Source organism: Eretmochelys imbricata, chromosome 24, assembly GCF_965152235.1.
Source record: "Eretmochelys imbricata isolate rEreImb1 chromosome 24, rEreImb1.hap1, whole genome shotgun sequence".
Taxonomy (NCBI): Eukaryota; Metazoa; Chordata; order Testudines; family Cheloniidae; genus Eretmochelys; species Eretmochelys imbricata.
The window spans coordinates 12,892,942-13,181,299 of record NC_135595.1 but is presented as its reverse complement, the minus strand read 5'-3'; positions in this window follow the sequence as shown (position 1 = coordinate 13,181,299).

Genomic DNA, 288,358 nt, shown 5'->3' with positions numbered 1-288,358 from the left:
GTGTCCCTGATGCTGTTTCTAAATTAAAAAGAGTTCACTTGTGGCTTTACAGCCATGTAAGCAGGTAGGCTGTTGCCCTGAAGAGTTTGTCCTCGAAACCTGTAGCACAGCACCACAAAGAGATGGGGGAAATATGGAAAGAATCTTTTTCCATTTCGTCTGTCCTATTTTCCTCCTTTGCCCAGTTTTGGTTTCTATCTGTTTTTAGAGATTTTATGCAGCATTGTGTTAAATTTCTTTATTGTTTAATGTTTTCTGCTAATTTTATCATTAGAAATATCCCACCTTGCCTCTGATTATCAGATCTTAGCTTGCCTCTTTTTGCTGGGAGCCTTTGGAAGTATTTTTGGAGGTTCTATATGATGGTATGACAGCAACTTGAGCTGCAGGACTCTACCCCTAGTGATGGAGTTCTGACCAGCATAAGACTTCTGTTACCTCCACCCCATTGCAGGTGTGTGTCTTAACTGGGAAGCAATTGCACATCCACAGAGCATAGCAGGTGGTAAGACGTTTTGTGTGTAGTTAAGAGAGCAGGGTGCGAACAGACTGTCGTAAACCAACACACTTGGAAACTGTGTGCTGAAGTCTTTGCTAAACTGATTATAGTGAACTGTGAAATGTTCACACATTGCCTAGGACTGAGAAATAATACAAATGGATCTAGAAAGGCTAGAGCTATGAAAAGAAAATGACAAAATTAGGCTGACCCTAGAAAACTGCATGTAATAAATCTTGGGCAAAAATGCAGTACACACATACGTAAAGGGAGGGAGACACTTGCAAAGATGCAGTAGTGAGAGAGGCCTGGTGGAGCGGAGGTTGTGGACCATAAAGTTGGTATGATCTTGCAATGTGACATAGTGTCAGAGAACATCAACACAATTGGTTGGGCCATTCCTGTATTCTCATGTAAATTGTTGGCTGCATAAAGTGCACTGAACCATGGGATAGGGAGATAAGTAGTCCATTTTAATAAACTTTAGGGAGACCACACCTGGAATGCCATGTGCAGGTCAGGACATTTCATACTAGAAGGGCCTTGGCAGAGCAGACAGAATTCAGAGCTGGAGCATGAGTTTATGAGGAACCATTAGAAGAACTCAGGGTGAGGGTCTGTGCTATATCTCATAGCAGCCCAGCACAACAGAACTCAGAGCCTGGGGGCAAAATGAGGAGTCTTTAAGCCACCTTTGTGTCCTAGATGCTGAGCTGCACTGGGGCTGGAAGGGGATTATGTTATGGCGGCCTCCCTGGACAGCTCTATAGGCATTGGCACCACCAGAAATGCCCACAGCATTATGTACTACATGAACATCTCCTCCTTCCCTTGCTCTCCCACCTCTGGCCCCTGACCTTGGCATGGTCCTATGCCAGGATTAGCAGAGGGACATCTGTATAGCATCTGAGGGCAAACTGTGCAATGATTCCCCCGAGTGGGTCCCAGGGCTACTTATGCAGCTGGCACAGTAAACAGGGGCTTGACTGGTGGGGAGAATTCTTCCCATAGGGACTTAGGCCCAGATTCAACAAAGGTGCCTTGCCACCCAGTGGAATTCTCAGCCCCGAGCTAGGTGCCCAGGCTCCCCAGACAATGCATGGGGCTCTTAAGAAAGGGATGCTCAGAAGCCCTCAGCAGAAAACCACCTAAGCTAGAGACAGAGGGAATGCAAAGGAAAGGGAAGGGGCTTAGAGGAAGACAGTTTAGGTAGCCTAAGCTGCTGATCTGGTGCACCCAAGATAGGCACCTCCCTCCACTTGGGATCCTCAGCCACGAACCCTCTCCTGCAGCTACACACCTGTCATGGCCAGGTCATAGGCAGCCAGACCTAGTGGTCAGAGCCAGGGTCCACAGTCAGGGGATGGCAGTCAAGAGTCGGCTGGGTCAGGGAACCGGGCATTCAGAAGCAGGAGACAAACTTGAGAGCAGAATCCTGAATCGATAACTCGAGCCACGATAAATCAGGAAACCAGGGGATCAGAGGTAGGAGACAAACTGGAGATCAGAACCACAAGTCAGATAGATGCCAGAAAGCTGGGATTTCAGGAAGTCAAGCCAGGGGAGCAGGAGCAGGAGCAGGGTCGATCCCAGTTGCATGGACAACGTCCTGTTCCTGTGCTGGGTTTATATAGACACTGTGGACCAATCAGGAAACACAGGATTCTGCCAGAAAGGTTCCAGGACTGGAGTCCTCTGTCAGGGTTCAGCTTCTGCCCTAACAACTGTTAGCAGGCCATGGGGTGGTAGGTTAGTGCTTATTAGCTCTGCAGAGTCCTGGGGACCAGGTTTGAGACCCGTGGTCCCTGACAACACTTAAGACAGATAGTCTTTTAGGTAGCCCACCCCATTTGTGAAAACCAGAGAGGGATCCCAGAATAACCAATAGCCCAGAGGTCAGGGCTCTCACCTTGGATGTGTGTGATTCAAATTCCTGCTCTGCCTGATTCTGATCAGGGACTTGAACCCAGGTCTCCCCCGCTCAAAGTGAGTATCCCAAACACACACAGACCTTTCCCAAAAGCTTAGCTGAAAAATTCCCAACCTGCTTGCTCCCCAGCTGTGTTTGTGTGGGTTCTGTGCTGTGCTTGTGTGGGTCTCTGTGGCCTGTATCCGGCCCTCCTGCTGTGGGGTCTGGCAGATATCAGGTGTTAGGCATGCTCAGAGCAAAGCTAAAGCATGGGTCTCCTTGGTGAGACAGGCATTTTCCCTTCATCTGAGAACCCTGCTTTGTGGCTGCTGGGGTTTAGGCCCATGCTAGGGCTCTGAGCTGCTCATTAGCTGTAAGGCAGCATCAGTGCTTAGGCAGCTTTGCACATGCCCGTGGGGCACTTAAGTACCTACAAAGTTTGGTGGCACCTGAACAGTGGCTTTAACAATGCCAGTGGTGCCTAAATGCTGGACTTAGATGCCTAAAAAGGCAGTTAGGTGCCTAGTATGATTCACAAAAGCCAGCAGGGTCAGTGGGAGCGATGTGCATAACTCAATTCAGGGAGTTTGTAATGCCCTGGGCACTTATCTGCACCTTTGTAAATCTGGCCCTAATTTCCTGAAGTGTTGACCTGATCTGTGATCTCTATGTATTTGATGAGTTTAAAAACTGGGGAAGTGGAGGAATGATGAGACAAGGGGCAAACTGTGATTACTGAGACAATATTCACAACAGGAAAATTTAGGCTGGCTATCTGGAAAAAATTCCTAATGCTGAGATTTATTAGACTGTGGAATAGTCTAGAAGGAAAGTGGACAGCATAAACTTAACACAGCATAAACTAGATTGGATAAAGAACTAGAAAACATATCAAAAGAAACAATCCTGCACTAGCCAGCTAGAGTGGGGAAGGCAGAAGTTGTGGTGCATCTTTCCCATTTCTACATTTTACAAACGAATAGAACAAAGAACGAGCTCAGAGCCACGCAGGTCAGACATACGGTGAACAGGTCACAGTGACAGTTGGGAATGATCAGCGACCCACCACTTGAGAACCTACCTGCAGAGGCAGTTGGGAGGTAGCATGGTCTAGGATGCTGGTCTGGGACTCAGGAGATCAGGTTTCTACTCCTGGCTCAGCCACCGATCTGCTGTGTGATCACAGACAAGTCACGTCCTTTACACTGGGGATAATGACGCTCGCCTTCCCTTGTGAGAAGCTTTGAGATCTATGGAGGAAACATGCTATTTAATGACTTAACAAGGAAGCATTACAATACCAATACACTGCTGAGAATGCATCTCTGCAATGTGGATGTCCAAGTAGAAGGGCCTCTTCCCACTGAGGTACTAGAGCTGTTAAAAAAATCACTACAAAATGTTTGTAATGCAAAACATTATTTTTAGGCTGGAGCTTTTAAAGGGGGTGAACGGAGTTTGGTGCCCAGCTCCCACTGACTTCAGTGATCCTCAGGCACCTGACTCCCTCCTCCCAGCTTTCATTGCCTGTGCTCTCAAAAAGAGCTGGTTCATTCAACATGACAGTGAAAAATAAAATGAGCACAGTAGCCCCTGTGTTATCTACTGTCAGACTCAATTCCATATATTTTACCTTGCCCATCCCCATTTTCAGTTTTGCATATGCTGTTTGATTTTGTGCGCTCAATGCATAATTGCAACATGGATGTTGCCAGTGGAAGGGTGGAATTAGAGATTTGGCAGCTGAATAGGGAACAGCGGGAGTTTTCAGCACCTAGTGAGGCATTGGAGGGGTTTGAGATAGTGGGAATAACACATTAGATGGAAGTTCCTGATAACAGGACCAGCAGTGACACAGCTAACATGCTGACATTTAAATCAGCATCTTTAGGTTTTAGAGTTAACATCACATTGAGATGAGTGGGACTATTTGCACCTCTCATGGATATTCCTTCAGGCTGTCTGCAGACCCAGGCAGACTGCACTGCATTGGTTACATTTAGGTCACATTTCAAAGGTTTCCTTTGTTAATTAGGAGGGTTAGAAACCTCTGTATTTTGTGGTGAGAAAGGAGTTCCATGGCAAGGAAGCCCTGCTCATAACTTCATTTGCAAATGCCCCACTGTCATGAAGTCAGTCTCGGTGCTCTGGAACAGCTCTGAATGAAGTCAGTCAGGACTCTGGTGCATTGCGTCTCCTCTCAGGGCACACTCTCACCGGGCCCGGCAAGAAGCCTCCTCGGCTTCAGCACTTCCTGGGTCTGACCTCGGAGCATTCAGCACCCCGTTCCACACTGTGAGTTCCCTGAAGGGAGTCCACCTAGATGGGACACCTGGGGAAGCCTTATACACTCCAAAGGGCCCTCCACCCCCACTCTGCAGTCTGGAGTGACTCTCAGCCAGCATTGTAAAATGGAAGGGTTTATTAGTCAACGGGAACACAGCATAGAACAGATCTTGTTAGCACAGAAAGCAGGAAGTTACAGCAAAGTCCACCTTGGGGGGAATCCAGAGCCCAGAGCCCTGGGCTCTCCCCCCAAGTCCCAAACCAGGAGACTGATGGGCTTCCAGCAGCCCCACCTCCATGCTTTGTCTCTTTCCCAGGCAAACAGGTCACCTGGTCTCTTTGTTCTCCAACACCTTTGGCTGGCTCTGGCCACCAGTTGCCAGGATAGAGTGTCGGCCATTCTCTGTGCCCAGGCAGCCAGTCAGCAGTCACACCTGCCCTCTAGGGGTCTGTGCAATGATCACAGACCCTTATCCCACCACTTAGATACTTGAGTAATACATAGGGGAAACTGAGGCACACACGGAATTCAGAGAAAACATTAACACTTTGTCACAGTGACGTAAGAGTGTAATCACGGAATGTAATCCCCAGACATCCTAAGCAAGCAATAACCGTTTTAGTGTTCAAAAAGCCATTATTTCATTCAAACATTGTTACCCATAGCCACACGATATCAAACTTACTGATACTTTAGCAAAGTGACCAGAAATTGTTAGTGAAAAACTTTCGAACAATACCTAACTCAGCATCCAACTCCCACACAACACTAATATGTGCTTATTCCTGTGGTAATAATTGGGGCCTGATCAGCTTAGCAAAAATGGGAATTTTTGTAAAATTTTTTATTAATCCCATGTGTACCTCAGGTTCCCTTATGTGTTGCATTGCTACCCAGTCGGGGATAAAGGGATTAAGTTTGCTCTCATGGCAGACTAAGAGACATAGATGCGTGTGTCACCTCGCTGTCTGGGTGGAATGAAGAGTTGTTAAGAAACTGGTTGAAATCAACCTTGATCAATAAGGGGGCCAAAGAGACAATGCAAGCTTCAGTGACTCATGAAACAACACTCCACAGCAGGATGTTCTAACAAGGGGGTTGTGAGCTCAGCATGGCCCTGCCTGGAGAACAGAGGACTGGACCAGGAATAAGAGTTGGCTTCTAGAGGCTGGGAAACTCTCTCCACAGGAACTGAGTAAGAAGCTTGGGGCTCTCTCACCTAGGGACTGACTAAGGAAGGAAGTCAGACAGAGAGAAAGAGAACCTGAAAATGGAGTTAACCACAGTCTGGCTGGTGAATCTCTCTGGAATGACCACAAGGGACCTTCATTTCTCTGTGCTAACCTAATGACTTCCAATGCTGTATTCCAGTTGACTAATAAACTTGACTGTTTTGAAAACGCTGCTTGAGTGTCACTGGATGTACTTGGTGAGGTGTATCAATACCCAAAGAGTGGACAAGTCTCTCCCCAGAGTCCAGCTCAGCTGGACTCACTGAGCAGAGTTCACAGTGTGAGATAAGAGTGCTGAAACCCCAGAGGTTCACTCTCAGGAGGCGGAGAGGCTGTGTGGCCCACAAGGAAGAGTGAGACCCCTTGTGGGTCTGGCACATCAGTGGGTTTCCTCTAAGAGACTGTTCCAAGTTGGGGATGTAGCACCATTCCTGTGAATCTGTGATGCAGGCCTACCCCAATGGTGAGCTCAATGGTGAGAAAGTGGATACAAGGACACACCTATAACAATAAACGTTGATGGGAAAAGGTTCAAAGAGGAAACAGAAGGAATTAATCCAAACTAAAAGGTCTAGTAATATAACTCAGGAGCTGTGTTCAGTTTTCTGGTAAACAAAAGAAGTGTGGGACTGGAAATCAATGGACCAAAACTGGTGTGTTGGAAATTAGGTCTAACTGGTGAGTAAAATGAGGAGATGGGCTGGTCTGCCTGTCTGTACCTTTTGGCATCCTTAAAAATAAAGACTTTGGAGGAAAATTGGCTGGCTGCCTGGGAGACAGTGAACTGGAAGGAGCAAGCTTTAATCATGTGGCTGTCACCTCCACCATTCCCTGGGACCCTGGGATCCACCATGACTTCACTGGGCCTTTATCATCTTGCTCCTGAAAGATGTCCTGAGCAAACTGAGCCAGAGAAAGGGACACAGCTGACACTGCCAGCTGCAGCAGCTCTATCTAACTCCCAAAAACCACCTGGAATGTGAGATTTGGCTCCTGCTGTCACCCCCCACCATGACTTTTTCCTTCCCCCACCTTATTTATTCTCTTTCCTACATGTCTCTTTTTGCCTTCTGTTTAATAAATGACTCAATTTTGCAGCACTGCTGTGAGCTTCTGACCAGGGAGGAAACTAAAAGCGATGCCTTGAACAGGCCGATAAGTTTTCCAGGTCTCAGAGTGGCTGATCAGACTATGTGCTGGGCCTGCGTTTCTCCACCAGGGAGATTTCAAGTAAGAGTCAGCACCAGAGACAGAAACTGCATTTTCTCTCTTTTCTGGCCTTTTCTTTGTCTGTTTCTCTCTTTTTGTCTTCTAGGAAGCAGGATCAGGCTTTAGCAACAACAAAAACTGCAGCCCATCTCAACTAATTTCTTCTCCCCCCCCACCCCCCGAACAGTACTTCTGTCTTTAATGCCATCCAAGAGACTGTCAAACAGGCACTTTCTGCTTTAAAACTGCTTTAAAACAGCTAAAGGGAAAGGGAACAAACGATATTGTTAAAATGAAAGCCTTACTTAATACTTTACATTTCAAAGGCTTTAACAGTTTTCTTCTTCTTTGTATTGCTAATAAAAGGCTTAAAACCAAAGAATGGCATGTTTGCCATGGGACTAAGCAGGCACTCAAAACCCAGACTGCTTGGTGTTGTACAATGACAAGGTGATGTTAACACATTGGACTCCCTGGGCCCAAGTTTCCCATCAAAATTAATATAACAGTCCACTAGTCTACAACTCCCCCTACAATTCACCTGGCTCTTCAAGGCCTTAAATTGGACTGGACTCCACTATGTTAGAATTTGCCTCTGTCTGTTACCGTATAGCTTCTACAGTACTCCAGGAACGTAGAGTGGATGGTAGCAAGGGTGAAAACCATAAGTGCAGGGAGGGTATCTCCACAGGATACTGGGAAAGACATGGACCTTCAGATCAGAAAATAAGAGCCATTTCTTGCCATTAGCTTTCCCACCATCGCTTCCACAAATGGATAATAATAATCATAACACACAGCACCGGTAGGACACACTCTTGCATTGCAAGGGAAGAGTAGGTGAATACAATCAATTCAAAGGCTGTTTCTATAGATGTCTACCTTGGAGCTGGAGGTATAATTTCCAGCTCAAGAAGACAGACCCACACTAGGTCTAATAGAGCTTAGCATGCTAACAGTAGAAGTGTAGCCATCTGAGTATGATCCCACATGAAACCCTAGGTAGGTACTCAGGTAACTAGCGTTTCCCACCACTCGCACCACCAAGGCTACACTTCCATTTTTAGCACTCTGGCTCACTCAGAACTAGCATGTATATGTCTAATCAAGCTGGGAATGATATCTTCCAGCTCATGTAGACATACCATAGAGGTCAGCCTCTCTACCTTACTGGCATTTATCCTGCACTCATCACTGTGGTAGCTGGACTGACAGCATTCAGACCACAAGGTGATGCGCTCATTACAAATGCCCAGACCAAGAGCCAGACTGATTAGACTGGCAGATAAATCAGATTAGACAGTCTCAGCATTATCCATAACTAAATCATAGCAATCACTTATACCTTGGATATATAAGCTTCACTGGCGGACCACTGCCACTAGAGTAGAGTAGAGTATAACTGACTGTAAGCCTTTGGAGAGCAAAGCCAATGCCTACTGGTTCTTTACAGTGCTCAGTATTCAGCACACAGCACATAATAACAGTTATGCTACACCAGAGGATTTAAGAGCACGAGTCCATGTGTGGAAAATGTGGAAATCCCTTCGTTTTGATGTTAGCAAAGCTGGGTCTGATCCGAGAAGTGAGGGTCTCCCTGAGGTTCCAGGGAGGTCAGCACGGCTGTCCTGCTATGACACGTTCTAACATAAACCGGTGAAAAGTGCCCTGGTATTTTCACAAGTGTGTCAGTTTTATCTCACATTCTGAAGACAGCCTGTTCAGCAACACAAGCGCCACCCTCACTCGGCTCTGGACCCTGGATTCATTGCTGGGTCAGACACAACAGGGGCACTCACTGAGTCCCCAGCGCTACCAGCTGCTGTGCTCAGGCTTTTCCTGGCTCTGCTGAGCTCCTGAGATGGGACAGGTTCACAGCCCGCTGTGCTAAAAAGTCAGTGCAAAAAGTTCTTTCTCTCTCACTTCCCCGGGGGCATTTCCCTCTGCCTTTGCAAGCTCCAGCCCTTCCGCCCCGGCCCTCCATAGGCCCTTTGTACCATTCACACGCAGGCATTTCTCTCCCTGCCCCTTCCCCAGCACCACCCTGCTCCTCTGCAGCACTTCCACTCAACTTCCACCCAAGTCTGTGGAGTCCCCCCTCGGCCCCTGCTCCTAGCTCCTGTCCCTGAGCCTGGCTTCCTACCTGCAGCTCCCTTCGCTGCTTCCTCCGGGCTGGGCTGGCTCTTTGCATCCCTGGCCTGGGCACCTCTCCCTCGGGGACACTTTTTTGACTCCTCGTGTCTGCGGTTTCCTTTGTCCCTTCCTCCTTCCTGCACTTTTTCCGGGGAGGCTGCGTGCGGCGTTGCTGGGAGGCCCAGCGGCGGGGCAGTCTGTCCCCATGGCATCGGGTTACCATGGCGATGGGGAAGTGGCTGGGGTTCTTTAGTCGCCACACCGCAAAACACAAACAAAGCGGGGACTTAAAGGGGCAGGTTGAGCGTTGCCGGATGCAGCGTGAGCCTGCTGCACAAAGGAGCCCAATGGCTACTCCAGATAACCTGGGGTATCCGCACACGGTGTCACGCTGCAACACTAGCTAGCACTGCTCTTCAGCCTTCCAACAGACAGGGGAAATGAAAGGCAACGCCTTTAAAACTATTTTACTCCATGAATAATTAGCATGCGGAACTCGCTGCTGCCACACACTGTCATTAGCCAAAGACATCGAGGGTCCAAGAAACAATTAGTCACTGACATGGATAATATAATATCCCAAGTTACACAAGATAGGATGATAACAACAACTCCAACAACAAAGCCTTTCATGCTTCAAAACAGAAACCAGTCACTGTCTGGACTTTGGAAGAAACTACCTGAACTACATCACTACATAGATACTTAGATCTATATAGTCAGGCCCAGCCCTATTTAACATATTCATAAATGATCTGGAAAAAGGGGTAAACAGTGAGGTGGCAAAATTTTCAGATGATACAAAACTACTCAAGATAGTTAAGTCCCAGGCAGACTGCGAAGAGCTACAAAAGGATCTCACAAAACTGGGTGACTGGGCAACAAAATGGCAGATGAAATTTAATGTTGATAAATGCAAAGCAATGCACAATGGAAAACATAATCCCAACTATACATATACAATGATGGGGGTCTAAATTAGCTGTTACCACTCAAGAAAGAGATCTTGGAGTCATTGTGGACTGTTCTCTGAAATCATCCACTCAGTGTGCAGCGACAGTCAAAAAAGCCAACAGAATGTTGGGAATCATCAAGAAAGGGATAGATAATAAGACAGAAAATACTAGATTGCCTCTATATAAATCCATGGTACACCCACATCTTGAATACTGCATGCAGATGTGGTTACCCCATCTCAAAACAGATATATTGGAATTGAAAAAGGTTCAGAAAAGGGCAACAAAAAGGATTAGAGTATAGAACGGCTTCCGTACGAAGAGAGATTAATAAGACTGGGACTTTTCAGCTTGGAAAAGAGGTGATTAAGGGGGGATATGATAGAGGTCTATAAAATCATGAGTGGTACAGAGAAAGTAAATAAGGAAGTGTTATTCACTCCTTCTCATAATACAAGAACAAGGGGCCACCAAATGAAATTAATAGGTAGCAGGTTTAAAACAAACACAAGAAAGTATTTTTTCATGCAGCGCACTGTCAACCTCTGGAACTCCTTGCCAGAGGGTGTTGTGAAGGCCAATACTATAACAAGGTTCAAAAGGGAGCTAGATAGATTCATGGAAGATAGGTCCAGCAATGGCTATTAGCCAGGATGGGCAGGAATGGTGTCCCTAGCCTCTGTTTGCCAGAAGCTGGGATTGGGTGATAGGGCATGGATCATTTGATGATAACCTATCTGTTCATTCCCTTTGGGGCACCTGCCATTGGCCACTGTCAGAGGACAGGATATTGAGCTTGATGGACCCTTTGGTCTGACCCAGTATGGCTGTTCTTATGTTCTATTATGGCAATTATATTGTGTGTTCAACATCACCAACTATCGCTCCAGGTTCTATTCTCACTCTTTTGGGTTTTCCTGGGAGCTAAGAAAGATAAATGCACAGATGGGCCCTATGTCATGAGCACAACGAAGGAATCAGTGAGACTAGATTGTTGTTTTTGTGAATATTATTATGTTCTGTATCAAGTGCCAAAAGTGTGCTAGGCACTTTCCAGACAAATAAATGAACAAGGTTCATATGCCCAAAAGTGATTGCAATCCTGCCATACAACATACAGACTAAAGAGAGAGGCTGGGATGTAACTAGAAGCTAGGGAGCAGGTTAGTGATGAGTTCTGTAGCTCAGAACTCTACATGTCCTGGTTTTTAGATTTTATTTTATGAACATGTCTCTGAGAGAAGGATTAAAACTCATAGGCCTCCTGGCAGAAGCATGCTTACAGGAGGGATTTGGAGGCATGATAGCCTGGGTCAAAGAGTAGGACTAGTGACCATCTATTTGTGTATCTTGTTTGGGGTTCCTGACCTCTATGTGACCTTTCTGCATCCCTCCCTCTGGGTCTGAGATACATGGAGTTCCTTCTGGGTAGCCCTGAGCCAGTCTGGCTGTCTCCCCCCCCGCCCACTGCGAGTATGTGCCTTAATAAACATGTCTTTGTTATTACCTGCCCTGGGTTGGTTGGGCATCTGTTCTCGCTGATGAGTGGAAGAAGGCTGCCCACAGAACACTGTAGTTATGGTGGTGCTTTTGGGACTGGCAAGCAATATTTAGTACATGAGGGGCACAAGACACCCCAGAAGAAGATTTGGGGGTTGGAGGGTCAGAGATGCTTTTGCCAGCAACGTGTAAAGTATTTACAAAAGCTTGTAACTTGTCAGCCTTCACAATCATTGTGAAATGTATGTATGGGTAATAGTTTAAATCCAAGTTTAACCAGAACGTCTTCTGCAGTTTCCACGGTATGCATCCGATGAAGTGAGCTGTAGCTCACGAAAGCTCATGCTCAAATAAATTGGTTAGTCTCTAAGGTGCCACAAGTACTCCTTTTCTTTTTGCGAAGACAGACTAACACGGATGTTACTCTGAAACCAGCTAATATCTATGTACTGATATTGAAAGCATGCTTTATGGACTTGGAGTAGAAATTAGTCACCAGGAGATAATGTGTGTCTGTGTAGGCCCATTTGGGCAAGGGGAGTTGCCCCCACTGGTGATGCAATGTAAGGCTCAATTGTTTAGCCTTGAACAATACTAAGACTTTGCATGTGAAACTATCAGAGGCAACAACCCACAGCTAAAACCACTTGAAGGTAAAAAAAAGAAACTTTACAACAAGACAGGGTTTCAAAGAAACAAATGGCTATTTTCAGTATAACACAAAGTAGGGAGTTGCATTGTGTATCCAATCACTGAGGAACCCCCTTGTAGAGTTGGGGCCTTTCATGAATGTTTGTACCCTAGTTCTTGAGAAACTAGGCAGTTCTGCAACAGATTGGAGAGAAAAATTTCCTTTACTAAATAGGAAAGGGAACTATTGATAAATGTAGACCCAGATTTGCATTTTATTATTTTGAGTTGTATTGTATTAATTTGTTTCCACAACTCTCTTGCTTCCAGTTAAATCTTTATTCTTTCTTAAATAAACCTACTTTTGTTTCATTATAAGTGCTCACAAGTGCTGTGTGGTTTACAGAAGTGGTGGTTTAAGGTAAAACTGGTAAACTGGGGTACACTGCACCTCTGAGTGCAGAGGATATGGAATTTCAGTGGGTACCGAGTGTCAGGGGCTGGATATCACAGGAGAATGATCCAAAGGGACTTGGGGATTGGGGTGCACCTATTGTTAACCTGCAAGATGAAGTTAGAGGTGGCACAGGCCAGAGGAGGAGCTAGCAGACTGGACCAGCAAACGGGAGTTTCACGAGGGAGTTGTCCAGGTGAAGGAAGAGCAACTACATGACCGTTGGGGTGCGTTTGTTGTCTGTTAGTTTGTTGTTGTTGGGTGCTTCCTTGCTTGCCATGTGCCTCCTTGACTGCAGATTATAGTGTGGTCTGTTTTGGGGGCCCTGGGCTGAGCCGAGCAGCCTGCTAGGCTAGGCTGAGAGCTTGCTAATGAGGGTCTAGTCTGCCATCCTTTAATCCCTCATCCCTTTAGGGTTCCTTGACAAGGGAGCAGGGCTAATTCAGGGAGAACAGGGTTAAAAGCCAGCTCTTAAGTGACCAGAGGAGCTAGCAAATGGGGGAGATTTGGGGGGAGAGTGTGAGAGGCAGATACACCCAACAAATATACTCTAAACTTAGCCCTCCCAAACAAACAAACAAACAAACAAACAAACAAACAAACAAACAAACAAACAAACAAATGAAAACACCTACAGGTGTAAAAAGAATGCTGGCAGAAGTCCAGCAGCAGAGTGAGGGCTGTCCAATTTATTGTTCTGAATGCAGCATGTACGATTACCTGCCTTGTGGGCAGGGGTGTATGTGTGTGTTTGTGGCAAGAAACTCATGGCTCTCACAGACCAAGTACAGCTCTTGAGACCAGAGTAGCTGAACTGGGGGAGCTAAGGGAGACAGAGAGGTAATCAGAGGAGACTTTCAGGGACACAGTAGAGTGGTTCCCACCCCCACAGTCTGACAGGACCTGTGGTGTTAATGGGATGAAAGTCTTGGGGAAGGAGAACATCAAGCTGGAGCAGGTCCCTTAGTTGGTATCCTCCTTCCAGATGAGGTCATGGTAGCCTCTTTCACTGAGGATACTCTTCCAGGGAAGAGGACCCCACATACTAGGAAGAGAAAGGCAATAGTAATGAGGGATTCTATTGTTGGAAATATAGATTGCTGGTTTGTGATGACCAGGAGACCGCATGATGAATTGCCTGCCAGGCGCAAAGGTTGCAGACTTCTCGATACATCTAGACACACGCATGTGAAGTTCTGGGGAACACCTGGTTGTGGTAAATGTAGGCACCAATAACATAGGGAGAGGTAGGAGAGAGGTCCAGGAAGCCAAATTTGGGCTGGTAGGTAAGAAATTACAGTCTGGGATCTCCAGGGTAGCATTCTCTGAAATGCTTCCAGTTCCACATGCAGGACCAGTTAGACAGGCATAACTGCTGGGGTCTCAAAGGATGGATGAGACAATGATGTGAGGAGGAGGGATTTACCTTTATTAGGAACTGGGAAATTTTTTGGGAAAGGAGGTGTCCATACTGGAAGGATGAGATCCACCTAAACCAAAATAGAACCAGATTGCTGTCATATAAAATTACAAAGGTTGTAGAGGACTTTTAAACTAAGGTGTGAGGGAGCCCATGGTTCGGATGGAATGATGATAATCAATAGGACACAGGAATACCAGGGTACAAATGATAGGTCACGCTGGCGGAGGAGTGACATGGAAAGAAATCATAGAGTTATATATAATAAAAATCTTAAATGAATGAAGCACTACCATAGAATCCCTGTGGATAGAAAATCCATGCTTGAATAAGAGTACAGCAGTAGGAATATACTACTGATCACATGACCAGGATGGTGACTGTGACTGAGAAATGATCAGGGGGATTACAGAGGCTACAGAAACAGAAAACCCAATAACCCAATGATCAGGGGGATTTCAACTATCTCCATATTGACTGGGTACATGTCACCTCAGGACAGGAGGTAGAGAGAGAATTTATAGACACCATTAGTGACTGCTTCTTGAAGCAGCTAGTCCTGGAACTCACAAGGGGAGAGGCAATTCTTGATTTAGTCCGCAGTGGAGCACAGGATTTGGACCAAGACTGAACTGGTCAGTAATTGCAACCACAACATAATTAAATTTAACATCTTTTTAGGGGGAGGGGAAATACCAAAGAAACTTACCACAGAACATTTAACTTCAAAAAGGGGAATTACACCGAAATGAGGAAGCTAGTTAAATGGAAATTAAAAGGAACAGTCACATGAGTGAAATGCCTGCAAGATGCATGGAAACTATTTAACAACACCATAATAAAAGCTCAAACTAAATGTATACTCCAAATTAAAAACAAAACAAAACAGGAAGAGAACCAAAAAATGCCACCATGGCAAAATAACAGTGTAAAAGAGGAAGTGAGAGGTAAAAGGGCATCCTTTAAAAATTGGAAGTCAAATCTTACTGAGGAAAATCCAAAGGAGCATACATTCTGGCAAGTCCTGCATCTTGGCAGGAGGTTAGAGTAGATGATCCTTGTGCTCCCTTTTAACCCTATGGTTCTTAGTCAAGTGTCAAAGTATAATTAGGCAGTCCAAAAAGAATTTGAAGAGCAACTAGCAAAAGACTCAGATATAACACTGCAGAATCACTGCAGAATCACTGTAGAATCAGCCTCTGTTCCACGTAACTGGAGCGTAGCTAATGTAATGCTGATTTTTATAAAAGACTGGCAATTACAGGCTGATAAGCCTAACTTCCATACCAGGCAAATTGGTTGAAACTGTGGTAGAGAACAATAATTATCACACACAAACAAAGAATTATTACACACATATATGAAGACAATTTATTGGTTTCAGAGTAGCAGCCATGTTAGTCTGTATTCGCAAAAAGAAAAGGAGTACTTGTGGCACCTTAGAGATGAACAAATTTATTTGAGCATAAGCTTTCGTGAGCTACAGCTCACTTCATCGGATGCACACTTGATAATTGATTGGTGAAATCTCAGGATAGAACTCACAACCAATTATCGGTTTGTGCCCTGTTTCCCAACAGTCTGCCCTGCGGTTGGTACCCAGGGACTTGAGCCACTGCAGTACAGCTTGGAAGCTTTGCCAAGGTCCCTCACCAATGGCTCTTCAGCAGACTAAGTAGTCATGGGGTAAGAGGGAAGGTCCTCTCATGGATAAGTAGCTGGTTAGAAGATAGGAAGCAAAGGGTAGGACTAAATGGTCAGTTTTCACAATGGAGAGAGGTACATATTAGGGTCCCCCAAGAATCTATACTGGGACCTGTGATGTTCAACATATTCATCATGTATGATTTGGAAAGGGGGGTGAACAGTGAGGTGATAAAATTTGAAAACGATACAAAATTACTCAAGATAGTTAAGTCCAAAGCGGATGTGCAGAGCTACAAAAGGATCTCTCTCACTAAATTGGATGACTGGGCAACAAAATGGCAGATGAAATTCAATGTTGATAAGTGCAAAGTAATGCACATTGGAAAACATAATCTCAACTAGAAAAGGAGTACTAGTGGCACCTTAGAGACTAACCAATTTATTTGAGCATAAGCTTTCGTGAGCTACAACTCACTTCATCGGATGCATTCAGTGGAAAATACAGTGAGGAGATTTATATACACGCAGAACATGAAAAAATGGGTGTTACCATACACACGGTAAGGAGAGTGATCACTTAAGATGAGCTATTATGCTAATAGCTATTACGCTAATAGCTTATAAAACAGAAAATATCATAATGCCACTATATATATCCATGGTATGCCCACACCTTGAATACTGTGTGCAGTTCCGGTCACCCCATCTCAGAAAGTTATATTGGAATTAGAAAAAGTACAGAGAAGTGGAAAAATTATTAGGGGGGTGGAAAAACTTCCATAGGAGGAGAGATTAAAAAGACTGAGAACTTTCAGTGTGGAAAAGAGACGACTAAAGGGGGATATGATAGAGGTCTATAAGATCATGAATGGTGTGGGGAAAGTGAATAAAAAGTGTTATTTATCTCTTCTGATCCATGTGACAATGCCTTCCTACTTTGAAAAGTTTATATGGATTCATAAATGTCATGAGTGAGTCAAGTGAATGGCTTGTGAACATTTTAAACTATTCCTTCAGTATGTTCAAAATGCAAATATGCACAACTGTCTAAGTAGTTATAGATATTAAAAGATTATTGACCAGCAGACCCCCTACATTTACAGGAGTGTATGGGATTAAAGACACTGGAACTTCTCATTGGGGACAATGAGGGTGGCTGCTGCTCCACAGAATTGGTACATTTCCTCGGGCCACTGTGGAAGCCCCTCTAAGGATGGCCCACGAGGATCAGACTCTATGGCCTTTAGGGGGCCAGGCTAAGGTGGGAGTGTGTGGAACCAGGTCCCAAGTCATCCTGCGGATGTCTCTGGATTTCCAATTAAATCCAATGTACTGGTAGCCTCCACCAATAGCTGACTCATGTATCACCTGGAGTGGCTTATTGATATAACAGAACAGGAGAAAAGAGAAGAATGCACCTGCTTCAAAAGATTAAAAGGAAATTGCCACACGATGGCCTCAGAGGATAAGAAATGAGATGAGGCCTCTGTATTCTATATAATAGCCACATGGTGGCAGCAGAATACAGGAATTAGGCACTTTTCACTATTGCTCTATGTACACTCAATACAATAACTATGAATCTGACCCTCTGTGCACACACCACTCAGATGACACCTGCTTCTGACAGGCACAGTCTGCCAGGAAGTTGGGGGGGGGGGGCAGTGTCTGGGCATGGCTCTGCAGGCAGCTCAAATGAATCCTGCACTTAGTGCCCAACCCAAATGGGGGGTCTGACTCATTCTTTGCCCCAGGACAGTTGTAGCCTTTTCTTTTTTTATTCTTGTTTATTTCATGCCTTTTTTAAAAAACGGGGCTCATTCAGCTAGGGTCACATAACACACAACAGCCAACATACTGAGCCCTCCTAGATCCTCATGGCTGGACTTTACAAAAACTAGGTGCATTTACAACACACACTTTGCTTCTCTACAAAAGAAAAAGGACACTAAACTATCTAAACTACTACATGCCGCAAGGGGCCACAACAGCAATATTGTTAATCTATCCAGCTATACTCTTAGCCCAGCAGAAGAATCTGTCCTATCTCGGGGCCTCTCCTTCTGCTCCTCCACCCCCACGAACATGATACAGTTCTGTGGTGACCTAGAATCCTATTTTCGATGTCTCCGACTCAAGGAATATTTCCAGCACACCTCTGAACAGAATACTAACCCACAGACACCTTCCTACCAACACTACAAAAAGAAGTTGACTCTGGATTCTGGGTGGATTCCTCCTGAAGGTCAAAACAACAGACTGGACTTCTACATAGAGTGCTTCCGCCGACGTGCACAGGCTGAAATAGTGGAAAAGCAGCATCACTTGCCCCATAACCTCAGCCGTGCAGAACACAATGCCATCCACAGCCTCAGAAACAACTCTGACATCATAATAAAAAAGGCTGACAAAGGAGGTGCTGTCGTCATCATGAATAGGTCGGAATATGAACAAGAGGCTGCTAGGCAGCTCTCCGACACCACATTCTATAGGCCATTATCTTCTGATCCCACTGAGGGTTACCAAAAGAAACTACAGCATCTGCTCAAGAAACTCCCTGAAAAAGCACAAGAACAAATCCGCACAGACACACCCCTAGAACCCCAAGTAGGGGTATTCTATCTGCTACCCAAGATCCATAAACCTAGAAATCCTGGACGCCCCATCATCTCAGACATTGGCACCCTGACAGCAGGATTGTCTGGCTATGTAGACTCCCTCCTCAGGCCCTACGCTACCAGCACTCCCAGCTATCTTTGAGACACCACTGACTTCCTGAGAAAACTACAATCCTAGCCACTATGGATGTAGAAGCCCTCTACACCAACATTCCACACAAAGAGGGACTGCAAGCCATCAGGAACAGTATCCCTGATAATGTCATGGCAAACCTGGTGACTAAATTTTGTGACTTTGTCCTCACCCATAACTATTTCACATTTGGGGATAATGTATACCTTCAAATCAGCAGCACTGCTATGGATACCCGCATGGCCCCACAGTATGCCAGCATTTTTATGGCTGACTTAGAACAACGCTTCCTCAGCTCTCGTCCCCTAATGCCCCTACTCTACTTGTGCTACACTGATGACATCTTCATCATCTGGACCCATGGAAAAGAAGCCCTTGAGGAATACCACCATGATTTCAACAATTTCCATGCCACTATCAACCTCAGCCTGGACCAGTGCACACAAGAGATCCACTTCCTGGACACTACAGTGCTAATAAGCGATGGTCACATAAACACCACCCTATACCGGAAACTACTGACCGCTGTACTTACCTACATGCCTCCAGCTTTCATCCAGACCACATCACATGATCCATTGTCTACAGCCAAGTTCTACGATACAACCGCATTTGCTCCAACCCGTCAGACAGAGACAAACACCTACAAGATCTCTATCAAGCATTCTTACAACTACAATACCCACCTGCTGAAGTGAAGAAACAGACTGACAGAGCCAGAAGAGTACCCAGAAGCCACCTACTACAGGACAGGCCCAACAAAGAAAATAACAGAACACCACTAGCCATCACCTTCAGCACCCAACTAAAACCTCTCCAACGCATCATCAAGGATCTACAACCTATCCTGAAGGACGACCCATCACTCTCACAGATCTTGGGAGACAGGCCAGTTCTTGCTTACAGACAGCCCCCCAACCTGAAGCAAATACTCACCAGCAACCACACACCACACAACAAAAGCACTAACCCAGGAACCTATCCTTGCAACAAAGCCCGTTGCCAACTGTGCCCACATATCTATTCAGGGAGCACCATCATAGGGCTTAATCACATCAGCCACACGATCAGAGGCTTGTTCACTTGCACATCTACCAATGTGATATATGCCATCATGTGCCAGCAATGCTCCTCTGCCATGTACACTGGCCAAACCGGAGAGTCTCTACGTAAAAGAATAAATGGACACAAATCAGATGTCAAGAATTATAACATTCATAAACAGTAGGAGAACACTTCAGTCTCTCTGGTCACTCGATTACAATGGCAATTCTTCAACAAAAAAACTTCAGAAACAGACTCCAACGAGAGACTGCTGAATTGGAATTAATTTCAAACTGGACACCATTACATTAGGCTTGAATAAAGACTGGGAGTGGATGTGTCATTACACAAAGTAAAACTATTTCCCTGTGTTTATTCCCGCTCCCCCACCGTTCTTCACACATTCTTGTCAACTGCTGGAAATGGCCCACCTTGATTATCACTACAAAAGGTTCCCCCCCAGCTCTCCTGCTGGTAATAGCTCACCTTAACTGATCACTCTCATTACAGTGTGTATGGTAACACCCATTGTTTCATGTTCTCTGTGTATATAAAATCTCCCCACTGTATTTTCCACTGCATGCATCCGATGAAGTGAGCTGTAGCTCACGAAAGCTTATGCTCAAATAAATGTGTTAGTCTCTAAGGTGCCACAAGTACTCCTTTTCTTTCTCCACAACCAGTACTTGCCCACTAACCCCACCAACCAACTAATCCCCTCCCCTGCCTCCCACCAGAAAGGCTTCCAAGTAGCCCTGGATCTCAATGCACTAGTATTTTAGAGAGCTGACATAGCAGGGTTAGGCTGGGGTCCTCTTAGAGAGGTGAGATCCTTGCAAGGAGGTGTGTGTATGCTGGGGCGGGGGGGAGTTTGGAGGAGTTGCGTTGACTGGAGTGGATGTTATGTTGCAGGCTGGTCTGACTCTGGAGTTCCATATTTGGGCGCCCAGCTGTGGTCATTTCAAATGGCCAAAAGGGACAAAAACATTTCCATGGCCTTGGCGTTCTGGTGATGAGGTGGAAACAGACTGTAGGGGTTTGAGCTACCAGCCGGCCTTTGGGAAGTTGACTGATGGTGACCTTTCTCTTTTATGTGTGGTGTTAAACACAAGCTTAGTAATTCCTGTTCATAATTCAGTAAAGAACCAACCACTGATTTTGCATGTCTATTAGAGCCCTGTCTGGGTGACATTGCCGCAGGCACTTTATTAACACACCCTGGTGGGGGATGATCAGTCTGCTGCTGTGGCTGTGTTGTTTGCAATGGACCTTACTGCAGGGAGTTTAACCCATACACTCAGCCTGCCAGTGCCCAAACGTGGGGGACAAAGGCATGAAATGAAAGGCATCCAGTGATTAATGCAGAGACTGTAGCATGCTGTGGAGTTCATTCATTTAGTTTAAATGACTCTTATTATAGCCTCAGTTTCATGATTCTTTATGTACATTTTCAGCAACAGAAGTGAGGGGGACACCAGGTTTGTTTGGCATGTAGGTAACTTTGGGACTAAAATGAGTGATGCCCCTCAAAGCAGGGCTCAGTTGCAAAATTTTGCAGTGTGCTTAGAAGTGGAATTAAGAATAGAAAAATATGTAAATAAACAACACTGCCTCAATTAGAGCATAGCTATTTACAACCTTTTCCTCTTTGCCTGGGAATAACTATAGACAGAAAGCTACTGTGTATTCAAACCCAGCTCTGGCATCATTCTCTACGGGTCTATGCCCCTGGATTTATAGGATGGGTTACACTGTTTTATTTAATAGAATTATGAGTAATTGACAATGAATTAGATGTTTTTTTCTGCTTCTCATCAGGGACTAGAATGACATGCACTGGAGGCAAGTGCTGCATCTGTTGGGCCTGCACACAGTTCTGCCAAGGCAGCTTAGTGAGAACAAGCTTCTCCCTCCACTATTTAATCCTTCAGTCCATCGGTAGTGTTGTATCAGCCCCCAGTCTGGGGTGGTTTTGTAAGATTTAAGAGCAGTAGGTTCGGAGACCCAAAAACTCATTCCACCTGTGACCTGAGCTAGACGGGACTCTGAGTCTGAAGAGGTGTAAGGACATTGGATTTTTGAGAGACAAGGTGGGTGAGGTAACAGCTTTTATGGGACCAACTTCTGTTGGTTAGTGAGACAAGCCTTTGAGCTTACACGGAGCTCTTCTTCAGCTATGGGAAAGGTACTCAGTGCTCTGTGCAACTCGAAAGCTTGTCTCTCTCAAGTTGGTCCAAAATAAAAGTTATTACCTCGCCCACCTTTCTCCCTAATATCCTGGAACCAACATGGCTACAATTACACTGCATATCACATTGAATCTATGCTGTGTTCCAGCTCTCCACCCACATATTTGTACAGACTGAGTTCTGTGGTTCATCTCTGCTTCAGTTCTGTTGTGGTGGGGACTAATTGGAGCACGGGAGTGCAGTTAGCATTAGTTTTAGGCCCTCTGCGTTTTTCACCATTGATGTGTTTATGTGGGTGCTGCCTGGTTATCTATTAGCAATAATGATCTATTAGCAAAACCATAAGGCAATGCATGTTACCTCCTTCCATTGTATTAGAGCTACTGACATTTTAATTAAAGGTCAGCACACAGCCACTGACAATGGGGTTTTTCTACCAGCATTCAGACAGGGAACTGGTACAATGTGAGATTAAAACACATTTGCAGAGATAAAACAATGGTGGCCATGTCAGCAAAGGGAACTGGGCCTGCAAAGGGATGCTTCATCATTGAAATAACATTTGTTACTAACTCTCTAGTTGTGGTGAGATATAGGACATTCTCTTTTCACTCTAAGTGACTGAGCAGTGGGACTTTTGCCACAGGGTTATTTCCAGCTGATCTTGGTTTCTACTCATTTCCTGGTGTTTACTTCTACAATTGCTTCTAGGGTCTTGGGCAGTCATGTATACAATTAGCCTTAGCAGAGGATGCAAAATGTACCCAGAGGAGAGGTAGGTGTGAGGGCAGGAATGCTAGGGCACTAAAGCTCTAGATCACAGGAAGAAAAGGAGTACTTGTGGCACCTTAGAAACTAACCAATTTATTTGAGCATAAGCTTTTGTGAGCTACAGCTCACTTCATCGGATGCATACTGTGGAAACTGCAGAAGACATTATATATACACAGAGACCATGAAACAATACCTCCTCCCACCCCACTCTCCTGCTGGTAATAGCTTATCTAAAGTGATCATCAAGTTGGGCCATTTCCAGCACAAATCCAGGTTTTCTCACCCTCCGCCCCCGCCCCCACACAAACTCACTCTCCTGCTGGTAATAGCCCATCCAAAGTGACCACTCTCTTTAAAATGTGTATGATAATCAAGGTGGGCCATTTCCAGCACAAATCACAGGAGTTACTTTTTTGCATAGAGACATACATTTTAAGGCACGAAGGAACCATTAGGACCATCCAGGCTGAGTTCTGGTATAGCAGTACATAACATAAGAGTGACCATACTGGATAAGACCAAAGGTCAATCTAGCCCAGTATCCTGTCTTCTGACAGTGGCCAATGCCAGGTGCCCCAGAAGGAATGAACAGAACAGGTAATAACCAAGTGATCCATCCTGTTGCCCATTCCCAGCCTCTGGCAAACAGAGGCTAGGGACACCATCCCTACCCATCCTGGCTAATAGCCATTGATGGACCTATCCTCCATGAATTTATCTAGCTCTTTTTTGAACCCTGTTATAGTCTTGGCCTTCACAACATCCTCTGGCAAGGAGTTCCACAGGTTGACTGTGCGTTGTGTGAAGAAATACTTACCTTTGTTTGTTTTAAACCTGCTGCCTATTAATTTCATTTGGTGATTCCTAGTTCTTGTGTTATGAGAAGGAGTAAACAACACTTTCTTATTTGCTTCCTCCACACCAGTCATGATTTTATAGATCTCTATCATATCCCCCACCAGTTGTCTCTTTTCCAAGCTGAAATGTTCAATTTTATTAATCTTTCCTCATACGGCAGCTGTTCTATACCCCTAAATCATTTTTGTTGCCCTTTTCTGAACCTTTCTGGTCACCCATCAATTCTTGTACCAAGCCCATTATTTCTGGCTGGGCTAGAGTTTGTCTTTTAAAAAGAAAAGTCCATTCTCAATGTAAAGATGCCAAGTGATGGAGAATCCACCACATCCCTATTAAAGTTGTTCCAGTGGGTAATTACCCTCACTGTTATACATCTGCCTTACTTCCAGGCTGAATTTATCTAGCTTCAACTTCCCTTAGAGCTTACTAAGCTTACTCTGATTACTGTCAGAGATCTCTTCCCTATGTAGGTATTTGCAGACCATGATCAAGTCACCTCTAAACGTCTTTGGTAAATTAAATGCACTGACCTTCGTAAGGCAGATTTTCCTGACCTCAAATCAGCCCTGTCGCTTTTTTCTGAACCCTTTCTCATTTTTTAACATCCTTTTTGAAGTATGCACTCCTGACTGACACGCAGCATCCAGTCATGGTCTCACTAATGCTGTATTCAGAGGTAATACCACCTCTCTGCTTTGACTTGATATTCCCCCGCTTATCCGTCTCAGGATTAGCCTTGACTTAGACACAGCACCACACTGGGAGCTTCACCTGCATTTGGTTCACTGCCTTCTAGGATACAGTCCCCCATCCTGGATGTATAACCGATATTCTTTGATCAGAGATATATGGCCTTTCATTTGGCTGTACAGAAACACATTTTGTTTAAATAAGTCCAGCCTACCAGATTGTTCAATATAACTTATCTGCCATTATTATTTCCCATTTCACTAACTTTTGGGGTCTCTGCAATGTTTACAAGAATTGATTGTTTTTGTTTTCTTCCAGCTCATTGCTAAAAACCTTCTGATAGCTTTGGGCCAAGACCAAATTCCTGTAGGTTCCCACTGGAAACGTTTCCCTATTTATACACATTTTTTGAGATCTATCAGCTGGCCAGTTCTTACTGTATGTTTCACAGTCACAGGGAGCTGCATCACTGTCTCATCTCTAGATGTACTATTGAGTACACCCTCTCAGGTGTCAGGCCTCTGGACTTCACTTCTCCACAATGCACCACTTATCAGACCAAGATCTGGGTTCCAGCCCCCTGGGTGCCAACAGTGACTAATTCAGCAGGTCCCACTGGGTTTAGCCAGTGGGGCAAAACTGAAGTCTTTTCTGTTTGGCTGGTTCGGTTTGCCTTGGTGTGCAAAGGAACCCCAGCCTTGGGCTGTAACTGCCCTGCTCTAAGCAATTTGTCCTGAATTGGTACTCTCAGTTGGGTCTCACCAAAGGCAGCATCGTTACAACCTGCCTTATTGTACTTTTATATTTTCCTTGCCAGAGTTTGGGCTCTTTCCTATTTTCCTTATTAGGATTTGATGTCCAAATTTTAAAGGATGCCTTTTTACCTCTAATGGCGTCCATTACTCTGCTGTTTAGACATGGTGGCATTCTTTTGTTCCTCCTACTGTCTTTTTTGATTTGGAGTAAACATTTAGGCCAGGTCTACACTACAAAGTTTTGTTGGTCAGAATCTGCACCCCCAGCCGACATAACTATGACAGCAAAACCCCACTATAGATGCAGCTGTGGCCTCTATTATGGTCTTTTAAAGTAGTCTCCATGCTGCTTGCAGGCAGTTTACCCTTGTGACTGCTATTTTTAATTTCCATCTAATTAGCATCCTCATTCTTGTATAGTTCTCCTTTTAAAAGTTAAATGTTACTGTGGTGGGTTTTTGTTTTTTCTTCTTTTTAGTATTTTTCCCCCTACAAGGATGCTAAATTTAATTATATAATGGTTGCTATTATGTAGTGGTTCAGCTATATTAACCTCTTGGACCAGATCCTGTGCTTCTCTTAGGACTAAATCAAGAATTACCTCTCCCCTTGTGGATTCCCAAACTAACTGCTCCAAGAAGCAGTCATTTATTATTACTCAAAGTTCTGTATTAATATGCCTACTAAGGAATCTATTTGTCAAAAACCATTTTCTTAATGTTTTTTTGTCTGTTTTTCTGTTTACAGAAATACTTGCTGACTGGTATTTTGAAATAGATTACCAAAATAATTGAAACAGGGATGATTATATTGTGTTATTTTGACAAATAAAACATGCAGAATTTTGCAGAATTTTAAAATATTGTGCACATAATTTTTATTTTTTGTGTGTGCAGAGTGCCTCCAGGAGTAAAAGAAATTAATCTCGATTTAAAGACTTCAAGTGAGAATCCACATCTCTAGGTAAGGTTTAATTTACACCATATTTACAGTCTTGATTCGTCTACCTTCAACCTCCAGGCACTGGATCTTGTTATATCTTTTTCTGCTAGATTAAAGAACCTTCCCCATGTCGTTACTTGTAGACTGTGATCAAGTCACCTCTGAACTTTCCCTTTGTTAAACTAAAAAGACTGAGCTTCTTTAGTATCTCACTGTAAGACAGGTTTTCCAGACTGTGAATCATTCGGGAATCTCTCTTCTGATCACATTTCAATTTTCCAACATCCTTTTTGAACTGTGGACACTAGAAATACATACAGAACCCAGTAATTGTCTCCCTAATGTCATATATATAGTGGTAATAATACCTACTGTGACAAAAAGAAAAGGAGTACTTGTGGCACCTTAGAAACTAACCACTTTATTTGAGCATAAGCTTTCGTGAGTTACAGCTCACGAAAGCTTATGCTCAAATAAATTGGTTAGTCTCAAAGGTGCCACAAGTACTCCTTTTCTTTTTGCGAATACAGACTAACACTGCTGTTACTCTGATACTGTGACAAAGTTCCTCCTCTGCCTTGATGGGTCCTGCGCTTATTGGTGGATTTTCTCGCCTCAGAAGTTCATGGCAGCCCTCAGTTTGGCCACTTTCATGGCTCAAATCTGCCATTCACTCAGTTAGCCTCATCACTGGCCAGCATGGGGAAAGGAAGAAGAACAATCCCCGCAGTCTCTGCTGATCCACTGAGTGGATCGGGGAAGAGGCCAGAGACCTCCCCCTCTGGTGGAACCCACAGTCCAGTTCAACTCCTCCAGTATCAAGTAGGGAGTTGGGGGGATGGAGAAATGGGGGGCGAACCCAGGTCCACCCTCTACTCCAGTTCCAGCCCAGGATCTTGTGGATTGCACCTGTCTACAGTAGCTCCTGTAACAGCTGCGTGACAGCTACAACTCCCTGGGCTACTTCCCCATGGCCTCCTCCCAACATCTTCTTTATTCTCACCACAGGACCTCCCTCGTGGTGTCTGATAATGCTTATACTTCTCACTCTCAGCTTCTTGCACCTCTTGCTCCCAGCTCCTCGCACACACCCCACAAACTGAAGTGAGCGTCTTTGTAAACCCAGGTGCCCTGATTAGCCTGCCTTAATTGATTCTAGCAGCTTCTTGATTGGCTGCAGGTGTTCTAATCAGCCTGTCTGCCTTAATTGTTTCCAGAAAGTTCCTGATTGTTCTGGAGCCTTCCCTGTTCCCTTACCCAGGGAAAAGGGACCTACTTAGCCTGCTCTCCTGCTGCTGCCCTCTGGCCTGGGCTTCCTTGCTTTTTGCCCCTGCTTTCAGCTTCCCCCCCGACCGGGCCAGACGCTCTCCCCCCTTTCTTTTCTTTTTGTGGTTTTTTTTTTCTTTCTCTGCTGGTGCTAGAGTGCTGGCCGGCTGCTGGCCGGCTGTTAGGCCCCCCTGCCCGCCCTCGGACGCTGCTGCCGCTCCAGCTGAAACCCCCTCCCGAGAGAGGGGGGGCCTGCCAGCCCACTCGCCGGAGTGGGGAAGTGGAGGGACCCAGCCCCCAGACCCAGCCGCTTGCTGTTTTTCTGTGGACCCGTCTCCGGCTGAGAGAATTTCTTATCATCCGCCCCGGCATCCCTGGAATGTTGCAGCTGCGACCCAGGACAGACAGAGAAAAAGCCATCTACCGGAGGAATCTACAAATCGCCGTGGAGGGGTCCCAAGACTGAGTAACTGTCGAACTGTGCTCTCGGGTGGAGGGAGGCCTTGACTGTGTCGTGACTGTGTTTGTAAGGACACAGGGGGTGTGGCACGGAGCTGCCCCCCAATCCATCTGTGTCCTCCCAACCCCCACACTACTATCCTCATCACTGCCCCCTCCATTGTCATTGCTGGCTGTTTAACATCTGCCTCTGGACTTAGCTACTCGCTCCGATTCCACCGTGTGGGCCAGAAGCACCAGCCAACCAAACAGGACTCTCTGGACAAGCGTACGGTGGTTCATGTGCTCCCCCCCTGAACTGCCCATCCCACAGCCTGTCCCTTTTTACCTGACCCCAACTCCTGTTAACCACCTGCCACCGCCCCTGCTGGGACAGCGGCAATGGAGGGCACTGGGGTGACCTCCGCCGCTGCCATGCCCACCACCTCCTCAGACTCAAGGGGAGCCCCCCCAGCTGGCAGGAAAGGCCAGGGCAAGAAGAAGGGGAAGGGCCCCGCTAAAACCACCAGGCCCTCCGTGGCAGGGGCCACCCCCACTGCTGCGGCCCCGCCACCAACCGCTGCCCCCTCCACCAGCTCTGCGGTTGTTCCTCCCTCAGCCCCCAGGACGTATGCCTCGGCAGTGCCAGCCCCCCCGCCTGCCACCTCATCATCTCTTCCATCCACCGCCTCCACCACCATCAACAGCGGCCGGAGCCCCTTCCCCACCATGACAAGGAAGCACGGTGTCCGATGCCTCCTGGTGCCCGCCTCGCCCCACGTGGAGACCTACGTGCGGGCATTGGCGAGGGTGGTGGGGCGTTCGGCCATTGTGGCGGCCTCCAAAATGTATGGGAAGGTCGTTTTCTTCTTAGTATCGGAGGCTGCCGCCCAGGAAGCGGTGGAGAGGGGCCTGGTGGTGGGGGGAGGGGTTTGTCCCCCTAGAGCCGCTAGAGGACCTGGGCGTCCGCCTGATCCTGACCTCTGTCCCTCCTTTTCTCCCCAATGCTGCCCTGTTACCCACCCTTTCCACCCTGGGGAAACCTGTTTCTGTCATCAGCCCTCTCCCGTTGAGCTGCAAGGACCCCGCCCTCCATCACATCTTCTCCTTCTGCTGGCAAGTGCAGCTTCTACTGCCGTTGGCGGTGCGTGATGGAGAGGCGCTCGAGGGGTCCTTCCTAGTCCCCCACCAAGGGGCCCGTTACCGGGTGTATTTCTCCATGGGGGAAGCCTGGTGCTACTTCTGCTGGGCGTCAGGGCATGTCCGGAGGGACTGCCCCTTAGCCCGGCAAGGAGGGGCACCTGGGATCCCCGAGACCCGGCAGGACATCGGCCCCGTCATTGCCGATGCCCCTGGCCCCCCGATACCCGAACCCGTCCCCCCTCCTTTTCGGACCACCACTTCTCCTGCTCAGGCCCAAGAGGCACCTCCCCTACAACGCCCAGATGAGCGGGAGAGCCCCGCCCTCGCTGCTGACAATCTAGTGAGGCCTATGGAGGAGGGTGTGGCAGAGATACCACCAGGCATGGGAGAGAGCCTGCCCCAGGGAGAATCCTCCCTCCCTTATGCTGCCCCATCGTTCCCCCCCCCGCAAGTCCCTGAGCCATCGCCTTTACCCCCTGACACAACCCCTGCTAACCAGCCCCCAGATGATGCCATGGAGGGCTGGGCCCTAGTCCAGGGGAAGCGAGGCAAGCGGAAGGCTCGAGCTCTGCCTCATCTACCCGAGGCGGAGGCCCCCTGGAAGACCAGGAAGGGGGGCACCGATGCCGAACCTTCCGCTTTGCCCACGAGTGCATCCCATCCACCGGTGTCAGCCGGGAAAGACGTGGTAGCACCGAAAGGTAGTGTCTCCCCTCCACGGGAGACCCTCCCCTCCGAGACCCTTAAGGAAGCCCCTTCTGTCCTGACACTACCCGAAGCCCCCGTGAACCCCGAGGCAACTGTCGTGGCGGGTGCCGGCAGGGAGAACCCCGGGGTGACGAAAAGTGTCCTCTCCTCCTTGTTTGAGAAGATCGAGGCCCTAGATCTGACCCTGGTCGCCCAGGGGGAGGACGACCTTTTGCCAGCAAACCTCAATTTGGGTGACTTCACTCCACCCCTCTTTTCCCCATGCTCCCTCCCGCTAACTGCTGCTTCTGCTCCCACCTCCAAGGAGCCCTTGGACTCCTCCGTCGACCCGGCCGCTGATGGCACCCCGCTGATGACCACCAAGCATGCTCAGGTGACAGCAGGCGCCACACGGCCGGGACATGAGTCGCCAGGGGCCCCCCCCATTGGTGCGGAGCAATCGATTTCCTTCCCGGGCAAGGGGCCAACAGAAGATAATCCACCTCCTGATGCTGTGGCCGCTAAATCCACCATAGAGCCCGTGCCCGGTATCACTGAGAGCTCTCTCCCCACCCCCTTAACCCTCGAGTCTGATCGGGTGACGCCATTATCCAGCTGCTTGCCTCCTGAAACCCAGAACCTCGCCCCTGCCCCTGCTTCTGCCCCTACCCCTATCCAATTTACCTCCTGCAATGTCATTGCCGCCACCGGGGCTGTCTCCTTCCCTTTCCCAACTGATGACCCCCACGGAGCGGCCTTTGTGTTCTTCTGCCCCGACCCATTAGGAGCTGCTATCTTTCCTCCACCTCCCCCTATCGCCCCAGAGCTTGAGGCGGGCCTAGAAGCTCCAGCCCATCAGGCACCCCGTCGGGGGTCCGCACCCTGCTTGTCCATATTAGTGGACCACAGGGCTACAGCAAGGGCCACGCCGGGGAACAACCGGGAAACCGTAACCCCACCCCCCCATGAGCTGCGAGAAGAGCTGTGGAAATTTTTAGAGGATGTCTGTGGCTCCTGCAACAAGGTACAGTTCGCTCTCCAGTGATGGGGGGATTTTTTTCAAATCCTCCGGGCCACAAGGGCCCTCATGGGGAAAGGTAAAGGGATGGGGAAGCAGGATGCTGTGGCCTACTGGTGGGTCCACGTCTTCCGTGACCAATTACTCACCTACGGGATGGGTCAAGGACTGTTGCGTGGCCAGCTGGGGGATGCGAGCATCCCTGCCAGTGAGGATCCTCCCCAGCCCCCCCCATGACACCTCTCACCATCACAACGTTGAACATCCGGGGTTGTAGGATGGCTCTCCGCAGATCCCAGGTGCTCTCCTTCCTTCAGGAGGGAGGGTACTCTGTGATTTTCCTGCAGGAGACCCATATGGATCCGACTGCCGAAGACAGTTGGCGGCTGGAGTGGGGGGACAGGGTCTACTTTAGCCATTTCACGATTCGGCAGGCTGGAGTGGCAACCCTGTTCTCCCCCGAGGTGCTAGGGGTTGCCGAGACCGTGCCGGGTCGCCTGCTGCATCTCCGGGTCCGTATAGAGGAGCTCGTGGTTAACCTCATTAACATCTATGCCCCGACATCGGGCCAGGAGCGGCTGCAATTCTATCAGCAGGCATCCGCCTTCCTCGGCACCTTAGATTCTCACGAGTGCCTGGTCCTGGGAGGGGATTTTAATACCACCCTCGAGAAGCGAGACCACTCGGGGACCGAGCAGAGCCCGGCCACCGCGGACACCTTCCGGGAGATAGTTGAACATCACTCCCTAATGGACATCTGGTGTGACCACCACCCGGATGACACTTCCACGTTCTCCTTTGTCCAGGTGGAAGCCCATCGGTCGAGCCACTCCCGGTTGGACCACATTTATTTATCACGCTTCCATCTCTCACGAGCCCACTCCTCCAGCATTCGGCTGGCCCCATTTTCTGACCATCACCTAGCCACCGTGACAGCCTCCCTCTGTGCAGAGAGGCCGGGGCCGGCCTATTGGCATTTTAACAACAGCCTGTTGGATGATGAGGGCTTCGTGACGTCCTTTCGGGAATTCTGGCTGGCCTGGCGAGGGCAGCGGCGTGCCTTTCCCTTGGCGTGGCGATGGTGGGACCTGGAGAAGGTGCGCGCCCGGCTTTTCTGCCGCGACTACACCTGGGGCACCAGCCGACGGAGAAATGCGGTGATAGAGCAGTTGGAATGGAAGGTCTTAGAGCTAGAGAGGCGTTTGGCCGCCAGCCCCGAAGACCCGCCCCTCTGTGGAGTGTGCTGGGAGAAGCGAGAGGAGCTCTGGGCCCTTGAGGACCATCGGGCCCAGGATGCCTTTGTTCGATCCCACATCCGCCTCCTTCGGGAGATGGATCACGGCTCCCACTTCTTCTATGCCCTGGAGAAAACGAGGGAGGGCCAAGAAACACGTCACCTGCCTCCTGGCAGAAGATGGCAGCCCCCTCACGGAACTGGTGGAGATGTGCGGGAGGGCTCGAGCCTTCTACACAAGTCTTTTCTCCCCTGATCTGACTGACCCTAGCGCTTGCAGAGTGCTTTGGGAGGAGCTCCCTACGGTCAGTGCGAGCAACCGAGACCGGCTAGAGTTGCCTCTCACTCTGGCCGAGTTCTCGGAAGCCCTCCGTTGTATGCCCACTAATAAGTCTCCAGGCATAGACGGGCTGACCATGGAGTTCTACCGTGTGTTTTGGGATGTCCTCGGCCCAGACCTAGTCACTGTCTGGGCCGAGTCTCTGCAGAGCGGGGTCCTCCCTCTTTTGTGCAGGCGAGCTGTGCTTGCCTTATTGCCGAAGAAGGGGGACTTCCGCGATTTACGAAATTGGCGTCCCGTCTCGCTCCTCAGCACGGACTACAAAATCGTAGCGAAAGCCATCTCGTTGCGGCTAGGGTCTGTGCTGGCGGACATGATCCACCCAGACCAGACCTACACCATCCCGGACCACAGTATCTTTGATAGCCTATTTCTGGTTTGGGACCTTTTGGAACTCGGGCGTAGAGACGGTCTGTCGTTCGCCCTCCTGTCCCTAGATCAGGAGAAGGCGTTCAATAGGGTGGACCACGGGTACCTCCTGAGCACTCTGCAGGCGTTTGGCTTTGGGCCCCAGTTTGTGGGTTTTCTCCGGGTGCTGTACGCTTCCGCAGAGTGTCTGGTTAAGTTCAAGTGGACCCTGACCAAACTAGTCAGCTTTGGGCGAGGAGTACGGCAGGGGTGCCCCCTCTCGGGACAGCTGTACACTCTGGCGATTGAGCCTTTCCTCTGTCTCCTCCACAGGAGGTTAACAGGGTTGGTGCTGTGGGAGCCGGAGCTGTGGCTGGTCCTGTCGGCATATGCTGATGACGTGCTCCTCGTGATCCAGGACTCTGGCGACTTGGCGTGGGTGGAGGCTTGCCAGGCCATCTATTCGGCGGCCTCCTTCTCCTGGGTCAACTGGGTCAAGAGCTCTGGCTTGGCGGTAGGAGACTGGCAGCAAAGGAGCTCCCTCCCACCTGCGCTTCAGACCATTCGGTGGAGTGCGGGTCCGCTGCTCTACCTCAGCATTTACCTTTCTGCCACGCATCCCTCTCCGCCGGAGAACTGGGAAAATTTAGAGGGCAGGGTGATAGAGCGGCTCCGGAAATGGATAGGACTACTCCGATGTTTCTCCCTTCGAGGGAGAGTGCTGGGTGCTTAATCAACTAGTCCTGTCCATGCTCTGGTACCGGCTCAACACCCTGGTCCTGGCCCCGGGTTTCCTGACCAACCTCCGGACATTGATTCTGGGGTTCTTTTGGTCAGGAACACACTGGGCACCTGTAGGGATTCTTCATCTACCCCTGAGGGAAGGAGGACAGGGCCTGAAGTGTCTACACACTCAGGTCCGTGTCTTCCGCCTCCAGGCCCTACAGAGGCTCCTCTATTGTGCAGGCAGTTCGACGTGGAGCACACTGGCACACGCCATCCTGCGCCGCATCCGAGGGCTCCGATACGACTGACAGCTCTTTTATCTCCTTCCGGGAGGTCTTCCGTGAGACCTCTCCGGGCTGCTGGTCTTCTACCAGGACCTCCTCCGGACTTGGAAACTGTTTTTAATGACCAGATCTGTGGCGGCCACCGAGGGGGTAGATCTCCTCGCGGAGCCCCTGCTACACAACCCCCAGCTCCGTGTGCAGGTGGCGGAGTCCCGCTTGGTGTGCCAGAGCTTGATCCTGGCAGAAGTCACAAGAGTCGGAGACCTCCTGGACTACAACCAGGGAGACTGGCTGGATCCCCTGACGCTCGTCCGGTGCATAGGGCTCTCCAGACCTCATACCCCCCGGTGCGTACTTCAGGAGGCGAAGGTCGCTTTGCCGCCCGCTGCTTGAACTTACCTCAACCGGGTCCTGCTTGAGGGCACGCCCTGCCCACCCTCTACCCCAGGCCCGCTGGACCTTTTAATTGGACCCCTGCCCCACAGACCCAATCGACCCCCTCAGCCCTTCACTGCGAGCCGGCTGCATGAACTGCAGCCGGTACGTTTCCAAACCGCGCCAAGGAAGCATCTATACACGCTCGTGCTCCACATCCTTCACGTCCTCACCCTAGTGTCCTGTCCTGACACAAAGTGGCGAGACCTTCTGCCACCTTTGGAGGGTGAGCAGCCCCGGTGAGCCAGCCTATATTCCACCTTGGTTCCGAGGCCCATCGGGGACATCAGTTGGCGGCTCCTTCACGGAGCTGTGAGCATGGGCACGTACTTGGCGCGGTTCACCCCCGTTCCAGATACTTTTCCCTTTTGTGGTGTGAGGGAAACCCTGGCGCACGTATATTTGGAGTGCGCCGGGCTGCAGCCCCTGTTCCAGCTCCTCACAAATCTCCTATTACATTTTTGGTTGCATTTTCCCCTCACCTTTTTATTTATGCACTCCCCATCCGTGGCCTCACAAAGTCACGGGATCTCCTAGTTAACCTCCTCCTGGCCCTGGCTAAAATGGCCATCTATAAAACCAGAGAGAGGAGGTTGGCCGATGGAGTTTCCTGTGATTGTGGGGCCGTTTTCCGATCCTTGGTCCGTTCACGTATCCGGGCGGAGTTCCTCTGGGCAGCGTCCACCGACTCCCAGATGCTTTTGAGGAGCGGTGGGCACTGTCCGAGGTTCTCTGCTTGGTGTCCCTGTCCGGGGCCCTTTGTCTGACCCTTTGATTGGGGGAGAGAGTAAGGGACCCCAGCCCCAGCCATTGCTGCTGCGGACACCACCACGTTAGAGGGATCCTTTCAGACGTGGGTGCACGTCCCCGCCCCCGGATTGTCCACCCTACAGCCTGCCCCTCTTGTTGGGTGCTTTCAGAGGAGAGAATTGTTGGTGACACTGGGTGTGGCACCAGGTAACTCGAGGGGGTGACAGACCTTAAGAGTTAATGAAGCCCCCTCGCTCTGGGTCACCAGGTAACTCAAGGGGGTGGAAGACCATGAGAGTTGAGGAAGCCCCCCCTCTGGGCCCAGGCAAGCTTGAACACTTCCCTCCCCTGAAGCTAATGAGAAAACAATTGTGATTGGTTGCTGTGTTATACATTGCATATGCTGCTGTTTTTACTTTGTAAGTGTATTATGCAAATAAAAACATTTTTTGCTTAAAAAAAAATCACTCTCCTGTAGCCCTCTGGCCTGGAGGGAGAAGGAGGGAGAGGGCTGCTGCTCCTGGTACTGCTGCTGCTAGGTCCTGGGCTTTCTCTGCTGCTCCATCTGCTCCCCTGGCTGGGCCAGACACCCCCCCCCTTCTCTGCTGCTACCTAGTTGCTGGCCGGCTGCTGGACCCCCTCCCCCTTTGGGTGCTGCTACTGCTCCAACTGCAGCCCCTTGAGGGGGCGGGGGGGAGCCTGGTAGCCCGCTCTTCAGAGGGGGGGAGTGAGGGACCCCAGCCCCAGCCGTTGCTGCTGTGGACACCACCACCACCTGAGAGGGGTCCTTTCTGCCTGCTTGGACAACCACCTGGAGTTCCTGGAGCTACTGCTGTGGAGGTTACTATATGGAGCTACTGAAGCCCTGAGGAGGAGAAGAAGAGGACCATCTACCAGTGGGGGAGCACCTAGAGACTTTGCAGACCACCGTGGAGGGGGCCTTCTGAACTGAGTAACTTTTGAACTGTGCTCTTGTGGTGGGGGTCCTGACTGTGTTTGTAGGGACACAGGGGGTGTGGCGAGGAGCTGCCCCCCAATCCATCTGTGTCCCCCCAACCACTACCACCACGGCTGTCCCCTCCACTCCCCCCACCAGCTGTTTACCACCTGCCTCAGCTCCTGCCTCTGGACTCAGCTGCTTGCTTGGCTTTCCACGCCCTATTTCCACCCTTTGGGCCAGAAGCAGCAGCCAGCCAAATTGACTTTGTGCCCCCCCCGGGACTACCCACCTCACTGCTTTTCCCCCTTGCTACCTGCCCTTTTGCAGCTTTTGCCCCCCCTTTTTGCCCCAGCCCCCTTACTAGCTTCAGTTTGTTTGCCTGCCCCGCCCATTTTCCCTCAGCAGCCTTTGTTTGTTTGCCCTGCCCCAGTCTCTGAAGCTAACCCCTTGGTTTCCCTGCCCTAACTCCAGCCCGCTCAGCCCCTTGCTCCGTGCACCATGCCCCCTCCCATGTGCTTGTGCCACTCCCCATTTTAGTTTAAACCCTCTTCACTGCACCCCCAGTGTTGTTGTATCCCCCCCCACCCCTAGTGCAGCTAGAGGAGCCGGAATTCTACCTTGTGTCGGTGACTGACCCCTAACCCCTGTTTTGTCCCCCCGTCCAGCCCACCCTTCTTGGCGCCCTCCTCCCCTGCCTGCAGCCTAGCGGGGAGGAGTGGTCGACCTGCTTCCCCTCCTCCTTCTGGTGTCTCCCCTTCCCTCCCTGCTCACGGTGGTGGGGGACAAGATGGGTGGGGTCCCTCCGTCACCCCCCAAGCCTCTACCTTCGCTGCCGCTGCCAAACCACCTGCCACCGCTCTCACTGGGGCGCCGGCAGCGGCGGGCACCAGGGTGACCTCCGCTGCTGCCACATCCCTCCCCCTCTCAGATTCTGGGGGAGCCCCGCAGCCAGCGGGAAAGGCCAGGGGAAGAAGAAGGGGAAGGGCCCCACTAAAAAGACCAGGCCCTCCATGGCAGGGGCTGCCCTCACTGCCGCTGCCCCACCACCGGCCATGGCATCCCTACCAGCTGCTCCCTCCACCAGCTCTGCGAGTGCCCCCCCCGGCCCCCAGCCTGCCCCTAGGGTGTACGCCCAGGTGGCGGCAGCCTCGCAGCCTGCCCCTAGGTCATCTCTCCCGCCCACCGCCTCCGCTACCGTCTATAGCAGCTGGGGCCCCTTTCCCACCATGACCAGGAAGCACGGCATCCGTTGCCTCCTGGTGCCCGCCTCGCCCCACGTGGAGACCTATGTGCGGGCGTTGGCGAGGGTGGTGGGGCCCACGGCCATTGTGACAGCCTCCAAAATGTATGGCAAGGTTGTCTTCTTCTTAGCATCGGAGGCTGCCGCCCAGGAGCCGGTGGAGAAGGGCCTGGCGGTGGTGGGGGGTGTTTGTCCCCCTAGAGCTGCTAGAGGACCTGGGCATCTGCCTGATCCTGACCTATGTCCCTCCCTTTCTTCACAATGTCGCCCTATTACCCGCTCTCTCCACCCTGGGGAAACCCATCTCTGTCATCAACCCTCTCCTGTTGGGCTGCAAAGACCCCGCCCTCCGTCATGTCTTCTCGTTCCGCCGGCAAGTGCAGCTTCAACTGCCGCCGGCGGTGCGTGACAGAGAGGTGCTCGAGGGGTCCTTCCTGGTCCTCTACCAGGGGACCCATTACCAGGTGCATTACTCTACAGGGGAGGCCTGGTGCTACCTCTGCCGGGCAATGGGGCACGTCCGGAGAGACTGCCCCTTGGCCTGGCAAGGAGGGGCATCCGGGACCCCTGAGCTCTGGCAGGGCACCGGCCCAGTCATCGCCGGCGCTCCTAGCTGCCCTGCCCCCGAAGCCACCCCTCCTCCTTCCCAGTCCACCACTGTTCCCGCTCGGGCTCAAGGGGCACCTCCCCCATTATGCCCAGACGAGTGGGAGAGCCCCACCCCCACTGCTTGCAATCTGGTGGGGCCTGTGGAGGAGGGTGCAGCAGGGACACCGCCGGGCATGGGAGAGGGCCTGCCCCAGGGGGAATCTTCCCACCCTCAAGCTGCCCCACCGTTACCTCCCCCGAGTCCCTGAGCCATCACCTCTGCCCCCTGACACGACCTCTGCTAGCCAGCCCCCGGATGATGCCATGGATAAATATGCCATGATGCCATAGTCCAGGGGAAGTGGGGCAAGTGGAAGGCTCGAGCTCTGCTCCTCCCAACCGATGCAGAGGCCCCCCGGAAGACCAGGAAGGGGGGCACCGATGCCGAGCCTTCTGCTTTGCCCACAGATGTATTCCATCCACCGGTGCCAGCTGGGGAAGATGTGGCAACACTGGAAGGCAGTATCTCCCCTCCACGGGAGTCCCTCCCCTCCGAGGGAGCCTCTTCTGCCCTGGTACAATCTGAAGCCTCGATGAGCCCCGAGGCGACTGTCGTGTCAGGTGCCAGCGGGGAGAACCCCAGGGTGGCAGAAAGTGATTTCCCCTTGTCAAGGTTCCTTCCCCACTCTGAACTCTAGGGTACAGATGTGGGGACCTGCATGAAAACCTCCTAAGCTTACTTTTACCAGCATAGGTTAAAACTTCCCCAAGGTACAAATTATTTTACCCTTTGCCCTTGGATTTCCACTGCCACCACCAAACTTTATCTGGGTTCCTGAAAAAATGGAGTTTGGACATGTCTTTCCCCCCCAAATCCTCCCACCCCTTGCACCCCACTTCCTGGGGAAGGTTTGGTAAAAATCCTCACCAATTTGCATAGGTGACCACAGACCCAAACCCTTGGATCTCAGAACAATGAAAAAGCATTCAGTTTTCTTACAAGAAGACTTTTAACAGAAGTAAAAAGGAATCACCTCTGTAAAATCAGAATGGTAGATACCTTACAGGGTAATTAGATTCAAAACATAGAGAATCCCTCTAGGCAAAACCTTAAGTTACAAAAAAGACACACAGACAGGAATATTCATTCTATTCAGCACAGCTATTTTCTCAGCCATTTAAAGAAATCATAATCTAACACGTACCTAGCTAGATTACTTACTAAATTCTAAGACTCCATTCCTGTTCTGTCTCCAGCAAAAGCACCACACAGACAGACACAGACCCTTTGTTTCTCTCCCTCCTCCCAGCTTTTGAAAGTATCTTGTCTCCTCATTGGTCATTTTGGTCAGGTGCCAGCGAGGTTACCTTTAGCTTCTTAACCCTTTACAGGTGAGAGGATTTTTCCTCTGTCCAGGAGGGATTTTAAAGGGGTTTACCCTTCCCTTTATATTTATGACTCCCCTCCATATACGAGGAGATCGAGGCCCTGGGTCTGACCCCGGTCACCCAGGGGGAGGACGACCCTATGCCAGTGGGCCTCGATCTGGACAACCTCACTCCAGCCCTCCTTTCCCCATGTTCCCTCCCCCTAACCGTTGTTTCCGCTCCCACCTCTGAGGAGCCCCTGGACTCCTCCATCAACCCAGCCGCAGAAGGCACCCTGCCGACGGCCACCGAGCCTGTTCAGGCGACAGCCAGTGCCACGCAGCCGGGACCTGAGCCACCAGGGGCACCCCTCATTGGTGTGGAGCTATTGACTTCCTTCCCAGGCGGGGGCCCTACAGAAGATAGTCCACCTCCTGATGCCGTGGCTGCCAAATCCACCATAGAGCCTGTGCCCGGCATCACTGAGAGCCCCCTCCCCACCCCCTTAACCCTTGAGCCTGATTGGGAGGAGCCACCATCCAGCTATTTGGCTCCCGAAGCCCAGAATCTCATCTCTGCCCCTGCCCCTGCCCCTGTCCCTATCCCGTCCACCTCCTGTGATGTTATTGCTGCCCCTGGGGCTGTCTCCTTCCCTTTTCCAATAGATGACCCCCAGGGAGCGGCCTTTGTGTTTCCCTGTCCCGACCCACTAGGGGCTGCTATCCTCCCTCTGCCACCCCCTACTGCCCCAGGATTCGAGGCGGGCCTAGTGGCGCCAGCCCATCAGACGCCCTGTCAGGGGTCCACACCCTGTCTGCCCGTCTCGGTGGGCCATGGGGCTGTACCAAGGGCCCCGTCAGGGGATAAGCAGGAGACCGTAACCGCACCCCCCCATGCGCTGCGAGAGGAGATGCGGGAGTTTTTAGAAGACGTCCATGGCTCCCGCAACAAGGTACAGCTTGCTCTCCAGCGATAGGGGGACTTTCATCAAATCCTCCGGGCCACGAGGGCCCTCATGGGGGAGGGTAAAAGGACCGGGAAGCAAGGCGCCGCGGCCTACCGGCGGGTCCGCATCTTCCGTGACTCCTTACTTACAGGGTAGGTCACGGACTGTTGCGCGGCCCGTCGGGAGCCACAAGCGTCCCTGCTGGTGAGGATCTCCCCCAGCCCTCCTCATGGCACCTCTCACCATTGCAACATTGAACACCCGGGGCTGTAGGATGGGTCTCCGCAGGTCCCAGGTGCTCTCCTTCCTTTGGGAGGGCGGGTACTCTGTGGTTTTCCTGCAGGAGACCCATACGGATCCGACTGCTGAAGACAGCTGGCGGCTGGATTGGGGGGACAGGGTCTACTTTAGCCATCTCACAGTTTGTACGACTGGAGTGGCGACCCTGTTCTCCCCTGACCTACGGCCCGAGGTGCTGGGGGTCGCCGAGGCTGTGCCGGGCCACCTGCTGCACCTCTGGGTCTGTATGGAGGGGCTCGTGGTCAGCCTCATTAACGTCTATGCCCCGACATCGGGCCCGGAGTGGCTGCAATTCTATCAGCAGACATCCGCCTTCCTCAGCACCTTAGATCCTCATGAGTGCCTGGTCCTGGGTGGGGACTTTAACACCACCCTCGAGGAGCAGGACCATTCGGGGACCGAGCAGTGCCCGGCCGCAGCGGACGTCCTCCGGGAGATAGTCGAACACCACTCCCTGGTGGATGTCTGGCGTGACCACCACCTAGATGACATTTCAATGTTCACCTTTGTCCAGGTGGAGGCCCATCAGTCCTGCCACTCCCGGTTGGACCGCATTTATTTATCACGTTTCCACCTTTCACAAGCCCACTCCTCCAGCATCCGGCCTGCCTCATTTTCTGACCATCATTTAGCCACCGTGATGGCCTCCTTCTGCGCGGAGAGGCCAGGGCCGGCCTATTGGCATTTTAACAACCGCTTGTTGGAGGATGTGGGCTTTGTGACATTCTTCCAGGAGTTCTGGCTGGCCTGGTGAGGGCAGCGGCATGCCTTTCCCTCGGCGTGGTGGTGGTGGGACCTGGGGAAGGTGCGTGCCCAGCTCTTCTGCCATGACTACACTCGGGGCGCCAGCTGACGGAGGGATGCGGCGATAGAGCAGTTGGAACAGGAGGACTTAGAGCTGGAGAGGCGTCTGGCCGCTAGCCCTGAGGATCCGCCGCTCTGTGGAGCGTGCCGGGAGAAGCAGGAGGAGCTCCGGGCCCTCGAGAACCATCGGGCCCGGGGTGCCTTTGTTCGATCCTGCATCCGCCTCCTTCGGGAGATGGATCGCGGCTCCTGCTTCTTCTATGCCCTGGAGAAAAGGAGCAGGGCCAGGAAACACGTCACCTGCCTTCTGTCAGAAGACAGCACCCCCCTCACGGATCTGGCAGAGATGTGCGGGAGGGCGAGAGAGATCCTAATGCTTGCAGAGTGCTCTGGGAGGAGCTCCCGACGGTCAGTGCGGGCGACCGAGACCGGCTAGAGCTGCCTCTCACTCTGGCCGCGTTCTCAGAAGCCCTCCATCGCATGCCCACCAATAAATCTCCGGGCATGGACAGGCTGACCGTGGAGTTCTACCGCATGTTCTGGGATGTCCTCATGTAGAACTGATCAATGAAATTGTTTTTAATTGTTCACTTTATTAATATAACTTCATAAGCAAAGTTTTATGAATGAAATAACATTCATTCATAAAACTGGTTACCCCAATAACTGGCTAATTGAGTTTCACTTTCAATCCAATTGCTGCCTAAATCGCTGAAACTTGCACTCTTTCAACATTGTAACTTCTGCTCACTGTTTCTGCATTATACTTGTCTATATTGTAACTTCTGTTCACTGTTTGCCATTCCTTACACTTGTCCATATTGTAACTCAAACTCCATTTTAACTTGTCCCAAACTCCATTTTAAAATGCTCACTTCATTTTGTAAAAGCTTGCTGCAACCTTCATTTTTGCAAAATCCTGCTGTAATCTTATTAGTGTAGTTTAGATGTGTGAATGAGGGATGTATGGATGATGGAATCAACTTCCAGTCCCAGCCTGTCCTGATGAAATAAAGTGTACATACCCAATGGCTGAAGATGCAGACAATAGCCCTGACAAAGTAAGAGGAGTCCACTCTCAAAAGAAAAGAACAAAAGTACAATTGAAGGAACATCAAAGCCAGGTCCTTGGCTGAAAGTCATGCCTGCAATTGACAGGTGATCAATCACACCGGACCCAGAGGCAGCGTGACACAGCAAGACCTATAGACTCTGGATTCAAACTGAACCCTACAAAAAGGATGGATGAGATGGAAGACTTTGGAGGGTAACATTCCGCTGCCAACATGGAAGGGCATCAGTGCATGCCCCACAGAGACCCAGCCCTTCCTTGTGCCTGGCTTTCCTGGCTGGTTAACTGCCACAAGCTACGAACCCAAGCCATGAACTCAAGCTACATTCAGGACTGGTAACTATCTAGCAGCTGCAGAACATTTGGGGGGTGTGTGTGTGTGTGTCTATACATAGGTATTAGATATTAGTTATTGGTCATAAATCAAATTGTGTTATAATAAACATGACGTCTTGTCTTGTCCCCTGAAACGATCCTGTGTAGTTTTGTCTGTGTAACATTAATGGTGGAGAATGCAGTGGGGGGAGCAAGCACAGAATCCACGATTATTCTAAAAAGTGGTGTGCACCCCGCCAGCTTTAGTAAGCCTGGCACTATAGGAAAAACTTTCAATTAATTAACCAGAAACTCTGAGGGAAATAGGAGTTTTGGATTGAATCTTAGTTGAATAGTAAAATTGCTGTGCATTGAGAATTGTTATGATTAAAAGGTATTCACACCCTCGGTCATAGCAGGGCTGAGAAAAAGGGGAGAGGTTTAGCATCCTTCTCTCCACCCTGGACTGCTGGGGGGAAATAACTGGAGGTGGGTATACCCCCCAGTCGTAGTATGGTTGGGCAATAGGAGGAGGACTTAGAGATCCTCGCTCCAAACTGAAAAATCCTAGGTACATACACTCTCAGCTGTAGCAAAACTGAGCTTAAGAGGAGAACTTAGTGTTTCTCTCTCTGATCCTTGGAAGGATTTTTATATTTAGTGAATGAACCCTCGGTGGTATTAGGCCGAGTGATACAGAGGGAGGCTTAGCGTCTCTCCCTCTGGCCCAGAGAGGGTTAAGTTGTAAATTGCTCTTTCAGGAGTTAAAAAGGGAAAATTGCTCTTTCAGGAATGAGGAGGTTATAGTGTTGGTTTTTGGTTTTGCATTGTGGTTAGTTGTTGCTCACAATTGTTGGGGAAAATGTTTAAGAAAACACAATCTAAAGATATCCTTAAAGAAAAACAGAAAATATTGCCTTTTGTACAAGAACCCATACCTTTTTGAACTAATATTGCAAAAATTCGGACACAGCCCTTGGTCTGGTCAAGTGTTAGCTGATGTCCATACAATTTCAGACCTAGAAGACAAATTGGCTAGGTACTTATTCATATATAAACCCTCAACTCCAATGAAAAAGGAAGCAGCCGCAGTTTGGCTTCTATGGAAAACCTGAAATGAGGTATTCCTTCAATTGGCTGAATGTAAAAATGAAAACAAGAAACTGCACCAAGATTTACAAGTCTCTGCTGCAGAAGCAGAGAAATGGAAATGTATGTCCATTAGTACCCAAACCCAGTTAGATGCCCTTAAGGGTGGGTACAGAGAGTTAAAACAGCACTCTCAGATCTTACAGGAGCACACAAAAGAAAAGGAGAAAATTGAAAAAGAAAATCAGGAATCACAGGGAATGGTCAAAAAGTTAACTTTAGAACAGGGGAGAGCCCCTGCTGACCATACCCACTGTAAATCACTCATTAAACAACTGGAACAAAAATTGGGATTTGAAATATTGAAATATTTGAAAAATTGCAGCCGTAACTTCAGGAGAAGGGACATTCGAGACCCCAGAAGGGGCAGACTTTTGGGACCCCTCTGGAGATTGGGAAGGGGATATTTGGGTAGATTCCTCCTCCCAGGGCCAAAATGCCATTGCAACAGTAACAAAGAAAACCACCACAACCATGAGAGAGGGTGGTGAAAGTGAAACAGTACACCACCAGCTATTACCAGCAGGACAGTGGGGTGGGAGGAGGTATTGTTTCATATTCTCTGTGTATATATAAAGTCTGCTGCAGTTTCCACGGTATGCATCTGATGAAGTGAGCTGTAGCTCACGAAAGCTCATGCTCAAATAAATTGGTTAGTCTCTAAGGTGCCACAAGTACTCCTTTTCTTTTTGCGAGTACACCATGCCTGTTTCTGCCTCAGATCTCCAGGCCATGGCAAAGTGGCTGGGGATTTTAAAACAGGAAGATTTTTCTAGATGGAGTGTTAATGCCCTTTTACTGGGAGAAAGGGAGGATTTAAACTCACAAGAAACGCACCGCTTAATGAGCATTTGTGCAGCCCCAAGTACTGGACACACTGTGGCAGAGACCGAGCAGGGTCTGCCATGGTGGGAGCACTGTGCTAATTTGTTTCTAAGCTTCTATCTTTCAGCCTCTGAACCAGAACATCAGGAAGAGTTATCAAACCAGCTGAAGAGTTATAAAACACCTGGTTATAGTGTCATGACAAAGTCTGTGTTTGTGTTACATGTTCTGTGTTGCATGTTCTGTGTCTGTCTTTGGTGGGGGTCCTGTGCTAGCAGGGAGTCCAGAGAGAGAGGGGATACTATACTAGGTAAAGGGTAAATGCCTTTTCCTCTCTCTACTTCCCCCATATCCAGCCAAATTATCAATCACTTATACCTCTGTCCAAAAGACTTTGATCCCCAATGCATCAGGTTTATTTTTTGTTAGGTTCTCTAATAATCATTTTGTTGTTGATTTTTGTTATTGATACATTTGTATTGTTTAGTTACATTTGCTTGTATTGTTAATTCCATACTTTCCTCTATGCACTCTGGTTCTACTTCCCCAAGCCCTGAAGGGTAGTTCATGGGCCCCCATAATCTGTAAGACCTTGGCCCGTGATTGTAGGGCCCCATCTTTCAGGTCATAGAATCATAGAATCATAGAATATCAGGGTTGGAAGGGACCCCAGAAGGTCATCTAGTCCAACCCCCTGCTTGAAGCAGGACCAATTCCCAGTTAAATCATCCCAGCCAGGGCTTTGTCAAGCCTGACCTTAAAAACCTCTAAGGAAGGAGATTCTACCACCTCCCTAGGTAACGCATTCCAGTGTTTCACCACCCTCTTAGTGAAAAAGTTTTTCCTAATATCCAATCTAAACCTCCCCCACTGCAACTTGAGACCATTACTCCTCGTTCTGTCATCTGCTACCATTGAGAACAGTCTAGAGCCATCCTCTTTGGAACCCCCTTTCAGGTAGTTGAAAGCAGCTATCAAATCCCCCCTCATTCTTCTCTTCTGCAGGCTAAACAATCCCAGCTCCCTCAGCCTCTCCTCATAAGTCATGTGTTCTAGACCCCTAATCATTTTTGTTGCCCTTCGCTGGACTCTTTCCAATTTCTCCACATCCTTCTTGTAGTGTGGGGCCCAAAACTGGACACAGTACTCCAGATGAGGCCTCACCAATGTCGAATAGAGGGGAACGATCACGTCCCTCTCCCCAGAGACCTCTTGAGAACAACTGTTAGGAATAGGGGATTCTGCAACATTTTAGCAACTGAATGTTAGTTTAAGTCCAAATCAGCTTAACCTTGCATGACAACTGTGGTACTCCTACAAAATCCCGACGGTCAGCGTGGGTGACCAAGACTGGCTAGAGCTGCCTCTCACTCTGGCAGAGTTCTCGGAAGCCCTCCGCCGCATGCCCACCAACAAATCTCCGGGCATGGACGGGCTGACCGTGGAGTTCTACCATGTGTTCTGGGACATCCTTGGCCCAGACCTAGTCACCATCTGGGCCGAGTCTTTGCAGAGCGGGGTCCTCCCTCTGTTTAAGAGCCTTTGTTGTGGGACCTTGTCAAAAGTTTCCTGAGAATCCAAGTACACTATGTCCACTGAATCACCCTTTTGTACATGCTTGTTAACGCCCTCAAAGAATTCTAATAGACTGGTGAGGCATAACTTCCCATTTCAAAAGCCATGTTAACTCTTCCCCAACATATCATGTTCATCTATGGGTCTGATAATTCTGTTATTTACTATAATTTTAACCAATTTACCTGGTACTGAAGTTAGGCTTACCAACCTGTAATTGCCAGTATTGCCTCTGGCGCCTTTTATAAAAATCATTGTTACATTAGCTATGCTCCAGTTATCTGGTAGAGAGGCTGATTTAAGCAATAGGTTGCATACTAAGGTTATTAATTCTGAAATTTTATATTTGAGTTCCTTCAGAACTATCGGGTGAATACCATCTGGTCTTGGTGACTGATTACTGTTTATCAATTTGTTCCTAAACCTCCTCTATTGACACTCCAAGCTGGGATAGTTCCTCGTATTTGTCACCTAAAATGAATGGCTTGTGTGTGGGAATCTCCCTCACATCCTCCACAGTGAAGACTGATGCAAAGAATTCATTTAATAGAATCATAGAATATCAGGGTTGGAAGGGACCCCTGAAGGTCATCTAGTCCAACCCCCTGCTCGAAGCAGGACCAATTCCCAGTTAAATCATCCCAGCCAGGGCTTTGTCAAGCCTGACCTTAAAAACCTCTAAGGAAGGAGATTCTACCACCTCCCTAGGTAACGCATTCCAGTGTTTCACCACCCTCTTAGTGAAGAAGTTTTTCCTAATATCCAATCTAAACCTCCCCCACTGCAACTTGAGACCATTACTCCTCGTTCTGTCATCTGCTACCATTGAGAACAGTCTAGAGCCATCCTCTTTGGAACCCCCTTTCAGGTAGTTGAAAGCAGCTACCAAATCCCCCCTCATTCTTCTCTTCTGCAGGCTAAACAATCCCAGCTCCCTCAGCCTCTCCTCATAAGTCATGTGTTCTAGACCCCTAATCATTTTTGTTGCCCTTCGCTGGACTCTCTCCAATTTATCCACATCCTTCTTGTAGTGTGGGGCCCAAAACTGGACACAGTACTCCAGATGAGGCCTCACCAATGTCGAATAGAGGGGAACGATCACGTCCCTCGATCTGCTCGCTATGCCCCTACTTATACATCCCAAAATGCCATTGGCCTTCTTGGCAACAAGGGCACACTGCTGACTCATATCCAGCTTCTCGTCCACTGTCACCCCTAGGTCCTTTTCCGCAGAACTGCTGCCTAGCCATTCGGTCCCTAGTCTGTAGCGGTGCATTGGATTCTTCCATCCTAAGTGCAGGACCCTGCACTTATCCTTATTGAACCTCATCAGATTTCTTTTGGCCCAATCCTCCAATTTGTCTAGGTCCTTCTGTATCCTATCCCTCCCCTCCAGCGTATCTACCACTCCTCCCAGTTTAGTATCATCCGCAAATTTGCTGAGAGTGCAATCCACACCATCCTCCAGATCATTAATGAAGATATTGAACAAAACCGGCCCCAGGACCGACCCTTGGGGCACTCCACTTGATACCGGCTGCCAACTAGACATGGAGCCATTGATCACTACCCGTTGAGCCCGACAATCTAGCCAGCTTTCTACCCACCTTATAGTGCATTCATCCAGCCCATACTTCCTTAACTTGCTGACAAGAATACTGTGGGAGACCGTGTCAAAAGCTTTGCTAAAGTCAAGAAACAATACATCCACTGCTTTCCCTTCATCCGCAGAACCAGTAATCTCATCATAAAAGGCGATTAGATTAGTCAGGCATGACCTTCCCTTGGTGAATCCATGCTGGCTGTTCCTGATCACTTTCCTCTCATGCAAGTGCATCAGGATTGATTCTTTGAGGACCTGCTCCATGATTTTTCCAGGGATTGAGGTGAGGCTGACTGGCCTGTAGTTCCCAGGATCCTCCTTCTTCCCTTTTTTAAAGACTGGCACTACATTAGCCTTTTTCCAGTCATCCGGGACTTCCCCGGTTCGCCACGAGTTTTCAAAGATAATGGCCAATGGCTCTGCAATCACAGCCGCCAATTCCTTCAGCACTCTCGGATGCAACTCGTCCGGCCCCATGGACTTGTGCACGTCCAGCTTTTCTAAATAGTCCCTAACCACCTCTATCTCTACAGAGGGCTGGCCATCTCTTCCCCATTTTGTGATGCCCAGCGCAGCAGTCTGGGAGCTGACCTTGTTAGTGAAAACAGAGGCAAAAAAAGCATTGAGTACATTAGCTTTTTCCACATCCTCTGTCACTAGGTTGCCTCCCTCATTCAGTAAGGGGCCCACACTTTCCTTGGCTTTCTTCTTGTTGCCAACATACCTGAAGAAACCCTTCTTGTTACTCTTGACATCTCTCGCTAGCTGCAGCTCCAGGTGCGATTTGGCCCTCCTGATTTCATTCCTACATGCCCGAGCAATATTTTTATACTCTTCCCTGGTCATATGTCCAACCTTCCACTTCTTGTAAGCTTCTTTTTTATGTTTAAGATCCGCTAGGATTTCACCATTAAGCCAAGCTGGTCGCCTGCCATATTTACTATTCTTTCGACTCATTGGGATGGTTTGTCCCTGTAACCTCAACAGGGATTCCTTGAAATACAGCCAGCTCTCCTGGACTCCTTTCCCCTTCAAGTTAGTCCCCCAGGGGATCCTGGCCATCCCTTCCCTGAGGGAGTCGAAGTCTGCTTTCCTGAAGTCCAGGGTCCGTATCCTGCTGCTTACCTTTCTTCCCTGCGTCAGGATTCTGAACTCAACCAACTCATGGTCACTGCCTCCCAGATTCCCATCCACTTTTGCTTCCCCCACTAATTCTACCCGGTTTGTGAGCAGCAGGTCAAGAAAAGCGCCCCCCCTAGTTGGCTCCTCTAGCACTTGCGCCAGGAAATTGTCCCCTACGCTTTCCAAAAACTTCCTGGATTGTCTATGCACCGCAGTATTGCTCTCCCAGCAGATATCAGGAAAATTAAAGTCACCCATGAGAATCAGGGCATGCGATCTAGTAGCTTCCTATTTACCTTCCCTGCAACAACCTTGTCTTCCTTGAGTGCTCCTTCAGCACCTTAACTGTGCAATGGCCCCACTGATTGTTTGGCAGACTTCCTGATTCTGATGTGCCTAAAAAATTTTGCCGTTAGGTTTTGAGTCTTTTGCTAGTGGCTCTCCAAGTTCTTTTTTGGCCTGCCTAATTATACTTTTACACTTGACTTGCCAGAGGTTTTGTTCCTTTCTATTTTCTTCAGTAGGATTTGACTTCCAATATTTAAATGATGCCTTTTTGCCTGTGTCAGGAGGGAGGTTCCCAAGGCTGGGAAAGAGGTCCCAGGCCTCTGCATAAACTCCAGCCCTCCTTCCTGGGAAGGTCAGAGTTAACCCTTGGAACAAACACCACTCAACAACAGAACAACACTTCACTCTAACCCAGGCAAAGCCAGGCGCAGGCCCAGGTCAAGATCTCTAGCAGGGGTTACCCAGACCCCCTTGCCACAGAACAACAAACAGTAATACCCCCACCACTAACCCATGCCGAGCGAGACAAACACAGACTCACTGCTCTACATCAATCCCCTCCCCGCTTTGGGTCAGTCCAACCTGTCCATGTGTTCTGATTATGGCAGGTGGTGTGAGTTCAGAATGGTGAGTCCTGGGGCATGGTCTCAGGCATACCGTCAGCTCCAAGCTCAGGTTTATAACAGTCCCCTTTTGCATGCCACTGGTCCTCCTCCAAGAAGCTCCCTCTGTGCCATTGCGCAGGGCTCCTGCCTCCTACACCCACTTCTTTGTTTTCTCCCAGAGTCTTCCCAGGCTGATCTCCTGTCCCCACCCCTCATCTGCTCATTCGCTCACATCCTCCCAGAAGCCTGAGTTAATTCTGTGCCCTTGTTTTGGAGTGGCACTCCTCCCCAGATAATCAGGTTTATGTAGAGTAGCGGGGGTGGGATGGGGTAAGGAGCTCTCTCTCCCCAGCACCACATCTCTAACCACTTCTCTTACTCAGCTGTTTAGCTATGATGGCATTTTTTGGTGCTCTTACTGTGTTTTGATTTGGGGTATACATATTGCTTGAGCCTATATTAGTGTTTTAAAATAGTTTCCCTGCAGCTTCTAGGCATGTCACTATTGTTATTTATTTTCCATTTATTTTCCATTTAACTAGCTTCCTCATGTTTGTGTAGTTCCCCCTTTTTGAAGTTACATGCCACTGTGGTGTGCTTCTTTGATATCCCCTCCCCCCCCCCCCAGGATATTAAATGTATTTACATTATGGTCACTATTACTGAGCAGCTCAGTTATATTCACCTCTGGGACCAGGTCCTGTGCTCTAAATCAAGAATTGCCACTCCCCTGGTAGGTTCTAGGACTAGCTGCTCCAAGAAGCAGTCATTAATGGTGTCTAGAAATTTTATCTCTGCATCCCATCCTGCGGTGACATGTACTCACTCAATATGAGGATAGTTGAAACCCCCCATTATTATTGGGTTTTCTAGTTTTTAGCTTCTCTAATCACCATGAGCATTTCAATAAACCCAAATCTCTCCTCCCAACACTATCCTCTCATCCACACATTGAGACCCTGCAGTTCTGCCTGTCTAACTGGCCCTATGCACAGAACTGGAAGAATTTCAGTGAATACTACTATAAAGGTGCTAAACTTTAATCTCTTATCTAGCCACTAAATTTGGCCTCCAGGACCTCTCTCCTACCTTTTCCTATGTCATTGCTATCTACATGTACCTCAGCCACCAGCTCCTCCTCAGCACTGCATATAAATCTGTCTAGATGGCTTGTGATAGCCATAACCTTTGTACCTGGCAGACAGGTCACCATGCAGTTCTCCCAGTCATGACAAACCCAACTATCCATATTTATAAATATTGAATCCCACATTACTATTCCTTGTTTCTTCCTAATAACTGGTGGGGAGCTAATATTTTGGGTTTGGGCCCCAACCTCAATGTCAAAAAGATCCTCCTCTCAGCAGACATTGTAGGGGGTTTCTGCTCCTTGTATGCATACACGGATATCATAGAATTGTGGGGGCCTTTTCCATACCCTGTTACTCTGCGTCCTCATCCAAGGAAGGAACAATGAGTTTGTCACCATCACATATGATAAACTACATTATGTCCCTGTCAGTAAACACCACACTGAAATAAAGTCAGATCATAACAAACACATCTCATTTCACTTTGGCAAGGTGATCATCAAACTGCAGTGTGCTCCTGGAGAGATCAGGTGTTTTAAATGCAAAAAGCTGTGGTGACCATAAAAAATTACAAGGACCTACCACCTACAGAAACTGTTACAAAGCCCAGGCTGGATATGCCTTTCATGGATATCATGGCCCCTTTGATGTATGTGGCTGGTGTGGGTGGACTATTCCGCAGGCTCTTTCAAAAAGCTTCTGAGGAGGGGCTAGAGATTATTAAACCCCATGTAAAAACAGCAATTCAAAACAGAGCCAGAGATGTGGTAGGCCATGTCTCCCAATGCCTTCTGGAGAAGCTGAGTAATCCAGCTATACAGAAGGGATCAGGATTGAGATACATTAAAAGGAGGAAGAGAAAGAGAAATACGTCATACCTGTGACATAGGGGGTCCCCAAAACACTTTAAAAGAAGGACTTTGGCATGCAGAACCAGTCATAAGCGAAAGACCAAGGGGAAGACTGAGAGAAAGAGGAGACACTCTCCACCTGGTAAAAGAGATCTATTTTAATCAACATGGCTTTTGTTCACTGCAAGTCTGAAGAGTGCACCAAATCCGAACTAGACTTGTTCCAAATAGCCACTATGAAGACTAGCACAGAGAAAAGCATCTACATTGAGGTGCCGTCTCTCTCAGCCATTATGGAGGCTGTCCCATCAGTCTTTTATAGCAGAGAATGGCACAGATTATATGGATTTAAACAACATGCTGCTGTACCTTTGCTGCAAGATTGTAAAAGAAGATGGACCTGCCATCAACAGGAGGCTGAGGTGGGCCTGGTGAATTAGCCCATGGTGTCTATTCTCAGTCAGTTGGAAGCCACATTGGAAGACCACCTCATAAGCCAAATCAACAGCTGTTACCCTTACTTGGCCTTTATAGAATCAGTGTTCAATTACAGGGATGACACCCTCACCACACAATTTTCCGCTGGCCTGTTTTACAAAGACACTCCCGTCCAGCATGAAGCAACTGAGCGTCAAGGCTTTTTGAGGCAGGCAAACCAGACAACCCAGCAAGGAGGACAGCGCTGTTGAGTCATCTACAGAGTGACCTGTTTTTTCAAGAAAAACATTTGTTGAATGGCGTGAATGTGAAAATTAAACTAACATGCAGTAAAGATGCTTTCTGCTTAATGGGTGAGGCAAACCAAGGCTTTAAACTATGGATTATATCAGCATCCCGTTTAGTGATGAAAGTATTGGTGGCCCTGGGCTTCCATCTGGGGTACATGCTAATGCTAACTACCCCATGGACCATGTGGGAATGAAGGTGTTTATCATCCCTGCAGGCAGCAGGGTCAGTAACCAGGAGAACCTGTTCTTGGGACAGTTACCCAAAATGCTTGTCCTTGGGTTTGTGGATAATGATGCTTTAAGTGAAAATTATAGTAAACCCCCTTTCACTTTAAACATTACAGTATTAATTTTGTGGCCTTGTATGTTGATGGTGAACAGATACCAGCTAAGCCTCTTGTAACAATGCTGGTTCTGGCGGGACTCAACTGAGAATACCAATTCAGGACAAATTGCTTAAAGCAGGACAGTTACAGCCCAAGGCTGGGGTTCCTTTGCACACAAAGGCAAACCAAACCAGCCAAACAAAGAAGACTTTGGTTTTACCCCCCTGGCTAACTACAAGTCACACAAGCAATTCCCTTAGACACTCCAGTTTCCCAGGATCCTCACCAGTGCCACTTGTTATGGGGACAAATGGTTATGAAAACCAATACCCCAGTAAAAGGAAAAAAAGTTTCTCTCAATCCCAAAGGACCAAGCCCCAGACCCAGGTCAATATACAAATCAGATCTTACCCACAAATCACGCTGTTGTCAATCCTTCAGAATCTAAAATCTAAAGGTTTCTTCATAAAAGGAAAAAAGATATAGATGAGAGCTAGAATCAGTTAAATGGAATCAATTACATACAGTAATGGCAAAGTTCTTGGTTCAGGCTTGTTGTTAGGATATAGCTATTCAGGGCTGTCTGCAAAGGCCTATACTTTACGAATTTAGGTGTATTATTATCACTTAGCTAGTTATAGAAGTATAAAAGAAAGAATCAAAATCACAGTCTGCCTGTTTACGGGCCTTCTCTTACAGTGATAGTCTGAGGCCCTGTTCTTAGATCAGATCTTTGGCTAAACAGCAGAGGCAGCCATAAGCTAGGAAGTGTATGGTCACAGCCCCACATTCCAAACTAATCACATTGAAATAAGGCAATCTGGGGCTGTTAGAAAGGTGATCCGATCTGTCACCTCCAGAGAAAAGGAAGAGCCTAGAGGATGTAAAAGGAAGTTTAGTTTGATAGTTTTCTGTTCAGTAAGAATTCACTTATCAATAGACACAGCTGGGAAACCCTTATGTCTTTATAGATGTAGTTGTGAAATCCTCACTTCTGTATTGTTTTGTCATTATAGTTCCCACTTTGCTATTGTTTATTTGCATGGTCTCTGTCTGGTTTTGTGATTGTTTCTGTCTGCTGTATAATTAATTTTGCTGGGTGTAAACTAATTAAGGCGGTGGGATATAATTGGTTAAATAATCATGTAACAATATGTTAGGATTGGTTAGTTAAATTTCAGGAAAATGATTGGTTAAGGTATAGCTAAGCAGAACTCAAGTTTTACTATATAGTCTGCAGTCAATCAGGAAGTGGGTGAGTGGGTGGGGAAAATGGGAACAGGGAATGGCTGGGGAAACTGGAATCATGTTTGGCTAAGGGCAGGAATGGGAACAGGGACACAGGTAGGGCTCTGTGGTGTCAGAGCTGGGAAGGGGGACATTAAGGAAGGAAACTGGAATCATGCTTGCTGGAAGTTCACCCCAATAAACATCGAATTGTCTGCACCTTTGGACTTTGGGTATTGTTGCTCTCTGTTCATGTGAGAAGGACCATGGAAGTAAGTGGGTGAAGGAATAAGCCCCTAACACTTGTAGCAGTGATGGAATAAACTGCAGGTTCAAATCAAGTCTCTGGAGTACATCCACAGCTGGGATGGGTCCTTTGTTCAAAGCTTCAGTGTAGCAAAGTCCCTCCAGAGGTATGAAGCAGGATTGAAGACAAGATGGAGGAGCTGCAGCAGCTTTTTATAGTTTCTTGCCATGTGGTCTCTGCTTTCTTTGTCCCAAGGTCAAGCTGCCCATCGCATGGCATAGAAAAACCTCAGAGTTCTGTCCATAGGCATGTCCCTGCATACCTTGTGGAGTCACAAGGTGTGTCTGTCTTCTCTCAGTGGGTCAATTGTATAGCTGATGGTTCTTAATGGGCCATCAAGCAGGCTAGACAGAGCTGACACCAACTTGTCTGGGGTGTCAACCAGAAGCATAGCACAAGTTTGAACTACAGACAGTATAGAGCCAGTACTTATAACTTTAAATACAAAAAATGATACATGTATACAGATAGCATAATCATAACCAGCAAACCATAACTTTGTCTTAGACACCTTATTTGACCCCCTTTATACAAGATTTGGTGCCACTACAGGACCTTGGTTGCAACAATGATCTATACGATCCCAGATTATGTCAATAACGTCACACCTCTGCAACTAGACTTCAAAGCCCTGCATGAGAGAGTACATCTGGTACATGGCTGGTGAACACATTCAAGATCGTTCGCTGTTAATCAACTGGAAGGAATTTGCACAGAGTTACACCATGTTTGCCTTTGACCTGTCTCCTGTCCAGGAATGCACTGATCACTATTCCCTAATTAAAACTGGGAACCTGAAAGAAGAAATATGTTTTGTGAAGATTTTGATGGTCAGCATCAATATGATTGTGTATGAGGTTTCTGACAACGCCATAGAGATAAATCAGAGGAGGAACGTTCTGTTTGACTACATGTGAACATGAACACCACACAGCTATCACATGTTTTATCAGCAGCCCCTTACATGAAAGAGAATTTCTTAGGCCATGTCTACACTATGAAATTAGGTCGAATTTATAGAAGTCTGTTTTGTAGAAAGCATTTTTATACAATTGATTGTGTGTGTCCCCACACAAATGCTCTAAGTGCATTTTGTCAGTGGAGTGCTTCCACAGTACCGAGGCAACCGTTGACTTCCGGAGCGTTGCACTGTGGGTAGCTATCCCACAGTTCCCACAGTCTCCACCATCCATTTGAATTCTGTGTAGAAATCCCAATGCCTGATGGGGCAAAAACATTGTTGCGGGTGGTTCTGGGTACATATAATCAGGCCCCCCCTTCCCTCCCTCCCTCGGTGAAAGCAACGGCAGACAATCGTTTCGCGCCTTTTTTCCTGGGTTACCCATGCAGACGCCATACTATGGCAAGCATGGAGCCCGCTCAGCTCACTGTCACACTACATCTCCTGGGTGCTGGCAGACGTGGTACTGCATTGCTACACAGCAGCCGCTCATTGCCTTTTGGCAGCAGACAGTGCAGTATGACTGGTAGCCACTGTTGCCGTACTCCAGGGTGCTCTTTTAGCCGACCTCGGTGAGGTGGGTCGGGGCGCCTGGGCAAACATGGGAGTGACTCAGCCAGGTCATTTTCTTTTTAAGTTTTGTCTCATTGCAGTTCAGTCCTGCCTGCAGTCCTACTTCACCGTCTTCTAATGAGCAGCCAGGAGACGACTATGGCCAGCAGTCATAGTGCACCATCTTCTGTCAAGCACCCAGGAGATGACGATGGCCAGCAGTCATACTGCACCGTCTGCTGCCAGCAAGATGTATAAAGATAGATGAAGTGGATCAAAACAAGAAATAGATCAGATTTGTTTTGTATTCATTTTCTCCTCCCTCCCTCCGTGAAATCAATGGCCTGCTAAACCCAGGGTTTTGAGTTCTATCCTTGAGGGGGCCATTATGTTTCTCCTCAATGCAAAGCCACCCCCTTTGTTGATTTTAATTTGCTGTAAGCCAACCCTGTAAGACATGTTGTCAGTTGCCCCTCCCTCCATCAGAGCAATGGCAGACAATCGTTTTGCGCCTTTTTTCAGCACAGACGCCATAGCACTGGGAACATGGAGCCCGCTCAGATCACCGCAGCAATTATGAGCACTATAAACACCGCACGCGTTATCCAGCAGGATATGCAGAACCATAACTGCAAGAAAAGTGAAACCAGGCAAGGAGGAGGCAGTGCAGTGATGAGAGTGATGAGGACATGGACATAGACTTCTCTCAAAGTACTGGCCCCTGCAATGTGCACATCATGGTGTCAATTGGGCAGATTCATGGTGTGGAACGCCGATTCTGGGCCCGGGAAACAAGTACAGAGTGGTGGGACTGCATAGTGTTGCAGGTCTGGGACGATTCCCAGTGGCTGTGAAACTTTCGCACGTGTAAGGGCACTTTCATGGAACTTTGTGACTGGCTTTCCCCTGCCCTGAAGTGCAAGAATACAAAGATGAGAGCATCCCTCACAGTTGAGAAGTGAGTGGCGATAGCCCTGTGGAAGCTTTCAATGTCAGTCGGGAATCAATTTGGAGTGAGCAAATCTACTGTGGAGGCTGCTGTGATGCAAGTAGCCAACGCTATCACTGAGCTGCTGATATCAAGGGTAGTGACTTTTGGAAAATGTGCAGGTCATAGTGGATGGCTTTGCTGCAATGGGATTCCCTCAAGATTTTTATCAAGTCTTCCCCAGGAAAGGGGTCTAGGGTTTGGGGGGGATATTTTGGGGGAAGATGTCTCCAAGTGGTCTCTTTCCCTGTTCTTTGTTTAAATTGCTTGGTGGTGGCAGCATACTGTTCAAGGCCAAGGCAAAGTTTGTACCTTGGGGAAGTTTTTAACCTAAGTTGGTAAGAATAAGCTTAGGGGGGTCTAGCATGCAGGCCCCCACATCTGTACCCTAGAGTTCAGAGTGGGGAAGGAACCTTGACAGAGCCCTTGGTTTGGTGGTCAACAGACACTGCATGCAACCAAGCGGGTGAACACTGCTTTGCCTTGTGCCCGGTGGATCATGATTGAGGAGAGTTTTTTTGACTCATATGGATACTCCCCAATCAGTGTGTTCTTTTCTCGAAGCATTATAAAATTTTTAAATAAAATGCCACTACGTGTTTCACTCTAGATAATTATGAGACCCCCTTGCTTGTAGCTACTTGTAGCTATCACTGCATGTTTTTCTTACATCACTATAGCAGGGTTTATCTTTTGGCCAGATTTTAAATTTGTATTCTAATAGCTGAAAACATGTTTCAAGAAGCCCAAACATGTGTATCTTGCAAAGACTTTCATAACCATGTTTCTCCATAAAGCACCCTGAGGTAGGGGGTTTAAAGACAGTTGATGGCTGGTGGGGATTTGTTTGTTTTGTTCATTTGATTTTTGCAATGGCCATTTCAAAGAAAGTGCACATAGATATTAAAATTTTTTGAAAGCAAATGTATTGAAAGCAAAACATTGCCATTTTAAAAATTACTTCTTTAAAGCATGAAAAACATTATCCACTGAGCCATTCAGGCCTTTTAGAGAACTTTTGCTTTTTAGGAGCCAAAAAAGGGGATGGTAGTGTTGTAGTGTTCCCTGGTGTTGGGGTCGAGGCCTTCTGGTGTTTCAAAAGATCTCTTTCGGCCGCTTTGCCCAGGACAGATGATGGTACATTCAGCTTCACCAAGTCATTCATAAACACATCCCAACCTTTAGGTGTGTGTCTGCTAGGAACTGAGTGTGTCTGGGAGACAATCCTGACTAAATCGAGCATGTTAGGACTGCTAACCACCAAGCCTTTGTACACAAAGCCCCTTTATTGTTCTGTGAAGAGATGTTTTTATCCTGGCCCTGCTTATTTAGCTATACTAATGCATTTTTCTTGTGATGCCTATTCACATTATCCAACACCTCCTGAGCAACAGAATCAGAGTTCTTTGGTGTTTCTGGGAGTTTGGAAGACATGCTCTGTTCCTGTTCTGGTAGAAATATACTTATTTTTCTTTTATCCACATCACTCTTCCTCATGTTCATTAGGTAGCTTTGAAGCATGGCTACATAAAGATTAGTCTTTTCATATTTAGCTAAGTCAGTCCTTTGAAGAATTGACTTCATTTCAGCATCCAGTAAGCGAGTAGCAGTTGTTCTGATATTTTCCTCTGCTGGACGGGGGGACACTGAATCGCTCCAAGTGGTGGTTAGGCACCAGGTGCATTTTTTCTGCATACTCCATTATTGGTTAGTCAAAAGCCCTGTTATCAGAGGGATAGTAAAACTTAACAGAGGTCCGATAAACCTCCTGGACTGTTTCACCAGATGCATCTCTCTTTTAAGTTTTTTTAAATGCGCGTCTTTTTTTCAGCACATGAACTTGATTCTGTTTCAAAGGTGCATTTTCTTTTAAGGTATTGAGCACTATTTCTGAGATGGCCATTACTAAATCATCAGATGCTGAACACAGTAGAGCCTTCCTTTGTTGCAGAGGATGATTTGTTAGGTAATTTTAAAAGGACCAGGTTTCTCTTCATACAGACATGTTTTTGGTTGGCAGCCCCTGCTGTTAAAAAGAACCTGCCGATAATTCATCTCTTTTTATATCCAGCTGTTGTTTTTCTCAAAGTATAAACCGCTGGCCAGTTTGGAGGAACAAGCCTGTTTCTTAATCTATAAGTTTCTGGGATAGAAGCATTTAAATCCACCACCAGGTAGCCATAAGGTCTTTTGGTAGCATCCTCAAAAGCTTCTAGAAAGAATTGCACCTTGCTGGGGCACATTTGCCAATCAAGCATAGCGATTTGTAATTTATCCCTGGGGTTTGAACAGAACCATGTACTTTGTGTACAGGTTAATCGTGTGACTCTTTTTTCCCTGTCAAAATTCGTTCTGAACAATATACATAATGCACAGGTTCCTGTGATGCACATACTTGGTAAAAAGAAAAGGAGTACTTGTGGCACCTTAGAGACTAACAAATTTATTTGAGCATAAGCTTTCGTGAGCTACAGCTCACATCACTGGATGCATGCCTCCGATGAAGTGAGCTGTAGCCCACAAAAGCTTATGCTCAAATAAATTTGTTAGTCTCTAAGGTGCCACAGGTACTCCTTTTCTTTTTGCAGATAGACTAACATGGTTGCTACTCTGATACTTGGTAAAGGCTTTCTCAATTTCATCACTTTCACAAGCAGGGTTGATCAAATCGTCTACAATAATCCCATTTACTTTATTGGTAGGAAACAACTGGTCATTGTTAAAAGCATCAGTCCACAATGTTGATCAAAGGATATTTACAAAGCAGTTCTTTATACAGAAGATTGCCAGCAACTGTTATACCCCACAATATTCTCAGGCATAACAGACACAGGCACCAGCTTCTAATTTTTCCTGGGGGTGCTCAACCCCTGCTCAGCCCCAGGCCCCACCCCCACTCCACCCCTTCCCCTAAGCCCCCACCCCCACCCCTCCTCTTCCCACCCCTGCTCCACCCACACCCTGTCTCTTCCCCACCTCTTTCTGCCCCCTCCCCTGAGCACATCTCATCACCGTTCCTCCCTCCCAGTGTCTCCTGCACGACGCGGAACAGCTGTTCCACAGCATTCAGGAGGAGCTGGGAGGGAGGGGGAGGAGTTGATCAGCGGGGGCTGCTGGTGGGTGCTAAGCACCTGCTAATTTTTCTCAGTGGGTGCTCCAGCCCTGTTGTCAACATTTGCTGAGCGTTATCCAACACATTTTTTATAAAGTAACTTTTCCAACAGTTGCTTGACCCTGCAAGAATTACAGAAAAAGGGTGTTTCTATGCATATCTATTTTCAAAAGTCTAGAGCAGGGTTTTAAACCCTTCTCTGAGGAGGACCCTCTTGTTGTAAAAGACTTTCTGTGTTTTCTTAAGGGTTCTTGTCTCTATTTTCCACTGATTTTTGTTCCTTACCATAGAGGGCTGCTGCACTTCTGTCTTTTTGGGGGTGTTCTCCCCTGGTTCTATGCTATAGTTCAGGACTCTTCCTCCAAAGGCCCCGCCCCGGCAAAGCTGGAAGTCAGAGCAGGGGCGGGGAGAACTCCTCCCCCCTGCTCGGGATGGGAGTAGGCTGAAAGCAGCCCCCTTCCCATGTCCCCACCCCCAAATCTCCCGGCCCCGCCCCCTGCCCACAGAGCCTGTGTAGCTCTGTCCCTGACCTGGCTCCGGCTGGGGGGAGGCCTCAGAGTTGCAGATTGGCCATGATAAGAGCCGTGCGGGCAGCTGGAGGGTCCATGCCGTGACTCCCCACAGCAGCCTGCATGGCTCTTACCATGGCTGGGCTGTGGTCTGAGGCCCCTCCCCTGGCTGGGTTGGAGAGAGCCGCACGGGAAGCTGTGGGAGCTGGCACAGAGTCACAGACCTTCCACCAGGCCCGGGCAAAGGGGGAAGCCCAGGGGGTGGGGACATGGGCTGGGGGCAGCGCTCAGCCCCCTCACACCTTGGGCAGGTGGAGGGTCCACATGGCTCCCAGAACTGCCCAAGCTACCTGCTAGGCTCCACACTGGTCTGGACCGGGGGGTGTGGCCTTGGGGGGAAGAGGAGGGGAAGGGGGTGGTGTCGGCCCTGTCGAAAAGTGAACGGGCCAGGCCTCTGACCCTCCTGTTCTGGCACCACTGCCAGGATTAGATGTTTCAAACTGTCCAAGTTGATCATTTTACAGTTTTCTGTGTTGAGACCTTCATGCAGGCCTTCCGTCCTGACAGCTTGTACCTATATGTTTTTGGACCTGCTGACACAAACTCTGTGAAGTGTTGACCTTTCGGGATCTCCCTTGTGAAGTTCCCTAAATAATCACCCAGATCCAGAAGGGGTTTCCAATCTCCCTCCCTTTTCACAAATATCACTGAGTCCATGTCATGGTACAGGCACTGCTCTTGTGACCTGTCTAGCAGGCTGTCTAGTTCTAAGTGGGTGTAAGTGGTGGTTGTGACATACCAGGGTACAGTCCAGATCAGTGGGGGACTGTGTGATCTCTGCCTGCAACGCTATACTTTGCTGAAGCAGTTCCCAGCTGGGCCACTCACAAACAGCTGTCCAGCATGCAAGCCACACCCTGAGTGTCTGTGACTGCAGCCAGCCACACTTGGGTTACATGCTGGCTCTCACCAGCCTTGGTTATACTGCAGGGTGACCCCAACACACCCCCAGTCTCAGATTTCCCCCACAAATGTATGCCCTTTGTTGTTCTCCTGGAAAGTTCAAGTATATTAAGTCCATTATTCCTGAAAGGGCACAATATGCTAGTTATTCAGACACTTCAATTTAAACACACTGGATTCAATAAAACAGTAAAACAAGTTTATTAAATACAAATGAGAGAGATTGTAAGTGAGTACAAGTCATGAGGCATAAAAGTCAGAAATGGTTACAAGAAAAATAAATATGACATTTACTAATGCCTAACTTAACCAACTCCATCAGATTCAAGCAACATTTCTCTCCACATGCTTTCAGAAGTCCTACTGACCAAACCCTGTGGGTCAGGACCCTTCCCTCTGAGTCTAATGCCTCCTTCCTTTGTGTCTTTGGGTTCAGTGAATGAGATAAGCTGACAGAGAGAGAAGGGTGCTTTGGGGAGGGAGTTGCCCCTTCTTTTTATAGTTTCAGTCCCCCTCTTAAAAAACATTTCCTGCTGGACACTAGGAGACAAAAAGTCCATGCTGAAGGATGTTTCCTGCTGTTTTTTTCACCTGTTTCAAGTTCCTTTGTCTTCCCTTCCTGCTTGAAGACTCTGTTTACTGCTTAAAGGCAAATTAAGCAGAGCACCTATTCCTTTGTTTAGGGCAGACCTGTTTTGCCAACTTCTGTTTGGGCAGAGCAGTGGGGTTTTAATACCATACAGGGGAGTCCTATAACTTCATATACAATGTTGCCACACATATTTTACCAGCAATTTATGAGATTTTAGATGTTACCTTACAAGGTATACCTTGTACAAAGATTATTACAATAATATGTAGGGTGTGAATGCAGGGGTGTATTCTGTCACAATGGTGAAACAAGCTATGACGATGTTTGTATTGCCAGAGACCATGTAGTATTCTTTTGCAAGCTTCCAAGACACGCAAGCTGTTTCATTGTCGATAAACTTGCAGGATGAAACCTCATAATTGGAAGAAAATAAGTACTGAAAAAGTTTGTCAGGGTCTCTCACAGTGCTGGTATTGAGTAGGTTTGTTCTTTGGCTGAATTTACCCCACAGAGAATATTAAAACAGTTTAGCAATTTGGCTCTTTGTGGGGTTCAGCATGATCTTGTGTTACTGTAAATCCATTCCTTCTTTCTTGTAGAAATCATTATTTTGTTTTTCTTTATCTGTGCACCAGTGGGGATTCCCTGAAGCCTCTTGTTTCTGACAGAGGTGAAATTTTATATACTCGGAAAATAGTTTGTCTGATTTTTCTTCAAAATGCCAGATTTCATACATTTTCAACACCACATACTCCTTCACTGTGGCCACGTTCAATTCCACTGTGTACCATGTTCCCAGGATGGTCCTTTCCTATTCAGTATGGGTGCATGGCAGCTGCTGCTTGGTTTCTACACAGGTCTGGCATAGTGGGAACATAAGTTTGCCACCCACTCAGACAGGTAGCAGCAGGAAAAAGAGATCTCGTAAGGGGTAAACTTTAACTTTTGCAATTCCAAAATAATTTGTGAGGGGTCCAAATTTGTCATGAATGATGTCAGTGTGTCCAATGAGGTTGGGGTTAAGTATGTAATACAGGCAAAGAGTGTTAGTCCTGCCCCCCAAAAGTGCCTCCCTCGGCACCAGAGGTTGAGGCAGTTGGGCTTTTATTGAGAAATCCACAAGCTCTGTTTCTATCATCACCACACACTCGTTCTCCTAGAGGGTCCTGACCACATATACTCGTCTTTTCAGATAATCAGTCCTGAGCTGTGTCTTGTAATAAAGAAACTCAAAGGTTGTCCCCATCATAGAGTTCTGCATTTTTTCACAATAACAGGTGACACGGTTGTGGAAAAAAACACCCATTAAATTCAAAGGCCGTATGTTTCCCATCAATGATGTCATAACGGTCTAGAAAGAAGGGTCCTACCTGTAATTCCCCACCCTGTAACACATGCCATATTTGTAAATTTTCTTTGTGAGCAGTATACAATAGCCACTGAATAGCCAGGGTTGAATATCTCTTTTTCTGTCTTTGACACTTGTCTGGAGGGAGAAGTGCTATGGCGTTAGCTGTAAAAACATAAACATAAACATAGCCATGCAGACAGACACCCATTGTTATGTGCTGGAAAGGATCTATAGACAATTTTGCCTTTACAAATTTATCAGGACCTTTCTCTACAATACCTCCCATCTCTATCATTTTCATGATCTCTGTCCAGGATACTGGCCCATGTCAAATTTTGACATCCTGCTGACAATAATACATAAGCTCTTGCTGGAAGTCAAATATCTTATATTGGTTGTCCCGATACCAATAGATTGTCGGGCTCAACGGGTAGTGATCAATGGCTCCATGTCTAGTTGGCAGCCGGTGTCAAGTGGAGTGCCCCAGGGGTCGGTCCTGGGGCTGGTTTTGTTCAATATCTTCATAAATGATCTGGAGGATCGTGTGGATTGCACTCTCAGCAAATTTGCGGATGATACTAAACTAGGAGGAGTGGTAGATACGCTGGAGGGCTGGGATAGGATACAGAGGGACCTAGACAAATTAGAGGATTGGGCCAAAAGAAATCTGATGAGGTTCAACAAGGACAAGTGCAGGGTCCTGCACTTAGGACGGAAGAACCCAATGCACAGCTACAGACTAGGGACCGAATGGCTAGGCAGCAGTTCTGCGGAAAAGGACCTAGGGGTGACAGTGGACGAGAAGCTGGATATGAGTCAGCAGTGTGCCCTTGTTGCCAAGAAGGCCAATGGCATTTTAGGATGTATAAGTAGGGGTATAGCGAGCAGATCGAGGGACGTGATCGTCCCCCTCTATTTGACATTGGTGAGGCCTCATCTGGAGTACTGTGTCCAGTTTTGGGCCCCACACTACAAGAAGGATGTGGAGAAACTGGAGAGAGTCCAGCGAAGGGCAACAAAAATGATTAGGGGTCTGGAACACATGACTTATGAGGAGAGGCTGAGGGAACTGGGATTGTTTAGTCTGCGGAAGAGAAGAATGAGGGGGGATTTGATAGCTGCTTTCAACTACCTGAGAGGTGGTTCCAGAGAGGATGGTTCTAGACTATTCTCAGTGGTGGAAGAGGACAGGACAAGGAGTAATGGTCTCAAGTTGCAGGGGGGGAGGTTTAGGTTGGATATTAGGAAAAACTTTTTCACTAGGAGGGTGGCGAAACACTGGAATGCGTTGCCTAGGGAGGTGGTGGAATCTCCTTGCTTAGAAGTTTTTAAGGTCAGGCTTGACAAAGCCCTGGCTGGGATGATTTAATTGGGGATGGGTCCTGCTTTTGAGCAGGGGGTTGGACTAGATGACCTACTGAGGTCCCTTCCAACCCTGATATTCTATGATTCTATGATACCCTCTGGAAATATTGTTTTCTCCCCAGGCGTCATGCTGTCAATGCCATAGTGCTCCACCCCTGCCAGAGGCCCCACATAATTTTGTTTTTTTAAGTGTTAACAAAGTGTGGGAAATAACCTTGGCAACCTTCAAACTCCATCTCCTCTGGGAGCTTGCTAAGCTTCACAGACAAGAAGTTTAAAGAGTCTATAAAACAAGTGCCCAGGGCCTTAACTTTCACATACATCAGTTTAGTAGCCTAAGTTATCAGTTCTATGCACATCTTTTCCTTCAGTAACTCTCTGACAACAAAGTACACGTCATTAGCTTTGGAATTGTGTGCTATGTATGTGTAGTCCTAGAACTTTTTGCCAATAAAGGTCTTAACAAAGGTAGAAAGACACTCTTCGCCCTTAAATTCCCAGGATTTTTCTGACTTTAGGGACATAGCAAGAATGCAATTGGGCACATGGAACCCTGTCTCCTGCGTGCATTCAAAATAATAAAAAATATACTTTTCTGATGATTCAGACTTTCTAAGTTTGTCCATAAAATACAGCTGGCTCTGTACATCACCTTGTCTTTTTGATACCATGCCTATGTGTCTGTCTAAACACATTTTGGACCTGAAATACAGTCTACAGCTAGGACATCTCAGCTGTACACCCGTACTGTCAGCTCACATATTTAAGCAGAGGCAACACTGATACCTGCAAGAGTGTTTGTGACTGTACAGCGTTTGGCAAAACTCACAATAATTTTTTGCACCAAACAACATTTCACATGCAGAACCCCATAATAATGCTCTGAAAAGAGTTTTGGGATACACTGGGTCCCCTGTTTTAAAATAAATACTCCCCTTTCTCCACGTAAAGCACCACTTGTATGTTGACTTGTAAATGTTGTTCAAACACTGTTAAGTCACTGAGCATAATCTTTTATTGATTTGACTCCAGTTTCTCATGCAGCTTTCTCGTCCCGTCTAACAATTCTGCATCTGTAGGTTTATCATTGAACATGATGACCAAGAGGCCATCCGTAAAACATAGATTAGTGCTGGTGTAATTCAGGTCTACTAAATACTGTCTCTTCTAATGGACGATTTAACTATTGAGGATAGAATTTAAAACTGTACAGCCACCCCCGCAAATGGTTTTTGCAATTGTTACAAGGAGGCGTAGTGTTCCATCAACATATCTATCTCTATTACTCTGTTGCAGTTGAGTGGCCTAATTTAAGAAATCTTCAATAGACAGGTCATCCCTAGTTCTTCTTGCTGAAAACAAAGGGCTGTTTAAATTTCGTCTCTCGGGATGTAACTGAACAGAATTATCTGGGGCTAGCCTACCATTAACATCATTGAGAAGTGACTGTATCCAGAGGTGGATTATGGTTTTGTGGGGCCCTGTGCCAGAGCAAGTGGGGACCCTCCCCACCCCTTTCACCTGCAGTCCCCCCCATACCTTCCATGCTCCTGCTGGGGAAATGGGGTCTGGGCGTGGGGGCTTGACCCGCTCTGCCTGGCACTCCTTCCAGGGAGTGGGGTCTTGCCCTGCCTGCCCAGTACTCCTGCCAGGGAGTGAGGTAGGTGAGCAGGGAGCACAGGGCGGGCAAAGTGGTGCAAACTCCTGTGTCCTGACCCTGCTCCCTGGCAGAAGTGCCAGGTGGGTGGAGTGGGTCAGGATGCGAGGGTGCCCATTTTGGGGGGCCCCCCAATTGTCTGAGGCCCCTTGGACCAGTGGCTAATCTGCCATGTGTATGGTTTCAACAACCTGCCGGGTTGAACGTATTCGCTCAAGACTGACAAAATAAAATTCCTCACCCTACACTTCACCCCTAAATCTAGGCAATTCCTGTTACCAACTTCTCACATGCTCCATATACACATCTCTTGGGGGGGGGGGGTCTGCATCTGCGTTTTCAGGGTTGTTTGGTGGTTCCTCTACAGAACCATCAGTTGTGTCATCTGCATCAGACACTATTTGACAGAAAACCTCCTATTTGACAGAAAACCTCCCACAAGGCTTATCAGGAGTAGATCGGAACCCCTCTATGGAGTCTGCTGTGGAATTTTCTGAATCAGACTTTATGTGAGAGTTACCACCGCTGCAGAGGAGCCCAGGGTCAGATCTGGCCTCCCTGTTCTCAGACACAACAGTTTGAGAGCCTCCAGTAGGGGGCAGCTCTTTGGCATTTTTTTTCTCTTCATCACCTCTTTAGCCTTGTTTCAAATTTTTACAATGACCCTGGCCCATAACTTTTTGGTAGCACTCTGTTGGTCCCACAAACGCTGACCACTCTTATGTGTACCCTTGAGGATGTCACTTCTACCTGTCCCCCTTTCCACAACTAGACATGCCTTCTCAGAACTGGAGCCACCCTCTGGAAAACTGAAATATTTTTCAAAGTCAGCCACAAGAACTTTTGCATTTTTGATGTAGTTTCTAGTCACCCTTTCTTTTATAACCCCTGAGGATATTCTGGCTATCAGTTTTTCTGAATGAAGTGTCACGTTCTTCCCAGATTCTTTTAGAACACTGAAGAGCTATGCCTAGCATATTGAAGAAAGAGAATAGTTCATATCAATTTTCAGATACTCCATAAAGAGATACACCTGGGTCACATGCGCTTTCAATCCTCATTTTTTTATTCACAATCCCTAAAGCCCATGCTCCAGGTTTGTGACACTGCATGTTTTCTCTCAGTTTCTCGGGGTTTGGTGTGGTGTTGACCACTGAGGAACTGGAGTTGTGTTTCCATTGTTGCTTTTTACCTCCATCTTTTGTTTTGTCCTTCTGTTTGATGCATCTGAGCTTTGGACTGTCCTGGTACTTCATCTGTGCTCTTCTTCTGTTTTGTGTTGGCGTTGTTGTTAACCATCTGTCACGATGGTGCACGACTCACTGCTGGAGCTCCTCCTTCTGGCCATGTCTGGGGATTAGCCCTGCCAGGCTGACACCCCTTTCTCTGATTACACTCCATTAGAGCCCTGTGTGGGGCTATTATTTTTAATCACACTCCTGTCTTGCCCTGCGATACCCACTCCCACCTTCTCCCACATTGTTTTTTGCATTTTTATCCCATTCCCATCCGCAAAAACCTTAGCTCCCACAAATCCTCCAAGAGAGACAGGTTTCCCCGTGCTACTTAAGCGATCTAACAACAACAACAAAATGGTCAGTTAATATATATATATATATATAAACAGAATTCAGACACAATTTTTACCACTAAAAGAATAAAATAAATATTGCTTAAACCATGTACAAATACATTAACTGCTGTTATAATTGACATCAAATCTCTTGCTTAAATTTAAGTATTAAAATCTTTATTGTAAAAAAAAAAAAAAGGAAAATCTTGTTTTACATTGCTGAAATTCTATTTATGACAAACTGACAAGAGATTTAGTGTTTTCCCACAAATTACTGCAGTCTGTTTTTTTTGCCCACCCAATTCCACCCGCAACAAAGTACATTTTGCCCGCTCCTGCTATTATGGCAGCGGGTCCTCGGGATCCTAGTCCTGCTTCAGGGCTCCACACTCCATCACTCTCCCTGTGTCTCACTCACTCAGGACTCAACTACTCCCACTTCATTGCTTGGCCCTCCAGCCAGGTCACTATAGTTTTCTCCTTCCAGTGGAGTGCATATATCAAAGTCTCTTGGGACCCCACTGTCCCAGGTAGTCTTTCCATTCACTGCTCTCTTAATGGTGTCTCTTCTCCAGTGTCCAGTAGGGGAACGCAAGCCCACCCTCAACACTGGGTTCCAGTCCAGGGACCCTACAACAAGAAATCAAGGTCTGCACAGTCCTAAACCTTATTGCTGTATTCCTGGGCTACTTCCTGCCTTGCCTTTACTCACTCTGAGACTGACTGCAGCCTCCCTTTCTGCAGCCCTTTTCTGCTCCCAGCTACTGGGCTTTATACTGGCTCCTTCTGTTCCTGTCCAGCTGATCTTCACCTCTAATTAATCCTCATTGCCCCGACTCCTTCTCCAGCTGCCACCTAGCCACCTTAACCCCTTCAGGACTTGTATTGGGTAGACACCCCAGCACAAGGTTGCAGAGGAGATTCCTGGTTCTTTGTTGGTTGTGTTGGCAGTGTCTCATCTCCGTAGCTCTGACTATGGCATCATCAGGTGAGTTGCACAGGCCTGTTTAGGAAAACAGAGATATTCCAATTTAAGTATTAAAACATTTTACCAAGCTCACTCTCTTTCTTTCTCTCTCTCTCTCACACACACACGAAACAAACAAAACTTAACTCTGTAATCTCTCTCTTTTTCCACCCACACCTATGTATTTTGCTTAAAAACAAAACTGTTTAAACAACCAAACAAATAAACAAAATATATTTACTAGGGTTCAAACGTCTGTCGGTTGTTGATGCTGGAGAATTTTTCTTTTCCATTGTGTCTTTTTTTTTTCTTCTGAGCTTGTTTACACTCTGGTCTAGAGTCTGTCTTGTTTTGAACATACTGTGTGGGACAACATTATTACAAAACCACATGGAACAGTCTTGTAAAATTTAAAAATGAAATACTAAGGATGCTTTTTTTCTATTTAAAAGTCATAGGTTTACAAAATCCATTTCAGGCTGCAAAACAAATACCCACATGAGTTTTTGGTTTGTTTCTATCATTAGGGTTTCTCCAATACACAGACATTTTTAATGCAAGCACATTACCCCCATGTACACCAAAACAAAGTTTGCAACAAAATACTTAAAAAAACCCCACACCTATCATAGAATCATAGAATATCAGGATTGGAAGGGACCTCAGGAGGTCACCTAGTCCAACCCCCTGCTCAAAGCAGGACCGATCCCCAATTAAATCATCCCAGCCAGGGCTTTGTCAAGGCTGACCTTAAAAACGTCTAAGGAAGGAGATTCCACCATCTCCCTAGGTAACGCATTCCAGTGTTTCACCACCCTCCTAGTGAAAAAGTTTTTCCTAATATCCAACCTAAATCTCCCCCACTACAACTTGAGACCATTACTCCTTGTTCTGTCATCTGCTACCACTGAGAACAGTCTAGAGCCATCCTCTTTGGAACCTCCTTTCAGGCTGCTATCAAATCCCCCCTCATTCTTCTCTTCCGTAGACTAAACATCCCCAGTTCCCTCAGCCTCTCCTCATAACTCATGTGTTCCAGTCCCCTAATCATTTTTGTTGCCCTTCGCTGGACTCTTTCCAATTTTTCCACATCCTTCTTGTAGTGTGGGGCCCCAAACTGGACACAGTACTCCAGATGAGGCCTCACCAGTGTCGAATAGAGGGGAATGATCAAATCCCTCGATCTGCTGGCAATGCCCCCACTTATATATCCCAAAATGCCATTGGCCTTCTTGGCAACAAGGGCACACTGTTGACTCATATCAAGCTTCTCGTCCACTGTAACTCCTAGGTCCTTTTCTGCAGAACTGCTGCCTAGACATTTGGTCCCTAGTCTGTAGCGGTGCATTGGATTCTTCCGTCCTAAGTGCAGGACTCTGCACTTGTCCTTGTTGAACCTCATCAGATTTCTTTTGGCCCAATACTCCAATTTGTCTAGGTCCCTCTGTATCCTATCCCTACCCTCCAGCGTATCTACCTGTCCTCCCAGTTTAGTGTCATCTGCAAACTTCCTGAGGGTGCAATCCACGGCATCCTCCAGATCATTAATGAAGATATTGAACAAAACCGGCCCCAGGACCAACCCTTGGGGCACTCCACTTGATACCGGCTGCCAACTAGATATGGAGCCATTGATCACTACCCGTTGAGCCCGACAATCTAGCCAGCTTTCTATCCACCTTATAGTCCATTCATCCAGCCCATACTTCTTTAACTTGCTGGCAAGAATACTGTGGGAGACCGTGTCAAAAGCTTTGCTAAAGTCAAGGAACAACACGTCCACTGCTTTCCCCTCATCCACAGAGCCAGTTATCTCGTCATAGAAGGCAATTAGATTAGTCAGGCATGACTTGCCCTTGGTGAATCCATGCTGACTGTTCCTGATCACTTTCCTCTCCTCTAAGTGCTTCAGAATTGATTCCTTGAGGACCTGCTCCATGATTTTTCCAGGGACTGAGGTGAGGCTTACTGGCCTGTAGTTCCCAGGATCCTCCTTCTTCCCTTTTTTAATGATGGGCACTACATTAGCCTTTTTCCAGTCGTCCGGGACTTCCCCCGGTCGCCATGAGTTTTCAAAGATAATGGCCAATGGCTATGCAATCACAGCCGCCAATTCCTTTAGCACTCTCGGATGCAACTCATCTGGCCCCGTGGACTTGTGCATGTCCAGCTTTTCTAAATAGTCCCGAACCACTTCTTTCTCCACAGAGGGCTGCTCATCTCCTCCCCATGCTGTGCTGCCCAGTGCAGTAGTCTGGGAGCTGACCTTGTTCGTGAAGACAGAGGCAAAAAAGTATTGAGTACATTAGCTTTTTCCACATCCTCTGTCACTAGGTTGCCTCCCTCATTCAGTAAGGGGCCCACACTTTCCTTGACTTTCTTCTTGTTGCTAACATACCTGAAGAAACCCTTCTTGTTACTCTTAACATCTCTTGCTAGCTGCAACTCCAGGTGTGATTTGGCCTTCCTGATTTCACTCCTGCATGCCTGAGCAATATTTTTATACTCATCCCTGGTCATTTGTCCAATCTTCCACTTCTTGTAAGCTTCTCTTTTGTATTTAAGATCAGCAAGGATTTCACTGTTAAGTCAAGCTGGTCGCCTGCAATATCTCCTGCATATACCCTTAAATCACAAACAATTTAAACATCAAAACCAACTTTTTAACCATTTTAAAACCCACACCACATTTTGCACAGAGTAAAAAATCCAGTATTTTAAACGCTCACAAAGCCACTTTGTAACAAAATACTTCTCAAGAAACCCTCACCTATTTTCTGCATATGCCCCATTGCTTTTAAATGTTCAGTTGTTCTTACAGCATATTCTTATTTTATATATATTGTGAAGGTTTGTGAACCCTTGCTACATTTCAATTTTGGGTTAGACTATTGTTTATTTTTGAAAATATATTATTTTTAAATTGTTAATGACTTTGAGTTGCTAGAAAGACTGACCCATAGTATTCTACAAACTCTGGAGGTGTTATTTAATGTAATATTAATCAGAACTCACCAACCCCAGCCACCTCTTTTCTGTGTGTGAATGCCTATTAAACCTAATTACTGATAACTGGCATCTTTAATCCTGATTGCACATTAAGGAAACAAAGGTGAATAATCACATCTAGACCTACGCTTACAGAATCACCCCTACCATTTCAGTAGGGGGTGGTTAACCAAATCAGTTCAACAGGGTTGCATCCCCTCTATTGTATTCAAACATAGGTCACAAACATGCATGTTTTATTCAGAATATAGGAACTTTTTTACTTTATTTTAAATACGTTTTGTTTTCCCCAGGATTCTACTACATGCATTTCAGCTTTTTGCTGAAATGGCCATAAAGACACAATAGCTGGGTTCTCACAAACTATTTTTATTTAAAAAACATACAAACCCCTTCAAACCCTTCAAACCCCCGTTTTAATTAAAACCACACACAGGCCTTGTAACAGAAATACAACTGGACACTTAGACTTGTTACCAAGCCATAGTTACAGCCTTTTCCCTAGTTATCCTTTTATTTTCACCTATTAACGTTAGACATTTTAACGTTTGAGGTATGTAGCCAATGTTTACACACTGTTTGGACTTCTGCCATTTCTCAGGTGGGGCACTCTTTATGTGTTATGGGCTACAGCAGAGTTTACTTTTGAAAAATATGTTAATTTTAACCTTTTAATGACTTTGAGTTGCTAAAAAAGACTGACCCAAAGCATTCTACAAACTTCTGAGGTTTTATTTCATTTAATGTTAAACAGAGCTCATCACCCATCACCCCTTACTGTGGGTGAACACCCATCAAACCTAATTAATGGTAAAGTATCTTTAACCCCATAGAAATGCTAAGGAGACATGGGTGTGTGATTACATCTGAAGGCAACAGTTCCGTACAACCCCATTTTGTTCAAGAGGTAAGGGTTAAACCAATGCAGTTCAGTGATATTGAGCCAGCTGTATTTTACTCAAACACATCTCAAACATCCATGTTTTACACAAAATATAGGAGGTTTTTTTTTGCTTAATTTTAAACACTTTTTTTTTATTGCCCCAGGATTTTATTACACGCTTTTCAGCTGTTTGCTGTGACTATGTCTCTTTTCTCAAAGATACAATAGCTGGTTTCTCACAAACTATTTTTCTTTAAGAGACATACAACCCTTGCAAACAAACTGTGATGCTCCATCAAAACTTTCATCTTATTTAATTGCCAGACAGACCTTGTAACAGAAACACAGATAGTCACAAAGACCTTTTCAATACATATTTTTATTTACAGATAGCAAGTTTTATTATATTTTATATCATATGCTTGTTCCCTCACCATACTCTAACTTAATCCTTTTCAATTTACAGTCTTTTTCCTAAGCAGTGTTCTCTAACTTCTTGTGAGGATCAAACAATCATCAAACAATCAATATAATGCACTAATTTTGTTTAAAACACTGTTAGGATCTCAAGTGCTTTGCACAGCATTAACCAAGGTTACCTCTTGTCCTAAATTTTCTTGGGTTAAGCACAAACATTGCATTGCATAACCTATGGCAATAACAGTGGTTAATAAGCTTTCCAAAAAAAGTCAGCACACGGGGCCCAGAGCTTGCAGTTTCTGTCCTCTGAAGTCCAATTCACACAATCATGATGCTGCTGGCTTGGTGTGTCTATAACACAGCCCTCACAGTCTTCAAAACCTTCTCCCTAACACAGTGATTAAGGACAGCATAAACAGAAATGCATACAATAGACTGCATGACTCTTTTACGATCATGACATGCCACAGGCTCAGTTAGTTTTATGCCAAGGGCCCCTCTTAAATCCATATGGTTATCATCCTCCCTGTGCACAGTGTCCTGTTGAACAAGTTGTCTTGGTGTAGAGCAAAACCAAGTTGGGCTTTATTCACCCTCGCTGTCTGATGCAACACTCTGGGTCCCCTAGAAAGGCACAGACAAGCTTTTGAGAGGTTTTCAGAAAAGAAACAGCTGTAAGTCCACTGTTTTTAGATTTATGCAACCCCAGGTCAGTTTCTACTGTATTGCACTCCATCCTTGACTGCCACTTTTTATAGTCTATTTACCTGATCAGCATCTTCTTCATTAACTTTGTCCGACTCTGGTGACCCACGGTACCTTCCTCCACAGGGGCAGACGCTGGGCAGCCATCACACTTGTCAGTCTGCCTCACAAGTGCTTGGGTCTCGGGATCAGGTTTCAGCATATCCATCAATGGCAGGGCCAAAGGGCTCCCCTCAGCACTTCCCTCCTCCTCCTCCTCCTCCAGACTGCCTCTGCAGACAACCAAGCACCTTTGGAGCTAAAACAAATTCTGTATTTCTCATGGAGGTAATGAAGAAGGCCACGTTTTCCCTCAGTGTTTTCATGATCTCTGAGAAATGTGCTCTTGAATCAAAACCACCTCTTCCACGCTGTGATCAGACTCCCTGGGGCAGTGCTGCTGACTGGCCAACTGTTGAGCTCCAGAGATCAAGGGTTCCCACCTAAACTCTTGTGCTTTACCAGTGGGTCTCAAACTTTTTTAATGGCGACCCCTTTCACATCGCAAGCCTCTGAGTGCGACCCCCCTAATAAGTTAAACACACTGTTTAATATATTTAACACCATTATAAATGCTGGAGGCAAACGGGGTTTGGGGTGGAGGTTGACAGCTCATGACCCCCCATGTAATGACCTCACAACCCCCTGAGGGGTCCCGACCCCCAGTTTGAAAACCCCTGTGCTATACCTATTCTGATTGCTACACATTTGCCTTCCAGGAGGGCCTCTGGGGGTGAAACCCATGCTGACTGGTAGAAGGCAGTAGGATGAGTTCTTAGCAGGGTCACATGCCACCCTTCCTTCTGGTCATGTGTCAGTTTCAACCCTGGAAGTAATACCCATGGGAGGGGCTTATGTTGACAGGAAGGTGGGGCCTTAGAGGTCAGGATCAGGGTCAATGGGTTTGATTGACAGTAGTCCCTTAGAGTACTTATAGCCCCACTCAGATTTTTTCTTAGGCCCTTGCTGGGAGAGAACAAACAGCCTCAGCTGTTCCTCTTTTGAGTACCCTACTAAAACCACTCCTTGCTCCCCCCCACCCCGGTCTCTCACAGACAGAGCAATAGGCCATGCCTTTTGTTTCCTGCCTTGTTCATAAAATCATTCATATAATACGCACAACAAACACACCCAGACTATATACTCCATCTGTACTACATCCCCCAGAATTCTCAGCTGTAAAAGTCTGAAGTTTTGCAACCCTCATACTGGCCATGCCTACACTCACAAGACCAGTGCCCAGTTACATATGAGTAATACTGTTGCCGGCATCCAGTGCCGAGAGGCTGAACAACAGCTTGAGTTGGTTCGTTACCCGGTGTGCTACACCCAATAATCACAACGGGGTGGAGAAGCAGAAAAGTTTATTTGCAGCTGCAAAAAGGTACAGGGAGAATAAAATCTCAAATCCTGCACACAGAGCAGGAAGTTGCACAGGCTTTTATACATCCTTTTTCCCAGCATATTTATCCAATAGCAAGCTGCCCCAAGTATCCATATAGCCAGCCAATCCAGTTCCCAGCTAGTTCCCTGATTCTCTGTATCATTTGTTAAACTATACATAAAGCTGCTTTATTCAGCATTGTTCTTCCATATCTCCCCTGTTTGGCCTTGCTTAGTTTCAGGCAGTCTGACTCTGCAACATAGTGTTGCAGATTCTCAGCATAACAGCTGTGTGTGCCTCCAGGCGGGGGGGCCAAGGACACTTGGGCCTAGTACGCAGAGCTGCTGCGAATGCCTCCAGGCAGGAGGGGGGGCCAAGGACACCTGGGCCTAGTGCAAGGGGGCTTCATCGACACTCGTGGTCTTCCATCCCCTCGAGTTACCTAGTGGCCATGCCCCAGTGTCCCCAACAATACCATTTGTTTCTTTTTTTAATGTCTTCTTGAAAGTTAATTTTAAAATATTCAGAAAATAATTTAGATCAGAAATTTTAATCCCTTCCCCTGGAAAGCCTGCTAGAAAGGGCATCATGATTTCATGGTGCTGGACATGATCCAAAGAGCTAGAACATCCCTTCTTGTGAAGTAAATGAAATGGGCTAATGTTTGTACACAAACCAGTGTCACCTTATTGAGTTCTACCTTTGAAAATAAATCTGAACCCTTGAAATGCACTGTAGATTCTTCTGCCAGAGGCAGGGGATAATGCTCCGGTATAGCCTTTTCATTCTCTAGTTGTCAAACAGGTGTTGAAGAAGCACAAAACGAATGCTAATCTTTGCCCCAAGGTGCGTATATTCTAAAGTATGTAATGCACAAATGGAATCTCTCCTCTGTGCACCATCATTGAGTTGCCACTATTAGTCTCCTTGTTTCCTCCCTTGTGTAACCCTTCTGCCAGGCCCATTTGATAGCAACAAGGGCCGGATTCAGTACATAGGGGTTCCCTCTCAACAATGCAATGCAAAACCGGCTCAAGCCCCCACCCAGTGACCTGGGAAAATCTTACACACACCCCTGGGCACCTCAAAGAGGCAATACTTCCCCTCTCGCAAGCATAGAGTCTCAGTGTAGCAGAAAATCTTTAACAACATGAGGTAAATGACATCAGCATTAAATTGGGAAAACACCACAATTAGGGTTCATAAACCAAACCATGAGCAAAGACCCATCACAGCAAATTGGGCCATGTCCTTTTTCCTTTGGTTCTTGAGTCCAGCAACCCAAAAATCACCCAAAGTCCCAAAAGTCCAACAACCCAAAGAGTTGCAGTCAGTGCAGCCCCAGAGTTCAAAAGTTTATCTACAGAGTTTTACCTCCCAGCCTGGGTGGAAACGGAAGGGTGTTAAGGGGCTCCTTATGTGGTCCAAGGCCAACTGCCCTGCCTCTCCATGGGGTTCTGCTACAGCCTTTACCGCGAGCCACTCTGCTCCACCAGTCATCCCACAAACTGTTCGGCTCCACCAGCCATCCCATGAGCCACTCCAGCTGCCCCACAAACTGCTCTACCAGCCACTCTGCAATATAGCCCCTACCCAACTACTTAACACAGCACTCAGTGCTTTCAGCTCTTTAGTGCTTTCAGCTCTTTAGTGCTTTCAGCTTGTAGTAAGGGAGCCTCAGTGCTGGTGCACTACTGGCCCAAAGTGAATTCAGCTCAGCAGCCTGTAACTAGACTTCTAACAGAATCAAAATTAGCTCTGCTAGTCCACAGAGGAGAGAATACAACTGGTATTTCAGGCTTACACTACAAATACCTATCCCCCAACCTCTCTCTATTCAGTGGAGTTTTGGAACCCATGTCCCTTGTCTAGCGAGTGTTACTTAGTTGATGGCGAGTCCCTCTGTCATAAAACAATTCCACTGTCTTTGATTCACATAATCAGGGTAATGACACTTTATTCTTCCTGCCCGAATAATAGAGAAACTGGGGATCCCACAGCAGCCAAAGTGACCATTTGGGCTGCTGTGAGCTCATGCTAGGCAGGGAGGGTGTGCCTATGCTAACAAGATCAGTCCCTGAAGTTCTTTTCCACAACTTGCCACAATTCACCACCAGATGTCAGGGTAGAGCTCATCCTGACTCTGCTTACACTTGTATTTGGTACTGGTTGGATCTGCATAGACCAGAGGTGGGCAAACTATGGCCTGCAGGCCACATCCAGCCCGCGGGACCCTCCGGCCCGGCCCCTGAGCTCCTGGCCCAGGAAGCTCGCCCCTGGCCCCTCCCCTGCTGTTCCCCATCCAGCGCAGCCTCAGCTCACCGCGCCGCTGGCCCAATGCTCTGGGGGTGGGGGGCTGCGAGCTCCGGGGGCAGCACAGCTGCAGAGCCCGGCCTGACCCGGTGCTCTGTGCTGCGTGGTGTGTGGCTGTATCGCCGCCAGCCACCTTTGCTCAGGGCAGCGTGGTGGTGGTGGTGGTGGTGGTGGGGGGGGGTTGGATAGAGGGCAGGGTAGTTGGAGGGGTGGTCAGGGGCCGGGGGTGTGGATAGGGGTCAGAGCAGTCAGATGGCAGGAAACAGGGGGGTTGAATGGGGGCAGGGGTCCCAGGAAGGCAGTCAGGAAGGAGGGGTTGGATGGTGCGGTGGGGGGCAGTCAGGGGTGGGGAGTCCAGGGGTGGTCAGGGGACAGGGAGCAGGGGGTGGTGGAGGGCGCAGGAGTCCCAGGGGGGCCATCAGAGGACAGGGAACAGGGGGGGTTGGATGTGATAGGAGTCCCAGGGGGCTGTCGGGGGCAAGAAGCAGGAGGGTCAGATAGGGGTCAGGGGCCAGGCCATGCCTGGCTGTTTGGGAGGCACAGCCTCCCCTAACTGGCCCTCCATACAATTTTGGAAACCCGATGTGGCCCTCAGGCCAAAAAGTTCGCCTGCCCCGGCATAGACCCTACACTCAGTTCTCTTCGGGCGTGTCTACACTGCACCTGGGAGCGAGTCTCCAAGCCCAGGTTCACAGACTCATGCTAGCAGGGTTTACACTTGCACTTTAAAAATAACTGTGTACAAGTTGCTGCTTGGGCTGGAGCTTGGCCAGAGAGTGGGGGATGTAGCCCAAGCTGCAATGTCAAAGCACATTCTATCTGGCTATTTTTAGAGCGCTACTGTCATAAACATACAACTAAGGGTAGCCTAGAATTCCTCCTTACCTGTAAGGGGTTAAGAAGCTCAGATAACCTGGTTGGCACCTGACCAAAAGGACCAATGGGGAAAGAAGATACTTTCAAATCTGGGGCGGGGGGAGGCTTTGTTTGTGCTCTGTGTTGTGTGTTCTCTGGGGAAGCAGAGAAGCATCAGGTCAGAAAACTCCTTCTCCTAAAATGAGTCTCAATATTGCAAAAAGAGTAAATAAGGCAAGGCACAGTAGATTATCTTTTGTTTTTAGCTTGTGAATTTTCCCTGTGGTTAGAGGGAGGTTTATCCCTGTTTTTTGTAACTTTAAAGTTTTGCCTAGAGGGGAATCTCTGTGCTTTGAATCTGATTACCCTGTAAAGTTACCTTCCATCCTGATTTTACAGAGGTGCTTCTTTTACTTTTTTTCTTTATAATAAAGTTCTGTTTTTTAAGAATCTGGTTTACCTATTTGGTTGGTATATTATTCTCAAGTCTTCCCAGGAAAGGGGGTGAAGGGGCTTGGGGGGATATTTTAGGGAACACGAACTTCAAGTGGTCCTTTTCCTGAATCTTTGTCTAACTCACTTGGTGGTGGCAGTATCCATCCAAGGACAAGGAAGGATTTGTGCCTTGGGGAAGTTTTTAACCTAAGCTGGTAGAAATAAGTGTAGGGGGTCTTTCATGCAGGTCCCCACATCTGTACCCTAGAGTTCAGAGTAGGGAGGAAACCCTGACAGCTACCATGTGTCTGTGGACTTGGGCTGGGAAGTTCACTCCCAGATGCAGTGTAGACATTCCCTTAGACTAGACTATCAGAGTTGAAATAGACCTCAGGAGGTAATCTAGTCCAACCCCCTGCTTAAAGCAGGACTAATCCCCAATCTTTGCCCCAAATCACCCCCTCAAGGATTGAACTCACAACCCTGGGTTTAGCAGGCCAATGCTCAAACCACTGAGCTATCCCTTCACCCTTCCAGCCCCCAATCCTAGCTGTCTTTCCCAGAGCCACAGAAATAGCACATGTGTTTCTCACTACCTCTCCCCTGTAGTGAGGAAAATGATTCTGCCACTGACTCCATGCCCCACACTACAAACTCACTTGGAACTAAGATCCCTGTCTCTCTCATCTAAGGCCTTGATAGCTCCATGGCTTGAGCCAGACCTTTATCAGGCCCCTTTTGTTCCTAGTGTGAGGGAGTTATGGTACCTTCTGCTCTCTGCTGGGGATGCTAGGGAGGGGAGGTGTCTGGGGAAAAGCATACTATGGACGCGATTACCAGGACCCAGTGACAGCTCTATTTATCACACAGAGAATTTGCAGCTTTCCCTACTCAGGGGAGTGTTCCCTCCTATCTTTGTTCACTTTTTACTTACAGTGAAAAATCTTTAAAGAGATTCCCTGTGATTGTACTCTTTACATTGCTGGCGCACACTCTGCTCACTGAGCAAGTCTGTAAATAATTGAACAAATGCCTTTCGCTTCACAGGCACCAGCAAAATCGGCTCAGCTTACTCTCAACAGCAATTATTTAGTGAGATTATCAATCAAAAAAGTTTTAATTTGGATAAGAAAATGAAATTCTCTTCACAGGCCTTGTAAATTGCTGATTAACACTGGCAGGTTTCTTGGCTCTCTCTGTCAGCACCCTTCTTGGGGTGCAGTGCTGGGAGGTAATTACTAGAGTTTAGAATAGGAATAATTTGATGCAGCTAATGTTGCATATTAGCAGTTTGCAGGAGTTTGTAGAGTTTTCATCTGAAACAGATAAACAAACTGAAACATGTCAGCCTGAAAGCAGAGGCCAAGGAGTAAGGAGGGAAGGCAGAAAAGCTGGGAGGGTGAGGGTGCATAGGCGCGGGAACTAGGGGCGTGGGGGTTGCTGCAGTATCCCCAGGCTCCTGACTGCCAGCCCTGCACCTGGGGTCCTGGCTGCCAGCCCCATAGTGGCTGGAGTTCCAGCTGCCAGCCCTGTGTGCCCAGGGTCCTGGCCTCAGCTCTGGGGGGGAGTGGATTGAGGTAAGGGGGCTGGCTTTCAGCACCCCCACTATTAAAAGTGTTCCAGCACCACTGTGCGGGTGAGTGGTTAGGGTGGGGTGCTGGTGGTGTTGAGTGGTATGAGCTCACCACCTGTTTAGGGTGTGGGCGGAGAGGCGCAGATCCGCAAAGGGATTTAGGCACCTAAAGCCCAGTTTCAGGCACCTAAATCTCAGATTTAGACACCACCCTGGCCCACAGATCTCCTGTGTGGCTGCCACCTAACCCTGTAGACATCTAAACTCACTCAGCACCAAAATTTTTGTTGTAAATAATTCCCTGTATTTCTGTCTCTGGGCACATGTACTGCAGCCTCACTCTAGGCACCCAAACCCCTGTCTCCAGCCTGAGATCCAGTGTGACCCATGAACCCGGGGAAGATAGGCACTCCTCTGGCTACTTCACATGTGGGGCCCAATCCAGTAGGTGGCCTGAAGATGCCTACCAGATAAGTCCCATTCAAAATCTGGCCAGAAGAGGAGGTGCCACTTTCTAACTTTCAGCCCAGCAGTTAGAGCACTCAGCTGAGATGTGGGAGACGCAGGTTGAATACCCTGCTCTCTGCCTGAAGTGTAGAAAGGATTTGAACAGGGGTCCTCCACACATCTCAGGAGCATGTTCTAGCCCCTGAGCTTTCGGATATTCTGGTGTGCGGAGCCCTCCATCTCTCCTGTGAGAGGTGTTCAACTGTGGATATATAATTAAAGAGACACTGGAGCAGGAGGTCTGTGTCCCTGACTCTCCCACCTTGTGGGTGGGTGCCCTAACCACTGGACTACAGAGTTATTCTCACTCTTTCTCTGGCCCTGTCAAGGTTTCTTCCCCACTCTGAACTCTAGGGTACAGATGTGGGGACCTGCATGAAAACCTCCTAAGCTTACTTTTACCAGCTTAGGTTAAAACTTCCCCAAGGTACGAACTATTTTATCCTTTGCCCCTGGACTTCCACTGCCACCACCAAACTTTATCTGGGTTCCTGAAAAAAAGTAGTTTGGACACGTCTTTCCCCCCAAAATCCTCCCAACCCTTGCACCCCACTTCCTGGGGAAGGTTTGGTTAAAAATCCTCACCAATTTGCATAGGTGACCACAGAACCAAACCCTTGGATCTCAGAACAATGAAAAAGCATTCAGTTTTCTTACAAGAAAACTTTTAATAGAAGTAAAAAGGAATCACCTCTGTAAAATCAGAATGGTAGATACCTTACAGGGTAATTAGATTCAAAACATAGAGAATCCCTCTAGGCAAAACCTTAAGTTACAAAAAAGACACACAGACAGAAATAGTTATTCTATTCAGCACAATTCTTTTCTCAGCCATTTAAAGAAATCATAATCTAACACATACCTAGCTAGATTACTTACTAAGTTCTAAGACTCCATTCCTGTTCTGCCCCCAGCAACAGCATCATGCAGACAGACACAGATCCTTTGTTTTTCTCCCTCCTCCCAGCTTTTGAAAGTATCTTGTCTCCTCATTGGTCATTTTGGTCAGGTGCCAGCTAGGTTACCTTTAGCTTCTTAACCCTTTATAGGTGAGAGGATTTTTCCTCTGGCCAGGAGGAATTTTAAAGGGGTTTACCCTTCCCTTTATATTTATGACAGGCCCAGTTAATACTGAGTTATTCAATTGTAGGAGAGCTCCAGATCTGCTATAGTTAAGATTCAGAACTGCTTCTTGTTTAAAGGCTGAGTCTTCTAAGTACTCTAAAATCATATGGATATTCGGATTGCCTTTGAATTTGCTGTGCCCCATTGAGGCATAGGGTAGAGTTAGTGATCCAACTTTGGAATCATTGGACCAAGGAGTCCTGAGATTTAGCCCTCTCAGAAAGGAGCTTTTCTTGAGGTTGGAAACTCTGACAACGTTTTTTTGTGCAGCTCTAGAAGTCAACCCATGACTCAATTTGACATCCTGGTCAAAATGGTCTCAATCTCTAGGTATTTACCCCAACTAGTGAATGGCACCCAGTGCCCTTTTGGGGGAACAAAATTGAGAACAGAATTCCAAAAAGAGTTTAGCTACATATGTAGCCTAAAGCTCAGAAGCCAGATGAATTACATAAGAATGGCCATAATGTATCAGAACAATGGACCATCTAGCCCAGAATCCCATCTTCTGACAGTGGCCTGCGTCAGATGCTTCAGAGGGAAAAAGCACAACAGGGCAATTATTGAGTGATCCATTCCTTATCATTCAGTCCCAGCTTCTGGCTGTCAGAGGTTTAGGGACACCCAGAGCATGGGGCTGTGTCCCTGACCATCTTGGATAATAGCCATTGATGGACCTATCCTCCATGGACTTATCTAATTCTTTTTTGAACCCAGTTAAACTTTTGGCCTTCATTACATCCTTGTCAATGAGTTCCACAGGTTGACTCTGCCTTGTGTGAAGAAGTACTTTCTTATGTTAGTTTTAAACTTGCTGCCTATTAATTTCATTGGATGACCTCTGGTTCTTGTGTAATGTGAAGGGGGTAAATAACACCTCACTATTCACTTTCTCAGCACCATTCATGATTCTACAGACCTCTATCATATCCCTCCTTAATGATTTCTTTTCTGAACTGAACAGTCCCAGTCTTTTTAATCTCTCCTCCAGTGCATGCTGTTTTATCCCCCTAATTATTTTTGTTGCCCTTCTCTGTATCTTTTCCAATTTTAATATATCTTTTTGAGATGGGGCAACCAGAACTGCATACAGTATTCAAGGTGTGGGCATACCATGGATTTATATAGTGGCATTATGATATTTTCTGTCTTATTATCTGTCCCTTTCCTAATGGTTCCTAATATTCTGTTAGGTTTTTTGACTGCCGCTTTACATTGAGCAAAAGTTTTCAGGGAACTATCCATGATGACTCCAGGATCTCTTTCTTGAGTAGTAACAGCCAATTTAGACCCCATCATTTTGTAGGTACAGTTGGGATTATGTTTTCCAATGTGCATTACTTTGAATTTCCAATGTGCATTACACTGAATTTCATTTGCCATTTTGTTGCCTAGTCATCCAATTTAGTGAGGTAGATACCTTTGCACATTAGGCTTCTGCACATTAGGCTTTGGACTTAACCATCTTTTGTACCATCTGCAAATGTTGCCACCTCACTGTTCTCCCCTGTTTCAAGATCATTTATGAATACTCTGAACATCACAGGTCCCAGTATAGATCCTAGGGGGACCCTAATATGTACCTCTCTCCATTGTGAAAACTGACCATTTATTCCTAACCTTTGTCTTTTAACCAGTTACTGATCCAGGAGAGGACCTTCCCTTTTATCCCATGACAGCTTTCTTTGCTTAAAAGACATTGATGAGGGACCTTGTTAAAGTTCAATACATTATATCATCTGGATAATCCTTGTCCTCATACTCGTTGGTACCCTCAAAGAATTCTAATAGATCGGTGAGGCATGACTTTCCTTAACAAAAGTCATATTAACTCTTCCCCAACATATTGTGTTCATCTATGTGTCTGATAATTCTGTTCTTTACTATAGTTTCAATCAATTTGCTGATACTGAAGTTAGGCTTAAAGGCCTGTAATTGCCAGGATTGCCTGTGGAGCCTCTCTTAAAAATCAGCGTTACATTAGCTATCCTCTAGACATCTGATATAGGAGGCTGATTTAAGCGATAGATTACATTCTACAATTAGTAGCTCTGCAATTTCATATTTGAGTTCGTTCAGAATGTTTGCGTGCTATCATCTGGTCCTTGTGGCTTATTATTGTTTAATAATAATTAAACAATAAAAAGGGCAAGTCATGCCTGACTAATCTAATTGCCTTCTATGATGAGATAACTGACTCTGTGGATGAGGGGAAAGCAGGGGATGTGTTATTCCTTGACTTTAGCAAAGCTTTTGATGTGGTCTCCCACAGTATTCTTCCCAGCAAGTTAAAGAAGTATGGGCTGGATGAATGAACTATCAGGTGGATAGAAAACAGGCTAGATTGTTGGTCTCAACGAGTAGTGATCAATGGCTCCATGTCTAGTTGGCAGCTGGTATCAAGCGGAGTGCCCCAAGAGTTGGTCCTGGGGCCGGTTATGTTCAATATCTTCATTAATTATCTGGAGGATGGCATGGATTGCACCCTCAGCAAGTTTGCAGATGACACTAAACTGGGAGGAGAGGTAGATACGCTGGAAGGTAGGGATAGGATACAGAGGGACCTCGACAAATTAGAGGATTGGGCCAAAAGAAATCTGATGTGGTTCAACAAGGACAAGTGCAGAGTCCTGCACTTAGGACGGAGGAATCCCATGCACGGCTACAGACTAGGGACCAAATGGCTAGGCAGTTCTGCAAAAAAGGACCTAGGGGTTACAGTGGACAAGAAGCTAGATATGAGTCAACAGTGTTCCGTTGTTGCCAAGAAGGCCAATGGCATTTTGGGCTGTATAAGTAGTGACATTGCCAGCAGATCGAGGGACATGATCGTTCCCCTCTATTCGACATTGGTGAGGCCTCATCTGGAGTACTGTGTCCAGTTTTGGGCCCCACACTACAAGAAGGATGTGGAAAAATTGGAAAGCGTCCAGCGGAGGGCAACAAAAATGATTAGGGGACTGGAACACATGACTTATGAGGAGAGGCTGAGGGAATTGGGATTGTTTAGTCTGCGGAAGAGAAGAATGAGGGGGGATTTGATAGCTGCTTTCAACTACCTGAAAGGGGGTTCCAAAGAGGATGGATTTAGACTGTTCTCAGTGGTAGCAGATGACAGAACGAGGAGTAATATTCTCAAGTTGCAGTGGGGGAGGTTTAGGTTGGATATTAGGAAAAACTTTCACTAGGCGGGTGGTGAAACACTGGAATGCGTTACCTAGGGAGGTGGTGGAATCTCCTTCCTTTGAAGCCTTTAAGGTCAGGCTTGACAAAGCCCTGGCTGGGATGCTTTAGTTGGGGATTGGTCCTGCTTTGAGCAGGGGGTTGGACTAGATGACCTCCTGAGGTCCCTCAATTTGTTCAAAAACCTCCTCTATTGACATCTCAGCCTGGGACAGTTACTCGGACTTGTCACCTAAAAAGAATGGCTCAGGTTTAGGAGTCTCCTTCACATCCTCTGCTGTGAATTCCAATGCAAAGAATTCATTTAGCTTCTCCACAACAGCCTTGTCTTCCTTGAGTGTTCCTTTAGCACCTTGACAGGCTTCATGCTTTTGCTGTACTTTAAAAAAGATTGCTGTTACCTTTTTGTGCCTTTTGCTAGTTGCTCTTCAAATTCTTTTTCAGCCTGCCTAATTATACTTTTACACTTGACTTGCCAGAATTTATGCTACTTTCTACTTTCCTCAGGAAGATTTGACTTCCATTTTTTTAAGGCTGCTTTTTTACTTCTGACCATTTCTTTTACTCTGTTGTTTTGGCATGGTGGCATTTATTTGGTGGTCTTCCTCTTTTATTTTATTATTATTACTATTATTATTATTATTATTAGTATTTATTAGGGTTATATATTTAGTTTGAGCATCAATTATGATGTTTTAAATATTTTCCATGCAGCTCACAGGCATTTCACTTTTGTGACTATTCCTTTTAATTTCTGTTTAACTCAACTCCTCCTTTCTATGTAGGTCCCCTTTTTAAAGTTAAGTGCTACTCTGTTGGGTTTCATTGGTATTTCCCCTCCCCCCTGAGGATGTTAAATTTAATTACATTGTGATCGCTATTACTGAGCTTGTCGGCTATATTCACCACTTTGACCATACCCTGTGCTCCACTAAATCAAGAATTGTGTCTTCCCTTGCGGGTTCCAGAACTAACTGCTCCAAGAAACAGTCATTAATGATGTCTATAAATTTTATGTCTGCCTCCAGTCCTGACGTGACATATACTCAGTCAGTGTGGGGATAGTTGAAATCTCCCATTTTTATTGGGTCATCTGGTTTTGTAACCTCTCGAATCACTTTGAGCATTTCACAGTCACCATCACCATCCTGGTCAGGTGATTGGTAGTATATTCCTAGTGCTATACTCTTATTTGTCAAGCATGGAATTTCTATCCAAGTGTAACCTGGGTTAACGGGCCTGATGAAAAAGGGAGCCAAGCTTGTTGCTCAGTAAACAAGAGACAGGGAAGACAGCAGTGTGCTCACCTCACCAAGGGTATTGTGCCTGGTGATTGGGGGAACCCCGGGGGACAGGAAGCTGACTAAGCCAATTGGAGAGGGGAGTGAGAGGAGAAAGTATGAATTACCTCCTAGCTGCTGCTCCCTGCCTGAGTGGAGTGTAGGCGATCTCTGACTGTTTCCCCTGCCTGAGGGGACCGTGGGTGATCCCCTAGGGTTGCCAACTTTCTACTTGCACAAAACTGAACACACTTGCCCCAGCCACTACCCCACCCCTCCTCTGAGGCCTCACCCTTTCTCCAAGGCCCCACCCCCTGCTCACTCCATCTCCCCTCCCGCTGTCGCTCAGTGTCCCCACCCTCACTCACTTGCTCATTTTCACCAGGCTGGCTCAGGGGGTTGGGGTATGGGAGGGGGTGAGGGCTTCAGCTGGGAGCGTGGGCTGTGGTGTGGGTATGAGGAGTTTGGAGTGTAAGAGGGTACTCTGGGCTGGGACCAAGGGTTTTGGAGGTTGGGAGGGGGATCAGGGCTGGGACAGGGGGTTGGGCACGGGGTGGGTCATGAGGGCTCTGGCTGGGGGTGCAGGCTCTCTGGTGGGGCTGGGGATGAGGGGTTTGGAGTGCAAGAGGATGCTCCAGGCTGGGACTGAGGGGTTCGGAGGGCTGGAAGGGGATCAGGGCTGGGGCAGGAGGATGGGGCATGGGGGAGGGGAGTAAGGGCCCAGCTGGGGGTGCCCATCTGTTTTGTGGTCAATAAGGCAATCATCTGGTCACAAGTGTCCACATCTTTTGTTTTGTTATAAAAATGAATGATGTCTGGTTTTGCTTCAGCCCCAGATGTATTACCACTTTCCTCTTTTTGGGTACATAACTCACAAGGGTCATATTTTCCTGGAAACCAAACAAACCGGAGGGGACTGGTTTTTGCTGTTGGGGAAGGAACTGAGCAGGAATTTCAGGCTTGTTCAAGCTCACTGTGCCAACCAAAGTAAGTTTTTTTTTTTGTTTGTTTTTTTTTGGGCAGCAAGTCCCTTGCAAGACCAGCACTGGTGAAAAAAATTATCCATTGTGATATTTCTCCCTGTTTCTTCTAAAACTTATGCCAATTTGTTAATCACATTGGTTGCCAAATTTTTTGCTGCTGTTGCATTCCCTTCTCTGCCAGTCTATATGTCAGTATTTAAAACATAAGACATTGTAGAGTCACGGCATAGCCAGAATTTGATGCAGTGCCTGGGTGAGTTTGAAGGCATATGCTGCCTGAAAGGGCAGCGACCACGGAAAGCCACCAGCTGTTCATCAGTGGTGACACTCTCATAGGTAAACCAAACACCTGGGTAGAGTACTAACAAACAAACCCCATGTCTCTGAAATAGGAGCAAGATTAATGGTCTCATTTTGACTTCTGCATGCTTCTCTGTTGTCGAAATGCAGGACGCTTGTTGAAGTTTGAAATTGATGGAGTGAAATGGTGGCTCTGAATTCTGACTTTTCATGGTCACAGCTAGATCTATAAACACCTTCTAAAATAAGCCGTCCCAAATAGGCATGAAGTTCTGTATCTAGTATTGGCTGCCAAGTACTCCCAAGCAACTCAGCCCCATACTTGTTAGAATTCTGGAGAGTGAGATTAGACCTGAAATTAAATAAAGGTTTCTAACCATCTGAGGAGTGAAATTCTGCAACAGCCGTGCAAGGGGAACAGTGGGAGCAAAAAACCTAACTGGCTCCAACCTGAGCTAGATAACTTTATGGAGGGGATGGTATGCTGAGACTGCCTACAGTGACATATTGCCAATCTGTGACTGTAAATGTCCCAAATGTCTGGAGATGGGGCACTAGATGGGGAGGGTTCTGAGTTACTACAGAGAACTGTTTCTGGTTGGAGGTTTTGCTGGTATCTGTTCTGTCTTTCCCCATTTTTCAGCTTTGCTCTTGGACAGGTAAAAGTGTGCAGGCACATCCCGACTTTTCTGCACAGCAATATCACTGGAGTCACTTTCCTCAGTGATTTCATCTTCCCCTGCTTCCGCGCCACCACCCTGTGCCACAACACCGGGCTCCCAGTCAGAGTCATCGCTGCTAACCTGCACCATGTCAGAACCATCGGGTTCCTCTGTGTCAATTCCCAGGAACTTTTCTTGTCATTTTGTCTCACTCAGAAGCAAAATACAGCCAGTGGAGCTTTGAAACACAGCCACTGCCATTGATGGTAACAGGGCAAGAGGCGTTAAACTGAAACTGCTTCTGTCAAAAGCAAGTCTTTTCCCCAGCAACAGCATCTGTCAAGTGTGGGCTTGCCAGAAAATGTATCTGACAACTGTGGCTTCCCCAGAAACTCTTCCTAGCAAGTGTAGGTTCCCAGAAATTTAATTTGACAGTGTTATTTTCAAACAAACTCAATGTGCTAGACAATTGTGTTGATACATGAGGAAAATGTCATCTGGGATCTCACAGACACTTTTGGTGATTGTATTTTTGTGAAAAACAAAAACCACTGAAATGATGATGATAAAAACAATGCTGAAAGGTTCACATAATCATGTTATAACTGCTTCCTCAAAATATAAACAAGCAGGTGCTGGAATACCTGGATAATTAATTTGGGGTCTAACTGACCCCAATACATTTTGAGTGGCTTTTCTGCTACACTAAAACCACAACAGGAATGCAGACAAAACCATGCTAACAGGTTGTCCTCCTCATAGTTTGAGAATACTTAAAGAAAAAAGAGGCAGTGATTTGCCTCTCACATTTTATTAAAATGTTTGTACATATTTGGGATCCAAGAGACTCCCAAAGACCTTGGAAGTGTACTTTCAATTTCCCCATTGACAAACATTGAGGTTTCTAACGGACCCCATTATCTTTTTAGTGCCTTTTTTTGCTATGCAAAACCCACAAAACGTAGGATGATAAACCCAATGCAGAAAGATCGATCACATCCTAGTATGAAAATACTTAGTGTATGAAGAAGCACTGGTTTGGCATGCAAATTTTTATTTATATTTTAGTGAGCGTCGGGGTCAGACCCCAAAACATTCTGGTGTATCCTAACTTTTGAGTGCCTGCATTTGCAAACCAAAAACCATTCTTCTAACCTTGTTTTTCACAGGTAATATTATAGGTTTCTTACAAAAGAAAATAGGCAAAGAGCAAATTTTATTATGCGCAAGCCCCTCCCTTCATTATGAACCAGGAGTGGGATTTGACCCCTAACCCTTTAACACTGCAGCACAGTTCTGTACCACTTGGCCTAAAATAACCTCATTTCTGGCTAAGACTATTAGTTTCTAGAGGAGGATATGCAACACACTGAAATAGGGGGTTACTTTTGACCAGTCCTCCACAGAATTCTTGGGTTACATCCTTTCCGCAGAGGGCATCTAGAGGGACCCCTGGAACGTGGAGGCTATCTGCAGCTGGGCAATGCCCACATGCCCCGGGAGTTCCAGAACTTCCTGGGCTTTGTGAATTTTTACCGATGGTTCACTGTAGGTTTCTCAGCACAAATAGCCCCCATGACCAGTCTCTTCCACAAGGCTGCCAAATTTGTTTAGACACCGAAAGTTCACCATGCTTTCGAACAGCACAAGGCTGCTTTCACCACCGCTCCCATTCTAGCACGCCCAGCTCCAGCCCAGGTGTTCATAGTGGAAGCCGATGCTTCCAATGTAGCCATTGGGGCCATACTTTCTCAGAGGCATGATCCAAACAAATGTTGCACTCCTGTGTCTACTACTCCTGAAAACTCGCCCTTGCTGAACAGAATTATGAGATATTAGATAAGGAATTACTCTCAATTAAATCAGCCCTCTCAGAGTGGCACCATCACCTCGAGGGAGCTCGACACCCAGTGCAAGTCTTTTCTGACCATAAGAACTTGAATATCTGTGTAAGGGCGTGAGCCTTGAACCAAAGGCAGCTCAGGAGGGCATTGTTCTTCTCTCAGTTCAATTTCATCATCAGTTATCATCCAGGAACCAGGAATGGGAAAGCTGATGCCTTATCCCAAAAGGGGGAATACTACCAAGAAGGCGAGGAGCCAAACCAAGAATCACCTAAAACCTTGCAACTTCCTTAGTGACACAATACACCAAGACCTACTTGATCTAATCTGATCTGCTTTGTGGGGTGATCAGTTACCCTAAGAGGTGATAGAACAGCCTGAGAAAATGAAAGTCAGAACTAAAATGCAATGCTCCAGATAGGATGTGATGATCTACCTTGGTGAGTGCATGCACATTCTAGTGGGGAGTCCCTGGCTAGAAGTGCTCCATCTCTGCCATGACACTCCATTGGCAGGCCACTTTGGCTGCCTTAAGACTTTCTGCATGGCTTCCTGTTTCTTCTGGTGGCCCCATATGCTAGCCGAAGTCCAGGACTACGTTGACTCTTGTGACCTGTGTGCATGCACCAAGGCCCTCAGTGATGTAGTATCCCTGGAGACCCCACATAGACCCTTGGCCTTGGTCACCCTGGAATTTATAGTGGAACTCCCTGACTCTGATGGCACATAATGGGCTTGACTGTTGTAGACTAATTGACCAAAATGGTGCACTTCATGCCCTGTAACAGCTTGTCTTCTGCTGAAATAATGGCTTGACTCCCACTGGTGCATGTGATCCATCTTCATTGGCTTTTAGACTGTATCACCTCAGGCCAAGGCCTACAATTTCTCTCACACTTCTGGCATGAAGCACTCCGGCTTTTATCTCATTCATGTGTCACCCCCAGACAGATAGGCAGACAGATAGGGTGAACCATGTATTAGAGCAACACCTAAAGTGCTTTGTCATCTACCATCAAGATAACTGGTTCTCCTTCCTTTCTTATGCTGAGTTCTCATACAACAATGCCGACCACAGGTGCATGGGGTAGAGTCCCTTCTTTGCAAATTATGTATTCCACCCTTGCTTCCACCTGGCCTTGCCAGCAGACTCCCCGAACCAAACAGCCACCAACTGGATCCAAAAATTCACCATATCCAAGAGGAGCTTAAGGATGAAGATGCGAAAAGAGACAACAAGTGGTACACAGACTGCTTATGCCAGGAAGGTCCAGCTCTCATGGTGGGTCAAAAGATCTGGCTTGCAGCAAAACCACTCCCTAAGAACTAGGGTGACCAGATGTCCCGATTTTATAGGGACAGTCCTGATTTTTGGGTCTTTTTCTTATGTAGGCTCCTATTACCCCTGTCATAAATATAAAGGGAAGGGTAAACCCCTTTGAAATCCCTCCTGGCCAGAGGAAAAATCCTCTCACATGTAAAGGGTTAAGAAGCTAAAGGTAACCTCGCTGGCACCTGACCAAAATGACCAATGAGGAGACAAGATACTTTCAAAAGCTGGGAGGAGGGAGAGAAACAAAGGGTCTGTGTCTGTCAGTATGCTGCTTTTGCCGGGGATAGACCAGAAATGGAGTCTTAGAACTTTTAGTAAGTAATCTAGCTAGGTATGTGTTAGATTATGATTTCTTTAAATGGCTGAGAAAAGAATTGTGCTGAATAGAATAACTATTTCTGTCTGTGTGTCTTTTTTGTAACTTAAGGTTTTGCCTAGAGGGATTCCCTATGTTTTGAATCTAATTACCCTGTAAGGTATCTACCATCCTGATTTCATAGAATCATAGAATATCAGGGTTGGAAGGGACCTCAGGGGGTCATCTGGTCCAACCCCCTGCTCAAAGCAGGACCAATCCCCAATTAAATCATCCCAGCCAGGGCTTTGTCAAGCCTGACCTTAAAAACTTCTAAGGAAGGAGATTCTACCACCTCCCTAGGTAACGCATTCCAATGTTTCACCACCCTCCTAGTGAAAAAGTATTTCCTAATATCCAACCTAAACCTCCCCCACTGCAACTTGAGACCATTACTCCTTGTCCTATCATCTTCTATGACTGAGAATAGTCTAGAACCATCCTCTCTGGAACCACCTCTCAGGTAGTTGAAAGCAGCTATCAAATCCCCCCTCATTCTTCTCTTCTGCAGACTAAACAATCCCAGTTCCCTCAGCCTTTTCTCATAAGTCATGTGTTCCAGATCATTTTTGTTGCCCTTCGCTGGACTCTCTCCAATTTATCCTCATCCTTCTTGTAGTGTGGGGCCCAAAACTGGACACAGTACTCCAGATGAGGCCTCACCAATGTCGAATAGAGGGGAACGATCACGTCCCTCTATCTGCTCGCTATGCCCCTACTTATACATCCCAAAATGCTATTGGCCTTCTTGGCAACAAGGGCACAGTGCTGACTCATATCCAGCTTCTCGTCCACTGTCACCCCTAGGTCCTTTTCCGCAGAACTGCTGCCTAGCCATTCGGTCCCTAGTCTGTAGCGGTGCATTGGGTTCTTCCGTCCTAAGTGCAGGACCCTGCACTTATCCTTATTGAACCTCATCAGATTTCTTTTGGCCCAAACCTCCAATTTGTCTAGGTCCCTCTGTATCCTATTCCTGCCCTCCAGCGTATCTACCACTCCTCCCAGTTTAGTATCATCCGCAAATTTGCTGAGAGTGCAATCCACACCGTCCTCCAGATCATTTATGAAGATATTGAACAAAACCGGCCCCAGGACCGACCCCTGGGGCACTCCACTTGACACCGGCTGCCAACTAGACATGGAGCCATTGATCACTACCCGTTGAGCCCGACAATCTAGCCACCTTTCTACCCACCTTATAGTGCATTCATCCAGCCCATACTTCTTTAACTTGCTGACAAGAATACTGTGGGAGACCGTGTCAAAAGCTTTGCTAAAGTCAAGAAACAATACATCCACTGCTTTCCCTTCATCCACAGAACCAGTAATCTCATCATCATCATTTTACAGGGGTGATTCCTTTAGTTCTATTTCTATTAAAAGTCTTCTTGTAAGAAAACTGAATGTTTTTCATTGTTCTCAGATCCAAGGGTTTAGGTCTGTGGTCACCTATGCAAATTGGTGAGGATTTTTACCAAACCTTTCTCAGGAAGTGGGGTGCAAGGGTTGGGAGGATTTTGGGGGGAAAGACGTGTCCAAACTACGTTTCCCAGTAAACCCAGTTAGAGTTTGGTGGTGGCAGTGGATATTCCAAGGACAAAGGATAAAATTAATTTGTACCTTGGGGAAGTTTTAACCTAAGCTGGTAAAAGTAAGCTTAGGAGGTTTTCATGCAGGTCCCCACATCTGTACCCTAGAGTTCAGAGTGGGGGAGGAACCCTGACAACCCCCCAACCCCTTCCCAATTTTTCACATTTGCTGTCAGGTTACCCTACTAAGAACAGACCATCCCACAAGCTAGAGCACCAGTTCCTCGGACCCTTCTGGATTTGTTAACAAATCAACCCTGTCATCTTCCAATTGCAGCTCTCTCAATCCCCTAAGGTACATCCTATGTCCCATGTACCTCTCCTTATACCTTACACAGAGGGCCCCTTTCCTGATCAGTCCCAACAGCTGCCCCAGCCAGTCCAGATAATAGGGCATGAGGAATATATAGGCCATGCTATCTTCAGTGCTAAGCTGTACTCCTAATCAATTGGGAGAACTATGGCCCTGAAGAATTTCCCTGGGAACCTGCTGCCTGTGCCCACACCCTGGCAAAAGGTTTTCATCAAGATCTCCCACATAAACGAGGCCCAGTGCCCACTCAGAGGAAGTGCCCTAGAGGGAGGGGGGGCAGTAACGTAAGGATACAGGGACAAGAACCTGAGTTTGCAGATCTTGGGACAGCTGATGTTCCCACAGTGCCACACAGCACCACACCCAGGGAACACTGTGGAGAGTAGGTGTCACAGGAAGTACCACTCAAGGGACCCAAAATGACAGTACCCTTTGGTCCTCTGGTTAGCCAAGTGCCCTTTTTAACCCTGGAGGGTGCACCAGGAAGTTTGTATTGGCAACTATACAGACTTTGGGCCTGCTGTGACTCCAGACTTCACCTGGTCTCTGACCTTGACCTAACTTTGACTCTGACTCTTGCTTACTGAACCTGGCTCTAGCAATTCCTCCAACCCCTGCTCACTGATTACTGTCCCTGATGTGTGCATCCTAGCCCCACTGTGTCTGCTAGACCAGACCGCCTATGCAATGGTCCCTTATAGTGAGGGGGCAAATATGCTGATGCCAGTTTTCTCAGCTGATGTATGTGCTGAGTAGCCCCCAATACCCAGAGAATTCACTGCCCAACCATGAGTTGCTCATATTGTTCAGATCTAACAGGAACAAAGGATCTTGCTGACCTACAGACATGACAAACCAATGCCCAAACTTAGAAACAATGCCTAGCCTGGAATGTCTAACTGTTGTGGGAGGACAGAGCATCATGTTTGTGGATCAGGGGAAGGGTGGGGAGTGTCATGTTTTAGGGAGGGGTAGAGTGTGTATTATATCCCAGGAAGGGGCGCTCACTGCAATGAATTGGAGGGGGGCGGACAGGGTACAAGTAGGGGCAGGAAGTACAATGTGATTTCCCCAATAAAGGGGTGGCAGGTGAGTGTGGTATGAAAGAGGGTCTGGGGAATGGAAACTGAGAATTCTGTATGGTGCTGCCTGCTGCCTTCTCCTAAGTGAGCAGTGCTGTGTGACAGCTGTGACTTCAGTAAAGCACCGCAGGATTTTAAGACAGTGTGGTCTCTCGTCATTCATTCTGAAACCTCTGGTGTTGTAAAGATCACTCTATCAAGCTTATGCTCAAATAAATTTGTTAAAGTCTCTAAGGTTCCACAAGTCCTCCTTTTCTTTTTGCGAATGCAGACTAAAACGGCTGCTACTCTGAAATCTATCAAACTTGAAGCCCTTTTTTGAAAGGCTCTTACTTTACCTTGTACAGCAGAGCTTTTTATAAGCAAATTGCTAAATTTATCAATTTTGGAATGAAAATTGTAGAATACAAAAGCAAAGTAAGAAATACAAATACCTTTTAGTCCAGATTTCTTTATTTTACATCAGATAGAGACAGAGATAAGTTATGTTTAACTTGTTATCATGGACAATCCTTAATGGAATGTTAAGTTTAACCATGGCCAGTGGACAATGATGGATTAATTAAATCACCAGGGTGCAATTCCATAGCCAAGGAATTCAAGCAACTTTGACCTAAAAAAGTTTTCCTTGGAGTGTCTCATCTAACCATTGTGCTATCCCCAAAGCTGTTTAACTTACGAGATCTCACAGGGTCACAGCATAAGGTGGCATGGCTGCAGGCAAAGCCAACAGCAGAAGAACCACACACACACTGAACTCTTTCAACCTGCCACTGATACGGGCACTAATTGTACATCAGACTCAGAACCACATTCAGCAGGAAGTTTGCAGCTTCTTACAAACAAGAACAAAATGTAAAAATGAAAACAGAGCCTGTTGCATTGAAACTGACCCTACTGCAGGGCGCGGTTGTGAGCCCTGCAGATAGCCAGCCTTCTGATGGCTGGCGGTTCCTCGGTGTCCCAAAAACTTGGAGGCCGGCATTGCAGGCATTCCCAGCACTTGGCTCCAGAGGCTCCAGTCCCCATAAATACTTGCACATTCTGAGTAACAGAGACTGTCAGTGACTAAAATGTGCACATAAATCAAGCACAATAACTTTAAACAACAATAAAGTAACCAGGCAACAGTTCCTAGCTCAGTCCTCAGGGGCAGTGCAACTAGGGTTGCCAACTTTCTACTTGCACAAAACCGAACACCCTTGCCCCCCCACCTCCAAGGCCCTGCTCCCGGCTCACTCCATCACTCCCTCTGTCACTCACTCTCCCCACCCTCACTCACTCGCTCATTTTCACTGGGCTGGCTCAGGGCGCTGGGGCGCAGGAGGGGGTGAGGGCTCCAGCTGGGGGTGCAGGCTTCAGGGTGGGACCATAAATGAGGAGTTCAGACAGCAGGAGGGGGCTCCAGGCTGAGGCAGTGGGTTAGGATGCGAGAGGGGGTGTGGGCTCTGGAGTGAGGACAGGGATATAGGGTTTGGGGTGCAGGAGGGGGAACCAGGCTTGGGGGTGGAGCTGAGGGATTTGGAGTATGGGAGGGGGCTGTCCCCCCCCAGCTCCTCCATGGAGACACAGCCCTGTCCACAGGTGCCGCCCCTGCAGCTCCCATTGGCCGCGGTTCCAGGTGGCACTTAGGGTGGGGGCAGTGTGTGGAGCCCCCCTGGCTGCCCCAGGCATAGGAGCCAGGGGAGGGACATGCTGGCTGCTTCCCGGGAGCCGCACGGCGTGGTGCAGAGACTAACAGGGAGCCTGCTATCCTCACGGTGTGGTGCTGCCAACCAGTCAACAGCCCGATCAGTGGTGGTGACCAGAGCTACCAAGATCCCTTTTCGACTGGGTGTTCTGGTCGAAAACCAGACACTTGGTCACCCTAAGTGCAGCACAGGGTTATAAAGACCAAAGTCTCCCCTATGTCCCCTCTGCAACATCCTCCTGCTGCATATGTGTAGTTGCCCCTACACCTCCTGCTTGCAGCCCACTGTGCTGTGCTGCAGTCCACGCAGGGACGGGAGGATTGCAGCCCCAGTCCCATCCATCGTTATCCAGTGTGGATGCAACTTGAGCCCAGGACCCCTAGACATGGGTCCTGAGAGTCTGCCAACACTATCCCACAATCCATGGTACGCTGTCCTTTGTGTCCCAAGACTAGCTAATCGACTCCCAGGAAATGGAAGCAGCCGCCCAGGTGCAAGTACAGTGGCTCAATGTTTAACTTCCATTCTATTCTGACTGCTGAGCTGCAAGCAGAGTGAACCTTATCCTGTGTTTGTAATGGCCACTGATATGAAGAAGCCCTTTGCAAGGCATGTTGCTAGCTGGTCTTGGGCGCACAGCCATATTTTGGTTAATCTCTGGTGCGAGGCAAGCAAACCGTTTGTCTTTAGCATGAGTTCCAGGAATGACCATGCATACCAGGAAATAGTGAGGATGTTGGTAGAGTTGGTGATTCACCAGATTGGTGGCCAGTGCAAGAAGTAGCATAAGCAGTTCAAAAACAACTACTGGAAAACCAGGGATGAGAACTGCACCCCTGGGAACTCTCCGTCATCTTCAAACAAGGAGTTTGACCTAGGCAAGCCATTTGTCCAGGTTTAAAACGGACACTTCTGCTTTTCTAAGGCTTGTCCCCCATCCCATACTGAGACAAAAACAGGCATGGTTGTATCTGTAAGCAGAGTCAGGATGGGCTCCACCCTGACATCTGGTGGTGAGGTGTGGCAAGTTGTGGAAAAGAACTTCAGGGGCTGATCTCATTTGCATAGGCACACCCACCCCGCATAGAATGAGGCCATAACTGCCCAAATGGTCACTTTGGCTGTTGTGGGATCCCCAGTGTCTCTGTTATTGGGGCGGGAAGAATAAATTGTTATTACCCTGATTATGGGAACTGTGCTTGGAACTGTACTTGGCCTTTTGTTATGATGGAGGGACTCACCATCAACTGAGTAGCACTCGCTAGGCAAGGCACATGGGTTCCAAAACTCAGTGAATTGAAAGAGACTTGAGACAGGTATTAGTACCTGGTAGTGTAGGCCCCTTTGTGAGGGCCTGAAGCACCAATTGCACCTCTGTCTCTCTCCACTGTGGAATATCAGAGCTAATTTTGGGTCTATTAAGAATCTTGCTACAGGTGCTGTGCTGCATTCACTTTGGCCTTGTGGTGCACCAGCACTAAGGCTCCCACTACTATGAGCTGAAATCACTGAGCACTGTGTCAAGCACTTGCATGAGAGGAAAGTGATCAGGAACAGCTAGTATGGATTCACCAAGGGACGGTCATGCCTGACTCATCTAATCGCCTTTTATGATGAGATTACTGGTTCTGTGGATGAAGGGAAAGCAGTGGATGTATTGTTTCTTGACTTTAGCAAAGCTTTTGACACGGTCTCCCACAGTATTCTTGTCAGCAAGTTAAGGAAGTATGGGCTGGATGAATGCACTATAAGGTGGGTAGAAAGGTGGCTAGATTGTCGGGCTCAACGGGTAGTGATCAATGGCTCCATGTCTAGTTGGCAGCCGGTATCAAGTGGAGTGCCCCAAGGGTTGGTCCTGGGGCCGGTTTTGTTCAATATCTTCATAAATGATCTGGAGGATGGTGTGGATTGCACTCTCAGCAAATTTGCGGATGATACTAAACTGGGAGGAGTGGTAGATACGCTGGAGAGGAGGGATAGGATACAGAAGGACCCAGACAAATTGGAGGATTGGGCCAAAAGAAATCTGATGAGGTTCAATAAGGATAAGTGCAGGGTCCTGCACTTAGGACGGAAGAATCCAATGCACCGCTACAGACTAGGGACCGAATGGCTAGGCAGCAGTTCTGCGGAAAAGGACCTAGGGGTGACAGTGGACGAGAAGCTGGATATGAGTCAGCAGTGTGCCCTTGTTGCCAAGAAGGCCAATGGCATTTTGGGATGTATAAGTAGGGGCATAGCGAGCAGATCGAGGGACGTGATCGTTCCCCTCTATTCGACATTGGTGAGGCCTCATCTGGAGTACTGTGTCCAGTTTTGGGCCCCACACTACAAGAAGGATGTGGATAAATTGGAGAGAGTCCAGCGAAGGGCAACAAAAATGATTAGGGGTCTAGAACACATGACTTATGAGGAGAGGCTGAGGGAGCTGGGATTGTTTAGCCTGCAGAAGAGAAGAATGAGGGGGGATTTGATAGCTGCTTTCAACTACCTGAAAGGGGGTTCCAAAGAGGATGGCTCTAGACTGTTCTCAATGGTAGCAGATGACAGAACGAGGAGTAATGGTCTCAAGTTGCAGTGGGGGAGGTTTAGATTGGATATTAGGAAAAACTTTTTCACTAGGAGGGTGGTGAAACGCTGGAATGCGTTACCTAGGGAGGTGGTAGAATCTCCTTCCTTAGAAGTTTTTAAGGTCAGGCTTGACAAAGCCCTGGCTGGGATGATTTAACTGGGAATTGGTCCTGCTTCAAGCAGGGGGTTGGACTAGATGACCTTCTGGGGTCCCTTCCAACCCTGATATTCTATGATTCTATGATTCTAAGTAGTGGGGAGCCGGAAGATCGAGAGTGCAGCAGTGCTGTTCGTGGATAGGCTGGCGGAGTGTTCGTGAGACAGCGGTTTGTTCGTGAGATGGTGAGCTGAGCGGAGCCGGTCGTGGTAGAGCGGAGCTGTTCGTGAGACAGCGGTGTGTTCATGAGACGGCGAGCTGAGCAGAGCTGTTCGTGAGACGGCGAGCTGTGCAGAGCGGAGCCGGTCGTGGTGGAGCAGAGCCCTGTGGGGCAGTCAGCTTCAGGACACGTAAGGTGCCCCTTACCTCTTTTCCCCACACACAGGCACATTTTAGCCAGATTGGGGAGTAACACTCTGCAGATGAACTTTTGAACTCTGGGGCGGGACTTTTTGGACTTTGGGAGATTTGTGGATTGCTGGACTCAAGAGACGTTTGGGTTCTGGGACTCAAGATCCCAAGGGAAAGGATGTGGCCCAATTTTTTGGGGTGGGTCTTTGCTCATGGTTTGGTTAATGAACACTAGTTGTGTTGTTTCCCCAATTTAATGCTGATGTTGTTTACCTCATGTTATTAAAGATTCTCTACTACACCAAGACTCTGTGCTTGCGAGAGGGGAAGTATTGCCTCTTTGAGGTGCCCAGGGGGTGTGTAAGATTTTCCCAGGTCACTGGGTGGGGGCTCGAGCCAGTTTTGCGTTTGCTTTGGTGAGAGGGAACCCCTGTGTACTGAACCCGGCCCTTGCTGCTATCAACTTGGCCTGGCAGAAGGGTTACATATCCAGTGTCAGATGGGGGATGCCATGTTGAAGAGTGTGCCACTCTGCTCTCACTGGCATGATCTCAATGAGTGTAAGGTCATGCTGGGAGTAGCACGCTCTTCAAAATAGCATCCCCTGTGCAGTGTAGTTGTTGTAAGATCATGCTAGCTGGGGCAGGCCCACCCTTTAATGGAATGCTAAACTGTCTTGTACTGTTCAGCCACTAGGTGGAGATGCATGTAAAACTCCTTAGTTAAAGCATCAGAGGGGTAACCATGTTAATCTGGATCTGTGAAAGCGGCAAAGAGTCCTGGGGCACCTTATAGACTAACAGATGTATTGGAGCATAAGCTTTCGTGGGAGAATACCCACTTTGTCGGATGCATGTAGTGGAAATTCCCAGAAGCAGGTGTAAATATGCAAGCAAGAATCAGGCTAGGGATAACGAGGTTAGTTCAATCAGGGAGGATGAGGCCCTCTTCTAGTAGATGACGTGTGAACACCAAGGGAGGAGAAACTGCTTTTGTCCTTGGGGAGCCATTCACAGTCTGTGTTTAATCCTGAGCTGATGGTGTCCAATTTGCAAATGAACTGAAACTCAGCAGCAGTTTCTCTTCGAAGTCTGGTCCTGACATTTGTTTGCTGCAGGATGGCTACCTTTACATCTGCTATTGTGTGTCCAGTGAGGTTGAAGTGTTCTCCTACAGGTTTTTGTATATTGCCATTCCTAATATCTGATTTGTGTCCATTTATCATAGAATCATAGAATCATAGAATATCAGGGTTGGAAGGGACCCCTGAAGGTCATCTAGTCCAACCCCCTGCTCGAAGCAGGACCAATTCCCAGTTAAATCATCCCAGCCAGGGCTTTGTCAAGCCTGACCTTAAAAACTTCCAAGGAAGGAGATTCCACCACCTCCCTAGGCAACGCATTCCAGTGTTTCACCACCCTCTTAGTGAAAAAGTTTTTCCTAATATCCTTATTGATCCTTATCCTTATTTATCCTTATCCTTTTACTTAGGGACTGTCCAGTTTGGCTGATGTACATAGCAGAGGGGCATTGCTGGCACATGATGGCGTATATTACATTGGTGGACGTGCAGGTGAATGAACCGGTGATGGTGTGGCTGATCTGGTTAGGTCCTGTGATGGTGTCGTTGGTGTAGATATGTGGGCAGAGTTGGCATCGAGGTTTGTTGCATGGATTGGGTCCTAAGTTAGAGTTACTATGGTGCGGTGTGTCATTGCTGGTGACAATATGCTTCAGGTTGGCGGGTTGTCTGTTAGCGAGGACTGGCCTGCCTCCCAAGGCCTGTGAAAGTGAGGGATTGTTGTCCAGGATGGGTTGTAGATCACTGATGATGCGTTGGAGAGGTTTTAGCTGAGGACTGAGGACTGTATGTGATGGCCAGTGGAGTTCTGTTGGTTTCTTTCCTGGGCTTGTCTTGCAGCAGGAGGCTTCTGGATACACGTCTGGCTCTGTTGATCTGTTTCCTTATTTCCTCATGTGGGTATTGTAGTTTTGAGAATGCTTGGTGAAGATCTTGTAGGTGATGGTCTCTGTCTGAGGGGTTGGAGCAAATGTGGTTGTATCTCAGCGCTTGGCTGTAGACAATGGATCATGTGGTGTGTCTGGGATGGAAGCTGGAGGCATAAAGGTAGGCATAGCAGTCGGTGGGTTTTTGGTATAGGGTGGTGTTAATGTGACCGTCACTTATTTGCACCGTGGTGTCTAGGAAGTGGACTTCCCATGTAGATTGGTCCAGGCTGAGGTTGATGGTGGGGTGGAAACTGTTGAAATCATGGTGGAATTCTTCCAGGGTTTCCTTCCCATGGGTCCAGATGATGAAGATGTCATCAATGTAACGTAGGTAGAGAAGGGGCGTGAGTGGACGAGAGCTGAGGAAGCGTTGTTCCAGGTCAGCCATAAAAATGTTGGCATATTGTGGGGCCATGCGGGTGCCCACAGCGGTGCCACTGGTCTGGAGGTGTCTATTGTCACCAAATATGAAATAATTGTGAGTGAGGATAAAGTTACAGAGCTCAGCAACCAGTTGTGCTGTGGCATCATCAGGGATACTGTTCCTGATAGCTTGTATTCCATCTGTGTGTGGGATGTTTGTGTAGAGAGCCTCTACATCCATGGTGGCTAGGATGGTGTTTTCTGGAAGATCACCAATGCATTGTAGTTTTCTCAGGAAATCAGTGGTGTCACGGAGATAGCTGGGAGTGCTGGTGGCATAGGGCCTGAGTAGAGAGTCCACATATCCGGACAGTCCTTCAGTGAGAGTGCCAATGCCCGAGAGGATGGGGCATCCAGGGTTTCCGGGTTTGTGGATCTTGGGTAGTAGATAGAATAACCCCGGTCGGGGCTCTAAGGGTATGTTGATTTGTTCCTGTGTTAGTGTAGGGAGTATCCTGAGTAGATAGTGCAGTTTCTTAGTGTATTCCTCAGTGGGATCTGAGGAAAGTGGCCTGTAGAATTTGGTATTGGAGAGTTGTCTGGCAGCCTCCTTTTGGTAGTCAAGACATGTTCATGATGACAACAGTACCTCCTTTATCAGCCTCTTTGATTATAATGTCAGGGTTGTTTCTGAGGCTGTGGATGGCAATGCGTTCTGCACGACTTAGGTTATGAGGCAAGCAATGTTGTTTTTCCACAATTTCTGCCTGTGCATGTCGGCGGAAGCATTCTATGTATAGGTCCAGACTGTCATTTCGACCCTCAGGAGGAGTCCATGTGGAGTTCTTCTTGTGCTGTTGATGGGAGGGTATCTGTGTATCAGTGTGCTGTTCAGTGTTATCTTGAAAGTATTCTTTGAGTCGGAGACGGCGAAAGTAGGCTTCCAGATCACCGCAGAACTGTATCATGTCCCACGGGTGGTGGGGCAGAAAGAGAGTACCCGAGATAGGAGAGACTCTTCTGCTGGGCTGAGTGTGTAGCTGGATAGATTGACAATATTGCTGGGTGAGTTAGGGGTACCAGTGTTGTGGCCCCATGTGGCAGGTAGGATTTTAGACAGCTTACAGTCCTTTTTCCTTTGTAGAGAGGTGAAGTGTGTAATGTAGATCTCCTGTCTTATTTTAGTAAAGTCCGTTTGTATGGAAGGTTGGTTATTTATGAGAGTCTCCAGGTTGGAGAACTCTTTTTTGATGTTTTCCTGTTTGCTGTATAGGATGCTGATCAGGTGGTTCCTCAGTTTCTTTGATAGTGTATGGCATAATCTCTCACTGTGGTCTGTGTAGTATGTAGATAGCAATGGATTTTTCACCTTCAGTCCATTTGGTATGATGTCCATCCGTTTGCATTTGGAAAGGAAGATGATATCTGTCCGTACTTGTGCACGTTTCTTCATGAGGTTGATGGATTTCCACTCCACACAGCTAAATGCAGTGCCTTGCATGGTGTCAAGCATCAGAGGGGTAGCCGTGTTAGTCTGGATCTGTAAAAGCGTCAAAGAGTTAGTTAAAGTAACTTTAGCTATACCTGGCAGAGCATTAAAGGACCTTACAGTGAACATATCTGGTGTGTATATTGCTTGGAAGGAAGCTTCGTAGCCAGTCCATAACTGGTACAGGAGCATGACATGTGCCATTCACAGAGGTACTGGAAAGGCTGGTATTCCAATAATGCGTGAGTGACCACTCTAGTTTGACCAAGTGCTGGCTACTGTGCTGAGGATTCAGCCACCAGTGCTTCATGACAGCCTGGGAAGCCATGACGGTGACCTTCTGACCCCCAGAATCCAGGATATCATGGGAGAGGAGCCAGCAAAAGCCAGATCAGGCTGCCGAAATGACTCTTGTGCTCACACTGGTTCCTGAGGACCAGAGCAGTTGCATCACATCTAGGGCCCCTACTCAGTGTTTGATGACTCCCAAAGGAGCAGCCTGCAATGGAACCAGCAACAGAAACACAAGAGGCAGAAGTGGCCTCTCAGCCTGGTATGTTTCAGACTCCACGTCTGTTGTTCTTATGGCATGAATGGGATGGATTTCTGGTTTATGACCCAATGCAAAATTTATTAGAAGCCGCAGCTTGTATCTGCTAATTAGAATATCTGCTAATGGTGAACTGCACACCGGCGCCTGGTTGTCACCCCAACATAATGACCACATGGAATTCGGAATGGAGACTGGGAAGTGCAAACAACAGTGAAGCAAGCATTTATCATTAACTTTTTACTGGACACTTGCACATTCTTACAAAGACAAAACAACAGACAGGAGTATTAAAAGTAAGAACCTTATATTGCCTTCCCTTTTAGTATGTGAGACCATACAAACAGCGCATGCCACAACATAAGGAGCTGCCTGTAAACAGTACACTGCCCAGGCGTGGGGGAAGGTTAAATGTAGTTTATGGATGATGGAATCAATACCCAAAGTATGGCTGAGGTAGTATGCAGTTCAGAAATGTTCTGGGGGCAGGAAAATATCTGTGTAATCCTATATAACCATGTGTATTTGCATGTAGTCCCTGGGTAGATGCATTCAGAGCAACCTGCATCAAGAGGTGTAGGAAGGCAGTAATCCATGTGGACACTAATGTAGCATCCTATTCATAGAATCATAGAAGATTAGGGTTGGAAGAAACCTCAGGAGGTCATCTAGTCCAAACCCCGGCTCAGAGCAGGACCAACACCAACTAAATCATCCCAGCCAGGGCTTTGTCAAGCAGGGCCTTAAAAACCTCTAAGGAAGGAGATTCCACCACCTCCCTAGGTAACACATTCCAGTGCATCACCACTCTCCTAGTGAAATAGTGTTTCCTAATATCCAACCTAGACCTCCCCCACTGCAACCTGAGACCATTGCTCCTTGTTCTGTCATCTGCCACCACTGAGAACAGCTGAGCTCTATCCTCTTTGGTACCCCCCTTCAGGTAGTTGAAGGCTGCTATCACTCTTCTCACTCTTCTCTTCTGCAGACTAAACAAGCCCAGTTCCCTCAGCCTCTCCTCATAAATCATGTGCCCCAGGGCCCTGACCATTTTCGTTGCCCTCCACTGGACTCTCTCCAATTTGTTCACATGCCTTCTGTAGTGGGGGGCCCAAAACTAGACTCAGGAGTTCAGGTGTGGCGTTACTAGTGCTGAATAGAGGGGAATAATCACTTCCCTTGATCTGCTGGTAATGCTCCTACTAATGACAGGTTTCAGAGTAACAGCCGTGTTAGTCTGTATTCACAAAAAGAAAAGGAGTACTTGTGGCACCTTAGAGACTAACCAATTTATTTGAGCATAAGCTCCGATGAAGTGAGCTGTAGCTCACGAAAGCTTATGCTCAAATAAATTGGTTAGTCTCTAAGGTGCCACAAGTACTCCTTTTCTTTTTGCTCCTACTAATGCAACTCAAAATGCTTTTAGCCTTCTTGGCAACAAGGACACACTATTGATTCATATCCAGTTTCTCATCCACTGTAATCCCCAGGTCCTTTTCTGCAGAACCGCTGCTTAGTCAGTCGGTCCCCAGACTGTAGCGGTATGACGCAGCAGAGAATGAGTGGGGTGGATTGACCTAGGAATGTTGCAGGGGAGTTTACTGGGAATGTCTGCATCAGTGATGAGATAGCAGGGGGTGACTTCACTGTCTGGGACCATACCTGAGCCTGTAACCTGAGCTGGGAGGGGGGTTGGGTCCAAGTGACACCTTCTGCCTGGGAAACTGGACAAAGGCTGGAGGAGGAGCTGGAGGGAGGCTGGGTGAGTCGGCTGGAGGGGGTTTCATTTTTGGAGTGGGCTGGGGAAGAGGAGGGAGCCCCTAGAGCTGAGGACTAATCTCCCTGCCCCCCAGAAGGACCTGACTAAGGGGTCTTGTTTATGCCTACAAGCTCTGGTCTGGATTGTGTTCCTGTCATCTCTAATAAACCTTCTGTTCTACTGGCTGGCTGAGAGTCACTGTGAATCACAAGAAGTGGGGGTGCAGACCCCTGACTCCCCCAATCTCTGTGACAACTGGTGGCAGTGGTGAGATCTACTGCACCCTGTGGATGGAGCTTCCTGCAGTAAGTGACTGGGGAGCAGTAAAACGAAGGGGGATTGACGGGGACCAGGCGTGCTGAAGATTCAGAGAGGAGTGGTTTCAGGGGGTGGAGGAGCTACGCTTAACCCCTGGGAGTGTGTGACAAGCGAGAAGGACTGTTGCAATAACAGGGTCCCCTTGGGCACTGCGGTGAGCAGTCTCGGGGTGGAGGAGTCTGCGGCTTGACCCTGGGAGAGAGGTAGTGACCTGAAGAAAGCTGGCACAGTAGGGGTTCCTCCCGGAAATCGTGGGGAGCTGTGTTAAGGAAAAGTTAGCACATGTGACTCCATTTTGGTTTGGGGCCCACCATTGTTTAAATGCCAGCATATCATACACCAGGAGGAGTGATCCTTAGATACTGAATCCCTGTGAAAATCCTCCTCCTTGTCTCAAGCCTGCCTTGATTCCTAGTATCTGGTTTTTGTCAGTCTCTAACTCCCTGTCTTTTGGCCTTGATGTGAGGCCTCCCATCCTGATAATAAAAGTTACTGATGCATGGCTTTAGGACCATGCTGTGTAATTAACATACTGGTATAGCACAAGGAATGCACCAAGCAGGGACAGGTGGTAGATAAGACAAGGGTTTGTTTATTGGCTAAGGTTTCCGATGCACGAGGGCAACATGCTTTGCTAAAAAGTATATAACCTTTGTATAATCTGTATTCAGGGTCTCCTCCTGGCTAGCATGGGGGCACCACGCTCGAGCGTAATAAACTTAGTGTCTTTTGGGAACTCTGCAGTTGTGGACTTTGTTTCTGTGCCTCAGCCTAGATTCGAACTGTACGTGTCCTACCAGGTGTAATTCGTAGCATTTGTGTGCGTGTCCTACAAGGTATAATTCGCAGCAGTTGTGTGCGTGTCCTCTCAGGTGTAATTCGTAACAGTTTGGCGACCACGAAGGGACTCTAGGCTCGCCCCTACAAGCGAGACTACACTCCTCCTCTTGGACAGCTCCAGCCGGCACAGGGTGAGTTCACCTTTGAGAACTCCGAGGAGGGGGGGCTGTGAGCCGTCGCTTAGGCGATAAGGTGACACATTTTGTGTCCTTTTGGTAGCCCATTATGGGTTCTGGGCAGAGTGTAAGTAAGGGGACCCCTTTGGCTGAAATTCTCGAGAATTGGGGGAATATTTCTGGCACCCATGGGTTAGGTAGGAAGAAAGCTGTTATTTTATATAAGGTTGAGTGGTCAGCACTAACAACTCAAACATCTATTGAATGGACACTGGACGGGTCCTTTGCTGGGGATACATTAACAGGGCTTAGGAGGAGGCTGGAGGACAAAGCTCCAGTCCAGATGGATTATTGGTATGTATGGGACAACTGGGCTTATGCCTGTGCGAAAGGACGTCCTCTTTCCTCCTCCTTTTCCTATCTATCTCAGGGGTCTTCAGCCCCGCTCTGTGCTATGCCTGTTTCTTCTCCTCCCTGGCCTGCTTCTGCCCCTCCCCTGGCTTACCCTCGGCTTTCTGACTTATGCCTATCATCTCCTTGCTCGCCACCCCCCTGCCCGTACGGGCCCACCATTGACCCACCTGGTTACTCTGCAAGCTCCCCTCATTCAGCAATCCCTTGTTACTCATAGTATGGACGGGAGTGAACGGCTAGCCTTCCCCTATGTTCACTGCCCCTTTGGCCCAGGCGATTTAGTAACATGGCAACAGCAGATGCCTCGCCTGCGTGACAATCCAGAGAAGGTTCTGCAAACCATTTGGTCTGTATTTACCGCATTTAATCCTACATGGGCAGATGTCCAGGTAATCCTGGACACACTTTTTACCCCTGACGAGAAATATTCCATTCTGGATGCTAATAGGCGTTGGGCAGGGGAGGATAGTACTCGGGCTTCTTGGCCCCTGACTGATCCCAATTGGAATCCTAATGTGCTTACTCAAATGGGCCTTTTAAAGGCGGGTAGAAACGGCCTTTTAGAAGCTATACGCAAAGCTGGTAGTAAAACGGCTAACTGGTCTAAAATCCGCGAATGTCGGCAAGAACTTACTGAGTACCCCTCTGCCTTTTTGGCCCGGTTGTCCAAACAAGTTCGTGTATATGGGGGCGGTATAAACCCTGAGGCAGAGGAAAACCGTCCTATGATGGTCTCCTTTTATGTTGATCAGGCAGCATCAGATATAAAAAAATATTTTTCTAAGCATGTGCCTGATTGGTCAGGAAAACCCCTCCAGGAGGTAGTCTGCCTGGCCACCTTTGTGTTTAACGGCAGGAATGAGGAGAAAGCATGGGAAAAATGTAAACAGAAGAAGGAGGAGGTAAGTATGTTAGCTGCTGCCTTGCAGGCTCCTTCAGGAAACCAGCATTGGCAAGGGCGCGGAGAGATGAGGGGAAGGGGGCATGGACGGGGGACAGGAGGAGGGGGAGGTTGGGGTAAAATGAGGGACGGAAATTGTAATTATTGTAAGCAACCAGGGCACTGGAGGAGGGAGTGTCCCCTGCTTCCCCGAGGGGCTCCTTGGAAGAGCCAGGTAGAGGCTAATCCTTCTTTTCCCCCTAATACCCCCAGAACCTTGTTAACCCCCAGTGACTAGAGGCGGAGGTTTTGGGGACTTTGGGAGAGTTGGAATGGGACTTGGGGTTACAGTCACAAATTTATTTGAAAGTTGGGGAACACCTTGTGCCTTTTCTAGTAGATACTGGGGCCACCCTCTCCACTTTAACTTTTGTTCCGGGCTCTCTGTCCGATACCAAGGTTTGGGTGCAGGGTATAGAAGGCAATCCCTGCCCGGCTCCTTTATCCTACCCTGTCCCTATCGAGCTTGGTTCTTTAAAGCTATCACATAGGTTTGTTGTAATGCCGGAGGGCCCCGCGAACCTCCTCGGGAGGGATGTGCTGGGCAAATTGGGGGCACACATATATTGCACCCCCGAGGGGCTCCACATGTCCGTTCCGGACTCGGCGGTTGCTTCTCTTATGGCATCGGTTACCCCTATTCCTGGTGTGCCCTCTGAATTGTCCAGTGTTCCCCACACTTTGTGAAGCACAAATCGTACTGATGTGGGTCTTCTTAAATCAGCAATTCCAGTGAGTCTGAAAACAAGGGGTGGACCGCCTCCGTCCGTAAAACAATACCCCTTGCCGAGGGAGGCGGAAGAAGGCATCTCACTTCTTATTGACAGCTATTTGACTCAGGGGGTTTTAGTCCCCTGCAGTTCGCCCTTTAATACTCCCATTCTTCCAGTAAGGAAGCCTAAACCGGGACCAGACGGGCGTCCAGTCTATCGATTTGTTCAGGATCTACGGGCTATAAATGGTTATGTTATAGCCCCCCATCTAGTTGTCCCTGATCCGAGCACTATTCTAACACTGATTCCTCAGTCAGCCACTTGCTTTACTGTCATAGATTTGTGTGCAGCATTTTTCAGTATCCCTTTGCACCCTGATTCTCAATATTTATTCGCATTTACCTGGAAGGGTCAGCAGCTAACATGGACGCGTCTTCCCCAGGGGTTCTCAGGATCCCCCACTATTTTTTCCCGGATTCTCACAGAGGATTTAAAAGACATTGTCTTGCCTAGTTCGTCTGTCCTGGTTCAGTATGTGGATGATGTTAGAGGGCTTATTCCTTCACCCACTTACTTCCCTGGTCCTTCTCACATGAACAGAGAGCAACAATACCCGAAGTCCAAAGGTGCAAACAATTCGATGTTTATTGGGGTGAACTTCCAGCAGGCCTGATTCCAGTTTCCTTCCTTAGTATCCTCCTTCCCAGCTCTGACACCACAGAGCCTTACACCTGTGTCCCTGTTCCCATTCCTACCCTTAGCAAAACATGATTCCAATTTTCTTACCCCCATTCCCTGTTCTCATCTCCCCCTTTCCCACATGCCCATGCCCACCCCCACCCACACCCACACCCTTCCTCATTGACTACAGACTATATAGTAAAACTTGAGTTCTGCTTAGCTATACCTTAACCAATTATTTTCCTGAAATTTAACTAACCAATCCTAACATATTGTAACATGATTATGTAACCAATTATATCCCACCACCTTAATTAGTTTACACCCAGCAAAATTAATTATACAGCAGACAGGAACAATCACAGAACCAGACAGAGATTATACAGACAAACAATAGCAAAGTGGGAACTACAATGACAAGACAACACAGAAACGAGGATTTCACATCCCAGCTATTGATAAGTGAGTTCTTGCCAGACAGGATGCTATCAAACTAAGTTTCCTTTTACATTTTCTAGGCACTTCCCTTTCTCTGGAGGTGATAGGAACTATCAGGACAGGATTGTATTCCTAACAGCCGAATAGCACCTTATTTCAGTGTGACTAGTTTGGAATGTGAGGATGTGACCGTTCACTTCCCAGCTTATGGCTGCCTCTGCTGCTTAGCCAAAGGCCTTAGCCTAAGAACAGGGCCACAAACTGTCACAGTAAGAGAAGGCCCTTACACCGGCAGACAGTGATTTCTTTCTTTTATACCTCTAGAACTAGCCAAGCGATAAGAATACACCTAAATTCTTAGAGTATAGGCCTTTACAGACAGACCTGAATATATATATCCTAACAGATGATTTGTTAATTGCTGCCTCAGATCATAACACATGTTTAATTGACTCTGTTGTTTTGCTTACTGCATTAGCTAATAAGGGTCATTGTGCATCTCCATCCAAGTTGCAGCTGTGCCTAGATCAGGTAATTTATTTGGGCTTTGTAATTAGGCCTGGGGAGTGCTTACTCTCCCCTGATAGGGTGCGGGCAATCCAGGATTACCCGCGTCCGACTACCAAAAAGCAGTTACGGGCTTTTCTGGGGGCTGCGGGGTTCTGCCGACCCTGGGTCGTGGCTTTCGGGGAATTGGTGAAACTGTTAGTTCGAGCTACTACAACACTGACCCTCGATCCTGTCTCCTGGACCCCGGAAATGGAAGACGCTTTTAAATCCATCAAAAAGGCTCTGATCTCTGCGCCCGCCTTGGGATTCCCGGATTACGGTAAACCATTTTCTCTTTTCACTCACGAATGGCAGGGGGTGGCTAGCGGCGTCCTTTTGCAATACCTGGGGGATCGCCCACGCCCCGTAGCCTATTACTCAGTACAACTGGACCCCGTTATTCAGGGCTCTGTCTCCTGTGTACAGTCTGTTGCTGCTGCTGCTGTCATGGTTGAACGGTCACGACCTATTGTTCTGGGGCACCCTCTGACTGTCTGGGTCCCTCATGAGGTTGAAATTCTCTTAAAACAGCATTCTACACAGGCATTGTCTCCACAGCGGGCTCACAAATATGAACTAATCCTGTTGGCCGCTGACAACGTTACTTTACGCCGCTGTAACGTCCTCAATCCAGCCACAATGCTACACCTCCCAGAGGACGGTACCCCTCACCATGTATGCATGGATGTCTTCGCGCAGGATGGTAAGCCCCGCCCGGATTTAGCGGACTCCCCTTTAGTTGAGCCCGATTTACTTCTTTTACAGATGGGTCCTCGTACTATTTAGATGGCCACCGGGTCTCGGGCTATTCGGTTACCTCTCAGGCAGATGTTATCGAGGCTGCCCCCCTACCACCTTCCTTCAGCACCCAGGGTGCAGAGTTACATGCACTTACCAGGGCTTGTTTATTGTCTTCAGGGAAAACTGTTACCATCTATATGGACTCTAAGTGTGCTTTTGGGGTTTGTCATGCTACAGGCCAGCTCTGGAAGCAACAAGGATTTTTAACCTCCTCAGGCACAAAAATCGCTAATGGCCCTCTAATCTCTGCCCTTTTGGAAGCTATTCAGGCCCCTCATCAGGTGGCGGTGGTTCATTGTTATGCGCACAGGCAGTCTAACAGTTTTGTATCTCAGGGCAATGCATTAACTGATTCAGCCGCAAAGGCTGCAGCTCTACAGCCCCTTCTGGTTTCGGCTTCCCTCCCCCGGATGTGTCCTTCCCACCTGCTGACTGGACGCTGCTGTATGCTGACGTATCCTTGGAGGAGCTGCACAACTGGAAATGCCGGGAGGGATCTGAGGGCTCCGATAAGTGGACCAACTTTCCAGAGGGCCTGAAGCAATACCAACCAGAAAGGCAGATGCAAGATCTGTGGTCAAGTTCTTAATGAAAGACATTGTACCCAGGTTTGGTGTCCCTGAAGTCATTGATTCAGATCGGGGCTCATACTTTACTGTAAAAATTTTGGAGGAACTGTACCGGTGCTTGGGGATTATCTGACAATTACACACCCCGTACCACCCCCAGTCTGCAGGTAAAGGTTCCTGGATTCACCATAGCTACGTCAAGTTGGTGACGGGACCCCCACCTGACTCTGGCGAGCCAGCAGACGAGCCACTTCATGAATGAACACTACAACCAACCCATGGACTGAGCTTTCCAGCTACTGGGACCTTCACAGCTCACCAGGACTTTTTGTGTTCCTGTTTATTGGACTTACATTGGGGGTAGTGTTTTTTGTATGGTACAGGGGAGGATGTCGACATTGGTATGGTTTGACTGGGGGGTCCTCTCCCTATTCCCAAGTCCAGTACAAGGATGGGAGGGCAATAGCTTCTTGAATTTAATCCACGCTATCAAACAGGGTGTAAATCGAACGCAGTGTTGGATTTGTATTCATACCCCCACATATTTAGGTCAGGGGGTCCCGTTGGTAGGGGTACCTATCCCCCTTAATCGAACACTCCAAGCTAAGCTATGGGCAAACACTACATTTAACTGGAATGTTACAATCCAAATATGGTCTATTGATATGGTGGCCCAGGGTAATTATGCTTTATGTGTGTCACGACGTAAGGGCATAGAAAATACAGTTTTTGTAGGGAATTTTGTGGGGTGCAAGGACACCACCCAAATCAGCTCTGGTGCGGGAGGCCCCTCTACCTACTCCAGAACCCTGTGGCCAGTCCCCGAGGGGTCTGGCTGGTATTGGTTATGCAATCACACAGTCTATAAGGTTCTCCCAGCAGGATGGTGTGGTATATGTACTGCTGTGACAGTACACCAGAACCTGACTCGGGGAGAGATCCGCAATCTAGTATGGAGGGACCGACGAAGTATTCCTTTAAACCCCCTTTCTCATCGGCCCAAAGGTTTTCACTCCTTTGTGCATTGGTTTCTGCCATGGTTGGGAGTAAGCAAGCTTAGGAAAAAGCTATAGTTAACATTTCAGCTGCTTTGGAACTAATGGCAAATGCTACTGCAGATGCTCTATCTGCCCTTCAAATTGAAGTCACCCAGCTATCCCAAACTACATTGCAAAACTGCCTAGCCCTGGATTATCTCCTTGCAAATCAGGGTGGGGTTTGTGCTCTGGTCAACTCAAGCTGTTGTGTATTTGTAAATCAGCACCATAGGGTGGAAACTGACATCCACATCCTCAAGCAACAGGCAGCCCTATTCCACCACATCAGCCTCGACACTACCAGCGCCGGATTCCAGGAGGTCTGGGACTGGCTCACCTCATGGCTACCGGATGTGGGGACTTGGGGACGGCGTATTTTGTATTTACTTTTTTTGACTGTTATTGTTTTTGCGTTATTTTTTGTATGCCTACAATGCTGCAGTATGTGCTGTCGGCAGTTGCTAACCCTGCAGCGCGGTTACTCAGCCCCAATATAGCTTACTGACGTACAAAAAGAAAGGGAGGACTGTTAAGGAAAAGCTAGCACATGTGACTCCATTTTGGTTTGGGGCCCACCATTGTTTAAATGCCAGCACATCATACACCAGGAGGAGTGATCCTTAGATACTGAATCCCTGTGAAAATCCTCCTCCTTGTCTCAAGCCTGCCTTGATTCCTAGTATCTGGTTTTTGTCAGTCTCTAACTCCCTGTCTTTTGGCCTTGATGTGAGGCCTCCCATCCTGATAATAAAAGTTACTGATGCATGGCTTTAGGACCATGCTGTGTAATTAACATACTGGTATAGCACGAGGAATGCACCAAGCAGGGACAGGTGGTAGATAAGACAAGGGTTTGTTTATTGGCTAAGGTTTCCGATGCACGAGGGCAACATGCTTTGCTAAAAAGTATATAACCTTTGTATAATCTGTATTCAGGGTCTCCTCCTGGCTAGCAGGGGGGCATCACGCTCGAGCGTAATAAACTTAGTGTCTTTTGGGAACTCTGCAGTTGTGGACTTTGTTTCTGTGCCTCAGCTTAGATTCGAACTGTGCGTGACCTAGCAGGTATAATTCGCAGCATTGGTGTGCGTGTCCTACCAGGTGTAATTCGTAGCATTTGTGTGTGTGTCCTACCAGGTGTAATTCGTAGCATTTGTGTGCGTGTCCTACAGGGTATAATTCGCAGGAGTTGTGTGCGTGTCCTCTCAGGTGTAATTCGTAACAGCTGCGAGCACACAGTCCTGCAAGTAGCCAGCAGGAAGATGTATGCTAAGTGCCTTAAGTGTGACCTGGTGGAGCTGTGCAGGCAGAGGGGGCTGCGGTTTGGGAGACTCACCAAAGAACAGCTGATTGCCCAGCTGGAGGAAAATGATTGCTCGGATGCACTGATACCTGCCTCTGAGGGAAGCATCCCAGCAGACGCAGCGTGGGCCCTGGAGCCTGACTGGGTGGGGAGGGGTCAGATTGCTGCTGAGGGCATCCCGAGACCCCTCCTACCTATGCCTAGGGGAGGGGCTGGGAGGAGCCCAGCGAATACTGAGGGCACCCTGACCCCAGCAGCCAGCAGGGGATCCTCCTGGAGGAGCTCCCCATCCCTGAAACTGAGGCGGCTGGAATGAGAGAGGGAGATAAAATTGAGTTGGAAGATCGTGAAAAAGAGCGAGAGGATCACGAAAGGCAGCATCGGCATGAACTGGAATTGGCAAGGCTGAGGAGCACCGAAGCCCCGGCTGTGATGAGTGAGCGGGGACCCAGGACTGCATGGAGCTTTGATAAGTGCCTCCTGGCCCAGCATAAGGAAGGGGAGGACATAGATGACTTCCTGAATGCCTTTGAGAATGCCTGCAAGATGCACAGGGTTGACCCTGCAGACAGACTCCAGTTTCTCACCTTCTTACTGGACCCCAAAGCCTTGGCGGTGTACAGCCGAATGGAAGGGGCGGAGGCAGGGGACTACAAACTATTCAAAAAGGCCCTGCTCCCTGAGTTTGGGTTGACTCCCGAGATGTACAGGAGAAGGTTCCGGAGTCAGTGTAAAGCCCCTGAGGGCTCATATCTACAACTGGCCCTCCAGATGCAGGGATATGCCCACAAGTGGGCAGATGGGGCCCAAACTAAGGAGGACCTGCTCGACCCAGGACTGGCTCTAGGCACCGGCAAAGCAAGCACGTGCCTGGGGCGGCACAATTCCAGGGGCGGCATTCCGGCCATCCTTTTTTTTTTTTTCTTGGCTTGGGCAGTTGCGCTCTCAGAGCTTGGGGCAGCAAAAAACCTAGAGCTGGCCCTGGCTTGACCTAATCGTACTGGAGCAACTGTATGGGTGGTGCCCATCTGACCTGAGGCTCTGGTTGGTGGACAAAAAGCCAGAGAACCCGCAGCATGCAGGGCAGCTGGCCGACGAGTTTGTGAACAGTTGGTCAGGGGATAGCAGGGAGGAGTCCCAAAGGAACAGGCCAGCCATGATGCAGAGAGAGGAGGAGTTATGAAGAGCATTCCTGATCTGTTCCTGTCAAAAGCATCACACAGAAAGACAGACCCTTTGTTTCCCTACCCCTCCAGCTTTGAAAGTATCTTGTCTCCTCATTGGTCATTTTGGTCAGATGCCAGCGAGGTTATCTTAGCTTCTTAACCCTTTACAGGTGAAAGGGTTCTGCCTCTGGCCAGGAGCGATTTTATAGTTCTGTATACAGAAAGGTGGTTACCCTTTCCTTTATATTTATGACAGTCTCTAATAAACCTTCTGTTCTACTGGCTAGCTGAGAGTCATGATGAATCATAATGTGGGGGTACAGGGCCCTGACTCCCCAATCTCCGTGACAAGCGGTGCATGGGATTCTTCCTTCCTAAATGCAGGTCTCTGCACTTGTCCTTGTTGGACCTCATCAAATTTCTTTTGGCCCAATCCTCCAATTTGTCTAGGTCACTCTGGACCCTATCCCTACCCTCCAGTGTATCATAGAATCATAGAATATCAGGGTTGGAAGGGACTTCAGGAGGTCATCTAGTCCAAACCCTGCTCAAAGCAGGACAAATCCCCCATTTTTTTTTGCCCCAGATCCCTAAATGGCCCCCTCAAGGATTCAACTCACAACCTTGGGTTTAACAGGCTAATGCTCAAACCACTGAGCTATCCCTCCCCCCAGTTTAGTGTCATCTTTGAACTTGCTGAGGGTGCAATCCATCCGATCATCCAGATCATTATCATTAACAAAGATGTTGAACAAAGCTGGCCCCAGGACCGACCCCTGGGGCACTTCACTTGATACCAGCTGCCAACTAGACATTGAGTTGTTGAGCACTACCCGTTGAGCCCAACAATCTAGACAGCTTTCTATCCACCTTATAGTCCATTCATTCAATCCATACTTCTTCAACTTGCTGGCAAGAATACTTTGGGAGACCGTATCAAAAGCTTTGCTAAAGTCAAGATGTATCATGTCCACTGCTTTCCCCATATCCACAGAGCCAGTTATCTCATCATAGAAGGCAATCAGGTTGGTCAGGCATGAGTTTCCCTTGGTGAATCCATGCTGATGGTTCCTGATCACCTTCCTCTCCTCCAAGTGCTTCAAAATGGTTGCCTTGATGACCTGCTCCATGATTTTTCCAGGGACTGAGGTGAGGCTGACCGGTCTGTAGTTCCCTGGGTTCTCCTTCTTCTCTTTTTAAAATATGGGCACTATATTTGTCTTTTTCCAGTCGTCCCGGACCTCCCCCGATCACCATGAGTTTTCAAAGATAATGGCCAATGGCTCTGCAATCACATCAGCCAACTCCCTCAGCACCCTTGGATGCATTAGATCTGGACCCATGGACTTGTGCATGTCCAGCTTTTCTAAATAGTCCTTAACCTGTTCTTTCACTACTGAGGGCTGCTCAGCTCCTCCCCATACTGTGTTGCCTAGGACAGCAGTGTGGGAGCTGACCTTGTCTGTGAAGACCGAGGCAAAAAAAGCATTGAGTACTTCAGCTTTTTCCGCATCATCTGTTACTAGGTTGCCTCCCCCATTCATTGAGGGTCCCACCCTTTCCCTGACCTTTTTCCTGTTGCTAACATACCTGTAGAAACCCTTCTTGTTACCCTTCACATGTTGATTCCCCCAAGAATTTTGGCCCAATCCTGGATGCTGATAATTGCTAATTTTTCCTGTAGTGGGAACTCCAGATGGTCAAATAAAATGTCCATTTGCCATTCTGGAACTTCTAAAATTGTGATGTCCTCCAGAATGTGGAATGCCCAAAAGGATAGAAAAGGATTAGCTAGTAAGCCACACCCCCTACCACACCCCCAAAGGCCAAGCTGGTCCTCCCAATGAGCCATTGGCTTGGGGGAACTTTGACATTGCTGATCAAGTCTATCAGTCATGTAACTCTTTAAGATGCCTCTGACGGGTTACCCGCACTCTATGGTGCACCTGATATACTGGGGTACCACTGAGCTAACCTATTCCACCAGCCTGGGCTACCTTACACTGCCCTGCAGAGCCAGGCCCTAAAGCCTCCTCCAGCACACACACAGGTAGGGACATACCCAGCTGCAGAAAGACAGAGACACTGAAATCAGCTCTGTATGGAAAACTCAGCTAGGGAATTGCTCAGCACTCAAGTGCACACCCACTCTGGAGTGTAAACCCAAAATTGTATTATATTGTCTTGCGCTGCACAGAGAACTGTACAGTGTAAGCTCATAAAATTCACCCCCTCCCTCAATGTGGAGGAAGATATGCACAGCTTTTTGCCCCCCAGTTATGAATTCCACATTTCAGAGAAAACAAGAACAAGTTTATTACTAAAAAAGGTAGATTTTAAATGATTATAAGGGATAGCAAACTGATCAAAGCAGATTTGTGAGCAAATAAAACAAACGCAAACTAAGCTTAATACGCTAAAGAAACTGGTTACAAGTAGTACTTTCTCACCCTTTAGGCATTTCTTTCACAGGCCAGACACCTTTTCCAGCCTGAGCTCAGCTCTTCACCCCACCCCCCTTGTCTCTTAGATGTTTCCAGCGGTCACTCTGGGTGGGGATTCAATGAAGAATGAACACTGATTAAGTCACTCCCCAGCTTTAAATAGGTTTTACATATGGTGGGAACCCTTTGTTTTCCAGTGTGGTTCCATCCCCCCAGCGGAAAAATACTGGTATTCTATTATGGAATCCAGTAGCAGATGACATGATCACATGTCCCTACAGTGTCAAAGTAGCCATGAGTCAAAGGCCATTTGTAGTATTCCAGGAAGCTTCTCAGGAGGTGGGAGATTATCATCTTCAAAGACCTATTGTTCTCCCTAATGTCCCCTCCAGACTGAAGTGTAATAAGTTCATAGAATCACAGAATTCTAGAATATCAGGGTTGGAAGGGACCTCAGGAGGTCATCTAGTCCAACCCCCTGCTCAAAGCAGGACCAATCCCCAACTAAATCAAATGTTGTTAGGGTTGATGCAAGTTGTTAGGGTTGATGCAAAATTGCACTAGATAAATCCCTCAAACTGCTGGGAAGCAACTCCAACCTAAAATTTGCAATGGCCCATTAGTGTAGCCCCTGGGACTATGCTCACTGACATTTCTATACTAGAGAGACAAGGTGGCTGAGGTAATATCTTTTATTGGACCAACTTCTGTTGGTGAATGAGACAAGCTTTTGAGCTACACAGAGATCTTCTTCAGCTCAGGAAAATGCATTTTAAAGTCTCTACTGGGAGCCTGTGGTAAGAATTTCACCTTGAACCAAGTCTAGTTTGTTAAGTTCAGAAAACACTTTATCCTTATTTCTCTTGTAACCATTTCTGCATTTAATGCCTTATACTTGTACTCACCTAAAATCTGTCTCTTTATAGTTAAATAAATTTGATGTATTCTTTAATTAAAACTAAGCCAGTGTTTTTAATTGTTTGGGTAACTCCATTAAGGTAGCAGACTGTTGTATACTGATTCCCTTAGAGAGTCAAGAGACCTAATATATATGGACTATCCAAGACAGGGCTGGACATTGCAGTACATATGTTTTTTTGGAGAAAATCTGGGACTCGGAGTGTGTTGGGATCATCCTGCTATAGGCCTTGCTGGGGCCCTAGGCATAACTAGCAATGTGAACCAAAGACTATGAACCAGAGTAGGCCTGGCCTTGGCAGAATAGTAATGCACCAGGTGCTGGCTAACCAAGTAAGCATATTCCTGACTGGAGAGGATGGTACAAGAACACCCAAAGTTCTCAAGAAACTACAAAAACAGATTCTGAAGAGGTTGTACAGGAACACACCGAAAGCTTGTAAGATAAGAATGGGATCACAGGACAATGGATGATTATGTTTTCTTAGAACTAGCAGATACAAGTTGTAAGGGTGATGTGATGGAGTTTATCAGGCCCTTTGAGGCCCCCTGCTGGAGGCCTCACAGGCCTACACACCCTGCTCTAGAAAAGGAGCAGTAAAGGTGGGTCCTCCAGCCTGCTTAGAAAGGCTGCAGGGAAGTAGCCAATCAAAGCCCAGCAGGCTCAGTTAAAAGGAGCTGCTGGGTTTAAGCAGGTCAGTTGCTGGCTGGGACCAGAAGGGTGAGGAAGGAGAGGTGATGAGAGCTTTAGCCCTGAGGTCAGTGTGGTGTTTAGATGTTGTTTGTAACAATAGAATTGGGAGCACTGGGTGTTGGTAGTCTGAAAGGACAGGAAGGAGGGGGAGGAGTTGAGAGGCTGGAAGAAAGCTACAGAGGGTGCAGCAGCAGCTTGGTAAAGAGGTTTCCACTTTGAAAATAAAGTCCTGTTGAAGCTTGTTAGTACCTTGCCTGGTTAATACAATAATCAGGGTGAAGAGGAAGGGGCTGTGTGGGAAGTGGCCCAGGGAATAGCAGGAGCAACTATTACAGGAAGCCGCACATGGCTGCTATCTATAGGGTCCCTGTGTCAGGACCCAGAGTAGCAGGCATGCCTGGGTCTCCCCACTGGCAGGGTGGCCTGAGCCCCAAGAAGGGGATAAGGCTTGTTTAGAGGCACAAGTGAAGGGCAGGACTTAAAGAGTCTCCAGGGAGAAAGCCCTGAGGATACTGCTCTATACCAGGGCAGACACAGACTTAAAGTTAGCCCAGAAGGGGCTGAGGACTGAGCCCACAGACAGGGCTAAAGAGCGTATCAAGGACACAGGGACAGGCTGTCTTGGAACTTTAACCCTGGAAGGGGTTTATTTGTGCATAGAGACTGTGTGTGACTTGCAGGGGTGAAAGTAACTTAAAGGACTAATCGGTACACCAGAGTGATGATCAGGGGAGGCAGGGCCTCAACCAGAAGGGGCGGGCCCTTTAAATCTCCCCTAGAGCCACACTGCCAGATCCCCAGGGTATCCGCAGCAGCCGGGAGCCCCTGGGGCTCTGGCGGTGATTTAAAGGGCCTGGGGCTCCGGCCACCACTACTGCAGAGGAACCCTGTGCCCTTTAAATCTCAGCTGGAGCCCTGGGGTAGCAGCAGCAGCCAGGAGCCCCTGGGGCTCTGTCGGTGATTTAAAGGGCGTGGGGCTCCAGCCGCCACTACTATAGTGGAGCTCCGGGCCCTTTAAATTGCCAACAGAGCCCCGGGCCACTGCCGCTACCGCAGGGCTCTAGCAGTGGGGCTTGGGTGGCGATTTAAAGGGCACAGGACTCTGGCCGCTGCTACCTTAGCAGAGCCCCGGGCCCTTTAAAATTGCCGATGGAGCCCCGGGGGCTTCTGGCTGCCTCCACTAACCTGGGGGCTCCTTCAGCGGGGCTCTGGTGGCAATTTAAAGGGTCAGGGGCTCCAGATACTGCCGGGAGCCCCAGGCCCTTTAAATCACTGGCCTGGGGAAGCTGGTACTGTCAGTGTACTGGCTCTTGCCAGTACGCCTTACCGGACTGTACCGGCTTACTTTCACCTCTGGTGACTTGTCCAGATGGCTGAGCCACTGAAGACTCATCAGACAAGGGCAAAAGCCAACAGAGGGCGCCAGGAGATGAGACAGAGAGTGCAGTTTCACACCCAACCAACAGGAGGCGCTCACAGGAGGTAAGTGTGCTCTGTCACAAGTGGTAACTAACAACATCTGGATTGTAATATGTAACTTGTTTGTATCAAGGTATAAAAGGAGACATTATAGGAAAGGCAACTTTTCATCGGCCGAGGGGACAGGTTCCTGGTGTCCTGACTGAGCCTTTACCTTGTCACAGACATACATGTGGTAGCATCCCTGCACCTGTTGGTCAGAGTGCTAGTACCATGCTTTGCTGACAATGAACCTGGCCAGGCATCTTTGTGAATAACATTGATGTCTGCTGAATTAACATGCTGAGCTGTTTGCTGGTGCAGCTGACATCAGAGCTACAAGAACAGCAGCACTAAGCAACTGTAACAACTTAGCAGCCGTAACAACATTCCGCAGCACTAACCATGCTGGTGACCCCACCCGCTGACTTGGTAAGTGCCGAGCTGCCTGATCTTTGGGTTGCAACCTTAGATGGTAAAAAACTCAGATCTAGGAAATCCCTTTCTGCCCCCTCCACCCCCAAAAATCCCCACAGAGTTTGATAAAGAATGGATGGGCTGGGTAATGAATAAAGGTGGTCCCTATGAATTTAAAAAAGAAAGTGGGGAAACGTACACTGGAATCTGTAAAGCTAGGGCACAGGCTGTAGCCTTGAAGAAGAAATATAGAATGTTGTGTATTGTGGTGATGGCTGTTAGATGGTTAAGACAACATGCCACAAAATTGGGGGGACAAGTAACAGAAACAAAGACAGACTTAGAAGAAGCAACAGAGCCCTGGAAAATGCAAATTTTGCTGGGAGGGCAGCAAGCAGTCCAGAGGCATGATATGTTACAGCAAGCCCAGGAACAGAATAGAAAATTGGAAACAGCTGTAGAGAATCTGCAAAAAAGAGACATACCATCCCTGTTATAAATCTTGGTGTGCAATAACAGGCTTCGGGTATTTATACAGTGCCTGAAGGATGGGGACTGAAATGGAAAAAGGTGGCCCTAGCTAAATTAAAAGATGGAACACTGGAATGGGGACATTGGGAATGACCCAAACCAAGAACCACCAAGAAGATGATGGGCAGGGGCCACCACACTGCAGCCACCACATTATGATCGGAGCCAGGTTCTGGTAAAACCTAAACTGAGACCTAGATGGGTGCCTGTTAGGAAAGGAGAAGTAAATGCACAGAAGGGAGAAGTAGCAAACAGTACTTTCACAAGATTGGTAGATGGAGGAGGAAACGTTATGTTTAAGAGAGAGGCTGTGACTTGTTCATGGGGGGGCTTGGATGAAAGAATATAGACATAATAAACCAACAGTGAGCGGGTTCACTTCCAGAATGGATGCATTAATGCATCATGTTGCCTGGAAACAATTAACTGCAGCAGGCGAGAGCACTCCTGTAATCCATTTGGCATGCAGGCAAAAGCAACAGACACTGGGGGAACAAATTCAGGTTTTCCAGGAGCAGGTAGCAACCATAACTCTCCTTCCAGAGTCAGGATAAAAACCAGAGTTATGGGTTTCCAGCCCTCTGCTTTAACCCACGGAGCCCCACTCCTCACTCAGAGCTAATAATATAACTTTCTCAAATATTTTTACGTACCATTAAGCTTTCCGTTATATCGTCTTAGTTTGCTCAACTCAACTGCTGCTGCCTGATCTCTCTTGGCTCAGGTCTCCCTCGCTTCCTAGGTCACTTTACCTCCCACCCCTGTCCTCACTTCTGCCCTTTCTTTGTTCTAAAAATTAAAAGTTATAGTTATTAGAGAAACCTCCATCACAGAAAGAAATGGAGCAATTGGAAAAAAACCAAAAAATCATCAAAAGGCTAAAGGTGGTAACATTACTTTAAATAAGTCCAGTAAATAGATTATTTTAATGATTATTTTACAGGAATGAACAGCTGGAATACTCCTAACTTTCTTGAAGATGTGGTTGCCAAGCAACAGAAATGCAGACTCTACTTCTAATCCTAGCTACTAACTAATATATGAAACATATCTTATTCTTAAAATAAAAGTAATATGAAGTTATGGAAACTACCTTAAGTTAGCTAAATTAATACAACAAACTGGACAAATAACTTCACAGGAATTTTTATCAATTCTTATTAAGTTTTCAATAAAAAGGTGATAACTTGCTTATTTCAATGTTTAACTTTTATCTGTCTGTTTTCTAAAATGCACTGCCTTAATAACTTTAAACTCTTAATGCCTTATCTTGTATAGTTATAAATAGAATTTTGGCACCATTCCTCTTTAATTGTAAATTTGTTCTGTATCTCATGTAAGTTGTGTGTATGTCATGTGACTAATTTTTTGTTTTTATTTTGTTTCAACAAAAGCCAAGTTTATACTTTTTTATATATAAGTGGTACCGCTCTATTTTAATATTATGGTTGGGTTAGAACCATCATAATACCTTTTTTGTGCAAAGGTCAGAAAGGCTTCAGTTATAAATATATGTACTAGGGCTGTCAATTAATCGCAGTTAACTTATGCAATTAACTCAAATTAATCGCACCGTTAAACAATAGAATGTATTAAATATTTTAGATGTTTTTTCTACATATATATTCTATGTTGTAATTGAAATCAAAGTCTATATTACAAATTTGCACTCTAAAATGAGAAACAAAAGAGATGGTATTTTTCAATTCACCTCATACAAGTACTGTAGTGCAATCTTTTTGTCATGAAAGTGCAATTTACAAATGTAGAATTTTTTGTTATATAACTGCACTCAAAACCAAAACCATGTAAAGCTTCAGAGCCTACAAGTTCACTCAGTCCTCCTTGTTCAGCCAATCGCTAAGACAAACAAGTTTGTTTACATTTACAGAAGATAATGCTGCCCTCTTATTTACAATGCCACCAGAAAGTGAGAACAGGCATTTGCATGGCACTTTTGTAGTTGGCGTTACAAGGTATTTACGTGCCAGATATGCCAAATATTCGTATGCCCCTTCAAGCTTTGGCCACCATTCCAGAGAACATGCTGGTGATGCTCATTTAAAAAAGAAAGTGTTAATTAAATTTTGTGACTGAACTCCTTAGGGGAGAATTGTATGTCCCCTGTTCTGTTTTACCTGCATCTGCCATATATTTCATGTTATAGCAGTCTCAGATGATGACCCAGCACATGTTCTTCATTTTAAGAACACTCACTGCAGATTTGACACAACTCAAAGAAGGTACCAATATGAGATTTCTAAAGATAGCTAGAGCACACAACCCAAGGTTTAAGAATCTGAAGTGCCTTCCAAAATCTGGGAGGGACGAGGTGTGGAGCATGCTTTCAGAAGTCTTAAAAGAGCAACACTCCAATGCGGAAACTACAGAACCCGAACCACCAAAAAAGAAAATCAACCTTCTGTTCGTGGCATCTGACTCAGATAATGAAAATGAACATGCGTCGGTGCGCACTGCTTTGCATTGTTATCGAGCAGAACCCATCATCAGCATGGACGCATATCTCCTGGAATGGTGGTTGAAGCATGATGGGACATATGAATCTTTTGCACATCTGGCACATAAATATCTTGCGACACCGGCCTCAACAGTACCATGCAAACACCTGGTCTCGCTTTCAGGTGACATTGTAAACAAGAAGCAGGCAGCATTATCTCCCGCAAGTGTAAAAAAACCTTGTTTGTCTGGGCGATTGGCTGAACAAGAAGTAGGACTGAGTGGCCTTTTTATTTTATATTTGAATGCAGGTTTCTGTACATAATTCTACTTTTTTTTAAAGTTCAACTTCCATGATAAAGCAATTGCACTACAGTACTTAGTATTTTTCAATTCACCTAATACATCTTTTGTTTTTTTTACATTGCAAATAGTTGTAATAAAAATATAAACTGTGGTGTAATTGAAATCAATATATTTGAAAATGTAGAAAACATCCAAAATATTTAAATAAATGGTATTCTATTGTTTAACAGCATGATTAATCTCAATTAATTTTTTTAATTGCTTGACAGCCCTAATATGTACATATATTTCTGTTCAACAAATAATGCAACTGCAACAAAAAATATTCTTTTATTAATCACAGGTTTTTTATTCAAAGGAAAAATGTAATGGGACCTCTCAACATTAATGCAAGGGTAATATTAACAAAGTGTCAGTTTCTTTTTTGGCTTTTATAAACTTGTTTTTGCCTTTATTAAATATTAAAATGTTATAAGAATATTATAACTAAAATGTCAAAAATATCACAATACATAGTATGTCTGGTTATGCTTCAAAACATTAAAACTAACCAAACAATTTCAACTGGCTTTTACCTTTTGTCTTTAAGAACAACCAAGTGTCCTAAAAGTTTAATACACTCAAAGTGTTTGCATAGACCTGCATTTAAACTTCATTTTTGGTTTAATTTTAGCTTAATAGCTTAAAAATTACCTTTTTATGTTGTGTTTAAAAAGGAGTGGTTGTTAAAGTTTGTGCTTCCAAACAGTTGTTAAAAACAGGATTGGTATCACAATCAAATTAACTCTAAAAAGCTTAGTAACAGAATTTTTACCCAACTGTTTTGCTAAAACAGTGCTCAGCAGGGAAAAGCAAAACACCTTCTCACAGAAGATTGTGAGCATATATCTTACTTTTTTTCCCCCATAGTAAATATAGTGAAGTGAAAAGGAATGTCTATGCAACAACTGCAAAAGTATCTAAAACAGTCTATTTGTGCTAAAGAATAGGGAAAATCAGAACAAAAGCATAGCTCATGTTACAGAAGACTTGGTCCATATTACACAGATTAACTTTGTTTACAGTGTATTAAATTTGGGTTACTGAAAACAAGAAAAATGTAAAACAATTTTATTATTGTAACCAGCTTAAGCTGTTTGAGACCATACCATAGACCTAAGACACCAGGAGATATCAGTGTGTGGCAAAGAAACCCCTAGGCGTCAGGAAAAGAAAAATGAAGTGCTTTATAAATAAGACTGGTCAAGCGACCTCACCCTGCAATATATGGACAATTAAGTATGCAATCAGCTAGGAACCACCAGCTGGGCCAGATCTAACTGGTATTTAAAGTGTATATTATTAAACAATGTGAGTTCATTTGCCTGTGGTTTTAAATCTTTCTCAGTGAAATATGACTGAATTTGGTTACTGTGTAAAAATAAAGGTATATGCCTTTGTTAATTAATATACTAACATCTTATCAAGAATGTGCACAAGACTCAAATGCTGGGCAAAGACTATTCTGCAGTCTAGTATCTACAAATAGGAGACCCCAAAATCTAGATGGAATTATGGGTTACATTTCAAGATTATTTGAATCTGGAATATCCATTCGGAACTGGGGCAACATAAAAATATTATACATATCAGGGCTGGCCAAACTTTCTTCAGAAGTTTGGGAGCTGGGGCTTAGGGCTTCAACCCTGTGGGGAGGGGCTCTCAGGGCTTCAGCCCTACTCCTGCTGAGTCCAGGAATGGTCACACATACCAGTCACTATTTTGACCACCAGGCAGCAGAAACTGTCTCTGAACCTATAATTCCTGGTGTTAAGGCTCCTGAAGAAACAGTACATCGTTTACAAAGTGCATGACATTGTGTTTGGTTAAACAGTTTAACAAGTAAAAATTAACAAAATAATTGCAGGAAAACAATGTGAAAGCAAGAAAAAAAAAGATTGGTAAAGAAATTATATGTACTGCTTATGGAAGTTATACAGTAATGATCATAATCAATTCATGAGGGTACATTAAAAAAGGAAAAGGGCCTGACCTTATTAGTAATAAACAGCTAACTGGCATTGCCCTCAATGCACAAAAACAGTGGTAAATTGGCAATGTGTCAAATTGTGTAGACAAATGTCCTGTTAGTACCAGTCATAATTTGGGGTCAGTGATACGGCACATTTATTCAAAATGACCTTGTACAGTGTCTGGGTACCAATATTGAATCCTGACACAGCAATATTTGGTAAATTGGTTGCTGTCCATTCAGTAGGTTATCTGGAAGACAGCATCTACAAAACAACAGGAGCTATATCAACTACTGGTGTGTCACAGAGCGATGCAAACCTGAAGAGCACTGCACAGGGCTTGTCATTTCCAGGAATATGTTGACATCACGATTCCAGTGAGAGGCTACAATGGTTCAGGCCAATCCAATGAAACAGAGAAGCTCCTGTCTGGCAAATCTTATCAGCTGGCGACAGCTAGCAGTAAGGGTAACCTATAACATGGATGGACAGTACTATGTAATAACTAATTACAAGAAATTTATATACGAAGCCTCATCTGCGATGTCATTCCTCCAAATTTCTGTTTTATGCCTCATGTACGTAGCACCATGGGGCACACTGAAATAATGACCATCCCAGTTTTTCAGATGGAATCTAAGACTACACCTCTCAATTAACATCCTTGTCCTAACATTCCCAGACTCATTATATGGGACGAAAACCAGTTAACAGAAGGAAACTGTCCACAATTCATATGAAGGAGTGTGCAGGCCATTGGACACATGGGGCATGAAAGTATGGGTGGGCAAAGCAAAATGGCCAAGAAACAGCATTTAGCCCACTGGGGCATTTTCAGTCTATGCATTATGCTTTTTTGGGATGGTGGACAAATCCCCTCTGCATAAAAAGATACAAAGGAGGGGAATGTAGGCCTTTCTGAAGCCCTAGGCATAACTAGCAATGTGAACCAAAGTAGACCTGGCCTTGGCAGAAGAGTAACACACCAGGGAGGCCTGGCCAAGCATTGGGAGCAGGGGTGGGTAGGAGGGGACTGCAGAGGGGAGAACTATCAGCAAAGGGGTGAGTGGCTGGGAGGGGACTGCAGTAGAAAGAGCACTCGGTGCAGAGGGTGGGTGGGAGGGAGCTGCGGAGGGGAGAGTACTCAGTGTAGGGGAGGGCGGGATAGAGAGAACTGCATAGAGGAGATTACTCCATGTAGGGGGTGGGTGGGAGGAGGCTATGATGGGAAGAGTGCTCAGTGTAGAGGTAGGTGAGAGGGGGATATGGTGGGAAGGACACTCAGTGTAGGGGTGGGAGGGAAAGAACTGCAGAGGGGAGAGTGCTCTGCGTAGGACATGGCTGGGAGGAAGTTGCAGAGGGGAGAGCACTCTGTGTAGGGGTAGGCAGGAGGGGGCTGCGGAAGGGAGAGCGCTCTGCGTAGGAGTGGACGGGAGCGGGCTGCGGAGAGGAGAGCACTCTATGCATGGGTGGGTTGAAGGGGGCTGGGGAGAGGAGAGCGCTCTGCATGTGGGGGCGGAAGGCGGTTGCAGAGGCGAGAGCGCTTTGTGTAGGGGTGGGTGGGAGGGGGCTGCGGAGGGGAGAGTGCTCTGCGTAGGGGTGGGCGGGAGGGGGCTGCGGAGAGGTGAGCGCTCTGCGTAGGGGTGGGTGGGAGGGGGCTGCGGAGGGGAGAGTGCTCTGCATAGGGGTGGACAGGAGGGGGCTGCGGAGAGGTGAGCGCTCTGAGTAGGGGTGGGTGGGAGGGGGCTGCAGAGGGGAGAGTGCTCTGTGTAAGATGTTGCCTGGCAGGGGCTGCGGAGGGGAGAGGGCTCTGCATAGGGGTGGACAGGAGGGGGCTGCGGAGAGGTGAGCGCTCTGCGTAGGGGTGGGTGGGAGGGGGCTGCGGAGGGGAGAGGGCTCTGCATAGGGGTGGACAGGAGGGGGCTGCGGAGAGGTGAGCGCTCTGAGTAGGGGTGGGTGGGAGGGGGCTGCGGAGAGGAGAGCACTCTGCATGGGGGGCCGGAAGGCGCTTGCAGAGGGGAGAGCGCTCTGCATAGGTGTTGGTGGGAGGGGGCTGCGGAGGGGAGAGCGCTCTGCGTAGGGGTGGGCAGGAGGGGGCTGCGGAGAGGTGAGCGCTCTGAGTAGGGGTGGGTGGGAGGGGGCTGCGGAGGGGAGAGTGCTCTGTGTAAGATGTTGCCTGGCAGGGGCTACGGAGAGGAGAGGGCTCTGCATAGGGGTGGACAGGAGGGGGCTGCGGAGAGGTGAGCGCTCTGAGTAGGGGTGGGTGGGAGGGGGCTGCGGAGAGGAGAGGGCTCTGCATAGGGGTGGACAGGAGGGGGCTGCGGAGAGGTGAGCGCTCTGAGTAGGGGTGGGTGGGAGGGGGCTGCGGAGAGGAGAGCACTCTGCATGGGGGGGCGAAAGGCGCTTGCAGAGGGGAGAGCGCTCTGCATAGGTGTTGGTGGGAGGGGGCTGCGGAGGGGAGAGCGCTCTGCATAGGGGTGGGCAGGAGGGGGCTGCGGAGAGGTGAGCGCTCTGAGTAGGGGTGGGTGGGAGGGGGCTGCGGAGGGGAGAGTGCTCTGTGTAAGATGTTGCCTGGCAGGGGCTACGGAGAGGAGAGGGCTCTGCATAGGGGTGGGCAGGAGGGGGCTGTGGAGAGGTGAGCGCTCTGAGTATGAGTGGGGGGGAGGGACTGCGGAGAGGAGAGGGCTCTGCATAAGGGTGGGTGCAAGGGGGCTGCGGAGGGGAAGGAGCTCTGCATAGGTTATGGGTAAGAGGGGGCTGTGGAGAGCAGAGCACTCTGCGTAGTGGCGAGCGGGAGGGAGCTCCAGGCTGTTGTTCTCTTTTTAACTAAGGCAGGTAATATTTTGCTCATAGTGATAACTGAGATTTCAGAAAAGTAAATTGGGGAAAGGGGTAGGGAGGTGGGTCCCATAGGTTGAGGCCATCAATTAGGGCTCTGGAAACAGGTTCCATTTAGGGTTTCCAATTTTGGTTGGACGTATTCCTGGAAGTTTCATCACATGACATAGTCTTTTATTAAAAATCCATCTTTCATTCCTGGAGACTCCAGGACAATCCTGCAGGGTTGGCAGCCCTTGTTCAGTTCCCTTCTCCAGCACAGACTTGCTGTCTGATCTTGGGCAAGTCCCACTGTCTCTCTGGGTATGTCTACACAGCATGGGGCAGGTTGCTGTTCCAGAGTGATCTGGTTCACTAGAGAAACTGGCACTTGTGTTTTAATACACTCAAAAGCAAGGTCATACATCTAGGAACAGAGAATGTAGAGCACACTTGTAGGATGGGGGACAAAGACTCAGAAAAGAACTTAGGGGGCATCCGAGAGTGCTAAAGGAGTTGGCGGATGTGATTGCAGAGCCATTGGCCATTATCTTTGAAAACTCATGGCGATCGGGGGAAGTCCTGGACGGCTGGAAAAAGGCTAATGTAGTGCCCATCTTTAAAAAAGGGAAGAAGGAGGATCCTGGGAACTACAGGCCAGTCAGCCTCACCTCAGTCCCTGGGAAAATCATGGAGCAGTTCCTCAAGGAATCAATTCTGAAGCACTTACAGGAGAGGAAAGTGATCAGGAACAGTCAGCATGGATTCACCAAGGGCAAGTCATGCCTGACTAATCTAATTGCCTTCTATGACGAGATAACTGGCTCTGCGGATGAGGGGAAAGCAGTGGACGTGTTGTTCCTTGACTTTAGCAAAGCTTTTGACACGGTCTTCCACAGTATTCTTGCCAGCAAGATAAAGAAGTATGGGCTGGATGACTGCACTATAAGGTGGGTAGAAAGTTGGCTAGATTGTCGGGCTCAATGAGTAGTGATCAACGGCTCCATGTCTAGTTGGCAGCCGGTATCAAGTGGAGAGCCCCAAGGGTCGGTCCTTGGGCTGGTTTTGTTCAATATCTTCATTAGTGATCTGGAGGATGGTGTGGATTGCACCCTCAGCAAGTTTGCAGATGACACTAAACTGGGAGGAGATGTAGAAACGCTGGAGGGTAGGGATAGGATACAGAGGGCCCTAGACAAATTAGAGGATTGGGCCAAAAGAAATCTGATGAGGTTCAACAAGGACAAGTGCAGAGTCCTGCACTTAGGACGGAAGAATCCCATGCACCGCTGCAGACTAGGGACCGAATGGCTCGGCAGAAGTTCTGCAGAAAAGGACCTAGGGGTTACAGTGGATGAGAAGCTGGATATGAGTCAACAGTGTGCCCTTGTTGCCAAGAAGGCCAATGGCATTTTGGGATGTATAAGTAGGGGCATTGCCAGCAGATTGAGGGACGTGATCGTTTCCCTCTATTCGACATTGGTGAGGCCTCATCTGGAGTACTGTGTCCAGTTTTGGGCCCCACACCACAAGAAGGATGTGGAAAAATTGGAAAGACTCCAGCGGAGGGCAACAAAAATGATTAGGGGACTGGAACACATGACTTATGAGGAGAAGCTGAGGAACTGGGATTGTTTAGTCTGCAGAAGAGAAGAATGAGGGGAGATTTGATAGCTGCTTTCATCTACCTGAAAGGGGGTTCCAAAGAGGATGGATCTTGACTGTTCTCAGTTGTAGCTGATGACAGAACAAGGAGTAATGGTCTCAAGTTGCAGTGGGGGAGGTTTAGGTTGGATATTAGGAAAAACTTTTTCAGTAGGAGGGTGGTGAAGCACTGGAATGCGTTACCTAGGGAGGTGGTGGAATCTCCTTCCTTAGAAGTTTTTAAGATCAGGCTTGACAAAGCCCTGGCTGGGATGCTTTAGTTGGGGATTGGTCCTGCTTTGAGCAGGGGGTTGGACTAGATGACCTCCTGAGGTGCCTTCCAACCTTGATATTCTATGATTGTATGAACTATAGACCAGTCAGGTGACTTCAACACCTGGGAAGCTACTAGAGCAATGTAGAAACATTTAATTTGCAAATACTTGGAGGACAAAGGGGTGATCACTAGCAGCCAGTATGGATTTACTGAGAAAAAATCACACCAAACCAGCTTGATTTCCTTCTTTGATAGGGTAACTGGTTTGGTGGATAGGGGAAAATGTGATGGACATAATATACTTGGACTTTAGCTAGGCTTTTGACACAGTCCCACATGACATTCTCAGAAGTAAGCTGGAGAAATGTGGGCTCAGGAGAACTACCATTAAGTGGATAGATAATTGGTTAAACACAGCAAACAAAGAGTAAGTATTAATGGAATGATGTTGGATTGGAGGTAGATCTGTTTTGGGTCTGGTGTTATTTAACATCTTTATTAATGACCAGGATGTAGGAATAGAAAGCACACTGATCAAATCTGCAGATGACACAAAGCTGGGCAGGGGGTTGCTAAAACTTTGGTGGATAGAACTAAAATTCAAAGGGATCTTGATAATTTGGAGAACTGGGCCATAGACAACAAAATGAAATTCCACAAAGACAAATGTAAGGTGGTACACTTAAGGAAGAAAAAACAAATATACACGTACAGAATGCAGTGTGACATTCTATACCTTGGGGGAGCATCCTGTAACCCCCATATTCCTCATTTATATATAATTGTGATATTGCAGGCTGTGTGAGGTATCAGGGGAAAGGTTATGATCTGCTCACTGTCATTTTTCTATCTAAATATGTATATCATGAATGCATATGAAGTTATGAGACTGTGTTGTATGGTTGTCACTAAAATATGCCGTGGGTTTGGGAGGCACTCAGATACTAGCTTTCCTAAGACAATGACAAGGGAGGTAACCAACACCTGGGTGAGTGCTGAACAGACATAACCAGCCATTGTCCAGGAAGGGAGCTACAATGCAATGACTCACCTACATAAAGCCACACAAAGGGAATTGCTCAGCCTTGCCTGGGGACTCAGCAATGCCCACCAGACATGCCTGGACTTGTGTTCTCCAAGCACATGGACTAAGGGTATAAAACAGAACATAGGGGCCCCATGCTGGGCCTTTCTCCTGCCCCCCAGCTATGCTGCAAGCAACAAAGACACTCAGAAGAAGACTGAAGACTCCAGCAGAGGAGACTGGCCCAGGTTTAAGGGACAAATTAGTATATTAAGGGCTGCAATACCCAGTGCGGTAAGAAAAACTGCTTAATCTAGAAGTTGCCCAGTCTAAAAGGGTTGAGAGTTTACACTGCGTACTTATATTTTCTTTTCTTTTGGAAACTACTCTGACTTTTTGCCTGTCAATTATAATCACTTAAAATCTATCTTTTGTAGTCAATAAACTTCTTTTACTGTTTATCTTTACCAATGAGTTTGCCTGAAGTGTGTGGTATATCTGCTCAGATTTGCAAAGGCTGGTGTACATCCACTTTCCATTGATGAAGTGGTGAACCAATTAATAAATTTGCATTGCTCGTCTTGAGCATAGCAAGAGAGTACATTCCTGAGGTACAAGGCTGGGAGCTGGGGGGATTTGGCTCGTGCCTTACTGTGTGTGATTCATGAGTGGCTCTGGGAGCATTCATGTAATCTAGCTGGGTGGAGGGCTCCATGTGCTGTTGTGCTGAGTGATCACAGCACCTGGAGGCGTTTGCTGCTTGTCAGTAGCAAAGCATTGTGAGAGACAGCCCAGGCTGGAGATCTTAGGGGGCACCGCAGTCCCACAGTCCCAGGCTGCACCCCGGGGATCCCGTCACATGGAGGATAACTGGCTTGGCAGCAGCACTGCTGAGAAAGATCTGGGAGTTGTAGTGGATCACAACCTCAACGTGCGTCAACAATGCAATGCTGTTGCAAAAAAAGCAAATGCAATTTTAGGTTGCATTAACAGAAGCAAAGCATGCAAGTCACGGGAAGTGACAGTACTGCTCTACTCAGCACTGGTTACGCCTCAGCTAGAGTACTGTGTCAAATTTTGGTCACTGCTGTATAGAAAGGATGTAGAGAAACTAGGAAGGATCCAGAGGCAAGTAATAAAAATGATCAAAGGAATGGAATGCAAACCATATGAGCAAAGTCTGATGGAACAAGGTATGTTTGGTTTGGAAAAGAGGAGATTAAGGGAGGACATGATAGTAGTCTTCAAATACTTTAAAAGCTTCCATAAGAAATATAGAGAAAAGTTGTTCGCTCTTGCCACAGAGGGCAGGACGGGAGCAATGGAGTCAAACTACAGCATAGCAGATTTAGATTAAATCTCTCAGCCCTGGTCTACGCTACAGGGTTATGTCGAATTTAGCCACATTAGGTCGATTTTATAATGAATGCGTCTACACAAGCAACCCCGTTCCATCAACCTAAAGGACTCTTAAAATCGACTTCTGTACTCCTCCCCAGCGAGGGGAGTAGCGCTAAAATCGACCTTGCTGGGTTGAATTTGGGGTAGGGAGATGCAAATTGACCACATGGGCCTCTGGGAGCTATCCCAGAGTGCTCCAATGTGACCACTCTGGATGGCACTTTAAACTCTGATGCACTAGCCAGGTACACAGGAAAAGCCCCAGGAACTTTTGAATTTCATTTCCAGTTTGGTCAGCGTGGCGAGCTCAGCAGCACAGGTGACCATGCAGTCCCCCCAGAAACACAAATGAGCTCCAGCATGAAGCGAATGGGAGACACTGGATCTGATTGCTATATGGGGAGAAGAATCTGTGCAGGCAGAACTTTGATAAAAAAAATGCTAATATATATGCCAAAATTGCACAGGGCATGATGGACAGAGGCTACAACAGGGACACACAGCAGTGCCGCATGAAAGTCAAGGAGCTCAGGCAAGCCTACCAAAAGACAAAGGAGGCAAATGGTCACTCTGGGTCAGAGCCCCATACATGCCGCTTCTATGATCAGCTGCATGGCATTCTAGGGCGGGACCCTACCACTACCCCACCACTGTCCGTGGACACCTGCAGGGAGGGAGTCTCATGCAACACGGAGGAGGAGTTTGTGGATGAGGAAGCAGAAGAGGAGGAGGAGGAGCAGAATGCGCAGCAGGCAAGCGGTGAATCCGTTCTCCCCAGCAGCCCGGACCTTTTCATGACCCTGGAGCTAATACTCTCCCAAGGTGGGATCCCTGACCCTGAAGGCAGAGAAGGCACCTCTGATGAGTACACATTTGTAACAACAGTACAGGGTGTAAAAGCAATAGTGTTTAATGTTTGATTTGCCCTGAAGACTTGGGATGCATTCACGGCCAGTACAGCTACTGGAAAAGTCTGTTAACATGTCTGGGGATGGAGCGGGAATCCTCCAGGGACATCTCCATGAAGCTCTCCTGGAGGTGCTGTGAAAGACTTTGCAGAAGGTTTCTGGGGAGGGCTGCCTTATTTCGTCCTCTACGGTAGGACACTTTACCATGCCAAGCCAGTAGCAAAGTAGTCTGGAATCATTGCAGCACGAAGAAAGGCAGAGAATGGTCCTGGATTTTGGTCGCATTCAAGCAACTTTCGGTCTTTATCTTTCTGTGTTAGCCTCAGAAGAGTGATATCATTCACAGTAACCTGGTTGAAATAGGGGAATATTTATAAGGAAACAGTAAAAGGACCTTGTTCATGCTGGGCTGTTTGCGCTTGGCTAAAAGGGATCATCCCATAGCCACGTGGCGGGGGGTAGGGGTGAAGGGATCATCCCAAATAGTGACGTGGAGGGGTCGGGGAAGGTGTGTGCTGCACATCCATCCGAAAACTGCAGCCCCTCCTTTTAAATGGCAAACCCAACCGGCATTGCTTGCTATGGGAAAGGAGGATGCTGCAGTTTGAAAACATTCCCACATGTTATGAAGGTGTAAGAAGCCAAACCCGCGTACCTTTTGGCTTACCATGGCTGCCTGGAAACCAAGTTCTGTTGCCCAGCCACGTGTGATGTGTCACCATACCAGCAGGTGCTCAATATAAAAGGCAAAATGTGACCTTGTACCTAAAGCACATGTGCTGTCTGCTGTGAATTACTTGTTTCACTGTGAAAGAGTCTCCCTTTTGTTCTCAGAAATGTATCATCTCAAATTTCTCTCTCTGTTTTTATCCCCCTGCAGGTGCAAATGTTTCTGTGCTTCCGCTATCATCTCCGTCCCTGAGGTTATCGCAGATTAGAAGGCGAAAAACACGTACTCGCGATGACATGTTTTCCGAGCTCATGCAGTCCTCCAGCGCTGATAGGGCACAGCTGAATGCATGGAGGCATTCAGTGGCAGAGTGCAGGAAACCATTAAGTGAACTTGATGAGAAGAGATAGGATGCAATGCTGAGGCTAATGGGGGAGAAAACGGACATTCTCAGGCATCTGGTGGAGCTGCAGGAAAGCCAACAAGAGTACTCACCGCTGCTGCATCCACTGTACAACCGCCTGCCCTCCTGCCCAAGTTCCATATCCTCCTCACCCAGATGCCCAAGAACGTGGGGGCGAGGCTCCAGGCACCCAACCACTCCACTCCAGAGGATGGCCCAAGCAACAGAAGGCTGTCATTCAAACAGTTTTGATTTGTAGTGTGGCTACAATAAGCAATGTGCCCTTGTCCTTCCCTCCTCTGCCACCCTAACCTACCCCACCCGGGCTACCTTATCAGTTATCTCCCTTTTTTTTAATTAATAGAGAAAGAATGCATGGTTTCAAAAGAATAGTGACTTTATTTCCTTTGCCAGCTGTGATCAAAGGGGGGAGGGTGGTTGGCTTACAGGGAATTAAAATCAACAAAGGGGATGGATTTGCATCAAGTAGAAACACACACAACTGTCACACTGTAGCCTGGCCAGTAATGAAACTGGTTTTCAAAGCCTCTCTGATGCGCAGCACGCCTACCGGTACTCTTCTAATCACCCTGGTGTCTGGCTGTTCAAAATTGGCAGCCAGACAATTTGCCTCAACCTCCCACCCCGCCATAAATGTCTCCCCCTTACTCTCACAGATATTATGGAGCACACAGCAAGAAGTAATAACAATGGGAATATTGGTTGCACTGAAGTCTAACCTAGTCAGTAACCAGTGCCAGCAAGCTTTTAAACGTCCAAAGGCACATTCTACCACCATTCTGCACTTGCTCAGCCTATAGCTGAACTGCTCCTTACTACTGTCCAGTCTGCCTGTGTATGGCTTCATGAGCCATGGGAGCAAGGGGTAGGCTGGGTCTTCAAGGATAACTATTGGCATTTCAACATCCCCAACAGTAATTTTCTGGTCTGGGAAGTAAGTCTCTTCTTGCAGCTGCTCAAACAGCCCGGAGTTCCTAAAGATGCGAGCATCATGCACCTTTCCTGGACATCCCATGGTGATGTCAGTGAAACGTCTCCTGTGATCCACCAATGCTTGCAGCACCACTGAGAAGTACCCCTTGCGGTTTATGTACTGGTTGGCAAGGTGATCCGGTGCCAAGATAGGGATATGCGTTCCGTCTATCGCCCCACCACAGTTAGGGAAACCCATTGCAGCAAAGCCATCGACTGTGACCTGCACATTTCCCAGAGTCATTACCCTTGATAGCAGAACATCAGTGATTGTGTTGGCTACTAGAATCACAGCAGTCCCTACAGTAGATTTGCCCACTCCAATTGATTCCTGACTAACTGGTAGCAGTCAGGCGCTGAAAGTTTCCATAGGGCTATTGCCACTCACTTCTCAACTGTCAGGGCAGCTCTCATCTTGGTATTCCTGGGCTTCAGGGCAGGGGAAAGCAACTTACAGAGTTCCAGGAAAGTGGCCTTACGCATGTAAAAGTTTTTCAGCCACTGGGAATCATCCCATACCTGCAAGACTATGTTGTCCCACCAGTCTGTGCTTGTTTGCTGGGCCCAGAATCGGCGTTCCACTGTATCAACCAGCCCCACTGCCGCCATGATGTCCCAATTGCCACAATCCGTGCTTTCAGAGACGTCTGTGTCCATGTCCTCCTCACAATCATTCTCGTGCTGCCATCTCTTAGCCAGGTTCTGCACATACTGCAGTATAACGCGCAAGGTGGTTACAATGCTCGCAACAGCAACGGTGAGCTGAGTGGGCTCCATGCTTGCCATGCTTTGGCATCTGCACGGGTAACCCAGGAAAAAAGGCACAAAATGATTGTCTGCCATTGGTTTCACGGAAGGAGGGAGGGGAGACGGACGACATGTACCCAAAACCACCCACGACAATGTTTTTGCCCCATCAGGCATTGGGAGCTTAACCCAGAATTCCAATGGGCAGCAGAGACTGTGGGAACTGTGGGATAGCTTCCCACAGTGCACCGTTCCTTGAGTTGATGCTAACTATGATAGTGAAGACGCACTCCACTGACTTAATGCGCTTAGTGGGGACATACACAATCAACTGTATAAAATCTATTTCTAAAAATCGACTTCTATAAAATCAACCTAATTTCGTAGTGTAGACATACCCGATGTTCTGACATCTTGTGGCAAGTCAGTCACTTAAGGGACCCTGGTGAGGTTTAAAATTTTAATGTGTACTCTTACTTTGTTACTAGCTCTGTGGAGAGACTCTGTCAGGACTCTTGTATTCTATCTCAGCTCTGGGAGGGGAGCGTGATCTAGTGAGTTACAGAAGGGGGCAGATACACCTCGGTTATATATAAGATCGTCAGAATGGCAATACTGGGTAAGACCAATGGTCCATCTAGCCCAGTATCCTGTCTTCCAACAGTAGCCAATACCAGGTGCTTCAGAGGGAATGAACAGAACAGGTAATCATCAAGTGATCCATCCCCAATCGCTCATTCCAAGCTTGTGGCAGAGGTTTAGGGGCACCCAGAGGATGCTTGGCTAATAGCCATTGATGGCCCTATGCTCCATGAGCTTATCTCATTCTTTTTTGAACCCAGTTACACTTTTGATCTTCACAACATTCTTTGGCAAGGAGTTCCACAGGTTGCTTGTGCAATGTGTGAAGAAATACTTCCTTTTGTTTGTATTGAACCTGCTGCCTATTAATTTCATCAGGTGACTCCAAGTTCTTGTGTTATGTGAAGGAGTAAATAACATTTCCTTATTCAATTTTTCGACATCATACATGATTTTATAGACCTCTATCATATCCTCCCTTAGTTGTCACTTTTCCAACCTGAAAAGTCCTAGTCTTTTTAATCTCTCCTCATAGGGAAGCTGTTCCATATCCCTAATAATTTCTGTTGCCCTTCTCTGTACCTTTTCCAAATCCAATATACCTTTTTTGAGATCGAACAACCACATCTGCACATAGTATTCAAGATGTGGGTGTACCATGATTTTATATAGAGGCAATATGATATTTTCCGTCTTATTATCTATCCCAGCGGTGGGCAAACTAGAGCCCAAGGTCCGCATCCGGCCCGTCAGGGCTTTGGATCAGGCCTATGGGATTGCCCCCCGTGGTGCTGCAGTCCCCACACCGCTCTCAGCTGGCACCACGTCCCTGGGGCCCTGGGGGGGGGAAGGTGTTGGTGGGGAGCAGAGGACTCCGTGCGTTGCCCTTGCCTCCAGGCACTGCCCCCCGCAGCTCCCATTGGCCGGGAATGGAAGCGTTGTGGAGGTACGTGGAGGTACCAATGGGAGCTTTGGGAGAGGTATCTGGAGGCGTGATAGGGCAGCTCACGGAGCCCTGTGCCCCCCACTTCCCCCAGGGGCCACGCAGAGACGTGGTGCCAGCTGCTTCCCAGAGCAGCGTGGCATGGGCCAGGGCAGGCAGGCAGGGAGCTGCCATCCTGGATATGCTTTTGGTTAGTGGTGCCAGGCTGGATCCTGAACCCCTCTTGCACCCTGCCTCCCAACTCCCTGCCTGCACCTCACACCCCTCCTTCATCCCAACTCCCTGCCCTGAGCCCCCTGCCTGCACCTCGCACCCCTCCTGCACCCCAACCCACTGCCCTGATCCCCCTGCTGCACTCTGCATCCATCTTGCACCCCAACCCCCTGACCTGAGCCCCCTGCCCCACCCGTCACCCCCCTGCACCCCAAGTCCCTGCCCTGAGCCCCCTGCCACACCCCCCACCCCTCCTGCATCCCAACTCCCTGCACTGAGCTCTCTCCCACAGTCTGCATCCCTCCTGCATCCCTGCCCTGAGCCCCATTCTGCACTCTGAACCCCTCCTGCACCCCAACCCCCTTCCGAGCCCCTCATACACTCCGCACCCCTCCTCTGCCCCAATCCCTTGCTCTGAGCCCGTTCCTGCACACTGCACCCCCTCCCACATCCCACACTCCCTCCCACACCCCAACCCCCTGCCCTGGCCCTGCATACAATTTCCCCACCCAGATGTGGCCCTTGGCCCAAAAAGTTTGCCCACCCCTCATCTATCCCTTTCCTAATGATTACCAATATTCTGTTAGCATTTTTGACACATTGAGTGGGTGTTTTCAGAGAACTCTCCACAATGACTCCAAAATCTCTTTCTTGACGGGGAACAGGTAATTTAGACCCATCATTTTGTATGTATAGTTGGGATTGTGTTTCCAATGTGCATTGCTTTGCATTTATCAACATTGAATTTCAGCTGCCATCTTGTTGTCCAGCCACCCAGTTTTGTGAGATCCCTTTGTAGCTCTTCGCAGTCAGTTTTGGACTTAATTATCTTTAGTAATTTTGTATCATCTACAAATTTTGCCACCTCACTGTTTACCCCTTTGTCCAGATCATTTTTTAATATGTTGAACAGCACTTGTCCTGGTTCAGACCCCTGGGGAACACCACTATTTACCTTTCTCCATTCTGAAAACTGACCTTTTATTCCTACCCTTTATTTCCTATCTTTTAACAGGAGTGTCTGACAATGCTTTCAGGATCATCTAATTTAATTTAATAACAAATCTTTTGTTATCGTCATCACCCTGCCTTTGCTTCTAAACAAACTCCTTTCCCCAAGGGTGGACGTGGGAAACAGCACAGAACTCATTAGATTCCACACTCAAGCTGTGTTGCAGTTAAGAGCTCCAACGGCATGTGCTGTGAGCGGACCTCCAGTACAAAACTCAGGAGGGAGGAGCTCCCCTGCCCCCTCTAAATGGCGTCCCTAGAAAGCAAATTTTTTCTGTGCATCCTCATCCAAAGAGACCTGTCAATAGCCTGGAGTTAAATCAAAAGAACTGAGATACTTAGCTTTGCTTAAAATGTCCATCACATCATCAGTTCTAGGCCTGGGATATACATCTGGTACTGTGACAGAGTTGTACTTTCTATAGTCAACACTAGACAACTTGCAATGTTGTCTTTCTAAGGGTCGAAGACCATAGGTGATGCCAAAGAGCTGTCAGAATCTTTAATTGCTCCTAGATCTAACCTGCTTTGCATTTCTGTACGGATTTATTGTTACATCTTTCCAAAGACCCTGTAAGATCTACTGGGAGGTGGCCATGGTCCTTTTATAATGATCTTATGAGTTAGCAAGTGTGTCTACCCTGGCTTATTAGAAAACCCTTCTTTGTGTTCTTGCAGCACAGATGACACCTCTACCCTTTCAACTGGTGTTAACTCACTGCAAATAGTGAGTCATTTTGGCATTCAGCAAAGGAAAGGCTGAGGCTGGCTTCACAGCTTGAGGACAGGGTTTCAGCATGGGAGCTGGCACTTGCTTCACAGTTCCGGGAACAGGAATGGCAGCTGAGGGAGAAGGACAGAGCTCAGCAGAAAGAACTGTTTGAGTGACTGGTATCAATAATGGCTCCAAGAGAACTGGCTCTTGTTGCATCATCCACATCCTGGCCTTTGTCCCCTGCACGGTGCCCTGGCATGCAATCCAGAAACAGCTTGGAAAACTCCATGGCTGGGTGGCCCATGCAATCGGGCCCCATGAGCAGCTGGGCAGGGCAACTTAGGCCCATGCAGTCCACAGTCTTGACTCCCTCCCTTGTGGATGCCTCCACCTCCAGTGCCACATGTGCAGCAAATGGGGAAAGGGATGGTGCAGAGTATATGGGGTCTCCGTCTTGTACATGGTTTCACTGTTTGCAGTTGTTTATGCACTTTTTCTTTATTTGTTTTGTTTTTTGTGTAAGGTTCTGTTGTTACCAGCGTGTTGCTGTGCTAACAGCAGCTGGCCTGCCTGGCAATGGGTGGATGTGGTACTTTTCTAATAGGTGTTGTGACAGGGTCGGGCCAGATGGCTACAGGAGAGTAATAGAAGGCAGATATATTAGCCCCAGGTTAAGTAGGTCCCTTTTCCCTGAGTAAGGTAACAGGGAAGGTTCCAGAACAATCAGGAACCTTCTGGAGACAATTAAGACAGACAGGCTGATTAGAACACCTGCAGCCAATCAAGAAGCTGTTAGAATCAATTAAGGCAGGCTATTCAGGGCACCTGGGTTTAAAAAAGGAGTTCACTTCAGTTTGTGGTGCATGTGAGGAGCTGGGAGCAAGAGGCACTAGAAGTTGAGAGTGAGAACGTGGACTGTTGGAGGACTGAGGTGTACAAGCATTATCAGACACCAGGAGGAAGGTCCTATGGTGAGGACAAAGAAGGTGTTGGGAGGAGGCCATGGGGAAGTAGCCCAGGGAGTTGTAGCTGTCACACAGCTGTTCCAGGAGGCACTCTAGACAGCTTCATTCCACAGGGCCCTGGGCTGCAACCCGGAATAGAAGGCGGGCCCAGGTTCCCCCCAAATCCTCCCAACTCCTGGTCAGACACAGGAGGAGTCAACCTGGACTTTGGGTTCAGAAAAACGGCCAAGCTGAGGGCTGCCGTGAAGCTCCAAGATGAGCAAATCCGCCAATAAGCGCAAGACCCACCAAGGTAGAGGAGGAACTTTGTCACAGTGTTTATAAATAAAGCTTTTTATGTCATCAGGAAAGTTTATTGCTATCACTGCATCACATCATACAGAGTGTATTTAAAATAATAAAGCTAAACATGATCAGGGACAATCAGGAATTAGTAGGCAAACACTGTCCCTCTCTACAGCTAGGTACATCAATCCACACTTCAGTCATAGAATCATAGAAGATGGGTTGGAAGAGACCTCAGGAGGTCATCTAGTCCAACCCCCTGCTCAAAGCAGAACCAACACCAACTAAATCATCCCATCCAGGACTTTGTCAAGCCGGGCCTTAAAAACCTCTAAGGATGGAGATTCCACCACCTCCCTAGGTAACCCATTCCAGTGCTTCACCACCCTCCTAGTGAAATAGTTTTTCCTAATATCCAACCTAGACCTCTCCCATTGCAATTTGAGACCATTGCTCCTTGTTCTGTGATCTGCCATCACTGAGAACAGCCGAGCTCCATCCTCTTTGGAGCCCCGCTTCAGGTAGTTGAAGGCTGCTATCAAATCCCCCCTCACTCTTCACTTCTGCAGACTAAATAAGCTCAGTTCCCTCAGCCTCTCCTCATAAATCATATGCCCCAGTCTCCTAATCATTTTCATTGCCCTCCGCTGGACTCTCTCCAATTTGTCCACATCCTTTCTGTAGTGTGGGACCCAATACTGGACGCAATACTCCAGGTGTGGCCTCACCAATGCCGAATAGAGGGGAATAATCACTTCCCTCAATCTGCTGGCAATGCTCCTACTAATACAGCCCCAATATGCCATTATCCTTCTTGGCAACAAGGGCACACTGTTGACTCATATCCAGTTTCTCGTCCACTGTAATCCCCAGGTCTTTTTCTGCAGAATTGCCATTTAGCCAGTCGGTCCCCAGCTTGTAGCGGTGTATGGGATTCTTCCTTCCTAAGTGCAGCACTCTATACTTGTCCTTGTTGAACCTCACCAGATCTCTTTTGGCCCAATCCTCCAATTTGTCTAGGTCACTCTGGACTCTATCCCTACCCTGCAGCGTGTCTATGTCTCCCCCAGCTTAGTGTCATCCGCAAACTTGCTGAGGGTGCAATTAATCCCATTATCCAGATCATTCCATACTGTGAATCACTGCTCAGTCCCCAACCAGCCATTTCATAAGTAGTCATGTCATTCCATAATGACATTGCATGGAAATCAAGCCCCCACCCTTCCCCGAGCACTGACCCCCTCCCCACAAAAATGAACCCCATCCCTACCCGCAACAAGCACATTCATAGAGGTACTATTCACCCCTTCCATTGGGCCATGCAAGTCCATAATATGGAAGCCCAAAGCATGCCTGACTTCTGTTTCCTGGGTGCATCCAGCTCCAGCAGTGGGAGATGCACTCTCTGGCGGAGTGTTCATCGGCCCCTCGCTGTCATAGGCGGAAATGACTCAACTCTGACTTCACAGAGATTGTGAAGAGCACAGCAAGCCACAGTGATGCAGACAGCATGATGACACTGGCACCCAAACGGATCTGTAAACATCCCTGACAGGATTTAAATCTGCCAAAACACATTCAACAACCATTCTACACCTGTTGAAAGTATAATTAAACTGCCTTTTGCTAGGGCCTCTTAAATAAGGGTACAGTTTCATAAGCCAATGCAAAAGGGGTACATGGGTCCTCCAGAATAATGGCGGGGACAGTAACTCCATTGATGGCAATGTCATTTGGTGGGAATAGTGTCCCAGCCTGTCCATGAATGTAGATTCCTGATTGGCAAAAAGCCCTTTGCTGCTGCTGCACTGACACAGTCAAATGGGGCTGGGTCAGACTAGGTCTGCAGTCGCCTCCCAGATGGTCAGATTGCTCCTTAGACAGGGAGTAGTGCCCCAGGGCACAAGGGAGTCAGGTGTGGAAATAACACTGGCACTGGGACCACCAGGCACCTCAAACCACTGGAGTAGGACTCTCAGATCAGAGTCCAGCCACCACTCCACTACTGAGCTCACGCCTTCCAAGGAAAAATGCTGGAAGCACCAGCCTGATAACTTATTACTCCTGTGGGCAGACAGAACACATAAAGTGTGAGTGCCCTTTTATGGAATATGAATATGCCCAGGGCTGGACTGTAGAAACCCGGGCGAGGAAAAAGACTCCCCCTAAGTTGATGGTACCAGTGATGGTCCAAGACAAGAAGACTCAAGGACTTTTGGATTCCAGCTGCAGCTAGACAATGGTTCAGGCATCCATTGTGGGAGATTATGTCACCCCTAAGAAAACATGGCGATGTCTAAACATATCCAAGCCAGCTTTTATAGCTGACAGTGGAGGCACACACCACAGTGATAACAGTAGTCCTAGCCAAAAAATTGGCCTACTCTAAAATCATAGGCCAGGACTGGCCTTTTTTCTGGCAAGTTATTAACAAACAGGCCTGTGTAATGAACAAGAATTCAGGCCAAACATTGCAGATGGTTCCCCAGAGCTTGGTAAGCCTCAGGGAAGCCAAAGACTTTGAGGAGGAAATGTCCCAAGCAACACAGTCGTCGACCTCCATAGAGGTAGGGATTCAGGACCTGGAAGCTCTCTTGCAGGGTAGGAATTTCATGCAAGACCAGAGAAGCGACCTACACTGAGCCGTGCTTATGATCAACTGATCTCCATAAATGGGGAGGTAACAGGGGGCTGAACAGTATTCGCACTTTGCACTCAAGAAAGAACTCCTGTATCAAATCAAAAGGGATAAACAAACTGCGATGGTGAGGGCCCAGTGGCTGGTGCCATAACAGCTACTGCTAAACTGTGGTGCAGTTTGCACATGACATCCTATGCACTGATCACCTGGGAAGAGAGAAAATTTTGTCCCAGGTATTAGCCCGATTCTACCAGCCAGGCATGCACCAGAAGATGAAAGAATACTGTTCCTCCTGCCCACAATGCCAGCTAGCCATCAACACAGGGATTACTAAGGCACCCTTGATCCCCCTGCCCTGGATTGAGACACCCTTTGAGAGAACCAACCAGTGTGGACATGGCTGGGCCCTTAGAAAACTGCATCAGGGCATCAGTATATATTAGGGATCATTGGGTATGTGACTAGGTACTGTGACAAAGCTCTGACCTTGTCTCAGTGGGTCCCACTCTTCCAGGAAGATTATGCTAGCCTCAGAGGCTCACTGTGACCCTCCATGTAGCCGTTCTCACTCTAGAGTCAAGCGTCACAGCCTACTGAGACATTTTCATCATAAGCCAGCAAGGGAAGTCGGAAGAAGCAATCCTCCCTCGCACAGTGTCTGGGGAGGGGGAGCCTGGGCTCACCCTTTACTCCGGGCGGCAGCCCAGGGACCCTCATAGTAGCAGCTATTGGTAGCTGACTTTTTGAAACAGGACAAGTACAATTCCCTGGGCCATTTCCTGACAGCAGCCCCCACTTCCTCAACATTTCCTTCACAATTCCCTCAGGGCCTCTTTCCTTGCATCTGATAGGGTTTGTACTGCCCAGTTTCTCCTGCACAGCTTCCTGCTTCAGCTCCTGACATGCACCTCTTACTGGCTAACTGGGAGGCTTTTAACTAGTTCCAGCCAGCTCTTGATTGGCTTCAGGTGTCCCAATCAACCTAGGTGTCTCCACTGCTTTCTAGCAGGATCTTAATTGGCCCCAGGTGTCTTGATTAACCTGGAGCAACTGCCATTTGGTTACCATGGTAACAGGGATTTGTTTAGCCTGGGTCTAACATACCTCTTCTCACTACTTTCCTATAGTCATCTGGCCTTGCCCCGTCACATATCCCCCTCTCTGCTCAACACCATGGAGTTGGGCAATTTGGGATGCCAGCAGTGTGCTTGTGACAGGCCATCAGCATTGCCGTGGTGGCTTCCAGCCCTGTGCCATGTGCAGGACTGGAATGGTTGGAGGGATAAGAACCACCTGGTGACCACTATGTTCTTTTCCTTATTCCACTGCATCCACTGGAGGGGTGCATGGTCTGTCACAAGAGTAAATCACTGGCCTAAGAGGTAATAACGCAAGGCCAATACTATAACGGGGTTCAAAATTGAGCTAAATAGATTCATGGAAGATAGGTCCATCAATGGCTATTAGCCAGGATGGGCAGGAATGGTGTCCCTAGCCTCTGTTTGCCAGAAGCTGGGACTGGGTGACATGGCATGGATCACTTGATGATAACCTGTCTGTTCATTCCCTTTGGGGCACCTGCCATTGGCCACTGTCAGGGGACAGGATACTGGACTTAATGGACCTTTGGGGTATGTCTACACTATGAAATTAGGTCGAATTTATAGAAGTCGGTTTTGTAGAAAGTGTTTTTATACAGTCGATTGTGTGTGTCCCCACACAAATGCTCTAAGGGCATGTAGTCAGTGGAGTGTGTCCACAATACTGAGGCAACCGTCGACTTCCGGAGCGTTGCACTGTGGGTAGCTATCCCACAGTTCCCGCAGTCTCCGCCGCCCATTTAAATTCTGGGTAGAAATCCCAGTGCCTGATGGGGCTAAAACATTTTCGCGGGTGGTTCTGGGTACATATCGTCAGGCCCCAGTTCCCTCCCTCCCTCCGTGAAAGCAAGGGCAGACAATCATTAGGCACCTTTTTTTCTTGAGTTACCTGTGCAGACGCCATACCACGGCAAGCATGGAGCCTGCTCAGCTAACCGTCACCGTATATCTCCTGGGTGCTGGCAGACGTGATACTGCACTGCTACACAGCAGCAGTTTATTGCCTTTTGGCAGCAGACAATGCCATATGACTGGTAGCCGTCATCGACGTAGTCCTGGGTGCTCTTTTAACCTACCTTGATGAGGTCAGGGGCACCTGGGCAAACATGGGAGTGACTCAGCTAGGTCATTTCCCTTTTAAGTTTCGTCTCATGGCGATTCAGTCTTACCGGCAGTGCACTGTCTTTTAATCAGCAGCCAGCAGAAGATGATGGCCAGCAGTCATACTGCACTGTCTTCTCTCGAGCACCCAGGAGATGACGATGGCTAGCGGTTGTACTGCACAGTCTGCTGCCAGCAAGATGTATAAAGATAGATGAAGTGGCTCAAAACAAGAAATAGACCAGATTTGTTTTGTATTCATTTTCTCCTCCCTCCCTCCCTCTGTGAAATCAACGGCCTGCTAAACCCAGTTTTGAGTTCTATCCTTGAGGTTTTGAGTTCTATCCTTGAGGGGGCCATTCAGTCTCTCACAAAGCCACCCCCTTTGTTGATTTTAATTCCCTGTACGCCAACCCTGTAAGCCATGTCGTCAATCGCCCCTCCCTCCGTCAGGGCAATGGCAGACAATTGTTCTGCGCCTTTTTTCTGTGCAGACACCATACCACGCAAGCATGGAGCCCGCTCAGATCACTTTGGCAATTCGGAGCACATTAAACACCACACACATTATCCAGCAGGATATGCAGCACCAGAAACTGGCAAAGGGAAACGGGGTGAGTAGGTGACATCAGCGCAGTGACGAGAGTGATGAGGACATGGACACAGACTTCTCTCAAAGCACAGGCCCCTGCAATGTGCACATCATGGTGCTAATGGGGCAGGTTCACGCTGTGGAATGCCGATTCTGGGCTCAGGAAACAAGCACAGACTGGTGGGACCGCATAGTATTGCAGGTCTGGGACGATTCCCAGTGACTGAGAAACTTTTGCATGCGTAAGGGCACTTTCATGGAACTTTGTGACTTGCTTTCCCCTTCCCTGAGGTGCAATAATACCAAGATGAGAGCAGCCCTCACAGTTGAGAAGCGAGTGGCAATAGCCCTGTGGAAGCTTGCAATGCCAGACAGCTACCGGTCAGTCGGGAATCAATTTGGAGTGGGCAAATCTACTGTGGGGGCTGCTGTGATGCAAGTAGCCAAAGCAATCAAAGATCTGCTGATATCAAGGGTAGTGACCCTGGGAAATGTGCAGGTCATAGTGGATGGCTTTGCTGCAATGGGATTCCCTAACTGTGGTGGGGCCATAGATGGAACCCATATCCCTATCTTGGCACCGGAGCACCAAGCCAGTGAGTACATAAACCGCAAGGGGTACTTTTCAATAGTGCTGCAAGCACTGGTGGATCACAAGGGACATTTCACCAACATCAATGTGGGATGGCTGGGAAAGGTACATGACGCTCGCACCTTCAGGAACTCTGGTCTGTTTCAAAAGCTGCAGGAAGGTACTTTATTCCCAGACCAGAAAATAACCATTGGGGATGTTGAAATGCCTATAGTTATCCTTGGGGACCCAGCCTACCCCTTAATGCCATGGCTCATGAAGCTGTACACAGGCAGCCTGGACAGTAATCAGGAGCTGTTCAACTACAGGCTGAGCAAGTGCAGAATGGTGGTAGAATGTGCCTTTGGATGTTTAAAAGCACGCTGGTGCAGTTTACTGACTCGGTTAGATCTCAGCGAAACCAATATTCCCACTGTTATTACTGCTTGCTGTGTGCTCCACAATATATATGAGAGCAAGGGGGAGACGTTTATGGTGGGGTGGAAGGTTGAGGCAAATCACCTGGCTGCTGGTTACGCACAGCCAGACACCAGGGCGGTTAGAAGAGCACAGGAGGGTGCGGTGCGCATCAGAGAAGCTTTGAAAACCAGTTTCATGACTGGCCAGGCTATGGTGTGAAAGTTCTGTTTGTTTCTCCTTGATTAAACCCCCCGCCCTTTGGTTCACTCTACTTCCCTGTAAGCTAACCACCCTCCCCTCCTCCTTTCGATCACCGCTTGCAGAGGCAATAAAGTCATTGTTGCTTCACATTCATGCATTCTTTATTCATTCATCACACAAATAGGGGGATAACTACCAAGGTAGCCCAGGAGGGGTGGTGGAGGAGAGAAGCACCAGAAGGGGTGGTGGAGGAGGAAAGGACAAGGCCACACAGCATTTTAAAAGTTTACAACTTTAAAACTTATTGAATGCCAGCCTTCTGTTGCTTGGGCAATCCTCTGGGGTGGAGTGGCTGGGTGGCCAGAGGCCCCCCCACCGCATTCTTGGGCGTCTGGGTGAGGATGCTATGGAACCTGGGGAGGAGGGCGGTTGGTTACACAGGGGCTGTAGCAGCAATCTGTGCTCCTGCTGCCTTTCCTGCAACTCAACCATATGCTGGAGTATATGAGTTTGATCCTCCAGCAGCCTCAGCATTGAATCCTGCCTCCTCTCATCATGCTGCCACCATCTTTCAGCTTCAGCCCTCTCTTCAGCCCACCACTTACTCTCTTCAGCCCGCCACCTCTCCTCCCAGTCATTTTGTACTTTTCTGCAGTCTCACATTGTCTGCCTCCACGCATTCGTCTGTGCTCTGTCAGTGTGGGAGGACAGCATGAGCTCAGAGAATGTTTCATTGTGAGTGTGTTTTTTTCGCCTTCTAATCTTCGCTAGCCTCTGGGAAGGAGAAGATCCTGTGATCCTTGAAACACATGCAGCTGGTGGAGAAAAAAAAAGGGACAGTGATATTTAAAAAGACACATTTTATAGAACAATGGGTACACTCTTTCACGGTAAACTTTGCTGTTAACATTACATACATAGCACATATGCTTTCATTCCAAGGTAGCATTTTGCCTCCCCTCAGCGCATGGCTAGCACCTCCCCCCTTCCCCCTCACTGTGGCTAACAGCAGGGAACATTTCTGTTCAGGCAAACAGCCCAGCAGGAACGGGCACCTCTGAATGTCCCCTTAAGAAAAGCACCCTATTTCAACCAGGTGACCATGAATGATATCACTCTCCTGAGGATAACACAAAGAGATAAAGAACGGATGATGTTTGAACGCCAGCAAACATACACTGCAATGCTTTGTTCTACAATGATTCCCGAGTACGTGCTACTGGCCTGGAGTGGTAAAGTGTCCTACCATGGTGGATGGAATAAGGCTGCCTTTCCCAGAAACCTTTTGCAAAGGCTTTGGGAGTACATCCAGGAGAGCCGCGAATGCCAGGGCAAATTAGTCATTAAACATGCTTGCTCTTAAACCATGTATAGTATTTTAAAAGGTACACTCACCAGAGGTCCCTTCTCCACCTGGCGGGTCCGGGAGGCAGCCTTGGGTGGGTTCGGGGGGGTACTGCCTCCAGGTCCAGGGTGAGAAACAGTTCCTGGCTGTCAGGAAAACCAGTTTCTCCGCTTGCTTGCTGTGAGCTATCTACAACCTCAAACCCCCCAAACCTGCTTCCGTGTTGCCTCCATCTCCATTGAAGGAGTCAAACAACATGGCTGGAGTAGTGGTGGCTGAACCCCCTAAAAAGGCATGCAGCTCATCATAGAAGCGGCATGTTTTGGGCTCTGACCCAGAGCGGCTGTTTGCCTCTCTGGTTTTCTGGTAGGCTTGCCTCGGCTCCTTAAGTTTCACGTGGCACTGCTTCGGGTCCTTGTTATGGCCTCTGTCCTTCATGCCCTGGGAGATTTTGACAGATGTTTTGGCATTTCGAAAACTGGAACAGAGTTCTGATAGCACGGATTCCTCTCCCCATACAACGATCAGATCCCGTACCTCCCGTTCGGTCCATGCTGGAGCTCTTTTGCGATTCTGGGACTCCATCATGGTCACCTCTGCTGATGAGCTCTGCATGGTCACCTGCAGCTTGCCACACTGGCCAAACAGGAAATTGAAATTCAAAAGTTTGTGGGCCTTTTCCTATCTACCTGGCCAGTGCATCTGAGTTGAGAGTGCAGTCCAGAGCGGTCACAATGGAGCACTCTGGGATAGCTCCCGGAGGCCAATACCATCTAATTGTGTCCACAGTACCCCAAATTCAACCCGGCAAGGCCGATTTCAGTGCTAATCCCCTTGTCGGGGGTGGAGTTAGGAAATCGATTTTAGGAGCCCTTTAAGTTGAAAAAAAAGAGCTTCGTTGTGTGGACAGGTGCAGGGTTAAATCAATTTAATGCTGCTAATTTGACCTCAACTCCTCGTGTAGACCTGGGCTTGGTCTCACCCAGTATGCCAGTTCTTATGTTCTTATGTCTCCATGGCCCATTTGACAGCAAGGCATTCTCTCTCATAGAATCATAGAATATCAGGGTTGGAAGGGACCTCAGGAAGTCATCTAGTCCAACCCTCTGCTCAAAGCAGGACCAATCCCCAATTAAATCATCCCAACCAGGGCTTTGTCAAGCCTGACCTTAAAAATTTCTAAGGAAGGAGATTCTACCACCTCCCTAGGTAACGCATTCCAGTGTTTCACCACCCTCCTAGTGAAACAGTTTTTCCTAATATCCAACCTAAACCTCCCCCACTGCAACTTGAGACCATTACTCTTTGTCCTGTCCTCTTCTACCACTGAGAATAGTCTAGAACCATCCTCTCTGGAACCACCCCTCAGGTAGTTGAAAGCAGCTATCAAATCCCCCCTCATTCTTCTCTTCTGCAGACTAAATAATCCCAGTTCCCTCAGCCTCTCCTCATAAGTCATGTGTTCCAGACCCCTAATCGTTTTTGTTTCCCTTCGCTGGACTCTCTCCAATTTATCCACATCCTTCTTGTAGTGTGGGGCCCAAAACTGGACACAGTACTCCAGATGAGGCTCACCAATGTTGAATAGAGGGGAACGATCACGTCACTCAACTACTGTGTATTTCTGTTCTCTTGGGAGAAGCTTTCTGCTTAGGTAGAGGATCAAGTGTTTCTCTTCTCCCACCATTTGTGACAGAACAGCCCCCAACACCACCTCAAAAGTGTCTGTTTGTAAAATAAAGTCTGGGGTTATGAGTACGGGGTCATTACAGAGGGCTGTCTGAAGGTCTGTGAATGCCCCCTCTGCTGCGTCAGTCCACTTCAACATGTCTGGACCTCGGGCCTTTACCAGGTCCATTAGGGGACTAGCCCTAGTGGCAAAGTGGGGAATAAAATGTCGGTAATACCCCAGTATGCCTAGGAACGCGCAGACCTGCTTCTTCCAGCCAGTTTTGAATTGCCTTTACCTTATTCATTTGGGGCTTCACTATGCCCCTTCCTACAATATACTCCAGGTACTTAGCCTCTGCTAGCCTATGGGCATTTAGAGGGATTAGCGGTGAGGCCAGCCCACCTTAAGGTGCGCAATACTGCCTCAACTTTCTACAAGTGGGTTCCCCAGTCTGGTGTATGGGTGATTACATCATCTAGATATTCGGCTGCATAATTAGTATGGGGGCACAGCAGCTTATCCAGGAGGCACTGGAAAGTGGCCAGGGCTCCTGTAGTCTGAAAGGGAGGACGGTGTACTGGAATAGCTCCTCCAGGGTGGAGAATGCTGTCTTCTCTTTAGCTTCTTTAGTCAGGAGAATCTGCCAATACCCTTTTGTCAAATCCAGGGTGGTCAGGAACCAGTACCCAGTCGGTCAACCAGTTTGTTGATGCGTGATATGCGGTATCCATCGAATTGGGATACTTCATTCAGTCAGTGAAAATCATTACAGAATCTTGTGGTACCATCAGGTTAGGACACTGGTACGATTGGACTGGACCACTGAATGTGAGATTCTTCAATGACTGCTAATTCTAATATCTTCTTCATTTTGGCCTTGATCTCCTCTCTTTTGGCTGCTGGGATTCGGTAGGGTCTCAATGTTACCTTGGCTTCGGGGATCGTGTGGATATGGTGATAGGTCTTGGTTGTCCACCCTGGTTTCATAGACCAGTGATCTCCAAAGTAGAGTGTGCGCACACCAGGGGGTGCGCAAGACCATCCCTAGGGGTGCGCATCAGGAGGAGCGCCGCTGAACGAGCGCTGCTGGCATGGCAGCAACAGCGCTCCCTGACCTTTGATTCTTCGGCGGCACATTGGCGGCAGCTCAGCTCTCCCTGCTCTGTCTTTGGCGGCTCGCCGGCTGCAGCTCTTTTTTTTTTTTGGTGCTTCCCTAGAGCTGGCCCTGGGGCTTTGCGATCCAAAAAGTTTGGAGACCACTGTCATAGAGAACACATCTTGGTTGCAGTTTATCATGTTGGCCTGCCTCGACCTTTTGGTTAGGCATCAAGTCAGGTGATATCCTTCCCTGCTCATGTAATTTATCCTCTTGGGGAAGGGCCTTCTGGGTGACTAAGCATGCCTCTTGGTCGTGCCAAGGTTTTAGAAGATTGATGTGACAAATTTGCTCCAGTTTCTGGTGGCCTGGCTGCCACACCTTATTGTTCACCTCCCGCATGGCTTCAAGAACTTCGTAGGGTCTCTGCCACTGGGCCTAAAGTTTATTCTCTGATGTGGGTACCAGTACCATTACCCGATCCCCCGGTTGGAACCGTCGAACCTTTGCTTGGTGATTGTAATGGGTTCGTTGGGTTTCCTCTGCTTTCTCCAAGTGTTCCCATACAATGGGCATAACTCGGGCTGTACGATCTCTCATCTGCAGTACATTCTTGACTATGTTCCTTCTGGGATTTGGCTCCTCTTCCCAGGCTTCTCTGGCTATATCCAATATGCCCCCGGGGGTGGCACCCGTATAGTAGTTCGAATGGAGAGAAGACCGTGGAGGCTTGCAGGACCTCCTGGATGGCAAACATGAGGTAAGGCAGTAGGGTATCCCAATCTTTCCCATCCTGGCTTACCACTTTCCTGATCATGACCTTGAGGGTCCTATTGAACCTTTCCACAAGGTTTGCGGGTGGTATACAGAAGTCCATAGGACTTGTACGTGGAGCAATGAACAGAGATCTTTCATTAGCTTGGACACAAAAGGTGTCCCTTAATCAGTCAATATCTCCTTGGGTAGCCCAACCCTGGCAAAGATCTGTACTAGCTCCTTAGCTTTTGTCTTGGAAGGGGGATGGCTTCTGGGTACCGGGTTGCATTGTCCAGGACAACAAATACATGTTGGTGGCCCAGAGCTGTCTTCTCTAAGGGCCCTACCAGATCCATGGCTATTCGTTCAAAAGGTACCTCTACTATTGGAAGAGGTATCAAAGGGGCACTCAAGTGTGGATGGGGTTTATGCAGCTGACATTCCAGACAGGAGGTGCAGTTCCGCTGGACATCTTCGTGTACTCCTGGCCAGAAGAACCTCCACAGGATCTGTGCCTGGGTTTTCTCTACCCTTAGGTGTCCTCCAAAAAGGTGACTGTGGGCGAGGCTCAATATGGCTTTTTGATGCCTTCAGTGCACCAGAAGTTGCTGTATCTCTTGCTCCTGCATTTGCACAACCTGGTACAGGAGATGTTTCTTCACTATAAAGTAAGGTCCCAGTCCCTGGACCTTCCCATCCATGGATATCCCATCTATCTCGGCCACCTCTCTCCTGGGGTTATCATATCTGGGGTCCTCCGCCTGATCCCGCCCCAAAGTCTCTCTTCCAGCACTAACTTGCCCTAGCTCCCAGGGGCTGGCTCCTGCTTCTTCCAGCAGCTCACCGCTGTCACGGCTGGGGCCAGCCTGTGGTTCACCTTCTGCAGTGGAAGTTTCTCTGTCTGCAGCCCATGTCCATCTGCCTACTAGGGTGGTCTTCTGGCCCTAGGTCATGATCCAGGTTCCCAAGGCCTTCATGGCCTTCCTCTCTTTTTTGGTCTTCTGGGTCTTTCTGGGAGCTGGGAACAAATCCTGAAAAATCTCAGAAAATGTTGGGGGTTGACATTCCCCCGGAGATGAGTTGCTGCCCTCAGGATCCCCTCCTCCCTCCAGCCTCTCTGGGGGAAGTGAATTATCAAACCCTGGATAGTCCCTCCCAATCACTACAGGATATGGGAGTTTAGGAACTATGCCCACTGTCACCTCAGTGGGGTTCCCCTGACCCTCCATCTCCACTGGGATGGTGGGGTGATGGCTCACGGCCCCATGTACACATGTCACTGCTATGTGTTTGGCCTGTAGCAGTTGGCTACTTTTTGCCAGCTTACCCAATATGAGGGTGATAGTGTTCCCAGAGTCCACAAGTGCTGTAGTCTCTGCCCCGTTTATTCTCATCAGCCTGGTGTAGTTATGTGGGGCCAATGCGACTCCCACGAGGTGGATAAGGGAGCACGGGACCTCCCAATCCCCCAAGTTACATTGCATAGGTTCCTTGGTGCTGGGAAACTGTGCTGCTATGTGACCCCACTCCCCACATGCATGACATCTATAATTGCTTCTAGGCACTCCCTTATCACTTGGGTTAGGTCCCAGGGTTACCCCCACTCCGTCCGTTCCCTTCCTTCTGGGTTCCCAGCTGGTTTTCGGCCCTCCTCTTCTTCCACCTAGAGCTCCCCAATGCACTCTTTTTTTAAACCTCTTTTTTCCGCCATGCTGTGAAAAATTGATCCCACTCCTAACACCAGTTGTGACAAAGCTCCGATCTTGTCTCAGTGGGTCCCATGCTTCCAGGTGGATTACGCTAGCCTCAGAGGCTCACTGTGACCCTCCATGTAGCCCTTCTCGTTCTAGAGGCAAGGGTCACAGCCATTTTCATCATAAGTCAGCAAGGGAGGTGGAAAGAAGCAACCCTCCCTCACACAACCTCTGTGATTAATTGGGGAGAGTGAGGGAGGGGGAGTCCATGCCCGCCCCCTACTTTGGGCTCCAGCCCAGGGACCCTAATAGTAGCAGCTATTGGTATCTGACTTTTTGAAACAGGACGAGTACAATTCCCTGGGTCACTTCCCTACAGCAACCCCCACTTCCTCAACATCTACTTCACCCTTACCTCAGGGCCTCCTTCCTTCTGCCTGATAGGGTTTGTCCTGCCCAGTTTCTCCAGCAGCGCGGCTTCCTCCTACAGCTCCTGACACATGCCTCTAACTGATTAACTGGGAGGCTTTTAACTAGTTCCAGCCAGCTCTTGATTGGCTTCAGCTGTCCCAATCAACCTAGCTGTCTCCATTGTTTTCTAGAAGGATCTTAATTGGCCCCAGGTGTCTTGATTAACCTGGAGCAACTGCCATTTGGTTATGGTAACAGAGATTTGTTTAGCCTGGGGCTAACATACCTCTTCTCACTACTTTCCTATAGTCATCTGGCCTTGCCCCATCACAGTACCCCGAGGCTCTTTCGACCCAATCCTCTAATTTGTTTAGGTCACTCTGGACCCTCTCTCTACTCTTCAGCATATCTACCTCTCCCCCCAGCTTAGTGTCATCTGCAAACTTGCTGAGGGTGCAATCTATCCCATCATCCAGATCATTAATATAAATGTTGAACAAAACTGGCCCCAGGACTGACCCCCGGGGGCACTCTGGTTGATACCAGCTGCCAACTAGATATTGAGCTGTTGATCACTACTTGTTGAACCCGACAATCTAGCCAGCTTTCTAGCCACCTTCTATCCATTCATCCAATCCATACTTTTTTAACTTGCTGGCAAGAATACTGTGGGAGACTGTATCAAAAGTTTTTTAAGTCAAGATATATCATGTCTACTGCTTTCCCCATATCCACAGACAGTTGTCTCATAATAGAAGGCAATCAGGTTGGTCAGGCATAACTTGCCCGTGGTGAATGTTGACTGTTCCTGATCACCTTCCTCTACTCTAAGTGCTTCAAAATGGTTTCTTTGAGGACCTGCTCCATGATTTTTCCATAGAGCTACAAGGAGGCCGGGAGGAGGCCTTAAGCATGATCCAATACATCTTACAATTAAGGGACTGACTCAGAGACATGGGGTGCTTGCCAGAGAGAAATGAAGAAAGGCCCAACTTGCACAGGAACAAAATTATAATAGAGGGGGCATGACTATGGGATTTCTACCCAGGCGATCATGTCCTTTTGTTACTGCCCTCAGCTGAGTCAAAAATTAATAGCACAATGGCTGGGGCAATTTGAAGTTGTGAGGCAGGTTGGGCTGGTGGACTATGAGATAAGGGAGGAGAAGGAAGGTAACTAAGATCTATCCTGTGAATCTTCTTAAACCTTGGAAGACACAGGAAGCCCGGCTGACAGCTCCCTCTTCTATGGAGCCTGACTTTGGGCCCCAAGAACCCAGCGGCCAAGAACTGGCAACAGTATCATGGGGTGAGGGACTCTCCACTGCACAAAGGAAGCAGCTCCTCCAGTTGATCGAGGACTTTGCAACTGTATTCTCCCCCTGTTAGTTCAATATCACTCAGAGACCACCCTGAGCCAGCTAGTCAGGGAGAGCCCTAGATCATGGCCATGGAGGGTGAGGGACACAGTCTGAGCAGAAGTATGAGAGATGCTGAAGGTGGGGGTAATTGTGGAATCCAAAAGTGAGAGGAGGAGCCCCTTAGTGCAGGTTCCCAAACTGGGTGGTTCGGTGCCATTTTGCATGAACTTCAGGAAGGTTAATTCCATCTCAAAATTCAACACTTACCCAGCTCCAAGGGAAGGTACGGTACTGGAGTTGCTGGGACTGGTGCAGCACTGGAGCACCATTGGTCTGACAAAAGGTTATTGGCAGGTCCCTTTAGTGTCCCCCGCCCCCACCAAAAAAAACCAACAGTTTTCTCCACCCCCTTCAGGTATTTTCAATTCAAGTCTGTGTCTTTCGGCCTCCATGGTGCTGCCACAACTTTCCAGTGCCTTACGAATAAGATCCTCAGCCCACACCATTAATATGCTGCAGCCTACATAGATGATACTGTCGTCTATAGCCTTACTTGCAGCACTTTAAGGTGGTGTTGAAGGCCCTCCAGGATTCAGGTCTTATGGCCAGTTCCACAAAATGTAGACTAGTCTTGGTGGAAGTAACCTATTTAGGGTACTGCACAGGTGGCAGCCCTAGGAAACCAGTGGTCGACAATATACATGCCCTAATGGTGTGCCCAATTCCCCAGCCAAAGAGACAAGTGAGGTGTTCTCTCGGCCTGTCAGGATATTACTGGAGGTTTATCCACAGTTTCACCTCAGTCACAGCCCCCCTTACAGACCTCATAAAAGGCAACAACTCCAAGAAGATTCAGTGGGTTGAGAAATGTGAGGAAGTATTCAGTGAACTGAAAGCACAGTTGGGCACCCAGGTTCTTCAGCCCTGATTTTTCACACAAATCCATACTGCTCACAGATGCCTTGAGTGTTGGAATCAGCACCAGGCTCTCACAAGAATTCAGCAGAGAAGAACATCCCATCCTATATCTGAGCAGGGAGTTATTCCCTAGAGAAAAGGCCTATCAATTATTGATAAGGAGGCACTAGCGATCAAATGGGCTGTGGATTCCCTCGGGTATTACCTGTTGGGTAGCTCCTTCTCCTTAATTACAGATCAAACTCCCCAATGCAGGATCCACACCATGAAAGATTCAAACCCACATATAATGTGATGGTACCTTGTGCTGCAGCCTTATAGTTTCAGAGTGCAACACCAGGCAGGAAAGGACCATACTAATGCTCATTTCTTTTCATGGGAATCAGGAATGGAGGCAATCCACCCCAGAACTCCATTTCCAATTTGAGGGATGGAGTATGTGAAGGGGGACACCCTCACTCTGGTGGAGAGGACATCGATGAGCTTGTCTGGACTTATTCAGCACTAATGAGTCTCACTTGTAAGGCTTGCTCTGGTGGAGCTTAAAAAGGGATAGCCTGCCACAGGAAAGGGTGGTGAACAGGAAGAAAATTGCTACATCTCAGAGACTGCTGACCACAGAGACTGATCAGCCCAGAGGGAGACAATTGCAGTCCTCACTGCCCCTGAAAACTCATGGACCAGGTGAAAAGCAGGGTGCCCCAAGAGAAGGGGCCGAGGTAGACCCTAAGGACAGGAGGCCAGCTGATAAGCCAAGCCCCAAAGGGATGGGCCCAGAAAGACTGCTTAAGAGACAGGCCACCTCTTCTTTTACCCTGATCCTCTCTCACAAGGGAGAGAGAGGGAAGAGGACCCTTCCTTTGTTTTGTTTGGAGAACCCCTCGTGTGCTATTAACGGGGGGGGGGGGCAGGGGGCATTATAGACAACTTGAATTGGAGCCTGGACAGGACTTGGGGGAGTCCCAATCCCCTTCCACCCCAGCAGAAGTCAGCTTTTTTTTAACATTGCATTTAGATAGGGATGGGGAATAAAGTGCTCAGTCATGCGTTCCTGAAACAGGATGCAGCTTGGTTAGCGCTGCTGTTGGGGTCAGAGGGAAGTGGGGGCTGGGAGGCTCACTGGTGCCTGTGCGGAAGAGGATTTGATCACTATCCTTAGCCCAGGTGCTGGCCCATGGGGATGGGATGCAGATTCCAAGTGGAAACTGTTCAGCTACTTATCACCGGCTGCAAGGGCTGAGGGGCCCCTGCACATGCTGAGAGGAGATCAGTGGGGAAAGAAATGGGCTCAGCAGAAAGTGCAGCTCAGCACTTGCAACTGCCAAGTCCATCTGCCCTCAGACGGGCAAACACCCATCTCACCAGGACAACCAGCAGGCAGCCAAAAGCAGCAGCAACACAGGGCCAGGCACTAACTCAGCAGGAGGTGATGAAGGAAACAGGTCAGGGAAACCAAGATGTTCCAGAAGTGAATGCAAAGCACATTACGAGAGTGTGTGTAAGAGCGGAGCAAACCCGCACTTTGCTGGGAATCCCAGCCCTGTCACCAAAACCACCCATGTACCCCAGTGCAGGGCACCGCACAAGGCAACTGGCTCTTCTACTCCAATAGCGTGACATTGGAAACAACGGGGCAGGATACAGCCAGATGTACCTATCACCGTGACTGACCTGTGACGCATGCAGGGGATGGGACAGAGATGTTACGCCCAGCTTTACAGGTCTCCTTGCACCCAGCGCTGCAGTTTCTTTCCTGCAGTCCTCTGGCAGGAGTGTTCTTGGCTAGCTGCACAGAGACCATGTGCACAGCAGTAGTACAGTGAGGGGAATTAGGGTAGAATTTGTCAGCTGATCAAGATATCAGCCCATTCATGTTCATCCCTCAGTCCCGTCCCAGATGGAGAAGGAAGAGAAGAGTAGCGTTGGGCAGTAGAGATGAAAAGGGGCTGTTGGCTTCTATAGGCTTCATCTCCACAGATGAAGCCCTGGCTGGGATGATTTAGTTGGGGTTGGTGCTGCTCTGAGCAGGGGATTGGACTAGATGACCTCCTGAAGTCTCTTCCAACCCTAATCTTCTATGATTCTATTCTGGTGAGAGAAAAAAGGAGGAGAGAGGAATAAAGGACGGACTGTAATTTATGGCAGTCTCCCTCCAGGCATTGCTGATAGGATTTTCCTCAACATGCCCAGAAATATCCTGCTCTGGGCCTAGACCAAATTTGGGAAATTTCAGCCCCGGAGGAGAATTTTTCAGAAAACAGGGATCTGTTATGAAAGCCCAGACACGACATGAACTATCTTGGCCCCAACACATGCCCGTGGGCTGTGCTGGTACGGCCGTGCCCCAGTTGGAGGCCTCTGGTACCAAGGCCTCACACACAGGGAAGCATTCTTCACCTGGAGGAATCTGTTTCTTGATCAGCTTCAGGGCTCTCACACCTCCCATTTGCTGCTCTCCCTGCCAGGGAAGGGGACTCTGGGGTTCCCCCTCCTCCTGCTGCCACTTGGGCTAGCTCCCCCTCTCTCGCTACCTCCCACCAAGAGTGATCCCCAGTGCTACTTCCTGTCCTTGCTGGAGGAGAGGGCTCTGGGGCTTCCCCTTCTGCTGCTACTGTGGCCACCGTCTCCCACTCATGCAGTAGGGAGAGGATGTGGCTGTTCAGAGGAAGAAGGGGAGGGTATAAGAAAGGGAACGCATGAAAGGTGCAGTGAATGAGAGAGGGGTGAAGGAGAGGGAGGGAGGAAGTAAAGAGTGGATGATATCAGTGTGCCAACCCCAAGTGCTCAAAAATCATGATTCAGGCCCCCAAAATCATAAGACTGTCTTAAAAATTGTGAGACATAAAATATAATAAATTTGGGGATTTTTTTCTTTTGGTTTCTGATTCTTTAGGCTGCATTAGGGTCACATTTTCTAGATTCTCTCCACAGCCAGTAGGGCTAGAAACATATTGTTTATTTACTGAATGTTGAGAGTCTCCTGTAATCCCAGGACTCCAGCAGCTGGGGATTTGAGGAAAACTCCAAATGCTGTGAGATTCATGATAAAATCTCAGGAGCATGCAACTATCATGGCTCAGGGCTAGTTGCCCCTCTGTCCCCTTTCTGATATCTCCCGACTCATAGGGGAATGCTGTAACCACCTGGTTATTGGGTAGTCTGGGCTGGGGCTCTCTCAGTCTCTCGTGTTGAAGATGCTCCACCTTGTGTAAACAGTTAAATAATAATTGGGCCAGAAGGAGAGAGAGAAGAAGTGAGAGGGTGACTCAATAACTTAGTGATTTGGGTGCTCCCTGCAATGTAGAAAATTCAGGTTCAAGTCCCTGCTCCAAGAAATAAATTACTTCCACAAAGTGGAACAGCTTCAACAGACTGAGTTACACACACACCAGAATACGCAAGAACTTGGTGGGTAGGGCACTTACGCAGGAGGTGGAAGACATGGGTGCAAGCCCCTGCACTGAATCCGCCCGAGTCGGGATTTGAAATCAGATCTGCTACATCCCCTGTGAGTGTCCAAACTACTAGCCTACGGCATATTCTTGGGAACATGCATGCGCAGCCAGGCAGCCATGAAAATTTCCAGTCTGCTCACCCCCCGCAGTCTTCTGTGTGGGTTAGGTGTGCTCTGAGCACACCTACCAGATCGGGTCCTGCTAAGGAGATAGGCAGGGGAACACCAGGGCTGAGGCATGAGCTGGGGGGCCGTGTCAGGACTTAGGTGGTTTTGCACATGCCCAGCGGTGGAAACTTGGGCACCTGTGGGTGGCAGTTGAGTGGTGGGGGTTCTGAATGTCGGTGGAGCCTAACTGAAGTGCAAGGCCTGCTAGCCGGGGCCCCCGTGCTCTTCCACTGGATCAGCACTGGATCCACTAGCCAGGGCTCATGTGCTCTGCCACCAGATCAGCAAAGCATCCGCTAGCCAGGACCCCTGTGCTATACTGCTGGATCCATACAAGGCCTGCTAGTTGAGGCTCCCTTGCTGCTCCACTGGCTCATTGCAGGGCTTACTAGCCAGGGCCTCCATCATCTACCACAGGATCAGCAATGGGTCTGCTAGTCAGGGCCTTATGGTGCATCACTAGATCATTTTGGAGACTGCTAGCCAGGATCCATGACTGTGAGTGCACACCTCAGGGAAGACTGTCAGAAAACAGGGCAGACACCCCAAATTAGTGATGTGTTCTATAATTAGATTTCACCAAACCAGTGACAAATGTGAACTCCTGGATCACTATCCCAGTTTTACCACAGAGTCACAGACAGTCCCTTAGACCCTCTAATCTATCTTGACACCCAGACAAACTGGACTTTGTGATAAAATGGTCACTTACACCAAAAATAATACCACATTCGGGTTGCTTTCAGTCCCAAGAGACCAGTCACTTACCCCAGATCAATTGGTGCCTAGATTTTATGCCAAAGTCAATGCTTGTAGCCAATTTTATAGTAAGCTAACTAACGTTTTATTAGCGAAAAAAAGGAAATGAGAGTTATTGAGGGTTAAAGCAGATAAAATATATGCACGGGTGAGTCACAGTTTGTAATTCCTAATGGTGGCGGAGATGTAATAAACTGCCAGTTTCCCAAAAGTCTATTCCGGGTACCCAGATTGTCTCTGGGAATCTCTGCTTTGCATCTGGTACACTTCCCTGTAAGAGCCCAAACAGTTCAGAGATGAAGGACTTTTTGTCAAGTCCATAGGTATAGCTTCTTCTCAAAGAAAACAAGCTGAAAATTCCCAGTCTTACTAATTTCTCATCATATGGAATCTGTTCCATACCCCGATAATTTTTGTTGCCCTTTTCTGAACCTTTTCCAATTCCAGTATATCTTTTTTGAGATGGGATGACCACATCTTCACACAGTATTCAAGATGTGGGCATACCATGGATTTAAATAGAGGCAATATGATATTTTCTGTCTTACTATCTATTCCTTTCTTAATGATTCCCAACATTCAATTTGCTTTTTTGATTGCCACTGCACATTGAGTGGATGTTTTCAGAGACTCCAAGATCTCTTTCTAATTTAGACCCCATAATTTTATATGTATAGTTGGGATTATGTTTTCCAATGTGCATTACTTTGCATTTATCATCATTGAATTTCATCTGCCATTTTGTTGCCCAATCACCCACTTTTGAGAGATCCTTTCATAGCTCTTCTCGGTCTGCCTGGGATTTTGAGTGGTTTTGTATCATCTGTAAATTTTGCCACTTTACTGTTTACCCATTTTTCCAGATCATTTATGAATATGTTGAAAAGGACTGGTCCCAGTACAGACCCCTATTTACCTCTGTCCATTCTGAAAACTGATAATTTATTCCTACACTTTCTTTCCTATCTTTTAATTAGTTACCAGTCCATGAGACAACCTTCCCTCTTATCCCATGACAGCTTAGTTTGCTTCAGAGCCTTTGATGAGGGACTTTGTCAAAGGCTTTCTGAAAATCTAAATATACTATATCCAATGGATTCCCCCTTGCCCATATGCATTAGTAGGACCGTTGCCAGCAGATTGAGGAAAATGATTATCCCCCTCTATTCAGCATTGGTGAGGCCACATATAGAGTACTGCATCCAGTTTTGGGCCCCACACTACAGAAAGGATGTGCACAAATCGGAGAGAGTCCAGCGGAGGGCAATGAAAATGATGAGGTGGCTGGGGCACATCACTTATAAAAAGAGGCTAAGGGAACTGGGCTTATATAGTCAGCAGAAGAGAAGAGTGAGGGGGGATTTGATAGCAGCCTTCAACTACCTGAAGCAGGGCTCCAAAGAGGATGGAGCTAGGCTGTTCTCAGTGGTAGAAGAGGACAGAACAAGGAGCAATGGTCTCAAGTTGCAGTGGGGGAGTTCTAGATTGGATATTATGAAAAACTATTTCACTAGGAGGGTGGTGAAGCACTGGAATGGGTTACCTAGGGAAGTGGTGGAATCACCACCCTTAGAGGTTTTTAAGGCCTGGCTTGACAAAGTCCTGGCTGGGATGATTTAGTTGGAGTTGGTTCTGCTTTGAGCAGGGGGTTGGACTAGATTACCTCATGAGGTCTCTTCCAACCCTAATCTTCTATGATTCTATGATTCTGAAGGGTCAAAATCCATTTGCTGTGGATGTAAAAACTTAACTACAGTTTCTGCTAAGAATTTTTCATACAGGCCTGGATGAGGACTAGCTAACAAAGAACAATACATGGCTAAGAGAAAGCTGGGGTAAACAGATAACCTTGTGTGTTTCTAGTCAGTGAGCAGAGTCGGCATAACTCTGAATGTAATTGGGCATCCTTATTGCGAGTTATAGACACATGAAGTGCTAAGAAAGGCCTCACAGTTACTCCCTATTTCAGGGAGGAGATAGTAGTACAATACCCCTCAGATTCCAGACAGAGTTCAGGGAGAGGCCTAATATGATTGACATGAGTTATGACACCCTCCCCTCACAGATGTATGCCAATCCTAGCCCACAGAAATGCAAGTGTAAACTTATAAACAATTGTTATTGTTAAATACTAATTACTGCTTTTTTTCTTTAAATCTCCAGGAATGTACCTGTTGGTCAACTGAGAGAGCTGCTATCTCATTCCTCTGGACTCCAAAATTAGGATTTAACCTATATACTTTAATAAACATAGTTTGGGGGTAATTACCTGTGTGTCAGCAATATGTTAATTTGGGCCATGGGCGGAGCCATTATGTAATCTTTTAGACCATTGGCCTATTGTGCTTATCTTGTCTTGCTGCTAGAACCTATCCAGGGGTTTGGGAAACCCACCCCCGTCACTTCTCTCCGCCCAATGAGCACCCTATACAATCTATTGTAATTAATTGTTCTGCAGTGTCTCTGAGCCTAATAACCAAAGTGACACTCCGCCAGCACTGTGTGTAATACATTCCTGTGCTTGACTCTACACGGTATGGATTACTGTCCTTCAATTCTATGCTTGTTAACCCCCCGCAAAGAATTCAAGTGGATTGGTGAGGCATAATTTCTCTTTACAAAAATGATGTTGACTCTTCCCCAACAAATTATGTTCATCTATGTGTCTGACAATTTTGTTCTTTACTATAGTTTCAACCAGTTTGCCCAGTACTGAAGTCAGACCTACCAGCCTGTAATTTCTGGGATCAGTTTTGGAGCCCTTTTTAAAAATTGACATCACTTTAGCTATCCTCTAGTCATTTGGTACAAAAGCTGATTTAAACGATAGGTTACAAACTACGGTTAGTAGTTCTGCAATTTCATGAGTTCCTTCAGAACTCTTGGGTGAATACCATCTGGTCCTGGTGACTTATTACTGTTTAGTTTATCAGTTTGCTCCAAAACCTCCTCTAATGACACCTCAGTCGGCAACAGTTCCTCAGATCTGTCACCTAAAAAGAATGGTTCAGGTTTGGGAATCTCCCTCACATCCTCAGCTATTAAGATCAATGCAAAGAATCCATTTAGTTTCTCCGCAATGGCCTTATCGTTCTTGAGTGCTTCTTTAGCATCTCAATCGTCCAGGGGCCAATAAGGCCTGGTAGTTTGAGATCAGAAATTGGAGAATAGTTGACGAGAAGACCTTGTGACCAGAAGGTCCAGCCATTTGTCCTCCTTATCCTCCAGAGTGGAGCGTGGGTGCTGTTGCCTGGCCTGCTCAGTTGCCACTTGGATAATGAGGGAATTGGGTGGGGTGTGGAAGAACAGAAACTCTGACTCTTTAACTGATACATAGTACCTCTTTTCTGCCCCTTTGGGGGTAGGTACACAAGTGGTCACGGTATGCCAAACAGTTCAAGCCAGTTGAAGAATGGCATAGTTCGGTAGAGCAACCTTGGTCAGCACGGAGACATGAAGGATGTCCAGAAGTTGATGCTGTTTGTCTTGTACTTCCTCCAGTGGAATATGAAGGTCCTCAGATACCCTGCGTAAGAGGTCCTGGAGCTGATAAAAGTCACTGGGAGGTGTCAGGGTTCCTTCCCCATTCTGAACTCTGGGGTACAGATGTGGGGACCCGCATGGAAGACCCCCTAAGCTTATTCTTAGGTTAAAACTTAGCTTAGGTTAAAACTTCCCCAAGGCACAGATTCCTTTCTTGCCTTGGGATCACTGCCACCAAGTGATTTAACGATCAGGGAAAGAACCACTTGGAGTCCTATTCCCCCAAAATATTCCCCCAAGCCTACACCCCCTTTTCTGGGGAAGGCTTGAGCATATATCCTCACCAATTGGTTACAAAGGGACTACAGACCCAAACCCCTGGGTCTTAGAACAATTGAAAAATCAGTCAGGTTCTTAAAAAGAAGGATTTTATTTAAAGAGAAAAAGGTAAAAGAATCACCTCTGTAAACTTAGGCTGTTAGTTAACCTTACAGAGTATCAGAAAATTCAAAGAGCACAGAGGAAACCCCTCTAGTCTCAGTTTGAAAGTTACAACAAAACAGGGATAAAACTCCCTCTAGCAAAGGGAAAATTCACAAGTTGAGAAAATAAAGGTAAACTAATACACCTTGCCTGGCTGTTACTTACGAGTTTGAAATATGAGTTTGTTCAGAAAGTTTGTTCAGAAAGATTTGGAGAACATGGATTGATGTTCGGTCCCTCTTAGTCCCAAGAGTGAACAGCCCACAGGAAAAAAACAACAACAACCCAAAACAAAGCCTCTTCCCCGCCACCCCCAGATTTGAAAGTATCTTTGGTCCCTATTGGTTCCTTTGGTCAGGTGCCAACCAGGTTACTTGAGCTTCTTAACCCCTTACAGGTAAGGAGGAATTTAGGCCACCCCTATGGTTATGACAGGAGCGAGGGAGAAGCTGAGGTCACAGCAGCATCTGGAGAGGATGATGGGAATCGTTCCTGTTCAGTTGGTGCTGTTGGAATGGACTGAGCAGTTCATTCTCCAGAACTGCTTTCAGGGTGCCTGAAGCAGGGATAAGGGTGAACCCTCTCTTGCTGAATAGGAAGACTCTGAAAGTGGATATTGAGGCCAGGACCCTCCCTACTGTCAAAAGGATGGATCTGGGGATACTGTGGCTGGCCCCATGTAGTGGCTCCTCTGCTGTGGGAGGGGAGGGTACTGCCATGAAACTGGTGGCCCCTTAGGGTACTTGTAGCAGCAGTAGGGGATGGGCAGCCCTTGAGCTTCATCCAACTCCTCCAATGATGAGAACTTGGACCCCAGTTCCAGTGGCGGTACCGCTGGAGCTGGTGTAACTGTATAAACCATAGGAGAATGGGTGGAAGCCTGAGTTGACTGAGGTAAGCCCTGGGTTGGAGATCGTAACTCTCTAGTCACAGGCAGCAGAGGAAGGCTAGAGATCTCAATTCCCCAAGGGTGAAGAATTCATGTGGTTTTGGCACTGTCTCCAACCTCCCCGGTGTTAGCAGGAACTGGGGCTGGAGCAGAGGACTGTCTCAAAACCGATGTTTCCCTTAACTTAAGGGGGCCAAAAAGAAAGGCATGTGCTCGGTACCAGTGGATCTGCTGGTCTGCGTGATTTTTTGTCTCCATCTTTTTTATGGCAGCCTTTCAAGTATTTGAAGAATGCTATCATGTTCCCTCCTTAATCTCATCTTCTCCAAAATAAACATACCTTCTTCCTTCAACCTTTGCTCATATCGTTTGCATTTCATCCCTTTGATCATCTTTGTCACTCGCCTCTGGCTCCTTTCCAGTTTCTCTACATCCTTTCTATACATTTGGTGATCAAAATTGCACACAGTGCTCCATCTGAGGCCTAACCAGCGCCGAATACAGCAGTACTATCTCCTCCTGTGTCTTGAATGCTATGCCTTTGTTAATGAAATCTAAAATTGCATTTACTTCTTTTCTCATCAGCATCATACTGTTGACTCATGTTGAGGTTGTGATCCACCACATTGCAGATGGAAATGGTAGAATTATCAATAATAATGCAGAAAAGGCAGATGTGTTCTTAGTGAAACTGATGCAATGGTGTCTGCCTCAGTGTGCGGACAGCCCAAAAGAACGACTGAGAGGGGTGAACACCACTCTCTGGAGTAGCAGCTTTAAAATACAGTGATGATGCCTCAGTGCCAGTGTTGACTGTCAGGGTAGAGAATCCCATAGGTTTGGGATTTAGGTGTTGCTGCAAGGAAGGAAATGCAGAGAGAAGGACACAGGAAACTCATACAGACAGGGAAGAGGGAGAGAAAAAGAAAGGAGGATGGGGAAGGCAGAGAAAATCAGGGCAGAGATAGTGCTGGTCAAAAGACTATCAGTTTTTTTCACTGAGAGACAAATGCAGTGAGAAGGCACTGAACAAACAATACATAACTAAACCTTCACCACCATTACTGGCTCTGATCTGTCTTTGATCTTAGTGCAAAGCTCCTGCTGACATTGGTGAGTATCTGCTGTACACTGTGGGGAGTGTATCGTCCTGAATACACACTTGGCCCATGGACCATACTGAAAGATAGACCTCCTTCTGCTCCTTTAAATGAGTTTGGCATTCCTGGCCTAGAGCATGCTGCCTCCTACTGGAATAAGTAGTTTGTGTTCCCTCCCTAAACTCAAGGAGCAGCCAAAGGGTTGGATGTGGAGACACTGATATAGAGCTGTGGTGTGAAGAGCAGGTTTCTCTATTGAAGTCATCGTCATCAGTCATGGAGCATCACAATCATGGAAGAAGCCCAGATCTTGGCTTCACAGAAGGAATGAGAGATTTGCTCTTTACACTCACAGCAGCAATAATGCAAAACCCAATAAAGAGCCTGAATGGGCTGCTTCAAAGGCACTCGGAGAAGTTTGCTGCAGTGGGGCTGGGTTTCTTAGAATCAATATATTAGAAAACAGAATCTCAGTTACCCCAGTGCATTATGGTGCAGCATACCCCAGAGCATGGGAAAACTGAAACGAATATGGGACCTACAGAAAAGGCTGTATATATGCCACGTAACTAGTATGACATTTTTCTCTACACTCCATCTACACAAGTCCAAGGAGCCTTCCGTCAGCAGAGACAGCAACAGTTTGGCAATGCAGCATGATATAAAGGATGCTACACAAGTGAAGTTTCTCTATGGGAGTGCATTATGTCTCTTTTTTGTTTTACTGTTCTCTTAGTCTAAAATAAAAGTCAGTGAAGATTGAGTTAACAGATTGCTCTTTGTGTGTGGAAGACATAACATCCCCCAGCCCTTTGCCCAGCATGGGAGGTGGGCACAAAAGTACAGATCCCCAAAGATCAGCAGACAGAGTCAACAGCTGGGCACTGCATCTGTCTGAAAATGAGTATTTGAAACCATAATGAAAATCACCATGGTCCAGACAAGCATTTCAAATGTTAATATCATAATAAAAATGATAAAATATTTCAAACATAGCAAAGAATGGATCCCTCATTGGGGACAATGCAACAGTTTAAAAATTCACCCACTTTTGAGTTAGAGCTAAAAAAAAATTAGCCAGATTTATTTTACACTGATCTTCTTACTGCTTGGAAATGGCCAAAGTTATTTCAGAGTAACTATGTGGGGAACTAAGATTTAATAATGGGCTCCTCAAACTAGCAGGCAAAGGTTTAACATGATCCAATGGCTAGAAGTTGAAGCCAAACAAATGCAGACTGGAAATAAGGCATACATTTTTTTAACACTGAGCATAATTAACCCTGGGAACAACTGACCAAGGGTGGTGGTGGATTCTCCATCACTGTCAGTTCTTTAAATTAAGATTGGATGTTTTTTCATAGATTCATAGAATATCAGGGTTGGAAGGGACATCTAGTCCAACCCCCTGCTCAAAGCAGGACCTAATCCCCAAATAAATCATCCCAGCCAGGGCTTTGTCAAGACAGACCTTTTCTGAAAGCTCTGCTCTAGGAATTATTGTGGCCTGTGTTATACAAAGGGTCAGACTAGATGATCTCAATGGTCCATTCTGGCCTTGGAATCTACAAATCTATGAAAAACTTTCCCAGAAAAAAGGAAAGGTCCCCTCTGGGCAGAGGAATTGTTTATTAACAAAGGGGTTGTAATAGAAAGCCGTTATTTCTACCTACCTACCTAAATGTCCCCTACACCACCCAGCAGCATAATATGTAAGGTCCACGCAGCATTGTAACTTGCTCCCACAAACTCTGCAATGTAACAAAGTGGTAAGTGACATGATAATACCAAGCTCTGTTGCCATACACCAAAACATTCATATACCAAGATGTTTCATCTGATTTCTTTTGCATAAAGAGCCCTTGGGATCTTCTTATAAATCAGCAACCAACTGTTCCAGTGTCATAAACAGAATATTTGAATATAAATCACATCAGATGCAGATACATTTACCCCAGTGCAGGTATTTTCTCTCATGCTTATGTAACACTGACAAACCCCAGTCATCGGCAGGCAGGATCAAACCTGGAGCCTCTGGAGCTTAGTGCATGAACCTCTACCACATGAGCTAAAAGCCAACTGGCTGTTAGTTAAGGCTGTAGAGCATACTCATTTTATCTGTCTCTTAAGTGGTCTTGGTGCCACTAGAGAGGACAGAACACCACACCCAGGAGGTGTGGGGGTTACACTTAATTCTCTAGGCAATGGGAAATAGCAGGGATGGGGGAAGGGGAGGATGCAGTGGGGCTGGAGATTACTGTGGGGATTGGAGGGGCTAAGAAGGGACATGAAAGCCACAACAAAAATAAGAAATCAATATATAACAAATGGAAAAAAGGAGAGATTGATGGCACTAGATTATGAAGGACTCCATAGTTAAGGTTGAGCAGAGCTTTCTGTTCAACAGTCAACTTTTCAAAGTGCTCTAAAATCTGCATGGAGATTCAGATAGTCTTGAAAATTGCTGTGTCTCATCAGGGCCTAAAGTAGGGTTAGCCGTGCAGAGTTTGGGTCATGTGGTCAAGGGGTTCATGAGATACACTGACCAGAAAAAAAGAGCTGTCAGTAAACTCTTCCTGTTCTTACAACAGATTTTTGTACACCTTTGGCTCAAATCATGCACAGATCTGCCCCCAGACTGAGATTAGCTGGTCAGATTTTATCACCACATCACAACCGCTCCTCTGATGAAGGCCTGGGACATGTAAGGAATAGACTGAATTTTCTTGAGTCCTGGAGGCCTCAAGACACAATGGGGTTTTACTGTCTTGGCAGCAGCACTGCTGACAAAGATCAGGAGTTGTGGTGGATCACAACCTCATCCTGAGTCAGCAATGTGATCCGGTTGCAAAAAAAGCAAATGCAATTTTGGGTTGCATTAAGAGAGGCATGGCATGCAAGTCACAAGAAGTGATGGTACCATTCTACTCGGCACTGGCTAGGCCTCAGCTGAAGTACTGTGTCCAGTTTTGGTCACCAATATATAGAAAGAATGTTGAGAAACTGGAAAGGACCCAGAGCACAGTTGCCAACTTTCACGTGGTAAATAAGCACCCCGACTTTCACAATAAGCCGAAAATCAAGCTAATCCCATTTCAAAATAAGGCCAAAACAAGCCAATCCCTAAGAACCCCAACACTCTGTGTGACTAGATCCCCCAGGTGTGCAGTCTGGGACTGTGGTGGATCCGCTGTGCATCTCTGACTTTCTCTCCCCATTGCCCCTGCTTGCTCCTTTCCCTCCCTTGACCCTGCTTGCCGGGAGCTGATAAAAAAAAAAGCAACAAGCTACAAGCCAAACAAGCAACAAGCTACAAGCCAAAAACTAGCTAACAAGCAACTCACAAGCCAATTAAGCCAAAAACAAGCCCAATTTCTGTGTTTTTTTCACAGGTTTGGCATGTCTGATCCTGAGGCGAGTGACAAAGACGATCTAAGGGATGGAATGCAAACCATATGAGCAAGGTTCAAGGAACTGGGTATGTTTCGTTTGGAAAAGAGCAGATTAAGGGGGCATGATAGGAGTCTTCAAATACTTGAAAAGCTGCCGTAAAAAAAGATGGAGAAAAGTTGTTCTCTCTTGCCACAGAGGGCTGGACAAGAGGCAATGGGTTCAATCTACAGCATAGCTGATTTAGATTAAATCTCAGGAAAACCTTCCTAACGGTAAGAACAAACTTCCTAGGGAGGTTGTGGAATCTCCTTCACTGGATGTTTTCAAAAGGAGGCTGGAGCCATCTGTCTTGGATGGTTTAGACACAGTAAATCCTGCATCTCGGCAGGTGCTTAGACTAGGTGACCCCTGCGGTCCCTTCTAAGCCTTTGGTTCTATAATATACTTAGACATTTGTAAGGGATTTGAATTAGCACAACATTCTAATTAAAATGGCATTGTACAATATCAATACAGTACATATTAAATGGATTAAGAACTGGGTAACTGATCTCATATAGTAATTGTCAGTGGGGAATCATTATCATCACCAAATGGGGTTCTGAGGGGTTTTAGAGGGGTTCTGCAGAGCTTGGTACTAGACCCAATGCTACTAAGTATTTATATCAAGTATTTAAGTAAATATAAAATCACTGGTGATAAAATGTAAGGATGACACAAACACTGGCTGAGCGGTCAACAATGAGGAGGACAGCACAGTCATACAGAGTGATCTGTATAGGTTCGTAACCTAAGTTCATTCAAACAGAATTCATTTTAATATAGCCAAATATAAAGCTAGGAACAAGGAATGCAGGCCATGCCTGCAGAATGCAGAATCTAGACTCTAGAGGTAACAGAGGACTAACAATTGAACGTGAGTTCCCAGTTGTTAAGGGGCTTATTCCTTCACCCACTTACTTCCCTGGTCGTTCTCGCATGAAGAGAGAGCAACAATATCCGAAGTCCAAAGGTGCAAACAATTCAATGTTTATTGGGGTGAACTTCCAACAAGCATGATTCCAGTTTCCTTCCTTAGTGTCCCTCTTCCCTGCTCTGACACCAAGGAGCCTTACTTGTGTCCCTGTTCCCATTCCCCCCCTTAGCAAAACATGATTCCAATTTCCCCACCCCCATTCCCTGTTCCCATTCCCACCCCCCTTACTTCCTGATTGACTGCAGACTATATAGTAAAACTTGAGTTCTGCTTAGCTGTACCTTAACCTATCATTTTACTGAAATTTAACTAACCAATCCTAACATATTGTAACATGATTATTTAACCAATTGTATCCCATCACCTTAATTAGTTTACACCCAGCAAAATTAATTATACAGCAGACAGAAACAATCACAAAACCAGACAGAGACCATGCAAATAAACAATAGCAAAGTGGGAACTATAATGACAAAACAATACAGAAGTGAGGATTTCACAACTACATCTATAAAGACATAAGGGTTTCCCAGCTGTGTCTATTGATAAGTGAGTTCTTACTGAACAGAAAACTATCAAACTAAACTTACTTTTACATCCTCTAGGCTCTTCCCTTTCTTTGGAGGTGATAGATCAGATCACCTTTCTAACAGCCCCAGATTCCAAACTAGTCACATTGAAATAAGGCAATGTGAGGATGTGACCATACACTTCCCAGCTTATTAGCCAGAGATCTTAGCCTAAGAACAGGGCCTCAGACTTGTCACAGTAAGAGAAGGCCCTTACACCGGCAGACAGTGATTCTGATTCTTTCTTTTATACCTCTATAACTAGCTAAGTGATAAGAATACACCTAAATTCTTAGAGTATAGGCCTTTGCAGACAGGCCTGAATATCCTAACACCAGTGCAATGCTGGGAGAAAAAGGAACTAATATGATCCCTTGGATGAATAAACATAGGAGTAGCGAGTAGGAAAAGAGAGATGATTTACCTCTTATACAGCATTGGTGAGTCACACTGGATACAGTGTCCAGTTCTGATGTCCACTTTTTAAAAAAAATGCTAAAAAATTGGAGAGGGTGCAGACAGGAGCTACACAAATTATTCGAGAGCTGGAGAAAATGCCCTAGAGTGAGAGACTGAAAGAGCTCTATCTGTTCAGCTTATCAAAAAGAAGATTGAGCGGTGGCTTGATTACAGTGTATAAGTAAGTTCAAGGGGACAAAATGCAGGGTCCTAAAGTACTCTTTAATCTAGTGGAGAAAGGCAGGACATGAGTAAATAGCTGGAAACTGAAGTCAGACAAATTCAGATTAGAAATAAGGCACACATTTAACAACTAGGGTGATTAACCATAGGAACAAACTCCCCAGGGAAGTGATAGAGTCTGCAAGTCCAGACTGGAAGCTTTTCTGGAAGATGCCTTAGCCAAACACAAGTTATTGGGCTCAATACAGGGTGCCTGAGTGGAATTTTGTGGCGTGTGATACACAGTCAGATTAAATGATCTCATGGTCCCTCCTAGATTTAAAGTCTATTAATTGATGCTTTGAATCATAGTTTCTGGTGTGTGGGGTGAAGGAAACTTCTGCATTTGCAATCAGGGGACCGTCTGAGGTTTCTAAGTCCTCTCAAGCTGGCCCAGAAAGTTCCCACTCTCAGCAAAACTGGCAACACATTTTAGTGCTGTGGGACCATTACAGCGTTCCCTCCTGGCACTGCTGTTGCCGTAACTGCAGGCAGAAACAATAATTCGCTGAGAAAAAACACCATTTTGTCACAAAAATAAATTACAATTTTTTGCTAGTTGCAATTTCACAAAATTTGCCATGTTTCTCAGGTGCTAGAATTTCAGCTTCTTTGGCTGCCGAAAGCTGTGAAACAGTAGGAAAGCCCTTCCACAGATCTGTGACAATACAGTCTGGATTGCTTCTTGGACTGCTGCTGCGGTTTCGGGGGGAGGAGGGGGATCGTCACATGAGACATTGGGTTATGACTCAGGTCAGATTAGGATCCAGGGCCAAGGCATCTGGGTCTGTCCCTGGAGATCATGGAGTGGGAGGTCCAGGCAGTTCTGACTTCCATCCTAAAGCTGAAGCCTCCTGGATAAATTCCTCCTCTGGGCTTCTGTTAAATTATCATTATGCTCCAGACAGTCTGGTTTTTAGCCTCATTCTTTCTTATCAGCACAGACCAGTTTTTTGTCTGTTTTCTAGGGTAGTGTTCCCTGGCTCAGGAGGTGCCATATCCCAGCAAGTGATTCGACCAAGTGAAGGCTGAATTTTCAACTGAAATGAGGATTTGAAAGGCACATCCACCTCCAGGATCCAGCAGGCCCTTTTATATTGCGGAGGTACTCAAAGGCACCTGGTAGTTCCAGGGCCCACATCGGTCCCAGCTCTGAAGTGCTTACTCTAACTTGGGGGCTCACAAGAGGGACACATGCCAAAACTGTAGAAAAACGCCCTGTCCAGCACTTCTGCCTGCTGTGCGGCATTACTGATGCTTTTAGAGACATCACAGAGGATGCTGCTTTCATTGTGAACAGCACTACAGTGGAATTTTCTTTATTCACCCAGAGACATGAATGCATGAACCATGACTGCATCTCTGGAAGCTGCCTGTTAGCCACTCCCCCCTTCCTCTTGGACAGAGGAGGGCAGCAAAATGCTCCTTTTGGAGAGAAGAGAGAGGGAGAGTGCGTTCTCCTTTTGCAGATGCTGTGCTGTTTGCTGTTATAAATCTAAGCCAGAATCAATTTCTACTGCTCTGACAGGAAGGGAGATATAGGGCTCACACACGGCAACCAGAATGAAAGGTATTTGGAATAGCGCATTGGAGTCTGGTCTGCTTACAGGAAAAATTCTTAGATTCTTACAAGCTGCTGGATCTTTGAACAAGTGATCTGTAATAGATATTCGGCCTTTCGGAATCAAAGGAAGAGAGGCTGCAGTTGTACCAGGGGAAGGAGCCTGAATGGATATTGCATGCTTTTCACTAGATACCTCCCTGCTTGTCCAATCCTGTCTTGTCCTCTCTCCCCCCTTTCTCCTTTCCAGTTCACTGGCCTCCCATTGTCTGAGCTGCCTACTTCTACCCTGCTGAGAACAGGAAGGAAGCTCCGCTCCAGGACCTGGTTGGTGCTAATTTGTGAAGCAACCAGCAGGGGGTCACTTGTTTCCCTCTGGGTTCCAATCTCCTTACAGATCTGTTCATTGTTATTCTTATTCAGAGCCATCAATGTGCACAGTGCTACTCAAGACAGAGATAGACAGTCCTTGCCCCAAAAAACAGTTGAAAAGAGCTTGTGTATCTCCAAGCCTGATGATGGAAAAAAAAACCCGTCAATTTGAAGTCTAGTCAAAACACAACAAAAAAGATGAAAAACCATTTGAGATCAAGGCCCTGCTCCAAAATTCTCCACGCAAACGTGTATTTTACATACAAGTTTCCTGGCATTAAAAAGGGGGTTCTCTCCCTTTCATGTTGCTGTATGAAAGACCCACAAAACCTAGGGAAACTGACAGAGCAAACAGTGGTAAGTGTGAAACTGGCGACATCCAGAGTGTGGCCACAAGCTCAGAGCAACAAACTGTGGGTCATGTTGTGCAATCCTCCCTCATGCTGGTGAGCATTTACACAACTAGGTCTGCTGATCTCAAGGCAACTATGCAGGTAAGCTCTCAGTCATGCATAAGGGACCCCAATAGGACACACTCGTTCAGTTCTAGGCATCTGAAATATTCCGTGTGGCAATGTAGGCACAACTTCTTTAAGCTGTAGGCTCTCCTTTCATACTTAACACCACGTTAAAGCAGTTATCACTCACTGTACATCTCATGTGACATCATCACTTACGACACTGTCACAAACAGTTACATCAAGTCACCAAACAGCAGTATCTATGAGGATGCATTAACAAACAGGAGAAAAATCTTCTGGTTCACCTGTGACAAAGTGGACAGGTGCCAGCATTCAAGGGCCCACTGGAGTGCCATGTTAATGCCAAACCCATGGAGTCCCAGACCTGACAAGTGACAGTCCCATGGAGCCCTGGACCTGGTGACTGGCAGTCCCACAGAGCCCCAGACCCTATTGTCATACCATTCCTGCATGGCTCAGGCCATCCCCTCACAGTAGAATCTCCTGCATACATTTGTCTCAGTGATTTGGGGGCCAAATTGCGCAAAGCACATTGGTAGGCTTGGAATACCATCTTGGGTGCTATCTGGGGCACCATCTGAGTAATATCTTTGTTAGTCATAGAATCATAGAATATCAGGGTTGGAAGGGACCTCAGGAGGTCATCTAGTCCAACCCCCTGCTCAAAGCAGGACCAATCCCCAACTAAATCATCCCAGCCAGGGTTTTGTCAAGCCAGACCTTAAAAACTTCTAAGGAAGGAGATTCCATCACCTCCCTAGGTAACGCATTCCAGTGTTTCACCACCATCCTAGTGAAAAAGTTTTTCCTAATATCCAACCTAAACCTCCCCTACTGCAACTTGAGACCATTACTCCTTGTTCTGTCATCTGCTACCACTGAGAACAGTCTAGATCCATCCTCTTTGGAACCCCCCTTCAGGTAGTTGAAAGCAGCTATCAAATCCCCCATCATTCTTCTCTTCCGCAGGCTAAACAATCCCAGTTCGCTCAGCCTCTCCTCATAACTCATGTGTTCCAATCCCCTAATAATTTTTGTTGCCCTTCGCTGGACTCTTTCCAATTTTTCCACATCCTTCTTGTAGTGTGGGGCCCCAAACTGGACACAGTACTCCAGATGAGGCCTCACCAATGTCGAATAGAGGGGAATGATCACATCCCTCGATCTGCTGGCAATGCCCCTACATATACATCCCAAAATACAATTGGCCTTCTTGGAAACAAGGGCACACTGTTGACTCATATCCAGCTTTTCATCCACTGTAACCCCTAGGTCCTTTTCTGCCGAACTGCTGCCTACCCATTCGGTCCCTAGTCTGCATGGGATTCTTCCGCCCTAAGTGCAGGACTCTGCACTTGTCCTTGTTGAACCTCATCAGATTTCTTTTGGCCCAATCCTCTAATTTGTCTAGGTCCCTCTGTATCCTATCCCTACCCTCCAGCATCTCTACCTCTCCTCCCAGTTTAGTGTCATCTGCAAACTTGCTGAGGGTGCAATCCACACCATCCTCCAGATCACTAATGAAGATATTGAACAAAACCAGCCCAAGGACCGACCCCTGGGGCTCTCCACTTGACACCGGCTGCCAACTAGACATGGAGCCATTGATCACTACCCATCGAGCCCGACAATCTAGCCAGCTTTCTATCCACCTTATAGTCCATTCATCCAGCCCATACTACTTTAACTTGCTGGCAAGAATACTCTGGGAGACAGTGTCAAAAGCTTTGCTAAAGTCAAGGAACAACACGTCCACTGCTTTCCCCTCATCCACAGAGCCAGTTATCTCGTCATAGAAGGCAATTAGATTAGTCAGGCATGACTTGCCCTTGGTGAATCCATGCTGACTGTTCCTGATCACTTTCCTCTCCTCTAAGTGCTTCAGAATTGATTTCTTGAGGACCTGTTCTATGATTTTCCCAGGGACTGAGGTGAGGCTGACTGGCCTGTAGTTCCGAGGATCCTCCTTTTTCCCTTTTTTAAAGATTGGCACTACATTAGCCTTTTTCCAGTCATCCGGGACCTCTCCCGATTGCCATGAGTTTTCAAAGATAATGGCCAATGGCTCTGCAATCACATCCGCCAACTCCTTTAGCACTCTCGGATGCAACTCATCCGGCCCCATGGACTTGTGCACGTCCAGCTTTTCTAAAAAGTCCCCAACCACCTCTTTCTCCACAGAGGGCTGGCCATCTACTCCCCATGCTGTGATGATTCATATCCATAACCGAATGACTACAAAATAATATTAGAAGTGTTCCATAAATATATACCAGGTGTTCCGTAACCAAAAAAGTTTGGGAAACGCTGATCTAAGGAATGGAAAACCCATCTTCTGAGAGGAGACTTAAGGAGCTTGGCTTGTTTAGCCTTAACAAATGAAGGCTGAGGGGAGATATGATTGCTCTCTATAAATACATCAGAGGGACAAATACGTGGGAGGGCGAGGAGTTGTTTAAGTTAAGCACTGATGTGGACACAAGAACTAACTGATATAACCTGGCCATCAACAAGTTTAGGCTCAAAATTTGGGAAGCGTTCTAACCATCAGAGGAATGAAGTTCTGAGGCAGCCTTCCAAGGGGAGCAGTGGAGGCAAAAAACCTAACTAGCTTCAAGACTGAGCTTGATAAGTTTATGGAGGGGATGGTATGATGGGACTGCCTACAATGGCATGTGACCCATCAATGACTGCTAGTAGCAAAAATCCCTGATAACTGGAGATGAGGCACTAGATGGGAAGGGTTCTGAGTTACTACAGAGAATTGTTTCCCAGGTGTCTGGCTGGAGGGTCTTGCCCACATGCTCAGGGTATAACTGATCACCATATTTGGGGTCAGAAAGAAATTTTCCCCCAGGTCGAATTGGCATAGACCCTGCGGGGGGTTCGCTTTCCTCTGCAGCATGTGGCATGGGTCATCTGCAGGTTTAAACTAGTGTAAATGGTGGATTCTCTGTAACTTGAAACCTTTAAATCATGATTTGAGGATTTCAGTAACTCAGCCAAAGGTTAGGGGTCTATCACAGGAGTGGGTAGGTGAGGTTCTGTGGCCTGCAATGTGCAGGTGGTCATACTAGATTATCACGATGGTCCCTTCTGACTTGACAATCCCTTCTGAACTGACTGGTTCACAATCATGCTGGAAGGATATAACGAGGGATCAGTTCCGGGTCTGGTTCTGTTCAATATCTTCATCAGTGATTTAGATAATGGCATTAGAGAGTACACTTATAAAGTTTGCAGATGATACCAAGATGGGAGGGGTTGCACGTACTTTGGAGGATAGGATTAAAATTCAAAATGATCTGGACAAACTGGAGAAATGTTCTGAAGTAAATAGGATGAAATTCAATAAGGACAAATGCAAAGTACTCCACTTAGGAAGGAACAATCAGTTGCACACATACAAAATGGAAAATGACTGCCTAGGAAGGAGTACTGCGGAAAGTAGTATTGTTCTCAATGGTAGCAGATGACAGAACGAGGAGTAATGGTCTCAAGTTGCAGTGGGGGAGGTTTAGACTGGATATTAGGAAAAACTTTTTCACTATGAGGGTGGTGAAACACTGGAATGCGTTACCTAGGGAGGTGGTAGAATCTCCTTCCTTAGAGGTTTTTAAGGTCAGGCTTGACAAAGCCCTGGCTGGGATGATTTAACTGGGAATTGGTCCTGCTTCGAGCAGGGGGTTGGACTAGATGACCTTCTGGGGTCCCTTCCAACCCTGATATTCTATGATTCTATGATCTGGGGGTCATAGTGGCCCACAAGCTAAATATGAGTCAACACTGTTGCAAAAAAAGCGAACATCATTCTGGGATGTATTAGCAGGGGTGTTATAAGCAAGACATGACAAGTAAATCTGCTTTACTCTGCGCTGATTAGACCTCAGCTGGAGTATTGTGTCCAGTTCTGGGCACCACATTTCAGGAAGGATGTGGACAAATTGGAGAAAGTCCAGAGAAGAGCAACAAAAATGATTAAAGATCTAGGAGGAAAGATTGAAAAAACTGGGTTTGTTTAGTCTGGAAAAGAGAAGACTGAGAGGGGACATGATAACCGTTTTCAAGTATATAAAAGGTTGTTACAAAGAGGAGGGAGAAAAAATGTTTTTCTTAATCTCTGTTAAGAGGTTAGGACAAGATAGGAAATGGGCTTAAACTGCAGAAAGGGAAATTTAGGTTGGATATTAGGAAAAACTTCCCAACTGTCAGGGTACTTAAGCACTGGAATAAATTGCCTAGGGAGGTTGTGGAATCTCCATCATTGGAGGTTTTTAAAAGCATGTTAGACAAACACCTGTCAGGAATGGTCTAGATAATACTTAGTCCTGCCATGAGTGCACGAGACCTGGCTAGATGACCTCTTAAGGTCCCTTCCAGTCCTATGATTCTAAAACCTATGAGTCTGGGGCAAGATGGCAAGGCTAAGATCTGGGACACACACCCTCTGTGAATAGGACCAAATGCTGAGACCATCCTCCTGTGTAAGACAAAGATTGGCATAAGGGGCAAGGATTATATCTCCCAGATGGAGCCATACCCTGATACCCATGGAAACCCAATCATGGTGGCCCACAGCTTGGTCACTGTCAGGAAAACGGTTCTATCTGTGAGAGCCGTGTACCACACCCCTCAGCCCATAAGGTTGGACTGCAATCAAATCACTGCATCGGTCCTCTGCCTTGCCTGGAAAGATGTGGTGATCCCTGGAGAGAGACCAGATGCTGGGAGTGCCCACATTGCCCTGCAGAGCAGCATTAGCGAAGACTTGGGAGAGGCCTGGCTGCAGGAAATAAACATGAGCAGTTCTCTGGCCATAGTTTGACAGCAAAGAGGGTATTCCCTGAGCTGGAGAAGGTGTGGGTTGAGACTTGGCTGAAGCCCACAATGGTACAGGATGGCCGGAGGTACCTGAGGTTTGTTGGATACTATGGACATTTCATAAAAGACTTTTCTAAGTTAATGGGATGCCTACATGCCCTGTGATGAGGGCTCTCCAAGGGCAGGGCTGTACACAGGGTCCTCTGAACTGAGATGAAGGCTGCCAGAGGGCCTCTGAATGCTTGAAGTCTGCCATGGTGATGACACAGATACTGGCTACGTGCATTACACCATCCCATTCAAACTGTATACAGATGCCAGGAACCTGGGGCGGGGGCCTGTATTCTCCCAGGAACAGGACAGGCATGAGAGAGTGATCGCATGTGCCAGCTGGGGAATGAGACAGTCTGAACAGAATGATGAACATTACAGCTCCTTCAAACTACAGTTCCTGGTCCTGGCCTGGCCAATCACAGAGAACTTGTTAGAGATGTTACCATTTGTGCCAGTTCCCACTGAAGTGGTTTATGTATGCTGCCATGCAGCTGCCATCACCCCTGATGATCACGAGAAAACCCTGGAAGAGTTTGAAAAGGGTGAGGATGCCAGGGTCCAGATCCCAGGCTGTAGCCCTGTTATTTGGAGAATATTAGAGATTATCCAGCAGGGAATTTGGCTTTTTGCCACCAACTGCTGTGCTCTGCCCCCAGAAGAAACCCAGCCACTGCAGCAGCAGGGCTATCTATGTGAGGAAGAGGGCAGACTGTATTCAAGATCCTGTCAGTTGCGAACCAGCTGAGCAGCGAACAGCAGAGCGGCTAACAGAGGGCGTTTGCCTGGGAGTACACCCGGGGAGAGCCCGCTGAGGCTTACATCTTGCCAGTTTCTCTGAGTAGTTACTACAACTCCTGAGGAAGCTCGTAGAAGGAAAGTAATATGGATGGGGAGTGTTCAGCTGTTATGACCTACATTGGATGTGCCATGTGTGTCTTTCTTCCACAGGACAGAAGGGACTTTGTACAAAGTGCAAGCTGGTCTATATATTGGAAGAGAAGGTTCAAGGTCTGGAGCAACAGGTATCTACCCTGCGTTGCACAAGAGAAACTGAAGATTTCCTGGACAGACGTCAGGATATGCTTCTACAGGCACAACGTTCAGAGCAGGCTGCACTGTGGGGACAGGAGGACGGTGAAGAAATTTGGCAGCATGTGACCTCCAGAAGAAGAAAGGGGAGTGTACATGTACCAGCAATGCAGATACAGGTAAGTAACCGTTTTCATGTTCTCTCCACAGGTACCATTGCAGAAAGTGGACTAGACGATACATCTGAAGGAAGGGAACAGAAGGAGACTCCGATGATTGGAAGGCATGAGATGCACTGTCCTAGGATTGGTGGTTCCACGACCACCACTCCCAAGAGAAGGAGGCGGGTGGTGGTGGTCAGGGACTCTCTCCTCAGGGGGACCGAGTCCTCTATCTGCCACCCCGACTGGGAAAACTGACAAGTCTGCCGCTTGCCAGAAGCTAGGATTCACGATGTGACGGAGAGACTGCAGAGACTCATCAAGCCCTTGGATTGCTACCCCTTCCTGCTTCTCCACGTGGGCACTAATGATACTGCCAAGAATGACCTTGAGCGGATCACTGCAGACTACGTGGCTCTGGGAAGAAGGATAAAGGAGTTTGAGGTGCAAGTGGTCTTCTCGTCCATTCTCCCCACGGAAGGAAAATGCCTGGGTAGAGACCGTCGAATCGTGGAAGTCAACGACTGGCTACGCAGGTAGTGTTGGAGAGAAGGCTTTGGATTCTTTGACCATGGGATGGTGTCCAAAAAGGAGGAGTGCTAGGCAGAGATGGGCTCTACCTAATGAAGAGAGGGAAGAGCATCTTCACAAGCAGGCTGGCTAACCTAGTGAGGAGGGCTTTAAACTAGGTTCACCAGGGGAAGGAAACCAAAGCCCTGAGGTAAGTGAGGAAGTGGGCTACTGGGAGGAAGCACGAGCAGGAGCGCACGAGAGGGCAGGGCTCCTGCCTCATATTGAGAAAGAGGGACGATCAGCGAGTTATCTCAAGTGCCTATACAAAAAAGCAAGAAACCTGGGAAACAAGCAGGGAGAACTGGAAGTCCTGGCACAGTCAAGGGATTATGATATGATTGGAATAACAGAGACTTGGTGGGATAATTCACGTGACTGGAGTACTGTCATGGATGGATATAAGCTGTTCAGGAAGGACAGGAAGGGCAGAAAAGGTGGGGGAGTTGCATTGTATGTAAGGGAGCAGTATGACTGCTCAGAGCTCAAGTATGAAACTGCAGAAAAACCTGAGAGTCTCTGGATTAAGTTTAGAAGTGTAAGCAACAAGGGCGATGTTGTGGTGGGAGTGTGCTATAGACCACCGGACCAGGGGGATGAGGTGGACGAGGCTTTCTTCCGGCAACGAACGGAAGTTACTAGATCTCAGGCCCTGGTTCTCATGGGAGACTTCCATCACCCTTATATCTGCTGGGAGAGCAATACAGCAGTGCACAGACAATCCAGGAAGATTTTGGAAAGTGTAGGGGACAATTTCCTGGTGCAAGTGCTGGAGGAACCAACTGGGGCAGAGCTCTTCTTGACCTGCTGCTCACAAACTGGGAAGAATTAGTAGGGGAAGCTAAAGTGGATGGGAACCTGGGAGGCAGTGACCATGAGATGGTCAAGGTCAGGATCCTGACACAGGGAAGAAAGGAGAGTAGCAGAATACAGACCCTGGACTTCAGAAAAGCAGACTTTGACTCCCTCAGGGAACTGACGGGCAGGATCCCCTGGGAGAATAACGTGAGGGGGAAAGGAGTCCAGGAGTGCTGGCTGTATTTTAAAGAATCCTTATTGAGGTTACAGGGACAAACCATCCTGATGTGTAGAAAGAATAGTAAATATGGCAGGCGACCAGCTTGGCTTAACAGTGAAATCCTTGCTGATCTTAAACACAAAAAAGAAGCTTACAAGAAGTGCTCGGGCTTGCAGGAGTGAAATCAGGAAGGCCAAATCACACTTGGAGTTGCAGCTAGCAAGAGATGTTAAGAGTAACAAGAAGGGTTTCTTCAGGTATGTTAGAAACAAGAAGAAAGTGAAGGAAAGAGTAGGCCCCTTACTGAATGAGGGAGGCAACCTAGTGACAGAGGATGTGGAAAAAGCTAATGTACTCAATGCTTTTTTTTTGCCTCTGTCTTCAGTCTGGCAACTGACCTTGTTAGTGAAGACAGAGGCAAAAAAAGCATTGAGTACATTAGCTTTTTCCACATCCTCTGTCACTAGGTTGCCTCCCTCATTCAGTAAGGGGCCCACACTTTCCTTGGCTTTCTTCTTGTTGCCAACATACCTGAAGAAACCCTTCTTGTTACTCTTGACATCTCTTGCTAGCTGCAGCTCCAGGTGCGATTTGGCCCTCCTGATTTCATTCCTACATGCCCGAGCAATATTTTTATACTCTTCCCTGGTCATATGTCCAACCTTCCACTTCTTGTAAGCTTCTTTATGTTTAAGATCTGCTAGGATTTCACCGTTAAGCCAAGCTGGTCGCCTGCCATATTTACTATTCTTTCGACTCATCGGGATGGTTTGTCCCTGTAACCTCAACAGGGATTCCTTGAAATACAGCCAGCTCTCCTGGACTCCTTTCCCCCCCATGTTATTGCCCCAGGGGATCCTACCCATCCGTTCCCTGAGGGAGTCGAAGTCTGCTTTCCTGAAGTCCAGGGTCCGTATCCTGCTGCTTACCTTTCTTCCCTGTGTCAGGATCCTGAACTCAACCAACTCATGGTCACTGCCTCCCAGATTCCCATCCACTTTTGCTTCCCCCACTAATTCTTCCCGGTTTGTGAGCAGCAGGTCAAGAAAAGCTCCCCCCCAGTTGGCTCCTCTAGCACTTGCACCAGGAAATTGTCCCCTACACTTTCCAAAAACTTCCTGGATTGTCTATGCACCGCTGTATTGCTCTCCCAGCAGATATCAGGAAAATTAGAGTCACCCGTGAGAACCAGGGCGTGCGATCTAGTAGCTTCTGCGAGTTGCCGGAAGAAAGCCTCATCCACCTGGTCCAGTGGTCTATAGCAGACTCCCACCACTACATCACTCTTGTTGCACACACTTCTAAACTTAATCCAGAGACGCTCAGGTTTTTCTGCAGTTTCATACTTGAGCTCTGAGCAGTCATACTGCTCCCTTACATACAGTGCTACTCCCCCACCTTTTCTGCCCTGCCTGTCCTTCCTGAACAGTTTATAACCATCCATGACAGTACTCCAGTCATGTGAGTTATCCCACCAAGTCTCTGTTATTCCAATCATGTCATAATTCCTTGACCTCACCAGGACCTCCAGTTCTCCCTGCTTGTTTCCAAGGCTTTGTGCATTCGTATATAAGCACTTGAGATAACCTGCTGATCGCCCCTCATTCTCAGTATGAGGCAGGAGCCCTCCCCTCACAGACATTCCTGCCTGTGCTTCCTCCCGGTATCCCGCTTTCCCGCTTACCTCAGGGCTTTGGTCTCCTTCCCCCGGTGAACCTAGTTTAAAGCCCTCCTCACTAGGTTAGCCAGCCTGCTCGCAAAGATGCTCTTCCCTCTCTTCGTAAGGTGGAGCCCATCTCTGCCCAGCACTCCTCCTTCATGGAACACCATCCCATGGTCAAAGAATCCAAAGCCTTCTCTCCGACACCACCTGTGTAGCCATTCGTTGACTTCCACGATTCGACGGTCCCTACCCAGGCCTTTTCCTTCCATGGGGAGGATGGACGAGAACACCACTTGCACCTCAAACTCCTTTATCCTTCTTCCCAGAGCCATGTAGTCTGCAGTGATCCGCTCAAGGTCATTCTTGGCAGTATCATTGGTGCCCACGTGGAGAAGCAGGAAGGGGTAGCGATCCGAGGGCTTGATGAGTGTCGGCAGTCTCTCCGTCACATCGCGAATCTTAGCCCCTGGCAAGCAGCAGACTTCTCAGTTTTCCTGGTCAGGGCGGCAGATAGATGACTCAGTCCCCCAGAGGAGAGAGTCTCCGACCACCACCACCCGCCTCCTTCTCTTGGGAGTGGAGGTCGTGGAACCCCCAATCTCAGGACAGTGCATCTCATGCCTTCCAACTAGTGGAGTCTCCTTCTGCTTTCTCCCCCCAGACGTATCATCTGGTCCACTCTCCGCAGAGGTACCTGTGTCTGCGTTGCTGGAACCCGGACATTCCCCCTTTTTCTTCTGGAGGTCACATGTTCCCAAGCTTCTTCACTGGCGTCTTGGCTCCGCTGTGCAACCTGCTCTAAATCTTTAGAGCTTTGTGCCCGTAAAAGCATATCCTGACTTTTGTCCAGAAAATCCTCAGATTCTCGTATGCAACGCAGGGTCGTTATCTGTTGCTCCAGACCTTCAATCTTCTCTTCCAGTATGGAGACCAGCTTGCACTTTGTACAGACAAAGTTGCTTCTGTCCTGTGGAAGAAAGACAAACATGGCACATTCAGTGTAGGTCACAACAGCTGAACCCCCCCCTTCCATATCACCTTCCTACTATGAGCTTCCTCAGAGAAGTTGGCAAGATGTAAGCCTCACTGGGCTCACTCCAGGTGAACTCCCAGGCAAACTCCTGCTGTGTGCTGCTCTGCTGTTCCCCGCTGCTCTGCTGGTTCGCCACTGCTCTGGCTATTTTTAAACAGGCAGGCTTCCCTGAAACAAACAAACAAACAGACAGCCCCAATGCCCGCCCCCTGCAGGCTACCAGCCAATCAGGCACTCGCTCAGGCTTTCACACTGCCCTCCCAGCAAACACACACTCGTATACTTACTCAGCAAACACGCACTCGGATACTCACCAATCCCAGGCAAACTCCTGCTGTGTGCTGCTCTGCTGTTCCCCGCTGCTCAGCTGGTTCCCCGCCGCTCCATGATCATCTAGGTCAGACTAGATGATCATAATGGTCCCTTCTGGCCTTAATATCTGTGAATCTATGAATCACTTGAGGCTACTGGCAATGTCTCTGAGTGTCTCAGTAGGTTTTTAAACCTGAGCAAAGAACACTGTTCATTGGCAGGAGGGGGGGGGGCACATAAATCTGCTAAATCACTAAAAAAATTTTTCAGTGGCACTCTTCTGGTCACTGGGCCAGGTCTGCACCTTCACTAGAGCAGTTCCCCACAGCTGGCCAAATGGGATCCCCACCTTCTGGTACTCAGGAAGTCTGCACATGTTAAATGTGGATTGCAGCCTCCCTAGAAAACTGGGAAGCTCGTCTGGCCATCCCCTGTAAACTGGAGTACCATGGGACCCCCTGGTATGAACATAAAAATGGCCATACTAGGTGAAACCAATGGTCCATCCAGCCCAGTATCCTGTCTTCCAAAAATGGCCAGTGTCATATCCTTCAGAGGGTATAAGCAGAATAGGGCGATCATTGAGTGATCCAACCCGTCACCCAGTCCCAGAATCTGGCAACTCAAAGCATAGGGACACCTAGAGCATAGGGTTGCATCCCTGACCATCTTGACTAATAACCATTCTTGGACCTATCCTCCATGAACTTATCTAGTTTTTTTTTAAACCCAGTTATGCTTTTAGCCTTCACTGCATCCCCTGGCAATAAGTTCCACAGGTTACATTGCGTGAAAAAGTACTTCATTTTTTTTTGTTTTAAATCAGCTGCATATTAATTTCATTGGGTGACCTCTGATTTTCGTGTTATGTGAAGGCGTAAAGAACACTTTCTTAATCATTTTCGCCACACCATTCATGATTTTAGAGACGTCAATCAAGTCCCTTTTTAGTCATCTCTTTACTAAATTGAGAAGTTTCAGTCTTTTTAATCTCTCTTCACATGGAAGCTGTTCTGTCCTCCTAATCAATTTTGTTGCCCCCTCTTTAACTCTTCCAGTTCTAATATATCTTTTTAGATATGGGGTAACCAGAACTACAGACAGTATTCAAGGTGTGGGCATACCATGGGATTTATATAGTGGCATTAGGATTATTATCTATCCCTTTCCTTATGGTTCCTAACATTGCTAGCTTTTTTGATTCCCACTGCACACTGGACAGATGTTTTCAGAGAACTATCCATGGTAAATCCAAGATCTCGTTCTTCAGTGGTAACCGCTAATTTAGATCCCATACTTTTGTACGTACAGTTGGGATTATGTTTTCCAACCGGCATTACTTTGCATTTTCGAACACTGAATTTCATCTGCCATTTTTGTTGCTCAGTCACTCAGTTTTGGGAGACAGCTCTATAACGATATTGAGTAATTTTGTATTGTCTGGAAACTTTGCCACCTCACTGTTTACCCCTTTCTTACAGATCATTTACGATTATGTTGAACAGCACTGGTCCCACTACAGACCCATGGGGGACACCACTATTCACCTCTCTCCATTCTGAAAACTGACCATTTATTCCTACCCTTTGTTTCCTGTCTTGTAACCAATTACTGATCCATGAGAGGACCTTCCCTCTTATCTCATGACTGATTACTTTGCTTACAAGCCTATGGTGAGAGACTTTGCCAAGGCTTTCTCAAAGTCCAAGTACACTACATCCATTGGATCACAATTTTCAATGTTTGTTGACACCCTAAAAAAATTCTAATAGATTGGTGAGTCTTAATTTCCCTTTATGAAAGCCATATTAATTCTTTCATAACATATCATGTTCATCTAAGTGTCTGATAATTCTGTTCTTCACTATAGTTTCAACCAATTTGCCTGCTCCTTAAGTTAGGCTTATTGGCCTGTAATTGACAGGATCACCTCTGGAGCCTTTAAAAAAAATGGGTGTTACATTAGCTATGCTCCAGTCATTTGGCACAGAGGCTGATATAAGCAATAGGTTACATGCCACAGTTAATAGTTCTGCAATTTCATATTTGTGTTCCTTCAGAACTCTGGAGTGGATACCATGTGGTCCTAGTAATTTATTACTGTTTAATTTATTAATTTGTTCCAAAACCTCCTCTATTGACACCTCATTCTGCAACAGTGCGTAAAATATTTTAGCTAAAAAAATGGCTCAGGTATGGGAATCTTCCTCTGCATTGAAGACTGAGGCAGAGAATTCATGTGGCTTCTCCATAATATTGTTCTCTTCCTTGAGTGCTCCTTTAGGATGTCGATCGTCCAGTGGCTCCTCTCATTGTTTGGCCGGCTTCCTACTTCTGATGTACTTAAAAAAATGGCTGTTACTTTTTGTGTCTTTTGCTAGTTGCTCTTCAGATTCTTTTTTGGCCTGACTAATTATACTTTTCCACTTGAGTTGCCAGAGTTAGGCTCCTTTCTGTTTTCCTCAATAGGATCTGACTTTCAATTTTTAAAGGATGCTTTTTTGCCTCTAATCACCACTTTTATCTGTTCTTTAGCTATGGCAGAATTTTTTGGGTCCTTTAACTATTATTTTAATTTGGGGTATATATGTAATCTGAGCCTCAATTATGGGATTTTTAAATTTCCATGCAGCTTTCTGGCATTTCACTCTTGTGAGTGTTCCTTTTAATTTCCCTTTAACTAGCTTCCTCTTTTTTGTGTAGTTCCCTTTCTTGAAATTATATGCTAATGTGATCGGCTTCCTTGTTCCCCCCCCCCCAATTTAATTACATAATGGTCGCTATTATCAAGCGGTTCAGCTATATTCACATCTTGGACCAGATCCTGTGCTCCACTTAGAACTAAATCAAGACTTGCCTCTCCCCTGTGGGTTCCAGAACTAGCTACTCCAAAAAGCAGTCATTAATGGAGTCAAGAAATTTTATCTCTGCATCCCATCCTGAGGTGACATGGACCCAGTCAATAGGGGGAGAGTTGAAATTCCCCATTATTATTATTATTATTATTATTGAGTTTTCTATTTGTATAACCTCCCTAATCTCCCTGGCCAGGTGGTCAATAATATATTCCTACTCCTATACTATTATTATTCAAGCATGGAATTTCTTCCCATAGAGATTTTGTGGTACACTTTGATTCATTTAAGATTTTTATTATATTTGACTCTATGCTTTCTTTCACATATTGCCACTCCCCCACAGCACGACCTACTCTGTCAATCCTATATATTTTGTACCCTGGTATTACTGTGTCCCATTGATTATCATCATTCCACCTAGTTTCTGTGATGCCTGTTATATCAATATTCTCATTTAACACCAGGCACTCAAGTTCACCCTTATTATTTAGGCTTCTAGCATTCATACACAAGCATTTATAAAATTTGTCAATATTTAGTTGTCTGCCTTCATGTGATGTAATTGAATGGGACTCTTTTTCATTTGACTGTTTCTCTTCAGTTCCTTCCTGTGCTTTATCAACTTCTAGCCTCTCCTCTTTACTAGGATATAGAGAACTTCAGTTAATAGATCCTCCCTATAGCAAGGCAGGTGACTCACAGGGGCGGTGCTTCCTGTCGATCATCCTGGGAATTAGCTTTGCCGCCCCAGAGCGCCCTCTGAAGGCTGGTGTCTTGCCTGCCACTGGCCCCCGTGTCCCTCCCAGACCCTGGTGCCCATCTACAGCAGGGTTCTGCCCCCTGCCTAACCACACAGCTCTAGGTCTCCCCTCCCTCCAACCCTCTATCCCCACCTCGCCTCAGTCTATGGCTACTGCCAGTCATCATCTAGCCCCTGCTCCCTGGGGCAGACTGTAGTGTATAAGCCATTCATCATTGGCAAAGAGGGGTTTGGACCTGCTGCCTTTGCCTAGCCCCTGGGCTGCAGCCTCTGCAACCCCACTAGTTGGTTTGGCCTTCAACAAGGCCTGCAGAGTTGCCAGGTGGGAGCTCCCCTGCTTCTCTCACCTTTCCCCAGCCTTGCGCAGTTGCCTGCACCCTCAGCTCCGAGGCAGCTAGGTCCTTCTCCCTTTGAAGCTAGAGGGAGAGTCCTGACCCAGCTCCTCCATGAACCCTTATAACAGGGCCAGGTGTGGCTGCTTCCCCCAATCAGCCTAGCCTTTGCTCGCAGCCCCAGCCCTCTCCCAAGGCTGGCTTTAACCTTTCAGGGCCAGAGCGGGTGACCACCCTGCTACACTCCCCTACAGGTTGTCTCTGTCCAAACCACATGATCCTCTGCAACTGTCAGCTTTCTCCCAGCCCTTAGTTTAAAAACTCCCCTGTGACTCTTTAAATGTTACGTGCCAGCAATCTGATTCCATTTTGGTTTAGGTAGAGCCCATCCTTCCTGTATAGGCTCCTCCTTTCCCAAAAGGTTTCCCAGTTCCTAATAAATCTAAAATCCTCCTCACTACTCCCTCTGATCCATGCATTGAGACCCTGCAGTTCTGCCTGTCTACCTGGCCCTGTGTGTGGAACTGGAAGCATTTCAGAGAATGCTACCATGGAGGTCCTGGACCTTAATCTCTTTCAAAGCAGCTTAAATTTGGTCTCCAGGACTGCCCTCCTACCTTTCCCTATGTCATTGGTACCTACATGTACCATGACCACTGACTCCTCCTCAGCACTGCACATAAGTCTGCCTGGATGGCTTGAGAGATCCACAACCTTTGCACCTGGTGGGCAATTCACCGTGCAGTTCTCTCAGGCCTCACCAACTAAGCTCTCTGTATTTCTAATGATTGAATCCCCTATTACTATTCCCTGTCTCTTCCTAATAACTCAGGTTCCCTCCCCCAGAGTGTTAGCCTCAGGGTGAGAAGATACCATGACATCTGGAAGGAGGATCCCACCCACGAGATTGTTTCTTTTTGCTCTGGTTTGATATTCTTTCCTGAGACTTTCATTCTCTTCAACAGCATGATGCTGTCAGCCTAGTTGTGGGACTGTTCTGCTGTGTTCTGGAAATTCTCATCTATGTACCTCTTTGTCTCACTGAGCTTCTCCAGTTCAGCCACTCAGGCATCAAGAGCCTGTATCCAGTCTCTGCAGTGAGTGTCTGACGCTGAGTGCACACATACGCCACCTGGGCACAGGGCAGGTAATCATACATGCTGCATTTATTGCAATCAAATGGACAGCCCCCACTTGGATTCTGGACTTCTGCCAGCATTCCTTTTACACTTGAATCTTTTTTGTTTTGTTTTGGGTAGGGGTGTTTATTGGCCTGAGTTTAGAGAATTTTGCGTGTTTCTGACTCTCACACTCCCTCGTAAAACTCCTGTTTGCTGCACCCGTTCACTAGCTGCTCCAGTCGCTTAGGAACTAGCTTTTTAAGTCCCTGTTCTCCCTGAGTAGCCCCCCATCCCCACCCGGTTAACATATCCTAAAGGGATGAGGGATCAAAGGATGGCAGGCTAGAGACTTGTTAAGAAGCTCTCAGCCCAGCCTGGCAGGTTGCTTGGCTCAGCACATGGCCCCCCAAACAGACTAAACTATAAACTTTAGGCAAGCAGGCACATGGCAGGCAGCAAGTACAAACAAACTAAAAGACAAACCCATCCCCATGCCCAAAGGTCACGTAGTTGCTCCTCTGTCACCTGGAGAACTCCCTCATAAAACTCCCATTTTTGGGGACTGTTGCTCCCTTACTAACATTCAGTGGGGGTGTTTTAGTTGCTAGCTCCCAGTACTAAAAGGGGAAGGGTCGATGGGGAATCAGGACCCTGAGACTGACAGCCCCCAGGAACAATGGGGAGATGCCAATGCTCCAGGTCAGCCTGAATGATAGGGCTGGCAGGCTAATCAGGGAGTCAAGAGGCCAGGGAGGTCCTGTCCTCTGTGTGAGCTGGAATTGCCTGGGTCAGACAGAGTGGGGTCGAGCTAAGCAGAAAGCAGGGGCCCAAGCAAAGCTGGGGAGCAGAGCTGTGCCAGATCCAAAGGGACCAGAAAAGCAGCCCAGAGAGAGCAGACCCTGTCCTGGGAGCAGAGCTGCAGCCCCAAAGGCAGAGGCATAGCCCAGAGAGAGCAGACTTGCCTGGGGAGGAGAGCTGCAGCAACCAGAGCCAGAGGGGCCAGAAAAGCAGCCTGGGAAGCAGGTCAGTGCTGGGAGCAGAGTCACAGAAGCAGCCTGCAGAACAGACCTGTCCTGGGAGCAGAGCTGTAGCAACCAGAGCCAGAGGGGCCAGAGAATCAGCCCAGGGAGCTGGAGGCAGAGCAGCAGCCGTGCTGAGGTAGAGTGGAGCTGGGGCTGGAGCAGTCCGGAGCCGGGTGTCGTGAGCAGCTGGGGAGAGGGAGGGGGACCCTGGGCAGTGGCCCCAGCACAGGGAGACACCTCAGCCAGGAGGCTCTGCAGGCCAGACTCGAAGGGGGATTGGTAACCCCAACAGGGCGGGGGCAACACTGGGAAGAAGGGCCCTGCCACCTAGAGCCTGTGGCAACCACCAGAGCGAGTGTACAACCCACAGCATCCCTGCAGCACAGCCAGAGCCTGAGAAGGAGGCCTGGGACTTACAAGGAACAGACTGTGAACTGCCCTGACACTCCAGAGACACTGTTTGTGATGTTCCCTTTCACAGAGAGGGTTGATGTGTTTCCTTTAACCTTTCCCATTTCCCCTTATTCTTTTTAAAATTAATTGTTGATTAAATAACTAGCATTTGCTTCAAATTGTATGTAATAATCAGTGGGTCAGAGAAATGCCCAGTGCAGAGAGAGTACCCTGGAGTGGGGACACCCTAGCTCCTGTCCTGGGTGACCACAGCAGGATTGGGGGTCGAGCCCCCCAGGAATCCTGGGCCCAGCCTTGCTGGGGTTACGAGGACTCTGCCAGACAGGAGAGTGGAAGGGGAGTCCTCAAGGGCAGGGAGGCCACTGGGTAAAGGAAGTGGGAGCGAGGACTCAGATCCTTTCCCTAGCCCACTTCACCGGGGTAGTGCAGAAGCCAGGAAAGTTCCCCACAATAGCGGGACTATTCCCCCGCTTACATAAATCTGTCTGGTTCTCTAATTGTTTCAGTCTGCTGTATAATTAATTTGGCTAGGTGTAAGTTCATTAGGGTAGTGGGATATAATTGGTTAGAGAATTATGTTACAATATGTTAGGATTGGTTAGATAGATTTCAGTAAAATGATTGGTGAAGGTATAGCTGAGAATATTACTATATAAACTGGGGTCAAACAGGAAGTAGGAAGGGAAATCGGAATCATGCTTGTTAAGAGGGGAATGGGAACAGGGAATAGGGAACAGGGACAAAGGCAAGGCTCTGCAGCATCAGAGCTGGGAAGGGAGACACAGGGTAAACGTTCCGTGGTGTCAGAGCTGGGAAGGGGAACACAGGGTAAATGCTCTGCGGTGTCAGAGCTGGGAAGGGGGACACTGGGGAAGAGACTCTGTCGGCATATAGAGATAAGCCCAACTGGTGTGAAGGGCTTCGGAGTATGTTTGCTCGGAAACTAAGTGCAATAAACATCGCATTGTCTGTGCTTCGGACTTCTGGTCTTTTGCTGCTTGCTGTCTGCGTGACAAGAACTAGGGAAGTAGGAGGGTGAAGGGAAAGCCCTCTAACAACCATATCCATTCCCTATGGAGTAACTGCATTGGGTGTCCACCACAAGGAGATGTCAGCAGTTAGTTTGGCTATCTACCCCCGACACCTAGCCAGGTTTCCAGACATCTACTGATGTCTTCTTTAATATCAGCCCAAAAGGGATCAGCTCCCAAATCTGAAAGCTGGACCCCATGCTCCCCGCATAATTCTTGCTCTGTCTGGGTGTCCCGATGAGAAATTACCAACCCCCCTATGCCACCTGTGAATTTGGATGTCTTCCTGTTCATGTACCTCCTAACCTTGTCAACGCGAGGAGGCTTCACAGCTCACTGCCACACCCTGCATTGTAACATGTCCAACCAACGTGTCCAGAAGGGGCATCAGCTGGTCCCATAACACATCCCTCCTCCCATGTCAGCTCAGGGCTGCTTCATCACCAAGGCCCAGCTGTGAACCACCAGACAACCTGGAAGCCCACCTATGTACCTACTGAACAATACTGTGCCCACGGATCCACACCATCATCTGCCTGGGCCGTCTACAAGTGCTTGAAATACAAACATAAAGGAAAGTTAACATGGACTTCCCATCTGTGGTCTCACATATATTTTATATGCTTCAGAATATGTGCCAATGCCCAATTGCCAGAAGTGTCCCAGCCCCCAGCCTCAACAGGGCTGCTGCTGCAGTTGCAGCCTGATGCTGAATGAGTGGGAACCAAATTCATGTGCTGGAAACTGCAATCTTATCAGTCCCCATCTTAAAACTGTAACAAATTGGTATGTTAAGATGGGATTCCCATCACTGCGAATAAAGAGGGGTCCATCCCTACCTGGTCTTATTGCCATGTACGCCCTCCTAACCCGCACAGGGCAGATCCTGGGCTCTCCACTCTCCTATAGAATAATGGATTCAGCCAGGCTTCTTGATCCATCTTTGACCTCCTCAAGATTTAGATAATCAGTCGCCCCTCCCCATGTATACCCCTCAATTCCAAAGCTCTTCTGGAAGTATCCGTACAGGACACTGGTACAGCTCACTGAACCTAAAATCTCCAAAACATACTACCAGGAATGCAGCCCTGAACAAGGCCTCCTCTTGTTCACAATGACATATAGCATCTAGTATCTGCACCTGATCCCTAAGCGCAGGGGTTCCCAAGCTGTGGCTCCTAACCCCAAATGGGGTCATGCCATCAGCAGAAAGGGTCACGGGGATCACTAGTATGTGGAAGACACCTTTTTTGCACCATACAATGCATGGAGGCTGCCATTTTGCTTTACAAAATACATGCAAGGTCATGCAGTGCAGAGGATGCCATTTTGAAGAGCACAATGACATCCTCCGTGTACCATGACCTCACGTGCATGGTGCCTGCGAGGCTACGTTGTGGGGAGGATGCTCTTCAAAATGGTGTCCTCCATGCTGTCAGGGCTACCGAGAGGCACTAGTTCATTAAAATAAGGTCATGCTAGCACAAAGTTTGGGAACCTCTGCCTAAGCATGTATTCTCCCTGGGGCCAGTGCTTCAAGACCACACTGCTAGAAACCTCCGAACTAAAACCCCACTACAAGGATCTGGGCAACCATTCAGCTTATTAACAAATGTAAGGCCCAACAGGTGAGTGGAAATGGTTGATCATAGAATCATAGAATATCAGGCTTGGAAGGGACCTCAGGAGGTCATCTAGTCCAACCCCCTGCTCAAAGCAGGACCAGTCCCCAACTAAATCATTCCAGCCAGGGCTTTGTCAAGCCTGACCTTAAAAACTTCTAAGGAAGGAGATTCCACCTCCTCCCTAGGTAATGCATTCCAGTGCTTCACCACCCTCCTAGTGAAAAAGTTTTTCCTAATATCCAACCTAAACCTCCCCCACTGCAACTTGAGACCATTACTCCTTGTTCTGTCATCTGCTATCACTGAGAACAGTCTAGATCCATCCTCTTTGGAACCCACTTTCAGGTAGTTGAAAGCAGCTATCAAATTCCCCCTCATTCTTCTCTTCTGCAGACTAAACAATCCCAGTTCCCTCAGCCTCTCCTCATAAGTCATGTGTTCCAGTCCCCTAATCATTGTTGTTGCCCTCCGCTGGAATCTTTCCAATTTTTCCACATCCTTCTTGTAGTGTGGGGCCCCAAACTGGACACAGTACTCCAGATGAGGCCTCACCAATGTCGAATAGAGGGGAATGATCACATCCCTCGATCTGCTGGCAATGCCCCTACTTATACATCCCATAATGCCATTGGCCTTCTTGGCAACAAGGGCACACTGTTGACTCATATTCAGCTTCTTGTCCACTGTAACCCCTAGGTCCTTTCCTGCTGAACTGCTGCTGAGCCATTCGGTCCCTAGTCTGTAGCAGTGCATGGGATTCTTCTGTCCTAAGTGCAGGACTCTGCACTTGTCCTTGTTGAACCTCATCAGATTTCTTTTGGCCCAATTCTCTAATTTGTCTACGTCCCTCTGTATGCTATCCCTATCCTCCAGCGTATCTACCTCTCCTCTGTGTCATCTGCAAACTTGCTGAGAGTGCAATCCACACCATCCTCCAGATCATTAATGAAGATATTGAACAAAACCGGCCCCAAGACCGATCATTGGGGCACTCCACTTGATACCGGCTGCCAACTAGACATGGAGTCATTGATCACCACCCGTTCAGCCCGACAATCTAGCCAGCTTTCTATCCACCTTATAGTCCATTCATCCAGCCCATACTTCTTTAACTTGCTGGCAAGAATACTGTGGGAGACCGTGTCAAAAGCTTTGCTAAAGTCAAAGAACAACACGTCCACTGCTTTCTCCTCATCCACAGAGCCAGTTATCTCATCACAGAAGGCAATTAGATTAGTCAGGCATGACTTGCCCTTGGTGAATCCATGCTGACTGTTCCCGATCACTTTCCTCTCCTCTAAGTGCTTCAGAATTGATCCCTGGAGGACCTGCTCCATGATTTTTCCAGGGACTGAGGTGAGGCTGACTAGCCTGTAGTTCCCAGGATCCTCCTTCTTCCCTTTTTTTTTTGATGATGCCAGTTGCCAGAGGTACTAGAAGTAGGGGTGTTGAGGGTGCTGCCACCCCCCTGGCTTGATTTGGTTTCCATTATATATAGCGTTTACAGTTTGGTTCAACGGCTCTCAGCACCCTACTGTCATGGGCAGTGGGTATAATAGACCATGGAAGGCTCTGCCTTCACTGGCTGGAGCCGCTGCTGTGGGTCTCTGGGCTGGGGCTGCTCGGGCTGGCCCAGTCGGCCGGCCAGATCAGGGCTTGGGTTGGCTGGGGCTTGGGTTGGCCGTCTGTACCAGGGTTTGAGGCTCAGGTTGGCCAGCCATCCTGGGGCTTGGTGCTTGGGTTGGCTGGCCATGCTGGGGCTCGGGTCAGGACTGGGGCCAGCCCTAGTCTCCTCTGAGGGCGGCAGGGACTCAGGGTTCTTGCCGAGGAGGGCAGGGACTTGTGTGGAAGGGGCGGGGTCATGAGGCTAGTCCGCCCATGCCCACTATAAAAATTGTTCCAGTGCCCCTGCCAGTCACCAGGTTGCTAATGAGACCATGTGCTGCAGCACTCGGTCCTCTGTAATTGGCCATATCAGCGACAGGCCCTCCAGCTACTGAAGCTGCACAAAAATCATTAAAACTATTCTGATAGCTCCAAAATGTTCACAGGGCCACTGGCCTCTGTGCTACACTGACTGCCATCATACACCACGATTTCACAGAGCTTGTGGTATCCGTTGGGATTCCTTGTTGGCTCCTGGTACCAGCTACAGAAATCTGTCCCTCTGAAAATGAGACAATGCGTTTGCTATCCCATTATCAACCCCAGGAACATGTTGGAAAAGAAACAGCTGTTAACGCTTAACCATGGTAATACAAATGTTCTCACCAACCTCATAAGCACATATGATCTGGAGGACTGGCAACTGATAACATGGTGGTGGTACATGTTGTCACACCAGAAACGCACCATTTTATTAGTCCCCCAAATAATCACTGCCACCAAAATGGGGAAGAAATCCAGAAATGGTATATCCTTCACTTTTGTATGCCAGTAGAGGGTCATTTCCGGGCACACCACCTGCCTCGATGACATACCCCAAAACCTGAAGCATCCAAGTGTATCTTTATATCAGCCTCACCACATAGCCAGTAACACTCAGACTTTCTAGCCCTTAAAGAAGCAACACACATTCTCCAACCAGCCAAGGGGCCCCACTTGGTAATATGTGGTGCGGTTGTAGTCACATAAAAACTTAAATCACTAGACAGTTCCTGAGCTCATATGGGCCTGACAGCAAGAACCAGCTCCAAACCTCAATAATTCAGAAATTATCAGCCTTTAATTTTGGTGCTACAGAGTGGTAGGCTGGGACGCTGTGGGCCACATGCTGAATGATAGCTTAGAGGAGGTGGCAGCAGCCCCTCAGGTTTGGAGTCCAGGTCCAGTAAGTGTCTGGCAGAGGATTGTTTTCAGGATACAGCTTAGGTGCCACCAAGGGGACAGAGAAATGCCAGATCTTCAGAGCTGTGACCCAAAGTTATGATCAGGAAATAGCTGTTATTGCTCCTTCAGTTCATCACTCTGGTGGTTTTACACATGCGCTGGTTCTTTTGCTGTTATCACTGTTGTCATTTGATACGCCTGCTGCAGTCTGTCCTCTTTTATTTTTGTCTCCTTATAAATAGCCCAGCGGCATCACTATCCTCTGTATTGCTTCAGCGGTCTCCTGCCAGTGATGGTGCAGGGTTATTGGGACATGGGCACAGATGCCATAACATGACAGGTTGTTGCGGGAGAGGCACCGGAGCTGTGACAGTGATCGGTTATTGGGGGAGAGGCTCAGGGCAGGTACAGTGCAGACCTGTCCAATAAACCAACACTGTCATGGTACCTGTGCTCCTCCCACAATGACCCTGAACTGTCACAGCTCTGGTGCCCCTCCTCCATGACCCCTGCAACTTCACTGAATGTTTCCTCATTGCCACAATTATCTCTGGGACTCAGAGCCCATTGCCCTTCTCCCATAGGAAGCTCACTGGTATGACGCTTCTCTCCTGCTGTGGGACACACACGTGGTCCCCGTATTCTTCCCCAGAGGGCTCTGATAGGTGCATCGCACACTCTGAATCAAGTTCCAGGGAATGGTGATATGGGGTGAAATGGGCAGGAGGTTCTGGAGGCTCATTCATGGCCTCTTAGTCCTGCCTGAGGCATCCACAGCCCTTCCCTCCTCCTGCCTCTCCCCCACCCCCCGACTCAGACCTGCCTGGCCCCGGGGCACCTGTTGCCTTTCCCTCCTCCTTCCTTACCCCAACCCCTGACTCAGACCTGCCTGGGTCACCCACAGCCCTTCCCTCCTCCTCCCTCACCCCCATCCCCAGCTCAGACCTGCCTGGGGCAACCACAGCCTTTCCCTCCTCCTGCTCCCATCCCAGCTCAGCCTTACCAGAGGCCCCACAGCCCTTCCCTCTTCCTGCCTCAGACCTGCCAGAGGCACTCACAGCCCTTCCCTCCTCCTACCTCACCCCCCACCCACCTGGCTCAGATCTGCCCGCGTCAGGGTTCCTTCCCCACTCTGAACTATGGGGTACAGATGTGGGGAACCGCATGGAAGACCCCCTAAGCTTATTCTTACCAGCTTAGGTTAAAACTTCCCCAAGGCACAGATTTGTTTCTTGCCCTGGGATTGCTGCCACCACCAAGTGATTTAACAATCAGGGAAAAGACCACTTGGAGTCCTATTCCCTCAAGCCTATACCCCCTTTCCTGGGGAAGGCTTGAGCATATATCCTCACCAACTGGTTGCAAAGTCCCAAGAGCGAATGGCCACAGAAAAAAAGAACCCAAAACAAAACCTCTCCCCCCACACCCTGAGATTTGAAAATATCTTTTGTCCCCATTGGTTCCTTTGGTCAGGTGCCAACCAGGTTACTTGAGCTTCTTAATCCCTTACAGGTAAGGAGGAATTTAGGCTACCCCTATGGTTATGACAGCTTGGGATACCCAAAGCCCTTCCCTCCTCCGGACTTAGCACCACCCCCCTTGGCCCAGACTTGCCTGAGGCACCTGCAGCCCTTCTCTCCTCCTGCTTCACCTCCCCAGCTCAAAACTGCTTGGGACACTGTGATGTTCTGTTTCAGAGTAGTAGCCGTGTTAGTCTGTATCCACAAAAAGAAAAGGAGGACTTGTGGCACCTTAGAGACTAACAAATTTATTTGAGCATAAGCTTTCGTGAGCTACAGCTCACTTCATCGGATGCATTCAGTGGAAAATACAGTGGAGAGATTTATATACACAGAGAACATGAAACAATGGGTGTTACTATACACACTGTAACAAGGGTGATCAGGTAAGGTGAGCTATTACCAGAAGGAGAGCGGGGTGGTGGGGGAACCTTTTGTAGTGATAATCATTTCCAGCCATTTCCAGCAGTTGACAAGAACTTCTGAGGAACAGCGGGGGGTGGGGGGCAGTAAACATGGGGAAATAGTTTTACTTTGTGTAATGACCCATCCACTCCCAGTCTTTATTCAAGCCTAAGTTAATTGTATCCAGTTTGCAAATTAATTCCAATTCAGCAGTCTCTCGTTGGAGTCTGTTTTTGAAGTTTTTTTGTTGAAGAATTGCCACTTTTAGGTCTGTAATCGAGTGACCAAAGAGATTGAAGTGTTCTCTGACTGGTTTTTGAATGTTATAATTCTTGACGTCTGATTTGTGTCCATTTATTCTTTTACGTAGAGACTGTCCAGTTTGGCCAATGTACATGGCAGACGGGCATTGCTGGCACATTGTAGGAACACTCTACATCCTCATGTTTATCCTTATAACATGATTGTGTGGTATATAATGCAAAGTTTGTCATGTCGGGTGTCTTCAGAAGGCTCGTGAGGTACTGAGCATTGTTGTTTTGGTAATGTTATAGTAATCATTGTTATAGTAATATTATAGGTTGTAATGTCATGTATGTATTTATGAGGCTAAAAATGTGTCCTCATGGCTTAAAGCAAGCCCAGGCAAAAACTCCCCAAGAGCAGAGGGGCAGTTCACACCTCATCAGGGCATGTATGGGACAAACCCAGCCCAGCCTCACAGGAACAAAGGACACTGGCCTAGGCAGCAACAAAAGGATCTGTTGGACTCTCAAGTGAGTCACCCACCTTCCTTTGGTCAGTTTGGGACTGTGATGAGGTAATGCTCACCTGACTCTGGAGGGAGGGGGAAAAGCCAAGAGGGAAGAAAGAACATGATAAAATGGAGAGACGTTTGCCATGCTCTTCCTCCTCTTCCACCTCCATCTACAGACATGAGCACCAAGCGACTGAAACACTGATCAAAGGGGAGAGCCTGGCTGAAGGGCAACAAGCCAGCCTGTGGTGAGAAGCATCTAAGTTTGTAACGGCACTGAAAGTGTTAAGATCAGCTCAAGTGTTGAGTTTTGCTTCTATTTCATTTGACCAAATCTGACTTGTTATGCTTTGACTTATAACCACTTAAAATCTATCTTTTGTAGTTAATAAATCATTTGTTTATTCTACCTGAGGCAGTGTGTTTGGTTTGAAGCATCTCAGAGGCTCCCCTTTGGATAAAAAGCCTGGTACATATCAATTGCTTTGTTAAATTGATGAACTCATATAAGCTTGCAGCATCCAGCGGGCATAACTGGACTCTGCAAGATGGAGCTTCCAAGGGTTGTGTCTGGGACTGGAGATATTGGCTAGTGTCATTTGGTTGCACAATCCAAGGAGCAGCTTACATGCCAGAGGTTGTGTGTGAACAGCCCAGGAGTGGGGGTTCTCACAGCAGAGCAGGGTAAGGCTGGCTCCCAGAGTTCAGGATTGGAGTGACTTAGCAGATCACTGGTCCGGATAACACCAGGGGAATGTCACAGACACCAGCAGCCCTTCCCACCCTGCCCCAGCCTCCATGCCAGCTCAGCCCTATCTGAGGTCCCACAACCCTTTCCTTCTCTGCCAGCCCCAGGCTCTAGGACCCCATTGCCTTTCTTACCCTGTTCAATTCAAACTTTGCAGTAATGGTCCTGCCTTTGTGATTTCTACTCCAGCATTTTAGGCATAAAATCAGGCCCTGAGCACCCCTGACATCCCATGGGTTTGAACCACATGAGGAATGGGAAGGAAACACTGATTTTCACTGTGGCAATCAGTGACTGTCAGTGAGGTGAGTTTGTTGTTGTTGCATATAGATTCATAAATGCCAGGCCAGAAGGAACCATCACAACTATTAGACTGTCCTCCTGCATAGCACCAGGCAGAGAATCACATCCAGTGACTCCTGGATCAAGCCCACCACTTCTGTTTGACTCACAGTTCATCTTCTGCAAAGACGTCCAATCTTGATTTGAAGCAGGGGTGCTGGAACCATTTGTATAGTGGGGTGCTGAAAGCCACTGAACCAAACTGTAAACCCTGTATATAATGGAAACTTCAAGCCAGGGGGTACAGCAGCATCTCCAGCACCCCTATCTCCAGGACCTATGATTTGAAGGACCTGATGAAGAATTTGCCACATTCCAAGGTTAGTTGTTCCTCTGGTTAATTACCCTACTGTTAAAAACGTGCAGCTTATTTCTAGTCTGATTTTATCTAGCTTCAGCTTCCAGCCAGTGGATTCTGTTCTACCTTTGTCGGATAGATTTAAGAGCCCCCACCTATCAGAAATCATCTCTCCACATCAGACTCACAGACTGTGATCAAGTCACCTCTTAAGCTTCTCTTTGATAAACTAATAGATTGAATTTATTTAGTCTTTGACTGCCAGGCAGGTTTTCCAGACCATGCATCATCCCTGTAGCTCTTTTCTGAGCCCTTTCCAAATGTAAACATCCTTTCTGAAGTGTGGACATGAGAACTGGGCACCACATCCAAGAATGGTATCACCAGTGCTGCATATAGAGGTGCTTCCACCTCCCTACTGCTATGCCCTGCGTATGGAGCAGCAGCTTTTCTGGGAGTCCAGTGTTCCCACAGAGCACAACTCCCACATGGGGCTGCACACAAGGGACTTTGTGTGCCACTAAGATGCTCATTCCATTTACAAAATGAAATTGGCATGAGAAGGACTGAATTTCTCTGTCCGGCTCTAAAGTGCTCTCCGAATGATCTAATTTATCACTGCGGCTACTGCAGCAGCAGTTCAAATACTCACATCTCCCTGGCTTTGGAATCAGATGACAGGATGACTTCATGTTTTCAAACCTGTCCAAGTTCTTTGTTTCTCTCCAGTTCTTGGTTTCCCACCAAGTCCTACTGCTGCACTTTTCCCTTTCACACCGAGCTGCAGGCCCTTATATGCTTCAGTGGCTGGGTGGGGCTCTTGGCAGCTGCATATCCTGAGGTCCGTGCTGCACAGTGAGATGCTAAAGCAGGTGCAAGCACCCTGGGCAGCACAGGCCAAGCTACAATGCGGACAGTGCTCAGATGGAATTGTCATCTTCCCAGTGACTGCCACTGTGTGCTTGGGTCTATCAGGGTATGTCATGCTTCCCCCTCTGTGCCCAATCCACAGAGTATATGAGTTTGTTACAGCTCCCAGCTAGAAAGCCTGGCTCATTAACTGAAGCTGAAAAGCCTCTAGGTCTCTGGGGCCATCCCTGGTGTTGGCCCAGAAGTTGGCCATCACTAAGGCTATGTTTATGTCATGGAGGTCACGGAATCCATGACTTCCAGAGACCTTCGTGACATTCTCTGTTTCAGCCCCAGGGGCTGTGGGACAGGCAGGGTTCCAGCAACAGGCAACAGCAGCAACAAGCGAGAGAGGGAGCCCTGCAAGGTTCCAGACACAGGTGACAGACTCAGGGTTTCAGCGACTGGCGGCAGCCTTGCGCGCGGGGGCAGGGGGACACCTCAGGTGAGTGGCTAGGGGTGTCTGGTTTTCTTTTTGGGAAATATGGTCACCCTGCAGCTCCCAGCCACTGTGGGCGGAGGGGTCCCTCTTGCAGCTTCCGGCTGCTGTGGGCAGAAGAGAATCCCCACAGCTTCCAGCCACTACGGTGGTGGGGGAAACCATGGAGCTGCAGCAGCAAAAGTCACAGACAGGTCACAGCTTCCATGAATTTTTGTTTATTGCCTGTGAGCTGTCTGTGACTTTTACTAAAAATAACCATGTCAAAATCTTAGCCATCACACAGATGGAGTCTGGAAGGGAGTAGGCAAGAAGGGGTGCATGGGCTAGCTCGGATATGGGAGTGCAAAGGCTTTAAGGGGTGGGTAGATGTGATTAGGACAACTGAAAAATGCAGAAGAAATAGAGCTGGGGGGAACAAAAATAAGGCTAGAGAGTAGGATTTGGAAGGATAAGGCCTTTACCTGTAGCCATATTGTAAGGCCTAAGGTCTCATGAACAAGGTCAGCTCCCAGACTACTGCACTGGGCAGCACGGCATGGGGAAGAGGTGACCAGCCCTCTGTGGAGAAAGAAGTGGTTCGGGACTATTTAGAAAAGCTGGACGAGCACAAGTTCATGGGGCTGGATGAGCTGCATCCGAGAGTGCTAAAGGAGTTGGCGGATGTGATTGCAGAGCCATTGGCCATTATCTTTGAAAACTCATGGCGATCGGGGGAAGTCCTGGACGGCTGGAAAAAGGCTAATGTAGTGCCCATCTTTCAGAAAGGGAAGAAGGAGGATCCTGGGAACTACAGGCTAGTCAGCCTTACCTCAGTCCCTGGGAAAATCATGGAGCAGGTCCTCAAGGAATCAATTCTGAAGCACTTAGAGGAGAGGAAAGTGATCAGGAACAGTCAGCATGGATTCACCAAGGGCAAGTCATGCTTGACTAATCTAATTGCCTTCTATGACGAGATAACTGGCTCTGTGGATGAGGGGAAAGCAGTGGACATGTTGTTCCTTGACTTTAGCAAAGCTTTTGACACGGTTTCCCACAGTATTCTTGCCAGCAAGTTAAAGAAGTATGGGCTGGATGAATGGATGATAAGGTGGATAAAAAGTTGGCTAGATTGTCAGGCTCAACAAGCAGTGATCAATGGCTCCATGTCTAGTTGGCAGCCGGTATCAAGTGGAGTGCCCCAAGGGTCGGTCCTGGGGCCGGTTTTGTTCAATATCTTCATAAATGATCTGGAGGATGGTGTGGATTGCACCCTCAGCAAGTTTGCAGATGACACAGAGGAGAGGTAGATACGCTGGAGGTAGGGATAGGATCCCTGGTAAAAGACCTCGTAAACCTGCAAAAGATTAAGCCCCGAGTCCACAGGGAATCGGTGTTTATCCAGAGCCTGGAGGAGAAGAGTCCTGAGCCCGGAGGAGTAGAGCCCAGAGCCCACAGAGGGGTAAAGTTAGGTGCCTTTCACCTGGAGCCCTAGGAACTGGGAAAGGGTGGAGGGTGCCTAAATTAACTGGGTTATGCCTGGTGCCCTAGGAACTAGGGAGAGGTGGGATTCTCTAGAGTGTGCAAGTGATAGAGAATTTTGTGCGGGTAACAGATTGATGGGAGAAGGAGAGAAGCGTTTGGGAGGGAGTGAATGAGGACAAATGGGGGAGTGTGGCACAGAGTGGATAAGACTCAGAGATGACTGAATGGAAACAAACTATGGGAAAGAGTCCTGCAGTGGTCACCAGGTGACTGATTGGATGATCTAATAAGTGTTTTCTTTTGCTGGTTTCTATGATTTTGAGAGGGTGATAGGAGAGGGGGATGCAGGGGAGAGCTGAAGGAGGGTCCTGGGTTCCTGACTGAAGAACGAAAGCTTAGGGTTGGCCCTGCTGGGTGACTTGGCTAAAAATAATACAGAAAGAGTAATGATAAGTGACAATTGGCCAAATAGGAGCAGAGGTTTAGTGGGTATTGCGGGGAGTTGCATTAGGTTTGTTCTTCGTTTGCATCTTCATTAATGCTCTAAAAGTACAGAGTAAACAGCATGTTACTGAAATCACAGAGACTAGTAAATTCAGAGGAAAGGGTCTTTAATGGGAAATGGCAAAACAAAATGAAAAATTTTCAGTTAATTTCTCTTTGTTTACCCTATTTCCCCTCTTTTATTCCTTTTTCCATTCTATCACTTTTCAAAATGTTTCCAACTCTGGGTAAGTTACAGAGCAGCAAAAGGAAAAATCTGTCATTGCCACCTGATGACATCCAAAGTGGGAAATGTTTTGAAATGTTATGGGGGTGGGGGGGAGTGGGGGAGAAAAAGCTACCATGGCCATTCTCCCATCGATTGACTTCAATGGCAAAGAGCAAAGGGGGATGGAGAAGGAAAATCAAAAATTTGAAATATCAACACACTATTTTGTGAAAATTTTTGAAAATAAACAAAACCAAACTGGTTCCTTGCCAAACCTGCAAAATGGAACCAACTTCCCCATTTCAACATGCTTTGCAAAACTGTTTTTCTATTTTTGACAATCTATAGAGAATCCATTGTTACCCTGGGTCACTAATTGCTCCCATCCAGGTTGTTCTCTGCAGAGGGTGCTCTGGGCAAGACACTAGCTGGGATGATTCTTCACAAAGCTTTGAACATTTAAATCTGCTCCTGGTGGTGGGGACTGTGTTCCTCCCCCACTTTTCAGATGATCCAGCTTCGCCAGAAGGAGCATCACTGGGGAGGCAAAACTGCTCATTCTCAGCTGCTTTTCAATATTTGATATAGAAGAGGAGATGAGAGAACTTAGAGACCTTATCCAGAGCACAGAATCAGGGAGTTTGTTATTGGTTCTTAGTATCTCCTCTCTCCTCCTCTTCTGGGCTGCAAAGGGTGGCTATGTGGGGGGGGGGGGCGCACAGGGAGAGAGCTATCCTGTGGCAGGCTTAGGCACAGTCCTGTTCTATGGGGGTTCCTGCACTCTGGCAGGGAAGTCAATAATGGAACAGCCAGAGCTACCCCTGAAATACAGCAGGTGACCAGAGGAGTGGGGGCGCAGGGAACACAGCTAGAGCTAGAGCTGCTGCATGGGAGATGGTGCCCCCACTGGCCTCAGCAGTCACTGTGCTGGTTGAACACTTGTGTATAGAACTGCAGGGCACAGCTCTGGGGTCACCATTTCTATCAGAAATGGGGGGAGGGATAGCTCAGCAGTTTGAGCACTGGCCTGCTAAACCCAGGATTGTGAGTTCAATCCTTGAGGGGGCCATTTAGGGATCTGGGGCAAAAATTGGTGATTGGTCCTGCTTTGAGCTAGATGACCTCCTGAGGTCCCTTCCAACCCTGATATTCTATGATCAGATCTTTCTTGGCACAGTCACCCATGGGAGCCACAACTGAGAGCCTCAAAGGACAATAAGGAGTTTTTAAATATGTTAAGAATGAAAAGAATCCCGGCAATGGTATTACTCCATTACTAGATGGAAATGGTAGAATTATGAATAATAAAGCAGAAAAGGCAGAGGTGGTAAATAAATATTTCTCTTCTCTATATGTGGAAAAAACAGGTTATATCGTCTCATCATACGGTGATGATACCACTGTTTCCATTTGACTATTATCTCTAGAAGATTTTAATAGAAGCTACTAAAGTTAGAGATTTTTAAATCAGCAAGTCCAGATCACTTGCATTCAAGAGTTTTAAAAGAACTGGCTGAGGAGCTCATTGGACCATTAATGCTGATTTTCAAGACGTCTTGGAGCACTGGGGAAGTTCCAGAAGACTGGAAGAAAGCTAATGTTGTGCCAATTTTTTAAAAGGCTAAACAGGATGACCAGGAAATTAAAAGCCCTTCAGCCTGACATTGATCCCAGACAAAATACTGGAGCATCTGATACAGGATTCAATTAATAAATAAGTAAGGAGGGCAATTTAATTAATGTAAATCAACATGGGCTTATGGAAAACAGATCCTGTTAAACTAACTTGATGTCTTTTTTTGACGAGATTACAAGTTTGGCTGATAAATGTAATAGTGTTGATGTAATATGCTTAGACTTCTGTAAGATGCTTGACCTGACATTTTACGTTTTCTTCCAGGTCATCGTTAAAAATGTTAGATAGCATTGGGCCAAGAACCAATCCCTGCTGGACATCACTGGATACACACCCATTTACAATTACATTTTGAGACTTAGCTAGCCAGTTTTTAAACCATTTAATGTGTGCTATGTTAATTTTATATTGTTCTTTTTTGGTTTTGGTGGGTTTTTTTAAATCAAAATCATCACTGATAATGTTTGCAGTTTTTTAAAAATTTGTTGGAGTGATATTAAGGAAGAGGACAGCTCACTAATTCAGAAGGTTCTGGATCACTTGGTAAACTGGGCACAAGCAAACAATCTGTGTTTTAATATGGCTAAATGTAAATGTATACACGTAGAAACAAAGAATGTAGGTCATACTGTGTTCCTACATGTATATCTGGGGGACTCAATCCTAGGAACTAGTGACTCTGAAAAAGATTTGTGGGTTGTGGTGGACAATCAGCTGCACATGAGCTTCCAGTATGATACTGTGGCCCAAAGAATTAATGTTCTGAGATGCATAAAGAGGGGAATCTTGAGTAGCAGAGAGGTTATTTTACCTCTGTATTTGGCACTGCTGTGTCCACTGCTGGAATACTGTGTCTTGTCTAGTACCCACAATTCAAGAAGGATGTTCATCTGTTTGAGAGAGTTCAGAGAAGAACCACAAGAATGATTAAAGAATTAGAAAACATTCCTTATAGTGATAGACTCAAGGACCTCAATCTAGTTAGCTTAACAAAGAGAAGGTTAAGAGGTGACTTGATTATAACATAAAAATGGCCATATTGGGTCAGACCAAAGTCCATCTAGCCTAGTATCCTGCCTTCTGACAGTGTCCAATGCTCAACACTCCAGAGGGAATGAACAGGACAGGTAATCATCAAGTGATCCATCCCCAGTTGCCCATTTCCAGCTTCTGGCAAAAAGATTGTAATCCGTAAGTGTCTAAACTGAGAACAAATATTTAATAATGGGCTCTTCAGTCTAGCAGACAAAGTTATAACATGATCCAATGGCTGGAAGTTGGAGCTAGACAAATCCAGACTGCAAATAAGGGATAAAGTTTTAACAGGTTTCAGAGTAACAGCCGTGTTAGTCTGTATTCGCAAAAAGAAAAGGAGTACTTGTGGCACCTTAGAGACTAACCAATTTATTTGAGCATGAGCTTTCGTGAGCTACAGCTCACTTCATCAGTTTTAACAGTGAGCATAATTAATCACTGGAACAACTTACAAAGGGTATGGTGGATTCTCCACCTCTAACAATTCTTTAAATCAAGATTGGGTATTTTTGTAAAAGATCTGCTCTAGGAATTTGTGACATTATTGACATGAACTGTGACCATATAGATCATTGTTGCAACCAGGGTCCTATGGTTGCACCAGGTCTTTACAGAGGAAGTTAAGTGGGGTGTCTGTAGAAAGGTTGTAGTTTGCTGGTTATGATTATGCTGTCTGTATGTGTGTATCATTTTTGTATTTGAAGTTATGAATATTGGCTATGTACTTGTATCTCAATGTGTTTGATTCAAAGTAGCCTCAGTGAAGCATTTGGTCAGCTTCTTGAGAAAGGACTATTTTCAGTAAGTGCCCAATCAAGAAACACTTAACTAACAATGGACTTTGGGGGACGCCAATCCACACCTGAGATTTCCTGGGAACGTTCAAACTGACGTGCAAAAAAATGGCATCAGCCTGCAAAAAGCTGAATCATTCATGGAAATTTGACTTGCCCAGGTGGTTACAAACTCCATCTTGTTGCTGTGACTTTGCACAGAAGAACAAAGGGGTTTCTGTCCACGAGAGAGAATAGAAAAGGCCCTGGAAGCCCCTCCATTTTGTCTTCATCTGGCTAAGGAGATGGCCTCTCCACCCCAAGAAATGCCTGAAAGAGACTAGAACAAAGGACAGTAACTACGGGGGTGTGATTGCTGGACCCAGACTAGGAAGGAGTCCAGTCTGTGAAAGAAGCTTATTGGAACATCTCTAAGGGTGAGATTTCATCTGTATTCAGTTTCCTACTGTATTAGGCTTAGACTTGCGAGTTTTGTTTTATTTTGCTTGGTAACTTACTTTGTTCTGTCTGTTATTACATGGAACCACTTAAATTCTACTTCTTATATTTAATAAAATCACTTTTGCTTATACATTAACCCAGAGTAAGTAATAAATTCCTGGGGGAGCAAACAGCTGTGCATCTCTCTCTACAGTGTTATAGAGAGCAGACAATTTATGAATTTACCCTGTATAAGTTTTATACAGAGTAAAACGGATTTATTTGGGGTTTGGACCCCACTGGGAGCTGGATGTCTGGGTGCTAGAGACAGGAGCACGTCTTAAGCTGTTTTCAGTTAAGTCTGCAGCTTTTGGGGGACATGGTTCAGACCTGGGTCTTGGTTTGAAGCAGGCTGGTGTGTCTGACTCAACCAGACAGGGTGCTGAAGTCCCAAGCTGGCAGGGAAAACGGGCTCAGAGGTAGTCTCAGCACATCAGGTGGCAGTCCCAAGGGGTGTCTGTGACCCAACCCATCACAGAATTATTTTGGGGAAATTCTCTGGCTGGTGTCATACAGGAGATCAGACTATCAATCACAATGGTCCCTTCTGGTTTTGGAATTTACAAGTCTATGAGAGTGTGGCAAGGGACCCCGGCCACCTCTGAGACCCCACTCTTCTAGCCCACCACGAGTGCCACTTTAATAAAACGACAATGATCATCAGTGTGGATTCCATCCAGACCAAGACCTCAGCACTAGTCACTGAATAGCCACAAGCAACCTGGCTCCTGTATTAGAAGAACAAGGTGCCACAAAACCAGGAGTGAACCCTGAACTCCAGCAGGCCCAGAGAATTTGGCAGTGGGGGTGACAGGGATGAAGTCATATTGCCAGTCAGTGGGCAGATTAAGAATGGCAGCTCAGTCTCCACATGTTTAGGGCACTGACCCAAAGGACAGAAGTTTCCGAGGTTCACCCATGTGTAACATAGTTACAGGGATAGCAATAAGGAATGAAGCAGCTGACAGTTTGTCCCTCTAGAGCACCCTTCTGTGTGATACACATTTTAATAATTTTAATACCTCCCTCTGCCCCTGGGAGCATATTAGAGAGTGGGGAGTGACTTGCCCAAGGTCCCCTATAGCAGCTGTGTCTCTGTGCTGTATAGCACAGGGCTCATCCCATGTCACCAAACTGTGACGCTTTCACTGAGCCTCTGCATTCACTGATGGGTGGGGTCTAAGCTGCCTGATAGCCCGGGCTGGGACTCACACCCATGCAGCACCATGCACAGTGCTGTTTCCCAGCTCTGTTGGACTCTCTTGCAGCAGAGAGGGCTGGCGGCCTGGTTCTCTCTGCCCCGGTCTTGCTGCTGCCCACAACTCCCACGTGCTACAAGTACGGCAAGAACACACAGTCCTTCCCATGGGTGGAAGCAGCAGTTCTCTCAGCCTTGAGCGGGAGAAGCAGGGTGAATAGCCCCCAAACACCCAGTGTAACAGGGATGGCTTAGGACTCTGCTCTCTCCTTCCGTGTCCATGCCCAGGACACTGTGACGTAATAGCCAGCACGCTGCTCAGGGTGTTGTCTCCAGGCCAGTGATGGCAAAATTCTACGGCCCCTCCCTGTTAACCTCAGAGCTCTTTTACACTATGAATTAATAATGAGGAGAAGCCACTTGTGCTGAGAGGAGATGATGTGTAATTTCCAGCTTTTATCCCAGGCTCTACTAGCTTAATCCACTTTGCTGCCTGGGTTTCCTTCAGGAGACAGATGCATTTCAATAAGTGGAGAGACAGATGCACAAGTGGGTAGCAGGAAAAACTGACAGGGTGGTGCCTGGCTTAAGAATGATAGAATCATAGAATATCAGGGTTGGAAGCGACCTCAGGAGGTCATCTAGTCCAACCCCTGCTCAAAGCAGGACCAATCCCCAACTAAATTAAGGGAGAGGAGAGACAGACTGACAGTGAGCTGCATGCAGACTGAGTGACAGATGGAACTGATCTGATTAGTTACGAAATGAGAAAATGAAACCCAACAGATTCTGACAGTTTCCGGACTAAAGTCTTTGGCTCCCTGACTTCTAAATAAAATCTCTTCTTCCAGATTCCTACCAGAGCACAGACATCACACTCAATCACCCCCCAGTCACAAGAAATTAAGCACAGACTTCAACGCATTAGAGAGCTCTGGAGGCCAGCAGGCTCTGGTGGGAATTCAACGTGTGTCAAGTTCCCAGCTCACCTCTCCAGCTCCCAGAAGGGGAAAGCTCCTCCTGGCAGCAGGAAGAGGTTTCCTGGACAGATGCACAGACTGGGCTGCTGGCACAGCCGGAACCTCCCCTTGAAGCTGCATATTACACTTGTTAATGGGCTTCTTATGGCTGAATGGATTCCTTTATTTATTGATCTGATTTGAATGCCCCATCACAGCTCGAGGCACATTAATACAATTATACAATCACCTCACAACCCTTCCCAGCCCAGCCCACACAGAAGTGGGCCTCCCTTTCCTCAGCTCTGAACGGCACCCTGGGCTCTGACTCAGTCAGCAAACTTGAGTTCTTTGAAACCAAGCTGATTCCAGAGCCTTCACTCAGCATGCTCTGAGTACCAGCCTGGAAGCTGCTAGTCTGAATGTCCCAAATCCCCAAATTTGTACCCAGGGTGTGAAGTGGGATCAGACTAGGGCAGCTGGACCTTGAGGCTACCCATACCACAGTGCTATTTTTGGCATGCTAGCTCAAGCAAAGCTAGTGCATGTGTCTGCCTGAGTTGGGAATTGCACCTTCCAGCTGCTGTGCACAGGTACCCTTAGATACCCAAGCCCAAAGCATTACCCATAAGAAGCCATTGCAGGCTCTAGAGCCCAGATGTGCTGTGGGTCACATTTTCAAAGCGTTTCAATGTCCACAATTATATAGGTGCTTTAATGGGAGCTGAGCTCTTTTTAAGCCAGCAGAAGTGGGAAAGGTGAGAACAAGCTGAACAGCAGTGACAGTGCAGGCTTCTGGCCTGTCTCCCCAGCCCAGAAAGAGTTAAATGCCATGCAAAGGGCCTGCCTTCAGGGCACAGTTTATTATTCAAACACAAACACAAAACCAGCCAACTCCCCCAACCAAAGCCAACTGCAGGGCCCAGAGGCCTTTCCCATTGCATCCTCTCCCTGCAGCTCCAGGGCTGGCCACAGGAGCAAACTTACTTACAATCACCCTCCCTCTCAACAGAGCTCTTTAAGCTTTTATAGGAATCACCTTCCCAGCTGGGGCTGATAATCCCCTCTACCAGAGCTGGTTAAAGGGGCTCTGCCTCTGAACACAGCCAGCTGGCCCTGGGCCCCCCAGCCCTGAATGGGCAACTTATGTTGCTCAGGGGTCATGAATAAGCCACCCCCCAAGTGATATAAATTACACCAACCTAAGCGCTGGTGTGGGCAGTGCCACGTCAGCGGGAGAGCTGCGTGTTGCGGGTGGATTAAATAAATCGACGGGAGAGCTGGGGGCAACAAACTAGTATGCTGATAAATTGGAGAGGGTTCAGAGAAGAGCCATGAGAATGAGTAAAGAATTAGCAAACCTGCCTTCTAGTGATAAACTGAAAGAGCTCAATCTATTTAGCTTAACAAACAGAAGGTTAATCAGTGACTTGATTACAGTCTGTAAGTGCCTACAATGGGGGAAAATATTTAATAATGGGCTCTTCAGTGTAGCAGAGAAAGGTATAACATGATCCAGTGTCTGGAAGTTGAAGCTGGATAAATTCAGGCTGGAAATAAGGTGTACATGTTTAAGGGTGAGAGTAATTAACCATTGGAATAATTTACTGAGTGTGGATTCTTGCCAGCAAGTTAAAGAAATATGGATTAGATGAATGGATTATAAGGTGGATAGAAAGCTGGCTAGACTGTCAAGCTCAACGGGTAGTGATCAACAGTGGAAATAATCATCCAAGGCTACCTAAGGTGCAGGGCAATGGAGAATCAGACCCATCATCTATGTACAACTCCAAGCTTAAAACCGTATTCACACAAAGTGTTGTTTGCAGGGTTGTTGGTCCCAGGGTATGAGACAGACAAGGTGGGTGAGGTAATATCTTTTACTGGGCCAACTTCTGAACTTACACAGAGCTCTTCTTCAGGACCAGGACTGAAAAGCCAGATATAGCCTGACCATTTTGTGAAAAGCGTTCACCCAGCTGTGATAGGGTGTTTTTATCATTTTTCTGTGTGAGTTCATTCAACAGCATAACGACGGTCTAATTTCACCCACATAGTTGATATTGGGGTATTTAGTGCATTGGATGAGGTACACAACAACTGGTGATAGGCATATGTAGGACCCATGGATCTTGAAAAGTGTGTTATGGGAGGTATTGACCATTGTAGCAGTGGAGCTATGTCTTCAGGTTTTCCATCTGTTTTCTCGCAGGGTCTGGTGCCACTTTGAGTTGGTGGGTCCTCCTCCTTGGGGAGCTTGCTTCTGATGATGAGTTGGGGGTTGCTTGAAGGCCAGAAGAGGGGTTTGGAGACAAAAATCTTTCAGGATGTGATCCCCATTGAGAATGGGTCATAATTGTTTAAAGATATCCCTCATGGGTTCCAGTGTGAGGTAGTAGGTGACAACTACTGGTGTACTATCTGCATATTTTTTCCCTGTATTGAAAAAAATTCTCTTGGGATATTTGGGAGGCCTATTCCATGATGCAATCTACTTCTCTAGTGGAGTGTCCCCATCAGATCTGGCCATAACACTTTTACTTTTTCTTCTGTATGGCTTGGGTAGGTAGCAACAACTCCAAATTTATATCTAAGTTTGATAGCCAGCACATTGCCACAGCAGTGAGCTGGTGAATGTCCTTCAGGCCCCTAGTGAAGGAACAAAGGGGACATTTGTGCCTGGTGACCACAATCACATACAGGTATTTGCCTCATTTTCCATTTAAAAAGGGTTTGTCCACATCTCCCATGAGATGCCCTCATACAATTCAATCTGCACCAGTCTGAAAGAGTATCATAGAATCATAGATTCGTAGGACTGGAAGTGACCTCAAGAGCTCTTCCAGTCCAGTCCCCTACTCTCAAGGCAGGACTAAGTATTACCTAGACCATCCCTGACAGGTGTTTGTCTAACCTTCTTTTAGAAATCTCCAATGATGAAGATTCCACTACCTCCCTAGGCAATTTATTCCAGCGCTTAACCACCCTGAAGTTTTTCTTAATGTCCAACCTAAATCTCGCTTGCTGCAATTTAAGCCCATTGCTTCTTGTCTTAACCTCAGAGGTTAAGGAGAACAATTTTTCCCCCTCCTCCTTGTAACAACCTTTTATGTACTTGAAAGCTGTTATGTCCCATCCCCCCAGTCTTCTCTTCTCCAGATTAAAAACCCTACATTTCTTTAGAGTGTACTTATCCTCTCTGGACATGCATCCCAATCCATATTGCATACTCATAAATCTAATGTCTCCCTGAAAAAATGCAGGGAGCCCTCTTCTGTGCATCTTAAGAGCTTCACAGAACCCCTTGCACTAACTTCTGCACCCTCATAGAGCTGGCAACAACCCTTCCTCACTCCTTCCCACCAGAGAAGTCTTCAGGAGTGCTTCACTCAGCTCCAGCTCTTCCCACTGATCTGCAGTGCTATATTTAGTTAGACCTGAGTTAGTCTCAAACACAGGCAGGTGCAGCCTCCCATAGCTGCATACTCAGGGCCTGATCCAAAGCACATTGAAATCCATGGAAAGACTCCCATTGGTTTGAGAGAGCTTTTGCTCAGGCTCTAAATGAGATGAATGAAAAAAAAATCTACTGTGTGTGATTTTCAGTTCTCAGAACTTGACAGATTGAACCCGATTCCCTCCGGGACAGGGCATTCCTGGCTGCTCCATGAGGGCTGCTTCCTTGGCACATTTCAACTTTCAAATTGCAACCATTTTGATTCAAAGAAAGGTTACAGGATTTATTTTCTAAGGGGACATATCTATTGTTAACATTCCTTGTCCTCAGAAATGGCTGAACCATTTCTGCTCAATGTTTCTAAAAAGAATTTACCTTTCAGTAGTCTGAGCCTGGAAAATAACCAAATGGTAAAAGTTTCAGGAAGCTCTGCGCTACTGAAAATGGGCTTGAATGGAAATCATTAACTAAAGCAGGCACTGCTGTCCCTGCAAGTTACACAGAGCACCCACTCCTACCAGCCAAGATTTCAAAGTTGGAGTGGGGCTGCCAGTCTCCAATATGTAACACAGGCTTACTTTGTGCTAGAAAAGCATTATGGCTGGAGCTGGGCAAGCAACAGATTTCCAGTTTGGTGGCAGTTCAAATTTTTATTTTTAAAAAAATGGTTTGGGGTTGATGCTCCCAAAGAGTAACCCGGGTGTGAGGAACCTCACCACCCCTGCCCTTAGCATGAAGCCATCTAATCTGTGCCTGCTGTATCTCAGCTCCCTGAAATCACCAGCCTCTGGCAGGCCTCGCTTTCTCAGTGCAGGCTAGTGATAGTTACACACAGTCTTCAGAGAGTTCCCTGCGGTGCCCAGCTCTTAACCACTAGATACTCATAGAATTACCAGGTTTGCTGTGCCCAAGGGAATGGTATACACACAGCTTGAGTGTTACAACCCAGGATCAGGTCCTCTGTAACATCACAGCACTGAGACATATTTATAGTGAAACAATCATGTTTATTATCAAAGGCTAAGATTTGAGAGCTAGTGAGTAGGGATAAAAATGGAGACAAATGGTTACATGTAAAACAAAAAATATAATCCACTTCCTAACATCTAAACTTATCTTTTACCAGTTAAACACTTGTCTAAAGTAGTTAACTCACCTACAGCAACCCACCACCCTCTCCAGCCGATGGGGCCGAAATCCTTCTTTCATGAAGGCAGACAGTACTATCCTTTGCTGCACTGGTCCAGGACAAAGACAGTCCTTTGACCTTCTCCTTATAGTCCTTCAAAACCATTCTTTATCCCCAGAGTCAATATGAGACCCAAGACCTTTCCCTGGTGTGCTGACCTCCTGTTAAATCACAGCCTCATGTTGACATTGTATGGAAATGGGGCCTTCACTGGCTCACAATATACTTCTGGGGGAATACCGTATCACTGTGCAAGTGCAGAATTCACGTCCCCTGCAGAATTTTTTTCTCTGCAGAAAATACATTCTGCCAGAGATGCGCTGCAATTATACTTTTTGCCCACCAGGGGTTGCTGTGGTGCCAGATCAGAGGGCAGCCACTCCCGATTGGGAGCAGCCAGCCGCAGAGAGGGAGAAGAAGAGGCTGCATCCTCACAGTGCTGAGTCCATGGGGTCAGGTGAGGAGGCACAGGATATGCAGGGGATGAACAGCATGAGGCACATGGGGCTGCTGGGGTCACAGATTCAGATTCAGAAGGGCTAGTGGAGGACAGACAGGGCAGGAGCTCAATGGGAGTGATGGTGCACTGCCACATGGGGACAGGGGGAGGGGGTGCATGGACACATAGGAATGAGGGAGGAGGGTGGCTCAGTGTGGGTGCAGAGACACATAGGGACAGAGAGAGGGGTGCAGGGACACTCCAACTATATCTTGACTTTAGCAAAGCTTTTGATACAGTCTCCCCAGTATTCTTGCCAGCAAGTTAAGAAAGTATGGATTGGATGAATGGACTGTAAGGTGGATAGAAAGCTGGCTAGATTGTCCAGCTCAATGGGTAGTGATGAATGGCTCAATGTCTAGCTGGCAGCCGGTATCAAGTGGAGTGCCCCAGGGATGGTCCTGGGGCCAGTTTTGTTCAACATCGTTATTAATGATCTGGAGGATGGGGTTAATTGCACCCTCAGCAAGTTCGCAGATGACACTAAAGTGGGGGTAAAGGTAGATGCGATGGAGGGTAGAGATAGGGTCCAGAGTGACCTAGAAAAATTGGTGGATTAGGCCAAAAGAAATCTGAGGAGGTTTAATAAAGACACGCGCAGAGTTCTGCATTTAGGACAGAAGAATCCCATGCACCACTACAGGCTGGGGACCAACTGGCTAAGCAGCAGTTCGGTAGAAAAGGACCTGGAGATTACAGTGGACTGGATATGAGTCAGCAGTGTGCCCTTGTTGCCAAGAAGGCCAATGGCATTTTGGGCTGTATTAGGAGGAACATTGCCAGCAGATCGAGGGATGTGATCGTTCCCCTCTATTCGACATTGGTGAGGCCTCATCTGGAGTACTGTGTCCAGTTTTGGGCCCCACACTACAAGAAGGATGTGGAAAAATTGGAAAGAGTCCAGCGGAGGGCAACGAAAATGATTAGGGGACTGGAACACATGAGTTATGAGGAGAGGCTGAGGGAACTGGGGATGTTTAGTCTTCAGAAGAGAAGAATGAGAGGCTATTTGATAGCTGCTTTCAACTACCTGAAAGGGGGTTCCAAAGAGGATGGCTCTAGACTGTTCTCAGTGGTAGCAGATAACAGAACAAGGAGTAATGGTCTCAAGTTGCAGTGGGGGAGATTTAGGTTGGATATTAGGAAAAACTTTTTCAGGACGAGGGTGGTGAAACACTGGAATGCGTTACCTAGGGAGGTGGTGGAATCTCCTTCCCTAGAAGTTTTTAAGGTCAGGCTTGACAAAACCCTGGCTGGGATGATTTAGTCGGGTATCGGTCCTGCTTTGAGCAGGGGGTTGGACTAGATGACCTCCTGAGGTCCCTTCCAACCCTGATATTCTATGATTCTATGATTCTACACAAGCCTTTTCTCCCCAGATCCGACCGATCCTGGCACTTGCAGGGTGCTCTGGGAGGAACTCCCCATGGTCAGCGTGGGTGACCGAGACCGACTAGAGCTGCCTCTCAGCCTGGCTGAGTTCTTGGAAGCCCTCCGTCGCATGCCCACCAATAAATCTCCGGGCATGGACAGGCTGACCGTGGAGTTCTACCGTGTGTTCTGGGACATCCTTGGCCCAGACCTAGCCACTGTCTGGGCCGAGTCTTTGCAGGGCGGGGTCCTCCCTCTTTCGTGAAGGTGAGCAGTGCTCGTCTTGTTGCCAAAGAAGGGGGACCTCCGCGATTTACAAAACTGGTGTCCCGTCTCGCTCCTTAGCATGGACTGCAAAATCGTAGCAAAAGCAATCTCGCTGCGGCTAGGGTCCGTGATGGCGGACGTGATCCACTCAGACCAGACCTACACTTTCCTGGGCTGCAGCATTTTCGACAACCTATTTCTAGTCCGAGACCTTTTGGAACTCGGGCATAGAGACGGTCTGTCGTTCACCTTCTTGTCTCTTGATCAGGAGAAGGCATTTGATGAAGTGGACCATGGGTACCTCTTAGGCATTCTGCAGGCGTTTGGATTCGGACCTCAGTTTGTGAGTTTTCTCCAGGTGCTGTACACTTCCGCGGAGTGTCTGGTTAGGTTCAACTGGACCCTGACTGAACCGGTCAGCTTCGGGCAAGGAGTACGGCAGGGGTGCCCCCTCTCGGGCCAGCTGTACGTTCTGGCGGTCGAGCCCTTCCTCTGTCTCCTCCGAAGGTGGTTGACAGGGTTTGGTGTTGCGGAAGCCGGAGCTGCGATTGGTCCTGTCGGCGTACACCGATGACGTACTCCTCGTGGTCCAGGACCTGGGTGACTTGGCGCGGGTGGAGGCTTGCCAGGCCATCTATTCGGCAGCCTCCTCTGCCCGAGTCAACTGGGTCAAGAGCTCTGGCTTGGCGGTGGGGGACTGGTGGCAGGTGAGCTCCCTCCCACCCGCGCTTCAGACCATTCGGTGGAGCGCAGGTCCACTGCTCTACCTAGGCGTTTACCTTTCTGCCACGCACCCTTCTCCGCTGGAGAACTGGCAAAATTTAGAAGGCGGGGTGATAGAGCGGCTCCGGAAATGGACGAGGCTACTCCGATGTCTCTCCCTCCGAGGGAGAGCACTGGTGCTTAACCAACTAGTCCTGTCCACGCTCTGGTACCGGCTCAACACCCTGGTCCCGGCCCCGGGTTTCCTGGCCAACCTCCGGACATCGATTCTAGAGTTCTTTTGGTCAGGAATGCACTGGGCCCCTATTGGGGTTCTTCATCTACCCCTGAAGGAAGGAGGGCAGGGCCTGAAGTGTCTGCACACTCAGGTCCGTGTCTTCCGCCTCCAGGCCCTGCAGAGGCTCCTTTATAGTGCAGGTAGTTCGACGTGGAGCATACTGGTGCACGCCTTCCTGCGCCGCTTCCAAGGGCTCCGATACAACCGGCAGCTCTTTTATCTCTGTCCGAGAGGTTTTCCGCGAGACCTCTCCGGGCTGCCGGTCTTCTACCAGGACCTCCTCCGGACCTGGAAACTGTTTTCAATGACCAGGTCTGTGGCGGCCACCGTGGGAGCGGATCTCCTCACGGAGCCCCTGCTACACAACCCCCAGCTTCGTCTGAAGGAGGCGGAGTCCCTCTTGGTGTACCAGAGTTTGGTCCTGGCGGAAGTCACAAGAGTTGGAGACGTCCTGGACTATGACCGGGGAGACTGGCTGGATCCCCTGACGCTTGCTCGGTGCATGGGGCTCTCCAGACCTCGTAACCCCCTGCGCGTACTTCAGGAGGTGAAGGCCGCCTTGACGCTCGCTGCTCGGGCTTATCTCAACCGAGCCCTGCGCGAGGGCATACCCCGCCCACCCTCCACCCCAGGCCCGCCGGACCTTTCAATTGGGCCCCTACCCCGTAGATCCCAACAGACCCCTCACCCTTTCACTGTGAGCCGGCTGCATGAACTGCAGCCGGTCAGCTTCCAAATCGCGCCAAGGAAACATCTATACACACTCACACTTCACACCCTTCACGCCCACACCTTGGTGTCCCGCCCCGATAGAAAGTGGCGGGACCTCCTGCCACCTTTGGAGGGGGAGCAGCCTCGGTGGGCCAGCCTGTATTCCACCTTAGTCCCGAGGCCCGTAGGGGACATTAGTTGGCAGCTCCTTCACAGAGCTGTGAGCACGGGCGTGTTTTTGACGTGGTTCACCCCCATCCCGGATAGTTGCCCTTTTTGTAACGTGAGGGAAACCCTGGCACACGTATATTTAGAGTGTGCCAGGCTGCAGCCCCTTTTCCGGCTCCTCACGAATATTTTATTACGCTTTTGGCTCCACTTTTCCCCTCACCTTTTTATTTACACACTCCCCATCCGTGGCCCCACAAAGTCGCGGGATCTCCTGGTTAACCTCTTCCTAGCCCTAGCTAAAACAGCCATCTTTCAAACCAGAGAGGGGAGGTTGGCCAATGAAGCGTCCTGCGACTGTCGGGCTGTTTTCCGATCCTCAGTACATTCACGTATCCGGGCGGAGTTCCTCTGGGCGGCGTCCACCGACTCCCTTGACACTTTCGAGGAGCGGTGGGCGCTGTCCGGGGTTCTCTGCTCTATGACCCTGTCCGGTTCCCTCCGTCTAACCCTTTGATTGAGGGGAAGAGTGAGAGACCCCAGCCCCAGCCGTTGCCGCTGTGGATACCATCATCACTGTCACCTAGGAGGGGTCCTATCATACGTGGGTGTATGTCCCCCCACACCCAAACCGTCCACCCCGCAGCCGTGCCCATCTTGTCGGGCACTCTCAGGAGAGGAATAATCGGTGACACTGGATGTGGCACTAGGTAACTCGAGGGGGTGGAAGACCATGAGTGTCGAGGAAGCCCCCCCGCTCTGGGCCCAGGCAAGCCTGAACACTTCTTTCCCCTGAAGGCTGCTGTGCTATACATTATGTTTGCTTTTGTTTTGTTGAATAGTTTTGTTTTATCTATTTTTGGTGATTTTTTGTGAGTGTGTTATGCAAATAAAATTTTCTCCTGCTTCAAAAAAAAACAAACCAAAACAAACAACACTCTCCTGTAGCCCTCTGGCCTGGAGGGAGAGGGCTGCTGCTCCTAGGCTCTCCCTCCTACTGTTGCTGCTCCAGTTGTTCCCCTGGCTGGGCCAGATACCACCACGCCCCTTCTCTGCTGCTACCTGGTTGCTGGCAGGCTGCTGGACCCCCCAGCTTTGGGTGCTGCTACTGCTCCAACTGCAGCCTCTTGTGGGGGGAGGGGCAGAGTCTGCTGGCCCACTCCCCAGAAGGGAGGAGTGAGGGACCCCAGCCCCAGCCGTTGCTGCTGTGGACACCACCAGCATCACCACCTGAGAGGGATCCTTTCTGCCTGCCTGGACCACCACCTGGAGTTCCTGGAACTGCTGCTGCAGAGGTTACTGCCTGGAGCTGCTGAAGCCCTGAGGAGGAGAAGAAGAGGACCATCTACCAGTGGGGGAGCACCTAGAGACTCTGCAGACCACCGTGGAGGGGGTCTTAAGACTGAGTAACTTTCAAACTGTGCTCTTGTGGTGGGGGTCTTGACTGTGTTTGCCGGGACACAGGGGGTGTGGCATGGAGCTGCCCCCTGATCCATCTGTGGCCCCCCCCCCACTGGCTGTTTACGATCTGCCTCAGCTCCTGCCTCTGGACTCAGCTGCTTCCTTGGCTTGCCACGCCCTATTTCCACCCTTTGGGCCAGAAGCGGCAGCCAGCCCAAATTGACTTTGTGCAAGCGCACGTGCCCTCCACCCCCCGGACTGCCCACCTCACAGCTTTGTCCCTTGTTACCTGCCCCATTTGCCCTTTGCAGCCTTTGCCCCTGTCCTTTTTGCCCCAGCTCTCCCTTACTAGCTTCAGTTTGTTTGCCTGCCCCACTCATTTCCCTCTGCAGCCTTTGTTTGCTTGCCCCACCCCAGCCTCTGAAGCTAGCCCCTTGGTTTCCCTGCCCTAACTCCAGCCCGCTCAGCCCCTTGCTCCGTGCGCCCATGCCCCCTCCCATGCGCTTGTGCAACTCCCCATTTTAGTTTCAACCCTTTTCACTGCACTCCCAATGCTGTTGTATCCCCCCCACCCCTAGTGCAGCTAGAGGAGCCCCGTGTCGGTGACTGATCCCTTGTCCCCCCGTCCAGCCCACCCCTTTTGGTGCCCTCCTCCCCTGCCTGCAGCCTAGCGGGGAGGAGTGGTCGCCCTGCTTCCCCTTTCCCCTCCTCCTTCTGGTGTCTCCCCTTCCCTCCCTGCTCACGATGGCGGGGGACGAGACGGGTGGGGCCCCTCCATCAGCCCCCTAAGCCTCTACCTCTGCTGCCACTTCCAAACCACCTGCCACTGCCCCCGCTGGGGCACCAGCAACGGCGGGCACCGGGGTGACCTCCGCTGCTGCCACCTCCCTCCCCCCCTCAGATTCTGGGGGAGCCCCCCAAGCCAGCAGGAAAGGCCAGGGTAAGAATAAGGGGAAGGGCCCCACTAAAAAGACCAGGGGCTCCATGGCAGGGGCTGCCCTCACTACCGCTGCCCCACCACCGGCCATGGTGTCCCTACCCGCTGCTCCTTCCACCAGCTCTGCGGGTGTCCCCCCTGCCTGCCGCTACGTCATGTCTCCCGCCCACCGCCTCCACTACCATCTAGAGCGGCCGGGGCCCCTTCCCCACCATGACCAGGAAGCATGGCATCCGTTGCCTCCTGGTGCCTGCCTCGCTCCAAGTGGAGACCTACGTGCGGGCATTGGCGAGGGTGGTGGGGCCCACAGCCATTGTGGCAGCCTCCAAAATGTATGGCAAGGTTGTCTTCTTCTTAGCATCAGAGACTGCCGCCCAGGAGCCGGTGGAGAAGGGCCTGGCAGTGGGGGGCGTGTTCGTCCCCCTAGAGCCACTAGAGGACCTGGGTGTCTGCCTGGTCCTGACCTCCATCCCTCCCTTCCTTCCCAGTGCCGCCCTGTTACCCGCTCTCTCCACCCTGGGGAAACCCGTCTCTGTCATCAGCCCTCTCCCAGTGGGCTGCAAAGACCCTGCCCTCCGTCACGTCCTCTCGTTCCGCCGGCAAGTGCAGCTTCAACTGCCGCCGGCGGCGCGTGACGGAGAGACGCTCGAGGGGTCTTTCCTGGTCCCCTACCAGGGGGCCCATTACTGGGTGCATTACTCTACGGGGGAGGCCCGGTGCTACCTCTGCCGGGTGATGGGGCACATCTGGAGGGACTGCCCCTTGGCCCGGCAAGGAGGGGCATCCGGGACCCCCAAGCTCCAGCAGGGCATTGGCCCCGTCATCGCCAGCACCCCTAGCTTCCCGGTCCCCGAAGCCACCCCTCATCCTTCCCAGTCCACCAGTGCTCCTGCTTGGGCTCAAGGGGCACCTCCCCCACTATGCCCAGATGAGCGGGAGAGCCCCGCCCCCACTGCTTGCAATCTGGCGGGGCCTGTAGAGGAGGGTGCAGCAGGGACACTGCCAGGCATGGGAGAGGGCCTGCCCCAGGGGGAATCTTCCCTCCCTCATGCTGCCCCACCGTTACCCCCCTGAGTCCCTGAGCCATCACCTCTGCCCCCTGACACGACCCCTGCTAGCCAGCCCCCGGATGATGCCATGGAGGGCTGGGCCCTAGTCCAGGGGAAGCGGGGCAAGCAGAAGGCTCGAGCTCCACTCCTCTCATCTGATGCGGAGGCCCTCCGGAAGACCAGGAAGGGGGGCACTGATGCTGAGCCTTCCGCTTTGCCCACGGGTGTATTCCATCCACCAGTGCCGGCTGGGGAAGACGTGGCAGCACTTGAAGGCAGTATCTCCCTTCCATGGGAGTCTTTCCCCTCCGAGACCCCTGAGTGAACCCCTTCTGCCCTGGTACCATCTGAAGCCTCTGTAAGCCCCAAGGCGACTGTCGCATTGGGTGCCAGCGGGGAGAACCCTGGGGTGGCAGAAAGCGATCTCCCCTCCATATGCGAGGAGATCGAGGCCCTGGGTCTGACCCTGGTCACCCAGGGGGAGGACAACCCTATGCCAGTGGACCTTGATCTGGGCAACCTCACTCCAGCCCCCCTTTTCCCATGCTCTCTCCCCCTAACCACTATTTCCGCTCCCACCTCCGAGGAGCTCCTGGACTCCTCCATCAACCCGGCCACAGATGGCACCATGCTGATGGCCACTGAGCCTGTTCAGGCAACAGCCAGTGCCACATGGCCGGGACCCGAGCCACCAGGGGCACCCCTCGTTGGTGTGGAGCTATTGACTTCCTTCCTGGGCGGGGGCCCTACAGAAGATAGTCCACCTCGTGATGCCGTGGCTGCCAAATCCACCATAGAGCCTGCGCCCGGTATCACTGAGAGCCCCCTCCCCACCCCCTCAACCCTTGAGCCTGATCAGGAGGTGCCACCATCCAGCTCCTTGACTTTTGAAGCCCAGAATCTTGCCTCTGCCCCTGCCCCGACTCTGTCCCTGTCCAGACCACCTCCCGTGATGTTATTGCCACCCCTGGGGCTGTCTCCTTCCCTTTTCCAATAGATGACCCCCAGGGAGCAGCCTTTGTGTTTCCCTGTCCTGACCCACTAGAGGCTGCTATCCTCCCTCCGCCACCCCCTATTGCCCCAGGGTTCGAGGTGGGCCTAGTGGCGCCAGCCCATCAGGTGCCCCGTTGGGGGTCCGCACCCTGTCTGCCCGTCTCGGTGGGCCACGGGGCTGTACCAAGGGCCCCGTCAAGGGATAAGCAGGAGACCGTAATCCCACCCCCCCATGCGCTGCGAGAGGAGATGCGGGAGTTTTTAGAAGACGTCCGTGGCCCCCGCAACAAGGTACAGCTTGCTCTCCAGCGATGGGGGGACTTTCATCAAATCCTCCGGGCCACGAGGGCCCTCATGGGGGAGGGTAAAAGGACCGGGAAGCAGGGCGCCGTGGCCTACCAGTGGGTCCACCTCTTCCATGACTCCTTACTCACCTACGGGGTAGGTCATGGACTGTTGCGCAGCCTGTCGGGAGCCGTGAGCATCCCTGCTGGCGAGGATCCTCCCCAGCCCTCCACATGGCACCTCTTACCATCGCAACGTTGAACACCCGGGGCTGTAGGATGGGTCTCCGCAGGTCCCAGGTGCTCTCCTTCCTTCGGGAGGGAGGGTATTCTGTGGTTTTCCTGCAGGAGACCCATACGGATCCAACCACCGAAGACAGCTGGTGGCTGGATTGGGGGGACAGGGTCCACTTCAGCCACCTCACAGTTCGTACGGCTGGAGTGGCGACCCTGTTCTCCCCCCGATCTATGGCCCGAGGTGCTGGGGGTTGCCGAGGCAGTGCCAGGTCGCCTGCTGCACCTCCGGTTCTGCATGGAGGGGCTCGTGGTCTACCTTGTTAACATCTATGCCCCGGCATTGAGCCCGGAGCGGCTGCAATTCTATCAGCAGGCGTCCGCCTTCCTCGGCACCTTGGATGCTCATGAGTGCCTGGTCCTGGGAGGGGACTTTAATACCACCCTCGAGAAGCGGGACCGCTCAGGGACCGAACAGATCCCGGCCGCTGCGGACGTCCTCTGGGAGATAGTCGAACACCACTCCCTGGTCTTGACTGTGTTTGTAGGGACACAGGGGGTCCCTCCCACCTGCGCTTCAGGCCATCCAGTGGAGCATGGGTCCATGGCTCTGTCTGACCACTGACTCCTTTGACACCTTTGAAGAGCAGTGGGCGCTGTCCAGGGTTCTCTGCTCGGTGTCCCCGTCCGGTTCCCTTCGTTTGACCCTTTGGCCATGCTCACGAAAGCTTATGCTCAAATAAATTGGTTAGTCTCTAAGGTGCCACAAGTACTCCTTTTCTTTTTGCGAATACAGACTAACATGGCTGCTACTCTGACTCCTGTCCCTGTTATTTCATTAATTGTCCCCCGGATTTATTTGGTATCCAGGTCCTGTGGATCCCCCTCTTAGGCTGGGTGGGGTTCCTTTAGTAGTGGACGGGCTTTAGTAGTGGACTCTGCTGCTTGCTTGGCCTGCCGCCCCCTTTCACCACCTTTTGAGCCTGAAGCAGCAGCCAGCCCGCACTGACGCTTTGCAAGCGCAAGTGGGCGCATGTGCCCCCTCCGCCCCATCCTGGACTGACCCCCTTCAGCAAGCCCCCAACTTTGTCCCTGGCTCCCTGCCCCATTTTGCCCCTTGCAACCTTTGTGCCCTCCCTTTTACCCCAGCACCTCACTAGCTTCAGTTTGTTTGCCTGCCCCGCCCTTTTCCCTCTGCAGCTTTTGTTTGTTTGCCCCGCCCCGGCCTCTGAAGCTAGCTCCTTGGTTCCTTGTCTTACCTCCAGCCTGGTTCTCCACCCTCCCCACGTGGTGCCCCTGCCCTGATTGGCCCCTTACTTTGTGCACCCATGCCTCCTCCCATGTGCTTGTGCCCTTCCCCTGTTTGAGTTTGCCCCTATCTCACTGCACTCCCCTAACGTTGTTATGACCCCCCCTCCCCTAGTGCAGCTAGAGGAGCTGGATTCCTATCATGAGCCGGGGACTGTCCCCCACGAGCCCTTGATGGCCCTCCTGTCCAGCCCATCCCTTTTGGCGCCCTCCTCCCCTGCCTGCAGCCTGGTGGGGAGGAGTGGTTGACCTGCCTCCCTTTTCCCCTCCTCTCTCTTGTATTTTCCCCTCCCTCCCTGCTCATTGTGGCAGGGGACAGGGCGGGTGCGGCCCCTCTGGCAGACCCAGATGCCCCTCCCCCACCTGCCCCTCCATCACCCCCCCAAGCCTCTACCTTAACCGCCGCTGCCAAACCACCTGCCACCACCCCCGCTGGGGCGCCAGCAGCAGCAGTGGGCACCAGGGTGACCTCTGCTGCTGCCACATCCCTCGGCCCCTCAGATTCTGGGGGAGTCCCCCCAGCTGGCGGGAAGGGCCAGGGTAAGAAGAAGGGGAAGGGCCCCGCTAAAAAGACCAGGCCCTCCATGGCAGGGGCTGCCCCCTCTGCTGCAGCCCTGCCACCGGCCGTGGCGGCACTACCCGCTGCTCCCTCCACCAGCTCTGCGGGTGCCCCTCCCCCGGCCCCCAGGGCATTCACCCAGGTGGCGGCAGCCCCCCCCCGCCTGCTGCTACGTCATCTCTCCCGCCCAGCACCTCTGCTACCGTCTATAGCGGCTGGGGCCCCTTTCCCACCATGACCAGGAAGCACAGCGTCCGTTGCCTCCTGGTGCCCCCCTCCCCCCATGTGGAGACATACGTGCGGGCGTGGGTGAGGATGGTGGGGCCCACGGCCATTGTGGCGGCCTCCAAAATGTACAGGAAGGTTGTTTTCTTCCTGGAATTGGAGGCCGCCGCCCAGGAAGCGGTGGAGAAGGGCCTGGCAGTGGGGGGCATGTTCGTCCCCCTGGAGCCACTGGACAACCTGAGCGTCTGCCTGGTCCTGACCTCCGTCCCTCCCTTCCTTCCCAATGCCCCCCTGTTACCCACTCTCTCCACCCTGGGGAAACCCGTCTCTGTCATCAGCCCTCTCCCGTTGGGCTGCAAAGACCCCGCCCGCCGTCACACCCTCTTGTTCCACCGGCAAATGCAGCTTCAACTGCTGCCGGCGGCGCATGACGGGGAGGCGCTTGAGGTCATTCTTGGTCCCCTACCAGGGGACCCATTACCGGATGCATTATTCCATGGGGGAGGCCTGGTGCTACCTCTGCTGGCAATGGGGCACGTCCGGAGGGACTGCCCCTTGGCCCGGCAAGGAGGGTCATCCGGGACCCCTGAGCCCTGGCGGGGTGCCAGCCCCATCATCACCGGCACCCCTGGTTGCCCGGTGCCCAGAGCCACCCCTCCTCCAACTCAGTCCAACTCAGGAGGGTGCGGCAGGGATACTGCCAGGCATGGGAGAGGGCCCGCCCCAGGGGGAATCTTCCCTCCCTCATGCTGCCCCACCGCTGCTTCCCACAGTCCCTGAGCCATCGCCCCTGACCCCTGCCCTGACCTCTGTTAGCCGGCCCCCCGATGGTGCCATGGAGGGCTGGACCCTAGTCCAAGGGAAGCGGGGCAAGCGGAAGGCTCGAGCTCTGCTCCTTTCCACCGATGTGTAAGCCCCCCAGAAGACCAGAAAGGGGGGCACTGATGCTGAGCCTTCTGCCTTCCCCGCAGGTGCGTTCCATCCCCCAGTACCAGCTGGGGAAGACGTGGCAACACGGGAGGGCAGTACCACCCCTCCATTGGAGTCCCTTTCCTCCAAGGCCCCCGATGGAGCCCCTGCTGCCCCATTACCATCTGGAGCCCCTGTGAGCCCCGAGGTGAGCGTCGCTTTGGGCGCTGGCGGAGAGCACTCCGGGGCGGTGGAAGGAGAGCTCCCTTCCATCTATGAGGAGATCGAGGTTCTGGGTCTGACCCCGGTCACCCACGGGGAGGACGACCCTCTGCCAGCGGGCCTCAATCTGAGCGACCTCGCCCCGGCCCCCCATTCTCCATGCTGCCTCCCCCTAACCGCTGCTTCCGTTCCTGCCTCCGAGGGTTCCCTGGGCTCCTCCATCTGCCCGGCTGCGGGTGGCACCCTGCTGTCGGCCACCGAGCCCACTGAGGCGATGGCCCGTGCCATGCGGCTGGGACCTGAGCCCCATGCGCCGTCCCTTGTGGGCGTGGGGCAACCAACCTCCTTCCCAGGTGGGGACCCCACTGAAGATGCCGTGGTTACTATGCCGGCCATGGAGCCAGAGCCTGGCATCACGGAGGGCCCCCTTCCTACCCCCCAGATCCCTGAGCTTGACCGAGAGGGGCCATTTCCCAGCGGCCTGGCTACTGGGGCCCAGGATCCTGCCTTTGCCCCTCTCCCTGACTCTGCTCCCAACCCCTGCCCTGCTCCTACTCTGGATCCCTGCCCTGCCCCTGATGTCAACCCTGTCCCTGTCCCCTCCACTTCCCGTGATATCATAGCTGCCCCTGTGGCCATCATCTCCTCACTCCGAGAGGATAGCCCCCAGGGAGAAGCCTCTGTATTTCCCTGTCTTGGGATAGCACCAGGGGCTGCTATCTCCCCTCCGCCACCCCCAACTGAGCCAGGGTTTGAGGGGGGCCGTGGGGCACCAGCCCATCGGGCGCCACATTGGGGGTCCACCCCTTGCCTGCCTGTTTCGGTGGGCCACGGGGCTGTGTCAGTGGTCCCTCCAGAGGAAAGCCGGGGGCTAGTGATCCCGGCCCTGAATACGCTGCGAGAGGAGCTGCGGAAGTTCCTTGAGGACGTCCGTGGCTCCCATAACAAGGTGCAGCTCGCTCTCCAGCGATGGGGGGACTTCCATCAAATCCTCCGGGCCATGAGGGCCCTCATGGGGAGGGTAAAAGGACTGTGAAGCAGGCTGCGTGGCCTACCAGTGGGTCCGCCTCTTCCGTGATTCCTTACTCACCTACAGGGTAGGTCACGGATTGTTGCGTGGCCCGTTGGGAGATGCAAGCGTCCCTGCTAGCGAGGATCCCCCCCCAGCCCTCTGCATGGCACCTCTCACCATCGCAACGTTGAACAGCCGGGGCTGTAGGATGGGTCTCCACAGGTGCCGGGTGCTCTCCTTCCTTTGGGAGGAGGGTACTCTGTGGTTTTCCTGCAGGAGACCCATACGGATCCGGCTGCCAAAGACAGCTGGTGGCTAGAATGGGGGGACGGGGTCTACTTTAGCCATCTCACAGTTTGTACGGCTGGAGTGGAGACCCTGTTCTCCTACGACCTACGGCCCGAGGTGCTGGGGGTTGCCGAGGCTGTGCCAGGCCGCCTGCTGCACCTCCGGTTCTGCATGGAGGGGCTCGTGGTCAACCTTGTCAACGTCTATGCCCTGACATCGGGTCCGGAACAGCTGCATTTCTATCAGCAGGCGTCCCCCTTCCTCAGCATCTTGGATCCTTGCGAGTGCCTGGTCCTGGGCGGGGACTTTAATACAACCCTTGAGGAGTGGGACCACTCGGGGACCGAGCAGTGCCCGGCCAACAGCGGACGTCCTCCGGGAGATAGTCGAACACCACTCTCTGGTGGACGTGTGGCGCGACCACCACCCGGATGACGTCTCGACGTTCATCTTTGTCCGGGTGGAGGCCCATCGGTCACGCATGTTTCCACCTTTCATGGGCCCACTCTTCCAGCATCCAGCCAGCCCCGTTCTCCGATCATCATTTAGCCACCGTGACAGCCTCTCTCTGCGCAGAGAGGCCGGGGCCGGCCTATTGACATTTTAATAACAGCTTGTTGGAGAATGTCGGCTTCTTGGCGTCCTTCTGGGAGTTCTGGCTGGCTTGGCGAGGGCAGCGGCATGCCTTTCCCTCGGCATGGCGATGGTAGGACCTGGGGAAGGTGCGTGCCCGGCTCTTCTGCTGTGACTACATCCGGGGCACCAGCCAACGGAGGGATGCAGCGATAGAGCACTTGGAACGGGAGGTCTTAGAGCTGGAGAGGTGTCTGGCCGCCAGCCCTGAGGATCCATCCCTCTCTGGGGCATGTCGGGAGAAGCGGGAGGAGCTCCGGGCCCTCGAGGACTATCGGGCCTGGGGTGCCTTTGTTCGATCCCGCATCCGCCTCCTTCGGGAGATGAATCACAGCTCCCGCTTATTCTACTCCCTGGAAAAATAAGGGGGCCAAGAAGCACGTCACCTGCCTTCTAGCAGAGGACGGCACCCCCATCACGGATATGGTGGAGATGTGCGGGAGGGCCAGGGTCTTCTATGCAGGCCTTTTCTCCCCGGATCTGACCAATCCTAATGGTTGCAGAGTGCTCTGGGACGAACTCCCTACGGTCAGCGTGGGTGACCGAGACCGGCTAGAGCTGCCTCTCACTCTGGCCAAGTTCTCAGAAGCCCTCCGCCGCATGCCCACCAGTAAATCTACGGGCATGGACTGGCTGACCGTGGAGTTCTACCGCGTGTTCTGGGACGTCCTCAGCCCAGACCTAGTCACCATCTGGGCTGAGTCTTTGCAGAGCGAGGTCCTCCCTCTTTCGTGCAGGCGAGCCGTGCTCGCCTTATTGCCGAAAAAGGGGGACCTCCGCGATTTATGAAATTGGCGTCCCGTCTTGCTCCTCAGCACGGACTACAAGGTCATAGCAAAAGCCATCTCGCTGTGGCTAGGGTCCGTGCTGGCGGACGTGATCCACCCAGACCAGACCTACACTGTCCCAGGCCGCACCATCTTTGACAACCTATATCTGGTCCGGGACCTCTTGGAACTTGGGTGCAGGGATGGTCTGTTGTTCGCCCTCCTGTCCCTGGATCAGGAGAAGGAGTTTGACAGGGTGGATCACGGGTATTTCCTGAGCACTCTGTGAGCGTTTGGCTTCCCGGTTTGTGGGTTTTCTCCAGGCACTGTACGCCTCCGCAGAGTGTCTGGTCAGTCTCAACTGGACCCTGACCGAACCGGTCAGCTTTGGGCAAGGAGTACGGCAGCGGTGCTCCCTCTCGGGCCAGCTGTATGCTCTGGCGATAGAGCCCTTCCTCTGTCTCCTCCGTAGGAGGTTGATGGGGTTGGCGCTGCTGGAGCCAGAGCTGCGGCTGGTCCTGTTGGTTTATGCCAACGATGTGCTCCTCGTGGTCCAGGACCCAGGTGACTTGGCACGGGTGGAGGCTTGCCAGGCCATCTACTCGGCAGCCTCCTCCTCCCGGGTCAACTGAGTCAAGAGCTCTGACTTCGTGGTTGGGGACGGCTGGCAGGCGAGCTCCCTCCCCCCGCACTTCAGGCCATCCGTGGTGTGCGGGTCCGCTGCTCTATCTCGGCGTTTACCTTTCTGCCACGCATCCGTCTCCGCTGGAGAACTGGCACGGTTTAGAGGGCAGGGTGGTAGAAAGGCTCCGGAGATGGACAGGACTACTCCGGTGTTTCTCCCTTTGAGGGAGGGCACTGGTGCTTAATCAACTAGTCCTGTCCATCCTCTGGTACTGGCTCAACACCCTGGTCCTGACCCCGGGTTTTCTGGCCAACCTCCGGACATCAATTCTGGAGTTCTTCTGGTCAGGACTGCACTGGGACTCTGCAGGGGTTCTTCATCTGCCCTGGAGGAGGGAGGGCAGGGCCTGAAGTGTCTCCACACTCAAGTCCATGTCTTCCGCCTCCAGGCCCTGCAGAGGCTCCTTTATGGTGCAGGTAGTCCGGCATGGAGCATACTGGCGCACACCTTCCTGCGCCATTTCTGAGGTCTCCGATACAACCGGCAGCTCCTTTATCTCCATCCGAGAGGTCTTCCGTGAGACCTCTCTGGGCTGCTGGTCTTCTACCAGGACCTCCTCCGGACCTGGAAACTGCTTTCAAAGACCAGGTCTGTGGCACCACCGAAGGGGCAGATCTCCTCGCAGAGCCCCTGATACACAATCCCCAGCTCCGCATGCAGGTGGCGGAGTCATAGAATCATAGAATCATAGAACCATAGAATATCAGGGTTGGAAGGGACCCCTGAAGGTCATCTAGTCCAACCCCCTGCTCGAAGCAGGACCAATTCCCAGTTAAATCATCCCAGCCAGGGCTTTGTCAAGCCTGACCTTAAAAACCTCTAAGGAAGGAGATTCTACCACCTCCCTAGGTAACGCATTCCAGTGTTTCACCACCCTCTTAGTGAAAAAGTTTTTCCTAATATCCAATCTAAACCTCCCCCACTGTAACTTGAGACCATTACTCCTCGTTCTGTCATCTGCTACCATTGAGAACAGTCTAGAGCCATCCTCTTTGGAACCCCCTTTCAGGTAGTTGAAAGCAGCTATCAAATCCCCCCTCATTCTTCTCTTCTGCAGGCTAAACAATCCCAGCTCCCTCAGCCTCTCCTCATAAGTCATGTCTTCTAGACCCCTAATCATTTTTGTTGCCCTTCGCTGGACTCTCTCCAATTTATCCACATTCTTCTTGTAGTGTGGGGCCCAAAACTGGACACAGTACTCCAGATGAGGCCTCACCAATGTCGAATAGAGGGGAACGATCACGTCCCTCGATCTGCTCGCTATGCCCCTACTTATACATCCCAAAATGCCATTGGCCTTCTTGGCAACAAGGGCACACTGCTGACTCATATCCAGCTTCTCGTCCACTGTCACCCCTAGGTCCTTTTCCGCAGAACTGCTGCCTAGCCATTCGGTCCCTAGTCTGTAGCGGTGCATTGGATTCTTCCATCCTAAGTGCAGGACCCTGCACTTATCCTTATTGAACCTCATCAGATTTCTTTTGGCCCAATCCTCCAATTTGTCTAGGTCCTTCTGTATCCTATCCCTCCCCTCCAGCGTATCTACCACTCCTCCCAGTTTAGTATCATCCGCAAATTTGCTGAGAGTGCAATCCACACCATCCTCCAGATCATTTATGAAGATATTGAACAAAACCGGCCCCAGGACCGACCCTTGGGGCACTCCACTTGATACCGGCTGCCAACTAGACATGGAGCCATTGATCACTACCCGTTGAGCCCGACAATCTAGCCAGCTTTCTACCCACCCTATAGTGCATTCATCCAGCCCATACTTCCTTAACTTGCTGACAAGAATACTGTGGGAGACCGTGTCAAAAGCTTTGCTAAAGTCAAGAAACAATACATCCACTGCTTTCCCTTCATCCACAGAACCAGTAATCTCATCATAAAAGGCGATTAGATTAGTCAGGCATGACCTTCCCTTGGTGAATCCATGCTGGCTGTTCCTGATCACTTTCCTCTCATGCAAGTGCATCAGGATTGATTCTTTGAGGACCTGCTCCATGATTTTTCCAGGGACTGAGGTGAGGTTGACTGGCCTGTAGTTCCCAGGATCCTCCTTCTTCCCTTTTTTAAAGATTGGCACTACATTAGCCTTTTTCCAGTCATCCGGGACTTCCCCGGTTCGCCACGAGTTTTCAAAGATAATGGCCAATGGCTCTGCAATCACAGCCGCCAATTCCTTCAGCACTCTCGGATGCAACTCATCCGGCCCCATGGACTTGTGCACGTCCAGCTTTTCTAAATAGTCCCTAACCACCTCTATCTCCACAGAGGGCTGGCCATCTCTTCCCCATTTTGTGATGCCCAGCGCAGCAGTCTGGGAGCTGACCTTGTCAGTGAAAACAGAGGCAAAAAAAGCATTGAGTACATTAGCTTTTTCCACATCCTCTGTCACTAGGTTGCCTCCCTCATTCAGTAAGGGGCCCACACTTTCCTTGGCTTTCTTCTTGTTGCCAACATACCTGAAAAAACCCTTCTTGTTACTCTTGACATCTCTCGCTAGCTGCAGCTCCAGGTGCGATTTGGCCCTCCTGATTTCATTCCTACATGCCCGAGTAATATTTTTATACTCTTCCCTGGTCATATGTCCAACCTTCCACTTCTTGTAAGCTTCTTTTTTATGTTTAAGATCCGCTAGGATTTTGCCATTAAGCCAAGCTGGTCGCCTGCCATATTTACTATTCTTTTGACTCATTGGGATGGTTTGTCCCTGTAACCTCAACAGGGATTCCTTGAAATACAGCCAGCTCTCCTGGACTCCTTTCCCCTTCAAGTTAGTCCCCCAGGGGATCCTGGCCATCCGTTCCCTGAGGGAGTCGAAGTCTGCTTTCCTGAAGTCCAGGGTCCGTATCCTGCTGCTTACCTTTCTTCCCTGCGTCAGGATCCTGAACTCAACCAACTCATGGTCACTGCCTCCCAGATTCCCATCCACTTTTGCTTCCCCCACTAATTCTACCCGGTTTGTGAGCAGCAGGTCAAGAAAAGCGCCCCCCCTAGTTGGCTCCTCTAGCACTTGCGCCAGGAAATTGTCCCCTATGCTTTCCAAAAACTTCCTGGATTGTCTATGCACCGCAGTATTGCTCTCCCAGCAGATATCAGGAAAATTAAAGTCACCCATGAGAATCAGGGCATGCGATCTAGTAGCTTCCGTGAGCTGCTGGAAGAAAGCCTCATCTACCTCATCCCCCTGGTCCGGTGGTCTATAGCAGACTCCCACCACTGCATCACTCTTGTTGCACACACTTCTAAACTTAATCCAGAGACACTCAGGTTTTTCTACAGTTTCGTACCGGAGCTCTGAGCAGTCATACTGCTCCCTTACATACAGTGCTACTCCCCCACCTTTTCTGCCCTGCCTGTCCACCGAGTCCCCCTCGGTGTGCCAGAGGTTGGTCCTGGCAGAAGTCACAAGAGTCAGAGCTTCCTGGACTACGACCAGGGAGACTGGCTGGATCCCCTGACGCTCACTCAGCACAGGGGGCTCTCCAGACCTCGTACTCCCCGGAGTGTACTTCAGGAGGTGAGGGCCGCTTTACCGCTCGCTGCTCGGGTTTACCTCAACCAGGTCCTGCACGAGGGCATGCCCCGCCCACCCTCCACCCCAGGCCCACCAGACCTTTTCATTGGGCCCCTGCCCCATGGACCCAACCGCCCCCCCCGCCCCTTCACCATGAGCCGGCTGCACGAGCTGCAGCTGGTCTGCTTCCAGACCGCACCAAGGAAACATCTATACATGCTCGTGCTCCACACCCTTCACGCCCACACCCTGGTGTCCTGCCCCGATACAAAATGGTGGGACCTCCTGCCACGTCTGGAGGGTGAGGAGCCCCTGTGGGCCAGCCTGTACTCCATCTTGGTCCTGAGGCCCACCGGGGATATCAGTTGGCGGCTCCTTCATGGAGCCGTGAGCATGGGTGTGTACTTGGCATGGTTCACCCCTATCCCAGATACCTGCCCCTTTTGTGGCATGAGGGAAACCCTGGCACATATATACTTGGAGTGTGCCAGGCTGCAGCTCCTATTCCGGCTCCTCACGAATATTTTGTTGTGCTTTTGGTAACACTTTTTCCCTCACCTTTTTATTTATACACTCCCTATCTGCGGCCCCACAAAGTCACGGGACCTCCTGGTCAGCCTCCTCCTGTCCCTAGCTAAAATGGCCATCTATAAAACCAGAGTGAGGAGGTTGGCCGATGGAGTCTCCTGTGACTGTGGGGCCTATTTCCGATCCTCCGTCCGTTTATGTATCCGGGCAGAGTTCCTCTGGGCAGTGTCCACTGACTCCCTTTGAGGAGCAGTGGGCGCTGTCCGGGGTTCTCTGCTGGGTGTCCCTGTCCAGTTCCCTTCGTTTGACCCTTTGACCACACCCCTGTCCCTGTTCTTTCATTAGTTGTCCCCCTTATTTATTTGGTTTTCCAGGTCCTGTGGATCCCCCTCTTAGGCTGCAGGGGGATCCTTTAGCAGTGGGCGGGCTTTGCTTTGCCCGGCCACTTCCCGGATCCTAATAGTAACATTGTCCTGTAGCCATGTGGCCTGACCCTGTTACATAACGTAGTAAGGAATCTGATGGTAAAAAAACATTTCTTGAATCTTTTTTGTTGTCTGTGTTGTTACAGATATACTTGCTGACAGGTATTTTTAAATAAATTACCAAAATAATTGAAACTGGCATGATTATACTGTAGTGTTGGGTTTTTTTTTTTTTTTGACAAATAAAATATTCAGAATTTTGCAGAATTTTAAAACATTGTGCACAGAATTTTTTAATTTTTGGTGCAGAATTCCCCCAGGAGTTACAATGCTTCATTTACAGGTGAACTGAGGCAGACAGGTGAATGTACATCTTTTGTCTGACAGAAACCTGCTTGTCAACTCTGCCTTGATTCAGATTTTAAAACATATTTTCCACTATATATACACGAATCTTTATGCAGTGTCAGTACATGCATTTCACAATGGTATTAATGACTGGTGTGATCCTGACTTTCATTTAAGATCTCACATCACCTTTTTATAGATACATACTATGAAAGCAGTGTGCTAGGGTAGTGAGTTTGTCAGGCCTGGTAGGAGTTGCTATTATAGAACATTGAGAATTTTGCCAGTTGGCATTGAGGGGTTCTGAGAGTCACATTGGGTCAAACCAAATATGAACTTTTTCAGAATTTTCAATGAATTGAAAAAGTCCATTTCAGGTCTGTTCCAATACACATTCTAGGTGAGTGTTCCAACCACTGAGCCAAAGGTTACAACAGGGACAACACCACTACGACCACCTCTTTTTCCGCTGTCTCCTTTACAAATGGTCAAAGCTACCTTTGTCAAATTTATGTACAGTTTCAGATCAACTGAAACCATAACATGACCCACAGGTCCACAAATTCATGGGAGCAGCCACACCCCAACCTGCCACCTGGCAGCTTGCGGGTCACTGCTTACCTGGGACCCACAAAGCCCAGCCTCAATGTGAAGCTCTGCCCCTAAAGTCTGATTGGCGTGGTTCCAGAGGGCTGATTGACCTGCTGGCCCTACTTAAGCAAGCAGCAGGTGAGGAAGCTGTCTGAACCACTGGGCTCCACCTGGTTCTAGAGTATGTGCCTCCTGCTCCTCACTCTCCCAACTTGATTTCCTGGCATCTGACTTGCAATTCCCGAACACCAGTTTGCGTCCTGACTCTTGACTTCTGTCTCGTGACTGAGGACTGAGGGGGGAGGGATAGCTCAGTGGTTTGAGCATTGGCATGCTAAAGCCAGGGTTATGAGTTCAATCCTTGAGGGGGCCATTTAGGGATCTGGGGCAAAAATTGGGGATTGGTCCTGCTTTGAGCAGGGGGTTGGACTAGATGACCTCCTGAGGTCCCTTCCAACCCTGATATTCTATGACTCTGGCTCTGACTACAAGGTATTGCAACCCATGATCTGGTTGTGACATTGCATTTTTCACTGAATAAAACATTCATATGAAAAATTGTGCACAGCTCTAATTATGGCCCCAATCCTCAACTGTATTAGGATCTTTAATAGAAGGCTCTAAGTAGCTGCCCAACCCAGGAATGCCTATAACTTTGTCCCTTTAAAAAATATGTAATAACAGAGATCAGAAGTGAGAAAAATAGAAGGATGTTGTGGTGGCCTTCAGAGAAGCACGTTATGAAGGAGACTAGTTCATTTAACCCAGTGAAGGCTGGTCTACCCCTAGTTTTTGCCCTAATTTAACTAAATTGGTAGAAAAAACAGTGTAATGAAATTGGTGCCCGCTCCTGCTGTGGGTTGTGTTGTGCTGATCTCGAGGGGTTTGCAGTGCTATGGCTTTTCTCAGTAATCCAACAGCACCAGACTATCCCTCTGAAGGGAAGGGCAGCACTGGGCAGGAAGAAAGGAGTGAGGAAAGGAGATATGCAAGCAGAAGAAGGGCCTGACGGAGATGAAGTCCAGCACGCTACTCCTCCATTTGGGTGCCATGGATCCTATTGTATCCTGAGGAGGGAATTGCCTCCATCTCCAGACACTCTTCCAGGTAAACTGCCTTGCCTGAGCTCTGGGTCACACAAGCTCCATGCTCCCTTTGAATCTGAAATGTGGATAAAGCAATGTTGGCAAGGTAATTATCCCTGCCTGTCAAACTTTGCACTTGGTTGCTATCTGCAGAGAGCTGGAGAGTGATGAATCCCTTTGTGCTCACTTTGGATTTGCAGCTTTGGATTTGCTCCAGGAAAAGGTGAAAAGAGAAGGGGAATTTCTGTATTAACATCCCCTCCAGCACTGATCTTACTGACTTATATCATCTGTGTATGAGAAAAAGGCTCCACCAGAGCTTGAGAGAGGCTCACCTTAAGGTTCAGGAGTTTGAAAAGAGCTCAAAGCTGGATCTTCAAGGCCCCAGCACCAAACACTGCCAATCTGACCCAGGGGAACATTCCTTCCTGACCCTGAGCATGTGCACATGACCCAGCAGCCAGACGCCTGGGAAATAGTTATCTGTAGTAACTCAGAGCCCTCCCCATCTAGTGCCCATCTCTGGCATTGAGGATATTTACTACTGGCAGTCGCAGATGAGCCATATGTCATTGTAGGCAATCTCAACATACCATCCTCTCCGTAACCTTATCAAGCTCAATCTTGAAGCAAGTTAGGATTTTTGCCCCCACTGTTCCCTTTGGGAGGCTGTTCCAGAACTTCACTCCTCAGATGGTTAGAAACCTTTGCCGAATTTCGAGCCTAAACTACTTGTTAGCCAATTTATATCCCTTTTTTCTTGTGTTAATACTGGTGCTTAACTTAAATAACTCCTCTCCCTTCCTGGTATTTATCCTTCTGATGTATTTATGGAGAGTAATCCTAGCTCCCCTTAGCCTTCATTTGGTTAGGCTAAACAAGCCAGGCTCCCTTGACACTCCTCTCATAAAGTAGGTTTTCCTTTCCTCTGATCATCCTCAGAGCCCTTCTCTGTACCTATTCCAGTTTGAATTAATCTTTTTTAAACATGGGATCCCAGAATTGCACACAATATTCCAGGTGAAGTCTTACCATGCTTTGTATAAAGTCAATAATATTTCCCTATCTCTACTGGAAATGCATGCCTGGTGCATCCAAGGACTTTGTTAGCCTTTTTCATGGTCACATCACACTGGCGGCTCATAGTCATCCTGTGATCAACCAATACACCCAGGTCGTTCTCCTCTTTGGTCACTTCCAACTAATACATCCCCAGTTTATAGAAAAAAATATTGTTGTTAGTCCCTAAATTCATGACCTTGCACTTTGCACTATTAAGTTTAATCCCATTTCTATTACTCCAGTTTTCAAGGTCATCCAGACCTTCTTATATGATATTCTCGTCCTCCTCCATATTGGTAATACCTCCCAATTTTGTGTCATCTGCAAATTTTATTAGCACGCTTTTTGTGCCAAGGTCATTAGTGAAAATGTTAAATAAGATTGGTCCCCAAACTGATCTCTGAGGAACTCCATTAGCAACCTCCCTCCAACCTGACAGTTCACCTTTCAGTATGACCTGTTGTAGACTCCCCTATAACCAGTTCCTTATCCACTTTTCAATTCTCATATTAATCCCCATCTTCTCCAATTTAACTAATAATTACCCATGTCGAACTATCAAATGACTTGCTGAAATCCAGGCGAGATAAGATCTACTGTATTTCCTTTGTCTAAAATTTTTAGTTAACGTCCCAAAGAAAGAGATCAGATCTGGCATGATCTATGTTTTGTAAAACCATGTTGTATTTTATCCCAGTCTGTCCAAAGGCCCCAACCCTTATGGAAGGATTGGAAAGACTTTGGCCTACTAAGGCCCCATAAGACTAATGGGTGACTTCTGGTAAGCTTTCAGCATATGTATAAAAGCTTTTATTTCTTTAAATATGTATTCCATGTAATGCTTTTACCATAAGAATAAATGTGCTTGCTTAAAAAGAGCTGTGTGGTAACTTACAATTCCTGGCAATGCACAGATCCTGGCCTTTAGGCAGACTAGTTTGCTGAGGTTATCACACTGTAATCAAGGGAGCTGTGTAGCTTTAAAACCCCCAGTCAGAAGTGAGAAAGACTTGGGTCTCTGCCCAAGACAGGTGGAAGCTGGGAGGCTGGGACCTGGAAACCTTAAGTGGGTGCCCTTGAAGGCCCACCGAGTGGGAATACAGGTCCAGTTAGCGTGAGATGGTGACAGAAACATCCCTCTGCTTTGACAGAGGAGGCAGGGAACAAGGAAAGTTTTTTCCTGCCAATGCCCTTTTCTCTCCTGAAGTCACAACAGCTTTGCCAATATCACACAGTCACAGAATTGAAAGTAGCTGGTTGTAATGTCCAGTCACAGAGCACCAGCCGTTCCCTGCCTAATGCTGCTTGAAGCCCCTAGAGCAGTCCCTGATCATATCTTATCTTCTTTCTGCTGCAGCTGGCCATGACTGACTGGGGCAGAGCTCTCTGATGTGGACTTAGATCTGGTGAGCCATGCTTCTGGCACCTCTAGTCTGGACTATTGGAACTCACTCTAACCACTATAAACTGCTCGAAGGTGGCATATCATGAAGCAGCACATCAAGGCCTGGTCTGCACTTAACATTTTTGTTGGCATAACTATGTTGGTTGGAGTGTGAACTGACACCCAACTGATCTAGTTGTGCTGGCTACAGCCCTGGTATAGACACAACTATTCCAACAAAAATGTTTTTTACTGACATATCTTACTCCATTTAGGGAACTGGTATATGCTGTACCAGGAACAGCACTCTTCTGCCAGTATAAATTGTGTCTCCATGACGATGGTTTGCCAATATAGCTCTACTGGTATAGATACCAGCAACCTCTTTCTTGTGTAGACAAGACCCAAATTAGCAACAGATGCCAATGTGAAACCCTCACACATGTGCTTCGGAGGGTGTGTCTACACTTTGATCTGGGGGCAATATTCCAAACTTGAGGAGACATACCTACAATTGCTCTGATTGGGCTAACAAGCTAAAAATAGAGAGCAGCCATAGCTAGGTAGCCACCCCATGTACATACCTGTCCAAGATGCTAGGCACATGTTTGGGGTGGCCAGCCCCTCCTGCTGCTTGCTCCATCATGTTTACACTCTATTTTTAGCCCAGTAGTTCAATCAGCACTGTGTGGGGATGTCTCTTTGAACTGGGAATCACATGTCAGCCCAAAGTGTAAATATACCCCCAAACTTTGTCAGTTCTCCTTTCACATCAGAGCTGAGTTTAGAGTCCTGATTCTACTAGGTACTCATGGATTACGGCTAGGCTCCCTCCATGCCCCCAGGACAAGTATGCTCTTCAGGGATCCACTACCAGGCATTGGCAACAGTGCCTTCTCAGTGCAGGACCCCAGCTCTGCAACTCCAGCCGGAAGAAACCATATGAAACCAAACCTTGGAGAGTTCAGATCATGGTGTAAATTGCTCCTGATCAGTGAAAACCTCCACCCAACCCTGAATTGAACCTCTTACAAATACCTGAAATATACAAATCCCACAAACCATGAGTCCCCTTCTCAGCCTTTGAGATGCAAAAAGAAAAGAACACTTGTCTGTAACTTTGTGCATCACAAACATACACCATGATGGAACCAAGCAAAATCATAAATAGACAGACAGGATTAATATCAGTCACCTCTCCCCACAGCCTTACCTTGAGAGCTGCTGTCCACAGAGGTGTTGCTTAGGGGCTTAGCCCCTTGCACCCAGCTCAGAGCTTCTTCTCTGACTTCTCAGTTCAGTCTCAGGAAGGATTCACGCTCTTATACTTTTCTATTTAAAAAATCTATTTCACTTCTCTCAATCATTTCCAAATGAGTCATTCGCAGGAGCTGCTGTCTTTCCCCTGAAGGACTGGATATGAGAGTCCTTGAGTCTCAGTAATATTGTTTATTTCTACAGCACAGTAAATGTACATGGCACTTTTCAACACACATAAGAACACAAAGTCCAGTTTCTGATGAGTTTACAATCTGATTCAGAAAAATACTTTGCACAAGAAACACCAAAATCCCAGCCTGGGAAGACAGAGACAACTGCAGAGGAGAGCAAAGCCAGCTGAGCTCTGAGAAGAGTTTGTCATGAAGGGAAAAGATATTTTAGGAGGGACTTGCCTTTAATCCATTAAGGATCTGAGAAAAGCTCTCCCAATGTTCTCAACCTCCTAAAACTGCTACAAACATTGCTGTGCTGAAACTTGTTCCTCTAGATCTTCTTAGATTTACACTGATATATAGCTCTCTGTTGACTGCACCTACCATATTTTTAAGGTTATGCTGGGTAAATGGTACTCAAGGCTACTGGCCCAAGTGAGACAGTTTCTGATTCAAAGACTTTTCACCAAACCAAATCATACCAGTTGTTGAAGAATTCATGTATCCTGAGCTGGACAAAGGAGAAGGATGAGCACTACACTAAGCAGTCATGACGGAGCTTGGGGGTACAATTCAGACCAGTCAGAGGTTGTGTCACCACTTCTAATCCTGGGTGCCTTACAGTGGTTTGGGTGGTTAGCTATTTGGCCACGTATTTGAGTTTTCTTTGCTTTAGCAAGTGTATCCAAACCTTAGTGTTTCCTGATATTACCCAAAACATTGACAAGACAAAACATATTTCTATTGTGACAGTAGATTTATGGTATTTTGGGTTGCTTTTTAGCAGGTACTGTTTTTTTTTTATTTTCTGAAAGACAGAAAGAACATGTTTCTACCTCTTTGGGGGTGGCAGATTATTGCTTAAAATATTTCTTTTTTTTACAAATGCCTTTGCTGATTGCAGGCAAAACAGAGGAATCTATTAAATCATACCCCCATACTTTTTGGAGTTTTCTTCTATATGCAAGCCAGGTTTCAATGGCTTTTACCTTTTAAGGGTTATGGGGAAATTATTACACTGTTTAGTCATTAAATCCATAAGGTAGGGTACCTCAGTTTCCCTTCTTAAACAGCAGACCAAGTTTAAAATGTTTTTTTCTGCTGTGTTAAGCTTTAAGTTTATTAACAGGTAATAGTTGAGAAGCATCATTACCATATGACCTTAAAGGATTTTTTCAAAAATCATACACACTACACATTGTTACAGGGGTACTTATTAACATTAAATCTATTTGAATGTTTAATATTAACAATAAGGTATCTGTTATACCATGCCTTTTATTTAGACAATTTGTTTGCTGACCAGGTATGTTCTTTATCTGCAGCTCCTTTGTACTGCTTTCTTTATCAGTTAGGTAATTTGCATTAACACCGATGCTTTCTGGCTTGCTTTTGGATTTAAAGCCATCAGCAGCTCAGAGACTCTGTCTTAAAAGGGACACAATTAACTTTTAACAGAGTTTTGTTTACTTTTCACTTTTAACTCCTGCTTTCAAAACACACAGCAATCTGAAAAAGAAAACCGAACCTATTTTGGCTCCCTTTGGAGCCCTAATAGCATTTTAATTAAGTAGTATGGTATGTTTGCATCTTTTTTACCCCTTCTACAATATACACTGCAGACGAAAATACACATTCCTTCCATAGTTTAACTTCTATAACATTATTCATATCAATTTTTACATAGGGTGTAACTATTTCTTTTTGTGCTTACAGAGTTTTCATGTACCTTTATCAAAGTGACAGCCTGATTACTTAGAGCCATTTTAAGGCTCAGTGTTTCTCACATTGCTTCTTTTTGTTTTGTGCACCTTACCCCTGCTGTTGCTTCAGAGGAGCACTGTCTTTTTTAATTTTTTATTCTTTTACTACAGCTTTTATCTGTTATTTTGTTACAAAAAACAAACAAACAAAAAGAATCCAGAATCTTATTCTATTCTTCTGATTTTGACTGCCCTGCTCCAGCCACAACTTACAAACATATTAAATTTTGTAAAGCATTGAGTTACCTCTTAAGGGTTAAATGCCAAATCCCAAAGCCAAACAACACTAATCACCTGTGTCTAGCAAAAAAGGTCTGTCAGTTTTGCAACTTTAATTAAAGAGTCAAATGGATTTTTAGTGGCATTATTTAAAACAAAACAAAACCAATTGGTCCTTAGAACTTTACATATTTACACACACAGATAGATACATACACATTTTTCCCCTTAACATTCCTTCTACACTGCTCCATTTCTACATAGCTGTACATAGATTACATTTTCTTTATACATTTGAGAGCAGCTAAGTTCCAATAAGAAAAGGAGTACTTGTGGCACCTTAAAGACTAACCAATTTATTTGAGCATAAGCTTTCATGAGCTACAGCTCACTTCATCGGATGCATTCAGTGGCTGTAGCTCGCAAAAGCTTATGCTCAAATAAATTGGTTAGTCTCTAAGGTGCCAGAAGTACTCCTTTTCTTTTTGCAAATACAGACTAACATGGCTGCTACTCTGAAACCTGTCATTATGTAAGTTCCAATAGAAACCCCTTTTAGGAAATTTGACTAAATTGTCCGTAGTCAAATTATTTTAATCAGATTGTCTCTTTGCCTGGATTATTTACAGACATTCCTTTGGAAAAGGGCCCATTTTTCCTTCAGAATGGCTGCAAACACTTTTCCTTTTTAACATTTTTACAAAGTTTAACTGCTTAATTTCCTTCAGCATTTACAGAGTTAACTTTTTACTCTTTTTTTTCTTAAATTACTTGCTTATTTCCTAAAAGACACCGTAATCAACTTAGATTTCACCATTTCAAGTATTGTTTCAATTTCCCATGTCTGCACTTACTCCTTTCCTTACTTCTGCCACTATGCCTATTTTCCATTTTCTTTATCTGTTGCCTACCTGCTTGTCTGGATCCAATTTTTTTTTCTTTGTTGAATCATCCCTTTCCATGGGCACAGGCTTTTTTTCCACGACCAATTTAGCAAGCTAGCTTCTCAACTAGCTCCCACTGCTCCTGGTCCCTTTTCTTAAACATTTTTTTCAAAATTGTGAAATCACCACAATTTCACTCACAAAAAATACTACACTGCCCAAACTCCTATATCCTATAGAGTTTGATTTAACAGATCAAGATCTGTTTAAAATTAAGATCTTATGTTTGCCCATGCCAGTGCCGGGGCTTACAAGTTCCTTTTTTTCACTCTGTTGCCAATGCCAGTGCCGGGACTTATGATTTTAACCCACTTTGGGCCAGAGGGAGAAACACTAAGTTGGTATGCATCAAACCAGGAGATAGCATTGACCTTTCGGAAATCTATACAGAATCAAGTGGTCCCATCTGGTTTTGGGACCAGAACGATTGGGCTGCGCCATTCACTCTTTGACTCTTTTCCTCCTTGACCACCCCCATCTCAAGTATTGTATCCAGTTCCTGTCGTACTGTGGCCCACATCTTCCGGGGCAGTGGTCTGTGGTCATCCCTCACCCTCTGACCAGGTGTTGTCACGATATGATGGCTCATAAGGTTGGTTCATCTCGGGTGGGTTGATAGAACGTCGCCAAAGTCCTCGCTGTATTTGCTCCTGCTGTGCCATGGTGAGGCCAGTCCCAAGCATAGCCGGCCTTGAATCTGAGGGTTCCCCACTAGGGGTTCAACTTCTGGGTCCGGGGGTGATGGGGTGATGAACTCCCTGGCCTTCCAGGTCTTCAAAAGATTCACATGATACGTACAGGTATCTCTCCATCATCCGGGCAGCCGGAATCGTAATCTATCGGCCCGACCCGCTGGGTCACCTCATAAGGCCCCTGCCATTTGGCCAGGAGCTGTGACTCTGCAGAGGACAACAAGAGCAATATGCGGTCCCCAGGGTTGAAACTCCGCACCTTAGGCCTCTGTTATAGAGCCGTTCTTGGGCCTGCATCAGGTTCTCTCGGGCGAAAACACCCAGAGCTCAGAGCCACTCTCGGAGGTGTAACACATACTGGGTGGTCCCGAGTACTTGTGTCTTCTGTGCCTCCCAGTCTTCCCTCAGGAGGTCCAGGATCCCTCTGGGCTGTCTGCCATACAAGAGTTCAAAGGGTCAGAACCCAGTTGATGCTTGGGGCACCTCCCTTATGGCGAACAGATTTAATCACTGGCGCCACGGCGGTGGAACAGCCTTGGGATAACATGTCGTGTAGTCCACAATCTCTAAAATAAATTGATTTCCTGTCTTACTTCTTTCTAGGGGGCCAATCAGGTCCATCCCGATGCGTTCAAAGGCTACGCCAACCACTGGGAGGAGTATTGGGGTGCCCGGGGTACTGGGTGGATGCTGGAGAATCAGCAAGAGCGGGTGGCCCAACAGTGAAAGCAACAGGCTTAGATGATGCTGCAGATGGCCAGCCAGCAGCAGTGGCAGATGACCCAGCACCCAGCATCAGGAACAACAGCAGCAGCTCCTTTGTGAGTTGGTTGCCCAGCAACAATTATAACAGGAACGCTTATTCCAGCAAGTGGCAACTCTACTATGTCTGCTTGGAGCCCCAGCCCCCGCACCCACAGGGGCGGGATCAGGAGAGACTTTGGTGGGGCTGCCAATATGCCTCACTAAGACGGGACCAGGAGATGACCCCAAGGTATTCCTGGTCACTTTTGAGCAGGTCATTACAGCTGCCCAATGGCCCCTTGGGTACGTTGTAGGGGGAGGGAAATTGCCCCCCAATCAATACACCACACCCAAGATGAAGAAACAGGTACGCCAGTTTTTGGGACTGGCTGGGTACTATCGCTGTTTTGTACCAGACTTCGCATCCATAACCACTCCACTCTCAGACCTGATGAAGAACTCTCAGCCACAACAGGCGCAGTGGTCTGATCAGTGCAATGAGGCCTTCAGGACCCTGAAAGAGTGACTCACACAGGAACCGGTCCTGCGACACCCCGACTTTACAAAGGAGTTCATACTCCAAACAGATGCCTCAGAGGTGGGCTTAGGGGCTGTACTCTCCCAAGAACTGGAGGGGGAAGAACACCCAGTACTATACCTGAGCTGCAAATTATTTCCTTGAGAACAACATTACTCAACAATAGAGAAAGAGGCCCTGGCCATGAAATGGGCTATTGATGCACTGTGCTATTACCTGCTGGGGAACACCTTCAAATTGAACATAGACCATGCCTCCTCACGTGGATACACAGCCTGAAGGACATGAACCCCTGGATTATGCGCTAGTACCTCTCACTCCAACCCATGACTTCCATGTATTTCATTGTTCAGGTAAGACCCACTCTAACGCGGATTTCTTTTCTAGACAGGGAGGGGAGGAAGAGGAGATGGACTACCCTCGGGGGTCCTTCTTAAGGGGGAGGGTGTATGACGGGGTCTGCCTACCCCACACTAGTCCAGACAGGGTTAAGCCACTAGTCCAGACAGGGTTAAGCCCATATTATTGACAGCGGAAGTCCCGCCTCTCCAGCAGGACTGGGCATGCGCCAAATGCTCTAGCAGTATAAAGGGAGGAAGCCCAGCTCATTCTGGGCTGGCAGCCATAGGGGAAGGACCTGTCTGGGAAACTCCTGTGGTGGCCCAGCCACAGCCCCTAACTGCACCGGGAGTCAGAGCCTCCCCGGGCCTGCTTGAACCCCGGCGAGTGGAGGAGCCAGAGGAGGCGACCAGCCCAACTGTCCATGGAGAATCCGAAGGCTCATGGGAGACCCCAAAGCAGAGACTCTTTGACCCAGGGAGGATGATGGAGTGGTACCTCCAACCTGGGAAACCTCAGAGATTTTCGGTAGGACTCCCTCGCTGAGTCAGTGGCAAGGTGTTACACCACTGTTAGGGCTGTGGGTCGGGGCCCAGTGGAGTCAGATGGGCCCAGGCCCACCTACCAGGGCCACTACACCCCTTGGTGGGTGCCCCACCCCCATTGAACTCTGGCCACTAGGCTGTGCTGCCTTGCACCTAAGGGCTGCCCTATAGTCTCTGGCCTCTAGGCCATGCTGCCCCGACCCTAGGGGCATAAACTGTCACAGCGTACCATGAATTTATATAGTGTTATTATGATATTTACTGTCTTATTATCTAGCCTTTTCCTTATGGTTCATAACATTGTTAGATTTTTTTGGCTGCTACTGCATACTGAGTGGATGTTTTCAGAGAAATATCCACAATGAAACCAAAATCTCTTTCCTGAGTGGTAACAGCTAATTTAGACACCATCTGTTTGTATGTATAGCTGGGTTTATGTTTTCCAATGTGCATTACTTTGCACTTATCAACACTGAATTTCATCTGCCCTTTTGTTGCCCTGTCACTCAGTGTAGTGAGATCTCTTTGTAACTTGTTAGGGGGCTTATTCCTTCACCCACTTACTTCCCTGGTCCTTCTCGCATGAACAGAGAGCAACAATACCCGAAGTCCAAAGGTGCAAACAATTCGATGTTTATTGGGGTGAACTTCCAGCAAGCATGATTCCAGTTTCCTTCCTTAGTGTCCTCCTTCCCAGCTCTGACACCACAGAGCCTTAGACCTGTGTCCCTGTTCCCATTCCTACCCTTAGCCAAACATGATTCCAACTTCCTTACTCCCATTCCCTGTTCCCATTTCCCCCTTTAGCAAAACATGATTCCAATGTTCTTACCCCTATTCCCTGCTCCCATTTCCCTCACCCACATGCCCATGCCCACCCCCACCCACACCCACTCACTTCCTCATTGACTACAGATTATGTAGTAAAACTTGAGTTCTGCTTAGCTATACCTTAACCAATCATTTTCCTGAAATTTAACTAACCAATCCTAACATATTGTCCAATTATATCCCACCACCTTAATTAGTCTACACCCAGCAAAATTAATTATACAGCAGACAGGAACAATCACAGAACCAGACAGAGATTATACAGACAAACAATAGGAAAGTGGGAACTACAATGACAAGACAACACAGAAGCGAGGATTTCACATCCCAGCTATTGATAAGTGAGTTCTTGGCAGACAGGATGCTATCAAACTAAGTTTCCCTTTACATTTTCTAGGCACTTCCCTTTCTCTGGAGGTGATAGGAATACAATCCTGTCCTGATAGTGCCTAACAGCCCAATAGCACCTTATTTCAATGTGACTAGTTTGGAATGTGAGGATGTGACTGTTCGCTTCCCAGCGTATGGCTGCCTCTGCTGCTTAGCCAAAGGCCTTAGCCTAAGAACAGGGCCTCAATCTGTCACAGTAAGAGAAGGCCCTTACACCGGCAGACAGTGATTTCTTTCTTTTATACCTCTAGAACTAGCCAAGCGATAAGAATACACCTAAATTCTTAGGGTATAGGCCTTTACAGACAGGCCTGAATATCTATATCCTAACATAACTCTTCACAGTCAGCTTTGGACTTAACTGTCTTGAGTGAATTTGTATCATATGCAAACTTTGCCTCCTCACTGTTTACTTCTTTTTCAAGATCATTTATGAATATGTTGAACAGCACTGGTCCCAGTACTGATCCTTTTGAGGGTCCCTGCTATTTATCTTTCTCCATTCTGAAAACTGACCATTTATTCCCACCTGTTTCCTAGCTTTTAAGCAGTTATTGATCCAGGAGAAGACCTTCCAACTTATCCCTTGACTGCTTACTTTGCTTAAGAGCCTTTTGTGAGGGACCTTGTCAAAGGCTTGCTGAAAGTCAAAGTACACCGTATCCACTGGATCTCCCTTGTCCACATTTGTTGAGCCCCTCAAAGAATTCTAAGAGATCGGTGAGGCATTGAGAAAAGCCATGTTGGTCTTCCACAATAAATCATGTTGATCGATATGTCTGATAATTCTGTTCTTTACTATAGTTTCAACCAATTTGCCTGCTACTGAAGTTAAGCTTACTGGCCTGTAATTGCCAGGAGCACCTCTGGAGCCTTTAAAAAAATGGGTGTTAAATTAGCTATGCTCCAGTCATTTGGTACAGAGGCTGATATAAGCAATAGGTTACATGCCACAGTTAGTAGTTCTGCAATTTCATATTTGTGTTCCTTCAGAACTCTGGAGTGGATACCATGTGGTCCTAGTAACTTATTACTGTTTAATTTATCAATTTGTTCCAAAACCTCCTCTATTGACACCTCAATCTGCAACAGGTGTGGGAATCTCCCTCACATCCTCTGCAGTAAAGACTAGTACAAAGAATTCGTTTAGATTCTCCACAATAGCCGTGTCTTCATTGCGTCTTCCTTTAGCACCTTGATCATCCAGTGGCCCCGCTGATTGTTTGGCAGGCTTCTGATATACTTAAAATATTTGCTGTTAGTTTTTGCATCTTTTGCTGGTTGCTCTTCAAATCTTTTTTGGCCTGCCCAATTATACTTTTTCACTTGACAAGTTTATGCTTCTTTCTATTTTCCTCAGTAGGATTTGACTTCCAATTTTTAAAGGCTGCCTTTTTGTCTCTAACCACCTCTTTTACTCTGTTTAGCCAAGGTATAATTTTTTGGTCCTCTTACTGATTTTTTTTATTTGGAGTATACGTTTAATTTGATCCTCTATTATGGATTTTTAAAACCTTTCCATGCAGCATGCAGGCATTTCACTCTTGTGACTGCTCCTTTTAATTTTCATTTAACTAGACTCCTAATTTTTATGTAGTTCCCCTTTTTGAGGTTTAATGCTACTGTGATGACCTTCTTTGGTATTTTCCTCCCACAAGGATGTTAAATTTAATTACTTTATGGTCACTATTACTGAGCAGTTCAGCTGTATTCACCTCTTGGACCATATCTTCTGCGCAACCTTAGGACTAAATCAAGAATTGCCTCTTGCCTTTTGAGTTCCAGGACAAGCTAGTGTCAAGAAATTTTATCTCTGCATCCGTCCTGAGGTGATATGTACTTAGTGAATATGGGGATAGTTGAAAGCCCCCATTATTATTGGGTTTTCTGGTATTGCAGCTGCTCTAATCTCCCTGAGAATTTCACAAACACCATTACCATCCTGATCAGGTGCTTGACCGTATATTCCTACTGCTATACTTTCAGCACTCAAGTATGGAATTTCTATCTATAGGGATTCTGTGGAACAGTTTGAGTAATTTAAGATTTTTACTTCATTTGACTCTACACTTGCTTTCACATATAGCGTCTCTCCCTCACCAGCATGTCTTGCTCTGATATTCCTATATATTTTCCCCTGGTATTACCATGTCCCATTGATTATCTGCATTCTACCAAGTTTCTGAGAGACCTGTTATATCAATATCCTCATTTACTACTTAGCAGTCATCTATAATGTTTCAAATTTCAAATGATGTTTTATTACTGGCGGCATGAGACCACCAGCATACATCACTCAAATTGAAGTCCCTGATGATCACACAGTCCCCCCACACCCACACATTATAGGTAGATGAATAAGCAGGCAGTCATTCTGTTCTCTGTTGTGGTTTGGTGGACTGTAGCAGAACCAACCAATACCCCATCTTATGCTTCATCTCTTCGGACATTGATCCATAAGCATTCAAAATCATTTTTTCTGAGTTATCCATGACTTAGAATCAGGTAATACCATTTTTTATATAGATTATGACTTCCTTTCCCTTTTGTCCACTCACTCCTTCCTAAATAGGTTATAACCATTGATTTTAATATTCCAGGCATGTTAGTCATTCCGCCAGGTTTCAGTAATACCTACTAGATTGAATTTATGTTCATAAATGAGCAATTCGAGTTCTTGTTTGTTACTCAGGTTCCTTGCATTGGTGTATAAGAAATTCAAAAATTTCTTCTCTTCATGTCCTTTGGTTCCTTGATGTAATTTTAAGAAGACTTTGCTTCATTAGGTTGGCCAAGGATGTATTCGGCAAATGGGGGCACATTTCACTCTCTGCAGATGTTCTCATCGAGCTCAGTAAGGTCTATACAGATCTGAACCTTGTCATTTGGTTTTGGGACCATTACTAAGCCTGCACACTATCCAGCTGGTGTCTATTCTGGAAATGACACCATCTGCTCCATGTGACTAAGCTCTGCTTTCACCCTGGGCACTAAAGGGAGAAAGACAGAACAAATGGCTTTACATTTGGTATCAGTTTAATTTGCCCAGTCCTTGGAACAATTTTGGGAACCTCTGCCTGGTCTCAGATTCCAGATCCATGGTTATTCTTCTAGCCTTATAACCAGGCCTAGGACTGTGCTTGCTGGGTGGCCAAGTAGAACAGGGCTTAGGCCATCTACAATGTAGACTTCTTGGAATGTAGTCTTCTCTCCACATTTTAGAGTGGCCAAAATTTTTCCTTTCACATTTAATGGGGACTGTCCTGGGCCTTTCAAGTTTTGATGCATTTATCCTTCCTTCTGTAAAGTGATTCTGAACTCACAATTCCATCAGTACCTGTGTATGTTTTGAAGTCTCTTTTATACTTTCCTAAGGTGATCGTGATGATCCAGGTTGGCCCCTTTTTGGTCAACTTCTATGGCACCAAGGTGTGCGATCTCAGTGCCTTTTGATCTTATTTTTGAGGGGCAGCTGCTACCGTGCATTTAGTCCAGCATTCACCTCATAATGCTCCCTTTTTAGACATTTTCTGCATGTGGTGTCCCTTGCTGGATCAAGCTATTTGCTGTGAGATGGCTTGCCACACAATGGACATTCTTCCATGCTCTTGTTTTACTCCTTTTCTTTATTCCAAGTAAGCACAGCCCTTTCTGGATCCCTTTGTACTTGTACTACTCTGGATGGGTATTGTTTCTGGATATCCTGAGATTTTCTTCTCCATATCTATGGCTTCTATAGTGGTTCCTCCTCAAGTTATTCCAGAAAAGAGTCTGTTCTTCTGTATGTACTGATTTTGGAGGACTGTGTTCTTAGCTCTCTCTAGTGTGAGATAAGAATCATTTTGGAGTCTTTCTGATAGTTGGCAGCCCCTCAGCCCTACAACAAGGCCGATCAAGACTGCAGTCCCTTTACTCAGTGGCATTCAGTTCCCTCCATGTGACCCTGGGTGTGCACCCATGGCAAGGGGGAGGAGAGGAAGCAGGACCATGTCCTCACTCTTTGCCCCATGCACTCAGACTTCTCCATTACTGGAGGTTTGCAACCATGGGAACACATTCTGTATGATCCTCTGCTAATCTTTTTGTGAACGAAAAATCCTTTTGATCCACCCAGGATATTACACTGTCCATCCAGGATCTCTTTTTCTAGTGCTCTTCTGCTATCAAGTTTCCCTTCCAGTCCCTGTAAACATGCATCACCCCCTGAATCTCTTCAAATGTGCCCTGCAAATTGAATATTTCTTTTCATAAAATCTCCTCTGACTAGCAGTTGCTGAACTTCAGTCATCTCTAGTACTTTTAATTGGTTACTCAGTCTATCCATAATATTTTCAGAATTTTTCTATAACACCATAATTTGAAGCACTGTAATTTCTTTATCGATACTTTGAATGTCCATATTTCACAGCAATAATTTAGCACACACCAAATGTAAGTTTTTAAGAGTCAGAATTTAGTCTTCATGTCACCATAGTTTGTTTCATTCACATTCAACTCTAGACCGTGGTATTTGCCATATTCATATGTAATCTACATTAACTTCATCAGACCTTCTGTTGTATCAGCCAGCAGCACTGTGTCATCTCCATAACTAATGTTGTTCATCCATTTTTCCATTCATCTTAATACCATCTTCTGATTCTTCAATTAATTTAATTAAACACTTGCTATAAATGAATAGTCACATTATACAAACATGTCTCACTCTTATCTTGGTCTCAATTACATTTTTCATTTTCATCTCCCATTATAATCACGAGTCTAACTGTTTTATTACTGGGAGTTTGTTACCATGCATCCCTACAGATCTTTATACATTGAGCAATTTGTAATGATAGATTCTGTCAAATGTTTCTTTGAATTTAATGGAACACAAATATATTGTTCCCCCATTTCAACTGATCTTTCTAATATGAGCTTCAAGTTCATAAGGGTGTTTATCTTGGCCTTTCCAGGTTTGAAGCCATATTGTTCTATAGAATCATAGACTATCAGGGTTGGAAGGGACCTCAGGAGGTCATCTAGTCCAACCCCCTGCTCAAAGCAGGACCAATCCCCAACTAAATCATCCCAGCCAGGGCTTTGTCAAGCCTGACCTTAAACTTCTAAGGAAGGAGATTGCACCACCTCCCTAGGTAACCCATTCCAGTGCTTCACCACCCTCCTAGTGGAAAAGTTTTTCCTAACATCCAGCCTAAACCTCCCCCACTGCAACTTATTACTCCTTGGTCTGTCATGTGGTACCACTGAACAGTCTAGATCATCCTCTTTGGAACCCCCTTTCAGTAGTTGAAAGCAGCTATCAAATCCCCCGTCATTCTTCTCTTCTGCAGACTAAACAATCCCAGTTCCCTCAGCCTCTCCTCATAAGTCATGTGTTCCTGTCCCCTAATCATTTTTGTTGCCTTCCGCTGGACTCATTCCAATTTTTCTACATCCTCCTTGTAGTGTGGGGCCCAAAACTGGACACAGTACTCCAGATGAGGCCTCACCAATGTCAAATAGAGGGGAATGATCACGTCCCTCGATCTGCTGGCAATGCCCCTACATATACATCCCAAAATGCCATTAACCTTCTTGGCAACAAGGGCACACTGACTTATTCTTATTTCCTTAACAGTCTTTCCTTATTTGGCCCTGAACAACTTGCAAAAGTAACTGAGAGGCATGCAATACCAGGCTGAATGTTCTGTAGTCTCTACAATCCATAGTGTTGTTCTTTTATGGCATTTGGTTACACAGTGTGATTGTAAAGTCTTCTGGTAATTATACTGTCTCAGACATATTCTTCATTAGATCTGACAGGGCTTTCATGCCTTCATCCCCGATGTGTTTTAACATTCAGCCAGTATTCCATCACAATCTAGTGCTTTTCCGTTCAGAAGTATTTTTATTGCTTCCATGATTTCTTCATCTATTATTGGCAGGCTAACTTGATTACCCTCTAGCTGAAGTTTTCAGGTCTATCATGACCATATCATTCCATAAAATATTCTCACTATCTCTTGTTCTTGTCTTCAGGGTCTGTTCAAGATTGTTCATTTTGGTCCATAAGAATCACATTGATCACCTTTCTGCAGTAATTGAAGGTTCTTATTGTCAGTTGTCTTTTTTGAGTGGGTGTTCTTTCAGTGTGCTGTTCAGCTCTGCACAGATAGCAGACCTCGATAGTACTACCCAGTGTTAAGTGCTGAAGGCTGGAATGTCATTGACTTAGTGATGCTGTTCAGGATGCCCACTGCTTCTATCCATGGAGCAGATAAGGCAGCCTGCCCATTCAGCAGGCCTCAATCTTATTTATCAAGAAAGACCACAGACATGGTTCAGTGACAAAGGCACTAGGCTAGGTTTATTGTCCCCTAAGCACAGTATTAGTGCCCTGGCTCCATGGTTACAGGTTCACTAACACATGAGTGCCTAGTAGCAAGGATTCAGAGTAACAGCCGTGTTAGTCTGTATTCACAAAAAGAAAAGGAGTACTTGTGGCACCTTAGAGACTAACCAATTTATTTGAGCATGAGCTTTCATGAGCTACAGCTCACTTCATCGGATGCATACCGTGGAAACTGCAGAAGACATTATATACACACAGAGACCATGAAACAATACCTCCTCCCACCCCACTGTCCTGCTGGTAATAGCTTATCTAAAGTGATCATCAAGTTGGGCCATTTCCAGCACAAATCCAGGTTTTCTCACCCTCCCCCCCCCCCCCCCAAACTCACTCTCCTGCTGGCAGTAGCCCATCCAAAGTGATCCAAAGTAGCAAGGAGTGGCTCAGTCGTTAGTGGGAATTTCTGCTGTTTCCTACGCCGCACTAAGCTTTAAGGCAAGGTACCCTAACATGTATACACTGAGACAAACAATTAGAATACACAAGTTACACACAACCTACGTATGTCATGACCTCTGTTACCTCCCCTTGTTCCTGATATCATGGACAAAACATCCCAATTCATCATTTTGTCAAACCTTCTTATCTTGTACCAGATTGGGATGTATCCGTACTAGCTGGAATATATTTACATAAATATCTGTGCCTACTACACTAGCAGCAACTTTGCTAAGTCCATGTACGGGACAGTGAACTTGTAAGCATCTGCTTTAATACATGGCCTGACTTTGGTTCACAGCCTCTGATTCAGGCCTCAGATCTTGCACCAGGCCCAGTGCTCCAGGCGTGCACGCTCTCTCTCTCTCTCTCTCTCCTACACTTATCTTTTGATAAATCTGCCTTTGTTCTCATTATCCAATTGTTCAATTTCTTTGAATTTCTCATTGATCCATTACTAATCTGCATTTATTGTCAACCATTTTATTTAATCTTCAGTATTGAAGCCCATGGAGCTGGTGAAATACAGAGTGGGAGACAAGCTGCACTATCCCAAGGAATAGTCCATCCTGTGCTCTTCCCATCTAGGCAAAGGAGTTTGACGAGGGATTCAGAGTAGCAGCCATGTTAGTCTGTATTCACAAAAAGAAAAGGAGTACTTGTGGCACCTTAGACTAACAAATTTATTTGAGCATAAGCTTATGCTCAAATTTTTTAGTCTCTTAGGTGCCACAAGTACTCCTTTTCTTTTCAAGGAGGGATTGTATCCCCTCCCACTCCCTGGGCTTGGTAAGCGCAGTTCCCTGCTGACCACAGCACAGGTCAGTAGCCATGTGTCACAATGTGGCCCTCATGCTTTCCCCGAAGGGGTGGACTATGCGGGAGAGTGTAGGGAGCGTGTGTCTGTGGGACTACACAGTGTGCAAGTACTCCTGGAAAAGAAGAGTGCGGCACTGTCTCAGTGGAAGAATCAAATCCTAAATAACCAGAAATGTGTGTCCAGACTCTCCCCTCCACATTTCCCTATTAATAGTCTTCAAGCCAGCTGTGTGTGATGCTCGCTGAGATGCAAAGAAAAGAGAGAAAGGCAAGCATGTAGAGTCTGTCCCTCTGGCTCCAGACAGAGAGAGGAAGAATACATAGCACTTGGCCTTGGAGACAGCAAGGTTGGGAGGAAGAGAGGATCATTTTGTACAAGGAGGTCACTGCTCAGCACACAGAAGAGAGTCAAATGTTTTATAGGGGCAGCAGAATCGGCATCCTCCTTACAAATGACCTGGATTGCTAACAAAATGAAATTGGGGACTCCAACTAGTGCAGTGGAGGACACTGTAATGAGACCTCTCACGGGCTAATGTATTCCCAAGCCAGTGTAATGTTTGCTTCAGTGTGTGACCTGAATGGGGTCAAGCATTATGGCTGTGCATTCTCTGTGCTCAGCCAAGTCCTTAGAAATGCGGCCTCAGAAAAGAGAAAAGAAACAGGATCCAAAAAGTGACTCATGCGAAGAGAATTAGCCCCTCATTCGCTCTAAGGTTCAGTCGGGACTTCACTGTACTAGCCTTGCAGAGCATGGTAACCCACTGCCCTGCCCATCCAGCATCTTTCAAAGGGCCAGAGAAACCACAGAATGTTTCCCAAAAGAAATGCATCTGTGCAAAGCTCACTGAAAGGGCGTGATGAAGGAAGCAGACAGCAACAAAGAGTATTGCTCTGACCCAGTAGCATTCAGACTTCCTTTTGCTATTATCACTGACCAAGACTCCCACAGAGGGAGAGAGGGACAGGGACAGCAGTGAGAAATGCAGTCCTCTCCCTAATCTCTCATCTGTTCATTCTTTCCCTCCCTGCTCCTTCACACTCATCCATCCACTGCTTATCTCCCACTGTGTCTTCCCTTGCATGGCTTTGCATGCAGCACTGTCAGCCCCACAGGTGGTTTCAAGCACAGAGAAGACAGGGCAAGTGGTATTTTTGATTTTGAAATAGAAACATTTTGGTTTGGAAAAATTCTGATTAATTGTAGCTACAGTATTGTCACATTGAAACATTCAAAAATCCTATGACTAGCTCCCAAATCATGAGATTTAAAAAGATTTTTTTGTCCGTTTTTTGATTTTTGAACTCTACTTGCCCTTTCCCATCCGCATGATGTGTGTGAGACAACTGCAGTGTTGCCAACTCTCCCAAATGTAGTGAGGCCGAGTTGGCGCCTGCTTCAGGAGCTCTTGCTGGGACACCGCTGAGATCAAATCACACAGCTTTGTATAAATTGCTGGCTGACAGGGTGCAGCTTACAGCTTCTCTGCAAACCCACAAAGTCTAGTTAATCTGTGCCCCCCCTGGCCCACATCTGCCCATCACCTAGTGCAGCAGGGAAATAGGCACCTTCTCTAGACCCTTCAGCATTCTATATTCTAGATAACAGCTAAGTATTAGTAATAGTAATACTGGGACCCTTCTCATTTATCTCCACTCTAAGGGAACAATCTCAGTGTGTTCACTCTCTCTTCGCAGGGGCAGTTTTCCAGACTGCTGCTCATTGTCTGTAATTCTGCAGTGTCCTCTCTGGAATGGGGTAGTCAGCCCTGTACAGAGCACTGTAGGTGAGGTCACACTGTTAATTTACACAGTGGCAGGTAAAAGAGGTAGAATATAAGCAGTGATGATGGTGGTTCAAGGTTCTGTTACTCCCTCTTTATTTGTTTATTTTCCATTTGAAATCACCTACCGTGGGGAAAGGTGTGAGGAGGGGAAAGTGCAGGTGAGTTCACAGGAGAGGGGGAGTGGGAAATGAAAGGGCAGTACCGAGAGAGGGAGGGGGAGGACAGAGTACATTTTAACAAAGAAAGTGTGTGGAGGGAAGGAAGGAGTTGGAGAAATGAATCAATCAGGGAGGAGTTAACAACACATCTACTATAAAAACTCAATTAACCAAAAAGTGTCTGCCAGAAAGTTCCCAAATTCTGACAGTGCCAAATCAGCTGAGTCAGCACACACAGGGCAGTGACAGCCGGTGCCATATGCGGGCCCTGAGTCAGCACATCGGCAGTGACAGCGATCATAACAGCAGACCCCCTTTACCAGTTTAGAAGGTCAACTTGTCTGCTCTTTGTCCAGACAGGTACCCCAAGTGGTTCAGCCCCTCATGTGATGCATTTCCTTATGAAGGGCCTTTCCTGTGTGAGAGGCAGAGCTCTTGCTAGCTAGCAGGTGGCAGTGAAGTAGGTGGTGTTGGGGCTAAATGTTCTTCTGCGTACGTTGACTATTCTGCTCTGTGTTCTAGGGCTCAGAAAGAGCCAGGGGAGTCTCTTTCTCTCTGAGGAATTCACAAACTCAAACCATTTGTTGGATTTGGAGATTTTTGCATGTGAGACTTTCTCTGCATTCACAGCCTGAACTCATCTTATCCCTTTGTGTCCTGGAAGTTCTGCTAACTGTTTTTCAATTGTTAACATTCCAGGTCAAGATGCCACTTTGATTGGGGATAGTTCATTAGTGAAGGAGATGTGGCCGGGGGGGGGAACCACACAAAAGTATTAACATTAATGTCCTCCCCTCTGAACTCAATGAGCATACAGCCCAAAAGGGGATGTAGGGGGAGCCAACAGGCCTGTGTCAGGGGACCAGGAGAAAATGCAAGACACTGGATATCTCTGAATACATATTCTTTATTTTTTGGCCAGTGGGCCGCAGAGGCAGAAGAATAAAATGTGAGAGAGACAGTGAAATATCCCTCCCTGAGGAAACAAGAAATGCACAAAGGACCACAAAGACAAACAGGAACTCCCAGACATGCAATTCAATGAGACTTCTTGGCATGACAAGTTGTGTAAGTACTGTTAAGATGTAAGTGACAGACCATGCAGGGCTTTGTCAGAAATAGGTTTGTTCCACCCCAGCAGAGGCCTATGCAGGGTGTTTGGGGTTTGGTCCCCTGGGCCTGTTTGTCGGCAGTGTCCATCACTGTTCTTGTGTTAGACTGCTCTGCACATGATGCCATCTCTGACCTCTCTCTCTGTCCCCCAGGGGCAGGCATGGTTTTTCCTCATTGCTTTGTGATGAAACATCTTTTTATGGTTCCTGATCATTTGAGGAAATCCTCTCTGGAACGTCTCACTGGCAGTCTCGCCTCTGTCCCACTGGCTGGACTATTGCTCCTGTCTGGGATTATACTGCTTGTGTCTCCTAGTTTCACCTCTAGTCTTGGTCACTGAGGGTTTATCTACACAGAAACTGCACATATTGTGTTGGATATATCAGTATAAACCTGGTTATAGCATCTTAGCATCAGTATAAACCAGGGGGCAGGGGGGAGGGATAGCTCAGTGGTTTGAACATTGGCCTGCTAAACCGAGGGTTGAGAGTTCAATCCCCGAGGGGGCCATTTAGGGATCTGGGGCAACTATGGGGGATTGGTCCTGGTTTGAGCAGGGGGTTGGACTAGATGACCTCCTGAGGTTCCTTCCAACCCTGATATTCTATGATCTGTATAAACCAGATTTAAACTGATATAAGTGTCCACACACAAAACTGAGCTGGATTAACTAAATCAGTATAAAATCCCCTTTTTAGTTAAACTGTTTACATAGATCAGACCTAATTCTGCATTGGATGAGCATCTGCCTTAGGCTATGTCTCCACTTAAACCACTGCAGTAGTGCAGCTGCAGTCCTCCAGCATAGATACTACCTATGCCAATGGAAGGTATAGGAAACTCCCATTGGCATAGGAAATTCACCTCCTGGAGAGGTGGCAGCTAGGTCGACGGAATTCTTCCCTCAACCGAGCGCTGTCTATACCGGGGCTTAGGTCAGTGTAGCTACCTCACTCAGGGGTGTGACTATGCTGAGGTAAGTTCCCAGTGTAGAAAAGCCCTTAGTTTTGCACATATCTCTGCCATGAGGTCTCTGCCTGTGCAATCATTCCACGCAGGGATCTGGAGCAGTCCAGCGTGCTGCTGGTTTGAGCTTGTTCTTCCCAATGCCCGGGTACACTGTAGTTTTATGTCATGGATTGGCATGTTGAGAATTTTTCAGGTTGTGCAGGGCTGTTTGCTTTGTTGGATGGGGCAGGGTTGGAGTTGTTCAGCCTGGGAAATGATGAGAGTGGAATGATGTTAGGAGTGGAATATATTTTGATTCGTATTTCACTGACTTTCTAATACTCTGCAGTGAAGGGAGCATTTGCTGCTTTGGCTGAGATTCCAGAAGACATTCAATAGTCTTACCTGTAAGTTGTTAGCAGGAGCTTAATCCTTGCCCACCATTGGTGCTGGCAATCCTGGGCACACAGAAGATTTGCTTGAAGAAGTGCGGGGTTTCTAGTGGGGTTTTAGTCCGATCAGTGTGATTATTGTGACAGCCTGGTCTCAGATTTCACTCCCAGCCAGTAGAATGGGTTGGATTATATCACTGAATAGTTTTAGCAGCTTTATTGGATGTTTTTATTTACCTAGTGGCTTCTTTATGACATAGAGGCTTGCAGAGCTTTTCCTTGTAATGCTTTTATAGCCAGCCTGAAGCTCCCTGATGCATTTATAATGAGTCCCATGTATGTATAATTTAGGGTTTGTTCAATCTCCTTGTCGCTGTAATAAAAATGTCATTCTGGTTTGGTTGTTTGGGACTTTTTCCCAGAAATACCATGATTTTGTTTTTTCCATGTATTATAGTTGGTTCTAGAAGATGTAAGTTTCCCTAGACACCCTCCTGACCTCCTTTTGGATAGGAGATAGTCTGACCAGGTCATCAGCACACAGCCAGCATTATATCTTTGGGGAAATCATCGATGTATCATGTGTGGTGGTCTGGGTCAGGCTGAGATACCATTTGTGTGTTTCCCTTTCTTGTTGGAAATCCTGTTTGCATGTTTACTTTTACCCAGACTAGGATGGATAGTGCATGGTTTTAATGGGGTCATGTTTTCCCCCCAGTTCAATTGTGTGGTGATTTAATAGTCAGTTCAGGGTGCTAGATTTAAAAGCCTGTGAAGCCGATGAGCCATTTGCCCTGAGTTTTGTTTTTTACATGTTTGTTAATGAACATCTGTGGGGCAAAGCGAGCTCGCAAAAGAGTGAGGGAGCACAGCAACTGAATAAGCTGCAAAGGGAAGGAGAATTTGACCGCAGGGGGAGGAGGCTGAGGGATTATAACAATTAGAAAGGCACCAAGTCCCCAAGAAAAGTAACTGTCAGAAAAAAAGAACAAAACAACCCACCAATTCACCAAACACACCCTAAACTTGGGGTACATAAAAAAGCCCAAGAGATTGAAGACCAGCAGTAGGGTGGGAGCTACCCAGTTTCCTGCACTGAGTGAAACATACAGGATTACATGCCTTATGGGCTGGTGGCGTTGCTGCGCACGTGAGGCAAGCAACTCGTGGTGTATGGATTCTTGTGGCCAGAGTAGCTGAACTGAATGAGCAAAGAAACAGAGGTACAACGAGAAGACTTTTAGACACTTAGTAGAGTGGTCCCACCTGCTGTCCGACAGCCCCTGTGCTGTTAAAGAGGATGAAAGTCTTGGGCCAGGACAGCATCAAGCAGGAGCAGAGAGAAATGATCCCATAGTTGGGACCCACCTTCCAGATGATGTCATGGTATCCTCTCACACTGAGACTACCCCTTCAGGAGAGGGAATCCTAGTTGTTAGGAATAGACAAGCAATAGTAATGGGAGACTCTATTATTAGAAATACAGATAGCTGGGTTTGTGATGATTGGGTGAACTGCATGGTGAATTGCCTGCCAGGTGCAAAGGTTGCAGATCTTACAAGACATCTAGATGGATTTACAGGTAGTGCTGGGGAGGAGCCAGAGACTGTGGTATATGTAGGTACCAGTGACAGAGGAAAAGCTAGGAGAGAGGTCCTGGAGGCCAAACTTAGGCTACTAGGTAAGAAATAAAAGTCTGAAATGCTTCCAGTTCCACACACAGGGCCAGGTAGACAGGCAGAACTGCAGGGTCTCAATGCATGGATAAGATGATGGTGTAGGGAGGAAAAATTTAGGATCTGGGGAATCTTTTGGGGAAGGAGTAGGCTATGCAGGAGGGGTGGGTCCCACCTTAAACAAAATAGAACCAGATCGCTGGCATGTAAAACTAAAAACCTTGTAGAGGCTCTTTTTAAACTAAGGACTGGGGAAAGCCGACAAGTGAAGGGGAGTTCTTGGTTCGGGTGGAGACATCTCTTAGGGTGAATTTATTACAATGAGAACACTATAGCCTAGTACAGAGGATAGGAAGGAAGTTGGCAAAGTACAGATTGGAGCTACCAAGGAACAGTCAAATGCTAGAGAGTCCCATTAAAAATAACACATGAAGGCAAACAGTGAAATATTGACAAAATGTACATGTGCTTATATACAAATGCTAGAAGGCTAAATACTAAGACTGGTCAACTAGAGTGCCTGGCATTAAATAAGGATATTAATCACAGAAACTTGGTGGAATGAGGGTTATCAGTGGGCCACGGTAATACCAAGGTACAAAATATATAGGAATGGCAGAGTAGGTTGTGCTGTTGGGGGAATGGCACTGTATGTTAAAAAAAATCTTAAATGAACCAAACTGTACCATAAAATCTCTGTGGATAGAAATTCCATCATGGAATAATAGTATAGGAGTAGGAATGAATCAGTGACCACCTGACCAGGATGGTGACAGTGACTGTGAAATGCTCAGGGTAGTTAGAGAGGCAACAAAATCAGAAAATGCAGTAATTATGGGTGATTTCAACTATCCTCACATTGATGGGGTAAGTGCCGTCTCAGGGCATGATCATAGAAGATACCTCAGGAGGTCATCTAGTCCAACCCCCTGCTCAAAGCAGGACCAAAACCAACTAAATCATCCCAGCCAGGGTTTTGTCAAGCCAGGCCTTAAAAACCTCTAAGGATAGAGATTCCACCATCTCCCTAGGTAACACATTCCAGTGCTTCACCACCCTTCTAGTGAAATAGTGTTTCCTAATATCCAACCCAGACCTCCCGCACTGCAACTTGAAACCATTGCTCCTCATTCTGTCATCTGCCACCACTGAGAACAGCCACCTCCATGTTCTTTGGAACCCCCCTTCAGGCAGTTGAAGGTGGCTATCAAATCTCCCCTCACTCTTCTCTTCTGCAGACTAAATAAGTCCACTTCCCTCAGCCTCTCCTTGTAAGTCATGTGCCCCAGCCCCCTAATCATTTTCATTGCCCTCCGCCAGACTCTCTCCAATTTGTCCACATCCTTGCTGTAGTGGGGAGGTCCCAAACTGGATGCAATACTCCAGATGTGGCCTCACCAGTGCCAAATAGAGGGGAATAATCACTTCCTTCAAACTGCTGGCAATGCTCCTACTAATACAGCCCAATATGCCATTTGCCTTCTTGGCAACAAGGGTACACTGCTGACTCATATCCAGCTTCTTGTCCACTGTAATCCCCAGGTCCTTTTCTGCACAACTGCTGATTAGCCAGTCGGTCTCCAGCCTGTAGCGGTGCATGGGATTCTTCTGTCCTACGTGCAGGACTCCAATTGTGCTTTGGCGTTCCTGACTGAACCCCTGCAGGCTCAAGCAGTATGTTAAACTCCTCCCTAGTCATCTGTCCAAGTTTCCACTTCTTGTAAGCTTCCTTTCTGTGTTTATGCTCACCAAAGAGTTCTCTGTTAAGCAAGCTGGTCGCCTGCCATATTTGCTATTCTTTCTGCACATCGGGATGATTTGTTCCTGTGCCCTTAATAAGGCTTCCTTAAAATAAAGCCAGCTCTCCTAGACTCCTTTCCCCCTCATATTAGCCTCCCAGGGGATCTTGCCCATCAGTTCCCTGAAGGAGTCAAAGTCTGTTTTTCTGAAGTCCAGGGTCCATATTCTGCTGCTCTCCTTTCTTCCTGTTGTCAGGATCCTGAACTCGACCATTTAGGGATCAATTTAGGGGGCCATTAAGGGGTCTGGGGCAAAAATTGGGGATTGGCCCTGCTTTGAGCAGGGGGTTGGACTAGATGACCTCCTGAGGTCCCTTCCAACCCTGATATTCTATGACCATCTCATGGTTGCTGCTACCCAGGTTGCCAGCCACTTCTACTTTCCCTACCAATTCTTCCCTGTTTGTGAGCAGCAGGTGATGCAGAGAAAAAATGTCTGTATACCATAAAAGACTCTTTCTTGGAGCAACTAGTCCTGGAACCCACAAGAGGAGAGACAATTCTTGATTTAGTTCTAAGTGGAGCACACCATCTGGTCCAAGAGGTAACTGTAGCTGAATCTCTCAGTAGTAGTGACTATAATGTAATTGAATTTAGCATCCTAGTAGGGGGGAAAATAGCCAAGAACCCACCACAGTAGAATTTAACTTTAAAAGAGCACTATACAAGAATGAGGATGCTAGTTAGATGGAAATTAAAAAGAGCAGTCACAAGCATAAACTGGGTCAGGCACTCGGCTGGCTCTGCTGTGGATGCCTTACAACCCAATGAGCTTGGCTAGGCCCAATAAACCTGCTCCTTGATTGGTGAGCAGTGCCAAGAGATCACCATTTAACTCTGAGTAGCCATTGTGCTTCTTTTGCTACCAATGTGTTCCACACGCACAGCTGCACCAGCCCTGCTTCCTGCACCAGCCCTTCTCCAACTTGTGCCTGCTCCTCCTCCATCTCTAGTTCCTACCTTCCTCAGAACTCCTGGCTCCAACCATTGTCTTGTCCTCTCACCACACCTCCGGCTCTGCCCTTTGGTTCTGCTCTGGCTCCTGACTCTTGGCTGCAACAACTGGCTTGTCCCTTACCACTCTCCCAGTTCTGCCATCTGATTCTGCTCCAACCACTAGGCTAGACTCCTGTTCCAATCCCTTGGCCTACACCATGGTGTGCTACAAACTGCCTGTGAGCAGCATGGCGACTACTCAAAAACACCATAATAGAGGCTCAGACTAAATGTATACCCCACATCAAAAAAGACAGTAGGAGGACCAGAAGAATTCTACTATGGCTAAACAGCAGAGTAATGGAGACCATTAAAGGCAAAAAGGCATCCTCGTAAAATTTGGGAGTCAAATCCTAATGAGGAAAATAGGAAGGAGCAAAAATTCTGGCAGGTAAAATGTAAAAGTCTAAGAAGGCAGGCCAAGAAAAGAATTGAGAAACAACTTGCTAATGACATAAAAACTAACAGTCAATTTTTTTAAGTATACCAGAAGCCTGTCAAACAGGCTGTGGGGCCACTAGACAACACAGGTGTTAAAAGGATCACTCAAGAAAGACAAGGCCATTGCAAAGAAGATAAATTAAACATTTGCATTGGTCTTCACTGCAGAGGATGTGGGGAGATTCCCACATCAGAGCTAGCCTTTTAGGTGACAGATCTGAAGTACTGTCCCAAACTGATCTGTCAACTGAAGAGGTTTTAGAACAAATTGATAAACTAAACAGTAATCAGTCACCAGGACCAGATGGTATTCATCCAAGAGTTCTGAAGGAACTGAAAAATGAAATTGCAGTAACTTATCACTGAAATCAGCCTCTGTATTAGATGATGAGAAGGTGGCTAATGTGATGCCAATTTTTAAAAAGGGCTCTAGAAGAGATGCTGGCACTTACAGGCCAGAAAGCGTAACTTCAGTATCGGTCAAATTGGGAGAAACTATAGTTATGACAAAAACAATTTGCTGGGGAACAATCAACACAGCTTTTGTAAAGGGAAGTCATCCCTCACCAATCTATCAGAATTCTTTGTGAGTCAACAAGCATGTGGACAAGGGTAATCCAGTTGATACAGTGTACTTGGATTTTCAGAAAGCCTTTGACAAAATCCCTTACCAAAGACGCTTAAGGAAACTCTGTATCTATGGGATAAGAGGGAAGGTCCTCTCACGGATCAGTATCTGGTTGACAGATAGGAAACAGAGTAATAATTAATGGCAGTTTTCACAATGGAGAGAGGTGAACAGAGGAGTCCCACAAGGATCTGTACTGAGATCTATGCTGTTCAATATATTGATTAATAATCAGGAAAAGGGGGTGAAAAGTAAGGTGGCAAAGTTTGCTGATGTCCTAGAATTATTCAAGATAAGTCCTAAGCAGACTGAAGAGTTACAAAGGGATCTCACAAAACTGGGTGATGGGGCAACAAAATGGCAGATGAAATTCAATGTTGTAAAGTGCAAAATAATTCACATTGGAAAAAATAATCCCAACTATACATATATGGTGATAGAGTGTAAATTAGCTAGTACCACCCAAAAGAGAGGTCTTGGCATCACTGTGGAAAGTTCTTTGAAAACTTTCACTCAGTCCACAGCAGTCGTCACAAAGGCTAACAGAATGTCAGGAACTATTAGGAAAGGGACAGTTAACAAGACAGTGAATATCATAAAGCCACTCTATAAACCCAGACCTTGAATACTGGTTGCCACATCTCAAAACTGGAAATGGAAAGGTTCAGCAACAGTGATAAAGGGTATGAAACACATTCCATATAAGGAGAGACTAAAGATTTAATTAACCTGTGGAACTCATTGCCATGGGATGTTGTGATGGTGAAAAGTATAACGGGGTTCATAAAAGAACTGGATAAGTTCATGAAGGGTAGGTCCATCAGTGGCTGTTAGCCAAAATGGTCAGGGATGCAACCACATACTCCTAAACCTCTGACTGCCAGAAGCCAGGAGTGGAAGGCTGGGGTGGATCACTCCATACGTTCTCTGTTCTGTACACTCCCCCTGAAGTTCTGGCACCAGTCACTGTTGTAGAAAGGATACTGGGCAAGATGGACCATGATCTGACCCAGTCTGGCAGCTTTTATGCTTTGCTCTAAAGGTATGGTCAGTACTTAATTTCTTCGAGAGAAAATGAATTTGGCTTTCATGGATTGTGCCATGATCAGTCAGGTACCATGCTATCCTTTCACTGAGGATGGTGTGGAAATGCTGCTGCTCGGCCAGACGCTTCTGAGTTTGAGTTGATACGGTAGCGTCATTTGTGTATAATGGCGTGATTAGCCCACTGGGCCATGTCTCAGGGAGTGCCTGGATTGGAGGGAAGGTTTGAGTAGGACTTTCTGGGGACGCTCAGTGCTGCAGTTTGTTTCATACAATGTCTGGGCCACAGGATTTCAACGCAGGCTTAGATACAAATGTACACACACTCACCTAGACACAAGTGGCATGCACACAGGTGACAGCTGCAGGAAGGAGACCTTACACACATTCCTTAGATCTGCCTTTGGCTCTCCTGCCTTGGGCCTCCACCTGCATTGGCTAGCCTCATTCTCCACCAGCTCCTTGCACTCACTCCTGCTCTCTCAGGGTCTCTCCACCGGCCAGCCCTTTCTTGTCCCATCTCCCTGCGCAGGCAGAGTCCCTCTTGCGCTCTGGTGGCTCTGGTGTCCTGTCTGTACACACAACTCGGGGCACAGGCAGGGCTCTCTCCATGCTCCCAGGGCTGCGGGTGCCCTTCCTCCCTGGCTCCGTGCTCAGCAGAATCTCCCCGACCTCTCCCTCTTCGAGAATTTTCTCGGTGATGAATGAGCTTTGGAAACCTTCCCAGAGCTGTCACTGGATCCTCCGAGCTGCAGCTAATTGAGTCAGATCTGCTCCAGCAGAACAGTGGGATTAATCTGCTTCTCTGCTGAATCAGCCGCTATAGGGGGGGAGGGAGAGAAAGAGAGAGCTCAGTGCAGCATAGGAAGGGGCAGGCAGGAGGGAGGAAGGAGGGTGGATGGGCAGGGCACAGCTGGAGGGGGACGAGGGGAGGTGGGTAGTGAGTGGGGCAGGAGGATTGGGGAGGGAGAGCAGAAGCAGCAGGTGATGCTTTGGCTCATCCCTGTGGCTGCCCTGTCACTACCCTGGTGGGAGGAACACACATTCTGGCCCTGGGTGGAAAGCAGATGACCCAGCTCCAGTGTTGCTCTGGCTGCGGGTTGAGTTAGCGCACTTGTTGCTGCTGCAATTCTGGCCAGCAGTGCTCTGCCCTTTGGCTCTGGGGAACCAATAACTGATACAACCCTTGGACGCAAGCTCAGATTCAACCCTCCGTTAAAAGTCCTTCCTTCTCCCTCTTCTCTCCTGAGGCCTTGTCTACTCCTGAGGACAACCAGCAACCTTCTCTGCCTACATGTGGCTTGTTCCCTCTCGCCCACTGCTTAAATTGGGGGGAAAGGTGGTACTCTCTGAGGCTCTGACCACAAACCAAGCTCCACCCACTTGGATTGCTAGACTACTAGCAGTGTGAAAATGCTCAAAATAAGATTGCTGGAGCTTCAAGAGCTGCGCTGGATAAAGGCACATTCAGCACATGCCCTGGCTCCCAGAACCATGTGGGGACATCAGAAGCTAAGTTTCCATTAAACATCATTCCTAGTCCTCATGGTTGTGAAGAAAATCTTGAAAGTGTTACCTGCGTGTGTAAGTGGTGCAGTGAACCTGCCTGAGTCTGGAGAAAGCCTGTAGCCAAGGGCAGAGCAGGAGCAGCTAGAGCCAGGAAGGAGGTCGACTGACTTCACACCGTTCAACTTAGCAAACCTGGCCCCTGCTGCTGTTCGGAGTGGGGTGAAGGGGACTGAGACAGCTGGATGGGGGGAATTTGGATGCTCCACTGGGCTCTTGGTTGGGAGCTCACACATCATTCCTTCTCTCTGGCTTTTTGGCTCTGCTCAGGGGATTAGTGGGGGGAAAAGTAGGGCTTTCTTTTTTAAGCACCACTCCCTCCTGACCCCAGAATAGAATGTCACTCTCAGCAGAATATGCAGATCTGTGATCTGCCCTCTTCCTGACCTGCCCTGACCAGCTGCAGTGTCTCCAGGGGGTTGGTCCCTTTAGATACCACCATATGGAAGTGATTGTGAACCTGCTTCCTCCCCTGGTTGCACTTGAAAGCTGGAGTTGTGATTGTGTATCACAGTGTGATTCACAGTAGTGGGGTGTGTGTGTACTGGCGGGGCGGAGGGTGGGGGGGTCGTGATGAGCTGTGTGTGTTGGAGACTGCATTGGGGAGTCATGATGGTGCTGGGCTAATGCCTGGAGACTGGCCCCGCCTTCTGTGCGAACGTGGCCTTATGAGCTGCTTGCGTTGTGCTGAGGAACTGTGAGCAGCAGTCACTGTACGTTAACAGAGTGCTCTGCGTGGGTATTACAGTGCCTGAGGGCGTATTTAAAGAATCCAAATATATCATGGCTCTTGTGCTAGGGAAGGCAGGAGACCAGAAGGCTCACTGAAAACCACCAGGAACCTCACCTTGCAGATCTAACTCTCCTGTGTAGTGCACAGGTAACACAGTGATGGGCCCCATTGGAAACCTGCAGCCAGCCAGATAGCAGATATGGTTGAGATTTTTGTTCCCAACAAAATATGGTTGTTTTCATGAAAACATTTTGATTTCCCCAACATTTTCTACTTTTCAAAACCTTTTTTGGGGGTGGGGTGAATTCATCAGTGTTTTGAGGTGTGGGGGAGGTGTGTGTGTGTGTGTGTGTGTGTGTGTTTTGGATTCCCAGTTTTGACTCTTCTAATTAGTGATAAAATGGGATTTGTCAAGAAATATTTTCTGAACATGTTTAATTTCAAAATTGAAAACAATGGGGTTTGAAAAATATGATTTTTAAAATGAAAATCTCTTCAAAAATTCACTGAAAATTTTGAAAAGCAAAAAATCTGGTCGTTTCACAAATCAAGGGGATAAAACTGTCTCCAAATATTTTACATTTAAAAATTTTTTTGGCTCAACCTTTTTTAACAAGTTGCTATCCATAGATTTAAATGGCAGGGTTGTGTCTGTGTAAGCAGTGCTTAAAGTGCACCCATCACCAGGGGCTGCAAACCCAAAGTTTTGAAGAGAGCCAGGTGGCTGAGTGGTGCATGTGTTTAGTATCGTCTGGGGGAAAGCCAGCCTCCTCTGATTGGCTGCTTTATGCACTTGCCAGCTTCCTAGGGTAGAACAACCAATGAGAGCTGCTGCAGGAAACACTCTCCCTCACTCCCCCTCCACTCAGCAACCTGACCCTATTCTTACAGGAGGGGAAGGGCAAGAGGGAGCAGAAAGAGCTGGGGAGCTCTGCCTCCTTTCCCCGCCTTCTTCTCCTGTGAGCAACTGGGTGGTTCCTCTCTTCCTCCTCCCTCCCTGCAACTCCAGCCTGGGAAGGGTTGGAGGGGCCCCACTGCAGTTCCCCAGTTTGGGAGAGGAGTTGAAGACAAGTGCCCAGGAGCTGTAGGAGGAGCAGAGGTGATGCTGGGGGTGGTGCAGAATTGATGGGGGGCTGGAGGAGGCAGAACAGATATGGAGGCAGAATTGATGTGGAGACTGGGGGGACAAGATTAATTTGAGAGTTGGGGGCAGAATTAATTGCTGGACAGACGTGAGGGTGATCAGCCCCCCTGCCACGCACCATTTTAGATCATGTTACAGCACTGACTGCAGTTACACTACCCCAGAGCTCCGTAGGGAGTCAGACGGTTTGCAGGGCACGATACCCTGTGATTTACTCACAGATCTTTACAGAATTCGAGGACCTCCAGCAGCAGATTTATTCTGAAACAATAGATCTCTAAGGTTTGAACCATAGATAGAAAACAGGGCTCTTCCCACAGTGGAGGCGTCGCTTCAGAGGGACTCAGAGCAAATATTGATTTGCCAGAATTTCCCCCCAATCTCAGGAAGTAATTAAGGCAATTCCCAGATCTTCACTTTTATTAACCTGCAAGCTCCTGGCCCAGATCGTCTGCTGAGCCCAGGTATGGGGATCAGGGCTCCTGGAGTCTCTGCCAAGCCTCAGTCCAAGGGCTACTCCAAGATGTGCCATTTGAAACAGACCACAAGGGACGATGTATCAGCTGAAGATAGCTGCCTTGCATTCTAATCACACCTCCTCTCCTCTCCCTGCCCTGACACTTCCTCCTCTGCACGTTGTAAAGAGGAAGATGCTAGCACCCAACAGTAGAGGAATCCTCTCAGCTACGGTTATACAGCCAGTTTTTGCTTTCTTTGCATGCCTCAGTAATGCAAAGGCGGCAGAGCAGGGCAAAGAATCGGCCCCCACCTGTAGCCACTGTTGCCCTGTGCAGCATGAACTTCAGTGGTTTGGAGGTCTGGCTCAGTTTGGACAAAACCTAGGTTCTTCTTCCAGCAGGTAATACTGGGAGTGCCCTGAGAATCAGCTGCAATGAGATTTCAGAGGCTTCCAGCCACCTGCTGGCAGATGCTAAGGGGAGGGGTGGAAGCCCCATTGCATGGGATATTTAAAACTAAGCTGAACAAACCTGTAGCAAATGTTTTATAGGGAGCAGGGCTGCACTGACCCCAGGAGAGGGGCTGAATGGGACTTACCAGGTCATTCCCCACACTGAGTCTAGGATTGTCTAGGAAATCTATTTCCAGGGCCCTTCTGCTCCCAACCAGACTTGAACCACAGGCAGCAGAGGAGCACAAACGCAAAAGAAAAATCCACCTACGGAGCCACCAGGAGCTTTGGCAAGACACAGACCAGGCCCCAGGTCATTCTAGGCTGAGCTTTGGTCTAGGCTCAGGCTGGGCTATTTTTAGAGCACTAAGTTTCACTCTGGGTTCCCTTTTAGCCTCAGCTGGACCATTCCCCTCCCCTCCTCTGTCACAGCCTGTTTTATTTATTGGGAATCTCAACAAGGTTTCTTTACTTATTAATATTGCTGGTTAAATTTCATAGTCACAGATGTAAATACTCTAATAATATTTCTTCCTTCTCGATGTTTAAAGAGAGGAGCTTCCTGTATATGAATTAATTGAAACAGAATAAATCAGATCTGGCTGCATAGGGCATGGGCTTGAGGGAGGACACCGTGTTCCAAGGATATTCCCAGAATGCACCTTGTTTTGTGGCTAGAGGTACAGACATTCTGGTTTGGTGAGGCTGCCCAAACTTCCCAGCCAATCACACTGAAACCAGTGACCTGCCTGGTTAGCCACCTCCTTCCTGTCATGCCCTGCAGCCCCATCTGTGCAAGAAAGGAATGAGGATGTGCAGATGCTTATGGGCTGGCTGCATTATGTGCCTTGTCTGAACTCCAGTCCCCCCTGCCCAGGACTCAAGTGGAGGGCAGGTGTAAAGCCAGCTCTGCACCAGCTAGCAAGGAACACTCTGCCAGGGGCAATCCAGAGGGGACCTCCCAGCTGCTTTGGCCCAACACACCCATTGTAAAGTGGCTGCAGGGCAGTAGAGGGTACCTAGCACCCAGTCACTCCCTGCTGAAACCATTAGCCTGCACTCCCTCCCCTGTCTGTGTGGCTACCTTGCCGTGGATGTGGTGATGTTTGAGGCCTGGAGAAGGTCTGTCACTGCTGGAGTGAGAGATTTTCCTCTTGAGACATTTTGTTAGCTGAGTTGCTGCTGAGCTGCTCCTTCTGATTTGTTCAAGGTAAGATCACCCTTCTCCTCGCCCTGGGGTTGGCTTATTCCTGGCCATTGAGAGTCACACATTCAGTCATATTTGAGTGTGCAAAATTATCCCCAGGGATTTGCAGTTACTTCTGTGCACTGTGCAGTTACTGCTGGGGCTGGAGGGAGAGCAGCTGGAGTGAGCCTTGAGATCTCTTGGGGGCGGGATGGGGCAGGACAGGGAGGACTAATAGTGAAGCAAGAGGGGAGGAGAGAGTTGCCCTGTGCTCTGCTGGCCTCCCTCTTTACAGACTGCTCCCAGGTCACCAGCACAATAGACTGACCCAGTACAGCAGAGAGAGGTGGAGCTGAGCACCAGCTCCTGACGGTTCTGCCTCCCATGCGAATAACGCTGCTTAAGGAAGGCGTTTCTAAGAGGGTCATAAATTTTTGATGAGGATTCATTAATCCTCTGAGTAAAACTGGACTGGGTGTGAATTGAATGGGCAGCGCTGGCTGCAGGGAGATTATTGTGTCAGCCAACCACTGCTCATTAAGTCAGAGTCCCAGGAAAATAGGGCCAGGTGGGCAGGACACAGGGAAACAGGGCTCAGGAAACAGCAACTACACAGGAAAGAAAAGCAAAGGGCCTGGCTGTTTCCCCCCAGTTTCTCCTGATTTAGGTTGACACAGGAGGGGCTGAGTGAGGGAGTAAACACCCAAAGCCCCAGCATAAGTACCCTTAGTGTTAGAAAGTTTTTCCTAATATCTAACCTAAATCTCCCTCCCTGCAGATTAAGCCCATAACATCTTATTTTATCTTCAGTGGACATGGAGAACAATTGATCACCTCCACTTCATAACAGCCCTTAACATATTTGAAAACTGCTATCATGTGTGTCCCCCCCACCCCAAGTCTTCTTTTCTCAAGACTAAACATGTCCAGTTCTTTAAACCTTTCCTCATAGATCAGGTTTTCTGAAACTTTTATCATTTTTGTAGCTCTCCTCTAGACTTAGCAATTTGTCCATATTTTGCCTAAAGTGTGTGTCATGGAGTCCCTGGGCGATGCTCGGGAACTGCTCCCTACGAAGCCAGTCAGGACTCTGGGGAAATCTCCTCTCTGTGAGCAGACTGTCGCCAGGGCAAGAAGCTCACACAGCTTCCACCTTCCTGGGTCTGACCTTGGAGCATTCAGCATCCTCTGCCCCTCTGTGCGCTTCCCACAGCGAGTCTGCCCAGGCGGAGTCCTGGGGAAGCCAGAGGGTCCTGCACCCCAACTTCACAGTCAGACGTTACTCTTAGTTAGCCAGTAAAACAGAGGTTTATTAGACCTCAGGAACACAGTCTAAAACAGAGCTTGTAGGTACAGAGAACAGGACCCCTCAGCCGGGTCCATTTTGGGGGACAGTGAGCCAAACAACCACATCTGCACTTCACTCCATGTCCCCAGCCAACCCCAAACTGACTCACCCTCCAGCCCCTCCTCCTCTGGGCTTTGTCCCTTTCCCGGGCCAGGAGGTCACCTGATTCCTTTGTTCTCCAACCCTTTAGCTATCACCTTGCAGGGGGGAAGGGCCAGGCCATCAGTTGCCAGGAGATAGAGTGTCGGTCATTTATGTACACTGGCCCTTTGCTCTGCAACAATTACACTCCCTTATCCCACCACCTGGAGACTTAAGAAATGCATAGGGGAAACTGAGGCACCCCTACAGTATTCAGAGGAAACGTTAAGAACAGCCCCACTTTGTCACAGTGTGGCACCCAGAATTGGACACAATACTCCTGCTGAGGCCTCTCCAGTGCCAAGTAGAGCAGGACAATTACCTCTCGCGTCTGACATACAACACTCCTGTTAATATGCCCCAGAATGATATTAGCCTTTTTTGCAACTGCATCATATTATTGACTCATATTCAGTTTGTGATCCAGTATAAACCCCAGATCTTTTTCCACAGTACTACCACTAGCCAGTTATTCCCCATTTTGTAGTTGTACATTTGATTTTTCCTTCCTACGTGAAGTGCTTTGCACTGATCTTTGTTGAATTTCATCTTGTTGATTTCAGACCAATTCTCAAATTTGCCAAGTTCCTTTTGAATTCTGCTCCTGCTTTCCAAAGTGCTTGCAACCCCTCCCAGCATCATGTCATCTGCAAATTTAATAACACACCCTCTTCTCCATTGTTCAAGTCATCAATGAAAATATTGAATAGTACCAGACTCAGAACCGACCCCTGCAGGAGCCCACTAGAGACACCTTCCCAGTTTGACAGTGGACTATTGATAACTACTCTTTGAATATGGTCTTTCAACTAGTTGTGCATCCACCTTATAGTAATTTCATCTAGACCGCATTTCCCTAGTTTGCTTATGAGAATGTCACATAGGACTGTGTCAAAAGCCTTACTGAAATCAAAAGATAGCACATCTACTGCTTTCACCACTATCCACTAGGCCAGTAACCCTGTCAAATAATGGAGCTTACTGTGTGCAGGAAGCAAGGGCGGAAATGAAGTCATCTGTATTTATGCACAAGCTATACTTGGTCCCATCTGGGATTGCATCTGGGGCTGGGGCTTTGTCCAAATGTGTGTGTGACAGATTTGCAACAGTACGGGCCTGTTCTGTGTGCGTGTGTGTGTGAGAGAGGTGCAGCAGTACGGGCCTGTTCTGTGTGTGTGTGTGTGTGTGTGTGTGTGTGAGTGTGAGTGTGTGTGTGTGTGTGACAGGGGTGCAGCAGTACGGGCCTGTTCTGTGTGTGTGTGCTGCAGTACGAGCCTGTTCTGTGTGTGTGACAGGGGTGCAGCAGTTCAAACCAGTGCCATGTGCTCATGGAGGAGGTGAGTTTCTTGGGTGTGTACTACAGTATCTAGGCACAACAGGGCCAAGTCTAGGCCCGAAGTGCAGCCTGTTTCCCAGCCTTGGATGCGTCTCAGCCTGAACCATCTCCGTTCAGAGAGAGGCCTTTGCTGCAGGACCGGGCCCTGTATGTGCAGGCCCAGATCACATGTGACTTTCAAGGGTCCATGTCCCAGCAGCACATGCAGTAGCAGATTGCCTTGGGTCTTGGGGCTCAGACAAAAGCAGGTATCATGGGAGTAACGTGGGGAGAGGTCGATTTTACCCATGTCCCAGCTGTGACATTCCTTGTCCACCCCACACGGCTCTGCTCAATCCTCACAATCAGGATCTGCAGCCCTTTGGTATTGCTGTCCCATCCCCAACAGCTCTGTTCACCCCCCGCCACTAATCCAGCCTGTCGTTCCACCTCACCAAACTGTAGCCGCCCTCATCCCTGATTGCGAGCACCCCTTGCTATTGCAGTTCTCCACCCGCCCACAACAGCTCTGCTGATGCCCTTCCATCCTGATACACAGTCATAGAACCATAGAATATTAGGGTTGGAAGGGACCTCAGGAGGTCATCTAGTCCAACCCCCTGCTCAAAGCAGGGCCAATCCCCAATTTTTGCTCCTGATCTCTAAATGGCCCCCTCAAGGATTGAACTCACAACCCTGGGTTTAGCAGGGCAATGCTCAAACCACTGAGCTATCCCTCCCCCTGCTTTTGTATTCCTGGGCTTCTCCTGAGGAGAGGCTGCGGATCATGCTGAGCTGTGGGAGGAGATTTTGGTGGGGGAAATGTACCTGGGCCACCAGAAGCCAAGAGGAGTCCTCCACTCCAAGCAAGAGGAGGGGAGCCCCATTTCTAGGCTGCTCAGCCAGCTGGTCCCTAAGCCCCTGTCTGGGACAGAAGCAGAATCGTTGTTTTCCTTGGCACATGTAAGGCCATAAAACCTGACAAGTATTGATCTGATCTCTAAAGCCATCCGCTAACTACTGACAGTGCTTAAACTAAGATATGAGCAGGCTCCAAGCATCCCTCCCTCCCCATCCGGGACGACCACAGAGGCCTGGAGAGACAGAGAAGAGCCGGTATCGATTCTGATGTTACTTCATCTCCAGATTGCAAAACTGCCTCTCCCCTCCCCCTGCATTAGGGCCTAATTTTAGAATCGGAGGAATTGATAATGTGGTTATGTTCATCATGCAAACCAGGCCATTTCCCGTCTGAGGCAGCTGCTCTGTGCTGGGAGCCTGGCCGAGAGCTGAGCTCACCAACCTGCCCTTGGAGTCATACACAGCCTTGGTTGCCCCTGAAAAGCTTAATGTCCCCCACCCCCACCACACACACATACACAAACAGTACAAAAGAGAAACCTGCCCTCCTAAATTTGCTTTAAACTCCTCTTTCCTGCTTCAGCTGGCTGGGTAGCCAGGGATGGGAAGGGGAGGGGTTGGAATCAGTTAGGGCAACTGTGGATGGAGTTGTCCTGTTAAGCAAAACTGGGGGTATGCCCCAGAAAACCATGCACAAGGTCTGTACCACCCCACACTGAAACATGGGTACAGGTGCCAGGAGGTCTGGAGAGTTTACGAGCTCCAGAGTACTGGAGTCTGTGAAAACGGCCCAGTTTTATTATGTGTGTGTACCCGTGTGTGTGTGTGTGTGTAGGGGCTGGAGTGCGTGCTCATGGGGTGAACACATTGGTGTGATTGTGCATGTGTATCTTCGTCTGCTGGTTTGCATATGTATGTGTACAAATTCGTGTCTGCAAGCATAGGTTTTTGTGTGTGTGCACGCTCATGTGTGTGTGCACGAGGGTGTGCACATGGGGGTCCTGTTCTGAGGGATATGTGTGTGTGCACATGCACACTTGCACATGTGGGGGTCCTGTTCTGAGGGATATAGGTTTGTGTGTGTGTGTGTGCTCACATGGAGGGCCTGTTGCGAGGGATATAGGTTTGTATGCATATGTGGGCACATGCACATGTGGGAGGCCTGTTCTGTGGGATATAGGATTGGGTGTGTGTGGACACACGCATATGGAGGATCTGTTCTGAGGGATATAGGATTGTGTGTGTGTTTGTACGTGCACATGGGGGGCATGTCCTGAGGGATATAGACTTGGGGGGGGTGCACATATGCACATGGGGGGCCTGTTCTGAGGTATAGAAACTGTGGGGGGGGGTTGCACACGCATGTGGGGGGCCTGTCCTGAGGGATATAGGTTTGTGTGATGCACTGGCATAGATTCATAGATATTTAGGTCAGAAGGGACCAGTATGATCATCTAGTCTGACCTCCTGCACAACGCAGGCCACAGAATTTCACCCACCACTCCTGCGAAAAACCTCTCACCTATGTCTGAGCTATTGAAGTCCTCAAATAGTGGTTTAAAGACTTCAAGGAGCAGAGGATCCTCCTGCAAGTGACCCGTGCCCCATGCTACAGAGGAAGGCGAAAAATCTCAAGGGCCTCTTCCAATCTGCCCTGGAGGAAAATTCCTTCCCGACCCCAAATATGGCGATCAGCTAAACCCTGAGCATATGGGCAAGATTCACCAGCCAGATACTACAGAAAATTCTTTCCTGAGTAACTCAGATCCCATACCATCTAATATCCCATCACAGACCATTGGGCCTATTTACCATGAATATTTAATTACCAAAACCATGTTATCCCATCATACCATCTCCTCCATAAACTTATCGAGTTTAATTTTAAAGCCAGATAGATATTTTGCCCCCCACTGGTTCCCTTGGAAGGCTATTCCGAAACTTCACTCCTCCATCCGTGGGGAACGTACATTTGATCCATTTTAAGGAAGAAATATACAAATGTAGTGGTTCCGGCCAGGCAAAGTGGGTGCAGCTCAGCTGAAATTAGGGGCCTTCCTGTGGTGTAGGACAAACAGCCTGACGTGCCACGTACCTTGCAGTGGCCAAAGAACACAGTGTGATTCCGGTGGTGTGGGGGTGGGAGGGGAGGAAGGGGGCATCACCCTGGGGAGGCAGGAACGAGGGGAGCTGATTCCAGTGTACGAATGATTCCCACCAACCAAAACATGCAGAAGGCTGGAGACATGGTAGATGAACCCCAGCTGCCCTACACCCACCAGTCTAACTGGCTGATAGAAGGCAACATAGTCCATGGGGATAAGGCTGTCATGGGGTCAGAGCTGGGTGGGAGAGGGGCCACATGGACTTTCTTGCCCTTTGGTGGCTAGTAAGGAAGCAGCAGCTGTCCGTATTTTAACTGGAGTGCACAGAGGCTGGATGGCACAGGCAGGGGCTAGCCACGCTCTTTCCCAGCCTGCTGGATCTTAGGGGTAATTGCTCCCTCCAGAGCCTGATCTATAATCACCCCCCGCCCCAGGGCAATCAGAGCTGTGTGGAACAGGGACTGACACAAACATCCAGGTGAGGATGGAAATCCTCCCCCAGTGGGGGAGGTTTAGGTTGGATATTAGGAAAAACTTTTTCACTAGGAGGGTGGTGAAACACTGGAATGCGTTACCTAGGGAGGTGGTAGAATCTCCTTCCTTAGAAGTTTTTAAGGTCAGGCTTGGCAAAGCCCTGGCTGGGATGATTTAATTGGGGATTGGTCCTGCTTTGAGCAGGGGGTTGGACTAGATGACCTCCTGAGGTCCCTTCCAACCCTGATATTCTATGATTCTATGAAATCATTCTTAGCCTGTCTTTGGCTCAGAAGGAGCCTGGATTATCAGTGCTATGTGCCTCCTCTGCAGGCTGGTGAGGATAGGCAAAGGAGGAGGTGCAGCCCATTGCAGGCTGCGCATGGGATTGGGAGAGCCTTGGACCTTCCCCAGAGCTGGCAGATTCTCATTCCTTCCCCTAAGTTATGAGCCATTGTGGGGCTTTATGGCTCTGCTGGTGCCTGTGGATCCAACACTGTCCAGGTGATTCACATTTTCGTTAGGCCTTGCTTTGAATGGCAATGCAGAACCTTGGAGGCACCTGCCCTGGGCAGGGTGGAGCCACTGGCAGGAGCCCAGCCACCGTCCCTGCACGCCCTGCCAGCAGAAATACTGCAGTTTGCCTGCAGCCAGGCAAGCGAATTAGAGAGGACAGTGAAACAGAGAGTGGGCAGGAGCCAGGGGATGGGAAGGCTGAGAGCTCAGAGCTGCCTCCACTGAGACCAGCTTCTTAAAGAGAAACGCCAGGGAATGTGCCCACGGCATTCTCCACATCCTTCTGCCCCTGCTTTCTGCGCAGCTCCAATCACCCCCTCGTTCAGTTCCCCCTGTGAATACACCCCCTCCAAGGGCTTGGCCACACGGCAGCAGGCAGGACGCCTCCTAGCCCAGCTAGAGAGACTTAGGCTAGCAGGGCTCGAGCTAGTGCACTAAACATAGCAGCGTGGACATTCTGGTTAAACTGGTGCCACAATGTGTGTGAACGCTCTGCATGGCTGTTTAGCCTGCAGTGGTGGAAATGAGTCCCAAAGGAGTTCCTGGCAGAGCTCACGGGCCTTTTCTTCGTTAGACCCAAAGCGAACGCAAAGCAAACATAAGGAAGGAGACTAGTAGCATGAATCCTGCTCATCCCCGCCCTCGCCGAAGGCAGGGATCAGCTGGGTGCACAGGAAAGGATTCTCAGGCACTCTCTGTTGTCTCAGGTGCATTGTTTCCCTTTAGCCAGGAGCTCTCGGTCTCTCTGTGTCTTGCCATTACACCCCCTTTTATGGTGTTAATGAAGAGATTAAACGGATATTTTTCTAACAGTTCTCTGGCCTGTGTTATACTAGACAATCACAGTGGTCCCTTCTGGCCATGGAATCTATGAAACCAGATGATGCTATCACAGACCCCTGCAGCAGCACTGGGCCTAGCACCCCAGCATGTTACATGGCTCACAAGTTTTCAGGCCTGCAGCCAGTTCTCAGCCCATGCGCTAGTGTCATTTCCAAGCCAATCTGAACGGTGAGTGAGATTGCAATGAAACAGAGAATGAAATGCTTGAATAACATCCACATACAGCACATCCCCTGCATTCTCTTCAGCCACTAAGGACCTGGATCTGCAACCTTTACTCAAGTGAGTAATTCTTACTCCTGCAAATAGCCCCTAATTTTGTAATTTAATCTAAAAGGCTTCATTTTGTTTGCCAATCCCTGGCAGAGCATCATCTGCTCCTATGTCCAAGGTGAATAACTACAAAAACAAGTGTCCACGGAAATTGCCCCATGCACAAGAATGAAGCAAATTAGCACTTAGACACTACAGAGACCAGCACTGTAGAACTCCCTAAAATACCCGACTCGAGGTACCTTTCAGATAAAGGGCTCCACGTTCAAAAGTGGCCAGTCATTTTGGATGCCTAACTGGACACCTCTTGGGCCAGATTTTCAGAAGGGTTGAGCACCCACAGATGCCACCCACAAGGCAAAGTCAACGAGAGCTGGGCTGATCAGATTCTCTGAGAGACAGGCCCGAGGTACCTGAGGTTGGCCTCCCAAAATCAGAGGCCACTGTTGAAAGGCCCAGATGTGCCTGGACCAGTTAGGGAAAGTCGACTATTTCCCCCACCACACACCTTTCTTTCATTCAGTTCAAAAATTTCAAACAAATTTTCCTCTGACTATTGAGGACATAAGCAACATTGGAAGTGCTAAGGGCTTTTGGGAAAACTAAGTGAAATGGGAGCAAATCAGGCTTGTACTGGAAATCTTGTTAAAACCTTCATTTAGGGAGAGACTGGGGATTCCCTAGGATGGAGCCTTTGAGCATCATGGCCTTCCCCACACTGCTCAGACAGACCACTGGAACGCTCAGTTAAGGCGAGAACAGCACAAATTACTGGCCCCAGTTCTAAGATTTTTAGTCTTTACTCAGTGAGAACTTCCATTCTGGGCCTGGGGGGCTGTGGGAGTTTTCACTGAGTACGGACTTCAGCCCTGGACCTCATTGCAGTGACTTTCTCAGATCATTTGTGCCCTGGACGGTGCAACTCGGCATCTCCAGTCTGGGCAGAGTGGCTAAGTTACTGGCACTGAGGACCTAGAACGTCTGAAAAAGAACAGAGCTCCTCCCTGGCCGAGATGATGTGGCGTGTGACTGCCCCACAGGCTGGGCTGCAGAATTCAGCTCAGCTTTTCTCCGTAAGCATCTCTGGTGGCATAGGATCTGGGAAGATCAGTGACAAGACTTTCTGCAAGGGAAGGCCAGCAGCCTTCACAGTAAATGCACATCTCCTGTTCTCTCCAGGGGCTGCCACTTACCTCACCAGTACAAGGCAGGGCGTTGCACTGAATATGCATCTAAACCCTGCCCTTTGCAACTGCGCCCCCAGCTCTTTGCCCCAAGTGAGGCTTTCCTGGGACTGGTCACATGATAATGCTGATGGCTCACACTGCACTGTAATCAAATTATATGAGCAGACAATAAGACTCGACTGTTTTCTTTTTAATGGAGAAAGTCTGCTTTCCTTGCATGGCATAAACCAATGGATTTTGCATGAACTTTAAAAAACTAATTCACATTTTGCAGGGACCTAAGACAGTGCCATTTATTTAGCTCTGTCTCTGTAGTGAAGCCCAGCAGAGACACTGGCCAGTTTTCAGTTAAGAACAGCACTAAACTCAGCTTCATTATATAAGCCCTGGTCTCACTATGAGTTTAGGTCAAATTTAGCAGCATTAGATCGATTTAACCCTGCACCCGTCCACATGACAAAGGCATTTTTTTCAATTTAAAGGGCTCTTAAAATTGATTTCTGTACTCCTCCCCTGACGAGGGGCTTAGTGCTGAAATCGACCTTGCCGGGATGCATTTGGGGTAGCGTGGTCACAATTCAATGGTATTGGCCTCCAGGAGCTATCCCAGAGTGCTCCATTGTGACCGCTCTGGACAGCGCTCTCAACTCAGATGCACTGGCCAGGTAGATGGAAAAGGCCCGCAAACTTTTGAATCTCTTTTCCTGTTTGGCCAGCATGACAAGCTGCAGGTGAGTGCAGATCTCATCAGCAGAGGTGACCATGATGGAGTCCCAGAATTGCAAAAGAGCTCCAGCATGGACTGAACGGGAGGTATGGGATCTGATTGCTGTATGGGAGATGAATCCGTGATATCAGAACTCCGTTCCGAAAGACAAAATGCCCAAACATTTGAAAAAATCTCCAAGGGCATGAAGAACAGAGGCTATAACAGGGACCTGCAGCAGTACCGCGTGAAACTTAAGGAGCTGAGGCAAGCCTACCAAAAAACCAGAGAGGCAAACAGCCGCTCGGGGTCAGAGCCCCAGACCTGCTGCTTCTATGATGAGCTGCATGCCATTCTAGTGGGTGCAGCCACCACTACCCCACCCCTGTGCTTTGACTCCATCAATGGATTATCACGCAACAGGGATGCGCATTTTGGGGATGAGGAGGAGGAGGTTGAAGATAGCGCACAGCAAGCAAGCGGAGAAACTGTTTTCCCTGAGAGCCAGAAACTGTTTCTCACCCTGGACCTGGAGCCAATACCCCCCAAACCCACCCAAGGCGGGCTCCCGGACCCACCAGGCGGAGACGTGACCTCTGGTGAGTGTACCTTTATAAATATAATACATGGTTTAAAAGCAAGCGTGTTTAATGATCAATTTGTCCTGAAGACTTGGCATGCATTCGCAGCCAGTACAGCTACTGGAAATGTCTGTTAACCTGTCTGGGGATGGAGTGGAAATCCTCCAGGGACATCTCCTCATGGTCACCTGGTTGAAATAGAGTAATTTTAGTAAGGGGACATTCAGAGGTGTCTGTTCCTGCTGGGCTGTGTGCCTGTGGCTGAAAAGAAATATTCCCCACTGTTAGCCACGTGGTGGGGGGACGGGTGAAGCGATCATCCCAGAGAATTGTGTGTGTGTGTTGGGGGGGGGTGTAAGTTGGGTTTGTGCTGCATGTTAACCTGAAAACTGTAGCCCCTCCTTTTAAATTGCCAACCCATTTTAAATGGCCAACTCAACGGCTGCTTGGTATGGGAAATGGGGTCGCAGCTGTTTGAAACCATTCCCACATGTTATGAAGGTTAAAGAAGCCAAAAGACTGTGGCTTACCGTGGCTGCCTGCAAGCCGAATTCTGTTGCCCGGCCCTGCGTGTGTGATCTCTCACACCAAACTGGCAGACCCTCAATATAAGAGGCAAAATGTGACCTTGTACCAAAAGCACATGTGCTATGTAATGTTAACAGCAAGGTTCACCATGAGTCTACCCATTGTTCTCTAAAATGTGTCTTTTAACTACTAATCTCCCTTTTTTTCCCTCCCACAGCTGCAAATGTTTCAACACCCACACTATCATCTCTGTCCCAGAGGCTAACGAAGATTAGAAGGCAAAAAAATGCACTCACGATGAAATGTTCTCTGAGCTCATGCAGTCCTCCCACACTGAAAGATCACAGCAGAATGCATGGAGGCAAGCAATGTCAGAGTCCAGGAAAGCACAATATGAAGGCGAGTACAGGTGGCGGTTGAAGATGATAGGTGGCAGGTTGCAGATGATAGGTGGCGTCAGCTTGCTGATAGAAGGCAGGAGGCAATGATGAGGCTACTGGGGGATCAAACTGATATGCTCTGGTGTATGGTTGAGCTGCAGGAAAGGCAGGAGCACAGACCGCCGCTACAGCCCCTGTGTAACCAACCGCCCTCCTCTCCAAGTTCCATAGCCTCCACTCCCAGACGCCCAAGAACGCGGTGGGGGGGGCCTCCGGGCACCCAACCACTCCACCCCAGAGGACTGCCCAAGCAACAGAAAGCTGGCACTCAATAAATTTTAAAGTGCAGTGTGGCCTTGTCCTTCTCTCCTCCCCCACCCCACCCGGTGTTTCCCTCCTCCCCCACCCCTCCTGGGCTACCTTGACAGTTATCCCCCTATTTAAAGAATGCATGAATTTGAAACAACAATGACTTTATTGCCTCTGCAAGTGGTGATCGAAGGGGGGAGGGGAGGGCGGTTGGCTTACAGGGAAGTAGAGTGAACCAAGGGGGTGGGTTTTCATCAAGGAGAAACAAACAGAACTTTCACACCTTAGCCTGGCCAGTCATGAAACTGGTTTTCAAAGCTTCTCTGATGCATACCAGACTGACCTCTGGTGTAGTCTGACTTTTACTTCAAAGGGACTTGTCATTCCAAAACATGTTTGGGTCACTGTTTTAGGTGATCTTTATAGGGAATACACTGTAGTTATTAAATCCTCAGACACTCGATATTTCCTCAGCATGGGTGTGAGCATTCTTCTGTCCTCTTGTAGGCCTTGTCTAGGTCTATAAAATCCCAGAATACGTTCTAGTATCTCCATCCCATGTAGCAGTAGCTTTGTTCCTTGATAGTTTTCTCATTCATGGATGTTTCCTTTCTTATGTACTGGGACCAGGATAGACTGGCACCAGTCTTTGGGAATTCTCTTGTCTCGTCATACAGCTTTAACTACTCTGCTCATCCATTTTAGGACTCTCTCACCTAAGACTTTCACCAGATCCAACGTTGCTTCATCAGGTCCTGCTGCTTTATGGTCTTCCTTTTCTGAAGTGCATTTCTCACCTCTTCCTCCATGATATGAGGCTCAGGCAGCACATTTCCTCTGTCCTAAGGGGTTTGTTTCATTTAAGGGACTCTCAAAGTATTCTTTCCATCTCTCTTTCACTTGTTAGGTGTTACCAGCAGTCTCACTTACCCATCATATACAAATGGTGTTACAATACCATCCTGCTTCCCTTTGCACCTCATTTTTGCAATGCTATAAATCTTTTTGCCCGCCAGCTGTGGGTGGTTTACAAGTTCAGCATACATACTGTCTTGGGCCTTCCTTGCTGCCTGCTTGGCAGCTCACTTTGCTTCTCTGTATTTTCTTTTGCAAAGGATTGATTTATTTTTCTTTATGCTCCATGTTCTTGTTTTGGATTGCTACTTGCACTTCATCAGTCCATCACCATTCCCCTCTTTCCCTTGGTTTTCTCCATCTGCATCATCCACAAACCTCTTCCAAAGCTGCAATCAACATTTTTTTGAAGTGGTTCCACTCCTCTTCAGCCAATGGCAAATCTGTTTCCAGATAATTATCCTGCACAAACTTCTCTGCCACATTTCCCCTTAACTTCCCCTACTTTAACCTTCTCTTTGATAAGATAAATAGATGGAGTTTGTTATGGTCTTTCACTGTAAGGCAGGTTTTTCAGACCTCTATGGGTATCTCTACACAGCCCGTGGCAGTGAGCGTCTAGCCCAGGTTGACAGACTCAGACTTGTGCTACCCACTCAAAATAGCTGTGTAGACAGTGCTTTGAAGTTGCAGCTTGGCTGGAGCTTGGGCCTCTGAAGCCCACCCCACTCCCTACCCTTCAGAAACTGAACTCCAGCCTGTCAAGGTTCCTTCCCCACTCTGAACTCTAGGCTACAGATGTGCAGACCTGCATGAAAGACCCCCTAAGCTTATTCTTACCAATTTAGGTTAAAAGCTGCGGCCACCAAAGTGTTACACAAAGAACACGGAAAGAGCCCACTTGGAAACGTCTTTCCCCCCCAAATCCCCCCAAGCCCTACACATCATATCCTGGGGAAGGCTTGATAAAAATCCTCACCAATTTGCATAGGTGAACACAGACCCAAACCCTTGGATCTTAAGAACAATGAAAAAGCAATCAGGTTCTTAAAAGAAGAATTTTAATTGAAGAAAAAGTAAAAGAATCACCTCTGTAAAATCACGATGGTAAATACCTTACAGGGTAATCAGATTCAAAACATAGAGAATCCCTCTAGGCAAAACCTTAAGTTACAAAAAGACACAAAAACAGGAATATATATTCCATTCAGCACAACTTATTTTATCAGCCATTTAAACAAAACAGAATCTAACGAATATCTAACTAGATTGCTTACTGACTCTTTACAGGAGTTCTGACCTGCATTCCTGCTCTGTTCCCGGCAAAAGCATCACACGGACAGAGAGAACCCTTTGTTCCCCCCCGCCCCCTCC